This window comes from Saimiri boliviensis, chromosome 18 (genome assembly GCF_048565385.1).
Source record: "Saimiri boliviensis isolate mSaiBol1 chromosome 18, mSaiBol1.pri, whole genome shotgun sequence".
Classification (NCBI taxonomy): Eukaryota; Metazoa; Chordata; class Mammalia; order Primates; family Cebidae; genus Saimiri; species Saimiri boliviensis.
Genome location: NC_133466.1, coordinates 37,409,617 through 37,697,974, shown reverse-complemented (window position 1 = coordinate 37,697,974; position 288,358 = coordinate 37,409,617). Strand labels below are relative to the sequence as shown.

The 288,358-nt window shown below is 37.0% G+C and overlaps 4 protein-coding genes, 1 long non-coding RNA gene and 1 pseudogene across 10 annotated transcripts; 3 read left to right on the top strand and 3 right to left on the bottom strand.

Annotated features, from left to right (window-relative positions):
- Positions 1-16,411: 16,411 nt before the first annotated feature.
- On the bottom strand, positions 16,412-18,221 carry LOC101054177 (ATP-binding cassette sub-family F member 2 pseudogene; annotated as a pseudogene).
- Positions 18,222-140,872: 122,651 nt separating this feature from the next.
- C18H3orf38 (chromosome 18 C3orf38 homolog) lies at positions 140,873-154,391 on the bottom strand. Of its 2 annotated transcripts, none has more exons than XM_003928319.4 (3): positions 154,073-154,391; positions 150,905-151,146; positions 140,873-148,535 (listed from the first exon to the last, which is right to left on the bottom strand). In XM_003928319.4, exons 1-3 carry the CDS (start codon positions 154,197-154,199, stop codon positions 147,921-147,923), a joined length of 984 nt encoding a protein of 327 aa, XP_003928368.1. In that variant the 5' UTR covers positions 154,200-154,391; the 3' UTR covers positions 140,873-147,920. The 2 variants fall into 2 exon arrangements, with proteins under 2 accessions (XP_003928368.1, XP_010337208.1); XM_010338906.3 differs by having other exon boundaries at positions 140,873-148,532; positions 154,073-154,279.
- On the top strand, positions 154,391-185,763 carry LOC141581966 (uncharacterized). Of its 2 annotated transcripts, XR_012514790.1 has the most exons (3): positions 154,391-154,690; positions 158,056-158,175; positions 163,064-185,763. It is a non-coding gene; the product is annotated as an uncharacterized LOC141581966 (long non-coding RNA). The 2 variants fall into 2 exon arrangements; XR_012514791.1 differs by lacking the exon at positions 163,064-185,763 and having other exon boundaries at positions 154,391-154,547; positions 158,056-160,972.
- Positions 159,507-249,567, bottom strand: ZNF654 (zinc finger protein 654). 4 transcript variants are annotated; one of them, XM_010338907.3, is made up of 9 exons: positions 249,273-249,563; positions 223,360-223,505; positions 193,309-193,390; positions 177,879-178,014; positions 175,151-175,353; positions 174,356-174,495; positions 168,590-168,731; positions 163,091-165,431; positions 159,507-162,511 (listed from the first exon to the last, which is right to left on the bottom strand). In XM_010338907.3, exons 1-9 carry the CDS (start codon positions 249,456-249,458, stop codon positions 162,504-162,506), a joined length of 3,384 nt encoding a protein of 1,127 aa, XP_010337209.2. In that variant the 5' UTR covers positions 249,459-249,563; the 3' UTR covers positions 159,507-162,503. The 4 variants fall into 4 exon arrangements, with proteins under 4 accessions (XP_010337209.2, XP_074245262.1, XP_074245260.1 ...); XM_074389159.1 differs by lacking the exon at positions 159,507-162,511 and having other exon boundaries at positions 162,917-165,431; positions 249,273-249,564; XM_074389161.1 differs by lacking the exons at positions 175,151-175,353; positions 177,879-178,014 and having other exon boundaries at positions 249,273-249,565.
- A 1,004-nt stretch (positions 249,568-250,571) lies between these two features.
- On the top strand, positions 250,572-250,649 carry LOC141581965 (uncharacterized). Its single transcript, XM_074389162.1, has one exon. It carries the CDS (start codon positions 250,572-250,574, stop codon positions 250,647-250,649), a length of 78 nt encoding a protein of 25 aa, XP_074245263.1.
- Positions 250,650-250,676: 27 nt separating this feature from the next.
- Positions 250,677-256,537, top strand: CGGBP1 (CGG triplet repeat binding protein 1). The gene is made up of 2 exons (XM_003928321.4): positions 250,677-250,765; positions 252,674-256,537. Exon 2 carries the CDS (start codon positions 252,697-252,699, stop codon positions 253,198-253,200), a length of 504 nt encoding a protein of 167 aa, XP_003928370.1. The 5' UTR covers positions 250,677-250,765; positions 252,674-252,696; the 3' UTR covers positions 253,201-256,537.
- The last annotated feature ends 31,821 nt before the right edge of the window (positions 256,538-288,358 follow it).

The following is a 288,358-nucleotide window of genomic DNA, read 5'->3' as shown; positions in this document are numbered from 1 at the left end:
ATGCTCTGTTCCACTACTTCTGATCACCTAGTCTACTTTCCCTTAAATGTTCCTAGTGTGCTGTTGCTGGAGGTTTTGGCTCTACCTGCTCCCTCTCCCCTGGAAAGCTCTTTCTCCAAATCCCAGGTTAGGTAACCACCTCACCTCTATCAAGAGTCTGCTTAATCTTACCTCCAAAATGAGGCTGATTTTGACCCTCAGATGTAATACTTCAACTGTCCCACTCACTTTTTGCTTTGTTGCCCTCCCAGAATATAAGATTCATGAAGTCATAGCCTTCTCTCCTCAGTACGTCTCAAGTATCTAGAACAGTGGCTGGCTCATTGGTCAATAATATGTTGAACAAATGAACAGTAAGCCCCCACCCTATGTGATCACAGAATATTCTTGTTCATTTCAAGTTTAAATGTGTTTCATTCAAAGTGTTCCTTTTCCTTTCTCTCAACTTAGTACCTAATTTTCAGGGGCTTTTATGGAGAAAAAGGAGGCCAGGAGAGGATGTTTGTCTGTGACTTCCTCCTGAATTCCATGGTCATTTGTTGAGATGGCCTCTGGCTTTCCTGGTTTCTGTCCTTCCATCTATTTTTACTGCCAGTCTCTGATGCGTGTATTAACGTTCCGTGATCTGCAACAGCATCAAATGACCAAAACTGAGAAATCAACTTAGTCTACTGGTTGTTTCTTTCAGCTAATTGTGCCCCCTCTTTGAAGGTAGTGGAAAGTTTTAGCTATGTTTCTATGTTTCTCTGGAGCCCCAAAATTCCTGTCTTTTTTTTTGTTGCTGTTCTCTCTTCTAAGAGAGAACAAGACCTCACGCTATTGCCCAGGCTGATTGCAGTAGCACAATCCTAGCTCACTATCACCTTGAGCTCCTGGGCTCAAGCTATCCTCTCACCTCAGCCTGCTGAGTACCTAGGACTATAGTCATACATCACACATCTAGCAAAATTCTTTTTAATTTTGTTAGAGATAGGGATCTTGTTATGTCATACAAGCTGATTTCCAACTCCCGATCTCAAGCGATCCTCTTACCTTGGCCTCCCAAAGCACTGGAATTACAGACTTGAGCCTGTACTCCCAGAGAAACCTGAAATCTTTATTAGGACTTTATTATCTTTGACACCGGAAGATGCCATCAGGACTCACACCTTTGTCAACACAGGAAATACCTACAAGACTAGAGCCTGGGCCGGGCGCGGTGGCTCAAGCCTGTAATCCCAGCACTTTGGGAGGCCGAGGCGGGTGGATCACAAGGTCGAGAGATTGAGACCATCCTGGTCAACATGGTGAAACCCCGTCTCTACTAAAAATGCAAAAAATTAGCTGGGCGTGGTGGCACGTGCCTGTAATCCCAGCTACTCAGGAGGCTGAGGCAGGAGAATTGCCTGAACCCAGGAGGCGGAGGTTGCGGTGAGCCGAGATCGCGCCATTGCACTCCAGCCTGGGTAACAAGAGCGAAACTCCGTCTCAAAAAAAAAAAAAAAAAAAAGACTAGAGCCTGAGGAATTCTCAAACCTGGTTTCCTCTGCGTTTGGATATCTCAAATTCTCCTGGGATTTTTTTTTAATCACTACTCCCTTTATCTGCTTTGAAATAACTGAGTACAGAACGGAGGCAGACCCCTCAGCAGGTTTAAGCATTTGGCTTCCTCTCTTCTTCTATCGCCTCCACAGTTCAGAGGAGCTCTTGGCAGGCATGGAGAGTTCAGAACTGGATAACAAATTTTCTTTGTAAATACGTAAAATACGTAAATATGTAAAAATCTTCACTTTCGTGCATAAGAAGTGAAGATTTTGAGTTTAAAAGCCAAAGATTTGATACTTTTGTTCTTGTTGGTTTTTTTTTTTTTTTCCAGCTTTCTGTATACATCTGTGAACCTGAAAAATATAAGTCTCAGTTTCTGTAGAAAGTTTATTTTGCCAAAGTTGAGGATGCACACCTGTGACACAGACTCGGAAAGGTCGTGCCAACACGTGCCACATAATGGTGGTCACAGCACAGTTCGGTTTTATACATTCCAGGGAGACATGAAACATCAATCACCATATGCAAGATGAACATCGATTTGGTCTGGAAAGGTAGGACAACTGTAAGTAAAGACTGGGAAGACTCCAAGTGGGGAGTGGGTTTCCAGGTCACAGGTAGAGAAGACACAAATGGTTGCATTCTTTTGAGTTTCTGATTAGCCTCTCCAAAGGAGGCACTCAGATATTCATTAATCTCTGTGAGCAGAGGGGTGTCTTTGAATAGAACGAGAGGCAGATTTACCCTAAGCAGTTTCCAGCTTGACTTTTCCCTGTAGCTTAGTGATTTGGGGGCCCAAGATATTTTCCTTTTACACATCCCATGACTTATTTCTAGATGCCTTCACTGGAGAGAAGGGTTTCAAGGCCCAATAAAAGAAAATGAAAGAAGTTTAAATGTGGGGGAATAAAAGCAAGCAAGAAAGGGGAAAAGTGAGAGTGAAGAGATTTCAGTTGACACTTCAAAATATTCGCAATTTTTAGCTCTAATCTTTATCATTTGAACAATTTCTTATACCTGACTTAGCCTTTTGTTAAAAAAAAATAATAATAATGTAACGAGCATAAAAGAAAATGAGAAAGCGTAATTAATCTTTTCTCACAAGGTACATTTCCACAATAATCCTAAACTTACCCAGTGTTTTTAAAACACTAAGGAACAGACCATATGCTGGCTCTTAAGGTCTGATGAATTATGGGGAAAAAATTCAAATTGGGTAAGAGTGTAAATGCCTGCTAAGCATCACTTAGAGATTCAGCCTAAGTTTCACTCAGAGATTTAGACACACATAAGTGAGAAAAGAAAAAGAATTATCCTCCTTTGGCATAAAGTATTGGGAAACCCAATATTAGTGTTCTATAAAGCCAAAATCTAAATGAAGAAATTCTTAGCCTTAATGAAGGTCATATGTAAACACAGAGAATGCCACACTAGTTTTACAAGGAAACTTGGGAAATTAAGTTCCACACATGATGAATTTTGATGTTTTTAGAGGAAAGTAACTGCCCATATCCTAAATAATGTATAAAATTTAGTTTCTTTTGCAATTAATGAAGCAATTGAAAGTGGTTACCTTATTATTGCAAGAGAATACATTTTTAAAAAAACTTTAGATCCTCAGGATGTTTGTACAGGGTTTTCCTTTGGCCAGGCACAATACCCCCAGACCGAGGCACTGCCACAGCTGAAACAGCACTTCCTCAGAGAGGCGTTCCCAGATAAACTGACTGACCAAAAAGTCAATTCCACGTCAGCCCTGTTATCCACTGACTCTCTAGTCTGTTCACATAACTTTGTCACTGTATGTTTGTTTCTGTATTGAAACCTGTATCATTGACATTCTACAACAAATTATAAACTCTAAAATACAACCTGTGTCTCTACTTATTTCTTCAAAGTGTATCTATCACTTAGCATCGTGTTTAAAAAATAGCAAGTAACGTGGTCTGGATCTGTGTCCCTGCCCAATTCTCATATCAAATTGTACTCCCTAGTGTTGGAGGTGGAGCCTGGTGGGAGGTGATTGGATCGTGAAGGCCTTTCTCATGCAAGCTGTAGCACCAGCTACTTGGCGCTGTTCTCTTAACAGTGAGTTCTCACAAAATCTGGCAGTTTATAAGTCTGTGTCACATCCACCCTCACTCTTGTTTCTTTTCCCTCCATGTGAGAGGTCTTACTCTCCAGTTGCCTTCCACCATGATTGGAAGCCTCCTGAGGTATCCCCAGAAGTAGAAGTCGCTATACTTCCTTTACAGCTTGCAGAACCATGAGCCCAACCTCTTTTCTTTATAAATTACTCATCTCGAGTATTTCTTTACAGCAATGTGAGAATGGCCTAATATAGCAAGTAATCAATTAAATATCTATTAAATGAATGAAAGAAAAATAGACTAAAAATGTGAATTAATTGCTCTGAGAATTTTTTAACTGATTGATAGTTTTCCAAATGACAAGCATTCTAGTTCTTATTAAATGTAACAACCTTTCCCATTATTCTTATTAAATGTAACAACATTTTCCATTCTCTCAAAATTTCATTAGTTCTGAAACTGTTGTGTAATAGTGTGCTGGTTGACAACCTGCTCACTCAATAAAAAGAAACATGTGTATATATGTAATTAAGTTTATCATAAATTTACTGACATGAAGGGTATGTGTTATATAATTTACAAATAGTAATAAAATATATCATATTTGTTACTGAAAATTTCATGTAGCCAGTTAGTTCTCACAGAATATTTTTGTTGATTCTTTCTAAACTCTTATATCCATATTCAATCTATATTTGAAATTGACAAGTGAATTTATTTCTAAGGTAGGTGTCAGTTGACATTTTTATTTATGTTATCGAATACAATAAAAACAACAAAATAGAGATATGTTTGAGGTGTACACATCTGTCAGTGGTGTGAGCAACATTTGCTGAATCAGGTAATAGTTTTCAAGTGCTAAAAAAAAATTTTCTCAAATGTTATAATCTTCACAATATAACAACTGTATATGCAACACATTTTTCAAGTTTAATCTGCATTATTAATATGTTTTCTGGCGCTTTCTTACATGACGTCAAAAGTAGAGAAATTGTTCTAGAGTCAGATAGTAAATAGTTAGGCTTTATGCGCTAGGTAGTCTCCGCTACAATTACTTATTTCTGCCTTTGTAATCTAAAAGCATCTATGGACAATTTAAATGAATGAATGTGTCTGTCTTCCAACAAAACTTTATGTACAAAAGCAAGCAATGAGCTGGATATTGCCCGAGGGCTACAGTTTGTCACCTCCTCACTTAGATAATCAATATCATCATAAATCGACCCTGATTTTTAGCATATGCCACTTCATGATGCAAATATTCTCACCACTACTAATTTCAAGTTCCCAACGTGACTTCATCGTATACCAAATTAGAAAGAGATGTGAAATTAAACACCTGGTATTTCCACATCATAAACAACATATATAAATAAACTAAGGAGTATGGATAATAGTAAGAAGTAGTAAAATAATTAGAAATTGATGAGGTTTTTAGTATTTATTAACTTAGTTGTTAACATATTTTATTTATTTGGAAGTTTATATAATTTCATTTATTTAATTGCTGTGTTTAAAAACTGATGCACAAAATTCCTGAAAACTTAAGAATCCGCTCTCCTGAACTGATAATAGGCGTAGATTCCTGCACCTCATAGCCATAGCTGTATCTCTCTCTGGAAACTTTCTACACTTTGTATCTCCTACTTTAATCTGGTTTCTTCTTCCTTCTCTGAATTTCCTTAATTTATTCTCATATGGCTTATTTTCCTACCTTCATTTTCAATTTGTAGAGATCAGTGTGACTCTGTTCTTCCATTTCAACATAATCTGCCAGCCAGCTCCCCTAGCATAAATTCAATTACTGCCACATTGTTGGTTATGTTCAAAAATATATATTTAGCTCTGCATTATCATTCACACTTCTAAATGGCCTGCTGAGTTTTTAAAAAATATTTTCATTGCATATTTTGATTCTTTACTGTCATTTCCAATTTAATGAGATTAAAACAAGTCATCAAATTTTCCAAGCCCCTCTCCCTCTTCCCTTAATTGTTCAAGGTAATGCCACCATTTTTTCAGTCAGATTAGCTTGAAATTTTGAATTCAACTTCTTCTTTGCCTATACTTAGTCTCATCAATATTTTCTGCTAAATATCTTCTATTTACATCTCTCTATATCCACATGTCTACCATAGAGCTCACATTGAGTTGCAGCAACAGCCTCTCAGCTGATTTCCCGGTCTTCAGCCTTATCATTCAATGTTTTCTTATAATGGAATGAAATTCATTGTTTCTAAATCCTGAGTTTATCATATTTAAACCCTTGATTAAGACCTAAAATTGGCCAGCATGATGGTTCATGCCTGTAATCTCAACACTTTAGGAGACCGAAGCAGAGGATCACTAGAGGCCAAGAGTTTGAGAACATCCCGGGCAACATATAGGACCCTACAAAACAAAAGCAAAAACACAGTTAGTTCCAGCTACTCGGGATGGTGAACGGGGGAACTACTTGAGCATGGGAGTTTGGGAATTGGAGATTGCGAGTTATAATTACACCACTTCCTTCCAGCCTGGGTGATAGAGCAAGAACCTGTAGCAAAATAATAATAATAATAATAATAATAATAATAATAATAATAATGATAATAAACACAACTTCTAATTGATTTTATTGCTTACTTCATGAAACCTAAATTTTATGCCTAGTTTCAAGGGTTTAATAAATTTAAACAAGTTTATCATTACTAAGCACTGTCGTTATTTAATATCTCCTCAAGTAAATAAAAATTTCAGGTATTGTAACTTGTATTTTATTTTTATATGGGCAGCCAATAAATAACTTCTTGATTAATTTTTTAACTGCTAATATATTTTAAATGATTGGACTTGAATTAGGAAACTCAAAAGCTATGTTTCGGACTGGGTGAGGTGGCTCATGCCTATAATCCCAGAACTTTGGGAGGCCGAGGCGGGTGGATCACAAGGTCAAGAGATCAAGACCATCCTGGTCAACATGGTGAAACCCCGTCTCTACTAAAAATACAAAAAAAATTAGCTGGGCATGGTGGCACGTGCCTGTAGTCCTAGCTACTCAGGAGGCTGAGGCAGGAGAATTGCTTGAACCCGGGAGGTGGAGGTTGCGGTGAGCCGAGATCGCGCCATTGCACTCCAGCCTGGGTAACAAGAGGGAAACTTTGCCTCAAAAAAAAAAAAAAAAAAATCTATGTTTTTATTAGAACAATACAAATACAATAATTTTTAAAACTGTAGATATTATAAAGATGCTTTATATGGAAAAACATTTATTCATCTTTTTATTCAACTACATCATCCTAGTATTTCTAGTTCTAGGAATTTCTCTAGGAATCATGCTAAGAACTAGAAATACCAGGATGAATAAGATACACTTTCTGGCCCCAGAAAGCTGCCACCTACTCAAATAATATTATAATCAACCTATGTTTAAAATAGTGCTGCTTGAGAAGTTTGCACATTTGGGGAAAAGGGTATTAAAAACTAAAAACCTATGTGTCATTTAAAGGGCTGTTTAAAGGAAGAGTTCTTTATTAAAAATATTTTCGTCATTAGGTTAATTGAACAATTTGGCAGTATATTTTATAATTAACTTTTTAAATACATACTCAATTCTAGGCAAGAATAAATGTTGTGTGGATATTTGAAAATAGTTTATCTTATGAAATTAAATTATAACAGATTTTCATGGCTGAAACATTTGATTTCATCTACATTTTTAGAAGATAAAAAGATATACATTTATCATTCAAAGCAATTTTTGGTTATAATATATTTTACCCAGCAAATCAATAACAGTATTCCCACAGCAGAGATTTTTACATGTGGCAAAAGAAGAAATTTTAGTTTTGCTGACCAGTGAAACAGTCTTTAGCTAAAAGAAAATTGAATTTTGCTATGAACAGCTATCAGAATTTTAGAACTATTTATGATAAAGTTGTTGGTCAGACAATACAAACAGGCTTTTAACCAAGTTATGGGACAGGATAACACATGTAATATTTTTACATCATAAAAATAATAGTAAAGAGCAATGATTAAAATCTAGAGCATTTAAATCCTTATTTATTTTAAATAAAATTAAAATACATTTAGTAAAATTCCATACTTTTAAGGATATAATATTGATATTGTTTATCCACCTGGATTTTTTTAAATTCTTAATTTCATTGTTATATTAAGCCTCAAAAATTAGCTTTTCTTAGTTCAAGGGATTAAGTAGAAATCTGTCTTCACTTTTTCATTCACTCTAGTGGTAGACATTAAATCTCTTTCTTAGAATTAAATGTCCTATGAAAGTGTAAAGACAGTAAAAATACATTTGGTGAACATTTCCTTGAATAACTTTGTGTTTCTAAAGTGATAATCTGTATGGTTATCTTTAAATCACTTAAAAGTATCTTTAGGCTGAAAAAAGAAGATGGGTGAAGATCCGTTTCAGTTCTGAAATGCTATGATATCACACTTGAAGCTTTTTCTTAAATAGCCGTAAGAGTTCTTAACATATTTTTTTCTCTAAAGTCATAGAGATGTCATATCTTTTATCCATTAAGAATTTTTTTAATTATCTGCTAGTTATTCAATACCAAAGTGTATAATTATCAGTAACCAATTCACTGACAATTTTAGACATACACGATGTGACAAAACATGAAATAAACTCTTCTTCCAGGACTCAAAGCCTGCCTTTGAAGGCCAATACTGAAGAGTGCTCTAAATTTGTTTTGTAAAAAGTAATATTATTGGAATAGTCACACAAAGTTACTACTTTAAAGACACAAAATATTAGCATGGTCTATACATTATGTACATTTGTTAAAATAATATTGCTGCTATAGAAAGAAGGTAGAATCACTAGCGGAAAAAATGGGGAGAAAGAACAGAGGAGAAAGAAAGAGAGAAATCTGCATCGCATTCAAAAACCAATTCTACAACCTTCTAATTCCCTTACCTCAGAAATTTCCGTACTTTTAAAGCATCATTCTTCTCATATATTTGTTGTAAAAACAGTGAAGAAACATATGAAAAACACTTACTGTAACTGGGTTCTTTTACCTCAATCCTGAAATAAACAGTAACTTAATACTGATCCCTTTTTTACTGAAGCTTTCTATATACAGATAATCTCAGGGTTTTTGCTTTTTTCCAGTTTTTAAATCCTTTATAAAGAAGCTACATGGACTCACCTGTTCAACAGCCAGTACCTAGAAAGCTGGTCACGTATCTTGAGTATGGGTAACTTTCTGTGCTTTTGAATCATAAATCTGAATTAAAGTGAGTCCGAAGGAACTGTCAGTCTAACGTACTAGTTAAAGATTTACAAAGGTTTTGAGAGAGCAGCCTCCATACGGTTTGGATTCTCCAGGTCTTTGTGTCTATGTCTCTCCGTGGTGCTTGCCCTCCTATTCCTTCAAAACTCACCAAAGTAAAAATAAATCTCTCTTCTGAAAGTGTAAGATTGCATTGAGAAAAACAGCTGCTGACTTTGAAACCACTTGGTACCAAGTCATTTAAGGAGGTATGGGCATCAGCTCACAGGTTTCTGTTGAGCTATCCCTGGTTTCTGCTGCATGGCCCCGCCGGATTCTAATAGTTCTGCAGCTTCCAAGCCATGCTTAGGGGCCATGGGAAACTTTGTTGATGCTGCTCTTGAACCCTTCTGCCAAGGCAGCCTGCAGGCCACTCTACCCTTTGATCTTACAAACTTTCCAGCAACGCTAATTGATACAGAGAGTAGATTGTTGCTAATCTAAGTACCTTGAAATTTCTTCCTCAGCTCCTTCCCCAAACTTCTAAAGCATGGCGAAATTCTTTCCAGTCTGGAAGGGAAACATCACTCTCAAGTACAAAGTGTTCAACACATTTTGACTATACCCTTGAATCGCCTTTTTTTTTTAAACTCTTCTATCATTTCTTCAAATTCTTCTAGACCTCAGCTTTCAGAAAACAAAATGCAGACAGACTTGGAGTCTCCTTTGCATTCTGTCCATACCTGGTTTGGTGTCCATAATGGAAAAATGCCTCCCGAGGGGACAAAAGAAAAAGGAAAACAGAACATAGAAAAACATATACAGATTAACATTGTAAGATTATAGTAATTCACAAAGGTATCACTGCACCTTTTTTTAATTTCACTGAAATCATTGGAAGTATATGAAACCTCCTAAGACCTCTTTATTGTTCTTATCTCAATGTATTTTTTGTTTGTTTTGTAAGTAATTATTTTAGAACGAGCTGTGATACCCTTTATTAAAGGCTGTGATTATAACGGTACCTAGCTTAGCTATTTTTGCTTTTTCAAACTCCACATTACAGAAAACTGAGTAGAGAAGCAAATAACATGGTGAGAAAAGCCTGCCTCCTGCTTCAACTAGTCTTCAAATAGAACTGCAAAGGTTGCTCAGTCCATTCTTTACTTGAAGTTCCAGTTGTAGATAATTCCTATCCTTACAAGCCCGTGAGTTTCACCTGCCTGTTTCCATATCTAAGTATATTACTGTATATTGTGATTGTTCCTCCTATATCTTCAACCCTCTCTTTCCACCTGATTCTCTCTGTTTAGCATGTGAACGTGAAGTAAAAGTCTTCCCTTCACCCTTAAGCTCTTAATAGGCTACCACTCTGTATTAGTCCATGTTGACACTGCTATAATGATACTATCTGAGACTGTGAAATTTATAAACAAAAGAGGTTTAATTGACTCACAGTTCCATATGTCTGAGGAAGCCTCAGAAAACTTACAATCATAGTAGAAGGTGAAGCAGAAACAGGCACCTACTTCACAAGGCGACAGAAGAGAGAGAGTGAAGGGGGAACTGCGAAACCCTTTTAAAACCATCAGCTCTCATGAGAACTCACTTACTGTCGTAAGAATGGCATGGGTGCAACCATCCTCATGTTCCAATCACCTCCCACCATGTTCCCCCTTCACATGTGAAGATTACAATTCCCCATGATGAGATTTGGGTGGAGATACCAAACCATATCACAACCCGCTCATCTTCAACCTTCACAGCAAAACTTAATGAAAACATCTAGAGTCTGTCTTTAAAATCTCCACCCCTCTTTCTTCAACCCATCACAATAACTAATACTTTAAAGAAGTAGCTCCTACCACAGCAACTTCCTCATTGCTGTATCCAGTGGAAGCTTTCTAGTTCTTATTTCATTTCTCATTTACTGTTTTCTGGTCTGTGTCCTCTATTCAACAGACCAAAAAATAATAAACACATTTTTATTTTAAAAATAAAAATAAAAATTTTGATTTTTATTAAAAATAAAAGTAATGAACTATAATTAAAAATAATTCTTTTTTCTATTTTGGCTTTTGTTGCCAATGCTTTTGGTGTTTCGGTCATGAAGTCCTTGCCTATGCCAATGTCCTGAATGGTATTGCCTAGGCTTTCTTTTAGGGTTTTCATGGTGTTAGGTCTTATGTTTAAGTCTTTAAACCATCTGGAGTTAATTTTAGTGTAAGGTGTCAGGAAGGGGTCCAGTTCCTGCTTTCTGCACATGGCTAGCCAGTTTTCCCAACACCATTTATTAAACAGGGAATCCTTTCTCCATTGCTTGTTTTCATCAGGTTTGTCAAAGATCAGATGATTGTAGATGTGTGGTGTTGCCTCCGAGGCCTCTGTTCTGTTCCTATGCAACAATCTCGCATGTTCTTCACATGTACCCCAAAACCTAAAATGCGATAAAATAATAATAATAATAATTCTTTTTCAAAAGTAATTAAAAATAAAAGTAATAGCTCTCTAAGGGCACCTATGTATAGTGACATGTACTTGGTACTCACTCCAAAACCCATTGTCTAATAGATAATAGAAAGGAACAGAAGGCAGTAGTCCAAAACTCATAATTTCCAGCAAGAAAAATATATTATCTTGTAGAAAAAAAATGATTTAGACTTCAGCCTTAAAGTAATTCAGCTCTGCCTAGTATTTTAGTTTGTTCTTGCTTCTCGTTTTTGTGGTCTTTCGTTGCTTTGCTATTTGTATTGCTCCTTGTTGATTTTGCAAAATATATCTCCACTGGAGCTTAGGGAGGACTTTTAAAATATTCTCCTCAAACTTTCATACCCAATATTCTCAGGAACAAATTCCAAAGTAAGAAGAACAGAACACCCTATCAAATCATTCAAAATATTTAGTTGTAACCAATGTTTTTCAGGCTCATTATGAAGCAAATCCTCATGCTACAAGATTTCAAGCTATTTTTACCTTGGTGATTGTATCACTTTTGCTCGTGGTATGGTAATTGTTGTCTTGTTCCATTTCATAATATAAGTATTCATTCTGGTCATAATTCAATGGATATTACACACTTAATAGAACCAAACTGGTGCGTATATATAGGTAAATATGTATACATAGGCTCAAGAAAGCAGTCCAAGCGTGCAACACTTTGTCTTTCATTATCTAGGAAATATTATTTTTATATTTCTTTTCTGGTTATCCTTTTCATAATAAAACTTTCACCATATCACCATTAATTTGATAACATTTCAAAAGTAATTAAAAATAAACGTAATGAATTATAATTAAAAATAATTATTTTCAAAAGTAATTAAAATAAAAGTAATAGCATATATAATATTCAGGAGGAAGGGAAAAGATACTACAACAAAAGAGGGAATTTCAAATTCTAAAGAAAGATTTTTTTTTCCTTTCTTCTGGTTTGGAAACATATAAGAACCACAACGATCAATTTTGTCTCTCAGATAAAAAGATCACCAAAAATATTTTTTAATAATATTATAGTGACACTAAAAAATTTTTACAGAAAAATTGATTGTTTGTTTAAACTCTTGAATTCTAATTCCACTGAGATCTTCTATTTTCTCTTAGGTTAGGGTTGGGACAAATAGGGAGTGAGGTGGGTGAGAATTCTCTCCATCTGAGTAATCACTGTTGACCTCACAAAATGTGAAAGGAGAGAGAGAAACGGAAGCAAGCAGGTTCACATAATTCAGAAATTATTATCATTTGTAGCCTTCCTTATACAGTTCCTTTTTATGATTTTCAAGTCCAAAAAGAATACATAAATTTGATTATCTCATTTCTATCACTAGTGTCCCATTGCTATAGAGAATCACGGCCCGGATTACCGAACCCAGGAGGGTCAGGCTATACCTCCCTTTTTTGTCCATACCTAGGCTGTAGCAGTTTTTAAACAACTGCCTGGGCCTGGCATGGTGTGTCACGCCTGTAATCCCAGCACTTTGGGAGGCCGAGGCTGGCGGATCACCTGAGGTTGGGCGTTCGAGACCAGCCTGGCTAACATGGTGAAACCCCGTCTGTACTAAAAATACAAAATTAGCCTGGCGTGGTGGCGCATGCCTGTAGCTACTTGGGAGGCTGAGGCAGGAGAATCGCTTGAAGCTGGGAAGTGGAGGTTGCAGTGAGCCGAGATTGCACCATTGCACTACATTGCACTCCAGCCTAGGCAACAAGAGTAAAACTCCATCTCATAAAAAATTAAAAAGTAAAATACAATAACCATCTGCCTGGCTGCTTCGGGCCCTCTCACATTTTCCTGCGTCTCCAGAGACGAGAACATTTCAAGACATCTACCTTTCCTAGGAAGACTTCCAGCCCTGACAAGTACTCCCTCTTCTCTGCAGCCTTGCCAGACCTCTGTTATCCTATAGATCATGTTGCAAGACTAATGTTTACTTTCTGCCACTTAATTTCAGGCCGCTGAAGGGAAAAAAAAAAGTTTAATCATCTGTGTATCCTTGTGATCAACGGCAGTGTCCTGTATAACCCAATAATATTCAAAGGACAAAGATAGCAAGTTTACGATCTGCCTCACTTCACAATTAAGCTGATATGATCTAAACCAAACATTTATTAATAATTGAAATGTCAGTAGTCAAAGATATAAATAACACTCAAATGTGAAGTGTAAATGATAAAAGGAAGCAGGTCATTGACAGAGCAGGCACAATGCTTCTCCTGCCTTTGGTCCCGTCTCCACTGTGATCTCCCACTTAGCTTTTTTTCTCCTTTGCTACCCTTCAGAACCGTGTAAGAGTGCGTTTTCATGTGACCCTGAGCTTCACTGAGCCACCGGTGAGCACTGTTAGAAGCCTCTTCCTAGACCCTGCCATCACCTCGCTCTGCATTCACCACCACTGAGTAAGGCAACTTTTGGAACCAAAACCCCTGAGAAATAAGTCATAATTTAACCTTTCGATTGTATTAAGTCCCCTTCACAATTTATTCACATGTTGAGGAAATCAAAAAACCTAGAGTCTGAAAAAGTAACACGAGGACTTAGAGACTTTCATCCCTAGAGTTAGAGGGTGATATGCCATGCCCGAGCCTCCTGTGTGATACAAGAAGGCAGATTCATATTCTAGTTTTCCGTGCAGGAGGACTCAGCAGGGAGGCTTCATCTGACAGCCTGATACACTTTGGGTTACCTTTGTCCTCTAAATCTTACCTGTAGGTGTAAAAACGAAGGTCTTATACATTTACTCAGAAATATGTATCCACGTGTTCTCTACCTGAATGTTTTTTCTCAGTCTGGCTCTAAATCCTCACCTCTCATTCTGTCTCTTGACTAGCTGGATGATAGAATAGCTTCAGCTTTTTCTGAAATGCCAGAACAGCCTAACCCCAAAAAGCCCACCCGCATAAGCTCCTCTAACAACGTGGACCAGGAAAATTTCTAAACAATCCCTGGTTTTACACATCGCCACCACATCAGTGACCAATCAAGGCGATGCTACGTTTCCCAGACTCCACACTCTTATCTTTCTATTACCTTGTCTCGCCTGATATCTACAACGTACTCACTGGCTTGGGAGCTCTGTTACCTTTTCTTTCTTTTTCTTTTTATGCTGAATGAGATTTTATTAATTTGTGCATTCAAGCGACTCTGACCCTTCTTAATTATCTGTGGGATGGAGAAGCATCACCAGTGCCTCACTTCACCACCAAGAGCACTGACCTCACATCTTGACTACTCTTGTGATTTTAACTCACCCAAAGTTTGACATTTACTCAGTTACCCTCAATCGTCTGAGCTTAGTGAAAGTGTGGGAGTATGGTAAGCATGTTCCTTTACATTTATTCTTTCTTTTTCTGTACACACATATTTTCTTTTTTACTGTGATAAAATATGCATGATCAGGTGCGGTGACTCGTGCCTCCCAGCACTGTGGTAGGCTGTGGTGGGTGGATCACTTAAGGTCAGGAGTTCGAGACCAGCCTGGCCAACATAGCAAAACTCTGTCTCTACTAAAAAGACTATATATATATATATATATATTAGCCTGGTGTGGTAGCACACACCTATAATCCCAGCTGCTTGGGAAGCTGTGGCAAGAGGATTGCTTGAACCCAGAAGGCAGAGGTTGCAGTGAGCCGAGATCGCACCACTGCACTCCAGCCTGGGCAACAAACAGCAAGACTCAGCCTAAAATATGTATGTACAATACATATATATGTACATATATACATTTTTTTTTTGAGACGGAGTTTCGCTCTTGTTACCCAGGCTGGAGTGCAATGGCGCCATCTCGGCTCACCACAACCTCCGCCTCCTGAGTTCAGGCAATTCTCCTGCCTCAGCCTCCTGAGTAGCTGGGATTATAGGCATGCGCCACCATGCCCAGATAATTTTTTGTATTTTTAGTAGATACAGGGTTTCACCATGTTGACCAGGGTGGTCTCCATCTCTTGACCTTGTGATCCACTCGCCTTGGCCTTCCAAAGTGCTGGGATTACAGGCGTGAGTCACTGTGCCTGGCCCACATATACACATTTTAACCATGTGTAAGTGTACAGTTCATGACATTAAGTACATTCACGTTGAGCAACCACCACTACCTTCAGAATTCTTTTTATCTTCCCAACTGAAAACCCACAACTGCGAAACAATACTTCCCCATTACCCACTTCTCCAAATCTGTGGCAAACACCATTTGACTTTCTGATTCTATTAAGTTCACTACTCTAGGTACTTGATGTAAGTGAAATTATACAGCATTTATATGATTAATTCACATAGCGGAATGTTACCAAGTTTCATCCATGTTGTAACATATGGTCAGAATTCCTTTCTTCTTAAGGTTAAATGATACTTTATTGCATACACAAACCACATTTTGTGTATCCGTTTATCCACCTATGGACGCGTGGCTTGTTTCCACCTTTTAGCTATTGTAAATGATGCTGCTATAAATATAACTGTATATATATCTGTTTGAGTCCCTTTAACCAGTACATTTATACTCACAGTTTTTCCTTTGGACTCACTTTTTTGAGGGACTATGGCTTCCTCCTTCTTTATTGGGCACTTCGTAGATGTCATGCAGGTCCAAAAGTTACACTGTTAAATAGTTATTTAAAAAACGGCAGGGAAGATCCTGGTCCAGAGTTCCAAATCAGAAGGAAAAAAAGGAATGTGGGCGGTGGGCTGGGGTTACTCCTCCAACATCACCAAAACCCAGAACACGAGGATCCTAAGCTCCTCCGTGGGTCAAATCCAGGGCTTGGACCCTTTGGCTAACTCACAGTTGCCTCTGACCGTATCACATTCAGAGTAAGGTAACCAGCAAGGGTCTGGAGGGAACAGCCAGCCAAGTCCACACATGGACAGACGTAACTGGAAGGACAGGAAATATACACATACTGTCCAGCTGTAGGTAAGAGGGTGTAGCTAAGGCAGGCTGAAGGTCAGGAGAGAGGCTAGGTATTGAAGCAATGCAGGGGGTCCTAGCCCCGGGGTCCTCTCCTGAGCAGCTGGCCAGGGTAGCAGCTGTTAGTTCCCAGATGGAGCTCCTGACCCAGGCCCAGGTAGACGGCTCACACGTTGTGGGTTCTCTTGGTGAATTGGGGCTCCACATCCACCAGCTTGGACTTGAGGTGCTCCTTGTAAGCCAGGATTTCTCGAAGCCACTTGAGAATTGTCTGCTTCTTACAGACCAAAGTTTCCTGTGCAACCTGCTGAATGCGTCTGAAGTCATGGCTGACCAGCATCATACCACTCTCAAACCCATTGATGGCATCGGCCAGGGCATCGATGGTCTTAATATCAGGATGAATGATGGGCTCATCCGGGAAGAGCATGTGGGGTTCTTCCAGGTCAGCCATGCCGGACACACTCCACACTTCTGCTCATCTGACAAGTTCTGGATTGGGCTCACCTGTTGTTTCCTAATGAGACCATATCACCCAGTGATCTTCCTCATTCTTCCTTCTCCTTGATCCTTGGGTAGCACTTCACGTGCTCCAAAGGTGAGAGATCTAAGTCCAGCTTCTCTTGTAGATGTTGGTGGTAATGCCCTACCTTGACATGCGAGTGTTTTCAGATCCTGCCATCTGTGGGTAGTAGCTTTCCAGTTGGCAACTTCAGAAGCGTTGACTTCCCTGCTCCATTGGGCCCTACCAGAGCCACTGCTATGTCAAGGTCAATCCAAATTCTAGATTATCGTGATGCAAGGCCCATCTTTTGTATACTTAACACTCACATTTTGCACCATGATGAAGGGTGAAGGGATCTTGCCACATGGCGGGAAATAAAGTGATAAATGCGGTTGTCGCTTGCAACCCTCTCTGTCAGTCCTGATGCCATCATTTTCTGTAGCATTTTCTCCTTACTCTGGGCCTGCCAGGGCAGCTTGTCACTGTGATGACCAAACCTCTCAATGTAGTTCTTCATGTATCCAGTCTGGTCTTGCTCCCAGTGAAACCTTCATCCGGTTCTCCACCAGCTCTAGCCACCTCTTCACATACTGTTCATAATTAACCGTATAATACTTCAATTTCTGTGCATGTGAATTATGTTTGGACAGACACCATTCAGAAAATCCCATGAATGGGAGACGAGGACCAAGATGCACTTAAAAGTTTTTAGAAGTGAGCTCATCAAGGAGCAGCATGAAGGGCCAAATGAAGAGGGCTCTGGCAGGGGCAACCCTCATCTTCCAGCCCCCACTGAGGTCTTTTAGCTTCTTGGGCTGCATGGCAGGTGTGAAACCCAGTTTGTGCAAGACCCTTGAAGCCCTCCTCTCTGTCTCATCGGCATCCAGCTCCTCCAAATGCTCGTAGAGTTCCATGAGCTTCTCATACTGCATACTCACGAACCAGCTGCTCTGTTTTGCTCTCCAGCATGGTCCGCTCTGTGTCAGAGTCCATCACAAACTGCAACGGTGTCTTGTCACTAGGAGGCATCTCTCGGCTCAGATGGTAAATGACCACATGCTCAGGGATGGACACTTCATGCTTCCCAATAGCAGAGAGCAGCATGGACTTCCCAATTCCATTTAAGCCAATAAGACCATATTGACAGCCTCAGTTTAATTCTAGTTTAGTGCTACTGAGCAGCTCTTGACCGTGAAAGGTGAATGAGAGGTGGATAATGTGAACATCAGTACTGTTGGGGTGAGAGGCCAGGACGCCAGGGACAGCTCAAGCAGCAGCTTTTTTCATCTCAAAGTCCTTGGTAAGCAAATCCCCTTCTGTGGTCTCTCTGCCATGTGCCTCATTTTCTCCTCTGCCGCCTGTGGTTCTGTGATAGTATCTCCATTTTCTCCATGCCCTTTTCTGCACCACTGTCCAGCTTTGGCAGTCTCCTTCTTTTTGGCTGCCTCTTCCTGGCCAGGTCAGAGGGCATGATGATGACCCACAGGGGTAGATTATTGTTCTTTCAGGGAGCTGGGCCTCATCACTCAGCCTCTAAGACCCTGATTTTTTATTCTTTTAGGTACATATACCCAGAAGCGGAATATATACCCAGAAGTGGAATATATAGGTATATATATTTTAGGTATATATACCCAGAAGTGGAATTCTTGTATCATATTTTAATTCCATGTTTAATTTCATGTTTAATATTTTGAGGAACTGTTATACTGTTCACATTTTTTCTTGTAGCCACTGTACTCCAAAACGTGTCCTCCTTAGGTCTAGTGTAAATATTTAAATATAAACAATGAGGGCAAGTGTATTCATTATTTATGGCTATGAATCAAATTACCCTCAAAATGTGGCAGCTTAAAACAATAAACATTTATATTATCTCAGTTTCTGTAGGTCAAGTCAGCTTTCAGCTTAGCTGGATGCCATTGACTCAGGGTATCATGCCATCAAGGTATTAGCAGAGACAGTAGTCAACCCAAGGCTCAAATGGGGAAGAATCCACTTCCAAACTCGCTCATATGTCTAGTTGGGAAGGCTCAGAAGACACACTTCCAAGTTCCCTCAGACAGCCATCGGCATGCACCGGGTTCTCACTGGATGTTGATCAGAGATGTCAGTTCCTTGACGCATGCATCTCTCCATAGGCAACTCACAACATAGCAGATAAGTTGTTTTCTTCAGAGTGAGGACTCCTCGAGAGAAAGAGAGCAAGAGAAGGCTTGAGCAAGGAGGTCTTTTCATAACCTAATCTTGGAGTGGCATTGCACTACTTTGCTGTGTTATAATCATTAGAAGTGAATCATTAGAGTCAGCAAACACTCAGGGAAGGGTATTATTCAAGGACGTGAACACCAAAAGGCGGAGATCACTGGGAACTCATTTAGAGGCTGCCCACCACAGCAAGAAATGTGTTTTGCTTCAGTTTTCACTGCTCTAATCTAGAACAATTAAGATCTAGAAAAACTGTTTAATGATGAATGAATATTAGTAGGAATGTAACATCTGAGCTTTCACTTTTTTATATGGTGTTTGAAATCAGAGACAACTTAACATACTATTCCTTAACTTATGATGCTTTTAAAAACTGAAATATACCTTTATCTCTTTTATTATGTAACATTAAAGATCCGAATCAAATTTGGCATCTCTCCGAAAAGACATGAAGAAAACAATACCACATACTGACTCCTTTTGTACATTTCTGGTATTCTGGTGCAAATTGTGTCATTGTACGACATATGGGAATAGATAATATGGTTGAAGATAATGCAGTCTATTTTAAGAATTTTACATCCGTTACTAAAAAGCTTTTATGCTCTAAGTTAAGGAAAGCAAAGAATATTACCCTAAATATATGCATGCTTTTATTCCGGATTCTTTTTTTCAAACATTATGTTGATCTTTAGAGGAGAATTTTACATTATATCAATAATAACAAGAAAAAAATATATCTTTATTATCATAGGCAGGCTGCTATATTGGTCACCAAACGTATATCTAAATATGCCCTTAACCCCTCCTTAATTTTTTAAAATAATGTCATTTGATGTTATTTTCTAAACTTACTCAGAATTTTATAATTGGTGATAATTTATTAGGCTTCCTGTAGGTCGTTAGTTATGTTATACCACATAGTCTCTATCATTATGAAAGATGTATTATTATATTTATTCAAAAGACATGGACCAGTTTAAGGAGAAAGCTGAAATGTTTAGCAATAGTGCATTGGACAGTCCCAGAGAAAACATGGTACAATACACTGTTCAAATATTTCCAACAAAAAACGAATATAATTCTTAGCCAGACAAGATCATAAGCTATGATACATATGCTGTACTATGGATACAGAATGATAAGTTTCACCTATTAGCCAATTCAGATCAAGTGAAAGAGACAATTTTAAGGAATATATTCCAATTATTAAACCACTCCCAGGTTTTAGCATGTATATGTAATTTTAAGTTAGTTATGACTGCCAGTGGTGTGAGAGAACAGAGCAGTCGCCAAATGTTTACTTCTCTTGCTGTTTGTTGTATGATAATGATCACAATAAAATGGTGTCATATATTTATCTTAAACTTTCATAGTCCCTGACACAGTTAATGGTGAAAAATATTTTGAATTTTGTATCCCAATATTGACTATTCCTAAACATTTATCGTACTTACTATATATTGAAGTAAACTCTAAAATCACCTCTAACTCTAAGAGTTTACTATAATATGATAGAAACTTGCAATAATGTTAGTTTCGGTAAATAAGAACATTTCTTTTATTTTAACAATAGAACGACATTTTATTTATTTAATAACTTCTCAAATTCTGACTTTGCTACTTATTTTTTTTAAATAATTCCACAGATACATATGTTTTTAGCTTCTTTGTTATTCCCAACTCAATAAGACTTTTTAAAATGTATTGGCACATGCCTGTGATCCTAGCTACTTGGGAGGCTGAGGTCTTGGGAGCACTTGAACTCAGGAGGTTAAGGCTGCAGTGAGCCGTGATTGTGTGCTACACCCCAGCCTAAGCAAGAGAGCAAGAATCTATCTCAACAATAAACAAACAAATACATAAAATATTTGATCTCTTAAATCGTAAACCATTCTAAAAATTAGAATTCCAAGTATGTTAGTTATAATCTAAAGTTACGCTAATTGTTACTAAAATTTCTTTAGAACTTCCCAACTTTCCTATAACAACACATAGATACATTGAGAAGAGTCTAAATTCAATTTGTTCTGTTCATAGCAAGTAAGATTTACCTCTGCTTTCTCAGAGGGTTGATAGCCAACATTTCATCAAAATGCCGTAATTGTTATTATTTTAAATTTGGGGGCATTGATTTAAAAGCTGATTCACTCACTTATAAATGCTTAAAAATTAAAGCCTTAAAATAAGAACATAATTCATTAAGAAATAATATTGTGAAAGAAATGGAAAAGAGACATGACCAAAAAAAACCAAGTCATTTATTATTGCTTAAAACTTACAATGATAAGCAGCAAACAGACTGTCATACTTCTGAGGTCAAGAACTAAGAATCTCAAGTAAGGGTTTTTCAGACTCAACAAAGTTTATATGATAATAGAGCAATTTTAATTGTATAATAAAAATGTACTTGGTTGCTGTTGATTAACTTACTAAAGAATAAGATTCCCATTGAGATTTTTTTTTTTGATTTCTCACAAGTTTTCCTTGCATGCATGGTAGTGACACTATTTTCATATTGCAGTTGTAAATTAGCTTTAAAACACGGTGAGCTACAGAAGCCCTGTCTTTTGGTCATATTGTGAATAGCCAAGTTCTCTGGAATTGGTTAAGTAGTCCCTTGACTGATTCTTAAGTGCCTTAGTCTTAGCTCCATAGTCCCTTGACTGATTCTTAAGTGCCTTCATGACTAATTTTCCACACAAGACTTTCTTACTACCAATACTTGGAAAAAAAATGAGAAATGCCAATTAAGGTACTACTTCTATTGATTAAAAGAATCAACAATTAAAGCATCATTTATTTCTTAGAAAACAATATTTAATTTTATGTTATTTTACAATAAAAACGTTAAAGTGCATTGTGATGATAAACTTGGAAGAGGCATTTGATAGAGATTCTTAAGCTAAATTACGTAAAGTTTCTAGGCTTCAAGGTATCTTTGAACTTTCTGAAACTGTAAGATATTTTATGTTGATGAATACGTTTCTAATAACATTCAGAGAGAGAAGAGAGAAAGACAGAAGTGAAGGGTGAATGACTCCAAGGTTGTACCTGACCAACAAAAACAATGGAGCCGTCGACTAGGAAGGGATGATTTTAGGTGAAGCAGTTTTGCAAGGGTGTGGTCGGGTGTTCAGTTTCATATGGGTTAACTTTGGGATGTGTATCAGATAAACTAATGCCACATGAACTAACTTCACAGAGAGGCACAGGATGGTAAGAAAAGTACAACTCCAAAAAAATACGTAGTGTTCACATAAGTAATAATGCTATAAGGCTATGTTACAAAAATCGTAGAACACCTCCTCCCTGAGTTTTATGTAAATGTTAATCTAATCTCCTTCCCAAGTACATTTAAAGACCAGGAAATCAGTTTTGCCTTTGAAAGAGAAACCACTCTCTTTCTATATGTGTTTTCTGTTATACCAATGATACATAGCTATTAAATATGGTTATAAATATTTAACCTATTAACGATTGCATTACACTTTAGAAATAGCTTTATGAGCTCACCAAGCACTGGAAGTGATATACTCTGGTTCCCCAAGGACCCATGGATAAAGCCACTGCCACAGTGGAGGACATTACGTGCATTCACCGGTGACAAATGAGTGCTGTGTCCGTTACAGATACTACACTGAGTTTATTTTGGTCAGCAAAGTTGGTGGCAAAGAGAAGATATTGTGTAAACTGATCTTGTCTAACTGACAGCACACTAAGAAAAAAAATCATTCTTTTGGAACTAATTTTACACCAGAGTAACAAAATAGTGTTTGTGGGTTTTTTTTTTTTTAATCCTGAAATTAATGTAAAAGAATGTGTCAATTGCATTGGTTATTTAGGACCTCTGTATATCACGCTTTTAACTTTTCTACTCTTATCTATTTCTTTCTTCTTTGTCTGCCCTCGTTCCTTTTATACTCCTCACTTTCAGGAGGATTTCTCTTGCTTATACTTAGGATCACTGCTAAAGGGTAAAATTAATAAGTCATCTTGGCAGAAAGCTGTAGCATAACATCCAAAAGAGAAGACAAGCCAACTTGACAGAGGCCTGGGTCTCTAGGCACAAGCTTTGTGGACTTGGGTTGGATACTTAATTTTCGTGAGTCTTGATTGTGTTACACACATCCGTTAATCTCCCTCTCTATCAGTTTTCCCATTTGTAAAATAGAAATAAAGCACCAGCCTAGTGCTGTCATGAAATTAAGTGAATAAATATAGAGAGTTGTTTAGTGTAAGTTACTATGCTAATATAATTAATAAGATACAGTATGGTAATAATCACCATTTTCTAATTGAGATAAATATCTGTAAAAGGATTGCCAGCTAATTATATTATTTAACCCTCAATTATTGAGCTCCAGACTGTATAACAGCCTCTTCACCGTGTATTTATAGTACTTTATCTGTAATCTTTACAGCAACCCAGAAAAGCACACCTCACTTTTCCATTGTACAAGGAACTAAAACTGAAATGCAGATAAGTGATGTGCTCGAAGTCACAAATAGAATGTGGCAAAAACAGAAGTTGGCCACAGGCCAAGTCTGCCTAATTCTGAAACTTATGCTTAATCCCTCACCCACAAAGACAGTGGCAACATGACCAGGGCAAGAACACTTGAATGAGCAGCCCACCAGCTTAGTCTTGTGCCCCAGCAAAATGACAGGAATGTGCTGCAACTCACTGTTCTCATGTATAAGATTACTCTACAGGGTCTTCAGGAACTCAGAAAAATAAATTCCCAGAATGAGTGAGGATTCTGGTATCTGTATTTTTTTTAATGTGGTTTGTTTTTGCAAAGTCAGTTACCTAATTAAGTCCTTTGCCGTTCCTGGATTATTCTCATGAAAAAACTGATGTCAACACAGAGAAAAAATTTCCTTAGATCTACAAAGGCTGTCTAGGATTCATAAACTCTGTTTGCTCTTTCAGTCTGTCCATTATATGCTTTAAACATTCCCCTCAGAAAGTGAAATTATATGCTATAATAAAGACTGCAATGCATTTTTATGCATTTACATTATCTGTTTAATATTTTTATCTTTTTATTATTATACTTCAAGTTCTGGGGTACATGTACAGATTATGCAGGATTGTTACGTAGGTATACACGTGCCGTGGTGGTTTGCTGCATCCATCCCCCCATCATCTACATTAGGTATTTCTCCTAATGTTAGCCCTCCCCAATCCTCCCCTAGATCCTCCACCCCACAACAGGCCAGGGTGTGTGATGTTCCCCTCCCTGTGTCCATGTGATCTCATTGTTCAACACCCAGTTAGGAGTGAGAACATGTGGTGTTTGGTTTTCTGTTCTTGTGTCAGTTTGCTGAGAATGATGGTTTCTTGCTTCATCCATGTCCCTGCAAAGGAATGAACTCATCCTTTTTATGGCTGCATAGCATTCCCTGGTATATATGTGCCACATTTTCGTTATCCAGTCTATCATTGACGGGCATTAGGGTTGGTTCCAAGTCTTTGCTATTGTAAACAGTGCTGCAAAAAACATATGTGTGCATGTGTCTTTATAATAGAATGATTTATAATTTTTTGGGTATATACCCAGTAATGGGATTGCTGGGTCACATGGAATTTCTATTTCTAGGCCCTTGAGGAATCGCCACACTGTCTTCCACAATGGTTGAACTAATTTACACTCCCACCAACAGTGTAAAAGTGTTTCTATTTCTCCACATCCTCTCCAGAATCTGTTATCTCCAGATTTTTTTAATGATCACCATTCTAACTGGCATGAGATGGTATCTCAATGTGGTTTTGATTTGCATTTTTCTGATGACCAGTGATGATGAGCTTTTTGTCATATGTTTGTTGGCTGCATAAATGTCTTCTTTTGAAGTGTCTGTTCATATCCTTTGCCAACTTTTTGATGGGGTTGTTTATTTCTTGTAAATTTGTGGTATTTTTAAAGAATATTTGCTATTTTAATAAAAAGGCACTATTTTCTATTTATCATTCCCTCATTTCTACATTACATATGGATGAATAAACTGGATTTAATGTGTCACCTCTGCACAAAGAATATGAATGTCCTCTGAAATTTAAAGAAATGAAAAGGAATTTGTGGTTCTTATCTTCATTATTCTGTACAACTGGGCTTAGAGTCATTACATCTGGATTATATCAAGTCTCTTTCCATTGTTCTTAGATTACCTCTATTAGATATAAAAATTGTCACATAGTACCTAAAATCTATATTACAACATTTCTGCCACTTATTTTTTTTTAACACAAAGCCATTTATTAGATTTTATAAAGATAAAAGAAATTTATTGTAACTCCAGCCCTAAGATATTCTTTGAAAGACAGCTGCAATACTTTTGGAAATTGGATACTGTATTCACAATTCAGGACAGCTATGGAGATCCATGATAGATTATTGTATGAGTATTCACAATATATAAAATTAATGTGGAAAGTTAAAATAAGAAATTTTTCTTGTTTTTGGTTAAAGATGAAAATTAATATTGGATATAAACTAAAACAGTAAATAGATAAATTAGTATAAATCTCTGATCCCTGCGACATATGTATAATTTATAAAATTTCTGAATTTTGTTACAAAGTTTCAATTTCATAAGAACTCTCACATTAACTAAATTACTGTATTTGAAGTAGCAAGAGATTTTGAACTATAAAACATTATGTTGATTGATTATGATACTCAAAAATTCTTAACACTTATTTAGGGATTTACATTCTCAAAGCACTTTACAAACATTAACGAATTAATCATGTCACTGTGATGTCAGGAAGGTGGTAGAATTACCATTCCTGAGATGAAGGAATTAGATAAAGTGGCTTAAGACAATGAAAGACTTTAAAAGTCTAAATATTGAAACCTAAGTAAATACCTAAATGACTACAGCACTGAGTCGTCTGTATATGATGTGAAGTCAGCAGTGCAGGTTAACAATATTGCAATAGAATCGAAGCCACCTTTCAGCCGTGGCACACAGAATATATAGCCATTACTGACTACCCAGGCACCCCTACTAACCTTTGCTAGTCTCAAAGGGCTATTACAGAATCAATTTTGCTAATATTTTAAAATTATAATATTTTCATAAATAAAATGTCCTGTTAATTAAAACAATTTGTTCATGAATTTTTGATTTTTCATGAACCATGTTTTATAAAAAAAATCAGCTACCAGATATGTTTTTTAAAATCATTTTAAAAAAATGGTAACTAAGAAGTCTAACTTATTTCCAAGGCAGAATTTTTTACCAATGACTTTCTAAAATGCTAACGAATATTTTATAGATTCTTAAAATAATGCCAATTAGAAATCATTACTATTTAAGCTTTATCAAATATTTTTATTTATCAAAATCCAAAAAGATCTTCTGAAATTACAGACATGTATTTTAGGAAAAAAATTAACTAGATATAGATATAAATACAGACACATGCATAACACACACATATACAGTCACATGGGTGTGTGTGTGTGTGTGTGTGTGTGTGTGTGCATGCGCGCATATGTATGTGTGTATAGATTGGCCTCCAACTAGACAGCCACAATCAGAACATTTTCAAGAGTAAATTACAGTTTGTGTGATCACCTATTTGTTTAAACATTAAATAGTCCTCGCTTTTGAGTTTTGAGTGAACCATTAACTCAAAGGTCAACTGAATACACTCGAAGAGAGGCATTTAGGTCATTAGCACCATTACAAAATATTCCCTCTTATCAATTTAGATGCAAAGTTTTTCAAATATTTTCTTTTATAGTTTTGATTGGTTCCATATCCTAGCCAAATAAAGGAAGAGTTCAGATCTTGAAACCAGAGAGGAATAAAAGAAGCATTAAGATAATCTGAGTATTTTATCACAAGATTTGGAAAACTGTCTGGATTAAAACCTTATTCTGAATTCGGGGCTTTATATTGACCACAGAGTTACTGGTATTACAAGTCTTATATATGTTCATAACACTGAAATAAATAGGGGTTTAAAGGAAAAGGAAATGCAAACGGACAATATGGGAACATTTGAAAGATGTTCTGCCTCATTAGTATTTAAAGACATGTAAAATAACATTATCGTAAGATTGACAAAACTTAAGAGAATGCTAAAAATCAATAATGAAAAAGGTGCACGGAAACAGACCTCTCATAGACTTTCTTGAACTGAAATAAATCCAAACATTCTGTTTAATGATATAAACAAAAAAGCAAACAAACAAAAAGAAAGTAGCCCACTAGGACACAAATGTTTGTCATTGGATGCTACTAAAGCATCTTCTACAATGAAAAAAAAAAAATACTATGTATCAATAAGAAAATCTTTGAATAAATTATGGTAGAACCATAATTAACACAATACCATTTTTGAAAATGTATTATATTTGTATATATGTGGATACTTTTAAATAACAGTAAGAAATAATTTCAAATACAGGAACAAAATATTAATGATAGTTACCTCTGCGGGTTGAGATTTTAAGAATTGGAGTGGGCAGAGAAGCTTTCCACTTTTATTACTTTAATTATTTTTAAGTCTTAAGTTGTAGGCGGTTTTGATTTGTTTGTTTTATTAAATAAGTAAAAGCACGGAAAAACTTTAAAACTAACATAATTTACAACATCTTCATAAGTTTGTGAACTAGCTAAAATTTTGGAAATAATCACACTAATTGCTTATTTTAAGTGGTGGAGAAAAAAATCTAATAAGAAAATGTAATTTGGGATTTTATTGGCCAACTGATAGCAGCACCTAAAATTAAACTTTTTAATAAGGTAATAGAAAAAAGAAACCAGTAGTCTATTCATCATATTACCATGTTTCCCACATTAGCTATATTCCAAAGATCCAACCTCGTTTTATTTTAGTTTCTCACTTCTTGCAGTAATAATTTGTAATTGAATTTTGGCGGGATGTCAAGATGATGATGAGGTGCTAGGTTGCCATGGAGCAAATATTACCTCAGAAGATCAACTCTAAAAGACAGAGAATGTTGACATGTTCATGCTTCTGTGAATTCCATGTTTATGTCAGCCCTAAATCGTACAAAACTAAGCAACAAACCTAAAAGTTCGGTAAACGCACTTTTTAAAAATTGTTCATTTATTTCCTGTTGACACTGGAAGTTCTATGCCTTTGATTTTTCAAATGCCAAAAAAATGTGGGTCCCCTAACTGATGTATCAATGGCACTATTTGTTTGAATATATGCACTGTATTTTAAACATATACACACGTGCATACTACACATTTGGTTAGAGATAGAAATGAAAGTTGATAGATAGATAGATGTAGAAAAAAACAGATTTCTGTCACGTGACCAGACTTAAGCACGCGGACACATTGTAGGGTGGGTAGAGCAGGGTTTATTGGGTGAAAGGAAAGAAGGAAAGACTGACTCTCAGCAAAGCGAGAGAGTCGTGCTGCAGGACTCCCACCTCACAGACCGAATCCCAGGTCACCACCTAGCAACGAAGGGGCCGGGCTCCTACCCCCTGCAAACGCCCTGAGCTTCCCGAGGCTCCACCCTGTCCTCCCAGTGCACAGGTGGGCATTATTCAGAGGTAATCAGTCCGAAAAGCACGAGCTTCATCCCGGGACCCACAGTCCAGTTTTTCAGCCTTCGGGCTGTTTCAGGCTTCAAGGAGAGGTTTCACCCGGGACCCCTGGGTGTCTCCTGTCTCTATCACAGATACATAGATACACTGAAGCACAGATCATCTGAAATTTTTCAGCTGCTTCTTACTTTGCTTTCCTATATCTTAAAATATGAAATTGAGTTTTACGTGTAAAACTTTTTAAATAAAGAAAAATAACGCATACTCTAAGTTCTGCTCAATGTTGCTATTTTTTATTTTTAAATTCTAAGAGAAATTCTGAAAAGACTTCTACAAACGTGTTAAGATGCACAGATTCTATAACAATAGAAAATAGATATTTTGAAGAAGAAAAATGAAAAGTGGAAGTTTTTGTTTTGTGATTTTTTTTTTTAATGAAATGCCAGGAGGTTGTGTTTGTGTTAATGAGAAACATTATCTTACCAAAGAATGCTGGTATTCTCATTTCCATTTATATAGGAAATTGATTAATACTTAACTAATTGGCACATGCAAATGGGGATTAACTGAATTCACTTTTCTCCACAACTCAACGGCTGTAATTTAGATCCTTACTTAGATTTAAATCTTTTATTATTTTTGAAGGTAATCATCTTCCTGTTGTTAGAAATAAAATATCAAAGCACCATGCTAATTATAGCTCCTGTCTCACAAATTAGCTAATTAACATTACTGAAAAGCAAACGTACAGCGAGCAAAGTTTAAACTCCTGAATTGGAGTTAAGCCTTTACACAATTCAGTCGTGAGATACATGCTATTAAATGCCCTTGGGTCAGATATACTTTGGAGCTAATAACTGTAGTCAGACATTTAGTTTTTTTCTCCAAATAAATAGCTTATTCTGATGTTTCTATGCAATTACACCTATGAAATTTTTGCAATTAGCTCTTCTAGACGGAGATATAAGGTCGGAAAACAGAATGATGTCCATGGCTAGGAAAGCTGTCTTTTCAGTAAAATCTCAAAAGTTCTCAAGGCATGCATGACTTGCTTGGGAAATTATAAAATTAGTTGCGTTCATCATTTTGTGTTTGCTAACTAATGTATTTCAATACCTAAGACGCTGGCAACAATAATTCTTTAGATTCAGGGCCAAAAAAAAACAAAAACAAAAACCTGTTTAGCAGTGAATTTAGAGGGAAATGATTAGAAATCCAACAGTTTCTGAGGAGTCTGAACCTAATTCATTTGTGTGCCAACTTAATCTACAGTTGGATAGTCATGTAGAGTCAGGTTACGTTTGGAGGAGCAGCCCTAAAGTAACCAGGGGTGTGGTCTTCATCAGAAGTTTTGGAAACAAGGCTTGCCCGTGACTATTTGCATATTGAACATTTATTAAGCCGTTACTATGTGTCACAGAACATATGACAATCTTAATACCTTAGAATGAGAAAGACTGATGAGACGAGATGACCTCAAAAAGCACACAGAGATACAAGAGAGAAAACAAATGTGTAAACAGAAAAATGATTAAGTTAATTAAATGTTAGAGTACACGTGACAAACAAAAAACCTGAAGGTTAGAATAACACCAAAGTTAAAAGACTGACAAACAGAAAGATCTAGTCATGGAAGAAACAGAACACATGTGATTTTAGTCTGATGCTCTAAAATGCAGAAGAGCTTGATGCGACCGAGGAGCTCAAAGAAGTTCATTATGCTGAAGTGTAGTGAATGAGGAGCAAAGAAGAGAACAATATAAAAATGAAGGTGTAAAAAGAGAAGCAGAGCAAGGTCACATCAGGCCTTGTCAACTTTACTAAAAGGCTGATTTTATTTTAAGTTGAACAGGAAGACATTGAAAGTCTTTAGGGAATGTTATGAGCCCAATTTACATTTCAGAAGGTCAGTCATGGGATGAAGTGAGAAAGAGATTGTGGATCAGCAAGAGCAGAAGTGGGTAGACCTCTGAAGAGTTATTCTATAGTCTTGGTAAAAGATGGCGATGGTCTTGTCTCTGGTGGTAACAGTAAAGACAGAGAAAAAAGAATGACTCCAGATGCAAAGTGTATTACTTTGTTCTGCTTAAAAAAAAAAAAAAACATGACAGACAGGGTAATTTACAAAGAAAAGAGGTTTAATTGACACACTTCTGCATGGCTAGGAAGGCCTCAGGAAACTTACAGTCATGGTACAAGGCAAAGCAGAAGCAGACACCTTCTTAACAAGGTGGCAGGAGAGAGTGAACGTGAGCAGGGGAAATGCCAAATGCTTAGAAAACCATCAGATCTCATGAAAACTCATTCACTATCATAAGAACAGCATGAGGGAAACCATCCCCATGATTCAATCACTTCCCACTGGGTCCCCCCATGACACCTGGAATTATGGGGCTTATAATTCAAGATGAGATTTGGGTGAGGGCACAGCCAACCCACATAACAAAGTTAGCAGAAATCACTGATCGAGAATGAATTAAAGGAAGCATCATGCATACATAGCTTGAGCAACTGGGTGCATCATAGTGCCACTTGGTAAGAAAGAAAAATCTGCGTCTAGTCAGGGAGATGAAGGAGTTTGCAGAGTGAGGAATTAAGATAGTCATGGCCAGCCCAAGAATAAGGCTTAATTCAAAACCCCAAAGACAGAAAGCTGAAGTGCCTACAATTCTCTTTGCCCAGAAATTACACCGGTGGAGTGAGCAATGAGGACAGGGCTAAGGAGAGATGGGGGCCGTCAGTGGAGGCACACATGGGAGGCGTTTGAACAACGGAAAAGTTGGGCATACAGGGCAAAGGGCACATGTGACCACATTTCAGGACTGTCACATGGGTCTAGCTTATTACATTCGGAAGAACAGCGTGAGGGGGCCCTTCATGTCCACCACAGGCCCAGGCTGTACCTGAAGGACTCACGCTTTGAAGAACACCCAACTTTTCTGAAACTCTAAAAGATGCTCCATATTTTTGTTTATGAGAATATTAAGGTCTTGAACCATTTAGATTACTCCAGCTTTGTACAATGTAGTCCTAATGCCACATCTTAATTCTCAGAATCCCCGACGTGGCTCTCTCTTAGCCCGAATGTCTGGATAAATCAGACCTTAGAGTGAGAATAGAGCCTCACTCTAAGCACAGAAACCCCAGTCAAGGTCTTACTTTAATCAGAGAAAGTGGACGCGTTTGTTATATGAACACTTTGTTTTGGTGGTTCTCATCTCTCACCATCCTCTTTTTCTCATTTGCAGTCTTCTCCCCAGTTGTAAGGTTTCCATTCAGCTACCTCCAGTAAATACCACCCTGCTATTTTCTGACATCCAACGGGACGATGTACCACAGTCCCAATTTGTCCTTGCCCTGTCCTCTATAAACATGTATGCATCAGTGCTCATCCCTCTACAGCCTTTCTAGATAATCCAATAAACTAATCCATGTTCAAACTGCTAATGGTTAGCATCAGTGGCTGTTAGTAGTGGCCCTCTGGAGAAACATGCTTAACCAAAATGTTAAGTGCTAATTCTCAAATACCAGCTCCTGGTAGGAAATTGAACTGAAAGTGGAAAGCAAGCTTTTTACATCCTTAAAGTTAACCACAGAGAGGGTTGTCTCGCCCTGTTTTGGGATGAACTTTAGCCTTAAAAGTAAGTTTCCCAAATTATGGAATACTTGTTGGAAGAAAGAAGGTTTACCCTTAAAAAAAAAAAAAAAGAAGAAGAAGAAGGGCTTTCAATCATCATGTGAATGCAAAGATGAAAAATTGTTACTGGAAAAGGAGCGAAGGCTTTTTCTTTGACCCAGCGTCCCACAGAGTGGAAAACGTTTACTTGGAGATTCCATGCACAGGTCAACGTACCACAGAAGCCAAAATCAGTTCTTAAAAACAATAACACTAACCGCAAGCCACCCAAGAATCAGAGATACTTTTAAACAGCCCTAGTTTCCTCCCTGGCAGGCTCATTTTCAAGGCCACATGGGTTGGGGGAAAATTGTGCATCCTTGCTAAAGTGGTTTTTAGTCTACAGTGAATGTGTTTTAGTCCTGACATATTTTCCTATTGGTAAGGGAGAAAAAGTCAAGCAGATTTAAATATACAAATAAAATTCGCCACTGTCTTCAAAACATAAGAGAGAGTGCTTTAAAAGCAAGCTTTGTTTTGGCTATTTGCACTTTAATTCTACTTACCTAAATGATGGGGGTGTTGTTCAAAAAGAAGAGAAAATAGCCTTTCTATAAAACATCCCAGCACAAAAGATCAAATATGCATCCTACCTTTAATACCTGACTGGTTCCTTGCCAAGGCATAGCATTCATTGCTTTCTACTTGACTCAAGGAAGACTTTCCCAATCACCATAAATCATTTGCTTTGTTGCATTGTGCCGACATTGCAGCTTTATTTTCAAGGTACTCTGTTCATTACATCTCTCCCCAAATCAATTCCTCAGCCAATCTTCCACTTCTTTTATATATTTCAGTACAGTATCATTTTTAAAACTTAAAGAATAAATGAGCAAATTTATGAGTAAAGGAATAAATGAGGCTGGATGAGATGGCTCATGCCTGTAATCCCAATTCAAGACCAGCCTGGGCAATGTGGCGAGACTCATTCTCTACGAAATGTTTAAAAAAGGAAACTTAGCAGGGTGTAGTGGCATATGCCTGTAGTCCCAGCTATTCAGGAGGCTGAGGCAGCAGGATTGCTTGAGCTGGGAAGGTCAAGGCTGCAGTGAGCCATGATTGTGTCACTGCACTCCAGCCTGGGCAACAGAGCAAACGCTAACTCAAAAAATAAAAATAAAGAAGGAAGCATAAGGGAATACATAAGTGAATCAAGCCCATTAACTGCCATAAATTCAGATGAACAGCTGTTTACATAAGTGTTAACCTTTGATTTATAAGCCACCTAATTGAAAATAGAAATAAAACATAAGAAGAGTGACAGAGTATCATTTTTTTTTTCTTTTTTAAGTTCTGGGCTCCATGTGCAGATTGTGCAGGTTTGTTACATAGGTATACACGTGCCGTGGTGATTTACTGTATCCGTCCCCCCATCATCTACATTAGGTATTTCTCCTAATGTTAGCCCTCCCCAATCCCCCACCCCCTGCTATCCCTCCCCTACCCCCCCACCCTCCAACAGGCCCCAGTTTGTGATGTTCCCCTCTCTGCGTCCACGTGTTCTCATTGTTCAACACCCACTTATGAGTGAGAACATGCGGTGTTTGGCATTTTTTTCAGCATTAGTCAGACATCTAACTTCTGTAGGTATGTATTAGATGCTTTGGAAAGGTCTTTCAGACCAGTAAAATACCATTTGGTATGTTGAACTAGTCATTAACTGAGTAATACCCTGTATATTTAAAAAGTCGTGTAACATTTACTCTTTCATAATCAGAGAGCAGCTAAGGCTCTGGGAAGTAAAAACTGCCTTTCAGAACTATAATCAGCAACAAGCTAGGCTTCCAATTTGCAGATTCATAAGAGAAAAGAACTGTAATCAGCAACAAGCTACATTTCCAATTTTGCAGATTCACAAGAGAAAAGGATTATCCTTTGTAAAATGTTAATTTTACATTTTACATTTGTGCCAAAGGTACCTGTATGGTTGGAACATCCAATGGAACTTCCATATGTATTTTTAGTTTAATAAAATGTTCTTTTTAAGGAGATAACATGAATAATACTCTAGTACTTTAAGTGACATAAACTGCATTTAATAAGTTCTAGAGTGTTATTCATATTACTCTCTTCAAAAGCATTAGCTCACATTAATTCCCACAACAGACCTAAGATGATGATACTATCATTATCCCTAACTTACAGATGAGGAAACTGAAGCATAGGGAGAAACACCAAGCTAATTAAAGCTAGAGCTGAACTTCGACCCCAATTCTATTTCATTTTTGAGCTCAAGCTTACAATCATTAAAATATATTATTTGTTATATGCATGGTTATATGCATAACCACAAGAACGTTAAGTTCCACAAAATCAGGTTAACTTATCTGTTTCGTACACCAATGGATCACAAGCGTTTATATCAATGCCTATCACACATAGTGGGTACTCAATACGGATTTGTTAAGTGAAAGAATGATAAATAATGAGGACTATCTTGGATCAATACTACGTCAGTACTCTCGGATCAGTTCTGGACTCAATTAAGTTAGAAGCAAGATATTAACCTGAAACAGGAGAGTGTTAAGATGTGTGGTAGAATTTCACCTGCTGATCACATGTTTTAATAGGTGCCTCATCATCTGCGGTAAAACTTTTTAGAACATGATGGCAGATTAATTTATTACCTCTGTCCAGCATTTATGACAAATGTTGGAAAAACAAGATTATTTTTGCTTCTGTTGAACATATAATGATTCTTACAGTAGGCTTAAAATACATACAAATAATCTATTAAGCACAAAACTCGATATACTGCAAATAGCTGTTAAACAGAGAAGGAATTTAACATAGCGAACAAGAAGACACAGAACATAGGTTCTTTGAGCCAAAATGATACATTCGTTCACATTTCTCTAAATAGTTGTGGTGAAATGTATTGTGCTATACATATTAACTCAGCTATGTTTTTATTATTTTATATAGCCAAAGCATTTAAGAAAGAGAGCACCCTTTAAATGCAGAGCGATTAGGCACCAGCAGCCTAAATGGCTTTCTATTTTGTAGATTATATTCAATTAATCTGCTATTGTTTGTACAAACACACCTCATTATTTCTCTCTTCTGTAACATTTCTCATGCTATTTTTCTGCTTAGAACACTCTTCTTTTCTTCAGGTATCCAATTGAACTTCAAAGCTCAGCCAGCACAAACATTATTTCTATGAAGACTTTCCCTAGAAAAATACTGAAATAAAATTGTGCGAGCAATCTAAGAAATGAAATAACCCATCTCCACCAACCGAAATGTATGCATAGATTTTCCCTCTACTACTTATTAGTATTGCAGCCTAGACTTACACATCTAAAGAAACAAAATTGTGAGACTGTGACCCAGGCAGTGAGACTACAAAGTCTAGGCATTTATCCCTAAGCAAGATAGATAAAGGTAGACAGATGGTAGGCCGGGTGCTATGGCTCACCCCTGTAATCCCAGCACTTTGGGAGGCAGAGGCGGGCAGATCACCTGTGGTCAGGAGTTCGAAACCAGCCTGGCTAACATGGAAAAACCCCATCTTTACTGAAAATACAAAAATTAGCTGAGGGTGATGGCGGGAGCCTGTAATCACAGCTCTCGGGATGCTGAGGCAGGAGAATAGCTGGGACCCAGGAAGCGGAGGTTATAGTGAGCCGAGAACACATCATTGCACTCCAGCCTGGGTGACAAGAGCAAAACTTTGTCTCAAAAAAAAAGAAAAAGAAAAAGAGATGATACATGATAGATAGATAGATAGATAGGTAGCTAGCTATCTAGCTAGATAGGTAGATAGATAATCACATATCTGTAACTACAGACATTTAAAATAATGCAAATACACAAAGAGCTTTCTTTGCCAGGATTTGTCTGTGAAGCTTTATCTAGATCTGCTTCAGCAAGGCTGAAAGAACATGTAAGATTTGAACTGACAGAAAGCATAAGTCAAGCCTTTTTAGGCAGGAGGAAAATCATGTGAAAAGTTTCAAAGGTAAAAAACATAAGTTTAGACAAGTACTGGTAGGGAAATAGATTACAAACAGCAAGACAGAAATAAAGAAGTGAAGTTGTTTGTTGATGAAAAAACTGTAGTGATGAATGAGTTAGTACTTTTTGAGATAAGCTTTAAGATACACTTAAATTTTAAGTGTGGGAAGACCATGATGAAAGTGACTTTGTCAGCAATACATCCTGCTTTTCTTTCATCTTCATCTAAACTCCACCTTCTCTTCAATGCAAAAGCAAGACCAGTCAGAGGTTATTTGCAGGAATTATTTCGAAGACAAACATTTCCAAGCAATCAACTCCAACCAATTAAAAAAAATCCAAATTTAATTATATGAGAAAAAATCAAAACTTGTATAAAATAAAAATAAATGTTAGAACTGGCACAGAGTAAACGTACAAAACACACTTACTAAAAAAAAAAAAGTGCATTTTTTTTTTCAGGCAATAAAACTTAGCCAGTACTTATGTGGTGGAAAATCTCAACCTACATCCACTTTGTCAGTATTATGAGGTAGTTTTAATTATCAAGACTCCAGAGACTTTCCTCATGTAAGGAAAATATTACTAGAGATACAGGATATCAACTTCCACTTTATATATTATAATACATAGTGGTTATTTTCATGGGTTTTCACCATGGGGAAAAATACTTTCAAACAAATTACTTTCCAGTTTAGAATATTTTCCTGTATATTAGAAGCCAACTCAATAATTTCAAATGCTTTGTGGAGTGAAGCACAGGAAATTCTTTCATCTCTGAGTTGGCATGTTTCCTCTTTCCTCCTCTACACCATAATATTACACTTAGCACTGGTTGGTTAAGCCCAGGCTGGCTGTCCCTCTGCCCTCCACAAACCACATTTATGACAGTATTTATCTTATTTGGGACACCAAGTTCAAGCAAAAGTTTTCTCGGATCAGGGGCAAAGGCATTAGCAGGTTGGTAAAATTGATTGTGGTGAAGTAGAAATGCCCTTTGTAAAATATCATAGAAGCAAAAATATTGATTTACTTTGTGTTTTGGCTTAAAAATAATTTCCTATGGTAAACCAGTTCCTCACTAAATACCAATATCATATAGTAACTAAATTCACCAAGTCAAACAATATTTGAATGCTTTTGTTGTTATCTGCATTATAGTTTATTTTCAAGCCAAAAACCATTGACTTACTGTAGTTTCCAAATCACATATTCTAAATATCTTTGTAAACCTGAGGTTGAGTTTTGTCATCAAACAATACTGAGATGGAATTATTTCTAGAGAGAATTATTTTGTTCTACTAATTAGTAAAATACTAAAATCTACTAGGATTGTATTAGTCCATACCAAATTGTATACATAGAAAGCTTAGTAATTAAAGTACCAGAATGTCATCATTTTTTTAAGTTTTATATTACATCTCAGGAAATTGCACTTTACCTCCCAATATGTAATTATTACACAATATCTTAAACATAGTACATACTTAATAACTACTTATTCATAGACTTATTGTTTATAATGTGCTAAGAGAAAACTAAGGAATCAAAATCAGACATTTATTTTCAGAAATATTTCTAATAGTTCTATTTAGTTCAGGAATATGAACAGAAGATGAATTTCATTATTTATGTTAAATAGATGTATCTTAAATTCAGAACATATTGGAAGTAAAAATATTATAAATAAGTAAATAATTTTGGCCTACAATCCTTTGGCCATTTGGGGAATCTTCTAGGCTTAATGGAAATGTATAGTTAACAATCAAAGATGTATTTTAAAAATAAACTGCCCTCCTCAAAAATAATCTGGAGTCAAGAGTCTTCATCATTTATTCTGACAAAAGTGATCATATTCTTATTTCACTTTCAGTTTAGCTTCACATTTTATTTAAAGACTAACAAATCTCCAGTGTTCCTTGGGAGAATGATTAGCCACCATTAAATAAAGAATCTCAGGAGGCTGGGCTCTCACCTGTAATCCGAGGGTTTTGGGAGGCCAAGGCAGGAGGATCACTAGAGCCCAGGAGTTTGAGACTGCCTGGGACAACAATGTGAGACCCCATCCATACACATTTTTTTTTAATATCCAGATGTGTCAATGAGTGCCTGTAGTCTCAGTGACTTAGGAGACTGAGGTGGGAGGTTCCTTGAGCCCAGGAGGTCAAGGCTGCAGTAAGCTATGATTGTGCAACTACACTCCAGCTTGGATGACAGAGCAAGACCTTGTCTCAAAAGAGAATCTCAGATGTTTATGTTAAATCATCCTGGCTACATGGAGTTGCCCAATTAAGAACAGTTCACTTTCAAATAAATACCTGCAATTTAAGGCATCTGTTCTAAGATTTCTCACATGAGGTTCTGCTTGTTTTCTATATCTGTGATGTCTCAACACAGGATTCTACTATGGGCATCTGCTTGGGATTTTTGTGGGACCTCAGTTTCAGTTGCTCATAAGAGTGTTAAGTACCATATAAACTTCACAGAAATGCACATATGAATCTTCTATTACATGCAGTTGAAGAAACCCTGCAAAAATTCTAGTTGAAACCACTCCTTTTAGCATCTTCAGATAAAACCATTTGAACTAACAGTATGTTGAAAGCTACGAAATTTTTTATTTTTTTTTTTACTAATAGGCTTCCAAACAGAGCAATATTGGCAAAAAAAAAAAAAAAAAAAAAAAAAAAAAAAAAAAAAATTTGTAGTGTTTAAGAACTGCCTAATCCATTTAAAAATAAATAGAAGGACAAGGTTTTCCAGAGAATAGGGTTTATAAAATTTTTGACTGACAAAGAGATACTGAGTTGAATAAAGGGAATAGGGAAGTAGGGATCAAATTTGTCAACTTGAAAAGAAGATATTAGTAAAGATTTTCCAAAGGTAACAATCAATAGATCTTTTCTTCTGGATCTGCAAGCTACCAGTGAATTTGCCTACTAAAGAAGAATTGCAAATTTATAAGGCAATATAAATTAAAAATATTTGGTTATAGAATCAAGATACATTCCCCTGTATTATTCCTAGAATCATCAGATACCCAGTTGCTGAAGCCAGATCCTTAGAATTCATCCTGGACTCTTTCTGTCACTCATTCCATTTATTTAATGAATCATCAAATTTTAAATCTCTTTGAATCTCTGGTAGAATTCAGATGTTAAAAAATAAAAAGAGGAGCTGGTATCATTCCTTTTAAAAATATTCCAAACAAATGAAAAAGTGAGACTCCTCCATAGCTCATTTTATGAAGCCAGCGTCATCCTGATACCAAGTCCTAGAGAGACACAACAAAAAACTTCAGGCCAATATCCCTCATGAACATCGATGTGAAAATCTTCAATAAAATAATGGCAAACCAAATTCAGTGGCATATCAAAAAACTTATCCACCATAATCAAGTTGGCTTTATTCCTGGGGTGCAAGTCTGGTTCAACATATGCAAATCAATAAACATAATCCATCACATAAACGAAACCAAAGACAAAAATCACATGACTAACTCAGTAGATGCAGAAAAGGTCTTTGATAAAATTCAGCATCGCTTCAGGTTAAAAAAAATCTCAATAAACTAGGTATTGATGGAACATATATCAGAATAATAAGAGCTATTTATGAAAAACTAATAGCCAATATCATATTGAATAGGCAAAACCTGGAAGCATTCCTTTTGAAAACCAGCACAAGACAAGGATGCCTCCTCTCACCACTCCTATTCAACATAGTATTAGAAGTTCTGGCTAGGGCAATCAGGCAACAGAAAGAAACAGAGGGTATTCAAATAGAAGAGAGAAAGTCAAATTATCTCTGTTTACAGACGACAGGATTTTATGTTTCGAAAACCCCATCATCTCAGCCCAAAAACTCCTCGAAATGATAAGCAAATTCAGCAAAGTCTCAGGATATAAAATCGATGTGCAAAAATCACAACAATTTCTTTACACCAACAATAGGCAAGCGGAGAGTCAAATCATGAATGAACTCCCATTCACAATTAATAAGAGAATAAAATATCTGAGAATACAGCTAACAAAAGAAGTGAAGGACCATTTCAAAAGGAACTGCAAAACACTGCTCAAGGAAATAAGAGAGGACACAAACAAGTAGAAAAGCGTTTCAACCTCATGGGTAAAAAGAATCAATATTGTGAAAATGGCCATACTACCCAAAGTAACTTATAGATTCCACGCTATTCCCATCAAACTACCATGGGCATTCGTCACAGAATTAGAAAACACTGTAAAAATTTCACATGGAATCAAAGAATACCCCGTATAGGCAAGACAATCCTAAGGAAAAAAAACAAAGCTGGAGGTATCAGACTACTTGACTTCAAACTATACTGCTAGGCTACAGTTACCAAAACAACATGATACTAGCTCCAAAACAGACATATAGACCAATGAAGCAGAACAGAAACCTCAGAAATAACACCGCTGGTTTACAACCATCTGATCTTTGACAAGTCTAACAAAAGCAATGGGGAAATAATCTTCTATTCAGTAAATGGTGCTGGGAAAGCTGGCTAACTATATGCAGAAAACTGAAACTGGACCCCTTCCTTACACCTTATACAAAAATTAACTCAAGATGAATTAAAGACTTAAATGTAAAATCCAAAAACACAGAAACCCTAGAATAAAACCTAGACAATACCATTCAGGACATAGACATGGGCAAAGACATTATGACAAAAACACCAAAAGCAGTCATAACAAAAGCCAAAATGGAAAAATTGGATCTAATTCAACTAAAGAGCTTCTGCACAGCAAAAGAAACTATCATCAGAGTGAACAAGAAACCTACGGAATGGGAGAAAATTTTTGCAATCTACCCATCTGACAAAGGTCTAATATCCAGAATTTACAAGGAACTTAAACATATTTACAAGAAAAAAAATCCCCATCAAAAAGTGGGCAAAGGATATAAACAGACACTTCTCAGAAGAAGACATTTATGCGGACAAAAAACATGTAAAAAAAGCTCAACCTCTCTGATCATCAGAGAAATGCAAACCAAAACTACAATGAGATACCATCTCACACGAGTTAGAATGGTGCTTATTAAAAAGTCAGGTAACAGAAGAGGTTGGCAAGGCTGTGAAGAAATAGGAACACTTTTACACTGTTGGTGGGAGTGTAAATTAGTTCAACCACTGTGGAAGACAGTGTGGTGATTCCTCAAGGATGTAGAACCAGAAATACCATGAGACCCAACAATCCCATTACTGGGTATATACCCAAAAGAATATAAATCATTCTACTATAAAGACATGCACAAATGTATTTATTACAGCAGTATTTACAATAACAAAGACAAGGAACCTACCCAAATGCCCATAACTGATAGACTGGATAAAGAAAATGAGGTACATATACACCATGGAATACTATGCAACCATAGAAAGGACTGAGATCATGTCCTTTTCAGGGACATGGATGAAGATGGAAGCTCTCATCCTCAACAAACTAATGTAAGAACACAAACCAAACATCACATGTTCTTACTCATAAGTAGGAGTTGAACACTGAGAACTCATGGTTACAGAGAGGAGAACACCACACACCAGGGCCTGTTGGGAGTTGTGGAGTGAGGGGAAGGAACTTAGAGGATGGGCCAATACGTGCAGCAAACCACCATGGCACACATACCCCTATGTAACAACACTGCACATTTTGCGCATATATACCCCCCTTTTTTTTAGATGAAATAAAGAAAACATTAAAAATCTCTTAAATCTATCACTTATTTCCCACATTCTCAAAGAATTATCTCTGCCACTTCTTGTGTTATCAGATTACTCATTGCCTCTCATCCTTTTATTCACTGCACCTTCTCTTTCTCTAAAGTAATGCTTTAACATATTTTTAAATTCCAAATAAGCTCATGCCACTGTAGTGTTTAACATCAATCTCATCTTCCATTGCTTTTCCATATGCACTTTCAAAACACATTGCACTCACTTATCATGATTTCTAAAATCATTACGTTTTTGTGTCTTGGAAAAAAATAATTTCTTCTGCCTTTCCATTCTTACTGCCTAACAAGTTTCTACTAATCAATATGCAGCTCAATTGTCACCTTTTTGAAGCCTCCAGCCCCCACTTCTTGCTAGACCTCTTGTTCTCTCTTCTATCTAACACATCACTTTCTTCTGTCATAACACATCACATCATGTCATGACCTGGCATGTGTTCTCACTAGGCTGTGAGTGGCTGAAGAGGAATTATTTCCTACTCAGTTTTGTATATGAATGCACAATGTCTGTAATAGACATATGTTAAATAAGGGCCCTAGGACTGAAGGAGTGAAATCAGTGCTGTCTTAGGAGCAATTGCCTAGAAGCACAGCCTGAGAATTGCATTTCTGCGCAAAGGATTTATTCAGGGAGTGTTCTCAGGAGAAGCCTGCAGAATGGCAAGCAATGGACAGGTAGAGAAGGAACCTAAGCAAAGGTGTAGTTTGTATTGACATCTAGCCTCAGCCTAACCCTATTGGGAGTTCTGGAACATTAAGGTCATACCGGAATCATGTCTCTTTGAGCCAAGGGAGTCAGGCTTTGAGACCTCTGTGTCAGTCATTGGTTGTCAAGGGTTGGAGGGTGCTGCTGGTGGGAAGTATAGCCTCTCTACTTGCTATTAATTATGCAAAGCCACACCAAGGACTTTAATGATTTGTCATGCAGTTACATTGTTGTAGGAGTACAGTGGTTCTTCCCAGGGAACTTCTAGCAGATCAAAAAAGAAAAGAATCCTTAGAAATTTGTATTTTAGTATCTAGTGTTAACTACAAATTAATACTTAGAAAGAGGCACCAAATCCCCAGAAAAAACTAAGAATATTTCTTTAAAATATGTACTTTTAAAACATCACAAATTACTTTTTTGGGGGGTAGTACATCCTAAGTGTTATGTCTGAGATTGGGTCTCTTTAACCTCACCATACATGAGAATAAATAAATGGTTGCTCAGCAAATATGCCAAAGGCTCAACAGAGCTGTTAAGTCTGTGTGAAGCTTTGTAATATTTCCTGGACACTTAGAACCAAGTAAATGGTATCTTTTCATATTCTAGGCAATTATCTTATAATAGAAGCATTTTAAAAGTATGCATCTGCAAGCCATGAAAACATCATTTTGAATAGGCATTTATTAATATTCATGCAATATTTATATAGCCTGCCCACATACAGATAGACACACAAAACAAATGTAGATTATTTTTCAACCATATTTTAGTATATTTTCATAAATAGTGCATTATAGTAAACAACTATTCCGAGTATTTTCTAAAATGATTGGTATGGGATGTCAAAAACCACTGGAGATAAAACCAAGTCCCCAAAGCAAATTTTTCTTCTTGATTGCTAATAAACAAAAGAATTAAAAATAAGACAAAATTCTTGCTAACACACATGCAAATTTTAATCAGTAACAATACAAAAATATATGTAGCAATAAGAAGCTGCTGACCTTCTAAAATTTCATTCTGCACATTTTCTGTTTCTTGTGCTGGATTGTGACCACACATTCCCTATTAAGATCGTCCCATGTTAAATGAAATATTATTCTACTTGCTTAAAGCTAATTTTGAGAAGTGTTTGTAAAAGTACAATGGCATCATGTGGCACATTAGTAATGGGTATGAAAATGTATACAAGAAATGTCAATGGCAGTCATGTGTAGCTGAGGGCAGAGAAGAGTGCATATTAATTCAGAAAAATTTGGCCCCACTCCAAGGATTTTTACAATCCCTAGACTATTTTTAAGAAGTTCTCAAAATTGAATCACACATTTCAAATGGAAAAAAACAACTAACTGCCTTCCACTCAGGTATGAAACTGAAGATAAGGAAATTCAGGCAGCCCTTGGCAGTGTGGTTTGGGCAGATAAAAACGGAAAATGGCCAAACCCTTTGACTGTAGAAAAGTCTCAACATTTGCATTTTGTTTCATTTTATTCTTCAGGCAGTATATTAATGCACAGGGGATTACTATTATAATTTTCATTAACATGGAATGCTCTAGGTTCCAATTGAACACATAATGTATTATTGAAACCTGGATTTCTAATTTTTAATAGTTGAGAAAGCAAGTGATTATACCCTTCTCTGAAACAATTTTTTAAACGACCTATTAAATCAGTTAGACAAAAAAGAAGTAATTTAGTAATAGGAACCAAAATCAGGCAGTTTCAATACCTATGAGATGAGAACACGGGTGAAATGAACCAACAGAAGGGCTGGAATATTCAAACAACTTTTGATTAACTGATGTCAAGGTAAGTGTAGTGGTGGAGTGAATAGAGTCTAGAAAAGGGTTAGTTGGATAAATTAAGTTTCGGACAAGTGGAGACTTGATACTTCCAACTTCTGAAACTTTCATTTTGATCATTTTTATGAAAACATTTCTAAAATACACTCTATTATTATTTTATTGAAAGAAACTGAACATATGTATCTTTCCTTAATGAGTTACAATTATTTATAGATATTAGACATTTTCATGTACTAAGAGAATTTTTAAATTTGTCCCTAGACTGATCAAATATTGTTACAGCATTCAAATGTGGCAAGGTTACATGCTCAAAATTATGAAAGTAAGTATGATTTTTTTTTTCCTGAACATCCCCACAGCCCAATGTTTTCATTTATATTTTTTACAGTAGCTATCATTGCTTTTAATTTCAGCTGTTTTTTCCTAAGTTTTTTCTTCTACTCACATTGCTTTTTTCTTTCTTTTCCTTTGTATTTTTAAAAAATTTTCATGTCTTTGCTTTAATCTGACAAAAACTGATTTTGAAAGTTAACATCATAAATGTAAATGCTGGTTATTCTTTCTTCCTGTAATTTTTGCATTGGAAACATTTTTGGCAAATTAGTTGATGTCCTTACTTGGTGTCCTTATTTTTAATTATTTTGGTGTTTTTTTCTATTATTAAGGCAGTTGAAAATGCCAAACACCTGAGGGGCTCTGTCTACAGTGACTAATTTCTTACCTTTTGTAATAATGTAAATGTACTTTCCTCCAAGGGTTTTTAAGTATTTCCCAACTCTTTTCCTAGATAATTAAATTTTCTTTTTTATTTTTATACATGTTTCCATGACAGTGTCCTGCGTACTGATATTTCACATCAAAACATAAAAACACATAAAGCTTCTCTCTCTTAATGATATTGCTTGTTTTAGAATGAAGTGTTCCTAAAAGACATTTTCGGGGTCATGAATAAGTCAGAAGTATCATTTCTTTCTTTTTTAACTTTTATTTTAGGTTCAGGGGTACATATGCAAGATGTGCAGGTTTCTCATATAAGTAAACATGTGATGGGGGGTTTGTTGTACAGATAATTTTATCACCCAGGTATTAAGCCTAGGAAAACTAACTAATGGATATGAGGCAGAAATATCATTTCAATTAATAAGAATTTGCTATGTAACATTCACATTCTCAGAAATAAACTAGACGTCATTTAAAAGCAGGAAAATAATCCAGAGTCATACTCAAGATTTTAAGAAATGCCAATATAAGATCATTTCCTCAGAGATAGTTTTTGTTTGAAATAGGTTATATTTCATTGATCGATATTGATTGATTATTAATTGAGTTTTCTGAAGGTAATATATACAATTAGTTCACCATTAAAAAATACAGCATTACACTCATAAAATCTCATTCTTATTTAGACAAATAGAGATTTTGATGTTTTATTTCGTTTCAGTGACTTTTGTCATAAAATCCAACTGTATTTGCTCATTTAAAAGGTCCTTTGGGCAGTGATCTAAAAATACAGGTGCTGTGGCGCATGACTGTAATCCCAGCACTTTGGGAAGCCGAGGTGAGTGGATCACTTGAGGTCAGGAGTTTGAAACCAGCCTAGGCAACATGATGAAACTCTGTCTCTACTAAAAACACAAAGATCAGCTGGATGTGGTGGCAGGTACCTGTAATCCCAGCTGCTCGGCAGGCTGAGGCAGGAGAATCACTTGAACCGGGAAGGTGGAGGTTGCAGTGGGTTGAGATCTCTCCACTGCACTCCAGCCTGGGTGACTGAGATTCTGTCTCCAAAAATCAGTCAATCAATGGATACATGGCTCTTTGAAGCTCATCTCTGCTTGCCTGTCCAGGCTTCTCTTTCATCTTCACTTCTAGCTCTATGTTCCAGCCTTCCCGAATCACTTCCCGTTACACTAGCCTCTCATATTTATTGTGTCTTGATTTCTTTTCTGTTGTACATCCATAACATCCATAATAGATGTACATATTTTCAGGGATACATGTAATAATAATTTAATACATTCATACAACCAAATCAGAGTAATTGGGATATCTATCATATTACATATTATATTTTCTTTATGCTAAGAAGACTCAAATTATTCACTTCGAGCCATTTTGAAGTGGACAATAGATGGATTTTAACTGTCATCACCCCACTGATCCACGGAATCCCAGCTCTTATTTTTTTCTATCTAACTGTATATTTGTGCTCATGAATTAACCTTTCTTCTTGATTTCTTTCTGCAGTCTATTCTCTTTATTGTAATTGTCCTACCTTTCACCGTCTTTGACAACTTTGGTCCTTCAGATTTCAGAATAGAAGTTATTTCTCAAAGAATTCATCCAGATACATCCAGATATACCCCTCCTCACCCAGTTCAGGCTAGAACACATGTAGCATAACAAGCATTACAGCTACACCACTATCTTGACTTTCTGCATGGTTTTTTCATTTCATAGCTAGCACAACCAGTCAAAATTGAGATCTTTCCTAAAAGGCACACTAATGAAAATTTACTTAGAATTAGACCATTTTTTTTAATGAAAAAGCCAGGCTAATATTTATAGAAACTTTTACCGATTTTATTGTAAAATGTAATGAAAAAAGTAAAAGGTATAATTTTGAGCACGTGGGGAAAGCTGTCATTTATCAGTAAAGATCCTGCAAGAGTAGATAACAGAAAAAAAAATAGGCGGGATGTCAGACGAAGAGAGAGCGCTACATGGGAAATATTCCTAATGAGGTGGCTTTGACCACATTCTGACTAAATGTAGTGGGAATACATTCCATTTGCAACTGAATCATTTATATGTTAATAAGGTATCGAGAGCAGTGATGTGGCTACCAAAGAAATTAATCATATGTTCTCTATTTAATCCAAAGACACTATGGGATATGCAAATATTTAAATGTAATATTAATTGAAGCAAAATAATATGACCTTGGGAAAGTGGTCAACCATAAATTAATGTTTATGTATCCTAAAGCTCCATTGTTTGGAAATATTATAGCAATGAGGAGAAAGGCAGAGACTTGATTCTACCACACATTTATGGATTTAAATCTAAGAGTCTCCAAGAAAAAAATCCTGAAAAATACCTTGGTGCCAAATATAAATCAGAAATTTAGAGCTTATAAAAAAGATGGTGAATATGAACTATGAGTTCTTACTAATGAAGTATGTAATACCTAAGTGAGGCTGACATGCATAGTGCATTCCATAGAAATAAATAACATGAATAGAGAATGAAAATCTTCAGGGAGAAGCAGTCACTTACACCCACATGGCCAGTGATCTAAAAAGTGAAGGAAGAGGGCCGGGCGCGGTGGCTCAAGCCTGTAATCCCAGCACTTTGGGAGGCCGAGGCGGGTGGATCACGAGGTCGAGAGATCGAGACCATCCTGGTCAACATGGTGAAACCCCGTCTCTACTAAAAATACAAAACATTAGCTGGGCATGGTGGCACGTGCCTGTAATCCCAGCTACTCAGGAGGCTGAGGCAGGAGAATTGCCTGAACCCAGGAGGCGGAGGTTGCGGTGAGCCGAGATCGCGCCATTGCACTCCAGCCTGGGTAACAAGAGCGAAACTCCGTCTCAAAAAAAAAAAAAAAAAGAATCTAGGCTAGCCAGTAAAAAACATCAAAATGATAACATTTAGCTATGACTTTGATCTAATAAGAAAATGATTAATCCATGGTCATAAAATGTTATAATTTTATTTCAAACATGAAGCAAATAAAATATCAGTAGCATGGCTAAAGTACTAAGGGTTGAGGGGAAAGAAGACACAGCATTGTTTGAAGTGTGATGGAAATACTGCCATTATGAATTTTTAGTCTAAATTGAACTGTATCTTTCTGACAGTTATTTCAGAAATTCCAAATTTTTCATGGTTTTCCTAAGTAAGGGGTCTGGCAATAAAAAAATAATCTGGCATTTATCTTGTGGAATTCAGGTAGCCACAGAAGCCCAAATAAATCTAATTTCCATGGTTCTCGTGATTTTCATAGCCATTTGCAGCATGGAAACTGTGTGTTTGCTATTAAATTAGGACTATAAATATCATGTAATATGTACCCTATAAATATGTAATAATTATGGAATGACCATGTGACTTAAATTGTTGCAAATATAATCAGGGTTATGAATTCTCACTACATTGAGGAATCAATCATTTTAGAGGCTTGAGGTCATATGGGGCAAAGGTAGTAATTTCTCTGCACCCTTCTCTGAGAACTAGCCGACACACTTTTTAAAGCAGAGTAGAAAAACATAAGAATGTGACAAAGTGTGATTTTCATTAAAAACTTTAGATTGTATTTCTATCTACACCAAAATTTTTAAATTAGTGGACAGAGAAGTGTTTCTGAAATGGAAACTAGAGCAAAAATTTCAAAATCCTGCCTCGTGTCAAACTCCAAAACCTTCTTGCTACTCAATACCATTTAAAATTTGCCAGGCAATTTTTTTACACATACTGCAAACATGGACTTACTATATCAGTACCATTCCCAGAGATGAATCAAGACTTTATATCGGGGCACCTATAACATCCCTGAATAAAATAGATGAGATAGAGACAGGATGAGAACCCCTGCTCCTACCCATACAAAGGTCTATGCCAATAGGAAATCCCGTGTATGAACACATGAGTCACTGATGCTTCACATTAAGCAGAGAAAGCTTCAACTCTCCTTATGAGAGAAATTATATTTTGCTCCCCTTATTATATCCCTCATGTCTTCTTCTTATATCTCCCCTTATTATGTTCTCATTCTAGCTCAGAAATTTAGATATTAATTGTCAAGACAAAAACAGGCACAAATATTTCTCAACCTTCATACAGAATCTTAATACTTTTATTATGGAAGAGCCCTTGAATATTGACTAACAGACCAGCCGAATCCCATAGATGAAGCTTACACGAGGGAAGTGGAGAGCAGGTAAATATTCTAACCACAGCCTGACTCTTACAAGCCTATAATCCAGAACTGTCTAAATAAGGATCTGCAGAGCATTTAGCCAAGGAAACTGAACCTATGGGCAGCACAAGCCATGTCTACGGTGACTTAAGAGATTTTTAGCCTCATATCTTCCCCGGGTGATTGTTTAAAAAACCTAAAATGAAAAACATTTTGCTTTCAGAAAAGAAGGATGTGAAGATACTGGGGGGGCTATACCTATTTCACCTCCAGATGTAAGCCAACTACAGAATTTTCTAAGAAGTTAGCTGAAGTCCCTGGTCCAGGATAAATAGTCTCTAAGCCTGCACAATAAGCATTGGGTGGAATGTGAATAGTTGAAGAATCCATGAAGTTTTTTTTTTTTTTTCTTTTGACAGCAAAGGCTCATTTCTTGTAATTTTCAAAGGAGTCAATGGTGCTTCCTCCTTAATACAACTTGGGAATTTGATCAAAAACAATCACTTTAACACCCTCTCAAATTTCTCAATTTTATTATTCACAAATTTTTCTAACCCCAGAGACTTTGACATAGATGGAAAGGGTTAGACTTTTACACTATAAGTTACATAAAGTTATGAAATTAATAACAGTTCTTTGTTATACCTCTTCAGAACCAAATAACATTTTTAATATTTTACCTGACTGTGAGCTTCAGAAGAGGCAAGGGGAAGGGACAGCTCCTACTCAGAGAAATATCAGGGACCCCTGACATAATCTCCATCTCAAAATAAGGAAATATTAAGAATAAGTATTTTGCCCAAGGTCATAGTGCTAATCAGTAACATAACAAGATGTAGTAACCAGTCTTCCTAAAGTGAAAGCCTCTCTCCTCAAACAAAACATCTAAAAGCTATTAGATCTATAGTTCAGTGATCAATCTCCCAGTTAAAATTCTGCAGAAATATACATATGCATAAGACACTAATCAAATGCTCTTCTTACTTTGCCCCACTGCGCAAAGCTATGAAAAACAAGGTCAGAGTTCCCTTCACCATAGGCTGGAGCACAGTCATTTGCTGCCTGCTAATATTTATCTTCCATCTCATAACTCATCTAAGGAGATATTAAAACCATGATTCATCCAGGTTTTCAGATTTCCTAAAAATTAGTTTCTGTAGAATATTTCATATATCTTCATTTAATTCACTATCAACTTTCTTTGCAGTGGTCACTTTGAAATAAGCTTTTCCTCCTTCCTCATTCACACACAGCCAAGCCTGAAAACCCAGAATGTGAAAACAGGACTTTACAAGGCTGCTCCTGGAAGGGGCTGTGTGTAATGAATTGAGTGTTGAAGCTAATGTGTATAGATAAAACATACGCATACCTAAGTTCATTTCTCTGAGTCCTTACCCATTCTTCAGGGTCGACTTAAAATCAAAACTATTTCATGAAGTCATTCTTAGCAAAGCCAAGCTTAGCTATTCCTCCCTGCTAGGACATCCTGCAGTGCTGAGTTTAAGAACTGCACGATCAGCACTTAGCACACGCTGGCTTTAGTTCAGGAACATCTCATGTGCCCTTAACCCCACCGCTTCTTACTTTTCCCCACTGCTTATAAAGCTATGAAAGATAAAGTCTGCTGGTCCACTGGGCAGCTGGGTACCTGAAACCCACATACTGACCCTGAAGACACAGCTCCCTTCTGTTCTCCAAGTTTAAGTGTGGAGAAGAGGAAGAGTTTTTTTTAAACCCCATAGCTCAATTGAGATAATCTGGAATTTTCCAAGGGGTCTCTCCCAAAAGAGACTAGACTCTTCAAAAGGATCTCTGCTAAAGGAAAAACAAAATTAAAAACAAAATGTAGCAAAATTATAGCAACAGTCCTCTTTACAGTGCACATTTTTAAATCGTAACATAGAGTGGGTCTAACCACAGACTGGCTTGTCTGGTTTCATTTCTGGGCATACAGGCCCCCGGTTCTTATCCTCACCAACCCCATCTATCCTCGATCCCACAAGCCTAATCTGGAGAATATTCGCACTGGAGCTTTCGTGATGGTCATCTTTGTCGGTACTGGGTCACCTCGATGCTTCCTCTGAGTTCAGACTGTCCTGTCTTTTATCTGGATGGCTACCTCAGCGTAAAAACCCAAGTTCTGACTTTCTGTGCCTTGAGGTAAACTCTTTTGCCTTTTGGCAAGTCCCCATGCCTCTGATCATTCCCCACCAACCTTCTTTCCAGAATTCAAATATATTCAGGTATCAGATTATCAGGGAAACTAAACACTTAAACGAAAAATACTGCAAGCTTTCTCCAGGCCCTCCCAGACTCTTGAAGCTCATTTTCAGAGCCCTTATTTTAGAAGGCAGTGACCTTGCAGATTAAAATGGGAGGCACCGCTTCCCAGAGCTCTTTTTCCTTATGTGATTCTCTGCCTGCTCCTCCTTTTCCCCATCCTGGTTTTCATCCAACAATAACAGGGGCATATTTCCACCTTCCGCATTTCATAAGCCACCCACCATGACTTGGCACTTTCATTGAGGTCCCCTCTGGAAAGAATACTCTTAATTTTCATTAATTTGTAGAGCAGTGAAGATTGGCATTCTCTCTAGCCCTTTTCAGAAGAGTCTGACAATTCTTTCTGCTCTCTCAGACCTCCGAGTTACCTCCTCTCAAGATTCTACAGGTTAAAGTTATGCAGTGTTAAAATGCACTTATAATTCTAAACACACACACACACACACACACACACACACACACATCCAGTAAAAAAGATCATTCTCTTATGTTTCTATTGTTTTTAATAAAATCGAGTTATTTGAGACATTAATTTTGGTCTCAGTGCATTTTCCCTCTCCCTTCCATTCATTTAAAGAAGGCAGCAGCCTCTGTGGTTTATTGCGTCAGGAGAGGCAGACCAAGAAGTCACTTGAAAGTCTTTCTTATTTTGATATTTCAAAACCCAAAACCCAATGGAGAACTTATAGAGCTCGCAAACATAAACAGAGCAGCTTTGAGGAAACATCAAGGGAAAATGATTTGCCCCAGACTAAGGATATAGTTTGGGAAAGAATCAGAGAGGCAACACCTGCAGTTTTTCAGAGCACGCAGGTCTGATTAGAACGTGGAAACATCTCAGGAACCCAGAGAGTGTTGCCTGTATGTTACGTGCTGCAGACGGGCACACGCAGCCTTGAAGACACTCTCCATGTCCCAAACCTAGCAAGGAAGCAGCAGACCACCACAGGATATGAGGAAGCCATGCAAACTGGGACGCTGAATTTCCTAATATTAGCTTATATGTACGCATAACTGCGTACCAGAGGCTACCTTTGCTTGGCATTACACGAGCCCAGAACTGTGTGTAGCACAACTCTGGAGAAGGGCAGGGAAAAGCCCCAAAGTAACAAGATCACAGTTTTTACACTACCTTAAATTACTTTTTAGAAGACAAAAATGATTCTTATTTTCATACAGGTGAATTGTGAATGGAATTTATACTTTTTCATTTATCTCTACACTCCGCATATCCAATAACTTTTATGATATTTGAAGACAAAGATCAATGTTTTATCACTTGAATCTGTAAAGGGCCTTGAATTTAATTAGCACTCAATGTTAATCAATTCTGTTGGATTAACATCACCAAATCATAAAATCTTTGAACTGGAAGCATGAGAAAATCATGTATTCCAATCTTTATTTCACAGATGAGGAAACTAAGCCCAGAGAATTAAAATTTCCAGGTCCTACATAAAGTTTCAGGTCTGGTTTCCTTCCAGAGTCATGTTAATCTTCTAAAGATTGATGTTCATATTGTCAGGTCCTTCCTGAAGACTGGAACTCATTAACTGACACACCAATAAAGCCACTTAAATAAATAATGCACATTTAAAATTGTTCTTTCAAACGCACCCAAGCATGCAACACCTTTTAGGAATACTAAGGACAGTGGTTCAGATTATCTTTTGCACACACATTCTACTCTCCTAAGGCTGTTCCTTCCCTCTGGACTACTGATTGATAACCCTTTATATCTGTTTTTATCTTGAAGCCATCACCTCCAGCCTCAGAAGAATATCACGAGCACCACTTTCGTTAGGTCTCTTCCACTCAGGGAGGTCCCTGGGGAGCCGTAAAACTAGATTGACAAAGTTCCCAGGCCTGGAGGGAGAAGATGCGGCTTTGCCAGATGACGCTAAATAAAAGCCTGAATTGTTACCTGCACTTTTGATGGGAACCAAGTACAAAGATAGACCTATCCCGGTGATAGCTACCAGCGTTTTGTCCTCTGAATGCCTGCTGCTTCCCTGCTGATCTTTAATGTTTTCTTTTCTTCTCAATGTCGCACCCAGCTTCATTTTAATCTGATTTAACCTACGGGAAATATTTAAGGAGTAAGAGAAAAGGGTAAGAAGTCATGAATTTGGGGATCTGTTCTCATATTTTCCCCTTCCCTTGTCCTCTCTCCTCTTGGGTTTATGTCTAATGTGAGAAAGTTTCTCCAAATCCTCCAGTCTTCAAGAGTCTTTTTTCATGGCCAGGCACGGTGGCTCATGCCTGTAATCCCAACACTTTGGGAGGCTGAAGCAGGTGGATCGCTTGAGGTCAGGAGTTCGAGACCAGCCTGGCTGGCATGATGAAACCCCATCTCTAAAAAAAAAACTGCAAAAAAAAAAAAAAAAAAAAAAAGCCAAGCATGATGACGTAATTGCTTGAACCTGGAAGACAGAGTTTGCAGTGAGCCAAGATCATGCCAGTGCACTCCTGCCTGGGTGACAGGGTGAGATTCCATCTCGAAAAGAGAGGGAAAAAAAAAAGGGTCTCCTTTCCATTTCATATCTATATAAATAACAAGAGCTCCCCTTTGATGGGATCCCACTGCAGAGGGATATCCACCGTCTCTACAATATTCCTTAAGCTATTGGTTCCAGCTCCAAATTTTGAGGCCAGGTGTAGGTGGCAGTCCCCTCATCTCACACACTGAGGCTCCTGTCCTCTCTCCACAGCCCAGGCGGAGACACAGCTCCTGCTCCTCCCACATTTCCCAGCACGTCACGGACGCAACTGAATGATATCTATTTTTAATAAAGGTATAGGGAGACGGCGGCACTGGACAAAATGAGAAACAACATTAAAAGGAATATTTAGACATCATTTTTCTTTCAATGTTCCTCAGTCATCACCACTACAGGGAATTTCTCATCAGTCATTTGTCTTCTTTGGCCTCTGCCTAGTAAAATTGGCTGGGTCCCACTCTCACCTTCTGTCCCAATACCTGCCTCTGCTCTGGTCCCCACTTCTAGACCCGTTCAACGTATTACCCTCTCTGATACCATACGAGAATCCCCAGTTTCCCCTACTTAACGATGCAGCATAACTTATCTCACATTTACGTTATTTTCAACTCCACACTAAATTGAAAGGCCTACCTTTATATAACTAAGAAACCTTTCCAGTGAAATTTGTTAAACAAAAAGCCACATATCCTTCTGATTAATTATGGCACACCTATATGACACAGGAGCAGCATGCCTTTCTTTTATAATAGTCACTATTTTCTCCCAATGTGAAAACCTAGAGCTCTATGTGTCTAAGATAAACAAAATCATTCTAAGGTGATTTCCAGGTGAAAATACCTTTATTCAAGCTTTATATTTCAGCTCAGGAATGATCAAACCAATCTCTGCTGTGGTCTAATTACAACTGCACCTCCCAGTTAGCCTTGCATGGTGTATCACAGTACAAAGCAGATGCCTTCGATAATTTTAAAAGCCAATATTTTGACTTAAAACTTGCCATCATTTTAGAAGTTTTGAGGTAGTTTATCAGAAGTCTGGAATAAAATCTTTAAGATAAGGTGCATCTCCTTGAGCCAAGGCCCACAGTGGCAGAAGAGTGCACCGTGATTGGCATAAAGCAGGCAACACTAGCTGCCTCTGGGAAGCAGGCCCCTGGCACGAGGGACATCACTGGATGGGAGGTGGGCAATCTTTATCAAGAAGTGGCCTAAAAAATGGTTATGTACATTCAAAGATGTCCATCATACCCAAGGACAGCTTCAGGTCTTCTTAGTTACCCACAGCAATAATCTAAGGAAATCTTTGCCTCAATGACAGGCACCCAACTCCCAGGCAACTTTAACGTCATAGCGAATGACCAGACAAGTGTATTCCAAGTGGGTTTTCACCTCCAGGACTTCTTGGTGCTAAGAGAATTATCTGCCTGTTCAGCTTATCTCTTTTATGAACAGGCTCTAAAGTAACCACATTGCAGGCACATAGAAACCAAATGAAGGAATATTGTGAGCATCATCTTCAAACAAGTTAGTTCTAATGGTGACATTTCAGTGCACATGTGCATTGACACTTGTGTGTCTTATCTTTCCTCGAGTTGTTGGTTAGTTTGTCTTCTCTATCGTAAGCAAAGTCCTATCACAGATTAAGATCCTGTTCACATCAATGGAATGGTCTACTGGATGGAAATTTGTTCTTACCAGCAGAATAATCACTGGAATGCAGTTTTCCTTGCATTTGTTTACAGGTCAAGTACATGCTGTTTAGTTACATAAATTATTTCAATACAGTAGTCTCCCTTTATTCACAGAGAATATAATCCAAGACCCAAGTGGATGCCTCAAACCACATATAGTACCAAAACCTATATGTACTGTAAAGTTTGAGATATAACAGAAAAACTAGCACACATTTCTTTTTTCCTTCTCACAGTTTTACAGATAGATTTATTCTTACCTTAGATCTTAGCAACCCCAGCACTCCATTATTTTTCTTTCCTTATTAAGTCAAAAACTTTCACCGTTTTACTTAAAGAAAACACTTCATGGCTTCTCTTTGGCATATCTGAGTTGTTAGGATAATTACTCATGCTTTTTGGACCATTACTTAGTAAAATAAAGGTGACTTGGACACAATCATTGCAAAGTACCACCTTAGTTGATCTGCGGCCCTTAGGTGACCAGCAGGTGGGTGAACTATCCAGCATGGTAATGCTGGACAAAGGGAAGCTTCCTGTTCTGGGCAGGGTGAGAGTCGATCACACACCACAGAATGACACACAATTTAAAATTTATGAATTTGTATTTCTGAAATTTTCTATTTAATATTTTCAGATCCTAGTTAACCGCAGCTAACCGGGACTGCGGTGAGAGCATCTGTGGATAAGGGAGGGCTATGGTAACACTTTCTTCATAGAAAAGTTAATTCATAGTTTATTTAATTTTTCAAAAGGCGTATTCATCATGAAAGAAAGTTTTAACTCAAATAACTAAGTCAGTGATCCATTTTATGCTCTGTGATTTAAATTTAGATTTAAATCAGACATGAGTATCTCCACAATAGCCTGTGTTTGAAAACAGCTGATTTTCTAAATTAAAAATTTCTTAGAACATCATTTCTAATAGCAAAGAAAGAGAATATTTACCTTTCCTTCCCATTTTAAAAAATGTATTCCTCCCCGTAGCTAATGGTTGATAAAGCCAGAAATCAATTCTAGCATCTTTGCCACACTGTACTGTCTTCCATCCATTCATCTGTTTATTTGTGAATGTTGTCAGATTCAAAATGGAGTCACAAATGCTAAGAAAACCCTGACAAAAGAGGAAAAGGAGGTTCTCACATTTCTATGCCTGACAACAAAAAAGATTATACAATAACCACAACCTTGCACAAAGGCCATCACAACATTACATAAAAAAATGCTTCTGCAAAGACATCTGCCCACCGTCTGTCCAGTCTGAGACTGTTGTTACCTTAATTATTAATCTTTGTAGCCAAGGGTAATTATTTCAACACAGTTATGTAATCCTTCTCATTAAAAAGAAAAAATCTTTTATCCCTGAGTTTACACATAGTTCATTATGGCATACATATTTTCACCACAATGCTCTATTCCCAAATAAATATCTTTTCTTTTAGCCTCTCTCTGTTTTTACTTAGGTTGATAACCTACGCTTCTAATATCTATTGAGACTTGACTACAAACAGGGTTAACACGGTAGTTATTCTACTGTAACTGGGTAGAACAACTTACTTTTGTAGTGATGGTCACAAGACTGCTTCTTCCAGACTCAAATGATCCATTTTCTGGTACAAATATAAGATCTAATGCATTAATTACAGTGATAGAACTAGGGCTATTTATTCCATCAGAGCCATGGAAAACAAGAGCATGAAGGAGGAAAAATATTGCTGCTTGTACCAATCTTACTAATATAGGTCAATAATTAAATGTATAAGCATCAAAATAACTTCCCAATGTTTTCACCTCATCTCCCACTGAAAACCTAAAGGATGAAGTTTTTTTTGGTGATTGTTTTTAGGCAACTGGAAACAATCAAGACAGCAAACTTACAAAGCAATGTATATGTCATTGTGCTTCATGGTACTCAGCATTTATGGAATATTGCTCTAGAGAGGACATAGGAACCAGAGACAGAAAGGACCCAGCATTAAAGGGATAAAAGCTACCATGTTAGCAGATGATATTTTTTACGCTTCAGTTTGTGAAGTAAAATGACAATTTTTAAAGCATATCAAACACACGTATAAACACATGAGCAAAATTGCACAGCTTAACTAATCCATGTAATTTATAAACTAGTACTCATTGTTTATGCATTTGTATGAAACGTAATTTGGTGCTACTGTTGCTGGATGGCTTTACTCTAATCTGTAATTGCATTTAGACAAGGATTTGTGGTACAAGCATCATAGTTAAGTAAAGTTCTGCTTGAATTAATACTCAAGACCTCAAGGTTGGATTGTTATAATAACCTCCTGATTGCCTTCCAGCCTTTCCACTACAACAGATGCTCAGACCGCTGCCTGACTAATCTAACTAAAACACTTCTTGCTCTAAAGTACACCCATTGAATGGCTCCCCATTGTCTAATAAATAAAATAAGAAGTCCTTATTCTGACATTTGAGGTTCTCCACAATATAGCACAGAACTCACTCTCTCTTTGATATGCGAGCCCTCCACTCTACTGCACAGGGTTTCTCACTGTTCCCCACATACACAATGCTGATTCCTTTCTCCATAATCTTGTTCGTGCTGTGGTTCTCCAGATGTAATCATGCCAAAGGGTCCTGGAAAAACAGAGGTTCTCAACAAAACTTCCCTGATCTGTTCTTGCCACGGTGTTTTTTTATTTCTGAATTTTTAAAGCAGTATCTCAGTCTCAACATTCGTCCAGGTAATTTTGTGTGTGCAATTTTTTGTGGGGCCTTTTCTGTGCCTTGCAGGATGGTTGGCAACATTCTTAACCTCTACCCACTAGATACGGGAGTCACTCCCAAATAGTGATCGCCAAAAGTATCTGCAGATATTATTTTCAAAAGTCTCCCAGAGAGGCAAAATTAACACCAGTTGTTCCATGACCTTATTAGATGTATCACTCATACTTGCATTTTAAACTATTTCATGTGTATGTCTTGCTGCCATGGCTAGATTGCTTTAGTGCAAGCACTGTATCTTATTTTATTTTTGAATCCTCAATAAAGAATAAAGCTTCATAGTGAATTCTTTAAAAATATTCAAATTTTAATTTAGTCTCTAAAAATCAGAAGAAATATGAATTACATAATTTGATCTAATCGCAATTATTTTGAAGTATAAGCTGAGAACCATAAAAGTAAAGCTATTTGCCCAAAATGAATGTGTGTTGGTGGGATAGTTCTTTCCCAGTCAGGTAGTATAAACACCCAGCTACATCACATCTCTTCTTCTCATTCAATTTATAATAAGAGACTTAGTCAACTTCACATCTGCTTAGTAAACAGTAGCCTGTGGTTTTATTGAGGATTCCTTATATTACTCTGCTTTAATAATGCACATATGTTTTAGTAATACCCTTACATTTTTACATTTCATGAAATTATTCTGAAATACTGTGGTATAAAACAAGTATCTCTGACCTTAGGGTTAAAAGACTATAAGGATTTAGCATATACCACTGTGTGATCAGCAGGCCACTTAACTTCATGGTATCTCCACATCTCATTTTTAAAATACTCATTCCACTAAAATAAATAAACTCCCTGATGGAGAAAATATTGTCTTGTAGCTATCACATCCCCAGTGCCTGACACAAAGGAGGGCATTTAACAAATATTTGCCGACTGTTCAACTGGGGATAGAAGTGCCAATTTTAACTTATTTTGAGAATAAAATGAGGTAATATTTTACATCCCAAAAATGTAAGGTTTTAGACAAATGCAAGATATTGTGTACCGTAAAAACCTTAAGTAATTTAAATATTTTAAAACAGTGAAATAGAAAGTTGAAATTGAAATTTGTGAGAAATCACCAAAGCAGTCGTTGGGAAATTTTGAGTATTAAACGCCTGTATTAGAAAAAATGAATAGTCTTGAATTAGTTAACTTAGCTTTCGCCTTAAGACCTATAAACAGAAGAACAAATAAAATCCAAAGTAAGGAGAAAGGAAATAATTAAAATCAGAGCAGAAGCCAATAAAATAATAAAAGAGAAAAATTAGTAGAGAAAAAGTAATGAGGCCAGGCGCGGTGGTTCACACCTGTAATCGCAGCACTCTGGGAAGTTGAGGCAGGCAGATCACTTGAACTCAGTCCTCAAAACCAGCTTGGCCAACATGGTGAAACCCCGTCTCTACTAAACATACAAAAATTAGACAGACATGATGTAGTACACCTGTAATCCCAGCTATTCAGGTGGCTGAGGCATAAGAATCACTTGAACCCGGGAGGAGGAGGTTTCAGTGAGCTGTGATCAAGATCGTGCCACTGTACTCCAGCCTATGTGACTGCCTGTGTCTCAAAAATAGTAATAATAACAAAATAAAAAGCTGATTCTTTGATGTGGTCAATAAAATTTATGAAATTCAGATAGACATATTGGGAGGGAAAAAGAGAAATACACAAGCCAATATTAAAAACGATGAGTTCGTGTCCTTTGTAGGGACATGGATGAACCTGGAAACCATCATTCTCAGCAAACTGACACAAGAGCAGAAAATCAAACACCACATGTTCTCACTCCTAGGCGGGTGTTGAACAATGAGAACACATGGACACGGGGAGGGGAGCATCACACACTGGGGTCTGTTGGGGGGAAATGGGGGAGGGACGGGGGGTGGGGAGGTGGGGAGAGATAGCATGGGGAGAAATGGCAGATACAGGTGAGGGGAAGGAAGGCAGCAAACCACACTGCCATGTGTGTACCTATGCAACAGTCTCGCATGTTCTTCACATGTACCCCAAAACCTAAAATGCAATATTAAAAAAAATTAAATGAAAAAAAGAATGAGACAGATGACATCACTGCAGTTTCTATAGATATTAAAATTATAACAAGAGATTATCAAAAATGAATTTCTGCTTATAAATGTAAATGAAATGGACAAATTCCTGAATTAACAAAAACCGTGACAGCTCACTCAAAACGAAATAGATAACCTAATAACCCTATGTTTATGACATACATTAGATTTGTAGTTAGAAGTCCTCCCACAAAGACAATTTCGAGCACACTGGCGTACTGCTGATACATGTAAAACATTAAAGGCGGAATAATTCCAATTCTATACTAATTTCTTCCAGAAAATTATAAAGGAGTGAATTCTGCCCAATTCATACTGTGAAGCCATTATCATTCTGATTCCAAAACCAGGCAAATACAAGAAAAGAAAACTACAAATCAATATCCCGCATGATACAAATACAAAATTTCTACACAAAAAACTAGCAAATAGATTGCAACAATACATAAAAAGAATAACACATTATATCCAAGTGGGTTTTATCCCAGAAACGCAAAGCAATTTTCATATTTGAAAACCAATAGGCTTAATTCACCACATTAACAAACTTAAAAAAGAAAACCCATCTGATCAACGGTATGACACAAAAATAGCATTTTATATAATGCAATACCCATTCTTAACTAAAAGAGAACAGATAACTCTTGACAAGCTCATAATTAAGGAGAACTTCAGTTTAACAGAAGACATCCATGGTAAGCCCGCAGCTAACATCTTACTAATGGTGAAAGATAGAATGCTTTCCTCTTAAGATCAGAACAAGACAAGAACATTCATTTCCATATTTCTATCCACTATTGTGCTGGATACTTTGACCAATGTAATTAGGGCAGATAAAGAAATGGGAGATATCCAGACTGAAAAAATACAAGTAACATTGCTTTTATTTAAAAACAACCTAAATGTTTATGTAGAAAGCACCAGTAAATAAGTTAAGCAATGGTGCAGGATACATTGATACAGAGAAATCAGTTGTATTTCTATACACTAGAAATGAACAATTAAAAAATGAAATTTAAAAAATTACCATTTATAATCATCTCAGCAAATCCGATGTACCTTGAGATAAATTCGCCCCAAACAAAAGTACAAGTTCTGTGTACTACAAATTTCAAAACAGTACCAAGAGAAATTAAAGATCCGAATATCATATTCATAATTCAGATGATTCAACAGTGTTAAGATGTTAATTCTTTCCAATACCATCTACAAATACAATGCTCTAGGTGCACAGGAAAACTTTGGGAATTAATGGATATGATTATTTTTTCACTGTAACGATGGTTTCCCAAGCATGTACATGTCAAAACTTATGAAATTGTGCACTCTAAATATGCACAGCTTTCTGGATGTCAATTATACTTCAACAATACTGTTACAAAATAAGTTTTTCAAGAATGCCAATATGTGTCAATAGTTTTAAATACATTCATGTATTTTGGGGATCTATTCCAGTACACCATGGAAGGCAACGTGCTTGTTCCTTAACTATATTTTACTAAAAGAACAGTTATAAAATTTTAAATTTCATAGATAAAATTTTTAAAAAGTAATAGCATAAACATTTTTAATATTCTAAGACACAAAACTACAAATGGTCATTAATAATTAGATTAATGAATAAATTGTTCTTCCCTAATATAATATTATATATCCTTGAGAATAAACAATTGACAAATAAATGAAACCATATGAATATATCTCAGAAACATAATATTAAAATTAAAAAACCAGACACAGAGTATATATGCTGTATGATTCTGTAATAAAGTGAACCTATAGGCAAAACTATTAAAAACATTATTAACAAAATAAATAAGGCTTTTTTAAAAGACCAAAATGAACTAACAGTTTTCAATCTATTCATGCTCTTGACCCAGACTTTGTATTTTGGGGATGTATTCCACTAAAACATGACTGATGAAAGACGCATTTACTTTATCCACTAACCGTATTTTACTAAAACAGCAGATATAAAGTGTTAAAAGCATGGCAAGGGAGTGGTAACCCAAAGGATAGGAAAATTGGAGAAAAGACAACTGAAAAATTCTGACATCCGAGAATGTGGTGATTGATTTCCCACACCAGAACGGGAGAAAGAGAAACCAAGGTGTCCGGTGGAGGAGGCGGCCTCAGTTGCTGCAGAACTTCGGGAGGTCCCAGGAACTGGAGGCTCTGGGTAGCTCTCAAGGAAAGGATGGAGGGTGTGCTGCACCCATCAGACCTCCCTATCCCCCATTTGCAGCTGGGTGACTGACTTTCTTCCACCATACAAATCAAGAGATGTCTCTTTGAAGAAGCTGAAACCAAGCCCCTGGGACTCTGGGCAGAGCTGAGGGTAGGATACCACACGGAAACCTAGGTGACCCAGTGAACGTGTACACATGAACGGACGACTCCCAAATCACTGCGTTCCCACTTGGCACTGAGAACACTGAAAGCCAGACTCATACACCCCATACAGAACACTGGAGAACTGCTCTCTCAGGAAACTATCTCAAAAGAAAAAATAAAACAGAAACCTTCTAAGAATGAAATAGTTCAGTGAAACAGTCCAGGCTCAGCACGCTATAGTGAAGCCCATATGACTCAATAAATTATCCTGGTACATTTACACACAGAGAAAGAGAATTTCTAATCAGCTTTTTACCACCTAACTTTCAAATATTAGTAGATATCAAGAAATCACCCAACATTAGAGAAAAGCCTCTAACAAATGAAAGAAAAGAAAAAATTGGAGACAAATAGAAAGCAGAAAAAACTTAAACTATACTTAACATACTCAGAGATCAGAGGCAATCACTGAAACAGGATTAAAAAAAAAAAATCAGAGAAAAAATAAAACTAAATTTAAAAAAACTCTCATTAAAAAATAGAATGTCATAAATGAATTAGTCAAATGCATTTATCGAGTTTCAGAGATCTCTCAGAACATGCAGTTGGGGGGGGGAATAAGACACAGGAGGTACATACAATAGACTATCAATATGGGTGTATTAGTCTGTTCTCACACTGCTAACAAAGACACAACCAGACTGGGTAATTTCTAAAGGAAAGAGGTTTAATTGACTCACAGTTCAGCATAGCTGGAGGGACTCAGGGAGCAGAAAATCAGAGCAGAAGGAGATGCAAACACATCCTTCTTGGCAGCAGAAAGAAATGTAGAACGAAGTGGGGGGAGAGCCCTTTATAAAACCATCAGATCTTGTGAGAACTCACTGACTATCACAAGAACAGCATGGAGGAACGGGATTCAATTACTATGATTCAATTACTTCCCGCCATGTCCTTCCCAACACATGTGGGGATTACGAGAACTACAGTTCAAGATGAGATTTGGGTGGGTACACAGCCAAACCACATCAATGGGAAATTCAATAAATAACAAGAGCTCCAGAAAGAGAAAATAAAAAATTGGAGAAAATGAGGTTCAAAAAGATGATTCAGTATATTTCCCAGAATTAAGAGATTTTAGTTTCCACATTGGAAGGATCTCCACCTTGAGACCAAACCAAGAGGTGAAATAGAAATCTAATACCAGGTCCTATAATTGTGGACTTTCAGTGTATGGGAACACGGTAATGGACAGAGTACCTTTTATAGATTTGACCAAGTATTTATAACATAAGGTATTACATGAGGTATCATCAGACATACAAAAACAAACTAAAGACCATCCCCAGGCAAAACATATAAAAACAATAATATGGATAGGCAGAAATCTCATTATCTATAATTATGGTAAGAAGACTTCAGCCATTACCTTTTCTTCATATCCTGGTTTCTTTCTTCACATTTCTTTTTCAACAAAGGCCACTTTGGAATGTCTTAGCATATATATTCAGCATGTGTACTGGCTAAGGAAAGCAAGCCCTTTTGTCTTGTGAGTCTTATTCATATACACACACTCATATATACACATGTACACACAAACTTATGCACACAAACATACACACATTCATATACACAAGTATGTACACAAACTTGTACACACATTCTCACACTCACGTACTCATTCTCACACTCAACAGTCATATACACACATGCACACAAACTTGTACACACATACAATGACACATTTACACACACATTGTCTCATATATACACTCACATATACACGTATAGACACAAACAAACTTGTACCCGCATACACTCACATACACTCATATCCACACAGATGCGCAAAGACTCATACATTCTCAAACTCATGCATGCATTTATCACATGTTTGCATGCGCGCACACACACACACACACACACACACACACAGGCTTAGGTCCTTGAGGAAAACTTGTTTTGGTTATCAGAGAAGAAGGCTTAGTTTCTTAGTTTTCCAAAATAGAAGAGGATCCGGTTTCCTCATGTTGAAAATGAGGTCTATAATTTATACTCCTCTTATATTTTGCTGGACTTTTGTTTATTTGGTATTTAAATAAGCCAATAGTTCCTGTTTGGTACCCTGCCTCTCTACTGTCCCTTAACAGTTTGTAGTTTTTCCCTACTGCTTCTACTACCAGCTTTTCAGCAGCAACCAAAATCAATTCTTCCCTGCTTGGGCACTGCCAACAAGCCCCCGTCTGCCATCCCGCTCCTCACCATGAGAGCAATTCGATGCCCAGAGCCGTCTGCAGGTGCAAGAGAAACAGCTCCAAGCACATCTAAAGCAGGACTTCACAATCTTTCTGGAGCAGAAGCCAATGGTGGACTGAGATCTCAGCAGACAGCTGCCTCTGGTTTCCTTTCCTGGCTGCAATCTGGTGGATGGGTGCTAGCCAGATTTAGGGGTTATTATTGCAAAACGGGCTGAAAGGAGTGTTTGAGAAGCCAGGCGTGCCAGTCAGACATGGAATGCTTTACCTAGAGGGAAGACACGTTGTGTTCTTGCCCTACTGCATCTTTCTTTGCAATCCAACTTTTCTCTATATGGAAGGAACGGGGAGAGGAGGTCGTATCTTTCTGTTGCTGTTGTTGTTGTTGTTGTTATTGTCATTCTGCCACTGTGGGAAGGTGACTCAAGATGCTCGGACACTGGACTATTTTTTTTTTCAAAACATCAATCAGACATTTAGCAAGATAGCATGTGCAATGGACTTAATTGATGCTTGTACAGCCTTCAGTTTGTTTTCACAGACACGATCTCTACATTATGAATAACGCCAAGCTACTTCTCCAGCCCATAACAACACTTTAGATGTCTTCTACATTTATGACTACTTTCAACAATCTAAATTTTACCCCTAGGCACTTGTGAAAGGCACAGCTGTTACCTTTAACTGAAGGGTCTGTTTGTAGAGAGAGTAGGCCCCAGCAGCCTGTCACAGTGTTTACCTGTAAGGCAGCTGTGTGTTGTGAAAAGAGGTCCTCACTTGGGCATGAGCAAAGCTGTGTTCCGCCCTGATGCATAACTTGCTTACTGATGATAAGCGTCAGTTTCCTCGGATGCATTTCCCTACCAACGAGGAACAGGATTGCACTCACTGACCTCTAAGATTTGGATCGATCTTAAAATTCAGTGATTCTGCATTCTGAACATACTACATACCCTGAATCCTCAGCCACCAAGAGCAGGGTTTGATTTTTTTTTAAAGAATAAATATTGTATTTAAAGTATCCATACAGCATCTCCACATATGTAGTTTCAAAAAAAAAAAAACTATAAATACTTTCAGCTGGATACATTTAGAATGCTTGTATTAAAACCAATTCAACAATACTCTCTGGCACTATTCCCAGAACAGTTCCATTTGATTGGGAATTGTTTAAATTTTAATCCATTTTAAGCTCTTCTCTTTCACATTTGTGCTCTTCTTAAAATGTCGCATGTGAAATACTGACTGCAATATCACTGACTCTCCTATTAAATCATGTATCTCAGCAGTGATACTGCTACCCATCAGACGTTTTGGGGGCCACATGCAGAGTGTGCGGTGGGGTGGGAAAAATGCATTGATATGATTATAGTTGTATTTCTGTGGATTTCCTTTTTCTCCCAAGAGAACCTGCCAGAGGCCTACATCTCTGCCATATCAGCGTTAATGCTATTTACTACTCTTGTCTTACTACTCTTCTTTCCCTTTTTCTTTTAAAACATTTATGATAATAACAAAACTGTTTTCTTAACCATGTATGCCAATATAGACGAACTCAGGAAGAAAAAAAACAAAAAAACTACATATTCCCTTAGTCAAACAAGCTCCTTTTCTGTAAGTTCATCATCACGCTGCTTTTCCTTTCCTGGCTAGTGCCGCACTGCTAGTCCCAAACTGTTATGCAGGCTGGATCCCAAACTTCACTGCCCGTGGAAAGAGATCATGCAAAAGGCGATAGCTAAGAGTAGGAGAGGAGCTTCTGGCAGGACCCTCAAGGAGGATCAAGCTTCGTCTCCCACCTGGAGTTCTCCTGAGCCTGACATGAAGCTTTCACCACTCAATACGATGACCAGCTACACATTTTCTTAGTGGCTTTCTCTCCACCCATTCCTTTATTGACTCAAATATGGCTAGAGACCCTGAGATTGACCCTTTTGTAATAGAAGCTACCACACCTTAAGCAACAACTATGTACAAAGCACCAAGTTACCCATTTCATATACACTCTATCACTTAATTCTTACACAATCTTATAAAGTAGGTTAGGTATTACCTTGTTTGTTTGTTTGAGACAGAGTCTCACTCTGTCGCCAGGCACCAGGCTGTAGTGCAATGGCGCGATCTTGGTTCACTGCAACCTCCGCATCCCGGGTTCAAGCAATTTTCCTGCCTCAGCCTCCCGAGTACCTGGGACTGCAGGCCTGTGACACCATGCCCAACAAATTTTTGTATTTTTAATGGAGATGGGGTTTCACCATATTAGCCAGGATGGTCTTGATCTCTTGACCTTGTGTTCCACCCGCCTCAGCCTTCCAAAGTGCTGGGATTACAGACGTGAGCCACCGCGCCCGGCCACCTTGTTTGTTTTAAAACTAGGGAACTGAGGCTCTGGGAGATTGAATAACTTGCCTAATATCCGTGGACAATAAGAAGTTAAGCCTAGACGTGTACCCACATCTACCACATTTTACTGTTTAAAACATACGTATGTTTAAAATTAATAACAACCAGAAGGTAGTATTAGATGAGCAAAAAAGTAAAGCCTAAACTAGAGTTTGATCAAAACTACAGCATCTCTTCTTTTGTACAGGAAAGACTAAGCAATGACTTCCATAATCCTCTTATTCAGTAATCGGAAAATGGCATTTGGTAGCAGTAAGGAATGCCTTCAGACATAAACAACCACCTGCCCTAACTTCATTGGCCTAAATATAGCTTTTTTTTTTTTTTTTTTTTTCCACAAAAAAAGAAATGGAGAGAAGTGTGGCCCAACAGAAATATAACATGAGAAACAAGCACAGGCCATATATAAAAAACATTTTAGCAGCTATATTTTAAAAAGTAAAGGAAATTCATAAAATTAGTTTTAATAATACCTTTTATTTAACCTAATATATACAAATATCCTTTCAATGTTCAAATTATTAAGGTAATTTTCCTCTTTTTTTTCATACTAAGGCTTTAAAATTCAGTGCATAGTTTACATTTGCAGCACATCCCCATTCAGACTAGATAAACTTGAAGGATTCATCAGCTAGCTGGGGCTATTGACCACCATACTGGACCACAGAGGTACAGGGAAGTGGCTGGCGGGGTTGGATTCCTAGTACTCTGGATGATTTCCTCTCATGGTTACTACCTCAGGTTCAAAGTACCAAACGTTATAAATCAGTATCAGAAAAAAGAATGAGGAAGGGGCACCACCAGTAAATCTTTCCCAGTATATCTCTACTTGCGTCTGTGAACTATGTCCCATAATGACTCAATCCCAGGGGAAGATGGGAAAGTGAAAAATTAGATTTTTCTGGTTTTTTTGTTTTGTTTTGTTTTTTTTGAAATGGAGTTTTGCCCTTGTTGCCCAAGCTGGAGTTCAATGGTACAATCTTGGCTCATTGCAACCTCTGCCTCCTGGGTTCAAGTGATTCTCCTGCCTCAGCCTCTGGAGTCGCTGGAATTTCAGGTGCCTGCCACCACACCCAGCTAATCTTTTATATTTTTAGTAGAGACAGGGTCTCACCATGTTGACAAGACTAGTCTCAAACTTCTGACTTCAGGTGATCCACCTGCCTTGGCCTCCCAAAGTGCTGGGATTACAGGCGTGAGCCATCACTCCTGGCCAGATGTTTCTGATTTCTAATGGATGCATAAGAAAGGGGTTGGAAACAGAGATGTGTTTGCCAACCAACTAAGATTGCCACAGGCATTGGTTTTGAATATATATATATTTTTTGTATATATATATATATATATACATATATACATATATATACATATATATACATATATACATATATATACATATATATATACAGAGAGAAAGAGAGAGATTTTATATACATAGAGAGAGAGAGAGAGAGCTATATAATATATATTTTTGTTTGTTTTAAATAAATATATTGATATATATATAAATATATAAGTAACCTGGTCTCGCTCTCTCTCTATATATATACACATATGTGTGTGTGCATATATATATAGAAACATATACACACACACATGCACACACACATATATGTGTGTGTATACATATATGTATGTGTGTGTATATATGTGTGTATATATATGTGTGTGTGTGTATATATGTGTGTGTGTCTATATGTGTGCATGTGTGTGTATATATATGTGTGCATGTGTGTGTGTATATATAGAGAGAGAGTGAGAGACCAGATTACTTATATATTCACATATATCAATATATATATTTAAAATTAACAAAAATTTCAGGAATCATGAAAATGTGCTCTACTCCATTTTATATTTACGTAACATTAAGTAAATAATAAACATGTATTTCTTTCAGAATAATACCCATGTAACTCACTTAAGCCATTTTCCAGTTAAAATATTTGAAAGAAGAGACAGCAATGAAGCATGAGGAATGGAGCATCTCGAGGGGAAAAGCAGTTCTCAGGAGATGAGGATGCCAATCTCAACTCCCCACAGATCTTTCCATGGTGAGCCCTCTTTGTGAATATACAAGTGCACATATTGGACACCAAATATAACACTATTTATGTAAATTCTTATTGAACAAATCAGTGTTTGTTTTAATGCATCAAAATGTAAATATATCCTTCTCCTAACAGACTATAATTTTTCCTAGTCATTGCTTTCTAAAACTAAATTATAGCAACAAATAGATCTAAACTAATGCAATCTTACTATCAACAAAATTTCATAGTTGCCTTAATGGAAAGAAACATGATATTTGGTTTCAGAAATAATAAGTCATATATATCTTTTACATCATAATTGTGGAAATTTGGTTAGCAAAAAATGGAAATAACTTATCCAATGATTTAAACTGTAGACAATATGAATCTCTTCATAAGATCAAACAGGTACTAAATATTAGTAAAATTGGTAAAATTGTTTTATTCTAAAGTATTTTTATCTGTTTTCTCTTCTTAGAATAATCCTTAAAATATTTTCAATTGTCTTAAACCATGATATGGCATGACACAGATAGTCCAAAACCAATCTATCATTAAATTATTCAATATAATGTAAATTAAAGCTAGCATTTATATTTATTAAGTTTTAAATACATACACATACATGTATATGCAGGCATTCACGTAACTGATTCTGTAATTATTCACGCAGCCCACTAGGTCACCTAATGGGTTGTCATGAACTAGAATATTGGACAGATGGCATAAGCTTACAATTATAAGCATAAAGTTTTGCAGATGAAAATATAAATAAATTTAAACCATCAGAGAAATTAGGTCAATAGCACAGTGTTTAACTGTAATCTCCTGAGATTTGCATTTTGAAATCCAGGGATTCTGCATGCAAAAGAATAATCACATTATAATTTTACTATGCTGTAGCAATTGAGAGGAACTCTGTACCATGTTACAGAAAGGACATACAATGACCTCACTACAGCTAAGCCCCAGTGTCAAGAGATTACCATTGATGGTTAATATATTAAAAATCAAATAGAAGAAGAGTTTGTGCAACCTAGTTTTACTGCTAATACCATTAATATCACTTGAAATCCTCTTTTCCTTTCAAATGCTTGATGGGGTGTCAAATGGTTATATAGCCACTATATGCAAACGGATGCCTGACTTCGATGTTCTGTGACACAGGGTAATAGTAGTGTACACTATAAATCAGTTGGTGACATAAACTCAGCCTGCGAATTGCCAATGGATCATACTTTCCTGTCATTAAGGTGTTGTGTAAATGTGCACTCAGAGCTGTTAACACTACTGCAGGCTTTGACTTACACCACACGCCGGGTGCGGATGACCAGCTGCGTGAACACGCCATTGGCATGCATTCCTTGGAGACTTAAAATGGCTTTTGTGTCACTTGAAAATGATATAAGATCACTGTGTTCTATTTGTGAATACTGTAATATTAATGTTTATTTCAAAATTTAAGAGGTAAAATGAGAAGAATATTTTTATTCTAATTATTAAAAAAGAATAAGGAAATGAATGTTAAATTTAAATTACTATGACTTCACCTCTAGCCCTTCCCTTTGATCTACACTCACACACAAAAGTCCTTTGTAGGTGCAGAGTTTAATAAGAATCTTGGAGAAAGGAAAAAGTTATACTTGAAAGCAGCAAAAAAATTTAAAATTCATTGTTAGAGCCTTATTCCTAAGAACCATCCACACAGCCCATCACGTGGCTCAGCCCTCCTTTCTACTGTCTACTCTCTCCCCTTTCCTTTCCTCCTTTTCTCTGTGCCCAACCATTCAGAAGAAAAACAAATTCTATCTTTTTACATACAGTAATTCAGAAATTGCCAGCCCCGAACCCAATTCAGCAAAGCAATGTCCACTCTATGTCTGAAGTTATATTAATAAGCTGTGCTCTTTTACTTCCTATGAATATTCGCAGAAACAAACAAAAAGTATAGTGATTTTATGTCCTCATTGATACAACACCACCTTTTAAAAAGCAGATTTGTTTTTTTGGAGGCAGTATCTCACTTTGTCACCCAGGCTAGAGCGCACTGGGGCAAACACAGCTCACTGCAGCCTCAACCTCCTAGGCTCAAATCAGCCTTCTGCCTCGGCCTTCTGAGAAGCTAAGACCACAGGTAAGTGCCACCATGCCCGACTAACTTTCGTATTTTTGGTAGAGTCGGGGTTTCACTATGTTGCCCAGACTGGTCTCAAACTCCTGGGCTCAGGCAATCCACCCACCTCAGCCTACCAAAGTACTGGGATTACAGGCGTGAGGCACCATGCCTGGTCCTAAAAAGCAGTATATTTTTAAATAATCAATTTTTCTATTATAAGTAAATCAAGTGTTTAAATAAACAGCTTAAAATCTACTTGCTTGTAGCTTAGACTTGTGTTCATTTAAAGCATATATTGGCTTAAAATGTAAGCCTAATTGTATCACTTAAAACAAATCCAAACTAATATAAAAAATAAATCATAATGCCTAGAATGTGAGAAATTTCCAAAATTAAAATGAGAATAAATTATAATCAGAAAACAGTTTACGCAGTCTTTTCCCTATAAGTGAGGTATCACAACGAACTAACAATAGCGTAGCAAATGAGAATGGCGATCTACGGACACTTCAGGATCTCAGCGATGTACAACAACTTCAAAGTCCACATTGCATTTATTATTTGATTATCTTAGAAGTAGATAATTTTAGAACTAGTCATACATGAACACATGCTGATAGAATTAAAAATGATTAGCCAAATAAATATTTAGCCAAAAAACTTACCGCTAATAATGTCTAGCTTCTGCTCAGAAATGACCTGTGCTTCTAGATCTAAGGCATGTCCAGTGGTTTCACCGCGCATTACAAGAGAAATACAAATAAATCTCCTAACAGAATTTCCCCTCTTCTGATTTCTAAGATTCTGAGAACTAAAGAAATCACTTGGGAAATAAGTCATCTTGAGACAGGTGGTACTTAAGGTATCAATTGACAATTAGTCACCTTTCTGCAAGGACACAGAAAACATAAATAATATTATTTTGGCTGGGCACAGTGGCTCACGCCTGTAATCCCAGAACTTTGGGAGGCCAAAGTGGGCAGAACACTAGGTCAGGAGATAGAGACCATCCTGACCAACATAGTGAAACCCTGTCCCTACTGAAATTAAAAAAAAAAAAAAAAAAAAAAATAGCAGGGCAATAGTGGCACATGCCTGTAGCGCAAAGCTACTAGGGTGGCTGAGGCAGGGGAATCACTTGAACCCAGGAGGCAGAGATTGCAATGAGCCAAGATCATACCACTGCGCTCCAGCCTGGGCAACAGTGGGAGATTTTGTCTCAAAATAATAATAATAATAATATTTTGCTTTAAATACTCATATCTGAATATTTAGGAAGGAAATATTGGAATGGAGAGAAGCAGCAAAAATATATAATGTTTGATGTCCTACAACACATAAGATCCACCACATACAAAAATTTGTATTTATAGAAGTGGCTAAATCTTATTCTTAAATACTATGAATAAGCATTACACATAACCAGAAGACAGTAAGTTACCTTGAGATTTAAGAAATCATAGGATCATTATCAGCTAACAGCCCAGTAAAAATTTAAAAACTACCTGAATTGTAGATAATTCTAGCAGTCTAATAAAAGATGATTATTGAAATCTTTTCAAAGAACTTGAGAGATACCAAACCACTGAGCACATCAAACTATAAGGTATACTATTATAAAAGCTTACCTAGCAACCCATAAAAACAATTATTGATATTTTACATGACATTTAACAAGGATATGAATAAAATCTTCCATATTTCCTTACACTCGATTGTCTATGTTTGAAAGTTGGGTTTTACATTTGATTTTGTGACTTGAAAGAAAGTAAACTAAAATGCATCTACCAACTAATGAACTTGGAAGCACAAACTCAAGCATTAAAGTCATCAAGTATAATTTCATAAATAATGAAGTAAATGTATGTTCTTTATTAGTTACTAAATTTTGGTGAATAAATTTAGCACTTACTCTGTTAGAGGGAAATACGTGCAATTTTATATAGTTTTTAATGTAGTCCCTTTTGTTAATTACCCTCATATTCCTTTACAGATAAGAACACTGAGGCGCAGAAAGTTTAAGTAACTTTTCCACATTCGTGTAGCAAGCTAAGGTGGCAAGTCAGATGACCAGCTCCAGCATTTATGTTCTTAGTCATGCCTCTAGAATTCCTCACAGGATTTTGAGAAATAGAAGCTTTAAATAGCTGTTCAAAAGATAACACTTTCTGAATGTATATATGTAAGAGCCAGCAGTTCAAGTTTCCAGTAACTTTATGTTACCAAGAGAAATGCATGAATTGAAAAACTAGATCTGTCAGATATCCTTGATTCTACAATATCTATTTTTAAGCTCCAGCATTTTTTGAAATTGAATTTTGTCTTGCAATCAAAGAAAGCTTCTCATTTCCAGGCAGAGCCTTTCCTAAGCATTTGAGAGCTTAAGAAATATAAAAGGCATCTATTCATCTGATTATTGTCACAGCAGCACAACAAACACATGGTTACATTTTAACTAAAATTTGCATGACTAATTATGAGGTAAAATAATCTCCAGAATATTTCATTTTCATTAAAATGAAGCATTGAAACAAAAATAGCCTCAGTTTTCTCACCTATCAAAAGATGATAGGACAGTTTTTAACCATTTATTGTAAAGATTAAGTGTACAGACTGAGACGTGCACTGGGTACATAACAGGCATTGAAGAAATGATTGCTGTTTTATGACAGTGCAAAATATGAGAAAGCGGAGGTAGATGCAGACAAGTGCAGAAAACAGAGCAGGATGTAAACTTATGAAAGAGAAGAGGGCATATTTCAACAGAAGAATAATCTGCTTAATTTCTCTTACGTCAATCACCAAGTGCTTTACAGGACCTAGAAATGGATACTACTTCCAAGGAAATAAACCAGTTTCATATTGTCACTGAAACATATGCAGAAATGTCATTTCCAACTCCTGTGGATTAAAACATAAGTCAGATTTCCCCCGACCCAAAGATCTCTCACTTACTCTCTTCTCTCCAAGACATGGTAATGTCTATATCAAGATATCTCACACACCCCATAAATATATACACCTACTATGTATCCCCAAAAATTGAAAATTAAATTATTTTTTAAAAAGAGCATGGATGGGAGGCTGAGGCTAGGGGACCACTTGAGCCCAGGAGTTCAGGATCAGGCTGGGCAACATGGTGAAGCCCTGTCTCTGTGAAAAATAGAAAAAAAAAAAACTAGCCTGACATGGCATATGCCCATAGTCCCAGCTACGCAGAAAGCTGAGGTGGGAGGATTGATTGATCCTGGGAGGTCAGGTTGCAGTGATTTGTGATCATTCCACTTCACTCCAGCCTGGGTAACAGAGCAAGACCCTATCTCAAAAGTAATAATAATTTTAAAAAAGCATGGTAGCCACACCATTCCACAAAACCCTGGGCTTGTTGCCATTGTACTGGATTAAATAACGCCCCTTAAAATTCATGTCCACCTCAGCATATGACCTTATTTGGAAATAGGATCTTTGTAGGTATAATTAGTTAAATTAAGATGAGGCCATAGTGGATTAGAATGGACTCTAAATCCAATGACTGGGGTCATTCTAAAAAGAGGAGAGCACACACAGAGGCACAAGAAAGAAGACCACGTGAAGACAGAGACGGATTGGAACGCCAAGGATAGCCAAGAGCCACCAGAAGCCAGGAAGAGACAAGGAAGCACTCTTCCCTAGACGCCTCAGAGGGAGCTCATCTTGATTTCAGACTTCTCTTCCACAACAATGGGAGAATAAATTTCTGTTGTTTTAAGTGACCAAGTTAGTGGTATTTGTTATAGCTGCTGTAGGAAACGTACACCGTCTCTGTATACTCACTCCCATTGGTGCTCTCCTAAATGCTCTCTTCTAGCCCAGTGAATTCCTCCTACTCCTGTGAATGCAAATCTCTCTGACTCCTCCTGATCTCATTAACTATCTCTCTTAACAACTGAAGCCTATTAAATCTATCTCTCACAATTTAGCAGCAGGCTGTAACCTCTTTAAGGGCACAGCCACGTCTGACATTTGTATATTCTCACAATGTCAAGCACTTAGCAGATGCTTAGTCCACATGGCTAAGTCCAGGGCACAGGCTCTAAGTAACAATAAGGGCACAAGTTCTGGATCACATCTTGGCTGTGCCCGTTCCGACTCTGCAATGTGTAGCCTCTTCTGCTCTCTGTACCTTACTTGCCTCATGTGTAAAATTGAGGTAATGGCAGTATTTATATGCTTGCTCTAAGAAGTGAGTAAATGCCTTAAGTCACCTAAAACAATTCCTAGCACATAGTAAGTGACAGAATAATACTAGATGCTGTTATTCTTATTATTCAGAAGAAAATATATACCTATTTAAGATTAGGAGCAGACAGCTGGGTAGAAGGAGGTCATAAATGAATAGAGCATAAGGAATTAGTAAAGTGCTTTGCTCTCAGAAAATACCAATATTTTTCTATAATAATCAGAAAGGGCATTTTTTTGAAGGCACCATCTAAACTGGTTTTTTTTTGAGATGGAGTTTCACCCTTGTTGCTCAGGCTGGAGTGCAATGGCCTGAACGCTGCTCACTGCAACCCAGGTTTAAGTGATTCTCTTGCCTCAGCCTCCAGAGTAGCTGGGATTACAGGCATGTGCCACCATGCCCTGCTATTTTTTGTATTTTTAATAGAAACAGGGTTTCTCCCTGTTGATCAGGCTGGTCTCAAACGCCTGACCTCAGGTGATCCACCCACCTCAGCCTCCCAAAGTGCTGAGATTACAGGCATGAGCCACCATGCCAGGCCTAAACTTTTTTTTTTTTTTCTAAATGTAACCCTGTCCTTCTCAGAAGTTGTTAGCCAAAATTCCATGATTCCTCATATGGCTTATTTATGCCAGAACCCAGTGTCTTCACTAGGGAATTTTTCTATGCGTGATATCTTCCTCTCTTCTCCAGCAAATCCTAGTAGTTAACTTTACTTTAAAAACTAAATATGAGGAGCAGGTAATTTACTTGCTGCATCTGGCCCAAATAAAATTTCTGTTTTACAATATATACAGCATGATATTTTGCTATTTCATAGATATGTTTACAACAAACTACTGAGAAAAATTAAGTTGGGAGAGAAAATGCTTTTTTAAAAAGCTTTCTTTTTTTTTTTTTTTTTTTTTTTTTTTTTTTTTTTTTTTTTGAGACGGAGTTTCACTCTTGTTACCCAGGCTGGAGTGCAACTGCACGCTCTCGGCTCACCGCAACCTCCGCCTCCTGGGTTCAGGCAATTCTCCTGCCTCAGCCTCCTGAGTAGCTGGGATTACAGGCACGCACTGCCATGCCCCGCTAATTTTTTGTATTTTTAGTAGAGATGGGGTTTCACCATGTTGACCAAGATGGTCTCGATCTCTTGACCTCGTGATCCACCCGCCTTGGCCTCCCAAAGAAAAGCTTTCTTTTTAGAAAGTTTCAGAAAAATAAAATTATTTGGGCTAAAGAAAGGATGTCAGATGAATGAAATCAACAAAGTTAAACTTATATTTTATGAAGACTTGAGCTTAACTTTCGGCAGAAAACAGCCAGGTAAGATATACGAAAGAATTTTATAGAGGTATAAATTTATAAAACATGAAGTCAAAAAAGAAAGATATATGTGCTCCTTTTTTTAGAACTATTAAAAAGAATAATTATCTATCTGAACAGATCATTTGTGATAAAAAGCTAGATATGGGTAACATAGCCTATTCTGTAAGTCCCAAAATCAGCTTGAAATAAACATATTAAACACATTTGTGTTAAAGAAAAATATTGTCTGGAATTTTATTCCTGCTGGTTTTCCTCACAGTGATGATTATAATCAATTCTATAACTTTTGTAATTATAGGAAAATGGACAGCTTAATTACACATCATAGGATATAGTGAGAAGGCAGCTGCAGTGGTCGGAATTCAGGTAATAAAGACGTTGTAAAACAAGAAAAAACACTCATCCAACAAAATAAGGGTACTATAAGAAAACACAGTGATACAAGTAGAGAAGAAAATTATTCACTTTTGTTTGCTTAATTTCATATTTTAATTAATTAACCAACTTAGATCCAAAGTATCTCAAATTCTAACTAAATTTTAAATTAAAGTAATGGTTCACTTCACTGTAATGCAAACTTTGTGATGACAGGGATACTATTGTGTCACCTGTCCTATCCTCATTCCCTAGTACAACTTGGAACTTTTATTTCAACCAAAGAGAATAAGTCAGGCACAGAAAGACAAACTTTTCATGTTCTCACTCATTTGTGTGAGCGAAAAGTTAAAACAATTGAACTCACGGAGGTAATAGAATGATTGAATGATTGTTACTAGAGGCTGAGAAGGGTACTGGGGGGGGTACAGGGGGAGTAGGTATAGTAAATGGGTACAAAAATATAGTTAATAGAATAAGAGCTATATTTGATAGAACAACAGGGTTATTATAGTCAATAAAAAATCATTATATATTTTAAAATAACTAAAAGACTTTAAGTGGAATGTTTGTAACACAAAGAAATGATAAATGCTTGAAATGATAGAAACACCACTTGGCCTCCAGTGATTATGGATTATATGTCTGTATCAAAATATCTCATATTCCCTCATAAATCTATATACCTACAATGTACCCATAAAAATATTTTAATAACCAGCTGAGCAAGGTGGCTCATGCCAGCACTTTGGGAAGCCAAGGTGGGTGGATCACCTGAGGTTGGGAGTTTGAGACCAGCCTGGCCAACATGGTGAAGCCCTGTCTCTACTGAAAATACAAAAACTTGCTGGGCATGGTGGCGCATGCCTGTAATCCCAGCTACTACGGAGTCTGAGACAGGAGAATCCCTTGAACCCGGGAGGTGGAGGTTACAGTGAGCCAAGATCATGCCAGTGCGCTCCTGGAGCCTGGGTGACAGAGCAGACTCTGTCTCAAAGAAAAAGAAAAAAAAGAAAAAAAAATATATATATATATATACAAAATTAATAAATAATTAAACAAAGAGAATTCAGATATATGTCAGTCACATACAACCTGAACTCAGGAGAAAGCATAAAAGCTTTCTCTTTTAGTGACGTGAAATGGAAATAACAGAAGCCAAACTCTTAAGGCTTAGCATTTTACTCATTGGACCGCCTTTGAATCTATGTCAACTAGGCCAAGAGTGGCATTGTCAGTCATTCATAAAGATCGCGTCTCTGCATATCTGTTATGTGCCAAGCATAGTGCTAAGTTCTGGAGATACAACTGTGTACAAGCGGAAAGGCTGGCCTTAGGTGTGAGCACAGTGCATTCATCCCTCTTAACAAGAGAGATGACAGAGGTTGTGGATCAGATGCACGTGGGTTAGTTGATCAGGTGATGTAGAGATGAGAAAGTTCTCTTTAGCTTCCCTCTATTTCCTTGGTGGACTAGGAAACAGAATCATTAGCTTGAGAGGATGAGAGGGAAAAAACACTAGAGGTTTGAGCAGAGGAGAGAAGATGTGAAATAGCCATCTTTGTGGGAGAGTGAACAATGAGGGAATGAAGTCTTACTACAGTCGGTGCCAAAGGTCCAGAAGTCATGAGTTAATGAGAAGTCCCTCGGCATGGTTGAGTAAATTTCTCCAGCTGCGTTCAGCTGTTCAGCAGCAGGCATAGAAGACCCAAGTGTCAGATTTAACCAGAATTCTGGTTTTATCAGACAAGTACCACAGAAAGAGAAAGTGGTCTACAGTTCATGTGTAACAGAGGTGTTCCTGGAATGAAAAGGGATCGTTCTAGCATTATGTATGCATTCACTTAATAAATATTATCAAAATCGATTTATTTATTTTTTATTTGTGCTTATTTATTGTTTTCGTCAACAGAGAGAGGCTCTCTAATGAAAAATCTATTTGGGAATAAGAAGCATTATAATCCAGACTATGTGTGCCGTGGTGGGCCAAAGGCATATCAGAGAAGGATGAAGCCAGAGCAAGTTTTGAAAGAAAAAAGAAGAGCACCTCTAAGTTGTTTTGAAACAAAGAGAACATTGGTTACAGGAGTTCATTCAGTTCAGGTCAGTTCACGAGCGGAGACAATGGTTCAGGCAATTGTTTCTGCACAAACAGCTGTCTGTTCTTGTGATGCTGGCTGTCCTGTGGCTCCTGGAGCAAGCTGCAGTTGGGAAAAAAAATGTATTATGATGGTCCTGTTATCAGGTAAATGATGTATGATAGCCCTGCCTTCATGGCCTTTCTCAGCTCCCTCTTGTTAGGGTTTGACACAAGTGACTCCACTTTGGTTCTGACAACTTTCATAGATTGTATTAATTCGCATCAACAGATACATAATATAGACAGACAGGTGACAGATAGATGATACAGGTAGATAGACAATAAATAGATGGAGCTGGCACCTTCTGTTGTCGGAGTGAACTAAAAAAAAATGCCATTTGAGGAAAAAGATAAATATAAGAAATAAAATCTCTGCTTTTAAATCAGGTAGGAATTTTGTGACAAAGGAAACAGCAGGGCTGCACTGAATCGCAGGAGTACAGTTTTGTGGGAAAATTAAGAAAAAAATCATTAAGTCCTATGTGATTCGGAAGCACACATGTGAGATGTCAAAGTCATCTCCCATCTAATTCAGTATTGGCAGGAAGTTGGGGCCAGAAGTAACTTGATAAGATACAAAAACCGTGAGCACACCAATGGTCTTTCTATAAACAGTAAAATGACAGTTTGTGATCATCTTATGCAGATCTTAATACCAGGATGACATTATTTTTCCTTGCTGTTACACGTTTAACATTTGTAAGATTCTATTTATGCACAAAATGAATATTATTGAACTAGATGATATCTACATCCACTTTCAGCTCTAACGTTCTGTGAAACTAAGGTTTCCCAGGGAAAAAAAAAAAAAAAGCACAGGAAATTAACCTCTGACCCCTCCTTCCCAACCTAAAAGCGACAAACTGAATATAACCCAACTTGAGTTTATTGCTTCATCCTTAACTGCTCTCTGTTCCCACTGGAATATGCGTCCTAATGGAGAAAGGGCAACCCTCCAGCTGCCCCCAAAAGCTTGTTTAAAGTGATTACCACTGAGTGAAAAAGGCATCAGGAGGCAATCGGATGCATAGTGGCTCTCCAAAAGATAGGGTTCCTTGAATAAAGTCACATCACCATGTGAACAGTAGTCTCTGCTGCCCCTAATGCTTTATTTCTACATTGTAAGTCTACTTTCCAAGTTTTGAGTAATTAAATAAATATGAACACTGTGTTAATTGTACGGTATGTGAACGAATGTTATATTGTTGGTTCTTTGTTTACCTTGGAATTTTAACACCACTTTTTAAAAATATAAAGCTGCATATTTTCTATGACTAATTAACAAAAAAGTTGATTAAAAGCCATACATTTCATCTACTAGATACAGCATCTGGCTGAAGGATTTAAGAATTAGGATAGTTTCCAGGTGAAATGAAACAGATCCTTTAAGGAAAGGAATCTTATACAGCTACAATATTTACAACACTTTTATCAAGACATTAAAACAGAAGCAGATGCTTTTCTGTAATGCTAACATATTAGTTACACATGGTATAATGCATTACAGAAAACATAATAATAATAGATGATAGTGGAAAGACAGAGCAGTTTTCTCTTCAAGTTGGATACAAAACAGACCCCAAATATTTTTGAAGTTAAACCAAATACAGATGGGACAATTCTAAATGTGTTGCAAAGTAAATATCACACTAGAAAGTTAAGAGAAAGTGTTGATTTTTTGCAAGTATCAGTGTTGGAGGGATGGTATATAACACGTACACTCATTCTTAATAGTTATGAATTAGTTAAAGTGTCAGTAATGTAACTGTGCTTAAAATTTTTTGTTGATGTTGTTATACTACTTACAGTTAAAAGCCTACTGAAAATCTGTTTTATGAGTTTATGCAATGGAGCAGCCTTGTAGCTATGACTGCATTGAGTAACGGCAGGCTCCATATTGTAAGCACTTGACTCCGTATTTATCCGTGCAACACAAACTGAGAAACTTTTCCATGCCAGGATCTGGGCCAAGCAGAGGGGCTACAAAGACATGGTTCTGTGTCCTATCTAACTAAGGAGAGCACACGCGAGGGGTCAAGGTGACTTCTCATCGAAGTCTGTATGGGTGGGAAATCGGGTCCAGAAATGAACTTGAGAATTCACAGAAATCTTGGGCACACCAGTAGTCTTTCCAAAAATTGTGAGGTGGAAATTTGTGGAATTAATAATCTAGTGGAGAAAACAGCTGTAAATAGGAAAAAGCACACAATGATGTGATAAGAACCTTATTTCAGGTAGATCCAGGGCCCCATAGGGGCAGAGACAAAACAAATAAGTACTCTTGGAGCTGGATACAGCTTTCCGAGAAGGAAGTGACATTCAAAGTGTATTTGCAAGGATGAGAAAGGAGAAGAACATCCTAGAACAAAGAGGACAGACACCATAAGCAGAAGCACAGCTTGAAAAAGCATGATACGCTCTACCTCATAACCCTTCCAAAGCTATAATTTACGTTTCTAGGCAAAGCAGCAAGAGAAAGGGGGGGGAAAGCTTGCAAAGTACATACCATTTCTAATACATGCCAAATATCACACAGAATTTACAAAGAATACATAAGGTGGGTCCATGATATTTCTCTGTTCTTGCAAAGCTCAGCCTCTGCTTGATTAAAGTTTGTTCTCGAAGCAAAGCAAAATAGTTTTTTTCAGAACAAATATTTTTATTTTCTGATATGAAAAGCAAAAAGTGCTCATTTTTAAATAATTCAAAAGACAAAATATATAAAGAAGAAATTAAATCCAACCTCCCAGCAGTACAGTTTAAGGCACGGTTTACATACTGCTGTACAATGTTCCCATCTTTGTGCATTCATGTAAATGTGTGTGCACATTTGAGTGTAGCCTCCAACTTGGACGAAAAATATGATTTAAGATCGTCTACATATCACATATCAGTCTCAGCCAATGCCTCCTTCTTACCCCGTCAGATCAAAATCACATTAGCTCAAACCCTCAATCCACGTTCTATGGATGAAGCCTCAGAATTCCCAGTTGCTCTCCTGAACTCCTCTGCTTCCAAGCTGCGGTTGTCATACATTTTCTTCCACATTTGACATCAAATTCAGCCTCTTTATGGAGAAAGTCCCACTTCATACATAGCATCTGGGAGCAGACTTTACTGAAGATTTAGTGGGAAGACAAAAAAAAATTACATCATAGCAGTATCAACATTTAAATCAAACATCACATATCTAAGGTTCTAAAGGGTTCTGTGGTAAGCCTCCTACGGAGAAATTTGCACTAGCCCTGAATTATAAACCATCCCTTTCTCACAGTGTCTCACTGGACCTTTTCTCCTGTCAGACCTTTCACTCTCCTCTGCCCTCCAGGTTGTCAGGCAGAGCAGACAGATAGTTCTTTGGATTCTTCATTTCCCTCCATTCACACAACCAGGTTCTCCCTTACCCTAAGTGCTTTCACAAAGACAGTTCCTTTCTAAGCAGGAATACTGGTACAATTTAGTCCATGTTGATTTCATATGTAGATGGGTTTAGCATCTTCTCATGTCATAATTAGAGTTTAACACCACCATTTCTGATGACTGCATAGTATTTAATAATTCTTTAACCCTTTATTTTTATAGCTATTTAGGTCACTTCAATCTATCCCTACTTTATTAACATCTTTTCGTAACTATTCCAAATATTTTATTAAATTATTTGAAAAGCAGCTTAAAATTCTTACTTCATAAATTTCTGCCCTAAAGTAGGTTGAGCTCTGTTTATTCAAATGATTTATTTAATCAATCACCTGTGCACCTGACAAAAACGTACACCTTCAGTATGTAAGAAGGGGTAGGACTGGCCGTGTGCAGTGGCTCACACCTGTAATCCCAGCACTTTGGGAGGCTAAGATGGGTGGATCATAGGGTCAGGAGTTCGAGACCAGTCTGACCAACATGGTGAAACCCTGTCTCTATTAGAAATGCAAAAATTAGCCGGGCATGATGGCATATGCCTGTAATCCCAGCTACTTGAGAGGCTGAGGCAGGAAAATCGCTTGAACTCGGGAGGTGGAGGTTGCAGTGGGCTGAGATCACACCACTGCACTCCACCGTGGGCAACAGGGTGAGACTCCATCTCAAAAAAAAAAAAGAAAAAGAAGAAGAAAGAGAAGGAGAAGTAGAAGAGGTAGGATCTATTGGGAAATAAGCCTGGACAATTTTGTTTATTAGAAAGTATTTTTTAAAATGTATGTTTCTCTATTCCACCCTGTTTAAATGTTTTTGTTAACCCCAAAGCAGGCCAACCACTGGTGAAATTACGATACAAACATTAGGATTGTAATCTACCAATATTTCTATTGAAACTGGTGATTCATATTTTTATTATTGCTCAATTCATTTTTCTAATAATGAGACTTTAATAAAAACAACAATTTCAGTATTGGCCAGGCATAGTGGCTCACGTCTATAATCTCAGCACTTTAGGGAGCCAACGTGGGTGGATGGATCACTTGAGGTCAGGAGTTCGAGACCAACCTGACCAATATGGTGAAACCCCATCTCTACTAAAAATACAAAAATTAGCCATGTGTGGTGGCATGTGCCTCTCATCCCAGCTACTTGGAGGCTGAGACAGGAGAATTACTTGAACCTGGGAGGCAGAGGTTGCAGTGAGCTCAGATCCTGCCACTGCACTCCAGCCTGGGAGACAGTGAGACTCTGTCTCAAAAACAAAAACAAACAAACAATTTTTTTTGGTTTTAAATGAAACAGATCACTTCTTTCAGAATGGTAAACTGACCTTAAATTTCAACCACCATCAATCGCTGTTTCATCCAGGCTTGGGTTTTCCAAGGTCTAAGTTGTAAACTTCTCTTTAGTCTTTTTCAAAAACACAGAACTTTTAGGACCATCCCCAGCAGTGTAACTAAATGACTTGTATTAGTCAGAGTTTTCCAGAGAAATGGAACCTGCATGATGTTTGTCTACATGTGTGTACGTGTATACAGGGAAAGAGAAAGAGGGAAGGCAAGAGACACAGAATGAAAGAGAGATATAAGGAGTCGGCTCACACATTTATGCAGGCTGGAAAGTCCCATGATCTGCAGGGAGAGTAGGCAAGCTGGAGATCCAGGAGAAACCACAGTTTAGTTTCAGACTGAGTTCTAGGGCCTGAGAACCTAAAGAGCCAATGATGTAGTTCCAGACCCAAGAGCGGATGTTCAGTTCAAGTACAAAGGTGGAGAAGGAAAGTTGATGTCCCAATATGAAGGCCCTGTAACAGGAAAAATAATCTCTTACTTACGGTAGGGTCTGTTTTTTGTTCTATTCAGGCATCTTAATGTTTGGATGAGGACCAACCACACTTAAGGAGAGCCATCTACTTTCCTTATTCTGTTGACTCAAATATTAATCCCATCAGACAACACCCTTACGGACACACTCATAATAATGTTTAATGAGATAGCTGGGCACCCGGTGGCCCAGTCAAGTTGACACATAAAATTAACCACCATATAACCCCAATAAGTAACTGCTTATCATGACCAGAATAAAAGCATAGAACTACTCCAGACTGTTTTCCAATTTTATTTTAAGAACAAAACATAGCTCTAAGTATTTCCTTTCTGTTTCTGGCCAGAGCAGAAAATTATCCCAAGCTCATTCCTGGCCCTGGGTGAGTTAGGCTGTCTCTTCGCAGCTGTTTAAGTGATGCTGCTCTGATCACATTTATCATATTGCATTGTAATGGTATCAGGGTCTTCCCTCCTCACTTAACCCAGAGTGTCATTTTTTATATATATATTCTCAGAACCTGGCATATAACAAGTACTTGATACATGTTTGATAGATGACTGAATAAAAGCAGGTATAAATAATCAGAACCTCAGAGCCGGTAAGTGACAGCTCAAGGTTAGTTCAGAGTTCTTTCCTTGGTATTACCTGATCTACCACAGATGATGCCAACTTCTTCACAAGTCATAACAGATGCCGTCTACACTTCCTTATAGTTGTTTTTGCAATTTATTTAAGAAGGTTCACTTTGCACATTCTTTGCACAAATTTAAAATAGGCAAAATTAATCATATTTCATAAAGTCTCTGATACAGAAATTGTAGAGAAAACTAAGATTTGGTAAATGTAATCAGTTTATTTTTTGCTTCTACATTTTAGATTTTGGTTCAGTTTGACATCAGTATTGTCCAAATTGCCTCCCAATTCTGTCTGATTTTGAAACACATTTTATTAATGTGTTAATGACACATTAATACATAAAACACATTTTATTTATGTGTTAATAAACCCTGTTTATTACATACAGGGGCTTGGCAGAAAAATATTGAATCTGTTTTAAATCTTTGCAGTTTTTATAGACCAAATGTCTCAAAGAAGTTTGTTTAGAAACTATGTAAGTATGATTTTTCTAGTTACTATGCTCCAAACGTCAAAAGAAGCTTCCTTTTTCCAGTTACTCATAATTCGCTCCAGAAGTCACAATAATCCCAAATTCAACATGGCTGAAATTGAATCAGCCCCACCCCTGCTTATTCTAGCTCCTTTCCTTTTTTCTATGTATCCATTTCTATGAAGTACATGACCACTTACATTTGACCGAGACGGAAAACTAAAAATTGCCCTGAATTCTGCTTCTCTCTAAACACTGTTTTCAATCACTCACCTGTAAGCAAGTACTTGAAGAGTCTAACTCTGTTCTCTCCATACCCATTGTTGCTGTCTTAATTCAGGTATGCCTTACCTGTCAACTGTATTTTAACACCAGCTACCTGGTCTCCCTGTCCCTAATACTCACGTACATCGCCCTTTGCACCTCAAATACATTCTCCTTTCTACTCAATTACCAAGAAAATTTTTCAAAAAATAAAAAAAGTAGTCAAATCATGCAATTCTGTTTAAAATTCTTGAATTATTCTCCCCTTTCCACAGGATCAAATCCAAGTTCTACAGCACAGAGAGAAACTTCCTCCTGCAACATCTTTAGACGCAATATTCATTGTTAGTCCACTATTTTTTTTTTCTTCTGAGACAGAGTCTCACTCTGTTACCAAGGGCTGGAGTGCAGTGGCATGATCTTAACTCACTGTAACCTCCACCTCCCGGATTCCAGTGATTCTCCTGCCTCAGCCTCCCAAATAGCTAGGACTACAGGCATGCTCCACCACATCCAGCTAATTTTTGTATTTTCAGTAAAGACAAGATTTCACCATGTTGGCCAGGATGGTCTTGATATCTTGGCCTCGTGATCCACCTGTCTCAGCCTCCCAAAGTGCAGGGATTACAGGCATAAGCCACCAAGCCTGGCCGTTAGTCCACTATTCTTAATCTACTAATGTTCCAAATGGGAGAAACTGCCCAAAACAAAAGAACTACAGCCCACATAAGTCTGAAATCCAATCGGGCAGTCAAATATTAAAGCTCCAAAATTATCTCCTTTGCCTCCATGTCTCACACCCAGGTCATGCTCAGGTAAGAGGTAGGTTCCCGTGATCTTGGGCAGCTTTGACTCTGTGGCTTTGTAGGATAGAGCCTCCCTTCCAGCTGCTTTCACGTGCTGGTGTTGAGTGTCTGTGACTTTTCCAGGCACACAGTACAAGCCATCAGTGGATCTACCATTCTGAGGTCTGGAAAACGGAAATGCTCATACGTTGCTAGTAAAAGATAATTAAAATGATGTATTTTCCACAAGTAAACTTAGACAAAACTAAAGTAAGACTAAATGTCCCAACTTAATGCCTTATAGGTTAACATTCTCTGAGGTCAGAGTGTATAATCCCATTTACACCTTACGTCATTGATGGATTATCAGTCAAATTGATTATCAGTCAAATGCTTGACTAAACAAGAGACATCAACCATACCTTTAAAAATGTTGGCCGGGCACAGTGGCACACGCCTGTAATCCCAGCACTTTGGGAGACTGAGGTGGGCAGAACACGAGGCCAGGAGTTGGAGACCAGCCTGGCCAACATGATGAAACCCCATCTCTACTAAAAATACAAAAATGAGCCAGGCATGGTGGCAGGCTCCTGTAATCAGAGCTGCTTGGGAGGCTGAGGCAGGAGAATTGCATGAAAATGTACAGATCCTATCTGAAGAAGATTAATGATGTATTCTGGTTGGTTTCCATTGTCAAAGATTATGCTATATAGAAGTAGGCAATTTAGTTTTCACTAGAGAGCAAACTTTAGTCAGATAACTAGGTAACTGACCAGGTAGACTTCTTTGGGCCCCATTCAAGACCCCAATTGTCCTCCCATAATTTTAGAACATTCTGTAACCAGAGGAAACACATCTTTGTCATGTGATGCTGTTTTCTCCTTAAGTTCTCATTAAAACTGGAACACTTTTGTGCTAACCTTCACAACCACAACACTAGATAAGCAGATAACTGGTTTAGAAACAAGATGTCAAGCTATTAGTTTTAAAATATTAAGATTTAAGAACCTTACCTGGATAGCAAGAGCTGTAGAATTTAACCCAATATAAAATGGACATGGTAAACATTCTTCCTAATTTCACTTTATTAGACATAAGCTGATTACAAGGACATTTGCTTTCTAGAGAAAACATATACATTAAAAAGTATAATATTTCCATATATTAAAACATTCCTCTTTAGTTTTATCTTTAATATACCATTAAAACAGAGGATTTAAGACTGAGGGAATAAACTATCAGATTAGTTCTGAGCTCTGATATTAAGAGTAGCTCTAAGGTCTAGTTCCCACCTGAGGCACTGGTTTGGATGTGATATGAATGTGGGAATGTGAATGTGGGGATTTCACAACCATTTAAACTATTTTGGAGCTCTCACAGGTTCGGAATGTGGGTTTATTTCACATAACCAAGATTTGCGGAAATTGTGTGACCCTGAGAGCCTTAAAAATCCAAAGAGGTTACAGAGATTTACAAGACCCCAAAGGTGGGTCTTGTAAATCCTCATTAGGTGAGAAAACCCTTTTTATGCTTCACACCAACAGAGTTTAAATAGGTAACTGACAAAATAGTTTACAATAGGCTGGAACTGACTCTATCTTCCTCCTTGACAAATCAGTTCCATTTAAGATTCATTTTCATGAATCAACTAACAAAATACTGTTATCTCTGAACAGTTTACATTTCAATAACTTAATTTACACCTTTAGGCTTGATTCAGGCCCCCATAAGAAAGGAAAAATAGTATAGAGCTCTGGGATGAAAGCAAGGGAAATTCCTTTTTTTTTTTTTTCGATTGTACTTTAGGTTCTGGGGTACATGTGCAGATGATGGCAGGATTGTTGCATAGGTACGTACATGGCAAAGTAGTTTGCTACCTCCATCCCCCGTCACCCATATCTGACATTTCTCCCCATGTTATCACTCTCCAACCTCCCCACCCCCTAATGTCCCTCCCCTAGAGCCCACAACAGACCCCAGTATGTGATGCTCCCCTCCCCATGGCCATGTGTTCTCATGGTTCAACACTCGCCTATGAGTGAGAACATGCGGTGTTTGATTTTCTGATCTTGTGTCAGTTTGCTGAGAATGATGGTTTCCAGATTCAACCATGTCCCTACAAAGGACACAAACTCGTCGTTTTTTAAGGCTGTATAGTATTCCATGGTGTATATGTATCACATCTTCCTTGTCCAGTCTATCATTGATGGGCATTTGGGTTGGTTCCAGGTCTTTGCTATTGTAAACAGTGCTGCAATGAACATATGTGTACATGTGTCTTTATAATAGAACAATTTATAATCTTTTGGATATATACTCAGTAATGGGATTGCTGGGTAAAATGGAATTTCTATTTCTAGGTCCTCGAGAAGTCACCACACTGTCTTCCACAATGGTTGAACTGATTTACACTCCCACCAACAGTGTAAAAGTGTTCCTATTTCTCCACATCCTCTCCAGCATCTGTTGTCTCCAGATTTTTTAATGATCGCCATTCTGACTGCCATAAGATGGTATCTTAATGTGGTTTTGATTTTCATTTTTCTAATGATCAGTGATGATGAGCATTTTTTCATGTTTGTTGGTCTCATATATCTCCTTTGAAAAGTATCTGTTCATATCTTTCACCCACTTTTGAATGGGTTTTTTTCTTGTAAAGCTGATTTAGTTCTTTGTAGATTCTGGATATTAGCCCTTTGTCAGATGGGTAGATTGCAAAAATTTTTTCCCATTCTATTGGTCGCTGGTTCAGTCTAATGATTTTTCTTTTACTGTACGGAAGCTCTGGAGTTTAATTAGATTTTTGTCTATTTTGGCTTTTGTTGCCATTGCTTTTGATATTTTAGTCATGAAGTCCTTGCCTATGCCTATGTCCTGAATGGTTTTGCCTAGGTTTTCTTCTAGGGTTTTTATGGTGTTAGGTCTTATGTTTAATTATTTAATCTGGAGTTAATTTTAGCGTATGGTGTCAGGAAGGTGTCCAGTTTCTGCTTTCTGCACACTGCCAGCCGGTTTTCCCAACACCATTTATAAAACAGGGAATCCTTTCCCCATTGCTTGTTTTTGTCAGGTTTGTCAAAGATCAGATGGTTGTAGATGTGTGGCATTGCCTTCGAGGCCTCTATTATGTTCCGTTGGTCTGTATCTCTGTTTTGGTACCAGTACCATGCTGCTTTGATCACTGTAGCCTTCTAGTATAGTTTGAGGTCAGGTAGCGTGATGTCTCCAGTTTTGTTCTTTTTACTTAGCATTGTCTTGGCTATGTGGACTCTCTTTAGGCTCCATATGAAGTTTAAGGTGGTTTTCTTCCAGTTCTGTGAAGAGGTCATTGGTAGCTTGATGAGGATAGTGTTGAATCTATAAATTACTTTGGGTAGTATGGCCATTTTCACAGTATTGATTCTTCCTAACCATAAGCATGGAATATTTTTCCATCTGTTTGTGTCCTCTCTTATTTCATTGAGCAGTGGTTTGTAGTTCTCCTCAAAGAGGTCCTTTACATCCTTTGTTAGTTTTATTCCTAGGTATTTTATTCTCTTTGTAGCAATTATGAATGGAAGCAAGGGAAGTTCTTACATTTTTGCTTTGATCTCCAGGGATGGGGCAGTGTTAGCTGAGAATAGGAAGGTGGAGGTCAGAAAGCATCAAAGTCCTTTCAGCCTCACTCTGCTTCATCCTAAAACAGTGCTATTGCTATGGAGGCTGAAACTCAAACAGCTGCGAAGTTTGCCTTTCATTTTCTTACCCTGTAGTTTCACACCTCTTTATTTTTCTTTTTTTTTTTATGTTTAATTGTTATGGGTACACAATTCTGAAAACCTTTTCACTCAGATCTCTAATATTACAAGGATGTCCACTTCCACCTTTGTTATTTTACCTAACTTTGTCTCTAGGATTCATTTCAGTGTCTTCCCCTTTACTCTTTGTTGGTGGAAATCAAACAGCCCATTCCAGAAGGCAGAGAGCAAATGATTTTTACTGCCTGTTAAGCACCAATGCTTTGAAGTTCATTATGAGCATAACTTGAACTTCACTCCATCCATTTTGTAGGCAGTAGACCAAGGGACTAAAGCAATCTTCTGATTACATGATATTGACATTACCTCAAAATTATTATTAGCATATGATATGCTTCAGAAAATTAAATATCTTTTGATATTTTACTGGTGTCATTTCTATTCCTAAGAATAAATAGGTGATTTTGTTATATGTCACTTTGTAAATACATTCTATACATGAAAATGTTAAACTAGTAGTATGTTTTGTAAGATTTCTATATTTAGCAAATAAACAAAACATTAAATTCTATAATACCCATATGTAGCAAACAACATACTGTCCTAGCTTATAATGCTAACTTCTAACATTGTCATTCTTAATGTTTAGGGAAAAAATATCAAGTATGAGTTGTAAAATGCTAAATAGAATAGTAGCTGTTACTGTGAGGAAATATTTAAATCATTCATTTCAGTTGGTTTGAAATGTCATGAAAAAGCTTGCTATAATTATTTAATCTAAAAGTGAGGAATAGTAAAGTCAATCATCCTTGTTAAAATAGTTTATTTTTAATCTCTATATGTGTATGAATGAATGAATATATATATATATGTGAATGACCCAAGAAAAATTGATGAACAAAAGATTCACAAATGCTTGAAGAGAACTCTAGAGTGATTGACCTTATTTTAAACAATAAAACAATAGAACCAATATTTATAAATTAAAATAATTGTGATAAATTCTGTAGCCCCGTGCCTCTTCCCTATACAATATAACAGAATAAAAGTAGTTATACTAAATTCATTGCTTTTGATCAAAGAATAAAACTGGCTTTTTGAATAAATATCAACATATTGATATTCTACAGTGGTCTGTTGCTTGCCTTAATTTTAATTTCAAAAAATGAATAGCATAATGAAATAAAGAATCAGCATTAATCTTTAAATCAAAAGGATTTACAATGAGATTATAATTAATTACATGCCAGAAACTATCTCATTGAATAGGGTGGTGACCTCAGTTACTTTGTTTAATCACTAAAACAATTCAATTCCCAAATAAGAATTTGGATCAATTCCAATTATATCCAATTAAGGTTATCAATTCACTACGAAGAGTGACAATAACCCTCAAAAATAAACTCTTTAAAACTTTTCTTTTTGATTAATGTTTCTGCACCACTGTTTATTAGTACTTAGGTCCTCAGGGAAAGCAATCTTGGCAGGAGGGCCCTGCTAGCCCCAGGATGCCTGTGGGTGAACATTTCCATAAATTGTTGATTTTCTCTTCTGTTGCTGAACACATAAGTTGTTACCTATTAGGCCCATTTGCAGCAGACCAAAGTCAAAGAATGTTATTCTTGTTATCTTGAACACATCCTGTAAAGCCATTTTTTTTCCTAGATCCTAAGAAAAAAATCTATTAACTTGTGTTAATCTATTAACCTGTGTTAATAGATTTTTTTCTTAGGATCTAGGAAAAATATCTCTACAAATTTTATGCAATTCTAACTTAGACAACTTTTATTTCTCAAGTTTCACAACAATATGAAAAGAGTATTCTAGACCATTGTTATATTGCCAAAAGATTGCAATTTGATTCCTTGGATATATACAGGACAGTTACATAGAGATAATTCAGAAACTGCAAATAAGAACAAATCATTTCTGGCTTCTTACAAGTGAAAATATATTTTATTAATGCAAACTTCTACTTACTATTGAGTGTCCTCTAAACTATGAGAAGACTTTTTTTTTTCAAATATACCTTTTTGTTTTCCATATGAAATAACTGGTACTTCCTTAGTATTCTAATTGGTGCAAATGCTGAGCCAATTATGAAAATTCTTAAGCAGCTTTTTTCAAAGAACTTCAGGCAGAAACAAAACAAGCATTCTCTAAACAAGACTGAGGTTAAAAAAAGTCAGGTAATTTTTTTTTTAATTTTATACTTGCTGATACATATTCTGTATCTTTGAGACTGCATGTGTTTTTTGTAAAGCATAATTAATATCCTCAATTAGTTGGAAAGTGAGTATTTCTTGAGTTCTCTGGCACAGCACTCTCATAATGAACTGATTTTCAGATTCTGCCCAGCTTTCTGCCCAAATCTTCTCTTTAACTTTAGCTTCAGCTTCAGTGGACCATCATACAGCTAAAGAACTATTGGCATGCTGATGTTGTGCATAATTAGTGACAAGTGTTGATAAGTTACCAACATATCTAATCAGCATAACAATGTAACATACATAAGATGTGTCATTCAGATTTATTGCCAAGCTCTGGAAATTTATATTCAAGTGTAAATAAAAGCATTCTATATATAACCCAAACAGAACAATCTTATGTGTTTTATATGTTGAATGCTGTCACTCAGTTGGTGTACAATACATCATTATTGCCAGAATGAATTACAGAAACAATCAATGATAATAAAAGCTGACAAATTGGCCAAAAATATTAAGAAACTTCCAAAGGTTGAATAGCAAATATATTGACAGTTAAATTAATATTAGGAGAGAGTACAATAACTAGATAACTTTATAAAGACCACATTACTTTGGAGACAAGAGATAGGTATAAAAAGGTAAATAATAATAGAAGGTTTATTAACAAAAATTAGAATAAATCTGTGTCAGTCTAGGTTTGATCACAAAGAGAAAATCACTGTAAGAATTATGAAAAGGAGGAATGTGATATGGAATTGGGGCTTACATTATTGTGACAGGAGAATGGATGAGTAAAGGTCTGGAAAGATAAAGCCAAGAAATCAGGAAACAGTTAACTATTGACTTCAACATGATGTACTGGAAGATCAAGAATCTACAGCTTGTAGAGAGGGTGGAGCAACCACAACTGTGAGTGAAGCTCATGAAGCGGTCTTCAAAGCTACCATGTCTGACCACCACGATTTCTTTAGAAGATGGCTTCCACTTCCCTTCCATTTTCCAAATTCCATGTAAATTACTCTCAATAGGAAACTCTAACCAGAACCATAGAGCCAAGAAGCATGGTTCTCAACCTTAGGAGAAAGGCTGTTCTCCGAAGAAATAATACTGTTGTCTTGTTTATAGACAACCCACCAGTATCATAACTCCAATTAAGTAGAATTATTTATTGCACTAGAAATTAAAATATGAAAGAAAAAATCATTAAGTATTGTATTTAATTAGTAATTATCTAATTCCATGGTAGCCCTAAAATTTTTATGAAAATAATTCTCCTGAGGAATAGGTTTCTCAAATTACATTTTGTTTTCACTAATCAAACTTCAAAACAATAATTTTGTAAAACTGCTTTTAGCAGATTTGCACTGATGGGCTTCAAAATTAAACAAAATTGATCCTCCCAGGCATAGCGGCTCATGCCTGTAATTCCAGCACTTTGGCCAAGGTGGGTGGATCACCTTAGGCAGAAATTCGAGACCAGCCTGGCCATCATAGTGAAATGTCGTCTCTACTAAAAATACAAAAATTAACTGGGTACATGTGATGGTGCATGCCTGTAACCCCAACTTTTCGGAAGACTGAACCACAAGAATTGCTTAAACCCAGGAGTCGGAGGTTGCAGTGACCCCAGATGGGCAACAGAGTGAGATTCCATCTCAAAAAAGAAAACAATTTAAATTACTGCTATATAAATATTGAAGACAATGGCTCTTTTATAACTTGCCTTAAGTTCATTTTATAAAACATCTAACTAGTCTGGCAGAACTGAAGATGGCCAAATAGGAACAGCCCTGGAGTGCAGTTCCCAGCAAGAACAACACAGCAGGTGAATGATCACCAAATTTCCAAACGAGTTTTCACTGCCCACAAACCAAGAAATTCCAAGACTGAAAAGCATCACAAGTTTCCAGCATGGCTGTTTCAGCCAGCAGAGCAGGTCTCCACACAAAATCTCACACAAATCTGGGCAGCCAACTGATGCCTAGAGCACCTGGGAGACAGAGCCACCCATTCAACTGAAAAACAAGGGGGCTGAAAGAGGGAGCCAGGTGATCTGGTTCAGCAGGTCCTACCCCCACAAAGACCAGCAATCTGAAACGCTCTGGACTGAGAGTTTTGCAGCAGCACAGCTGGACCCAGGACGGTCCACCTCTGTGCAGGGAAAGGTGTCCTCCATTACCGAGGCAGTCCACCACTACAGAGGCAATCTGCCATTACCAACACAGTCCACCATTACTGAGGGAGTCTGCCAATACCGAGGCAATCCACCAATACTGAAGCAGTCTGCCATTACTAAGGCAGACAGCCATTACCGAGGCAGTTCTAACTATACCTGTGTAAACAAAATCCCAAGGAAGTTCACACAGCAGCTCAGCAGAGCCCACAGCAGCTCAGCAACACCTCTGCTGGCAGACTGTCACTAGGCTATCTCCTTGCTGGGCAGGGCATCTCTGAAAAAAAGACAGCAGCATGTCAGGAACTTATAAATAAAGCCTCACTTTACCAGGCCTGAGTACCTGGGGAAAAAAAGGTGGTTATGAGTTCCACTGCAACAGACTTAAATGAACCTGCCAAGCAGCTCTGAATGGAACAACAGAGCTCCCAGCTCAGCACTTGAACTCCTATAAGGGATAGACTGTCTCCTCAAGCAGCTCCCTGCCTCCCCTATACCCAAAGAGACACCTCATAAAGGAGAGCTCAGGTTGACATCTGGCGGGTATCCCTCTGGGACAAAGATAACAGAAGAAGAAACTGGCAGCAATCCTTACTGTTCTGCAGCTGCTGCAGGTGATCCCCAGGCAAGCAGGGTCTGGAGTGGACCTCCAGCAGTCCTACAGCAGAGGGGCCTGACTGTTAGAAGGAAAACTAAAAAACAGAAAGAAATAACTTCAACATCAAAAAAAAAAAAGACATCCACTCAGAAACCCCATCTGAAAGTCACCAACGACAAAGACCACAGGTAGATAAATCCATGAAGATGGGAAGAGACCAGCACAAAAAGGTTGAAAACACCCAAAACCAGAAGGCCTCTCCTCCTTAAAGGGATCACAGCTCCTCACCAGCAAGGGAACAAAGCTGGATGAAGAATGAGTCTGATGAATTGACAGAAACAGGTTTCAGAAGGTGGGTAATAACAAAATTCTCTGAGCTAAAGGAACATGTACTAACCCAATGCAAAGAACTAAGAACCTCGAAAAAAGATTTGATGAAATGCTAATGTGAATAAACAGCTTAGAGAAGAATAGAAATGACTTAATGGTGTTGAAAAACACAAGAAGAGAACTTTGTGAAGCATACACAAGTTTCAATAGCCAAATCCAGCAAGCAGAAGAAAGGATACAGAGATTGAAGATCAACTGAATGAAATAAAATAAGAGGGCAAGATTAGATTTAAAAAAAAAAAAAAAAAAAGAGTGAAAAGAAATGAACAAAGCCTCCAAGAAATATGGGATTATGTGAAAAGACCTAATCTACATTTGATAAGTGTACCTGAATGTGACAGAGAGAATGAATCCAAGCTGGAAAACATTCTTCAGGATATTATCCAGGAAAACTTCCCCAACCTAGCAAGGCAGGCCAATATTCAAGTCCAGGAAATACAGAGAACATCACAAAGATATTCCTCAAGAAGAGCTACCCCAAAGCACATAATCGTCAGATTCACCAGGGTTGAAATGAAGGAAAAAAGGATTTGAACCCAGGCTCCAGATTAACCCATAATTTTTACTGTTTGGTCTGCTTAGCTAAAAGAATATATGTAGTGTTTTCTCAGTTAAGGAAACTAAGGCCTTGCTATTATTGTAAAAGAAAATGGGAGTAGGGAAAACATATTTCATTAGGTTGTCACCAAGGAATAGTTAAGTTAAAGAGAAGAGTGACGACTGTATTGCATTGATTGTCAAAAGCAGTAATTCACAGCCCATCAGTCAACCACAAGATTCAGTAGTCTTCGGGGACTTCTAGGTGGTCCACCTGGCGGTTCATGGAACTATTGTCATGTATGATCTTATTATCTGGCACAGATGTACTTATTTTATACCTCCATGAAATGTTATCAAAATACTTCCTAGTTCGTAACATTTTCTCTTTCTTTCTTATTTGGTGGTGGCAAGTGAGAGGGAGTTATTACCATGTGACTATCCCTAGGCCCAAAATGTTTGAGACCCACAGCAACTAAACATAGTCCTCCACAAAAATCCCAACCTGCTGGAACAGGAAGCAAGAAGTGTCACAATAATTAAAAAGATGGCAATGGGAATGTTACAAAGCATAGGCACCAATAGAATGCAGAGTTATACTTAAAGGTAAAAAGGAGCAAATTTTGATTTATTGAGCTGCAATTCCATTGAGGGTTTCTGGTGACTCCAGCTTCGCACTTGTGGTTACAGTATTCCCAGAACCCCTCAATAGAGTGATTTCCTGAACTGCACAGCTGCCTCTTATTTATTTTATTAACTTTACGTAAAAACCATGGGAGCACAGCTTTTAAGGTATTTGACTATGAGTGGCCTTGTCTTTTCAAGTTTGGGATAGAAGGGGAAAAAAAAGATAAAATGCAATGAGACCAGCATTTAAAAACTAAAACTTTCAAAGGAGGGATAAGTAGAAAGACTTTTTGCTTGGGGTTACAATTTAGCAATAAAATTTCCTAAGACTAATATATGATAATTGATTATATTTCAAAACAGATCAAAATCCAGATTTTGTACCATGAAGGACACTTGTGCATTATGCAAACACCTAATGTAAAAGAAAGGGAAATTACTGAATTTCGTGATTATAGCCTTCTCATTAACAAGGAGTAAGGTAATTTAATTTGTTATAGAATATATTATGATCCATTCTTAATTTTGATTAAGTGTCTAGATTACATCTAAAAAGATCCTTTGAAGTCACATCATTATTCAAAACATCATTGCAAAGACTACTGTCTTTAAAGTATGAATAGACTATTAGAGTCTTATTTCATATTCTAGTGCTGTGACAGGATACTAGAATGGAAAAAGCAGTACACTGAGAAGCAAAAATTAGGTTAAAAGTGTATACTTGTTTGCTAAACTATTGAAAGTTTTTGTAGTTTTGGGATATACACCTTTTAATTGATACTAGAGGCTGAGGAGGATGGGTGGGTGGCAGAGGGATGTGAAAAGAGGTAGGTTAACTGGTACCAACACACAGTTAGATAAAAGGTACAAGTTCCTATTGTTTATCAACAGAGCAGAGTGACTTTAATTAGCAACAATGTATTGTATATTTCAAAGTAGCTAGAAGAGAGAATTTGAACTTTTCACAACACAGTGAAACGATAAATTCTCAAAGTGATGGATACTTCATATATTCTGACTTGATCATTACACGTACACATGTAACAAAATATCACATGTATGCCATAAATATGTTCAATATTGTGTATCAGTAAAAAGTAAATTCCTAAAGAAACTGTCTTGCATGAATACTTTAACCATTGGGTATGATCACAAAATTGTAAGTGCAAATAAACCATTATATGATGTTAAGGTCAAAGCATTTTCTTACTCAACTGAACAAGGGTACAGTCAGAAATTCCTCAGGAAGTCCAACATATGGAGTTTATAGCTCTTCAATTAAGTCAACATTTATTAGTTAAATAGAAATCACAAATCTTCTTTAAGGAAGTGAGCCCAGATGCCTGCAATTAATATTTCTCAGCCCTGCAGAAGATATCATAACGTAATTCCCAATGTCTTTACTTTCGGGGGCTAAAAACTCACAAATTATGTCATTAGAAACAGCAATGGCTAACCAGAGGTTTGTTGTAATGTATTTTTGTTAGCTGAAGCTAATTGGAGCCAAATGAGTAGAATGATGTTGTAAGGGCACTCAGAGAAATCCTAGGTCTTTGGGAACTGAAATGAATGAGGGTAATTGCAGTGTACGCAGAATACACTGCATTCAATTACTATAAATACGATGGCAGTCAGCTGCAAAGGGTCACAGATCATGACGAGTTTTGGGGAACAGCAGATATCATACAACACTGTATAAATACAAACAACACAACAGACTGAACCAGGTCAAATAACGGCGAAGCAGGGACCAAGGACCTAAACACGACCTTTGCAAATTTTTCTGGTACAGTTTTACTGAGCAGGGTCTGATCTAGAGTGTCAATTTGTGTGTGTGTGTGTCGAGTAGTAGGAGGTGGGCTGCTCAGCGCTTCCCTTTTCAATTACTACAAATGTAGTTGAGCAAGATAAAGCTGCTATCATATTTCAATGGTGGCAACAATTGTTTTCACCCATACACCCATACAATAAGCATAAGAATTATTTTATCCTTGTACATGACTTTTTACAATAAATTTTTATCTGTAATACAACTGCTGGCTGAGCACGGTGGCTCACATCTCTATTCCCAGCACACTGCAGGGCCGAGGTGGGCAGATCACTTGAGTCTAGGAGTTCAAGACCAGCCTGGCCACAATGGCAAAACCCTGTCTCTACTAAAAATAGCCAAATTAGCCAGGTGTGGTGGCAGGCACCTGTAATCCCAGCCACTCAGAAGGCTGAGACAGGAGAATTGCTTGAACCCAGGAGGCTGAGGTTGCAGTGAGCCGAGTTCACACCACTGTATTCCAGTCTGGGCAACAAAGAGCGAAACTCCGTCTCAAAAAAAAAAAAAAAATAGCAGGGCGTGGTGGTGCGTGCCTGTAATCTTAGACCCACGGGAGGAAGAAGCAATAGAATCGCTTGAACTGGGAAGGTGGAGATTGCAGTAAGCTAAGATCACACCACTGCACTCCAGCCTGGGCAACAGAGAGACACTCTGTCTCAGAAGTAAATAAATAAGTAAAAATAAATAAAATATAACAACTGTTGAGAAGAATGTTTTGGTATGTTGACATTCTGTTCTTAAGGGGTAAAGTTTGCAGCTTGTCTTTTGTTAGCATGGTATCTTCAAGATGACACTCTTTCAATAATGGACATTTTTTGGTAAGTTCTTCTTTCAAAATGAAATAACATAAAACTCATAATTTGAAGCTATTTTGAGCACAGTGTGTCTAAGTTTGTTATGATTATATTAGAATGATAACTTTTTCTGTGATTTTAAATATTCTGATTTAAAGATGCCAGCCCTGTTATATTAAACATGTATGTATGAGTTCTGCTTGTTTTCCAACAGCCACTGAAATCAAACAATAGAATTTCAAACAAGTTTCTATTGTGGTCAAAAATGTGGTTGGATGGTGAGAATCCTGGATTCACCACCAACTCTGTGACTTTTGATGCTGACATGATTGAGTGTCCAGCCTCTCTGGGTTTCAGTTTACTCCCCTTCAGATGAGGACTGGTTTGGATAACCTCGAAGGTTTTTCCAGCTCTCAGGGTCTGTGTAAAGTGAGAACCAGTCAAGTCATATGAAACCACTAAAAATTCGGGTAGAATGTCCTTTTTTAATGTAAACCTATATAGCTAAGACTATTTCTGAGGCTTATGAAATTCTAATCATGAGTCCTTATAAGTAGTGATGTTGGGGTCATAGAGAAAGCCAAATTACATACAATTATTCTTTAAAAATTTACAAAATCAGGCAAGAGAAAGAAGAAAATATAAACCAGCCGTAACCTTTTTTTAATAGCATCTTAGGTTCTGGGGTACATGTGAAGAACATGCAGGATTGTTGCATAGATACATACATGGTAGTGTGGTTTGCTGCCTTCCTCCTCATCATCTATATCTGACCAGCCATAATCTTAACTTCCAAATATCAGCATTCTTAAGATTTTAGTGCGTACAAGGAAGAGGAGGTAGAAGAGTGCTTGAGAAGATGGTGGAGAGAGGACGTAGACAGAGGGGGTGATGAAGCTAATAAACAATACAGCCAGCAGATAGTGGATATAGGTACTGTACCTATAGACGTAAATGATGTAAGACAGTGTAGATACAGCATATTGTTCTCATTTCTTTTACCTTTATTCAGCATTTAAAAATAAATATTTTCTAAGGTTACATTTTTCAGAAGCATTGTGATTAAAGACAGCTATACCTAAAAGTTCCATATATGCTATATTGATACAGATATTCTATATATGTGTTTATCTAGATAGATATATATTGATTTTTTAAATTTCATAGTAAATATCCTGAAGCTAGATGTTTATATGTATCCATATTTTAGGTTAAATTCCTACACACAAAAAATCATATGGGAGTGCTATGCAACAGTTTATGACTTCTGCCCACAATTGACAAGTCAAGAACAAATTAATACTTTCTTAAAGACCTGAGGCGCAATTAGGATAAAGTCATATTGTCTCTAATACAAAGGGAAGGCAGAAATGAGGAAGCCTCTTGTCCTATCTTGACCTTAATGGTTTTACAATTAGAGTTCTGTCTCCTGAAGAGAGATTCAGATTGACCCTGCCATGATGTGAGGAGTCAGGATTATTTGTGAAGTGTCATGATACAAGGTGACAGAGGCTGTCATCATTTAATTCATCACCATTCAGTTCTGGATGGGGGAGAGGCAGGAGAAGTGGCACATCAGAGGCCAATCTTCAATATTACTTTTAGAAATTCTTCATTTCCGTCCAAAGAAGAAAGCAAAAAAAGATAACAGCAGCAAGGACTCTGGAAGAACATAGGCAGGGCTTTCAATAAATTCACAAAAGAAAGCTATGCTGTCGACATTTAATTTTCAGCCTCCTTGACTCAATTGTAAAATAAAAATAACTTAGCCAAGTCATCTCTTGAGTTCAATGGTTCATCTTTGGAGGTTTCTATGACTTTCAAAGAAGTGCATTCACCGGCTTTATTTTGCCGATTATTAAAAGTGAAATATCAAGACTCTTCTAATTAGAAGGTCATCAGTTGTGACCACTTTGCACTACAGTTTTGGCACAAAAATGTCGAGGACACTCCCTGGGGTGGCTTCTTGAAGAGTTTAGATTCTGGGATTCACAACCCCATCTTTGCGGCTTCTTTCTCTCACAGTCTGCTAAGTACTCAGGATCTTACTCTTGGTTTTCTTAGACTAGCAGGTGTCCTTAAGCATTACAAGGGAGCTAGCAGGTGAAAAAAAAGAAGCAGCCCTATTTTTTCTCCTTTTTCCTGCTCCTCTAACTATCTAAGTCCTGAATCTTATTTCTTTTGAGGCAAACACCAGTTGCCTTTCGACATTAAAAGAGTCTGAACCTTCCTTTCCTGTAAGTAAGGCAATGAACTTTGAGAGCAGCCAAACTGCCTAGGTAGCTCCATAGAAAGCATGCATGTCATTATTCACTAGAATATGTGTGCAAGTTGGAACTGTGTTTATGCAGGCCACCAGGTCTGTCTGGGAAGGGATTCAGGGACACCTGTTCCCTTGAATAAAAGCAATGTTTTTAAAGGAGTGTGGAGTGAGCTTCTCTGTGAATAAGAGGAAAGAAAGGGAAAAAAAAGGAAAAAGAGAGAGAAAGAAAGAGAGAGACAGAGAGAGAGAGGAGAGAGAGAGAAAGAAAGAAAGAAAGAAAGAAAGAAAGAAAGAAAGAAAGAAAGAAAGAAAAAGAAAGAAAGAAAGACACAAAGAAAGAAAAAAGAAAGAAAGAAAGGGAAAGAGGAAGGAAAGAAGGAAGGAAGGCAGGAAAGGAGGGGGGAAGGGAGAGAAGAGCGAGCTCATGGACAAGAGTCTGCATTAAGAGACAGTAGAACCAATAATCAGATGCACTATTCTAAGCAGGGGATGGGGCTTAAGGATGACTGAGTGGAGTGAAATGAAATGGGAAGAATTATTTTAAGACCTTTGTCTTTCCAAGGAAGATTTGCAGTACCAGTTCCAACAGGGAGGGACTGGCGATACTTAGAGTGCTGGAAATGTTTCTGGAGGAAACCTCGGGAAGTCACAGGAAGCAAAGGAAACTGCGGTAACTACGTGCTGGAAATGAGGAGCACAGTGGCCATGCAATGACAATATGATGAGCAGACGACACCTGTAAAAGCCATACAGCAGATTTCTTCCCTGTAGCCCACTCCACTGTGGAAAGACTTTATTTTAATCAAGGATGTGAATTATAAGTCCTCATTCTGGGACACAGGTGATGTGAGACAATAGGCTTTGGAGTGCTGTATTTCTCTTTTCATTAACTTGCCTATGTCTAGTATTTGTTCTAAACAGAGCCTCATATTGAAGCATTATACACAGTTGTGTGAAGTAGAGAAGTCAGAAATTGACAGAAGTGTCTGATTCCTAGAAGAGAGGCCATTCTAGGTTTCTGAGGAAGAACTGGCTTGTAACATGTTTTATCCGCCAAAGAAAATAACCCAGAGAGCTTTTCTGTCAATGGCTTTTTTTTGCCATAAAAACTACTAGAAATTCAACATAATCAGAAAGGAGGCCGGGTGCCATGCCTCACACCTGTAATCCTAGCACTTTGGGAGACCAAGTTGGGTGGATCACCTAAGGTCAGGAGTTCAAGACCAGCCTGGCCAATATGGAAAAACCCAATCTCTACTAAAAATACAAAAATTAGCCTGGCATGGTGGCGCACGCCTATAATCTCAGCTACTCAGAAGACCGAGGCAGGAGAATCACTTGAACCTGGGAGGCAGAGGTTGAAATAAGCTGAGATTGTGCCATTGCACTCCAGCCTGGGTGACAAAGTGAGACTCCATGCCAAAAAAAGAAGAAAAAAACTAATGATGAGGTTAAGGGAATATTTTACATCTTTGTTGGGGTCTTTGTGCTGCAAGTAAGTGAAATCATAACCTAAAGTAGCCTAAATATAAGGGTATTTGCTCCCCACCGCCCTCACATCTCACACCTCGTTTGAGGACAATAGCAGGGTTCGTTAAATCAAGAGCATGATTATGTCGTCAAAAATCCAGGTTCTGACCTAGCGCAGTGGCTCACACCCATAATCCCAGCGCTCTGGAAGGCCAAGGCAGGCGGACCGCTTGAGCCCAGCAGTTTGAGACCAGCCTAGGCAACGCAGCGATACCCCCATCTCTATTTAAAATTTAAAAAACAAATCCAGGTTCTTTCCTTGACTTTTCCCATTGGCTAAAAACGAACGCTGTCGTTCCAGGGGTTACATGCATTCAGAGTTAACATTCAGGGTTAACATTCAGAGTCAGAAAAGAGAAGACTCATTCATTCACTGCTTTTTATGACTAATGAACCATTTCCCAGGAACCCCCTATCGCTAGCTATTGGAATATAATCAGGAGATAGAAATCACATCGTAGGTTAAAAGTAGAAAGTTTAAAATAAGAATTATTAGCTATAATAAATATGACTTTAAGACATGGACAAACTTAGGAATCCAGGCCTTGTTGGAAAAGGTGTGGTTCAGCCACTGGATAGCAAGAAAGTTAGCTAGTTTAACCCGACCTGCACTGGTCTGGAGTTGCTGGGCAGACAGGCAGTGCCAATCCCACTGCTGCCCACCCAGCAGAGTGCCAAGACCTTCAGAGCTTGTGGGCTGGTGGGAATGGGCTCGCACAGAGAGCTACCCCTTGGGTCTCAGGCAGCTGCATGCAGGCCAGCCAGCTCATCTCCACGCCAAGACTACAAGGTCACAGAGAAACAGTGTTCTGGACCTGTGGCTCAGGCAGGTTCCACTCCCGCTACCTACAACCCACAGTCGCTCCTCAGCTCAGGCGGCAACAGCAGGAAGCCTCCGCCTCCTGCAATGTTTCTCCAGCGCCCTCCGCCGAGACGCTTAGCATCATACGGACTTTAAAAATCTTAAAGGAATTCCCTTATTGACTACAGAGCAAATATCCAAGGGTGCATTCAGAGCTGAGAGGCAATAAATTAAGAGCTGACACATCCCCAAATGACTTTTCCTCCTATCTCATTGGCCAGAACATATGACATGCACGTGCTTAAACCAATAACTGGATGAACTGAATCATCATTACTGGCTTGGACTACTCAAGACATATTCCCCAGGGCTGAAAAGGAGCTCTGTTTCAGAAGCACATGGCCCACGATGCCATTCAGGGCTCTGTCCTTAGGAGAAAGCCTGAGAACGGCACGGGTACACAGCTGACAGTGTGTGCCACCCTGCACCTTCTGTTTGAATGGTTTGAGATACCACAGTCAGTAAATGAATGGCAGAGACCCAGAGGCTGTCTTATCCTAAAAATAAGAAAATGATATCTGAAACATCACTATAACCAAAGTATCTAAAAACAGATAATACCGGAAAATAGAACCTTACAATACTTAAGTAGCTGAGCTTAGTCAGAAGACTATGCAACTTCTTCATGTTGTGAAAATTATCACTGTCTGGAAGCTAAAGATTTCTTATAAGAAGGAAATATATGAATCTGCTTCATTTGAAAAGAGAGTGGGAGAAAAATTCAAGTACCTGTCAATAAAAATGTCTCTAGTCCTCACAGAAATCTTCAGAAACTATTTTGTCCCCTAAAGAGGATCATCACCCTTGTGCTTTGTTATAACCTGACTTTTGCTTTTTATTATTTACTGATCTCCCTCTTCTTTTGCACCTCTACTCTTTCTCCCCCAGCACACACACCTATATGCGTGTCTTTCATGGCCTCATCTTCCCCTTCCTCCATATGATAAGTTCACATGTGCCTACATACACATATACATGATACTTTCTTCCCCATTCAAAGGGAGTTATGCCAAAGATTTGCTTGATGGTGAGGACGTTGCTGATCACCCCTTCTGTATCTGAAACATAATTTAATAAATGTATTAGTCCATTCTTGTGCTGGTAATAATGACGTACCAAGGACTTGGTCATTTATGAAGAAAAGTGGTTTAATTGACTCACAGTTCAGCATGGCTGGGGAGGTCTGAAACTTATAATTATGGTCGAAGTGGAAGAAAACACGTCCTTCTTCACATGGCGGTAGCCAGAAGTGCAGAATAAAAAGAGGAAAAGCTCCTTCTGGAACCAGCAGATCTCATGAGAACTCCCTCATCATCACAAGAACAGCCTGAAGGTAACCACCCCATGATTCCAGGTCCCTCCCACAACACGTGGTGATTATGGGGGCTACAATTCAAGATGAGATGGTGTCAGGGCCCTGCCAAATCACACCAATAATTGTGTAGAAAAAGGGACACTTTATTCTTTATACGATTCCATTTTTAAGATTTTTTGTTTCACATACTGTCCTTTCACTAGGATAAAGTCAACCTGACCTAAAAAATTGCAGGTTACTTTTCCTGCTATGGAATTATCTCCTGCCATCTCTATTCATAGTCACCTCTAACACACAATGCTTCTCCTGATGGGAATAATCCGTTCAGAGAAAGTTTCAAGAATTCACCACTGAAAGTCATGTTTCCGGGTAACACATAACAAAGCTTTGGTAGCAGTCCAGTGTCGCTCCCTCGAAGGTTGATGTGGGATAATACTACTGAGGAATATTTAAAAGCTGCCAAGATCTTCCTGAAGAACAGTATAGGGCTTAAATTTCATTGATTATGTCACTTTGGGAGAAGGGGGAGGTTGTGTTTATCCTAAATTCAGCTGTGAATATTGAGTTGTGTGTATGTAAGACTGTGAAGCTTAACAATTAAATTGCATTTGGATGTGTGACCTAACATTCAGAACTTATATAGCATAGTCAAACTGTATCAGAAGCTCTAAGTAAAAAGGGACTAAACTATTTTATGTTGGAGCAGATATGATGCCTCAAATACATTTTGGAACTGACTTAAGCTCAATAGATCAATCATTTCAGCACAGGAGGGCGTAAGAACAAGACCTGGGCTGAGATACAAAATCGGAAGCTCCTTTCACTTCTTCCCTCTGAGCAACCATCTCCTTTCCCTTAAGCTCTGTTATCCTTGGCCTGGGAAGTGCCCCCAGTTCCAAAGTTTTCCTTCACTTTCCTTCAATCTTGCTAGCCAAGGACTTCAATCAACTATAGTTTTTCTCACCCAGATGCTGAGAAAAAAGGACTGAAACCACGTGTGTGTGTTGGGGAAGGAGGGAGTGCCAGGACTGTCATGTAGCAAGAGCAGAAGTTCTGGAATCCAAGTACCTGGATTCAAATCACTGTTTTCAAATCACTGTTTGATCAGACATCAGCTGTATAACCTTGACAATACTATTTAACTTCTTGGAGCTTCCATTTATTCTTCCATAAAATGCAGATTAAAATGATACCTTTCTGGCATGGTTGTTCTTAGGTTAAATGGTTTGATACACCTTAAGCCTTTAGAATATTGTTTGGAACAAAGTAAATATATATCAAGTCAATACAGAACATTTTTCAAAATCTGGGATGTAAAAGTTGCTTTAAAATATATAGAAACTTTCAATAATTTGAGTGTGAAGAATTTAAGTACATAAAAATTTTCACTAATTTTGACTAGTAGGGCAAATGACCAATTAAATGATTGGAATGATAGATTATACATTCATCTTAGGAAAATTCTATTTTGTATATATGTCCAATTTTTTTTTTTTTTAAGATGGGGTTTCACCATGATGGCCAGGCTGGTCTTGAACTCCTGACCTCAGGTGATATCCACCCACCTCAGCCTCCCAAAGTGCTAGGATTACAGGCGTGAGCCACCGCACCCAGCTATATATGTATGATTTAAGCATGTGCTTCATTTAATAAATTGAATTTTTGTGAATCATACTATTAAATCAAATAAACATTTGTGAAACAGCTACTATGCATAAGGTTATTCCAGTTATTTATCACTGTGGAAAAAACCTCCTCAACACTTAGTGACATAAAACAACTGTTTTATTATGTTCATTGTACTGTAGATCAGGAATTGGAGCAGAGTACATGGTAACGATGTTTCTCTGCTCCATAATAATGGATGCTTCAGTAGGGGGGAAATGGTTGGTATAGCTCAGCTGGGGCCGTATTTGGCTGGGTGAGCTGTTTCTCAGTTCTTCATATCACATCTGCTGAGACTGCAAGCAATGACTTTTCCATTCAAGGCCTGCTGCCTGCGCTAGGATGGCTGGACCAGATGGCTCTACCCAGGTTCCTCTCTCTGTGTAGCCAATTCCTGTGGCTTTCTCAGAACACAGTCTCGGTTCTCAGGCTTTTTACACATTGGTTCATGGCTCCAAGAGCAAAAACTCCAAAAAGTCCTGGTGGATGCTGCAAAGTTTTAATGACTTACCCTCCAAAGCCCAGAAACATCATTTTGCCACATTCTATTGGTCAGCAAGTCACTAAGACCAGCCCAAAATCTAGGGGAGGATAACTAAAATAATTTTTTTTTTTTTTTTTTTTTCCTGAGATGGGGTCTCGCTCCGTCCGCCAGGCTGGAGTGCAGTGGCACGATCTCAGCTCACTGCAACTCCGCCTCCCGAGTCCCGGTTCAAGCAATTCTCCTGTCTCAGCCTCCACATAGCTGGGATTACAGGCACGCCCCAGCATGCCCAGCTAATTTTTGTATTTTTGGTAGAGACGGGGTTTCACCATGTTGGCCAGGCTGGTCTTTGAACTCCTGACCTCGTGATCCACCCCCCTCGGCCTCCCAAAATACTGGGATTACAGGCATAAGCCACAGCACCGGGCCTAAAAGAAATCTTCTCAATGGGAGAAAAAGCAGATAATTTGGATTCTTTAATCTACTTCTAAAATCATTGACTATGCAGATTTTCTGAGGTACTGCCCTTGATAGTCAACCTTCTCAAAAGAATTGTTTACCCAGGCTGCCTCCACTCACTCCTTAATGGCCTTTAATTTGGCTTTAGCTCTTATTATTCCTCTAAAACTATTCTTGCAAAGCCACTAATGACCTCCAAATTAGCAAATATAATGAAAAATGTTCAGTATCCCTTTTCTTAATTCCTTCAGGGTTTTTGACACAGTTAAACACCTTTAAAAAATACTCTCAGATGGAGTGCAGTGGTTCACACCCGCAATCCCAGAACTTTGGAAGACCCACCTGAGGTCAGGAGTTTGAGACTAGCCTGGGCAGCATGGTGAAACCTTGGCTCTACTAAAAATACAAAAAATAGTTACAGGTTGCAGTGAGCCAAGATAGCGCCACTGCACTCCCGCCTGGGGGATAGAGTGTGACTCCTTCTCAAAATAAATAAATAAAATAAAATAAACAAAAAATCCCTCTTTTTGAGCTTTTTGACGTCGGACTCCAGTTCCCCTGCCTCTCGGGTTGATTCTTCTTGGTCTTGTGTACTCCCTTGTTTTCTTCCACCTGTGTGCCCCTTCCTCATCCTCACCACCATCTATTACTACCGCTTCCTGCACAGCGCCTGGTACATAGCTGATGCTCAATAAGTTTTTAGTGATTGAATGAATGAACGATGAAAGCTTAACATTGCTTTAGAGAAAGGTGATATATTTCTATGTGATGTTCTATATTTTATAAATGTACATGCTCGATATATCTTAAAAGATAAGCTAGTAGTAAATGAAAGAACTAAGGACAAATTATTACTTTTAAACTAAATTATTATTCTTGCCTCAATGCCTATTTAATGTTTTTTAATGTGAAATTCCATAATTTCTTCACAACTCCAGTTATCTCCAGTTGGTTAAGTTGAATATTTATACATTTTGAGCTAATGACACTCTGATTAATTAGTTTTTTGTAATCATAGCTTATTTTAAACTAGAAGTAAATTACACATGCTGGTAAACAATTAAATTTGACCATATAAACATTTTTAAATGAGATAACTGAATAAAACTTCTCGTGAATAAGAACGTGTTATGGTATTATATTTGAACTGAGAAATTAAAAGAAAAAAGTTGTCTTTTTAAGGATAAAAAGGGAAAAGAAGGAAAAGCTCCTCCTGAACTTTGCCAATTTATAATTTGACTTTAATATATATAGGAAAATATTCATGAATAATAATCAGACTCAATTTGTAGTAACCAATATAACACTGTTAAATTTTGAAAAAGAAAAAATACTAATGCATATATACTATTTCTTAAAAATAATAAATCAAATGTCATTAAAATTTGTTTTATGTTACAATCACATATGAAACATATAAGGCTCTTCCAATAATTCATAATTTCCAAGCTTTCCCTTTTATTCTCTTACCAACAAATTTCTTATGAAAAAACAGAAATGGAAACTCACTTGGGTTTTGCTCAGTATCTTCAAAATTTTGAAATCAATTATTTACCCACTGCTAAGCAGGAACAAATAATGTTTGCGTTTAGGTTGAATCCAGAAACAGATTTACTTTCTTTCAGTAATTCAATTTTATATTTTCTCTCAGAATGGAATGTCCATTAAATTCCCAAAAACATAATCATAGAATCAAATCATTGTGTGCCCATTTGAATGTGTCTTATATGGAATTTTGTTAAATTATAATGGTTTATACAATTAACTTTAATTTGCTTCAATTTTTTTGTTAAAAAAATTCTTCCTATGAGAGTTTTTAAATAAGATTCATAAGAACATGCTGTGCATGTTGGATGGGGTGGAAATCCAAGGGAGCAGGGAAATTTTATAAAAGACCTGGTAATTTTATTAGGTAATGTTTTCTTAAGAAAGCAGTATTTTCTAATTTTCTGTTTTCTTTTAAACCATGGAAAATCATGGCAATCCAATATTTTATTCTTATGTTTCCCCTTGTAAATATCTAAGAATTGATAAACTATTTTATTTCATCGCAGTCCTTTGGCCAACATGTATGCAATTTATTGGCATCATGAAAATAGTTGTATAAAGTGTTGATGACTTCACCGTCTTCAAAGTTACCAAAAAGTTTCCATATTTTTATTTTATTTTATTTTTGGGGTTTTTTTTTCTTTTTGTTTTCATTTTGCTTTATGTTTTTTAAACCTCTTAGGTAAATTGTTCTGTAAATCTTTGAAAGATATTAATTCCTGCCTTATTAAGTCTCGTTTAATCAGAGCATTCTGGTCTTGGAAGTAGAGTTCGTTTTTTTCCCTGCAATTTGTTTTTTATTTAAATCAGCTTAAAATGAGATATAATTGTACCCACAATCCCAGTAGGAAGAACAATTCCATTCTCACTGTCTCTTTTTACTGGATCACGTGAACCACAACCACACTGTCCAATTGCTAATATCACACAGGTATGGTAGACAAAATTTCTAAAATCTCCTCACCAAAGACGTTTCCTTCAATTCCCGAGCCTGTACACATAGTATTATTCCCGTTATGATATTTACCTTAAGATAGGGAGAATATCCAGGTGGGCCTCGTCTGATCACATGAGCCCTTAAAAACAGAGTTGGCTAGGGGTGGTGGTTCACACCTGTAATCCCAACACTTTGGGAGGCCAGGGAGGGTGGATCACGAGGTCAGGAGATCAAGACCATCCTGGTCAACATGGTGAAACCCCGTCTCTACTAAAAATACAAAAATTAGCTGGGCATGGTAGCATGCACTTGTAGTCCCAGCTACTCAGGAGGCTGAGGCAGGAAAATCGCTTGAACCCAGGAGGCAGGGGTTGCAGTGAGCTGAGATCATGCCGTTATACTCCAGCCTGGTGACAGAGGAAGACTCCATCTCCATTAAAAAAAAAAAAAGTGGAGAGTTTTCTCCAGCTGATGGCAAAAGATGAAGTCAGAGAGGGCCGAAGCATGAGAAGGACTTGGTATTCCATGGCTGCTCTGAGAACAGAGGAAGCCCCTTAAGAAAACTACAAATGGTCTTCAGGTGAGAGGAGCAGTGGACTACTGATGGCCAGCTGGGAAATGGGTATCTCGGACAGCTGCCAGGGAATAAGTTCTGCCAGTAATAGAAAATATGAGGATACGCCCATTTTTATGAAGACACAACCAGCTGATACCTTTCATTCAGCCTTGTGAACCCAGTCATGCCATCCTGGATTTATCACTTAGGGATCCATGAAATTAAAAAAAAACTGTTTTTTGGTTTTTGGTTTTTTTTAAGACTGCATCTCGCTCTGTCGCCCAGGCTGGAGTGCAGCAGTGTGATCTCAGCTCACTGCAACCTCCGCCTCCCAGGTTCAAGTGATTCTCCTGCCTCAGCCTCCTGAGTAGCTGGGACTACTGGCGCTGGCCACCGTGCCCAGCTAATTTTTGTATTAATTGTCTTGATCTCCTGACCTCGTGATCTCCCCACCTTGGCCTCCCAAAATGTTGGGATTACAAGCATGAGCCACAGTGTCTGGCCTAAAATGGGTTTTGTTTTAAGCTGCTAAGTTTGTGGTAATGTTTTACACAGCAACACAAAACTAATACAACCCTGGCAGCCCTAAAATCACTGAACTTACAGTTGTGACTTAGGTCTCAGCAAAGTATATAGACATATCACCTGTCGATATCCAAACCACTGACCCAGCAAGCTCTGTAGATTCCATTAGTCTTTTAAACTTCCTTTTTGGTGAAAATAAACATTTTACCATTATGTGAGAAAAAAAAAACTTTGAACAAAATTTCAACATTATTTTTACAACTAAATAATTTACTAATAATATGTCTGAAGGTTGAAGAAGAGATTGATTGAAAACTGCTTTTGTTGTTTGAAACTACTTTGATTGAAACTACTCTCGTAAAAGGGGAGTTCATTTCCACCTCATACCCATATTTGGAATCACTTTTTGTAGTTTGATAATACTGCTTGTTAGCAGTAGTGTACATTCTTGTTTTAGAATGCACCCCTTCCATCGAATACGCTATTCATGATTACCTGATTACCCGCATCTGCCGGCCACACATCGGTTTTTACCTCTCTCTCCTTACCCCTGAATTCCACTCTAACTTTCAAGGCATTGATCTTTCAAGATTTCATCAACCACAAATTAACTACCCTACTATCCCCTCCTCCCATTTCCAAGTGATTATCTATACCTGAAGACTTTACAATTTCACAGAACTTCTCTGCTTGCTTGGTATTTCTTTGAAAACTATTTTCATTGAATCCAACATGTTAATACAACGTATTAAATCAATTTGGATGTGAATGACTCATTAGCAGTAGAATTAAAAGAAATTAACAATTGATTTCATATGGAAGGTGAATAGAGGGACAATTTTTAAAATAATGCTGAAGTTTCAAGATTAGGTGTCTTGAAGAAAGAAACCTGTAACAAAAGCAAAAAAAAAATCAAGAAGGAGAAGTCAAATCTGGAAGAAAATGATGGGTTGGTTTTGCCTATATTGAGATGTTTATTCAAATACAAAAAAGAAAGATTTGTATCACAAGATTTCAAGTGTAACCTTATTTTACAACTTTATATTGACTCCTGCTCTTGTCTCCTGCATTTTTGGATTCTTCAACCTTTGTTATTAAACAAGCCTATGTTTTTCTTTACATTTTGAAACTTACTTTGATTTGTATATAATACAACTTTTTCTAATCTATTAATTAGCCCATACGGTCACTTAAGAAATCATCTATTATGTTTCTCTTTCTCTTTGTAATTCAGGGAGTAAAACCTTCTTTGGGGAATATTCTTACTAAACTTTATAGTTAGTTTGCTATTATGACCAACAAGGAAATTTTACTTCCAAGCGTAACCACAGACCCAGCTACTTTCCTCTGTAAACTATTGTTCCAACATATTTCAGCCTGAAATTTTCCAGCTGTGCTCAGGGGCTTCTCGCAACCACATGGAAACTATTTCTTGGGACTTATTTTTAATTATAGCCTTTATTCTCTTTTGGTTCTTTAGATATTTCTGCTCCCAAGGTTACATGAAGCTCCAGAGACATAACATTTGTGACACCACCACTGTATGATATTCTAGAATAATGAATATCATAGGACAGATGGAAGCATTACCACAGAATTTGGATTTGTTTTTGTAGTTTATTCAAAAAGATGTCCACATTACCATTAATGGGTGTGCTTTGAACTCATCAGATGTTATTCATCCGGTTAGATGGCTATAAATACCACACAACTAGGATCCCACAAAATGTCATGCTAAGCAAGATCCATACCCTTAAGACAGAAGTGGTAACACACATTACACATCCTTCCAGCAGGAAAGCATGGTAGAGAATATTGTGAGACTCGTCTGTCTTGAGAAGCAACCTCGTAATGACTGATGTGTCTTACTGGCAAAAGCTTTCAAGTAAATTCTCAAGTGAAGTCACATTCATTTCTCATAAATGACCACAAAATGAACCAGAAAGTCCAGTAAGGTAGACATAAATGTTTTCAGTGCAGTCTGAAATAATCACAATGGATATATTCACAATTCTGCCTCAAACTACTAGAATCTCAAAAGTTTGGGTTAATTAAAAAGCAAATCCTGAATTTGTGTACTTCAAGAAGGAGTAAAAGCAATCTAAGATATAATCTATCCAATCAGAGCTCCCAGTACTTCTTAGAGACTATTTTAGACTTGACCAAGAAGATCAATGTGATTATTAAATTTCAGTTCCCCTTATAAAGGGTCCTCCAGTGATTTTTGCTTCACTTATTTAGAGCCTTTTTAGACAGGAGTCTATGCACTATAATCAGTATGACTTCATTTTTGTGAAGTGCATATGAGGAAAAATGTAGAGTTAAAGTGGTGTTTATTAATGAATACCAATTAGTTTAATGTTATCCATGCAAGATAGCTAATTACATATTATAATTCAGATAACAAATCTGAGATAGGAGCTCCAAAATGATTTTCTAGTAAGGGCTGAGCAAGGCTGGAACCAAGGTGGGATATTTTGTTTTGTTTTCATTTTAATTCCAGTTTTCACACTTCTTTTATTATACTACATGGTTATCTCAGATTTGTCACACAATTAATACAATATCTTGTTTGCAAGAAGACTATTGCCGAACTAGACAATGCAAATAACTCGGTTACATCCAGTGATTTTCAAGTTATTCTTCCAGGACTAGCTGCAGCAGTATCACCTGGGTAGTTTTAGAAATGCACATTATTAAAGTCCAGACAGACATAGAATCAAAGTCTCAAGGAGTGGGCCTTGGCAATCTGTATTTCAACACAGCCTCCAGCTGATTCTGATGAACACCTGAGCTCTAGAAAAGTAATTCTCAACATTGGATGTGCATCAGTATCGACTGTACAACTTTTTAAGCTCAAATGCACTCCCCACACTTGCATTTATATAATTCTCACTTACACCAAATGTTGAGGGACATTACTATAGAATGCTCACAAGATCAGTGAAGTTCAGTTGTTCGACAAAAAACAATAGCGTTGTTTCTCTACTGAGGGACGAGTTTACCACCCGGGGGGTATTTGGTAATGTCTGAAAACATGTGTGTTATTCCCAACTAGAGGAAGAGTACCACTACTGGCATATAGCAGCGAACAGACTGGGAATGTGGCTACACATCCTACAGTGTCCAGAAAAATCCCCCCACCACAAAAAGTTTTTCAACCATAAATGTAAATAGTACTGAGGTGGAGAAACCATGTATCACAGGATGAAGAATTCAGAGATGTAATAAATATTTGAAACATGATGCATAATTATCTATATTTTTCACTAAAACATTTTTACCTGACTCAAGGGTTGGTCAATGTTTTCCATAAAGAACAATACAGTCAGTATTTCAGGCTTTGTAGACCATGTGATCTCTGTCCAACAATTCAACTCTGCTATTGAAGTACAAGAAAAGTCACAGACAATAGAAAATAAATGTGTTCCAATAAAAAACTGGTAGCTGGTGGGATCTGGCCTGTGAACCAAAGTTTGCCATCCTCTGAAATAGATCATTCCCGTGCTTAAATATTGTGTAAGAGACGTAGTAACTGAGGGAGGGTGTTCTCTTTCCAGGTCCACAACGGGGCGTAGTTTAAGGGCAAGAACTTCCCAGCACCATGCCCGCCTCCCATCTCTCTCCATCCAGGACATTGACCGGTTTATGTCTGAATTTTGCTGGCGTGGGAAGAAACTGAGTCAATCACTCCAGTGGAAGTTCTAAGGAACTCCTTTCATTGGCCTGGGATCTTAGAGAAAGTTCCTCCCAGGTTAAAAGCCCCTTCTTCCACACCCCTTCTGACACCATGTTTGGGTCCCATTCCAGGAACACTCCCTTGGTGGAAGCCATCTTTCTCTCTCCTAGATTTCTCCTCTGGGTCTCCTTCCACACTCTCTCGTGGAAGCCTGTCTTCCCTCCTGAAATCCATCTCTCTGTTCCCTTCCACTCAGTGTGGAAACTGCGTTCCTCTCCTGGATTCCGTCTTTCTGGATTCCCTCACTCAGTGTGAGAGTCAGCTGTTTCTCTCTCTCTCTCTAAATAAATCACTTTCTACAAACACTTTTGAGTCCAGCATTTACTGCGCACTGCGCTGTGGTCCCCTCTCTCATTCTTGAGAGGACAGGAGACGAAGAACCTGGAGAAACATCCTCTCAGGGGAGCTGAGGGCACCCTGAACCCCAATATTACATAACCATGCCGTGATGTACAGAAGAAGACATTATAGATAACATATCTGAGAAAGCTTCATACTGGAAAAAGATTTTAAGCTGAGTCTTAAACGATAGAGGAATATAACTACTAACAGCTATAGAAAATTCACCTTATCATTTTGTTATTTGATTCTCACAATAGTCCTGTAGCATTAATAGAGACAGCAGATCAATAAATCTGGGAGATTAAACGGATTAGAGAGACTGGACAGGGAGAGGGTGACCTTAAATGACCTAAATGCCACACGAAAGAAAGAAAGAAAGAAAGAAAGAAAGAAAGAAAGAAAGAAAGAAAGAAAGAAAGAAAGAAAGAAAAGAAAAAGAAAGAAAGAAAAGGAAATGGAATTTTACCTCAGAAATACTCTGGAGCCTTTTAAAGATTTTAGGTAAGGAAGCATTCTTTTCCACCTATCATAGTCCGTAATTGAATGGGACTGGTTTCCTTATAAGAAAAAGAAAAGGCACTGTAGTTTTCTCTCTCTCTCTTCATCTTTCGCTCTGTCCCTCAGAATGCACAGAGAAGGCCACGTGAGGACGTAGAGGATTCACCAGAAACCAACCTTGCTGGCACCTGTACTTCCAGACTCCAGAACTCTAAGAAAACAAATCTCTGTTGTCCAAGCCATCTAGTCTATGGTATTTTTTATAGCAGCTTGAATAGACTAATATACTGAGCATTCTTTAGCATCCTCAGAAAAGACCGTTTTTATAATGGGGACGAAACAGCCCTAGAGAATAGCTACATTTATCCACCAAAATTTGACTTAAAAATAAGCCTTTAAAGATCACACTTATTTGTAAGTAATGTAACTGCCTGCCAGAACAAAGCACAGAACTTATTTAAGGAACATAATAAAATTCAGCACTCAGCAATGAGAAATTTACAATATCTAGCATCTAATAAAAAATTACCAAACATGCCAAAAATATAAACCTTAACCCAGAAAAAAAATAATCAATATAAAGTGATCAAGAAATGATAGAGATGATTAAATTAGTAGACAGAAAATATAGTAAATATTATAAATATGCTCAAATCTTAAAAGAACCTAACTATAATAAGGAAAGAAATGAAAGATGTAAGACAATGAAATGAGGGTTATGGAAATGAAAAATACATTATTTGCAATAAAAATTTCATTGGTAGGGTCATCATTAGGCTAAAGTGGAAAAAAAGCAATTAGTAGAGCTTCACTTTCTTGTGGTACAATATCAAGGAGTCTAAGCCACATGTTACCAGAGTCTCAAAAAAATGAAGTGTGGAATGAAAATAATATTTGAAGAAATAATTGGAGGATTTTTCTCAAATTTGATTTAAAAAAAAAAAAAAAAAAAAAAACTATAAACCCAGAGGTTCAAAAAGCTTAGGTTGAGCACAGTGGCTCATGCCCGTAATACTAGCACTTTGAGAGGCCAAGGCAAGTGGATCACCTGAGGTCAGGAGTTCAAAACCAGCCTGGCCAGCATGATGAGACCCCAATTTCTACTCAAAACAAAATTAGCTGGGCATGGTGGCTCATGCCTGTAATCCCAGCCACTCCAGAGACTGAGGCAGGAGACTCTCCTGAACCCTGGTGGTGGAGAGTGCAGTGAGCCAAGTTCATACTATTGCACTCCAGCCTGGGCAATAAGAGCAAAACTTCATCTCAAAAAAAAACAAAAGAAAAAGAAAAAGCTTAACAAATCCCAAGCAAAAGTATATATATATACATATATATATATATATATATATATATATATATATATATATATATGTATATATATGTATATATATATATATATATATATTTTAAAGATAACTACTCAGAGATCATTATAATTAAATTGCTGAAAACAAGTGACAAAGGAAAAATCCTAAAAGCAGCCAGAAATGGGGGCAAGACAAGATGGTAGAGGGAAGATAAGAATTATTAGAAATAAGAGAATGATGCCAATCTTTAAAATGCTAAAAGAAAAAAAAATGTAGAATTCTATACTTAGAATAAATATCTTTCAAAACTGAAAGTGAAATGAAGAACTCCTTTTAAACAGTAGCTGAGAATATTCATGGTCAACAGATATGAAGTAGGAAAAAATGATAAAGGAAATTCTACAGGCAAAAAAATAACTGATACTAGATGAAAACCTGAATCTACGCTAAGGCAACAAGAGTGCGGAAAATAAGTGTAACAGTTTGGATGTTTGTCCCCTCCAAATCTCATGTTGAAATTTGATCCCCAATGTTGGAGGCAGGACTTAAGGAGAGGCGTTTAGGTCCTGGGGATGAATTCTTCATGAATAAATTAAGTGCCCTCCTTGTGGGGGAGAAAGGAATAAATGAATTATTGCTCTATTCGTTCCCCAAAGAGCTGGTTGTTAAGAAGAGCCTGGCACCTTCCTCCCCTCTCTCCTGCTTCCCCTCTCACCCGTGATCTGCACACACCAGCTGCTTCCCTTCTCTTTCCACCGTGAGTGGAAGCAGCCTGAGGGTCTCACCACATGCAGATGCTGGCACCATGCTTCTTGCACAGCCTGAAGAACCATGAGTCAAATAAACTTCTCTTCATAACAGTGACCCAGACTTAGGGATTCCTTTATAGATACACTAAATTGGCTAAGACAATAAATATGTGGGTAAATACAAAAGATCTTTATCTCAGATTTAATTTATTTGAAATATGATTTTGTTTTGTTTTGTTTTAATTGTATTTTAGATTTTGGAGTACATGTGAAGAACATGCAAGATTGTTGCATAGGTACACACATGGCAGTGTGATTTGCTGCCTTCCTCCCCTTCACCTATATCTGGTTTTTAAAAATGTTAATCAAATTAATCAGCCTAAACCTGTTTGTTTCTTTGTTTTTGAGCCAAGATCTGGCTGTCCCACAGTCTGCAGTGCAGCGGCACCAATTCAGCTCACAGCAACTTCTGCCTCCCAGGCTCAAATGATTCTCCCTCAGCCTCCCCAGTAGCTGGGACTGCAGCCTCGAAGCCCAGCTAATTGTTTTGTATTTTTTATATAGACAGGATTTCGCCGTGTTGACCAGGCTGGTTTCAAACTCATGAGCTCAAGTGATTCATGGCCTTGGCCTCCCTCAGTGCTGTGATTACAAGCATGACCCACCCCACCCAGTCAGACCTGCTTATTTTAAACACATTTCTCATGCATCTGTTTCTATTTCTGTAAATGATCTACTTTCTCTTCTGATGGTAGATTGCAAGTGGAGTCACTTTATTCTATCATTAATATCTACTCTACATTAATCTCTTTATTTTTCCTTTGAGTTCTAGCTCACAGCTAATTAGCATAGATGGTATTTAGCTCATTAAAAAACATGTAACCAATTCCTTCTTCTTTCTTTTTTTTTTTTTTTTTCTTTGAGATGGAGTCTCACTCTGTCATCCAGGCTGGAGTGCAATGGCGTGGTCGTGGCTCACTGCAACCTCTGCCTTCTGGTTTCAAGGGATTCTCCTGCCTCAGCCTCCTGAGTAGCTGGGACTACAGTTGAGCGCCACCACACGCGGCTAATGTTTGTATTTTTAGTAGAGATGGGGTTTCACTGTGTTGGCCAGGCTGGTCTCAAACTCCTGACCTCGTGATGCACCTGCCCTCGCCTCCCAAAGTGCTGGGATTACAGGCCTGAGCCACCATGCAACCTGAGCCTAAAAACATGCAACCAATTCTGATGCACCCTCAGTCACTGCAGCACATAACCATCAACCTTCGGGACACACTGTGTGGTAAGAAATGAACTGGAATTCTCCCGCACTGCTTAAGCCTGGGAAATAGTCTGCACAGAGTGACGTGGCAAATTCATTTGATGACGGAAGGCCCTCTGCTTCCTTACTGTGCCGAAAGATATTCCCTTGACCTTAAAGGACCTGTATTCCTTCCAATTATATATTGAACACAATGTGTGAGGGCCTTTTTTTGTTTTTTTCCTCCTGAATGTTAAATATAATAAATATTGAAAAAATACAGTTTAATAGTATACTAATTCTCTTTTTTTTTAGACAAAGGCAAATTCTTCTCAACTATAAAAGTACACAAACATTTTTAAAGCAGTGTGTGTGTGTGTGAGTGTGTGTGTGTGTGTGTGTGTGTGTGTGTGTGTGTGTACTGTAAAGCTCTATACCTTACACTTCAAGCATCCCATGTCCAAGGTGTTTCTTGGGAAAGGAATCTAAAACCAATGAAAAAATAAGGCCCATAAAAAAATCCTTAAAGATTTTAATGTTAGGACTGGAATTTACATAGTGTATGGTAGGAAGAAAAAAATCTAATCTTTTTGCTCTTCTTCTCGTAAACCTTCCAACAGCTTCCCACAGGACTCAGAATAAAACCTATTATCCTTTTCATTTCACTCACGGGCCTGGCTGTTTTGGCCTCTGCTAACCCAGCAAGTCATCTCCGGCTACTCTCGCTGCAGCCGTCTCAAAAACGTTTAAGCCCTATTAACTTGGTAACATTGTTTCAGTTTCTTGACTTGGCCAAACTCCCCTACAGAACCTCCTCGAACGCTGTTCTTTCTGCCTGGAAACATTCTTCACCTGGTTCGCCTTCTGATCCCCTTTCTCCCTCCTCTCTTCCCTTCTGAATCAGCTTATGATATTTCAATGTATCTTCATTAAGTTAACAGCAGATCGTAATTACGTATTTGTCATTATACCTTTTTAATGTCACTCTCCTCCACTATGCAAGTATTAAGGTGTCTATCTCTGCATATTCCGAAAGAATGCCCGACACAGAGTAGGCGCTTCGCGTTTGTGGAGTGATTCGACAGCTAGATGTGCGCATGACTTCATGAACGCTGTTTACAGGAAGTGTCACTGCATTCTCGGGTGAAACTCGTGAACTGTGGTGGTATTTGCTATTATTTCATATGCTCTAGTGGATCTTTGAAAAGCGTTATATGTTGAAATTGGTTTATTTAGCATTACATGAATTCTTTGTTTTCTGAGTTTTTCATTTTTAATTTTGGTGATTACATAGTAGATGTATCTTTATGGGGTACACGAGATGTTTTAATACAGGCATGCAATGTGAAATAAGCACACTCTAGAGAATGAGGTATCCATCCTCTCATGCATTTGTCTTGCCTGTTACAAACAATCCAATTACGCTCTTTTAGTTATTTAAAAATGTACAATTAAATTATTATTGACTATAGTCCTCCTGTTGTGCTATCAAATGGTAGGGCTTATTCGTTCTTTTAAACTATTTTTTCGTGCCCATTAATCATCCCGACCTCCCTCTCAGCCCCCCACTACCCCTCCCAGCCTCTGGTAACCATCCTTCCACTCTCTATGTCCAAATTGCAATCATTTTTGATTTTTAGATCCCACAAATGAGTGAGAACCTGCGAAGTTACGTGGATTCCTTAATGGAATATGGAGAATCGAACAGCTTAAATCATCATGTTACATACGAGTATTTAGGGATACCAGATGCATAAAAACTCTAAAGCTCTCTACCAACAACAGAACTGTGCCACACACGCTTATGAAATTATACTAGGAAATAAAAGCACTAGTTTATGAAAAGGTGTCATAAGACGGAAAGGACAGACGGCACAGGCGCGGGAACTCCGCGGTCGGCGTGAGAACCGGCCTTGCCGCCCCCGGGCAGGCGACTCTGCGCTGCGACACTGCCACGCTGTGGTCAGATGCAGAATCGCTCGCTTCTCTGCGGGAACACACGCTTTTCAGGTCGCCGCGGTGAATGCCCAAGCATTTATTCAATGCTACATAGAACTAATTTAAATAGTCCCCTGAAAATTAGTCTTAGTCCAAAACTGTATTCGTATCCCTTAATCATGGTGGCTTCATATAATGTTGCCACAGTTTACTGTGGTTTCATTTCTAATGATCCATACCTTTTATTCCCACGCATAACCAAAAGCAATTTTTTAATTAAAATACATTATTTAGAAGGAAAAAATGGAAACCATGCTCTATAATGGGAAACGATACTACGTCTCTCTTCCTCTATTCTAACACTAAGTTCCTTTGTTAACCATATTTACTTCCCCTCTTAATGTATCTAATCTTCAATAACCTAAGATGCTAACCTGAGTTAAGCTTAAATCCAGTGCAGTATTTTTTAAAACTTTGTGCCATTAGATTAAATATCTAACATTTACTGTTTTCACATATGCTAACTTCAAGGTACCTTTGTAGATAACCTTTTTCTAGCATTGAATGAGAAGTAATTTCCTAAATGAAGAAGAAAAAGGAAAAAAATTAGCTAAATTTTCCAATCCTTCTATCACACTTTTTTGACAACGAAATGGCAACAAATTATTTTGTTTTAAATGAACTCTCACGCAACTGGCATTTGATAATGGGTTTAACTGCTTTATTTCAAATATATTAACCTATAAAATCCCTTGATTGGCTTGTCTGTTGCTAATTTTATCATATAATAAAGAAAAGGCATTTCGTTGATGAAAATCATTTAATCATTTTTCCTCTATCCAGCACTGACCATTTTCTGTGTGAGATTATTTTTGTTGTTGTTGTTGTTGAGACAAAGCCTCTCTCTATCGCCCAGGCTGGCGTACTGTGGTGCCGTCTCGGCTCACTGCAGCCTCTGCCTCCCGGGTTCAAGCAATTCTCCTGTCTCAGCCCCACCGGGTCTCTATGTTAAATTCTACACACGGCGCAGCAAAGATTTTCTCCTGTTATGTGTGTCCTAGAGGGCAAGTGATTTCTCATCAGTTCCTAATTTAGTTTGATGTCCATTATGAAAATCTAGTATTTAGAATGACTGACACAGGCAAATTATTTTTAATCCTTATGTGTTTGTCCTTGTAATTATATATTGAATCATGTATCATGTGTTAACATGCCATGTGACTTTTACCTAATCTCCTAATTTTTCTGAGATGCTTATTCCTCCTGTGTCAAATGACGTATGCTAATTTTCTCCAAAGCCTCTTCTAGATTTAAGGTTTTATGATTATTCTGCATGTGGAAATCCTAATTGAACAAATACATTTTTATTTTTTATTTCTTTATTTTTGGGGGACAGGGTCTCACTTTGTCACTCAAGCTGGGGCACAGTCATGCCATCATAGCTCACTGCAGCCTTGATCTCTCAGACTCAAGCGATCCTCCCACCTCAGCCTCCTGAGTAGCTGGGACTACAGTTGGACACCACCATACCCAGGTAATTTTCAAATATTTTGTAAATTCAAGTTCTTGCTATGTTGCCAAAGTTGATCTCAAACTCCTGAGCTCAAGTGATCCTCCAGCCTCAGCCTCCCAAAGTGCTGGAATTACAGGGGTGAGCTACTGCATCCAACCTATAACTGGGCAAATACAAATGTTTAAACTAAATGCCAAATATTTAGAATTCATTATGACTCTTTTAGAGAAATAATTTAAGGAGAAAGCGTGCCTATAAAGCATGAGTTAGACCATATAAATGTTCCTGATAAAGGACTTCAGTACATGAAATACCAGCATGATGCTCTTGTATCTGAGGGACTGGCTACATCATGTGTTTGACAGATTGATGACTAGTTAAAAAAAGAAAAGAAAAAAAAAAGAAAAACTAATTGTATTAATTCAATGTACATAGCTAAAATAAGTATACATATTAGGCATTGTCACTAAAATCACTGTAGCAAAGTCATGTCTAAAACCCTGCAGTTTTGGAAGATGCTTCTGTCAATGGAAAAAAATGAAACCAGACTGTTTCACTACACTTCATTCGTCCTGTGGCTATTTCTGGAAACAATTGTTTGGTTAATGGCCAGGAGGTGAGAAAAATCCCTGAAAGAGTGATAAATAGGAAGGAAAGCAAAAACAATTTAAAAATTGGAACCAAATGTCACAATTAATTAAAATACCATTAAAAACAATTAACCCACAGCCAATATCATACTGATTGGGCAAAAACTGGAAGCATTCCCTTTGAAATCTGGCGCTAGACAAGGATGCCCTCTCTCACCACTCCTATTCAAATAGTATTGGAAGTTCTAGCCAGAGCAATCAGGCAAGAAAAAGAAATAAAGGGTATTCAAATAGGAAAGGAGGAAGTCAAATTGTCTCTGTTTGCAGATGACATGATTGTATATTTAGAAGACCCTGTCATCTCAGCCCAAATCTCCTTAAACTGATAAGCAACTTCAGCAAAGTCTCGGGATACAAATCAATATGCAAAAATCACAAGCATTCCTGTACACCAATAACAGACTTAAAGAGAGACAAATCAAGAACAAACTGCCATTCACAATTGCTGCAAAGAGAATAAAATACCTAGGAATACAACTAACAAGGAATATAAAGGACCTCTTCAAGGAGAACTACAAACCACTGCTCAACGAAATAAGAGAGGACACAAACAGATGGAGAAACATTCCATACTCACGGTTAGGAAATATCATGAAAATGGCCATACTGCCCAAAGTAATTTATAGATTCAATGCTATGCCCATCAAGCTACCAATGATCTTCTTCACAGAACTGGAAAAAAACACCTTAAACTTCATATGGAACCAAAAGAGAGCCCGCATAGCCAAGTCAATTCTAAGCAAAAAGAACAAAGCAGGAGGCATCACATACTGGACTTCAAACTACAGTAATCAAAACAGCATGGTACTTGTACCAAAACAGAGATACAGACCAATGGAACAGAAAAGAGGCCTCAGAGGCAATACCACACATCTACAACCATCTGATCTTCGACAAACCTGATAAAACAAGCAATGGGGAAAGGATTCCCTGTTTAATAAGTGATGTTGGGAAAACTAGCCAGCTGTGTGCAGAAAGCAGAAATTGGACCCCTTCCTGACACCTTACAGTAAAATTAACTCCAGATGCATTAAAGATTTAAACATAAGACCTAACACCATAAAAACCCTAGAAGAAAACCTAGGCAAAATCATTCAGGACATAGGCATAGGCAAGGACTTCATGACTAAAACACCAAAAGCAATGGCAACAAAAGCCAAAATAGACAAATGGGGTCTAATTAAACTCCAGAGCTTCCATACAGCAAAAGAAACAATCATTAGAGTGAACCAGCAATCAACAGAATGGAAAAAAATTTTGCAATCTACCCATCTGACAAAGCACTTATATCCAGAATCTACAAAGAACTAAAACAGATTTACAAGAAGAAAACAAACCCATTCAAAAGTGGGCAAAGGATATGAACACACACTTTTCCAAAGAAGACATATATGAGACCAACAAACATATGAAAAAATGCTCATCATCACTGGTCATTAGAGAAATGCAAATCAAACCTACATTGAGATGCCATCTCACGCAGTTAGAATGGCAATCATTAAAAAATCTGGCCACTCCAGTCATTGCCTTTGGTTGTCAGTCATTACAAAACAAAAGGGCCACCTGCTTGCTGCCAACATCCCACAGAAGGCCCTCTCCATATTCAGAGTGTTCACTGCGACCACTGCAATGCACCCGTTGGGTCCATACTGGGCCCCTTGATAATGCTGTCATTGTTGACTGGGCTCCCAAAGGTTTTTATTGGTGTAATTGCACTGAACAACACCCATATTGTCAGAAATATCCTCACCTTTTCACAGAGGACACGACACGCTCAGGACTGCATCAAGTTCTGCATCAAGTTCCTTGCCTATGGACCTCACCACTCCCCTACAGATGATCTCACGCTGGCATCGTTGCACAGTGTCCTAAGATGATTGATTCACCCTCTTGTTGGACCGGAACATCCTGAACTGTGGGAGCTGGCTGCTGCTCTTAGTGGACTTAACTTTTGGAATGTTTCCATGGACTCTTACGGTCGCAGTTCTGGTGACACTCTACACACCTACACTTTACTCCCAGAGACATAATGCCTATTCGCAGTCATGTTAAGCCTCCTTATATGTTACTGGTTGGTAATTTTTTTGTATCGTTTGTCACCATCTCTATTGATTGTACCAATTGCAAATTGTTTTCTTGTCTAGATGCCACCTTTTCTGTTAACTCTAATGTATCGCCGGTCTGGGCTAGGGAGGGTAGTTTGGATTCCTGTTGTATTACATCATCCATGGGAGTCCGCTCCCTCTATGCACATTGTAACTCAAATCCTCAAGGACATTTTGAATCACACCTGTTGCTTCATCTTTACCTTGATAGCAGCGGTCATTGGAGTGATTGCTGTCACAGCCTCAGCTGCGACTGCTGGCATGGCCACACATAACTCCATTCAAACAGCTCACTTGGTTGAACGCTGGCAAAAGAATTCCAGTACTCTCTGGAATTCCCAGTCCCAGGTTGATCAACAATTGGCTAATCAAATTACTGAACTTTGCCAAAGTGTCATTTGGCTGGGTGACAGGGTTTTAAACCTTGAGCATCATGCTCAGTAACAATGTGACTGCAACACGTCTGATTTCTGTATCACTCCTTTCGATTATAATTCTACACTTCACCCCTGAGACACTATACATCACCACCTGCTGTCCTGGGATGATAACCTCACCTTGGACATTAATTGCCTGAAGGAACAAATTTTTGAGGCTTCTCAGGCACATCTAACTACTGTCCCAGGTTCAGAAACTTTCAAAGGCGTTGCACAAGGCCACTCTGATCTTAATCCAATTAAGTGGTTTAGAAAATGGTTTGTTCCTTTAGATGGTTTCTCCTTGTTTGCCATCATTGTGATTGTTGCTTGCATTTGTACCTCGTTAATTACATGTTTCTGTATTCGTAAATTTCACAAACATAATATGCAAAAACCTCAGGCCATGGTGGCCATAACCGCACTTGTAAAACAAAAGAAAGTGGGTAATGTGGGTAACCCCCCATATAGGCACCAAGGAAGGAGAGCTAAGCAGAACTCTGGCATGATTAAGACCTGGACAGTATCTCAGTTTATAGTGTTACTACTGGTGATTTCCTTTTAGATAATCCTTTATATAATCATATATTAGTTTATAGAATTAGGGCTTAGAGAATATCTCAGTTTATAGCATTACTATTCAGTTATTTCCCTTTATACAATCCACTCTATATAATCACATATTAGTTCACAGAATGAGTGCCTAAAGAATATCTTACCACTGTTATTTCCATATGCATATATGTATATGTATATAACTATATTTTAGTTCATAATCAGAGGAATGCCTAGACTGGACATAGTGCAGAGCATGAATTAAGCAATAAGCAGCTTACAGCCGGAGAAATGTCTGGAGCAGACACAGTGCAGAGCACGATTTAAGGGAAAACAGTTACACCAGGACAAGAATCCATGGCCCAGGCAGAAGCATTCAGTATCGTAAAGATACCCGCTATACGGCATGCTTGGGGCAAGAGCCACTCCTCCTGATAAAGGAGTTGTAGGACCTTGCTCCAGTTCTTATGGAAGGCTGCCCTCAGAACGGCAATCCACCTTGGTGACTGTGAACTTTATCAGCTCTTGTTACTGTGCTGCTGGAAAAGCCTCTTCCTACAGAACTCATTGGAAGCTGCCAGCAGGTGGCGGTAACCCTGACAGCTCTGTTACTGCTGTGTGACAACTCATCCTCCCGTAAATCTTAGAAGTAGCTTGCCCATAGATAGAGGTATTGAACACTGTACCCTCTTCACTGAGCACGGCCCACCTCTATGCCTCGGTGACCTAATGGGGGTGAACTCCCTACTGCACATGACCCACGCCTTGATGACCTAATGGAAAGGCACCCCTTACTCTGCACTGTCCACCTCCTAGCCTGGGTGACCTAATGGGGGTGGACCCCTTGTTTGATTGCTCACGACCCTATCACTATCCTTAAAGATGATTTCACTCACTGCCCTGCCCCCTAACCTATACACAATAAATACACACGCTTCGGGACATTTGGGGCCTCGCCTGACTCCACTTATAGGTGATGTGGCCCTCTGAGCCCAGCTGCGTTTTCCTTGTTAAAAAAAAAAAAAAAAAAAAAGTGGAAGTTTAATAGGTGAAAGATACTAACTCTCTGCTGGAGAGAGGGGTCCAGGAGAAATGGCTTGCTGAATCTGTGGTGGAATGCAGGGGGTTTTATAGATGCCTGGTGAGGTGGCAATGCCTGATTTACAGAGGGTGTGAAAGATGGATCGGACCACGTGTGCCATTTGCATAGGGCCCAAAAAACTGGTTAGGACTAGGTGTGCACAGCGTGTACTTTTCTGTCCGCCCCCACCCTAATCTTTTATTATACAAGCGGGTCCTCTGCCTGGCCTGCCTCATGTTGCCCATTCCTTTACTGTACATGTGGTAACAAGAAGAAAGGACGATGCAGCCTCCATGATGCATGCGCCCCCAGCCCCCAAAGCTGCCGGCACTCACCTGTACAAGCTTCCAGCTTACTTTATCTGTTTGCAGCTCAATTTTTCAGGCTGCTCTTTGTTAGAAAAAAATAATAATAATTTATCATTCTGCTTTCTGTTAAAACGGACGCTCTGCCGCGGACTCTTTTACCCTCACCGTCTGCCTAATTTTCTACCTCCTGTATCAGTATCACATGAACAAAAGCCAGCTTTGTGGCTTCAAAAACCATGTATTTGTGAAGAACATAACAAGAAGACGATTTTCCAGGAAACACAGAAGATATCTAGACCTCAGATGATGACTGAATTTTACCTCTTTATCTAATGCCAGTGGATTCTGAATGACCCCTGGAAAAATGTATTCAAGAATGTGTGACCTTCTTTGAGCTCAGTGGGAAGGAATGAGGACATTACTGGTGTCATTTACGGGCTGACGGTGAAAGAGCGAGGAGGAGTTTTGGAGTCGAGCCTTTGCCAACCTTATTGGAGGCCGTTAAACATTCCCATTCTACAAGCCGTTTCCTCTCCGCTTCCGCCACCTGTCTAGCCGTAAAAGCTTTCCTCATTCACACGGAATTTTTCACAGTTCCTCCAGAATAGTCCTCTTTCAGCAAAGTGATTATATGTCGTGAGTAAAATCACTTTTTTTTCCGATTTGCAGAAGACAGAGTGGCATTCCAGGGCATCACGTCAGCAGATAGCCATCATCTGTCTTTAGTGTAACATTAATGAAGAGGAGCGGCGAGGCCAAGCCAAAGAACATCAATTTGGAAAAGAGAGACCAGGATAATGTGGATAACAGTGGGGACGAAAAAAGAGTGGTGAATTCAGGGATCCTCCTTGTGTCTGGGTCCAGTGCTGCTCCTCGATTCTCCCCGAGTCATGGTTAAAATTCCCCTTGCTGCAGCCGTCAGCACAGCTGGGAACGCTGACGGCTGGCATCTGCCCCAAGACATTCCCTCTATTCCGCCCAGAGCCAGACCCTCCTGGCAAAGATGACTCCTCTCATCACAGACATAATTGTCTCTTGTGGTGGATCTGTCACTCAAAAGACAACCTAGGAAGTCTGATTCAGGAAGAAAAGAAACTTCGCAGAAAGACTCAGCATTGTGCTTCTCAGATTTCTCTGCTGCACCAAACATCTTTTCATTTACCAAATTCTAAATATACACGATTCCCAGTTAGTTTGCTTGACAGTCTTGTTTTATATATATCGAAGCATCATGTTGCACACCTTATATGTATACAATAAAGAAAAATAATAGGTAAAATATACCTAATGTCATTGATTCTCTACCCATCGGTATCTGTTTACATATTTACAGATAAGTTCTTTTCACAATGAGAAATTTTACTTGCAGTCCTTCCATTTGTGTTTTATTCCAAGTACCTCTAAGAATTTTATTCCAATGTGATACATTTTGTGCTTTTACAAGACGTATTGATCAACATACAATATTTCTATGTAACAACATGATCATAATTTTTAGAAACTTCCCTATAATATCTTGAGTGGTAAAAAATGTCTTCTGTTTTGAATGCTTATAATTTTTATTATTATATAATTTATCGAAACAACCTAATTAGTTCACGTATTTTACTGGAAATCCATAATTTACTGAGATGAATTAATATTCTTATTGCTTGACTAAGTCAGGATTTGTTGTCAATTCTACTCCAATTTTGTTGTTATTGTTGTTTTGGGGTATAAACATGATAAATCATGCTTACATTAATAAGTAGAAAGAAATAAAATTACAATATCATCCAAATTTAAATGCATTCCTAATTTGTCCATTTTAATGTATGCAAATTTGACATCAAAGGGAAAATAATCAGATAGTAATTTATTAAGATTTACTTCAGTAAATAGAGCAACAGATAAAAGCTTAATTCCATTTGTTTGTTTGTTTGTTTTAAGACAGAGTTTCCTTAGCTCAGGCTGGAGTGGAGTGGCGTAATCAAGGCCCATTGCAGCTTTGGCTTCTAGGCTTAATTGATCCTCCCACCTCAGCTTCCCAGGTACCTGGGACTACAGGCAAGAGCCACCAGGCCATTTTTTTTTTTTTTTCTTTTTTTCTTTTTTTGGAGAGATGAGGTCTTGTGCCTAGGCTCGTCCTGAACTCCTGGGCTCAAGCCACCCTCCCACCTTGGTCTCCCAAAGCATGGGTTTATTTAATTTTGTTAGAATCAAATAATTATAAAGATAGTTTAGCAACCACTTGACTTATGAAACTTTTGTTGAACAATCATTATAGTGATTTCCTTTCTCATTACAAACGCTAATAATTAAAAATGCTCTTTGATTAGCATCCAGAGCTTTTTATACCACAGTGCAATGCACTATAGTGAGACTCAGGAGGGATGAGAAGTAGGTGTTTATTTTATTAAATGGAAGAATGGCAGCTGTGGGGGAAAAAAACGCTAAACATAGTATAGCACCAAAACCAAGTTCGTTAGGGAAAATGCAAAGGACATTGAGGAACAGAAAACTGATTGCCTTAAAACTCTTTAGATCAGCCAAATATTCCAGAGCAGCCAAATTTTCCAGAAAGTCTCCATGTACCCTCAGAAGCTTATGTGTACCAGTTGGAATTCCATTGCTACAAAGCCAATTCTATGACATAGAGATAAAACACGCAGAGAAAACTCTTGGCCACAAGATGTCACTAAATTTCCACTTTCTACTTTAAGGTGCTGTTACACGCTTCCTTCCAAATAATCCACATCAGCATTTGGGTTTTGAACAAGAGGAGAATAAAGTACCTTGATTCCTTCTAAATTTTAAAAGAAAAAAAAATCAATGGGAAGGAAGGCAGGATAAAGAAAAATAAAGTACTTTTTCAGTATTATCATGTTATCTGGGCCTTAACAAATTAGTCTCAAGTAAAATGTGATCCAATGAACACATTTGAAGAGAATTAAAATTTAAAAATTGAAAATAGGTACTCTAAAATGGAAAAAAAAAAATCCTATGTTAATTTGCTTAGGAATCTATTTTTTTTTAAATAAAAAGTAAATAAATAAAATGGAAAAAAAACTATTGTAAAAAATGAACATTTTATTAAAATCCTGAGAAAATCAATAACTTGTCAATAAAAATAAGCCGGTTCATTAAGGCAAATTTGCATTAGAAAATAAAAGCCATTTGTATATTCATATACATAGCTCTACGCAGCCCCTAAAACACTTTATTATTCAAGTTTACTTAGTCTTCATAAAGTTACCTATTGCTTAGTTATTCAAGAGTGTAACACATTTATAGTATTGATTGTACTGTATAAATGTTGAGAAGTTATTTATTAGTATGCTGAATTTATTATAGTTGAGGGTTAAATGCACACAGATTAATATGGATAAAAAACAAATATCTCAAAGTTCTAGATTTTGAACATATATAATCTTATTCAAATTACACATCAAGTTATGAATACTAGCAGTACTTCTTTCCTCAGTTTTCAGATTATTGTTTCATGAATGTTTCAAACCACATTATTATGTATGTTAAGTGTGTTTTGATTAATCATTCTAACTCTGACATAAGTAGACAAACTCCTTAGTGATGTGAATCTAAAATAATGTTCCAGCAGGCTCTGTCAGTAAAATATCATTTTACCTGGAACATGAACAAACCAATTTCTCTTGTTGCTTTTGATATTTTTCTTTCAACATGATAAGAATTTTCAAACATAACGCAAAATTGAATTTTAATTGAGTACCTGTATATTTACCAAAAGATCCTACTATTAGCAGTTTAGTATACTTGCATTTTATTATATTCATCCATCAATCCATCCCTTCATCCATTAATTCCTCTTATTTATGTAAGCACTTTAGAGTTAAATATTTGTGTGTTTATGTGAAATTTACATACACCACAATGTACAACTCTTAGGTGTATATTCACTGAGTTTTGACAAATACATACATCTGTACACAGTCAAACCTTTATCATGATATAGAACTTGCCGTTCCTCTAAGAAAGTTCTCATACCCTTCTCAGTAAATTCCTAACCCAACACTCTCCAGAGGCAGCCAATGTTATTTTTTTGCCACTGCAGATTGGTTTTGTTTCTTCGAGTCTTTCTTATAAGTGGAGTCACAAAGTATGTACCCTTTTGTTTAAATCTTCTTTCACTAAGCCTTCATGTTGAATGCAATGTATAATTCATTTATTTGTATTATCGAGGAGTATTTCACTATATACACTATAGTTTGTTTATCCAATCTCTAACTGATGGACATGCGAGCTATTTCCCATTTGGGGCTATTCTTAACAAAGCTGCTATAAACATTTTTGTATATGTCCTCTTGCGAATATACGCTTTTATTTCCCTTTAGCACATGCTTATTAGTGAAACGCTGGGCCACGGTATAGGGATATCTTTAGTTTTAGCATTCAGCATTTAGTTGCAGCATTACACAATCCTTTAAAAAAATGTATGAGAAGTCCAGTTTTTCTACAGCTTCACTAGCATTTGGTAGTGTTTATCTTTTTAAATTACAGTCATTCTGGCGGTGGTGTGGTGGTGTCTCCTGGTTTTAATATGTATTTCCGTACTGATGGGTGACACTGTATACTTTTTAATGTTTTCATTGGCAATTTGTACTTCTTTTTTTATACATTGTTTATGCAAATACTTGCTGACTTTTAATTAGGTTATTTGACTTCCTGTTGTTGAGTTGTAGGAGTACTCTATGTATTCTGCGTATCAGTCCTTTGTCAAGTGTATGCTTTGTGAATATTTCTTCCAGTCTTAGCTTACCTGCTTAATTCTTAATGTGCATTTTGATTACCAGAAGCTTTTAATTATTGGATGAAATATAGTTTATTAATTTTTTCTTAAATGATTTTACTTTCTGTACCTGATAGAACCTTTGCTTATCCCCAAGTCATAAAAATATTTGATTTCTATTTAAAGGCTTTATGGTTTTAGTTTTAATGTTTAGGTCTACAATCTAAAATGGACTTTTCTGTATAGTATGAGGTGTGAGTCAAGGGATTTTTTTTTTAATATATGGATATGTTTCGTCATTGGCTTGCTTTGTTTTAAAGCAAATGTCTGTGTAAGTGCAGGTTCCCGCTAGGTTCTTTACTCTATTCCATTCATCCGTGGATCCTTATTGGTACCACTCTCTGAATTACTACAGCTTGATAGTAACTCTTGCCTCCAACTTCGTTCTTTATTTACATACTTTCTTGGATAACAGCTCCTGAAGATAGGTGATTATTTTAATATTATGTAACTCTTAGCAAAATGAAAACAAATTGCTTTTGGGGGCTATGAGTTTCAAAGAGTCTTAACATGAGACAGAGAAAAGGAAGCTTTCTGGTTTGCTTACCAACAAAAATGTACTTGAAATTAGCCAGAGAATTGTCTAATCCCTAAAATTTTATATTTAGATATTTAAGAATTTGTACGAAATTTATTTTTATAAAATATAAACAATATGCTTAGGGTGCATAGCTAGAATATTTTAGGCTGAACACTGCAACATTGACTCAGGTTTCACATTTTATACCTGTATCTATTTGCCTTTTACCCTCATTTAAATGAAATGAAGGCTTGCACAGAGTTTTAAGTGAAGACCAAAATCCTTTATTCAGATTTCTACTTTATGCTCACATGCAAATTCCTGTATCTTTACTCTTCCACTTGCTTTAAACCTTCTCGCGTGATGGTCTTGGTTTTATTTTCAAGGTGGTACATCATGTCAGTCAGCTGCTATAAAGCCCATATTTGCATCTGGATCTGAATTTGTAGCAGTTTCATTCAACTTGACTCATGGATATTACCACAGAAGTCTATCTAAACAAAGGGGGAAGTTTTCCAAAATGTCAAAAACCAAGTCTTTGTTTTTGTTAACAGAGAGATGTTTTACACTGAATCCTTGGGAGTTATCACCTATCATTGTGGTACAGACTATTTTGACTTGAATAAAGATTTAGAGAGAACAAAATCTAATTTAATATCCCATGGCACAATAGCTAGATTCAACCAAGTGCCATGTAGAGATTCTATTTTTTTTAATAAAAACATGCCAGAGAAAAAATATTTCCACTTTTTAAGCAATTTTCAACCATCTTAAACACAAATGTGTGGTGTGTGTGCACACATGTATAATTACAAACATGATAGGTAAAATATTCACATTTTAGTGGTTAGGGACTTTTTGAGATGGAGCCTTGCTCTGTTGCCCAGGCTGTAGTGCAGTGGCACCATTGCAGTTCACTGCAACCTCCACCTCCTGGGTTCCAGCGATTCTCCTGTCTCAGCCTCCCGAGTAGCTGGAATTACAGGTGCAATCCACCATGCCCAGCTAGTTTTTGTATTTTTAGTAGAGACGGGATTTTGCTGTGTTGGCCAGAACGGTGGCTCACATCTGTAATCCCAGCATTTTGGGAGGCCGAGACGGGCGTGTCACTTGAGGTAAGGTTAGGCACTTTTATGACCTGAATTGTGTCTCTCCAAAATTCATGTATTATACCACTCAGAATGCAGTGGTATTTAAAGTAAGGTCTTTAAGTGGCATCTAAGGTGACATTAGGTCATTAGGGTGGGCTCCAATACAATGTGGCTAGTGTCCTCATAGGAAGAGGAGCTTAGGACGCATGTGTGTGCACAGAGAAAAACCATGTTAGGGCAAAATGAGGAGACACCGTCTGCAAGCTGAGGAGACAGGCCTTTGAATGAAATCAGCCCTGTCAACATTTTGATCTTGTTTTAGTTTGTTAGTTTTTAGAGCTGGTCTTCCTCTGTAGACCAGGCTACATCAACGCTCACTAGAACCTCACTACACACTCAAACTCCTGGGCTCAACCAATACTCCTGTGTCAACCTCCTGAGTAGCTGGGACTACAGTCATCACCATGCCTGGCAAACACATTGATCTTGAACTTCTAGCCTTCGGAACTGTGAGAAATAAATGTCTACTATTTAAGCCATCCAGTTGGTGGTACTTTATTATGGGAGCTCTAGCAAACTAATACAGGGGTACAGATTCCAGAGGTAGACCACCTGGGTACAAACCAAAGCTATACCACTTACCTGCTGCGTGACTTTGAGTATGCCACTTAACTTCTTTATGACTAGGTTTCTTTACCTATAAAATAAACAAAATAAGAGTACTTACCCCATACCGTTGCTATAAAGAGTAAATGAGTTAGTACCTAAGAAGTGTTTAAGCCAATATCTTGCACATATTATAATTTATAGAGTAGTGTGTCAAAGTATACTAGATTTTGAAAAATAATTGAGCCGCATTTCAAAAACTGTATGTCTCAACGTCTGATTTTTATGTTCTTCAATGAGTTTTATTAAGAGGCAGAGTGGAATGCACTTTCAGATTTAGATTTTGATTGACAGGGCTCAGTCTTAGGCACTCGCGTAAGATGCGTGCTGCAGTGTTTGGGATGAAGTTTGTCATTGATAGTTTTTGCTGCACATCATCCCACAGGACTGAAGTAATTTTGACACATTCTTAAATATTTGTCTGGAGGCCTAAAAGTGCTCACGACAAAAAGCAAGCAGGCCCTCCTTTGTTTGTAGAAGTCCAGATGCAACCAGGGCACTGGACCCCCAGAAATTTCATTGAGGCAGAAGGCCCCCAGATTTTGTGCTTGTTTTGTGTTTTCTTTTCCGTATAGTCCTCTGAATTTTTGTTAGATTTATTTTCTACCCCTGACACACAAATGTCTTATCAATTAGCTTAGGGTAGATGCTTCTTCTCGCTCAGTAGGTCCAACCAGCATAATGTCATCGGTGTAATGAACCAGTGTGATATCTTGTGGCAGGGGAAACTGAGATCTCTGCAAACTCAGTTATGACATAGGGCTGGAGATGTGATATATCCCTAAGGTAGGACAGCGAGGGTGTATTGCTGGTGAAAGCAAACCTCTGAAAGGTCTTTTGAACAGATATAAAGGAAAAGACATTTGCCAAACCAACAGCTGCCTCCCGGTTACCAGGAGATGTGTTAATTTGCTCAAGCAATGAAACCACATCTGGTGTAGCCACTGCAACTGGAGTCACCCTTGGTTAAGCTTCCAATCATCCACTGTCATTCTCCATCTGTCTTCTGCACAGAACAAATAAGAGAACTGAATGTTGATGTGGTGACAATCACCACCCCAGCCTCCTTCAAGTTCTTGATGATGACACCAATCTCTGCAATCCCTCTGGGAATGCAGTATTGCTTTGGAGTCTCTATTTTCCTAGGAAGAGACAGCTCTAATGGCTTCCATTTGGCCTCACCCATCATAGTAGCCCTCCCTCCACAGGTTAGGACACAAAGGTGAAGATTCTGCCGGTCACTAAATAGATCTATTCCAATTATGCATTTCACAACAGGGAAATTACACAAGATGGATTTGGGGACCCAGTGGATCCACTGTGAGTTGGACCAGAGATAAAATGCCACTGATCACTTGACCTCCATAAGCCCCTACCCTGACTGGACAGCCATAGTGAAATAATCAGACCTTTCAGGAACTACTGGAACACTGGCCAGTAGTTCCTGAAAGGTCTTATGTTCCAGTAGTTCCTGAAAGGTATGATTATTTCCCTTTTACCAATGCACAGTTACCTTAATAAAAGGTCTCTTTGGGGAAGGATGGAAGATTAAAATTATAAATTTTTGGTAGTATACTAGGGTCCTTCCTTCATGGGGCCTGGCTTCCCATCATTCCAGGAGTTCTGGGTCTGTAAATCTGCTCAAGACTGGGACCCGATTGAGGAATTATGATGTTGTTTTAATGATTCAGGTTGAATGCTTGTTTGTTCACATGATGTATAGTTTTTCTCCTTATACAGATGAAGTAAGAATTTAGTAGGCTTCTTATCTATTTCCCTCCTAGGAACACCATGATCAGACAACCAATTCCATAGGTTGCATGAGTCAGGTTATCCTGGTTGCTGCCTTGACTGTGCTGTCTGTAACAGTACCACACCCACCTTTTTTCTGACAGTTGAGTGTCAGGCTTTGGCCCTTGCCTCCTGGGATCCAATTACTCCCATTGCATTTAGGGTTTCTAATTGAGTGGCTATGACTCCCATTGTAAGGACTGGCCTGCAGAGAAGAACAATCACAAAGCTCTTCAAGGATGCTGGCACTCCCCTCACAAATCTATTTCTCAAAGTATTGATGAAAGGTGTGTTTTCTGGACCCTCCTCATGTGGGTAAGTAGGTCTCAGGTGACCAATCCACTCTAGCATACCAATCTCCGTAAGACTCTGAATTCCTACGTCCACATTAAGCCAAGGGAGAACAGGCATATTCAACTTGTTCATGGTGAGCTACCTTTTGATTAATGTTTCAGCCAACCAACCAACCAACCAGTTTGTATGCTTTCTAACTCTCTAAGCTGCAACATTAAGTTCAGAATTACTACTTAATGGGCCCATATTAATAAATTCGGCCTGATCAAATTTTACGTTCCTTCCGCCATTATCCCATACCCTTAACATTCATTCCCACACACGTTCCCTGGACTTCTGCCTGTGTAAACTAGAAAATTCAAATAGTCCTTTTGGAGTGTAGTATACATCCTCATGGGTCAGACTTTGTACCTCACCTTTAGGAGTCTACTGGGATTTGAGTCTAGTTACAAGCCTAAAAGCACAAAAGGGTGATAAAGGTGGGTATGAGAGAATCAGCATTGTCTTTCTTGGCAAATGCCTCAGCGGAGGCCATTATCATTTCCCCAGACAATGCAGGGTTAAAAGTAGAAAGGCCACGACCACTGTGGGTAAGAATGCCACAGCTGCTAGGGGTGGGAAGGGCATTTCTGCTTGCAAAAATGACTCATCAAAATTTAAGAGCTCCATGTCCCCAGCTTCATCAGGATCTCCTTCCCACAGGTCTCCATGTCAACTTACAGGATCCCATTCTTTCCCAGTAAATGCCCTCACTTTAACAGTAAACACCCTACGAGGCTGGGGATTCAACTTTCATGTAATTCAGCCAATTGCATGATAAAGACTTGCGTTTGATTTTTAGCAATTTCAGCCCTATGGCTCCAGGAGAGAAAATTTTTCCACAGGGTACATCTAGAAGCTCTGAAGTCATGTATACATGGCTTGAGCTGGGAATTCAAATCCCTTAACTCATTCTTTTCTTTCATTATTTTGTGCAGTAACATTAGGAACAACCGAGAAATACCGAGAAATATTTGTCTCCTCCGAACCTCATGTTGCAGTTTGACCCCCGATGTTGGAAGTGTATCCCAATGGGAGGTGTTTGGGTCCTGGCATTTGATTCCTCATGAATAATGTCCTTCCTGTGGTGGAAAAGGGTGAGTTGTCACTCTATTAGTTCCCAAGAAATAGCTGTGGTTAAAAAGAGCCCAGCACCCCCTTTCTCTTTTGTCATGTGAGGTACACATGCTGACTCCTCTTCACCTTCTGCCTTAAGCAGAAGCAACCTGAGGCCCTTAAATGCAGATGCCCAAAGTTGAACTTTCCAGCTATCCAGAACTGTGAGCCAAATATACCTTTTTTTCTGTATAAATTACCCAGCCTTTATAGCAACACAACACAGATTAAGACGTTCAGTTTTTCATAAACATTCAAAAGTCTGTATATAGATACAGACTTACTGATTTCCTGCCTCTTATAAGTGGTTGATTAGGAGTATCTAATGCAGATATTTTATGTATCTGTATAACAGTTCATGCCATGGACAGCCAGTGCTCTCTGTACTACTGGAAACAGAGTCCTTAGCAATTTCAAGTACAATCACACTAGTGAGCCCGTTCCAGAAGCCCCGAAACCAATTTAGGATGCTCATCCTTACAATTCTGTTCCTCTAGAATCACTCCTGGTATTAGGATTTTTCAGAGAAACAGGACCAAGAGGATAGATAAATGGTAGATAAAGACAAAAGAGGATTTGTTCGAGGAATTAGCTCACATGATTCTGGAGGTTGAGAAGTGCCAAGCTGGAGAATGAGGGAAGTTCACAGCATAGCTTGGTTCAAATCCAAAAGGCCTGAGAACCAAGGGGCACTAGTGCACATCCTGAGGCCCATAGACTGGAGAACTTGGAGTTCTGATGTCCAAGAGCAGGAGAAGCCAGATGTCTCACCTCCAGATGAGAGAAGGTGAGCAAATTGTCTTTCCTCTGCCTTTTTGATCTATCTAGGCCCTCAGCCAATTGGATGGTGTCTGCCCACATTGGATCAGCGTAGATCTTCCATGCTCAGGCCACTGATTCAAATGTCAATCTCTTCTAGCAACACCCTTACAAACATACCCAGAAATAATGCTTCACCAGCTATCTGGGTATCCCTGAATCCAGTCGACTCCTAAAATTAAGCATCACAGGCATATAGGCAGAGTGTAGCAGGAGTCCAATGCGGAGCTTCCAGTCCCTCTCTCGTGGAGTCACAGATGCCATTATCTCTTTCCAGTCACAATGTGAAATAACACTCATCCAAGCCTTTGGTGGTCAGAGTTTTTATTAGGGCTTGATCACCTATTGTTTGTGTGGAAAACATAGTCTTCTAGAAGTGTGTAGACTTAGCATATGTTTTTGCAGTCATTATCCTTCCTTGTCTGTATCAACTGACGTCTGAAAACATACACACAGAATCTCTTCTAAAGCACATATATTTTCTAATTCTGTACTCACAGTGAGGTTACTTCCATTACAGCATTTTTACAAATGATATTTGTTACTATTTGCATCATTTTTCAATAAGCCAATTTTGTCAATTGGCAAAATGAGTACTAACTATAAAATGCGAATTTAACATGCATTAAAATTAATACAAAAGAACATTAGTAAGGTGAACATCCTGTTAACCTCATGTTGGCTGAGATTACAACTGACCAACAGTCTTCACTGTGCAAATACGCACCGACAATAAACTAACACTGTTAAACGCTTAAGGGGACGGTCATGCATCTTACATTTAACATGTGCAAAATATGAATGATGTGCATAAGATTTGCAAAATCTATGTGAAGCATGTGGAAAAAAGTTGCACTTTTTTCTCTTTGAAGCTGCAAGGCTGCTTAACAGACCACCAGGGATCATTATGTTTTTAAGCAGCATTCCTCTCTAGCCCAAAGGTTGGGGTCTTACCCGCAATTCAGATAAATGTCAAAGATGATAATGGTTAAAAGGGTAAGAAGGGCAAAAATGAGAGATCAGAGAAGTATTTTCTAATAAAATAAACTCTTTATTAAATAGTAAAAAGTACTTATACAAGTTAAAGTGCAAATGATATCTTGAATACAAGCTACTTTACGTACCAGTGCTTCCTATTAAAACGTCCAACACAAACTAAGCGTTCAAGAAACATCCACCATACTGAAACCTTAAAAATCAACTCTTTTGCTCAGTCCTAAACTTGTGGTTTAGCATAATGTTCTTCCTAAGTGAGAATTCTGGATTACATTCTGCAATTTCTCTTAATTCTGAGGAGTCTAATAATGTCCAGTAATATTGTGGTTGCTCTGACAATTTCAGCATTAAAGTTCTTGACATGTGTAAATTTTCTTTTCTTTTTTTTGAGATGGAGTCTTGCTCTGTCCCCTAGCCTGGAGTACAGTGGCACAATCTCAGCGCACTGCAACCTCTGCCTCCCGGGTTCAAGCGATTCTCCTGCCTCAGCCTCCCAAGTAGCTGGAATAACAGGCACCTGACATCATACCCAGTTAAGTTTTGTATTTTTAGTAGAGATGGGGTCACATCATCTTGGCCAGGCTGGTCTTGAACTCCTGAACTCAGGTGATCCACTCACCTCAGCCTCCCAAAGTGCTGGGATTACAGGCATGAGTGACTGCGACTGGCCTGACATGCTTAAATTTTCTACTGTTATCTTATTTCTGTATTACAGGCTCTTTCTTTCATAAATCTGAATACAATCACTGCAGTCAAAACAGCAAAACCTGTTGTCTTTCCTAAACAAACGTTTCCATTAAACTTTCTGGAATAAATTTCATTGACTTTATGAGCAGCACTCATCCAGAACTATGCTTCCTACAGAAACAGCCTATCCTGAATCTGCCATTTGTCTCCAATGCCACTCTTAAATATTTGCCAATCCTATTACTCAGTCTCTTTGAGGGATTACTAGTAGTCTTTAATTTTACTTTCTGTCAGACTGCTTTGTACTTTTCTTGACTAAAACATGGCAATGTATTTTGAACATAAGCAACAAGACAAGTCTTACAGAACAGTTTAAAACAATTTCAGGACTTCTAGTGATTAGAACATAGAAAAATGTTTTAAAGCATTCACACGTTTTTCCCTTTTATATTCTAGTTACGATAGAATAATTTTATCATTTTATAATTTTGTAGACAGAAATACACATACTACTCATACATATACTTAAAAATGTATATACATTTCTTTGAAAAAACGAGCATCACTTAAGAGGAAACAAAATAATAGAATATTTTCCCAACAATGAACTAGAAACTCCATTAAAAGCAATATTCTTGAATTGCTGAAAAGACATACAACAACACTACCTAACTATAAAATCATAGAAGATCTTAAAAACCATTTAATGTAGATGGTTCATTTTTACATGTGAAGAAATTGAGGATTCAAGTTTAAATTCCTTCAAATTGAGGTAATAGCAGTAGTCAGACTGTAAACAAAGTGCAAGAAAAACACATGGGCTTTGTTGCTAAAAAACAAAAACAGGCCAGACACCTACAACAAAACGAAGTGATCTTCAGCACGTTACTAAGTTCTCTTCGTGATGTGGGGGTCAGAGGAACGCTTCACCTTCTTCACCTTTTATAAAAGTATAAGAACTAAGCCAGGGGTGGTGGCTCAAGCCTGTAATCCCGCACTTTGGGAGGCTCAGGCAAATGGATCACCTGAGGTCAGGAGTTCGAGACCAGCCTGGCCAACATGGCGAAACCCCGTCTCTACTCAAAATACAAAAAATTAGCCAGGCGTGGTGGCAGGCGCCTGTAATCCCAGCTATTCAGGAGGCTGAGGCAAAAGAATCTTTTGAATGCGGGAGGCGGAGGTTGCAGTGAGTCAAAGCCACATCATTGCACTCCAGCCTGGGCAACAAGAGTGAAACTCTGTCCCCGCAAAATTTTAAAAATTGTATAAGAACTAGATAATTCCATGTACCAGATTTTTATTTACACATATTTACTGAGCATCTAATATATGTAATATGCTAGGTCTTCTGTGTTTTTTTCTTTTTCTTTTTTTTTTTTTTTGAGACGGGGCTTTGCTCTTGTTGCCCAGGCTGGAGTGCAAGGGTGTGATCTCGGCTCACTACAACCTCTGCCTCCTGGTTCAAGTAATTCTCCTGTCTCAGCCTCCTGAGTAGCTGGGATTACAGGAACCTGCCACTACGCTTGGCTAATTTTTGGTATTTTTAATAGAGATGGGGTTTCACCATGTTGGCCAGGCTGGTCTTGAACTCCTGATCTCACGTGATCTGCCTGTCTTGGCCTCCCAAAGTGCTGGGATTACAGGTGTGAGCCACTGTGCCCGACCATTAGGTTTTATTTTCAACAGATAGGCTAAGGTCTAGGAATATATAAAGTTCTGAATACAAAGTAGCATCACTTCCTTATTTCTGTCTTTAATAAATATTTAATATCTAGTCTTTGTGCAAAGCAATATAAATAAAATGTGTTGAAACAGTTACAGTCCCTGTTCTCAGCTTAAAATTTACTGGGGGAAATACGTAATAAATTAGTACATTAACAAATAATATCTAAAGTGCTAGACTGAAAGAAACAAGGTGCTCTGATAAATACTGAGAATTTAGAGAAAAGAAAACATTTAATCCAAGATAAAAAGGAAGCAGCCTCAAAGTTTAAAATGAAGTAGCATAAAAAAAAGCTTGGGATAGATGATTCTAGACATGTATGCAAAACTCCTGAAGAGGAAAAATGCTTGATTTTTGAAGAAATTTCATTATTAAACTGTTTGAATCATAGTTCTTTTCTTTCTACAATATATTATCAGACTGCCTGTAATAAAATTAAAAGTTCTATAATTTTGGATGCATGGGCATAAAAGCAGAGGGCCAAGTAAGCAGAGGATAAAGAGAAAGCCTACTATGTAGATGTTGACTATACCAAAAAATGTGTGGAAGTGAGTGGAGTCACACTAGGTGGTGATGAAAAGCAGATTATGGATTTTTATGGATATCGTGGATTTTATTTTGGAGGTAATGCAACACCACTGAAAGTTCTGCACATGAAAGTTATGATGAAAGTTGTACTTTAAGAAAATTTTAATGTCACAAATAGGTAAAAATATTAAAGCAGAGAAATAAGATTAAAATCAGTGAAAGGTTAGAGAAAGAGCACCTAAAAGTAGCAGCAGCTGAAACAAAAGACACTACAGATATGCTACATCTGGATGTGGCAAGAAATTGAACATATGGAACAAAGACTGTCCGTGACACTAAAATCACAACGGTGTCATGAACAGGAAGGGAAGAAGACTAGTGATTGTGGTGAATTCAAGATATTTGATATAAACTGTTACATGTTACCCTATTATCTTAATGAAATAGTTTTCCATGAATATTCTCTATTTTTTCTCCAAGACGTTTTAAATCAGTAAATCAGCAACTTGAGATGTTACAAGTAGAATACAGTATGAATTAATACTCCTACTCTGTGTTTAGATAAGCAGTATAGATAATAGGAATCTTTGTTTCGGAAATACATGCCAGTAAATGAAAACCTTCATATTGAAGATAATCGTTCAAAAGTATTCCTCAAAACCCTACTATATATGAGGAAATATAGTGTGGTAATATTTTTAAGTTATCTTTCCTTTTCACATTTTTATCACTTTCTCTAAAGCATGTTAATTATTCTTCATTAAATTTAACTTGTCAAATTAAAATGAATTCTGAATTAATATTTTTATGTTCTACTTGACAGTATTCTGGTTTTGGCTCCATATCTAACATCATTTGAAAACCAAAATTCACAAGTTACAACTATTATAAACTAACATTTCCTAGAGATTATCCTGTCATTCATAAAAAAGGTTTAGTCTGTAACTTAGGAACTTAGTAATGCCACTAAATCTTTTATAAATATTTTTACTTTTAATACAGTAGAGTAGTCTGGGAGAAACTTAATTATTATGGCAGGATTTTTCCAACATGGAGAATAAGGATAGCTACAAGACACACAGATGTTTTAGGGACACCCATCGACTCAATGAAATATGTAAAATCTCTAAAAACACATGAAAACATTTTTCTAAGAACACAGCACTCAGCTTATGTGACCACCTCCCACAACCCACACGAAGCAGTGAAGAAAAGGTCATCTAAGTCTGTGCAGAGATATCCTAAGGAAAACATTACAGTGTGATTTGCATTCATTTTTAGGATGTACTTAGCCATATGACCCATTTTGTTAAAACAATGTTTTTGACTTTTTTTTAAGCCACTGTTGAAATTTTTTTCAGACACTATCACAATTTCTTATTGTTACTAGACAGCTAAACTTCTTTTAGCATAAAAATGTTACCTTTCTGAAAACCCACGAACATTTCCTGATCTGCTTTCTTGTTTGCCATTTGCAAGTTGATTTAATAAATTAAAGATGACTTTTCCCCTTAATACTGGTATTTTTGGTAAGAAGTATGTTATTTCGCATTCTGGATTCTAACAAAGTATCCTAACGCAACTATTTTTTTTTTTTTTTTAATTTTAACAAAAAAGGATATTTACTATGTATGCCCTGCTTTTAGGCTATGGCAAATTAGCCTACAGCAAGTAAGGGTCCAGATGGTCTCTCCAGTTTGATTACCCAGTTATGATGAATTATGTGTAGAGTATTGTATTCTTCTTTATGACTGACTCCAGACTTTCCAAATACCAGTTGAGTATATCAAAACAGAGAACTAAAGCTGGGTTATTTATCTGCCATTCCCTAGCATAAACAGACTAATGGGGTTAGAGCAAAAGTAGAGTTCAATCCTGGCACTGTGTTTTTGACTGTTCTCACAAAAGCCTGATCAAGCTTCAAGCTTCACTAATAGATTTCAATTCCTCTAGGTCTTTCTCCTCCAAATACTGTTTCTTCCTACACTTCCCCTATAATGTTTTCCAGGTAGCCTCAGGAATCTCAGGGTATCTTACTGACCCCTAGGCTTTTAAAGTCAGTATATTTCTCCTCCCAAATCTGAGTCATTTTGGGGGCCTAAAAGTTTCCGAGTATTCAAGTATGAAATTCAAGCAAACTGCCACTGAAAAACTAACACTGATGAGAAGAACCAAAGATAAACCCTAGAAGCAGAAAAATCTTTTGTACACAGTATGTAAGTTGCTTTTTGCTCATTAATGCACTTACTCCAACATTAGGATGCACAGTGTGCCCAGATCTAGATATTCACATGAAATAAAACAGCATCAATCCTCAAAAATCTTAGACTATCAAAAAGATTTGAAATGTTTAAGGTTGATTCAAAACTATGTGCAGAAATTGCAGCCTTATTTGGGCTTTACACAAACTCAAAGGTACAATACTAAAGATATCTAGAGGAAATCATTGCCCTTTTTAAGTTTCTGAAGTAATAGAAATGGTTTTTAATTTTATTCTTTACTTAAGATGTTTATCTATTACACTTTATAATGATACTTCACACTAAGGAAAAAGGGTAACTAGCTTTCAAAACTCAAGCTGAGGTTCAGGATGAATAAAGATGGACTTATGCCCTGATTGTGTACCGTTATAGAAATATGAAAGGAAATTATTTTGCACACTGCTATTTTCTTTATACTTAATTACATTACAATGATAGTGTAACTAGCAGTTATAAAATTTTCTCTGTCTGGTTAAATGACTAAAACTTTAAAAGCAACATAACTGTAAATTAAATCTGAACAATACACTATTCTTATAGCAGACAAAAGGGATTTCCCTCCTTTATTAAGTTCCTATTTTAGGACATATCAATTCATCTTCCTCTTAAGAGGCATAGCATTGAAAAAACAAAAAAGATGAGTTTTTAGCCTCCTATTTCCAAAATTCTTATGAGTCTCCCTACAAGATTATGAGCCCAAAAAAAAAAAAAAAAAAAAAGTAACATGTACAATACATCACCATGTTTTCCAATTCAGTTTTTTTCCCAGATGGTACTTCTATAAATTAAATGAACTAAGTAAATCCAAGATCAGCAAACAATTGCTGGGTGATAAACAATTTAAAATTCCAAGCATGTAAACAATTTGGCAACTCAACCATGCAACTCAAACCTAGTAACACAAAGGTAAAAAACTAAAGATTCTAAGTTATAATGTAGGAGTATATGTATACTTATGTATATGTGTATACCCATATTATACATGCATAGGGTTTTTTTTTTTTTTTTTTTTGTCACCTCTGCCAAGATCAATCAAGAGGAAGAATAATAATTCGTTTAAAAGTTAGGAACTGGGCATGCCTTTAAAATTTCAACAGTGCATTTCCTTTATATTGCAGTACAGTAAATGCTCTATAAAAGTGTTGGTTTAAGCCTAGGTAAGAATAAAGTCTGTTTTGAGAATAGCATTTATTATTACCCAAAACAGTTTGGAAAATATTGCAGATTACAAAAGATATTTAGCTTAGACTATAGCTGGTAACTATGAAAAATGTTTCTGAAATATTTAAAGAGGTAGTAAGTTTCCTTTACCTGTTAAATTATTGGTCTTTTTTGCCAAAAAAAGTCATCTAAATTTTCTAAAATGAGAACTGTGAGTTTACATTAAACATCTCTAAAATATTTAATAGTTTTTAAAACATACTATGGTGAGACGCATTTGTAAAATAGTTACCCAGAGTTAGACAAAAGTCAGTAAGAAACTTAAAAAGGAGAAGCCTAGAACATTAATCCTTTCCCACATGAAAAGTGCAGATATTAACAGAATATTCACTAAGTAAGAGGAAAATATTACCTGGTTTCTAAGGCACACAGTTAGCTATAACACCTAAAGCGGGGTTTATTTGCATTAAGCTTTCAGAACATTTGTTGCAACTTGGGCAGAAATAGGTATGTATTCACATAACATGTAAGTCTGTAGTCCAGAAAGGTATTTCAACTAAAATATGTCAATTCTCACATCTGAAATCATTTTGACATTACTGATGTAGTATTTGGAAGAGTTTCTGTATAGAAGATTTCTTTTAGGCTGACAGTACTTCATGCTATAGAGGGTCAGATACACCCAGTTCTCTTTAGTTCAGCAATGCCTCATTTCCAGTACATCAAGCTTGGTCCCCAGTTCCACTATCCAATGCCTGCTTTACATTATGTCGTACTTCGTTGGTACCACATAAAGTGATTACATTATAAAAAGCCTCTAGATCACTTTGTTCAAATGTAACAGCTGGTTTTGGTAATGTTCCAGGAACAAGGGAACTCTCTCCCACAATTCTCAGGTTGATAAATTTGATTTTCCAAGTATTCTCAACAAAAGGGCAGCGGATGAGTCCAAAAATTTGTTCAAAAATGCCCAAACAAGTGTTCCCTCGATGGACAGTCCCAGCAACTCCAACCATAACCAACCCATGAGGAGAAGACGCACATTTCAGTCCACGTGAATCTAGGTTGGGGCTGAGAAAAAGAAATTCTTCTTTTACTAGTGACAGCAAACGAAGGCTCACAATTTCTGCTCCATGGTAGTCCAACACATTTTGTTCTGATGTGTTGTAATAAAACCTAAGCTTTACATCATGCCAGAAGTGCTGTGGTCCCCATTCATCTTGAGGTGGTCCCAGAAAAGGATTCTGAGAATTAAGAAGTCCAAAGAACCAATGACAGAATTCTTCTCCTAGGCGACGAAAATCAACGTTTTCAGCTTTTTTATCTTCTTTCACCTGCTGATTGAAACAAATAAAATAAATACAAAATAACACCAAGTTTTAACTTTCATAGCTATTTTACTATTTATTTCAGAGTTAAGTTTGAACGTACTGATTACAGCAGAAAAAAGTGAACTATATGTGACCTTGCTGAACCCATCATGCATGATAAAAATCTTTTTGCAAAAAGAGAAAGATCATTTTAGAAACTTCCAGCTTAAACTGCTAAAAATTCAGCCATGAGAGTAGGGTTTAGCAAGGCCTCTTAAAAAATCAGTATGAACTGTCAATAATAATGATTTATATAAGCGTTTCCTCAGATTGTGGCAGTGTTTTCACAGGTGTCTGTCTCTGTTAAAACCCTCAAAATGTTCACTATAAACGAATACCTTTTGCATATAAATTAATAAAGTTGAAATAAGTAAGCATTTTCATTGTCTTTAAACAGATACTCTAACGGCAACCGAAATGGGTTATTTTCTATAATTGGGATTAATTTCATTCTCTTTTTAAAAAAAAAAAAAATGTTACTGTAAGCCAGGCGTGGTGGTTCATGCCTGTAATCCCAGCGTTTTGGGAGGCTGAGGCAGGCAGATCACTTGAGGTCATGAGTTCAAGACCACCCTGACCAACATGGTGAAACTCTGTCTCTACTAAAAATACAAAAATTAGCTGAGTATAGTGGTGCATGCCTGTAATCTCAGCTACTTGGAAGGCTGAGGTAAGAGAATCACTTGAACCCAGAAGGCAAAGGCTGCAGCGGGCCAACATTGTGCCACTGTACTCCAGCCTGGGTAACAGGGCAGACTCTGTCTCAAAAAACAAAAACAACAAACAAAACAAGAAAGTTACTGTAAAAGTAAATCTGATATACTAGATCTCATTCATTCATCCATGTGTTCCAGAGCATATAGAACTTTATCAAATGTTAAGAGATCTTAGGTTTACTGAGCATCTGCCATTTAATATACTAGGCACTATGCCTGGCACTTAAGAGCGATTTCTTCCTATCTTCACAATAAGCCCTAGGACACAGATATTATTGTTATGATCATTTTACAGATTAAAAAAAAAAAAAGGTTCAGAAAGGTCATTATTTGCCTAGTATATTACAGACCCTAATTTGAAGTCATAACTGTATGATTTCAAAATCAATGCTCTTATCAGTACATAAAGCTCTTAGAAGATCCTTTCCTAATGTGAAGGCAAAGCTTTCTCACTGTGAAACCCCATTAATTCAAATAATATGATATGTAGTTTAAAAATCTGCATATTACCTAGAGATCAATTCAAGCAACACTTAAATATTTGCACAATATCTAAAATGTACAGTGGAGATAAAATGAACAGAAACAGCCAATGACCACTGGAGAAAATTTCTACAATAGGACTTTTTCTAGTTAAAAAAAAAAAATTAAGCATAAAAAATATTTTTATGGACAGAGAGAGCATCAAGAAAAATAGCTAACACATGATGAGCTTAATACCTAGGTGATGGGTTGACAGGTGCAGTAAATCACCATGGCACATGCTTACCTATCTAACAAACTTGCACATGTACCTCCGGAACTTAATTTTTTTTTTAAAGTAAAAGTAAAATTTTAAATTTTAAAAAAGCAAAAAAAAAAAAAAAAAAAAAAAATTAGGTTCCTTTCATGACATTTTTGCAATACCAAAAAGTCTTAAAAGAAAAAATTGGCATTAGAATTCTTCGAAAGCAAAAAGATTACACAGAACTAGAGAAGAACTAGAGTTCAAGTTAAAGTTAACCATGCAGTTTAACCTTTAAAAATCCATTAGTCCTCATTTGATGATACTGATTGATATTGAAAAATACTTTACCCCTCACATATCAATAGATGATTATATATGCAACACTATGTCAGAAATACTTTTTCCTTTTGTTGCTCTACTGGTCTCTTCCTTCAGGATAGAATATGAAATAAAATTAAAATTATAAAATATAAGTAACATAGGCTGGGCATGGTGGCTCATGCCTGTAATTCCAGCACTTTGGGAAGCTGAGGCGGGAGGATCACTTAAGGGCAGGAGTTTGAGACCAGCCTAGGTAACATATGAGACCCTATCCCTACAAAAAATTTTTAAAAGTTAGCCAGGCATGGTGGTATATGCCTGTAGCCCTAGCTACTCAGGAGGCAGAGGTGGAAAAATCACTTGAGCCCAGAAGTTCAAGGCTGCAGTGAGCTATGATTACACTATTGCACTCCAGCCTGGACAACAGAGTGAGAATCTCTTAAAAAATAAAAATTAAAAAAAAAAAAAAAAAACCAACAAACATTATCAACCACGTTCCCCCAGATCTATGCTTATCTACAAAGTTTCAGACAGAACAGAGGTTCAGAATATAAACATAAGATCTATTTTACCTGTCGAAAGAATTGCATGTCCTCTTGCTTTGTAACTGGCTCTGGTATTTCCTTCAATTTCAGTTGTGACTGCTTTTGCCAGTAATCTTTTGCATGCTGAATAAGATTGTGTTTTTCAGTAGCTGGAGGTATAATAATCCCCTGTGCCGCCAAGTACTTAAATATGATGTCTCGGTGGACTTTTCTACGCCTCAGAAGTTCTTCTGCACTTTGACTGTATACTAATATTGCATGAACAGCATCTAGAAAGAAATTTCAAGATTAATAAAAAATCATGAGGCACTTAAAAATTTGTGCCAGGTCAGTAGAAACTCTATCAAATAATATTTACAAACTCTTGTCACAGCATTATTGCTGTTGCATGATAGCCATCATTTTTAAAAAACAGGAAGTCCATTGTCAGTTTTTAAATTTTAATGTCTTTATGCCTTAAACTTTCCTTACCTAAAATCTCTTCTTTTCACTTCCCATAAATGACAGTGAAATTCTAGCACTTTCTCTTAGAGGATTGCATTTTAAGAACACATTCAAGCCAGAAAAATATTTTTTTCTAATAAGGCCAACAGTCCTAAATTCATATACAACCTCTAAAAATAGGGAAAATTACATTTTAGATGTCAAGGAATTTTAGTCCTAGCTCCTCACTCTACTGATAATGAAAGTTGAGGCCATATTAGGTATCAATTATCGTATTTCTAGTGGCAAAACCAGGACTTATATTGTATTTTTTTATTTTTATTCTTCTGAGATGGAGTCTCACCTGTCACCCAAGCTTGAGTACAGTGGCATGATCTTGGTTGATTGCAACCTACATCTCCCAGGTTCAAGTGATGCTCCTGCCTCAGCCTCCCAAGTAGCTGGGGTTACAGGTGTGCACCACCACACCCAGCTAATTTTTATATTTTTAGTAGAGACGAGGTTTCATCATGCTGGCCGGGCTGTTCTCAAACTCCTGATCTCAGATGATCTGCCTGCCTTGGCCTCCCAAAGTGCTGGGATTACAGGCATGAGCCACCACACCCGGCTGACTTGTATTTTAAAAAAGTTATATTAAACACAGACCAGAGAATAATTCAGACGTGCGCGTTACACAGAATGGCAATAAAGCGAACTCCCACAAGCATACCCCCTAGCTTAGGACATAGGAAATTACTACTATCTTTGAGGTCCCCAATTTGTCCCTTCCTAACGCTACTGCTTTCTTCTCATCCACCTCAGAATAGCTACTATCCTAAATTTTGCCTTAGGATTCCCCTTTTTTGACAGTTGTACAGCATAAGTATGTATCCCTGAACTATATTTAGTTTGGTATGTTTAAAATTATGCTATAAATTCAATCCATTGATATACAGTATACAGTTTTCTGTAATCAGCTTTTCAATTAATATTTTCTGGATTAATCTAATACATAGCTAACTCATTTTCACTGCTGTATCGTAATCAGTTATATGACTGTATACAAGACATCTAACTATTCTGCTTACAGACTTCTATTCTGTGTATCCAATTACAAATGCTGTTATTTGAACATTCTCATACTTATCTAGCAGTGCACAAAGCGGCAAGCAGCAGAGCATCATCCTGGAACTTGTTAGAAACAGAATTTCTTGGCCTACCGTAAAAATTAATGAATCAAAACCTGCATTTTAACAAGATCCCTGAGAGATTCAAAAGCATATTCAGGTTTGAGAAGACTAGGTCTCAAGTAGGTGTCTAATCTGCCATTTTAGGAAATGGCCAACTTGTTTTTCAAAGTGGTAGTTTTAATTTACACTCCTTCACTAGTTGTCAACGAATTGCTTCACCCGATCATGAACACATGAAGTTATAGTTTAGGGGTGGGGGTGTGTGTGTGTGTGTATACATATATATGTATACACACACATATATACATGTTTATACATATATATATACACATATATGCACATATATATGTAAATATATTATATATTATTATATGTATATATATGTGCATATATATATATATATATATATATATATATAGTTAATCTGGTACATAGAAAAGACAACTTGTGTTTCCGGTTTTCATTTCATTCGTTTCCAAAGACGCTGAATATATTTCCATATTCGTGGTTTTTTTTCCCCTAAGAAATGTTTCTTCAAGTCATTTTTTTTTATTTGCGTTTAGATCCACTATGAACCAAACGCAGCATGTTGTCCATTATAATTTTAAATTCACACTCACCATGATTGTAAAAAGGTGAAAGCCATGTAAAATAAATGCTGAAGGACCATATAAGTCTCAAACTATTTTCTGTCTTAATTCTTTGGAATTTCCTCTTTTAGCGTCCATGGTTCAAAGTGACAAATGACCTTCTTCAATGCCAACAATGAAATCTGACTTAAGCAGAAAAATCCAGTTTTAAAAGCTCAGAATCTTTTAAAAATAATCATATACTAAAATGGGAATCTGGAATTTTTCACGTTTTGAAGTAAAATTCAGCACCTTGAAAATAAAACTAGCTACCCGATACACAAAATGAACGCTTTATATTTTTATATGGACTAGTCACAATCAGGCTTAATACTAATAACCCTTGAAAATCCACAGGAACGTGTATTCAGCTCGCTTGAATGTATTCCTAGTATGAAAACCATCTCAGAAAAATTTCGGCTCCAAAGGAAGACGCGGGTCCCAGGTACCCAGGCTGTCTGCTTTGTTTGTTACAGCGGCTGCTTTTTACCAGAGACTGGTACGAAACGTGTGCCATCCTCTTCCCCCTCGGGCTTGGAAGCGGGAAGCAGCTGACTCCCTTCAGCAAATCGAAACTGAAAATGCAGAACATTCTGGCTCCCCGAAAGTTTTTCAAAATCACTACTGACTGACTGTGAACCCTCGAACCGACAAGCGCTGCCCGTATCGCCGAAACGGACGAAACCTGGAGGCCGCGCCACGCCCGCCGCCGCCGCCTCCCTCCCTCGACCCGGCTGCCCCAGTCTGCATCGCGGGTTCGGAGCCGCGGGTCTGCGGCGACGGCGCCCAGGATTCCCGGAGTCCTGGATTCCCGAGGATTCTGCCTCGGCGGGGTCGGGGACTAAGCGGGTGCCGGGCCTCGAACCCCCTCCACTCCCACGCTCCGGCGACCGGCGCTCGGCGTGAGGCCCGGGGAGGGGCGGCCGCCTTCCGTGGGGAGGGCCCGCTCTTACCCTGGCGGTTCTCGGGCTGCACCAGGCGGTTGGTGACGGTGTCGCACAGGGCCATGATCTCGTCGTTGTCCAGCAGGCCAAGCAGCTGGCGGCAGCCCTCCATCTCTGGAGAGCTGAGTCGCGACATCTCGACCCCCGCGGCGGGGGAGCAGGACGACGGCAACCACGTCGCCCCCACGGCCCACCGGGCCCGCGCCCAGGCAACAGACACCGGAAGTGCCTCTCCCGGAGTCGGCCGTCCCAGGGCCTCGAGGATTCCAGGCCCCCGGGCGGAAGTAATCGCCACAGACGTCAATCAAGCTGCGGAGTGCTCCCACTAGTGGTTCCGGGCTGGGGACGGAGCGAAGTCCCACGTATCTCAATTCAGGGAACTGCCGGGTTTCCGTCGAGAGCAGAGACCTTTCTCAAGGGGGCCGATGACCGAAAGACGAGGCTCCCCTCCGAAGCAGCGTCCCGGAGCGCGGCGCGGGTGCAGGTGCGTGGGAAGCGGCCGGCCGCCCGGGCGCACGGCGAGCTCCCGTGATGCCGCGGGGCCGGCCAATGGAGGCGGCTCCTCCCCGCCCGTGGGCCGGGCCCCCGGGAGCGCTTGAATGCCTTCTGCGGCCACTTCTGAGTTGGGTGAGCCGGGAGTTTGATTCCTTAATTTACGTAAATTAAAATAATTTAGTTTTGTGTGACATTATAGTATGAAAAATTAAAAACAGATAATCCACCGTGCCTGCCCGCCTTCCCGCGGACTTGCCTCTCCGGCACGCCGGGGCGCTCTCTTGCCTCCATCCCCCTGGTTGCCGGCTCGGCCTTAGGACAGGCGATGTCGCGCGCCACGTAAGGTTGGGGCTTCTGGACGCCGGGTGGCCGGGGTTTAACCCCGCCGGTTACCGTGACAGTAAGCAAGCTCCCTAGCCTTTTCCCCTCGAGTTTTCTGCCGAAGTGGGTCTAGTAGAGATGCCTACCTCTTGGTGTCGTGGGGGCAGGGTCAACAGTGCGTGGGGCTAGTAAGAGCTGTGATTACTGCTGGCATGGTAGCAACACCCATTTACGAGAGAAATAGTCATGCCCTGCTAAGCTGGAATGAGACTAAGTACATTGTCACTTGCCTTTTTCTCTATTTTTAAGTCCTATTTTTGCTCAGTTGACATTTAATTAGGGTATTGCCGTTTAGTAGCTGAAGTGTACACGTCTGCAGATCCTGGTGAGCAAATTTAACATCATGGCTTGGCCGGGCGCGGTGGCTCACGCCTGTAATCCCAGCACTTCGGGAGGCCGAGGCGGGCGGATCACAAGAGGCCAGGAGTTCGAGACCAGCCTGGCCAATATGAAGAAACCCCGACTCCACTAAAATTACAAAAAAAAATAGCCTGGCACAGTAGCCTGTAATCCCGGCTACTCGGAGGTTGAGAGGCAGGAGAATCGCTTGAACTCAGGAGGTAAAGGTTGCAAGGAGCCGAGATCGCGCCACTCACTGCACCCCAACCTGGGTGACAGAGTGAGACCCTGTCCCAAAAATAAATAAATAAATAATAGCTAATTATCAGTCATATAGTGTACATGTAGTCTTTAAAACAAGGCATTCAAAATATGGTTGAATTGTCAGTGGATGTTATTTGGGGTACCATTTACTCAACATGTAGCAATTCTTCATTGTTTAAATTGTTAATGAATGCCTGCATTGTTAGGTATTGAAGGTTCAGAGACATGACCCAGACCTTTCTTCAAAGAGCTTTTGGGAGTGTTATTAGTAAGGAGATTACAAGTGCTAAAATATGTTGGTGTGGGACCATGTAGAGGGCATGTCTAACTTCTTTCATTCGTTCATTTAAAAATTTATTATTATTGAGCACTTACTTGCCAGTTATTCTTCTTTGTTCCCGGGACAAAAAACAATGCTTGCATTTTGGTAGAAGGAAATACACAATAAACATATAAGAAACTATATACTCGGCCAGGAGATGCCGAGTATATAAATCCAGAAGACGGGAATGGGAGAGGATGTTAGTATTTCATACAGGTTGAAAAGAAAGCTGCTTTGTGTAACGTTGAAGATCAAAGAAAGTGAATGAACCGCAGGAGAAGCATGTTAGGAAGAAGCAACAGTAGAGATTTTGAGGAAGGAGTTCAGGAGACTGGAGCTGTTTGAGCATGGAGGAGGCAATGAGCAATGTGCTTAGAATTGCAGTTAAGACTGATCTAAAGCAGGGTTTCTTCATCATAGAACTATTGACATTTTGGGGCAGGATAATCTTTTGTTGAGGGGATTGTCCTGTGCATTGTAGGATGTTTAGCACATCCGCATCCTCTACTCACTAGGTGCCAGTAGCACCTCCTTCCTGCACTGTGGCAACCAAAATTACCTCCAGACATTGTTACATGTCCCCTACAGGGCAAAATCACCCACAATTAAGAGCCACTGATTTAAAACCTGTCAAGTTGCTTTTCGAGATGATGAAAATGTTCTTTTTGCTGTCCAGTACCATAACCATCAGCCACATGTGACTCTTAAGGTTCTTAAAATGTGTTTAGTGCAATGTGGGATCTGAATTTCAAGTTTTATTTGAATTTAAATTTTAATAGCCATACATGGCTAGTAACTACTGTCCTGGATAGTCTAGGTCTAGAACATTCTAAAGCATTATATGGACTTGGGGCTTTATTTTTTATCTCTGACTTCCTTATTATTCTGTCATTCTCTCCAGACTAGTCAGTGGTTCCCTCATCATCTGTTCCTTCAACTTGCCATACATGTTCTTGCCCCAAAGCATTTACTGTTGCTCCTGGCATATTCTTCCCTTGGATATCTGAATGGCTCTTACCCATACTTTATTCAAGTTCCTGCTCAAAAGTCACCTTATCAGAGAGGCCTTACCTCATCATCTTGCTTAAAATCACCACCGACATCATGCTTTCTTATGTATTTCCTACACACTTTTTCTTTATAGCACTCATGCTGTATAGTTTGTTGTCCCCCAATAGAGTATGAGCTCTGTGAAGCAAGGATTTTTGTTTTTCATTGCCTGTTACAGAGGCCAGCACACAGCAGGTATCCAATGAATTTATTTGTTGAATAAATGAATGAGCTCCGAAGGTACTGGCAGGTTTTAAACAGGAATAACATATCTGACTTGTCTCAGAACAGGATTGCTTTGGCTGCTGGTGTGAAGATTGAAGGGAGGGTAAGGGTAGAAGCAGCGAACCCAGTTAGGAGACAACTGTTCATCCAAGTTAGAGAAAATGGTGGCTTGAATTAGAGTGAAAGACATGATAGAGTCAGGGACGATTACAAGGTTTTGCTTTGGGCAACTAGTTGCCATTTATTTAGAGGAGGAATGCTGGGAAAATCAAGAGATGTGGCTTTCTGACAAAGTGGTGATGCTTAGGAAGGATTAAATCAAAGAATGAGAGATGAGATGGAGAGAAAGGTGAACAACCAGTAAAGGGGACAGTAGTGAAAAATGCATGGACTAAAACAGCATGATGAGAGTAGGTAGGGTTTTAAATATGGCTGGAGCCAGACAGCATATAGGAGGTATAACATGAAGAGAAATTTGGCAAAATTATGTATCAGTGAAATATACAGCTCTCCACAACCATAAAACTATAATGCTAGAATTTGAATATGACTGATCCCCACATCTCTTTGCACTGTCTCCATTAAATTCTGTTCTGGTAGGAATACAACTTGAGCAAAAAACAACAAAAAACCCTCTAGAGCAGTTTGGGATATGAGATTGTACTACTAAAGTATCCTTTCACCCAACAATTTAAGTACCTATTCATAGGGGACTTCTTTAAATGTCTTGGAAACTAATTTTTAGAAGATTCTATAAATTTAAGGGTAAACAGTTTATCTTCTAGGGAAATACAAAGAAGCTTATTGCTTTGATCTATGATTTTCAAACCTTAGCTTGTATCAGAATCACCTGGAGAATGTTAAGACAGATGGCCTCCAAACTGACCACAATTTAGCATTTCTAACAAATTCCCAGGTGATGCTGATTCTGCTGCTCTAGAAACCACACTTTGAAGACTCACCGCTAGAATACTACATCAACCAGAATTCTCTCTACCAGGCTTCATCCTTTGACTCTGACATCACTGATCTTCAGGTAAACCTGACCCTATTTGGATTATTAGATCCACTCATGCTCTGCATTTGTAGGGAAAACTGTGGCACAATGGAAACATGGTTTTAGGACTCATCTGATTTTTCAGTCACCCTCTCCGTTTATTAACTGTGTGACTTTAATCAGGTTAACCTTTCTGAGCTTTGCTGTCTAAAGAGCAGAGTTCATATTTACCCTAGAGTTGTGACGATTAGATGTAGCTTATATAAACAAGCCATTTCTTCCTCCAGTGTGCAGTACCCATCAATAAGGCACGAAACTTTCTACCATTTACAATGTTTATTTCAAGTATTAGTCGACTGTTTGAAATCTTGATTTACAGTTAAAACATGTTTTATCAATTGATTCTTGAAATCAGTACAGATATTATGCTATGAAAAGCAGCTTAAATTGGTTATCTTGGAAGCTTATTTAGTGGTATTTGCTTCCCAGAATTCCTCAAATTTCAGAAAAGGCAAATGAAGTTATCTAAACCCCAATAACTTTGTCCAAATACCTCAATACACTAATTGTTTTGAATATGGAATATATTGAGTCTAAGATCATATGACCATAAATCAGACTGATAATTTTAGATCTCAGCTCTAGAATGCTTCAGTAACGCTTTCATAGTGTTTCAAGGCATAATGCTTGTACTAATCATTTTATCCCATTTATCTGCTGCAGCGTGATCTCATTATTATTGAAAGTTGTTTTTTTTTTTCCTACTTAAAGCCCCATTTTATCCAATTGCAAGTTATAGCAAATAGTATGGAGGATTTTCCTTTGTTAGTGAGCCAAAAAAGTAGGAGCCCTCTTGCTCAAGGACATCACTTTTGGTTACAGCTTGACTTAAACATTTCCCTATTGAAATTATTTCCTAGGAAGTAATTTTCATCATCATTTATATTGTAATATTTCAAAATGATTTCAGTCTTTGTTTTTTTAAGTTCCACTAGAGGCTCTTCATTTTCTGACAAATTTATGTGCTCTCTTCCCTTTGGAGTGTTCCTACACCTACCAAGTTTGCAAAGTACTACATCACACCAAACCCACTTACCTGAAGTGACTTTAGTAAAACAGAATTCTATCAACTTCTATTCCTGCATATAGGCATTCATTAAAATGTCCAAAAATGCTTATTTTGTGTAAAATTTTAGATATTTCTATTTTTTTATCATGTTTTAAAAAATCACTCAATGCAAGTATGGTAATGATACTGAAATATGCCATTCCTTTGTGAGATGTAATAGATATTATCATTTAATGTATACCTTATGTAAGTCTAATTCCTTCTGAAAGCAATGTATGTACTACATAAAACTGAACACTTGATTACCAACAAGGACAATGTTTTATTGAACAAATCTATGTACAGTACAAAAAAATTTCTTGAAATGAGACACTATTGTTGATTTATTGCAGTTCAATGGCTCAGTTTTAATTTGTACTCTTATAAAATGCAAAGTAAAATAATTTAATGTTCAACAAGGAAGCACAAATTTCCTTTCTTGCTGAATCTGTAATATCTTTCACATATTAACAATTCCAAAATGCATATGCAGCATTTACTCATTCTGAAAAGGTGTTTTACAGTACCAAATAAATTAAAAAATAAACACTATCATCCCTTTTAGGTTTTTCATCCATACAACAGTATTAAACCAAACATGAAAGGAGTACGGCTGAACCTTCAGTGTGATTTGAAAAGAATCACAAGTTCAATGATATAAATTATTTACTTATTATATAATTGGTGGTTTTGAAAAAATGAATATGGCTAAAGCCCAAAGTACCAGTGTCCTTGTCCATGGAGATTCCCCTTTTTACCTCCTCCATAATATCTGAGCAGCAAAAATTCAGATTTGCTGTCTTCTTGACCTTACCGACACACAGCAGAAATTTAACATTTAATTTTTTGAAGGACATTTTTATTTAAAAACAAAGATTTGGAACTTGGTCCATGTAGGATGAATACATCCTCAAAACAGGAGAAGAAGAGGAGGAGAAGAATCTGAGGAATAAGAAGCAAGCTTCCTTTTTTTCTGAAGCTCAAATTAGAACCCTTGGAAGTTTATGCACTCTATAAAAGCAAAATGATGTAGGTTTATGTTTTAAAAGACACAAAATAAAATGAACACATTCTTTCAATAGCTATTTGAGAAGTATATAAACCGAGGTTAGAACAGTGTGGTCAAATAGAATTTTATAAAACATTCCTTGATTTAGTTATATATAAACCAGTTTGATCTCAGTCTTTCAGAAATAATTTTCTCTTAGCAACACAAAAGTAGAAATAAACCTCAAAGACAAATAACAAATGGAATATATTTAAAACATCTTGGCATGAACAGTAAAAGTAATGAAAATGGAATACTTTGTGGGCATGGATTTATGTCAATTGTTACAACTTGTAAAAAATGTGATAAAATATTAAGTTAAACTTCTGGAAAATGTACAAAGCAGAAATTATATTTCAAAAAATTTCACTGTTCAAATAAGCCAGTTTCCAAACAGACTTTTTATTATACGACATACTTTTAGAATGAACTGAAATAAAAATCATTACATTTTTAGTATCAAGAAATACAAAAAACGGTTTTTTTTAGCTGACCTTAAAGAAAAGATTTTAAAACTTGATTATGAATTGTGTTTAGTTACCTAAATGTAAATTCCACAGCCTAATGTAGGCTACATAACAAAAACAAATTTAAATTTGGAATGGACTTAATGACCATCATTGCATAGTAGTGAATGTTGATGATAAACTAATAAAAACCGGGAAATTTAAAAAAAAAAACACATCATCTGATCTGTCATGATCTGGAAATCCTAATAAAATATAGATGCTATCTGGAAGAAATTCCCCACTTTCAGAAGCTCTAATATAGTAGGGACTGATGAGATTATCTGCCTTGAACAAAGATTTTATTATTTAGAATAACTGGAATATTTGACATTGGGACATTAGAAGATCTGCTTTGAAACAGTTTGGCTTTTTATCACTGTTTTAGATTTCATACTGTCAGGTAAAAGGAAGTCTTTAAGCAACTTCCTTTCAATAATGGACAAATGGAAAACATCTGAGGGCATTTTAAAAAATATTTATTGTTTTAACAACTTATTAAGTTAAAATCTTCCTTAGGAAAATAACTTATCACCAAGGAAAACAATGCATGAATGTGTTCTTCTTGTGCAAATACTTCCTTTTACATATAAAAATTACTATTCAGACCAGAGTCATCACTAATGAATTAAAAAACAGGAATAGTATGGCTTATTTTGGAATTACCTTCAGAATAAAATAAATGAATTCTCAACCTGATTCTTAGCTGATCTTTTGAGTCAGTTGTTTTAATAGGACTGTACTTAGATAACTCACATTAATGTCTAAAGGACCTTACTATGAATCATCAAGCAATGTCCTAACATATATACAAACAGAAATATCCCAGTGTGCTTTTATCATTATTCACATTGAAGAATTTGCAATTCAGTGTTTTCCTTCAACTACAAAGCCTGTAAAGGTCTTACATTCCTTTCATCTCTCCCCAGAGTTACTGATGCTGTTTTTCTATGTTATTGACACTGCTGCCCTTTAAATGTAACTAATATATACCACAAAAGTGGTTCCTGGGAGGTTCTATCAGAGCTAACTAGCAGACCACTGTGTTTTTTTGGTTTTGTTTTTGAATTTTCAATGCTGGCATGCCATTCATTGAACTTTGACCTAATTAATCATCTGGGAACCAGTTAGAATCTTTAATTGATAGCACTGTGGTAAGCTCATGTGTAAGTTCCTAAATCATATCACAAACCAAACAGCAGCGTTTCCTTAAACCATGTTTGACCATAAGGGAGGGGACATAATCTGATTATGCATGACAAGAAAACAAACCCCATTTGAAGAATGAAATACTTTAAATTGTTTATTATTGTAAATCACCCCACTTCCCCACACACACTTTTTAATAATGGGTTAACTTCTCCCTTTCTGTAAGGCCATAGCTGGTTTTCTGATTAGTTGCCTAAACATGTTTCTCATATAAGTGAAACTGAACATGCTGCTGCTATTAATCATAAACTTTTTAAAAATATGGTGTTCTGGAAAACTGGTACTTTGGGAGTTTTATAATAACGCTTTTGGAGTCTAAGCCAGCACATCTCCTCTGTGAGTTCATTCTAGAAAATGTGCTTTGTCTTTATCTTTAGTAATCCGAGACCACTCTAAAATTAAGGCCATCAGGGAAATAGCAAACTGATGATGCATTTTCTTATAGTGCTTTTTTCACACTACTGCTTGATTGACAGATCTTTCTGAAACATTTTTATCAGGCACCTGTAAAATGGAACACATCTGTTAATTCAAATTTTACGACGTTTGACTGTAATTCCAATTCAGATTCCTGTTTAATTTATACCCTGTCATTTTAAAGGATACTGCTATTAGTAGAAAAGTAAGCTCTTTTTCTGATTTTGTTTCTCAATTATATTCTGTTCTTCTTTTACTTCTATTTTTCTAACAGAGATTCACTTGATTTATATTCTGGAATGCATATGGAAAATAATTCCCATCAAAATTACAACTTTCATTACATGAAACTTGGAATGAAGAAGAACCTTTGATACAATGGAAGAAGTATAATCAAACAATATGAAAAACCTGTGTTCAGATTCTGCCTTGCAAATTAATAGGCAAATGCCTACCCAAATTACTTGTGAATTTCAGTTACTTGAGCTATAAAACAGTAATATTAGCATCACCTCACACTGGTTGTATATATTAAAGGAAATAACATATGGAGTAGTGCTTAACTACTACACAAATGTGAATTTTTTAAATCTCAAGGATCTAAAATAGTTATATTTATGCTATTTTCTCTTTCTACAGATATATCTACTAAGACAGAAGACTTACTTTCATCATCTGAATCAAATCCAAAGAGTGTCTGACATTTCTTTTGTGCAAGATGAGCCTCAAGTGCTTCTGCATTACAGTAGGTGGTCAGGCATTTGCCACATCTTAATCTTTTCACTGATTTTTTATACACGTTATCTTGATCAGAACAGGCATCTACTCTATCAGTCAGAAATTTTCTGCGTTTTGGCATACTAAGATACCGTTCATCAAGGTAACTGGGAGGCAACGGTCTGACGTACGGTTTTGTTAAAATTAAGCCATATGAAGTATGTTCACTTGTCAAATTTGGTTTGGAAGGTGCCTGAGATACTGGCAAGGTATTGTGTTCTTGTGGTACAACACTGGGTAAAATGGAACCATTTTCTGTCCTGATTCTGTTTGTATCCATTTTCAAAGCAGGATTTGACGAAACTAAAGGTGTTTGCTCTACTTCACTGTGTCCATTGACTAAATCACTACTACTACAATTATTTTCAGAATTTGGCTCTATGTCAGGCATCTTTTGGTCTATCAAGCTTATATTTGAAACAGTGTCATCAGAACGTTCATTTCCATTCTGAACTAAACTGTCTGTTTTATCTTCCATACTTTCTATACATGTCTTTGGTTCTGTAGAATCTTTCCTTGATTTGCTAGTAGAAACTGGCAGACTAATAGTTTGTTTCTCATTACTAGATAAGTCTTTTTCCTGATGAATAGGATCCGAGTCTGTATGAACATCCCAAAGAATTGTTTCACTCAGTTGTGCAGATGATTCTGGTGTTTTACTTAAGTAGTGCTGAGCTTCATGTTCATATAGCAGAGGAAGATCTTCAAAAAGCTCATGGCATTCTGGGAAACTACACTGAGCTTGAAATATCCTGTGACTTTTTGTATGCTGGGCAAGCTGGAATGGCAGCTTAAATGACTCATTGCAATTAAAATGCAAACAAAAATACACATTTGGATAGCTATGTCTGTTAAGGTGGTCTATGAAATGCTGAGAATCTTCAAATTGCCTTTGACAATATTTGCATTTTCCTTTGCTCCACTTCATTACTGTTTGTCGCACATTTAAATCAGTTGGATGTACGGTCATTGCATGTTTATTTAGAAATCCAATTCTTTTAAATATTCGGACACAGCCAAGAGCAGGGCACTTAAAGTTTCCTTCTTGATCTGTGGCATATATGTCCTTTGGATGGCACACAATTCCATTGATTTTATGAATTATTGAAGTTTCTTGATTCAGGTCATAATCATCTTCTTCATAATCACCTTCTTCATCCTCTTCCTCCTCATAATCATCCCCATATTCAGGTAAAGGCTTCAAGACATTATTTAAAGAAGTATCAGGACTGCCATTTTCAATAACATTTTCAATAACATCTTCTGGTACACTTATGGGAATTTCAATGAATTCAGCCACATGCTCAGGGATGACTTCTTTGTTTCCTTCACTGGAAGAAGTAAGAGTCTCTACTGCCAAATCCTTACTATCAGAATTCCCATTTTCAAATGAAGTGGAAGAACAATTTATTTCTTCCAAAGCAGTGACTTCCTGATCATCCTGTTGAGCTGCAGCAATTTGCTGTCTCTGTATCTTCTTAACATGATTCTTTAAATGCTTCTGCATAAGTCCTCTGTTTCTAAATTTTCTACCACATATTACACATGCAAAACTGCCTTTTTTCTGATGAGCCTGGGCATGCCTTACAATGTGACCACCTAGGAATTCCTTGTTACATAACATACAACGATGCCTTGGGACATTGTGATCTACTCTGGAAGTATTAAGAGCTGTAAAGTTTTTCTTCGTATTAATTTGACCTTTAGGCTGCACTCCAGATGCATCATCAGGATCAGTCTCTCCAGTGCTCTGATCTGTAAGAGAGTCAAACGCTTCATCCAAACCTTGCTGTTCCACTGTCCTTTTTAAATTAACTGCATTATTTTCCAGTGTGCTTTCATTTAGAAATCTAACTGCTGATTTATCACTCAATAATGCTACACAGTTTTTCTTAATCATTACAAAGTTCCAAAATTCAGGGTCAAAAAATAATCCCTTTTTCAAAATTGGAAGTAATTCAAAACGAACACGATTTTGAACACTACTTGTGCCTTCATTATATTCTTCATCTGGACGTTTGTAAAGCTCTTCAACAGTACGATATGCTTCTAAGGAGCGCTCCAGAAAAAATATTGAGAGTGCACAAATCCTGAGGATCTCCAAATCATTTGGCAAAAAATGTGCAATTGTTTTATAAATCAGACATTTAGTTTTGGGGTCATCATGAAGGTCGAGTTGTAGAGCACAACCACATATTTCGACACAAATTTGCAAGCCTTCTTCTTCAACCTGTAAAAAGAAAAATATTAGTGCTACTTATTTTCCTCCAAAAAGATGGTTATACTAGTCCATCTTTAAAAAATACAACTCTTAAAATGAAAGCTAAATAAACATGGTATTCCAATGTGCAATTTTCCTTATTTAGTAGCCTTTGCTCTTTATAGACCTCTCTCTTTTTGTTTTTTACCTTGAGAATAATCTGGAATAGATGGCCTTTTAGCTTCTAATTTGTTTAATTTTCATGTTTGACAAGACCTACTACCCATAATACAAAATAGACTTATGGTGATTCATAAACTTATGGTGATTACGATTTCTTACAGTTCTAGACCCCCCACTTATTATTTTAGGTACAAATCTCATATTCTTTGAGAGAAGGGTCAAAATTACATGTATTTTAACAGATTTGTGAATTTTCCACATCAAGAAATAAACTAGGCTTAAACTGCCTATGGGAACTTTTATTATAATGCTATATGAAAAAATACTACTTATTTTGCTTATTAAGTAATGTTATTTATCGAAGTTGTCAACCCATCTTAGTTACAATAGTGTCTCTAGTGGTTTGGAATAATCTAAATGCTTATTTTGATTGGAAAAGACACCATAATAATGTCCTTAACATTATATATACATATACCTGTCATACTGCCTGCATATGGTATATTATAGATTACAGGGAGGACTACTACCTTGCTAGCTTCACGTTTCAAGTCTCTTACATGCTGTGTAACCCTGCAGAACTACTTACCATTCCCACAGGCAGACCTTAACTTTACATATCCTATTCTCACTTTATCCAGCTAGTAAATTCCTACTGATCCTCCTATTGATTCTCTGAGAATCGGTTCTACTCTGAAGGTCTCTGCCCTGAGGTACAGATAAAATTCCCCATTCTTTCCACCGAGAATAACTTATTTTTAAAAAACATTTCCTTTTTTTTTTTTTTTTTTTTGGCAACAGAGTTGCGCTCTGTCGCCAGGCGCCAGGCTGGAGTGCAGTGGCAGCAGTGTCGGCTCAGCGCAGCCTCCGCCTCCCGTGTTCAGGCAATTCTCCTGCCTCAGCCTCCTGAGTAGCTGGGATTACAGGCACGCGCCACCACGCCCAGCTACTTTTTTGTATTTTTAGTTGAGACGGGGTTTCATCTTGTTGACCAGGGTGGTCTCAATCAATTGACCTCGTAATCCACCCGCCTCAGCCTCCCAAAGTGCTGGGATTACAGGCGTGAGCCACCATGCCTGGCCACTTTTTATATCTCTCTCTGGTTAGCATAAAAGCTGGTACAGTAACGTCTGAATAAATGTTTGCAGAATGAGTGAAAATCAGACCTATTCCATTTACTTAGTTTCCTCCTATAAATCCATCATGTACAACTTGGAATCCTTTCTGAATTCCAACTTCTTATTTCGAAATGTCAATTATAATTAGACTTTACTACCTAGATTTTTCAGCTACAGCAAATTCAAAATCCATTCATTCAAAACAGAATTCCTTTTCTTTCTCCAAACTTCTGTCTACATCCTCTATCTTTTTTATTATTTTATTTTTTTTGAGACAGAGTCTTACACTATCATCCAGGCTGGAGTGTAGTGGCATGATATCGGCTCACTGCAACCTTTGCCTCCTGGGTTCAAGCAGTTCTCCTGCCTTAGCCTCCCAAGTAGCTAGGACTACAGCTGTGAGCCACCATGCACCTGGCTAATTTTTGTATTTTTAGTAGAGATGGGGTTTCACCATGTTGGCCAGACTGATCTCAAACTTCTGGCCTCAAGTGATCCGCCCACCTTGGCCTCCCAAAGTACTGGGATTACAGGCATGAGCCACTGCGCTCGGATTACATCCTCTGTCTTGGCTCATAAAATTATAATGTATACAGATGCTCAAGTTTAAAAATGTTAAAATTATCAAAAAAGAGAACAGGCTACTTCCTTACCTGAAATCTTTTGATGGTTCCAGGATATTTATGAATTGAAGCTTCAGTTTGTTCAATGAAATGCATGAATTGTAGCATTCACATCCCTTTAAGTATCTCCAACAACCACTCCTACCACACACAGTCTCTCCATTAGTCTCATCTCCCACCCACTTCCCCACATTTCTCTGCTACCCTTTGTCACCAGATGGATGTGAAAAACAAATAATAAAATGAAGAAAAAGTGCTCTGTAAACTATAAAAGTCTACACAAATGTTAGTACTATTCGCATGTCATTAAAACCTCAGCTTGAAGTATTTCTTCTGTGAACCCTTTTTAGATATGCCATCTATAATGTCTCCTGAGCTCACACAGTATTTATGACTCTTCACAGTACTGAGGCAATTTAATGATGTATTCCAACAAATGAAAGTCTTTTTAGTAGAGTATACACAGTTAAGCATCATATTTTAATACTTATTTCGTTTTTAAATTTTCCTTTTATAATATATTATTAGGTTTATCACACATGTGAAAATAAGAAAGCTCTGTGATGGCCGGCAAAACCTCACTTACATTGTAAACTTTCTATAATAATATATCTCAATTTTTGGTATAAATAAGAATCATGGTACAAAAATATGGATATATCTTTATTTTTTAAAATTAAGTTTTACAGGTGATTCTAATGCACATCAGGTGTTAAGACATGTTCTGTAGCATAGTTTTCCTTTTATGCTGGAAGGAGAGGTTAACTTTGAGAATGCATTTGAATGATAATTCACTATTTAATAAGCATACCATGAATGCAATTAGCAAAATAAATTAGAAACAAACAAACAAAAAAAGCCTCTGATAGAATGCTGCCAACTTTGTATTACGGGAATATGTCACTACATGATCATACATCTAATGAGTAATGTGATAATGAATGTAATAAATGCATAAATACGTAAAAAATTAAAATGTATTATTTAATAAACACCTCCTTATATACTTAAAAGTAACCAACATAAAGATTCAGTTTAATGGTGCTACCTAAAATGCAAAGTAGTTTTATCTTTATACTCAAAGTCCTAGTGATATTTTGGGGGAAAAACTAAAAGATCTGCAGGATCCACTTTCATGTCTACATGGCCTTAAAATCTTCCTTTCCTTCAATTTTAAAATCAAATAAATTTTATCAAAAGAGATTCAAGTTTCAGTAAACTGTTACTTAATTTAAAATTCAAGGGATAAATATATCCTATTTACCTCATCTTTAATGATTTTCATGAAAGGAAATATGACTCTCACATTAGTTGCTGTTCTTAAAAGCTGGTAGCACTGATCTACAAAAACTTGTTTTGAAGGATTAGATTTAAGCTGTAGTTTACTCCATATGAAAATCAACTCCCTGTAAATGAGAAAAAAAGAGAATTATCAAAAATGCAGTTGATTTAAATACAGACATTAGCTGTCTTTCCCTGATTCTATAACACCCTGGCTGGAATGTATATGAGCGTAAATATGTATTACATTCACCCCCAAGCTACTTCTGCTACCTATATGAGAGTAAAAGAAGTTGGGAGAGGAAGAAAGATCAGAAATTACAATGTACAGTGGTAAAGAATGAATTCCAACAATATGCTGGCATACCTAAGATGTCTCCATATTGGATCAAAACAGAAATTCTAATCCAAATGTACCAATACTGATGCTGCTTAAAAATAATAAACTTTGGCCTTTAATGAATATTTTACCTCTAAGTTTAGAAACCAATGTTGAAGACTTTCTATAAAGAAACAGTCCATATTTTTCAATTTACTAAGATATCAAATGTACTAAAGACTAAAACTGCAAGTATGTTATAGTATTGACTATAAAATAGTATGTTTCAGATTTTCTACTTTTAAACAGGCAGGCTATGGACCATTTGAACTGTTTCATAGGTAGATTCTGTTCTAAAATATGGCCACTGTTATTGATACATATATGATACACAAGGCTAGGAGCACTGGGTTTTGAGGCAAAGGCAAATCATGATAGACCTGATATATTTGGATGTCACACTTTAGCAAATTAGAATTCTTTAAAACGTCATAAAAGTGTACAAAGCATCATAAAGTATTAAAATAATGAAAATATTTTTTTTAAAGTGCCTTACTGAGCATATACTTTGAGTTCAGCATATACAGGTATTAAATCTAAGGACAGCTTGATTACCATCAGAAGGGTGCACATTGTCTACTTAGACAATACAGAAAACACAAAACAGAAAATGACAACAAGCAGCAAATGAGAAGTAAAACCAAAACCAAAATTCCACTTCCCTTTCACACTAGCTATTTATTAAGTTTCAGTCCACTAACTCCTTCTTTTTTGCACTCATACTCTTTTAGAACCCTCACGAGGTTTCATGGCTTCCTACCACATCTCTAGCTTTTACTGCTTTCCAGTTGTCATGCTTGGGTATTTCCATTTATATTGCTTTCCATTCCCTTAACCCACTCACAACTAGTCATATTCCTGCAAAATTGACCATTTGCTAGATCAGTCAGTGACAGTAAACATTCCCCTATCCTGGTCTGGTTCTAACCTGTTTATCTTGCAGGGTCTTACATTTCAAATATACTTTTGCTCTCATCTGTATCATTCTTTCTCAATGTTACCACTTTAGGTCCTTCAATTTTACAAACATATTTCTACAGTGGTTTCTAACGTGATCTGTTTTCAAGCCTCTCTGATCACATTTCATGTAGTGCCTATTCAATATGCTCTATAAAGTTAATAGCAATAGAAATGTGGGTTTTAGAGTTAGAAGGTTCAGGACGTTAATCTTAGGAACTCCTTACTCTCAAGCTAAACTGCTTCATTTATTCTCACTTTTGTTTATGCTGACTGCTGTAATTGGAAAGTACTTCATTCCTAAGTTGAGCTAATTTTTTTTTTTTGAGAGAAAGTCTCACTCTGTTGCCCAGGCTGTGGTGCAGTAGCTCGATCTCGGCTAACTGCAACCTTTGCCACCTGTGTTTAAGCGATTCTCCTGCCTCAGCCTCCTAAGTACCTGGGATTACAGGCTCCTGCCATCATGCCTGGCTAATTTTTATATTTTTAGTAGAGACAAGGTTTCATCATCTTGGCCAGGCTGGTCTTGAACTCCTGACCTCGTGATCCACCCACCTCAAGCTCCCAAAGTGCTGGGATTACAGGCATGAGCCACCAGGCTCAGCTTATCTTTGAAAGGCTCTATATCAAGTATCTCTTCAGGAAAGCCTTCATGAATACCCCAAAGTTAAGTGATACCTACTTCAGGAAAGATTTTATCCCTCTTACTGATTTCATGCCTATCATATGCCTCCTTGTTTATATTTTATAGGTCCTACCTATTTCCCTAACCATTAATATATTGTAAATATATACTGTGACACATTTTTTAGTCGATGCAGTGGCAAGAACATGAAATTGGAAATAAGAGAGACCTAAATCTCAATACAGCATTCTACACTAATTGGAGTGGCATACCCAGTTCAATGAGCCACCCTTTTCCAGGAAAAGCCCAAAACACAAAGGTAGAATACCAGTAGCCACATCTCCTATGTGACCCTCCTCTGCACTCCCCTTCAGATATTAATTCAGGGGTGAGAAAGTGATCCCCATCAGGCTAGTCAGAATCTCTGGGATGTTCTCAACTCTAAACTATTAAGCTTAGGGGTTGCTGATGTTCTTGCTGGTCTGCAGCAAGAGAGACTTAAGCCAAATGACAAAAAAGCAGATTTTGAAAAACATTAGCAATCTCAGTGTCCCTGGTAGCAGTTATCTTTGAGAACCACCTGTGGCCTTCCATGTAGCTTTCACGTAGCTCATCCTGCCTTTCATGTAGCTCATACTGCTGCACCCTAAACACTTTTTTCCTATACTGGTTAGGCACAGATGCTATCACTTACAAACTAACTAGTACAAATTCCAACTCCATTTCTTACTAGCTGTATAACTGTTATCTTTTATATAGTTTCCTTATACATAAAGGTTGGGATTATTCCTATTCAACATCTTTATTAAAATAATTAAGAGAGAGAATTGAAAAACTTAGGTAAAATGCCTGGCATATACTTCCCTAAATGCTGAAAGCATTTAAAATGTACATTGCAATATCCTAATCAGTTTCCCAAGAGAAGGCTATGTACATTGCAATATCCTAATAAGTTTGCCAAGACAGGATGGATCTTTGCTTTTGAGCAAGCAAAGCAGAAATCTCAGAATAGTGTTATGAAGCTCCATTTTGACTGAATTTGCAACATGGGACCTGAGGTTTTAGTTGTACAGTGGATTCTGAAGGAAAAAAAAAGAATTCTGAAAACCACTGATAGTCTTCTTTTAGAAGACCAAAAGAGCAGGTTTAGTGAAGCTTTTATACATTTTCCTTTATTCAGAGTGTACATTAGAAAACATAGCACTCATTCAGTGTTCAAGCACATTTCCCAGGTAACTGCTAATAAAAGACCCTATTAACTACTAATATTATGATTAAATTATATGCTGTCTGAGAAAAGACTATATAATGAGGTCAGTTACCCTTACAATGCAGATTTTTTTTTTCCAACTTGACCCATTTATTTTAAATAAGTTTAATATTGCAGAGGCTGGAAGACTGCCTAAGTCTGAATACTGGCTTCACTATTTACTAGCTGAATGGCTTGAACACAATATTTTCTCCATAAGCTTATTGGATTAAATGACATATGCATATATAAAGCAAAGACTATAGGAAGCATTCAGCAAATATTTGCAGCTGTTATTATTATTAATGACTGTGTAAGAGAAACGGGCTTAGCAACTTGTCCCACTGGCTTGGGATACAGCAAAACTGAATGTGGTTCTGTTCACACAGAGGGGAGATAAATGACAAGCTGACTATAGGTAAGGCCAGGATGAAACATACAGCACAGACTTTGGAAGCTGAAAAGAATCCTTTAATTGTCAAATTAAAGTAAAATTAACTTTTAGAAGGAAGAAAAGGGACCTTAACATTCAGAAATGTAGAAAAGAGGTAGAAGAAATAAGGGGGAGGCCGTCAGAACCACACTACTTAGAAAAGGAATGGCCAAAAAAAAGGCCGAAGACTCCTTTCTGGTTAGGCAGCTGGAGATACTGAGCTTCTATTCTTAGAAGGTATCTGTGGTCAGGAACCAGAGTATAGGCATTATAAAGGCATTATAGTATTTTTAAGGTTCTTCCCTAAAGAGTAGAAACTGGTTACCAAGAGAAGAAGGAAATAAAATGTATTTTTCTGTTTTTTTATGCGTATATACTTGATTCTAGTCATTTATGAGAGTATATTACAATGAAAGAATTAAAGATACCCTGTTTAAATAGTGTGATATAGCTAAGGACAGAAAACGTTCCTATTCTGTAGGAAAATATCCATTATAACTCATGACTTTTCAGTTTCCAAATAACCACATATCAAAAAATGATAATACTGCAAAAACTACAGTTATATGCAGTGTAACAACATTTCAGTGAACAGCAGACTGCATATACAACAATGGTCACATAAGATTATATTTTTACTATACTTTTTCTATATTTAGATATGTTTGCATAGACAAATACTTACCATTGTGTTATAATGGCCTACAGCATTCAGTACAGTAACACTGCCATACAGGTTTGTAGCCTAACAGCAATAGGCTATGTCATACAACCTAGATAAGCAGAAGGATATACCATCTAGGTTTGTACCTCTACAATCAGGTTTGTACCTCTACAGTAGTCACACGAGGAAATTGCCTATTGACATAGTGCTTAGAATATATCCACATCATTAAGTTATGCATAACTGTATATAAAGGTGTGTATGTCTTACCACTACCTCCTAATCTCTTTCTCTTTTTGAAATTCCAATTTACATGGTATAAATTAGAATAAAAATTAGCATAGTCAATCTAACTAAAAGTATATTGTAATCCACAGAAAACAAATTTACTTGTTTCTAGATCTAAGTCTGCTACTAACTAGCTACTTAACTCTTATCTCTGAGTTAGAAGATTTTAATCTTTAAAACAAGAAGAGATCCAGACACAGTGGCTCATGCCTGTAATCCCAGGATTTGGGGAGGCTGAGGAGGGCAGATTACTTCAGCCCAAGAAGTTCAAAACCAGCCTGAGCAAAATGGTGAAACCCTGTCTCCACAAAAAAATACAAAAATTAGCTGGGCATGGTGGTATACATCTATAGTCTCAGTTACCGTGGAGGCGGAAGCGGAAAATCACGTGCACCCAGCAAGGTGAGGTTGCAGTGAGCCGTGATTGCACCACTGTACTCTAGCCTGGGTGACAGAGTGAAACCCTGTCTCTCCCCTACCCCGCAAAAAAAAAAAAAGCCAAAAATGCTGAAGTATTATGATATGCAGCTATATGTTTTCAAGTTATTGTTTTAAGTATCTGAGATTTTAAAAAAGTGTTTATAGCCCATGATCATTTCAGATTATTATGTTTAGCAAATGAAACCTAGTTTTTTGTTAAGAATTAATGAAATAGCAAAGTGCTAAGAGAGTGTGTGTGTGTGTGTGTGTGTGTGTGTGTGTGTGTGTGTGTATGGGTGTATGGGTGTATTGGAGTTGAGGAAACAGAAGCTCTTAATAGCCCTTGAAGAGTGTTTTTATTTTAGGTACCTAAAATCACTCATACTACATTTTAAATTACATGATTGCTAGGGTAAACCTGCTGCTTCATATATCCTACTAGCAACTTTTAAATGTTTTAAAAACTCAGACTCCAAATTAAAATTTAATTTCAAACCATTGTTTCATTTTAGGACATCCCTTAAGCATTTACACTGTCAGTTCAGTGGTACATTATCTTTTCTTTTTAAAGTCTCTAGTTCTTAGAATCTACTATTGTTCCTTACACAATAAATTTTTTTAAAAAGTAGCTTGACATTTTCACACAATTTAAAAAATAAAGTCCACACTCTGCTAGGCAATTTTCTTTCTGTTACCCATCTTACCATTCCAGTCTCTTTATTACAAACACTTACCAGATACAGTACATATCCCCATTCTGGAGCTGTGGAATAAGAAAGGATTCACAGAGTTGCAAGGCTAACATAGTTTTGCCTTCTTTTTCAGCATTACAGATGATATCAATTCCACTCTTACAATCAGTTTTCAATAAATGCTGTAAGAGGAAAAAAGAAATCAGTTCATATCATTAAAAGTATCTAAGAAGCTAGTTGCAATAAATATTTAAACATTCAAAAGAAATTACTTAGATTTCTAGTTTTCTTCTACAATGATGACTTGCACAGAAATATTTTCATGGTTTCATTGTACAGCACCTACATTTTACAGTGACTACTTTTAATCTCATTAATGTCCACAACCTATAGGTACATACGATCCATTAGGAAAAGATTAACTACTTCACCTTAAGAAACAAAATAAACATGATCATTTTACCTCTAGTACTTTATTTTGCAAGATCATAATGCTTCTTGGGTTTTTTTTTTTTTTTTTTTTTTTTTTACTCCTGGCAAGCTATGAGCTTGTTGGCTTTTATTTGACCTCTTCTCCATCACATCAAAAGTGCAATGTGAATAATACTTATTAATGAGTATATTTTATTGATTTCATCATTTGTTAGTATCAGATTTTTCAACATGACCTTAAGTTATGGTGCCAAAAGAAAACACATCTAGATAATGTAATCCTTAAGTCTTTGGCATTACTGTAAAAGGAATTTAACAACAACAGTGGGCTACTATTTTTTTTTTTTTTTTTTTTTTTTTGGTAGGGTTAAAATGGTAATAGGCAAAAATAGTCTCAAACAATACCTCCCGGAATAGCTGATCTTCTACAGGTGACATAAACAGACATGTGAAGAGTGCTTGATGGAAGTATAAGTCTTTACTGATTTCTGGGTGATTTATACAAGATTTAATAAGAGCCATTGCTTCGGGTATGCGTTCACAAGCAATTAGGTATCTGGCACGTAGTTCAAAGAACAGTGGATTTTCAGAACTTAAATATTTGTTCACTATATTAAAAAGAAAACAGACTCTATTACTCTCAAGAAAAGATTCTCTCAAACTTTGTTCTTTGAAACTTTACCACTAAAATATGGTTTCTAATTAGATTTAACTAGTTAATGAAATAGCATTTTCCTTAGTAGGAGTTTATTTGTGAAAAGAATATTCAGTTATATGGTTGGAAAAAGGAAAATAAGAGTGACACCAAAACAGTGCTCAAGAAATATTTGTTGATTTCTTCTCAGTCTAAAAAGTAAATAACAAAAACAAAATTTTAAAAAGAAAAATATTTTCTTCTTTCAGTTCATTAGTATGTTAAAATAGTTTCCAAGTAACATGGGTCTATGATGTCTTTTTAGTCTAAGATTACATACTTTATCTTCTTACTGCTCAATATTTTCTTTAAAACTAAAAGGCTGAATCCTAATCTCACATTAAAACCATGTTAATTCACATTATAGATGTAATCTGAATTAATGAAAAAGTTGAATCACAAGAAAAATATATTTTATTTAAAGATAAAATTAATCCAAAAGTAGTGCCAAATAGGACTGCTTATTAATATACATTTATGTATCACTAAGGATGATTACTAATATTTTTACATAATTTTAAAATATATAAACACCATTAGCTACATAAATTTATTTAGACCTAACAACAACCTTATGATGGGTATTATGATACTAGCAAAGCTGAGTCTCAGAGAGGTCAAATGACTTGCCCAAGGACAAAGAATTAAGTGGCAGAGCAGGAACTGGAACCCATATTTGTATGATTTTGAATCCAGAAGTATTTTAATTACTTATATTTAATTAACAGCTTCTAAAATGCTTATGAATGTTTTATTTTGGCTTAAACATATGTGTTGTAATTCCATTTACAATATATGTTATACAAACGTTGATGTGTCTAGTTAATGCAGAGTTAACTTCAGTCTGGTCTTTAACCTAATGATCACCAACTAGAGAAAAGTCATCCATATAAATGAGGCTCTAGAGCAGCTTTTCCCAAAGTGTGAGGTGTGCTAGTACAGGTATCAAAGGAATACTTTTTATCTTAATGTAATTCCCAGCCTAAAAGGCCATCAGCCCTCAGACCAACCAACAACAGGTTTATTCTAGTTCTTATTTTAGTGAAGCCTAAATCTCCCTTAAAATCTCAAACTTTCTTCTCCCCTGTCCTCACTTCTCTTGAAGCTCTATCTTTATCTAGCTCCTTCCCACTCTGGGCACATGCAATCTCTTCAAAATTTCCTCCAGTCTGTCACCCTTGCTTTTCCTATATTTGACTCTTCATACTTCTTCAGTAACCTAACTCTTCTTCCTCAGCTCCAACTCTCTCCCTTTTCAGGTTTGTGTGTTTTTTTTAAATTCCTTTCCAAGATCCACACGTCGAACACCAGTGTCCTTTTTATCCCTTCGGTTCTTCATAACACTGTCACATGTACCTTCACCCCACCCTCCTAGTCTTGTCCCATCTCCCATTCCATCACAGGTCCTCCTCTACTCAACTGCATTCACAACCCACCCTAACCCCTAAACTTGTGACTCATGGAAATAACCTGCTCAACAGAGGATGTGGTAGGACGTTTCTTTCTCACCAAACCAAGGTCTAACTGTTTCCAGGGTTGGGAGTTCTTGTTTTTTCCTCCTGGCTGTCTCATAACTGAACTCCATAGGCTCTCTCCACACTTTTAAATGTTTGCCACACTTCTATGATTATTCACTATTGCTGAGCTTACATTCTACAGTTTTGGTGATCCAGAATGTTCTGGGGGTTCAGGACTAATATGGGGAACATGTTTATAAAGAATTAACTAAAAGCAGTTGACAAAGCCTCCTGCCTTAAAAGCAAATCTTGGCCTACAAAGGACCACTGTTAAATCAGATTGGACAGGAGTTGATACCAAAGAAATATGCAGGTAGTAAGGGTATGAGACAAAACTTCGAATGCATAAAGTTTGGGAAATACTGCTCTAGAGTATTTGGCATTCAAATGTATTCACTCAGTCACTTATTCACTCATACATTCATCATGTGATCATTCATTCAATCAGCAAATTAAGCATCTACTCTATACCAGGCACTGGGCTAGCTATAGGATATGTAATAGTAGTGACAAAAATTCAGAGTTCCAGCCCTCATGGAGTTTCCTGTGTAAGGGAAGGGAGATTCCATGTGCTTTCATGAAAAGCAGAGTTTTTTTTTTCTTAAAGAAAAAGATGTTCCTGCTTAAACAGATTTTAATAATATAACTAAAGTGACAAAATATACTCTTTTTAAATAAATAACATCTAGTAGATGTGTTACCACTCAGAATTTCCATTACGAGAAATAAATGTACCAAACCTGGTGTCAGAATATTCACTTGGGGCCAGGTTAGAAAAACAAACACTTTTCATGTGAAAATACATCACTCCATTATTCAGTATTATAAAATGAAGAAAAATAACTATTACTGCTCTAGTTAGTAAATGAAAGTGTATTTGCTTCTCACAAATGTTGGTTTGATTTTGAATCTCCTGAAGTACCTATCTCCTGAGATGCTGGCTGAGCTTTAAGGACAGCTTGCAACACTGGATCTTCCCATGGGCCACCATCTCTAATGATTCGAGTCACCAGTTCCAGATTCACATTTCCATATCTGCGGAGGTGATTCTGGCATTCCTAGGAGAGAAAAATTATTTTGGCTCTGTGAATTTAAAGGGGTTAAAAACTAAACTTGATCATTATTGTCAATAAAATGACTGATGGCCAGCTATTAAATTATAAGAGAGAAAGGGTTACTATTGTAACTTAAGTAGGGTGTCAAAACCCCATGAACACAAATAGGCTTTAATGCCAAAGGTTATACAGTATGCATATAACTGGATTTAGAAAATCCCATTAAAACAGGGATGATGTGTAACCTAAGGGAAAAACCTAAAGGATACATCATTTCTAGGAAAAGAACTAGGTTGCAAAAAACTGAAACTTAAATGTTCAGTTAAATTTATATAAAGGCGCATAAAGTTCCTCTTAATAATGGCAGGCAAGAGCCTGACAAGAAAGAAAGAGGGTGGGGCAGAGGGTGTGGGGTGCCTTCTAAATGTAGTCTCTGGTTGGCAGGTAGACAAAAGTCTCCTGTCCTGATCCCAAACATATAATCTGAGTTGTGGCAGCAGGCTGGAAGGTGGAGATTCTATTTCCCTTTATGGGATAATTAGATTTGCATTTTGGGGATAAAGAAATGATAGGTTAAATAAGTAAATCTGACCTATAAATAAGGAAATCCAACCTCTACTTTGCTTTAGATTTAAGATAAAGATATACTGGTAAATTGGGCAATAGCTGTGAATTTATCCATACATTTCCTGGGTTTTTTAAAAAAGATACTTGAAATGTATTTCAGAGAATATGCTTGGACTTGTCATTAATTTACTGAATTTATAAATTTCATTTAGTAGATTTAGACTTACAAGATTTGTTTAGTTTGATTATGCTTTTTGATTCATTATATACTTTGTTAGGTTTTTTTTTTTTTTTTGAGTTGGAGTCTCGCTCTGTCCCCCAGGCTGGAGTGCAGTAGAGCAATCTCAGCTCACTGCAACCTCTGCCTCCTGGATTCAAGCAATTTTCCTGTCACAGCCTCCCGAGTAGCTGGGACAAAAGGGACATGCCACCACACCTGGCAATTTTTTTGTATTTTTTGTAGTGATGGGGTTTCATCATGTTAGCCAGGATGGTCTAGATTTCCTGACCTTGTGATCCACCCACCTCAGCCTCCCAAAGTGCTGGGATTACAGACGCGAGCCATCACGCCCAGCCAAGGTATTGTTTTTTAAAATGGTTCAGAGAATTTAATTTGACAATTTTAAAAGATTAACTGAATATCTAGTAAAAGTATTATTTTTAAAAATGTACAAATAAAGCTTAAAGCCTTAAGAAAAAAACTAGATGTAGAAACTGGCAATGTTAAAAAAAAAAAAAAGCTATTAATTGTACATCAATCGAAACACAACCAATTACCAGAATTTAATTTTGTGCTCACAAAATCTCTCAGATATTAAAAACTTAGTAGAATTTATAAAGCAAAACTTCAGAATTTAAAAAACATATCTTCACAAATGTTACTTATTAGATGAATCAGGGCTACATATATTCAAAGTGGCTACAAACACTTGGCTTTTATTAAACTGTCCTATTCGTTCATTATTTGCTGAGATTATAAAGTGATTTCTACATGCCACATTGCATTCCTGGTTAAAATATACAAAAGGTTTTACTTGTTTTTTTTTTGTTTGTTTTCTTTTTGAGACGGAGTTTCACTCTTGTTGCCCAGGCTGGAGTGCAATGGCGCGATCTCGGCTCACCGCAACCTCCGCCTCCTGGGTTCAAGCAATTCTCCTGCCTCAGCCTCCTGAGTAGCTGGAATTACAGGCACGTGCCACCACGCCCAGCTAATTTTTTTGTATTTTTAGTAGAGACGGGGTTTCACCATGTTGACCAGGATGGTCTCGATCTCTTGACCTCGTGATCCACCCAACTCGGCCTCCCAAAGTGTTGGGATTACAGGCTTGAGCCACCGCACCCAGCCATGGTTTTACTTGTTTTATAAGAGAACAAAATAGTAGAAGAAATCAAGTTTTAAGATAAAGAATCATTCAGTCAAATAAGTCAAAACATCATTTATAGTCAAACATTATGAAAATAAATATCTTCTAAAAGTTATTTAAGGTTGGTCCCAAATTAAGCAATCAAGCAAACAAAAATCCTACATAATGGGCAAGTTACTTAACCTCTCTGTGCTCTATCAGTCATTTCCTTTACAAAATGGATACTAAAACACCTACTTCATAGGATTGTTGTGAGGATGAAGTAATATTATACAGTATGGGAAAGTGCTTGAGACAGTGCCTAGTAGTAAGCACTCAAAAGAGCACCATAGAGTAAGCACTATTATTTCTTCTAGTATTTTTTAAATAGTTTGAATAAATATTTTATTTTAGGATATCTAATTTCCTTGGCATGAAATTAATTTCTGCATGTCCACATGTCAGCATGTTAAGAGCATTCATTAAACATAAGGTAAATATAAAGGTATTGATCAGCCATGAATTTAACATACATGGAACATTGTAATGATTTTTGGCAACAGCTTTATGGGTAAAAACAATGATCAACTGAAACCTCCCAAGGTAAGCAAGGTAGCAAGCTCCCAAATTACTCTAGACATACAGATTACTGCCCCAAAAATTCAACTAATGTAAGCTAGCTTTTGGTCCAATCAAAGCAAAAGACCGTTCTACATAACTGGACTGAACCCATCAGCAGTTTTTCATCACATGAAGGTCTTACTTTAATCTCAACTATAAGGACTTCTGGACTTACCTACCTACTCATTCACCTATTACACATCATGAATTCTTTTCTCCAGCCTGATCTCTTCAATATCTCCAAAATTCACCATGTCTTTTCTTACCTATGCCATTTCTCATGTCATTCTCTTACAACTTCCATAAGCCTATCTAAATCCTATCTTTCCATAAACCCACTTTCCCCAAGAAACTTCCACTAGCTACCTTAATCCATAATAAACTTAATTGCTTCTCCTGCTATACTGAAAATTTGTACTAGGCCACTCTTCTGTACATTATTGTGTTAAGAGGAAGGCCTTGCATTACTATCTTAAGTGTTGATATCTTACTTTTTAAACCAAGACAGGAAAGGAAAAGTGTGCCAGAGAAGATACATCCTCAATAATAAATAACCTTTTAATCAAAATAGGGTTGTATGGAAATCTGTGTAAATGGAAGCACTATGGAATCTGAATGAAATGAAAATTCCAGAGTAAAGCTACAGAACGCCACCCATCCAATTCACTCATAAGCAAGTCACTACAGCAAATTAAGACAAAAATGTAAAGGATCTTCAATATGGTTAATATAATAAAAATATAATCTTCAAAATACAGTAGTCTTTATAATACTTTGAAATGAGAATAATCATAAATCTTATATTTTCATTGGTTATCTCATAGAAAAGCAGTTCATAAAGTTATAAAATTTAAGGATGTTATACATTTTCTTTTACAAAAAAGCAATCATGTTTAATTTGCCTTTTTTTTTTTTCTGAGAGGGAGTCTTGCTCTGTCTCCCAGGCTGGAGTGCAGTGGTGCAACCTCAGCTCACTGCAACCACCACCTCCCAAGTTCAAGTGATTCTCCTGCCTCAGCCTCCCGAGTAGCTGAGACTATAGGTATGTGCCACCATGCATTTTTTTTTTTTTTTGTATTTTTAGTAGAGATGGGGTTTCACCCTGTTAGCCAGGATAGTCTCAATCTCCAATCCTGTGATCTGCTCACCTCAGTCTCCCACAGTGCTGGGATTACAGGTGTGAGCCACCATGCCCAGCCAATTTGCCATTCTTTTTTATGGTTAAGTTCCTGAGGAATATTTACCTGATAATTTCAAAAATTTATCATTCTGAGTTTGCCCCTATAAAATAAAGGGGACAGTTATAAAAATGAAAAAAAGTTACTATTTTTCAAAAGAAAGTTCTTACAAAGAAAATAATTTAAAATGAATGTTTAGAATTTGGAAGTGTTTGCATTATGATTGCTGTTGCCAAAAATCACTGTGTCACCTATAATACTTCTCTATTATGCCATTAAAAAACTAATTTTCTGTTGAAATAATTTTCAACTGAAGCATTTTAATGACTTTTGAATTCATTGTTAAAAGTGGTTAGTATTAAAGAAAACAGACTGACTTTAGGAATACAAATTTGGTAGTCAAATTTCACTTTTGCATAATTAACAGAAGACATTTTAAACTAAGCATGATGATTCAGAAAAGAAAATTTTCTTTTTTATTTTGTTCATCTTTGGTTTCTTTTTATTTATTTATTTTCTATTTTACTCTAAGTTCTGGTAAACATGTGCTGAACATGCAGGTTTGTTACATAGGTATACATGTGCCATAGTGGTTTGCTGCACCCATCAACCCATCACCTAGGTTTTAGGCCCCACGCGTATTACTTATTTGTCCTAATGCCCAGAAAAGAAAATTTTCTATCAAAAGTATCCTTTTAACTCATGACCAAACATCAAAGTAAACTGAAGCTAAAACTGAATTACTGTATCACTGTGATATAATAATTTTTGAAAATTTTTCAAATATATGGCATAATCACACTACTGTCACTTTATACTCTTGAATTTAAAACATTATTTTAGTTTTATCCTTTTTAAGTGTACTTATAGTATGAGTACATGTGCATAAGTAACATATACATAAAGGGGATATGTGCTCAAACTGTATTTTAAAAACTGTATACTATATCAGAAGTCTGGAGATTCCTGGTCTTAGGTATTATTTGTTTTTATATTTGTGTTTGGTGCTGAATATAAAACTCATCTTTGTCTTCCACTGATTATCATGTCAGTTTTCTTCACCATCTCCTCATTTGCTTCTTCCTTGCCATTTCTACAATTACCACTCGATCACCAAACTAAAGTTTCTTCATCCCTCCCCGTTGCTAATAAGGCAGTCTTCAGGTTTTAAAATCTTTGACTATGAAGCTCTCAAGAGAGCAGTATAAATAAAACATTTATTTAAACCTGTTCTTTCACCATATATATTACTGTAAACATATGAGCATATCATTATTTATAATAGATTAGGGAATATGGCCTGGAAAGAATTACAATAGCTGGGTTTAAAGTTAAGACTTAGGCCCTCATTCTGTTTCTATCAACCTCAACTCTGTTGGGGCTTAATTTCAGATATGTAAAATAAGGGAATTGGATAAAAAAATTTTAAGATGACTCTGTCTCAAAAATATAAAAATGTGTGAATGCTTATAAGTTACAATATTTGATTTTAAAAAATAAGTAGAATTATGTACTCATTGAACTATTTAAGGATATCCTTTTTGGGACTTTTAAAACATGAATATTTAAAATATTAATAATGATTCCTTATTTAATAAACTTGATAAAAAGTAACACATGTGCATGCTACTTTAATTAGCAGTTTTATCTGAAGAGGAAGCCAATCATAACTATAGTAAAACCATCAACTAAAAGCAGTTATTTTTCAAAATTAGTTGGTAGTTACAATGTAATGGAAATACAACCCTATCATTAGCATTTTAAAATAAGTAATGAATTAATATGGCTACCATCTTTTTTTTTTCTTTTTTTTTTTTTTTTTGAGACGGAGTTTCGCTCTTGTTACCCAGGCTGGAGTGCAATGGCGCGATCTCGGCTCACCGCAACCTCCGCCTCCTGGGTTCGGGCAATTGTCCTGCCTCAGCCTCCTGAGTAGCTGGGATTACAGGCATGCACCACCATGCCCCGCTAATTTTTTGTATTTTTAGTAGAGACGGGGTTTCACCATGTTGACCAGGATGGTCTCGATCTCTTAACCTCGTGATCCACCCACCTCGGCCTCCCAAAGTGCTGGGATTACAGGTGTGAGCCACTGCACCCGGCCCATATGGCTACCATCTTAATTGTCACTGTTCCAACTACTGTCATCATCCTAACCTGTACTGCATAAGCCCTGAAGCAGAATTAAGGTGGATGCAAGATTTTTTGAGCAAAAGTTCGCATACAAAGAAATAAATATAAAACTTGATCTAGCAGAAAGAATATTGGAGTCAGTCCAGAGAACAGGTCACAGTACTGCCTAAGCTACAACTAACTGCCTAGGCTAGTCACTTAGTCTCCCATAATTGTTGTTTAATGGATTAATGAATGAATCTCTCTGGTACTTAGTTTCATCACTTATTTAAAAATGAGATTGAACTTAATGCCCTTTGCAGTTCCTTATAGCTTCCATTTTCTATATTTTATCTGGAAAAATATAAATTGTTTCAAGCACTAATTGCTGAAAGGTCTAGCTGTTATGTATTAGGACACTCGACATGATCTTTCAGTGAATAATGAATGTTTCAATGATGTGTTCTCAGAGCTAGTTTTGAAGTGTTAATCCTAACACTGATTTTTAAAAGCAGTTACATGCCTACTCTTGACAATACTAGAATGCAAGATGCTCACATTCTTTGTTTATGGTTGGATGTACCCTCTCCTGAAATGACCGTCTTATGTCATTATTCCCATGTCAGGGTATACTGGCCTTTCCTGAAATGTATACAATTTGTTGACACTGACAGTCCTATCTTTTGGAAGCTTGCTCTTGATCCCTTTGGCTTAACTGTCTCAAGTTTATTTATTACAAATTTTATGTTTGAAATAACTCTGTCTCTTGTTCCTCTTCAAGACAATTATACAAGTTCAACAGCTGAACTGAAGTAAGGTTTTTTTTTTCTCAAACAGAAGATTATTTTGAAAAAACACAAAGTGAAAATCTTTTTGAGGTAGTGATATATAAGAATTATTAAACAGGATTAACCATTTCAAATAGATAAAAGCCAATGGCAAAACTTCAAAGCTTTACCCATTGCTACCCAAAAGTTATGTAAGAAATACAATCATCATGAAGTGATTTCAGAATCTGAAACTTTAACAGTCCTTCCCTCCTCTCCCAATGCTAAATGTATGGCACATTTATCAAATATGTTTCTTTCATAGATAGTGAAATATTTTCCCTTACACTTTTTCTCACAGTTGAGTATATTTCAACTTTCATCTTTTCTGCATATTGTCAAAGTAGACTCTACAAGTAAATGTTTGATGTTTTCATCCCACCAATACATTTACTGATTAATCCTCCATCTGACTTTACAAGGTGGTAATAAATGGACTATGAAATAAACGGTTTTAGACAATACACTTATTGTGTGTGTGTGTGTGTGTGTGTGTGTGTGTGTGTGTTACAGGAGGTACCGTTTTATACAAACTGGTTAAGGAAGGATGTTAGTTTTTCTTTAAAAAAATTAACCTAATTTTCTAAAAAAAAGAAAAAAAAAATCCACCACTGTGGATATATACATGCATTCCTATTTCTGGCTTTTAGGAATTCTCCCATTCACCTACTCTAAATTGAAACTTGCCAACCAACAATTCCATTGATGTACACAATGGCCCCTATTGCTCCAATCTATTTTATTTCTAATTGACAAGTAAGAATTGTATATATTAGCCAGGTGTGGTGGCTCACACCTATAATCCCAGCACTTTGGGAGGCAGAGGCGGGTGGATCGCCTGAGGTCAGGAGCTTGAGACCAGCCTGACCAACGTGGAGAGACCCCGTCTCTACTAAAAATACAAAATTAGTTGGGCATGGTGGCATATGTCTGTAATCCCAGCTACTCAGAAGGCTGAGGCAGGAGAATTGCTTGAACCCAGGAGGTGGTGGTTGTGGTGAGCAGAGATCGCACCATTGCACTCTAGCCTGGGCAACAAGGGCAAAAACTCTGTCTCAAAAAAAAAAAAAAAAAAAAAAAAAAAAGAATTGTATATATTTAGAGTGTACAATGTGATGTTTTGATATATGTATACACTGTAAAATAATTACCACAACCAAGCTAATTAACATATTCATCACCTCACATACTTATTTTTTTGTAATGCAAACATTTAACATTTATATCTAGAGTAGTTTTCAAGTGTACAATACATTATTATTAACCATAATAATCATAGGTATAATAGATTCCCAGAATTTATTCATCCGGTCTAACTGAAACTTTGTACTCTTTGACCAATCTCTCTCCATCCACTGCCACCTGCAGCCCTTGGTAACCACCATTCTACTCTTGCTTCTGTGAGTTCAACATTTTTACACTCTACATGTAAGTGAGATCATACAGTATTTGTCTTTCTGCACTTGGATTATTTCACTTAGCATAATATTCTACAGCTTCATTCATGTTGTTGTAAATGACAAGATTGCCTTCTTTAAGATGAAACAGTATTTCACTGTGTGTGTGTGTGTGTGTGTGTGTGTGTGTGTGTGTGTGTACATATCTCATACCATATTTTTAAATATCCATTCATTTATTGATGGACACAGATTGATTCCAATGCTGCAGTAAACACAGAAATGCAGGTATCTCTTTGACATAATGATTTCCTCTGTTTTTAATATATACCCAGTAGTGGGATTGCTGGATTATATGGTAGCTCTACTTCTAGTTTTTTTGAAGAAACTCCATACTATTTTCCATAATAGCTTTACTAACTTACATTCTCATCAACAGGGTAGAAAAGTTCCCTTTTCTCTACATCCTCACCAACACTTGTTATATCTTCTGTTTTTTTGTAACAGCCATTCTAACAGGTGTGAGATGATATCTCACTGTAGTTTTTATTTGATTTTTTTCTGATGATTAGTAATGTGGAGGATTTTTCATATTCCTGTAGCCATTTATATGTCTTTTTTTTTTTTTTTAAGTTCTGGGACATTTTTGCAGCCAACAAACATATGAAAAAAATTTCAACATCACTGATCATCAGAGAAATGCAAATCAAAAGCACAATCAGATACTATCTCATGCCAGTTAGAACAGCAATTATTGAAAAGTCAAGAAACAACAGATGCTGGCAAGGCTGTGGAGAAATAGGAACGCTTTTACACTGTTGGTGGGAATGTAAATTCAACCACTGTGGAAGACAGCATGGCGATTCCTCAAGGATCTAGAACCAGAAATACCAATTGACCCAGCAATCCCATTACTAGGTATATACCCAAAGGAATATAAATCATTATACTATAAAGACACATGCACACGTATGTTTACTGCAGCACTATTTTACAATAGCAAAGACATGGAACAACCCAAATGCCCATCAATGATAGACTGCATAAAGAAACTGTGGTACATATACACCAAGGAATACTATGCAGCCATAAAAAGGAATGAGATCATGTCATTTGCAGGGACATGGATGAAGCTGGAAGCCATCATCCTCAGTAAACTAACACAGGAATAGAAAACCAAACACCACATATTCTCACTCATAAGTGGGAGTTGAACAGTGAGAACACACAGACACAGGAAGGGGAACATCACACACCTGGGACAGTCGGGGTTTGGGGGTGGCGAGGGAAGAGTGCATTAGGACAAATACCTAATGCATGCAGGGCTTAAAACCTAGATGATGGGTTGATAGGTGCAGCAAACCTTCAATGCACATGTCTACCTATGTAACAAAACTACATGTTTTGTACTTGTATCCCAGAACTGAAAGTATTTTTTGTTTTTTAAACTTCACAAAAGATGATAGATCACTAAAAGAAATTTTTTTAAAAGAGAGAAGCATGCCTAAACTTCAGAAATGATGTGGACCTACTTTTCTTTCATTGGTTTGGCAAATGTTTATATCGTACTAATGGATTAACACTACTAAGTACTGGAAACACAAGAATGAAAATCAGTCTCGACCCACTGGATCTAACCACAAATAAAATACATGGGGATTAGTGCTTTGTAAATAATGGTGGGAAAACTTAGCGGGGAAAAGTCACACACAGTCAAAGTGTAGTTGAGTAGACCCAGAAGAGAGCTATCTGAGCCGAAAATATGGCAGCACAGTTTTGAAAATTCTCCTCACAAAATGCCTTGCTGTTAAGCTGATATGGTGGTTTTCTTTAAAAGCCTTTTAGCTAGCATTACAAAGGCTGTTTCGAATACCAAGATTAGGACTTTCCCAAATTAAATCTTTGGGAAATTTATTCCAACTACTCCAGAGAATAGTCATGGTCCAGGTTGTGAAGGTTTAGTGGAAAGTCAGTAGTTCTAAACACCTTCATCTTAGCTAAAAATAATAAAATCTGGCAGGTTTGCAGATTTATGATGACTATACACTCTTATTAGGGGAGATCAACACTTGCCCCAGTCAGCCGAGCGGGCTTTTCAACTCCTTTCTTGTGGCTGGCTCCTTTGATTTTTTCCACTTCGGCTATGGTGCTACTGCAGTGAGATAGCCTTGAGCCTCCTGCTTAGGAAATAATATCCCTTACCAAGTCCTAACTCTCTTTCCTGACTGACACAAAAGAAAAGCAAAATAAAAACAGGTTGTGTCTCAGGGCAAGAAGGCTTAACTAAGGCCTACTTCTAGCCTGAACAAAAAAGATCTTTGTGACTTATGTACTAGCTCCAAGGGATAAGGATAGAATTTTCTCCAAGGTCAGGGTAGGCTCATTAAAACATTTGCAGAGTTTTGGTAGTTAAGATTTTTAGATTACTAGTTTAGTTGGCATTTCAGTTACTACCCCACAGTTGCTTTTTCCCCTTATTATTAAAAAATAAATAAATAAAACATCTATGTTTCTCTTAATTTATAAAAGTAGCAAATGTTCTTTAAAAAAAAAACCTAACCATCTATTGGGCAGTAGTACTTGGATGTTCCAATGACATTTAAAGCTCAGTGTGTCTAGAATGAAACTTGACATCTTTCTATATGCTGCTCTTCCCCTTATATAATCACTGCTTACTTAACACAATGTCACCACTCTGTAGTTATTTCCACATAGATGCCCAAGAATACATTTGATCCTTCTCTGTCTTCCTTATCTCCATCCAATCAATGCCATAATCTGAGATTTTAGTTCTAGATTACTGTGTGTGTGTTTTTTACAATTTCTATTTTACTTTTCCAGAATCGTTTGACATTAATGGATTCTTCATGATAGCCATAATAAAAATGCCTTACTTTTTCCTCCGGTCAGTCTTATTTCTTTTATTCTATAATGACCCCATTTGTAAATCTTTATTTTGATCACCTGGCATACTACTTCATTGTCCTGATAAAAGACCTGTCATTGGTTTGTTTCCAAGTATTGGAACTATTTATTTTCTGTTGCCCTATCTTATAAACTATAGGGCTTGACAGCTGTATTATTAAATCATATTTTTCCCCTTAAAAATCTCAAGACATTATTTATGCTGGCATTTATTACTATGGAGAATTTTACTGCTGGCCTGATTTGATTTTTCCCTTTGTGGTAATCCTGTTTATCCTACCTACATGATTCCTACATTTGCAGGAACTTTCCTTTATCCCCAAAATTAAAAAGTATAATCAAGATACATCTGTAATTATGAGTTGTAAATTAAATTATGGTTTAGAGATTATTTCCTTCATTAATTTGGTTTTTGCTGGGGGTAATCTGCTAATTGCCTTCACTGTACTTGTAATAGTTCCATCTCTCTATAATATTTTACCTCTACATGTTCTTTGGGGTTGTCCCTTCTTTGAAATTTCACTTAATTTCATGGAAAATATTAGGAACTCAACATTGGCAAAAACATGAGATCCTTTAAGAAAAGTGGGTTTTTTTTAACCTCTTATCTTTCCATTTTTAACTGATGATAACTGAGGTATTTATCCTCTTTAGTCATCTTTATGTAGAACATCTAGAACAGAGAACTGTTTTACTAGCAGGTGAATAAGTCTCTGTCAAACCCTTCATGCCCAAACAAAGAGAGAAGGAGGAAGTTTATATGTACTACAGTTTAATTTGTTAGATCATGGCCTATCAGAGAGTAAAGAGGAAACTTCAGTGAAAGACAACCACGCCTCTCTTGTAAGACTTTCTTACCTTTGGGTATTGGGGCTGGCTGCATTTAGTTTGGGTCATACTCTCATTCTCTCAATGGAGAATGCTCCCATGAAAAGGCATATATATATATATATATATATATATATATATATATATATGTATTTTTCTTTCTTTCTTTTTTTGAGACAGAGTTTTGCTCTTGTTGCCCAGGCTGGAGTGCAATAGTGTGATCTCCGCTCACTGCAACCTCCGCCCCACAGGTTCAAGTGATTCTCCTGCCTCAGCTTCCCTAGTAGCTAGGATTACAGGCATGTGCCACCACACCCTGCTAATTTTGTATTTTTAGTAGAGGCAGGGTTTTTCCATGTTGTTCAGGCTGGTCTCAAACTACTGACCTCAGGTGATCTGCCCACTTCAGCCTCCTAAAGTGCTGGGATTACAAGCGTGAGCCACCACACCCAGCCCATGTATCTTATTTTTAATGTGGGTATAAAAGTCACTTAGGATTCCTGTTCTTTAGGCTTTACTGCATGCCTGATGCACTTCTTAGAATCAGCAACAAGGATGAAATTGACCACACCCCAAATTCCTACCATCTGCTATTCCCTTCAGCCTCTGTTGTTACAAGCAGGGGATATAGGGGGACATGACTGTATACTACTGAAAGGTCTCTCTTTCTCTATCTTTTCCTTTCTCACACATTTCCCTATTTCATAACATTCAGTCAATCAAGTATTGTTTGGCCTATCCTTCAATCTGGTTTCATCCATGAGCAACTGACATACAGCCCCCATCCTAATTTCCAGCATTTATCATTATTATTTTCCCTTGTTTTACATTATTTTTGTCATTTTATTGGGAATCTTGAAAACTGCTAGATCTGATGATGATGATGAGGCAGGTGTATCATATGAGAAATGTAAACAAAAATTATTGGAAGCAAAAGGCTAAGAAACATAACTTTTAGAAGCCAGTAAATGGAACGTTTGGCTCTAAGAATCAAGTTTCTTTCAGAAATAACAGAGAGAAAAAATTATAGTCAGTTGGTAAGGAGTTAAAAACTTTTACTTGAACAACTCAGATTTTAGGAGATCAGAAATTTATGGAAGAAAATAATAAATCTAAGAGCTTGGTTTTATAATTATTGTGAAAATAAAAATACAGGTAGTAAGACTTGAGAACCCATGCCCTTCACCAGACAAGCTCTACTGCCTGCCTTAAAAACAGTGACATGATCATTTTGCCAAGAATCATGGTACTTTACTCATTTAACCCATAAAATGACTATGCAGCAAGTACAGTTATTGCCCTCATTTTACAAATAAAGAAACTGATACAGAAATTATGAAATTGGCCCAAGATGGCACAGTGTAACTAGCAAAGCTGGTAGCAAAACTCATAGTTGAAATACAGGGTGAGAAACAGAAGTTAACTCAAATCCAACAAAAGAATACCTTGGTATTCAAAGTGTGGTTCAGGGGCTAGCAGCATCACTATCACCTTGGAGCTTATCAGAAATGCTGACTAGAAGCCCCCCTCCCACAACTACTGAATCATAATCTAAATTTTAACAAGATCCCCAGGTGATCTTTATGTACATTAAAATATGAGTAGCACTGTGTTTGTCCTACTTACGGGAGAAGAGAAAGAACACCATCTTATTATGCTGGTGTGAATCTGTATGAAAGACATGTAGAGATGAACCACTTGGGGAGCTAGGGTGCACTTGCACCAGTACAATCATGTATTTTAAATATTGCAAAAGGTGACATTTGTGGTTGTTACTGAATTGGGCACTGTATTATCAATATCAGTCAAAAGCCTGGAGAATTCATAAGCTTGGAAAATATAAGATTTTAGAGAGATATACATGATGTACGACATGTGGCCCTTTCGTTCCTAAGGGCACAGGCTTGGGAAGCACCTACAGCAGAAGCTCAGTTCAGCAAATGAAGGCTGTTTCTCTAGGTAAAGGTAACATGGGAGCAAAAGGTGAAACCTCTCCTAGAAGTTAGGAGTTAGAGGCTCAAGGAAAATCTGCCACAAAAGTAGTAGAAATGGCAGTTTGGTTTTTTTTTAAAGGTAGGGCGGTTGGGGGTGGTTAGTGGATAGGCTTAGAATCAGCCAAGATTAGAGACTGTCAAAGGATCAGAGAAGGAGATAGAAAAGTATGCAAAACTGTTAACTTTTCCTTGAGAAACTTATTATTTTCATAACTGAATGGACACGGTGCTTTCAAGGGAAAAAATAAAGGATATATCCCTTCACAAATGTTATGTTTTTCTTACATTTAAAATAGAAGTTAAATATTATCCCTCATGCACTCCAAACATTTCAGTGGTTCCCATTATCACTAGTCAACCAACATCTCTATGAGTTACTTCCTCACCTCCCCATTTCATACGGAGATATCCTTCCCCAATACCACCATGCTAGCACTATCCCTGTCCTCCTTTTATTTTTCTCTAAGGAATCTGTCACTTTCTGAAATATTTTTCATTTATAAAGGTTTGATTTATTATCTTTCTGTCCCTATACAGAATTATTAATAACTCCACAATAGAAGGATTTTTCTGTTGTGCTTACTACAGTTTTTCTCAGACCTTAGTGCACAGCGCTGTAAGGACTCAATAAACAGCTGTAGAGTAAAAGTTTATGAATGAATCACCAAGAATACAAGTGTCAAAAGAAAAATGGAATGGAAAAATTTAAGTTTTAAATACTTGAATATATACTCTAATTGGAACTTAAGTTCCATGATAGGTTTTTTTTTTCCTCTTCTGCTGGATGTAAGAATGGTTAAAGTAGAATATTCAATATAATGTACCTAATACAGCATACTGGTTGTCTATAAGCCTTTCTTTTATATAAGATACGTTGTCTGTATATTTCAGTTCTAAGTGGGTGGTCAGAGACACTTAACCTCTAAGGGGAGCTCAAAGTACATCTTCCTTTACTTCACCGAGGGGGTCAAGGTTCCCTCCCAATAAGTGGTAAAGAGATCAAATGTTATTTCACCTATAGAAGAGGTCTTGAATCTTTTGTCATTCCCATCTGAATTTACTCTCTTCTCTCCTATACCAAGTGCCCCCCTCAAAAATAAATAACTAAATTTCTGCCTCCTAGCTTGGCAACCCTATTATGAGAGAGAAAAAATCAAGCACAGCCAGAGGAAAACTAGCCTGGGATACATAGCCTGCTTCAAGTCTGGCAAAGAATCATTTTTCACCAGGGCTAAGTTCTAGAAATCTGCAAGGGTTGTAGGAGGCTCTTTTCTAGCAAATGTGGAATAGGAATTCCAGCTATGAACTGTTTGGGAATACAGTTAAAAATTAATTTTAAGAGTTTTCTTATCTGCTAGTAATAAGAGGACCTTAAACACTGATATCTTAGCAACCATTAATAACTTATAAGCAATAAATAACCAATAAGCTATATTTAGGAGGAACATAATGGCCTATTTTAAATGTGGACAAAATGTGAAGTAGTAAACTTTTTTTTTTTTTACCTGGAATGATCCAAGAATATCCTTTAAGGGCTCTTCATAAAACTCATCTCTTCCAAAGAACAGCAGCAACTCAAAGAAACTCCTAGAAAGAATAAGCGAGTAACTTTCATTGCTTGAGTTTTGCTCCAGTTACAAGATTATCAAATAGTAGCAGCTATCTAATATCAAATATTTGACTTAAAATTTTTTGATTTAAAAAAATTGTACTCATCACTAGAATTCACATTATATTTTGTGTAAGATTTTAAAAGAAGTGCCTTCAAGGAGAATACAAACAAATAGTTCTAGAACTATAGAATGAAACAATTATACTACTCATGCCTACAAATGACCACAATGCAGTAAAATTTAATGGCATACAAAGTCACAACGATGATAGCTATACATGGAAGGATGATCTAAAATGAAAACATTAAGTCCGGCTTCACCCTAATATAATGGGACTCCAGAGAAAATCCAAAAATCTCATTTTTTTTCAAGGTGATATAAGAGTTGAATAAAATTAACACAAAAACATAAGAAAAGTTAGAGAATCACCGTAAAACTCTAGGCCAACATTTATATTATAGCATATACTAACAACTATATCTAATAAATGACATGTGGTTCCTCACACTAGGCTTACCTTGATTATCCCACTCATAACAGGATTGCTCAAATTCTGTAGTTCCTCCTTTTTAAATTATTTGGAAAATACTGTTACTAAATACGCGCTTTTCATAATTTATGAGTTCATAAAGAAAGGAACATGAATGATTTCCTAATCATGAGCATGAAAAATTATAAAATTATTTATTTAAGCAATCCAAAGTAGTACAGGTTAACAAGTAGCAAATCCCTCTAAATCTTATATCTTAATTCATGTAGCAGATCCTCAAGTGTGAATACCTGAAGTTGTTTTTTTTAGTAAATGGTTTTTGCTTTTAATCAAATCACTAATAAAGACTAAAATTATAATATGTAATATAGCTATTACATATGCTTTCAAACTTTAAGACCTAATATTTCATGCACTTATAAATATAGCACAATTACCATACCCCATAACCTGATGTGTTTTTGAATCTGACTACTACAAAATCTTAAAATATCAACAGACCAAAAACTTAAAACTAGTCAAAAGCAAACTGATAAACTGAGGATTCTTTGATGATTTCCTTAATTTAAATGCTTCTACAAGTTAGGTTAAAAAAAAGAAAAAAAAAAGTCAATAACCCAGGAGAAAACTGCAAGAGAATATTTCGCAGAAAAGAAATGCGAGTCGATTTTTTAGAAATTTCATCCTCTAAATATACATATATAAATTCAAAATCATAAACAATATATATTACAAATGCTTTATAGAAGCAAAAAATTGGAAATACTCTAAATGTATACCATAGGGTACTACATAAATATATCCATACAATGAAATATAATACAAATATTAATGTCACATTAGTGAGAATATAGCTCCATCTATATCAATAGATTAAAAAATCCAAGATATATTGTTAAGCAAAGACACAGAGGCATATAGTCATTACATTATCTTTGTGTAAATGGGAATGGAGGTAAGGGGTCGGAGGATGGAGGTAACATGGTAACATGTACACCAATACATAAAGTTTGTACAATGTCAGACTATCTAGTGGGATATCCAACAAACTAGTAAAATCAACTGACCCTGCAAAGGATAAATAAGAACTAGGGGTCAGGAATGAAAGGGATAATTATTTTTTATTATTAATCATTTTGTAATTATTCATTTTACTATCAATAAGTATGAAACAAGCCGAACAAGAAGTACCTCTGGAATCTTCTCTATTCCTATTAACAAATCACTAATTTACATCTATCTCACCTTTAAACACTAAAGGACCTCCACTCTTGACATTCCATACTTACTCAAAATCAGCCTTCAACACAGCAGTTATTATCTTCCTAAAACACAGAAATGAACCCACTATGTAACAGATTTCACAGACTGATGTTTGGACTGTACCATCTAAAGCACAGATGGTAGTGTGCATGCCCTACTACCACTTACTAAATAACATGGTCCAACTCCATGATAATGACAGTGAAAAGAGAAAAACCACATGCAAAATGACTGAATAAAGACAGAATACATAGTTTAGCTACTTTTTCCTTAGAGGAAGCTTTAAGGAAGTCAAGTATTTACAAAGTAAGAAAAGGCTGAAATTACTATAAGAATCTGGAATATATGCAGAAGTAATACCTCTCGTTTCTAACCTGTTGAATTTCCTACTGACTGTATAAATGATCAACTAAATGTTTAGAGATCAACTTGTATAGCCCTCCTATGGAAGAAAACTCTGTAAGGTGCAGAGTGAATGAGTCCAAACCAGCACAAAGCAGAAGCCCAAAATATAAGTAACAGCCTAAAATAAGGCTGGTAAACTACCGCCCACAGGCCAAACCTGGCACAGGAAGGCCAGTGTTTGTACATTACGTGAGCTAAGAATGGTTAGCCATATTTATATTTTGTAAGTCAAAACAATCATATTTCATGGCAGGTGAAAATTACATGAAATTCCATGATCAGTGCCAATATATAAGGTATTATTGGAACAGGGTCATATCCATTTATTTACTTATTGACTATGGCTGCATTTATACCACAGTGGTAGAGTTGAGTAGTGACAACACAGACCTATAATATTTACTATCTGGTCATTTACAGACACATGGTCTAGCTGTTTGGGTTTGAATCTCAACTCCACTACTTAACCGATGAGTAGCCCTGGGTGAGTTACTTAATATCTCAGTGCTTCAGTTTCTTTATTTATAAAACACAAATAATAATAGTAACCACCTCTTGAAAAGCACTTGGCATAATTCCTGGCACTTAGTGCTATAGATACTAGCTGCTTAAAAATATAGTACTACCATTATTATTAACATCACCATCCAAATTTTCTTCAACAATCTATAAGAAACACAAGATCTTCAGAGGTTTGTTCTGCTCCGCTATGCGTATGTCAATTTTGTTGAACTATAACAGGCTAACTGTTCTTAAATTGTGAAGATTTTTAAAATATCTGATTGAAGTCATCAAAAGATTTATTTCCAAAAATTTATTATTGTATCACAATATTTATCAGTTTTTCATGTTGAACATGTTTAATACGTTTCTACAGTAAACATGTTTAATATATTTATTTTTTACCATGTTTCATATGTTAATAGTTTATGCATTTATTTATAAAAAATTTTGGTCCAAATTATGTTATGTACAGTTCATTTACCTAAACTGAAATAATTATCCAGAATAATCCCAAACATAATGATTTACAGTTTACCCTTGAACAACACAGGTTTAAACTGTGTGGGTCCACTTATAAACAAACTCTTTGACTTCTGCTAACCCTGAGACAGCAGTATCAAACCCTCTTCTTCCTCTTCCTCAGCATATTCAACATGAAAACAACAATATATTCACTATTCATTCAGCTAATGAATAGTGAATTATTTTCTTTATGGTTTTCTTATAACACTTTTTCTCTAGCTTCCTTTATTATAAGAATTTAATGTATTAGCCGGGCATGGTGGCTCAAGCCTGTAATCCCAGCACTTTGGGAGGCCAAGGTGGGTGGATCACGAGGTCAAGAGATCGAGACCATCCCGGTCAACATAGTGAGACCCCGTCTCCACTAAAAATACAAAAAATTAGCTGGGCATGGTGGCGCGTGCCTGTAATCCCAGCTACTCAGGAGGCCGAGGCAGGAGAATTGCCTGAACCCAGGAGGCGGAGGTTGCGGTGAGCCAAGATCACGCCATTGCACTCCAGCCTGGGTAACAAGAGTGAAACTCTGTCTCAAAAAAAAAAAAAAAAGAATTTAGTGTATTATACATGTAACATAACAAAATGTGCGTGCAGCAACTATTTATATTATTGGAAGGCTCCCTACCAATAGCAGGCTATTAGTAGTTAAATTCTGGGGAAGGGTGGTCAGCACCCGGACCCTTGCATTGTTCAAGGATCAACTATACATAAAGACAAACATAATTTGTGGTAAGATAAATACATGCCAAATGATATGCCTTCTGAATTTAAAAAAAAAAAAAAAATCTGTTACATAATCATACTTATTTGTCTTTATCAAATCAGTATGTTCCTATTTGCTATGCAAGCTAACTAACTAGAGTGCTAATAAAGTCGCTATTTATGAAGCGAACTATATTCTATCATTTGGATGCTAGGAATTGACCATTAATTTTCCCCCATGCAGTTATGCATCACTTAACTGAAAGGGATACATTTGAGAAATGCATCCTTAGGCAATTGTGTCACTGTGCAAACATCATAGAGTGCTTATACCAACCTAGCTGGTGTAGCCCACCATACATCTAAGCTATATGGTATATGGCCTATTGCTGTTGTATCACATTATTATACTGACTGTTATATGCAAATGTAACACAATGTTAAGTATTTGTGTTATCTAAATGTACCTAAACAAAGAAAAGGTACAGTAAAAGTACAGTATTATAATTTTATGGGACCACTGTCTTCTATGTGGTCAGTCATTGACCAAAATGTTGTTCTGTGGCACATGACTGTATTACAAAAGGTGATAAGTTACCAGACTTCCCTAAGATACACAGACAGATAGACATAGAGTGTTTGATAATGATAAACAGAATTATTATTCTTTTTTGGATTTCTGTAGCATATTAGTAATTTTTACACTAAAATACAGGAAAGTAGATTTGTGCATTTATTTACCATAGGGAAATTCCACTAAATATGATACTTAACTATCCAAATAAAAGAAATCCACTTACCAACTTAAGTAAAGAAAAATTAGGTCTACTCTACATGAATCAAACAATAATATAATAAACTTTTATTACCCACATTTTATTTAAAACACTCAACTTTTAAGAACTTTTTCTGTATATACTAACTGAAGCTTTGGTATCTTACAAAAGTTTCTATTCAGTCCTACTTAGCAGTAACAAAGTGCATGTAATTGTGGGTAACGTTGACATACTCAACCATTCTAATACACTTCAAAATATTTTCTTCAGTAACATTTTTAATGAGGAAGGAAAAAGTTAACAGTTTTATTCCTATATAAACTAATGCTCACTTATCCTCAGGGGATACATTACCAGACTCCTTCCCTCCCACTCAATTCCTGAAACCTCAGATGGTACCTAACCCAATTTCCATCAATTTGAACATGTTTCTGTTCATGTCTCCCACGCACAAGTTTAATGCCTTTTCCATCTTAACTAAGCACCTTAAACATGCACTGTGTGGCTTTAAATTTTGGAGTTTGAGGGGTGACAATAAAACTGGCATGAATTTCTTTGTCCCTCATAATTTCAGAGATAGGAAATTTGTTATTACTGTGAGATTTTAGCAACCTCAGCATAATTTTTTTTTTTCCTTAAGTTGAGAACTTTCACCTTTTCAATTGAAGCACTTTACAGCTTCTCTTTGGCATATATGAATTACCAGTATCACTACTCTTGGCTTTGGGGCCACTATTAAGTAAAAAAGGGTTACTTGAACACAAGCACTGTGATACGCACGATGGTTGATCTGATAAACTAGAGGGCTACTAAATGACTAATGGGCAGGTAACATATTCAGTGTGGATACACTGAACAACGGGATAATTCACATCCTAACTGGGATGGTGTAAGATTTCATCATGCTACTCAGAATGGCCTGCAATTTTAAAATGTATTACTTCTAGAATATTGTATTTAATATTTTTAGACCATGGTTGACTATGGATAACAAACTGCAGAAAGTGAATCCACAGATGAGAGGAGACTATGAAAATAAACTGTACATTGTATTTTCCATAGTATGAATCACTAGGTATCTTGAATGATTCTCCCTCTGAAAACAATTAAAATGCTGGATAAAATAGCTTTCCTTGACTAAAAATTCAAATAGCTACACCAGTATATTCTTCCTACATTTCTAGACTGGAAGGAAAACTGCCTGTGTGAACCTGGAGCAAAGTAGAAAAATTTAAAAAAAAACTTTAAAAATCTCATGTAGATTGTAACCTGAATTCATATACCTACATGGTCAAAAAATTATCCAGCCAATAATTTAGCTAATATTGGTCCCAAGCTAGTAATATCCCCACAGGCACCTGACAGAAACAAATGCAAATTCTTTCAATCCAGGCTTCAGTTACCACAAATGAATTTATTCTAGGAAAATACAAACTCACAATATAAACAAAAATAGTAAAGATAATAACAATAAAAACCACGACATACAAGGAAACACAGCACTACGAACAAGGCCAACAGAAGAATCTTAGTCAAATCTTACAGAATATAAAATACGGGTATTATATAGTTTAAGAAATCATAACATATTGAATATATAAAGAACAAGATAAAATTATCAATAGTCAAAATGCTTCTAGAAATAATAATCATACTTATTTGCCTTTAAAAATTATTGAAATTAAAAGTCAATAGGCAGATTTTAGGGAAGATTGGATACACCTGAAAAAAACTGGTACACTGAAAAAAAGTATCCAGAGTACCTACAGAAAGACAAAGAAATGGAAAACACAAGAAGCAAGAGTTAAGGAACACAGAGGTGGAGTATACAAGTTTAATCATAGTTCTAAAAGGGAAATAAAAAAGGGGCAAAGACATTAACTGGACAAGAACTTTTCACAACTGATAAAAAGTTCAAAGCCATGAATTCGATTTGGGAGAGCCCAGAAAATGCCAATAGAGATAAATAAAAGAATTCTGTATCTAGCTAATCATAATAAACTATAAAATACGAATAAAAAGCAATATAAACAATCAAAAATATAATTATTTACCAAAACATGGAAAATCGAATTGGAAAAAAAGGTCTAAAATGCAAATCAACAAATATATAGGCTAAAGAATTTTGACAATTTGAAGTACTAATAAAAATAATCTCCAGGGAAGATCCAAGACAGCTGAATAAGAACAGCTCTGGAGTACAGTTCCCAGCAAGAACCACGCAGAGGGTGAGTGCCCACCGCATTTCCAAACAAGTTTTCACTGCCCCTAGACCAGGAGATTCCCGGGCTAAAAGATGCCATGAGTTTTCAGCACAGCAGTTTCAGCCAGTGCCAGCTTGGCGCACAGAAACTCACACAAATCTGGGTGGCCGTTTCAACTGGCACCTGGAACGCCTGTGAGACAGAGCCACCCATTCAACTGAAATGGGGGATCAGAGACAGGGAGCCAGGTGATCTGGCTCGGTGGGTACCACCCCCACAAAACAAGCAATCTGAAACGCTCTGGAGGAAGCGTAACTGGACCCAAGACAGTTCAGCTCAGTGGGGGGAAGGGCAACAACCACTACCCAGGCAGTCCACCACTACCAAGGCAGTTCACACAGCAGCTGGGCAGAGCCTGCAGCAGCTCAGCAACGCCTCTGCTGGCAGACTGTAACTAAACTACTCCTTGCAGGGCACGGCATCTGTGAAAAAAGGCAGCAGCACAACAGGAACTTATAAATAAAGCCGACCTTCCTGGGACAGAGCACCTGGGAAAAGAGGTGGCTATGAGTTCCACTGCAGCAGACTTAAAAGTACCTGCCCAGCAGCTCTGCACAGAACAATGGAGCTCTCAGCACAGCACTTGAGCTCTTATGAAGGACAGACTGTCTCCTCAAGCAGCTCCCCCTGACCCCCGTATATCCAAAGAGACACCTCATTAAGGAGAGCTCAGGCTGACATCTGGCAGGTACCCTTCTGGGACGAAGATAACAGAAGAAGAAACCAGCAGCAACCCTTACTGTTCTGCAGCCCCTGCGGGTGATCCCCAGGCAAGCAGTGTATGGAGTAGACCTCCAGCAGTCCTGCAGCAGAGGGGCATGACTGTTAGAAGGAAAACTAAGAAACAGAAAGAAATAACTTCATCACCAATAAAAGGACATCCACTCAGAGACCCCATCAGAAAGTCACCAACTACAAAGACCACAGGTAGATAAAGCCATTAAGATGGGAAGAAACCAGCGCAAAAAGGTTGAAAACACCACAAATCAGAAGGCCTCTCCTCTCCAAAGGAATACAACTCCTCACCAGCTAGGGATCAAATATGGATGGAGAATGAATCTGATGAATTCACAGAAACACGCTTCAGAAGGTGGGTAATAAACTTCTCAGAGCTAAAAGAACATGTGCTAACCCAATGCAAAGAAACTAAGAACCTGGAAAAAAGGTTAGATGAGATGTTAACTAGAATAAACAGCTTGTAGAAGAATATAAATGACTTGACGGAGCTGAAAAACACAGCATGAGAACCTTGTGAAGCATACACAAGTTTTAACAGCTTAATCAACCAAGCAGAAGAAAGGATATCAGAGATTAAAGATCAACTCAATGAAATAAAATGAGAAGACAAGAATAGAGAAAAAAGTGAAAAGATATGAACAAAGCCTCTAAGAAGTATGGGATTATGTGAAAAGACCTAATCTGTGTTTGACAGGTGTACCTGAATGTGACAGAGAGAATGAATCCAAGCTGGAAAACACTCTTCAGGATATTATCCAGGAGAACTTCCCCAACTAACAAGGCAGGTCAATATTCAAGTCCAGGAAATACAGAGAACACCACAAAGATATTCCTCAAGAAGAGAAACCCCAAAGCATATAATCATCAGATTCATCAGGGTTGAAATGAAGGAAAAAATGCTAAGGGCAGCAAGAGATAAAGGTCGGGTTACGCACAAAGGGAAATCCATCAGACTCACAGCAGATCTCTCCACAGAAACCCTACAAGCCAGAAGAGATTGGGGGCCAATATTCAATATCCTTAAAGAAAAGAACTTTCAACCTAGAATTTCATATCCAGCCAAACTAAGCTTCATAAGCAAAGGAGAAAGAATATCCTTTATGGAAAAGCAATTGCTGAGAGATTTCATCACCACCAGGCCTGCCTTACAGGAGCTCCTAAAAGAAGCACTAAGCAAGGAAAAGAACAACCAGTACCACCCACTCCAAAAACGTACCAAATGGTAAAGACCAGCAACACAATGAAAAAAATGCATCAACTAACACGCAAAACATCCAGCTAGCATCAAAATGGCAGGATCAAATTCACACTTAACAATATTAACCTTAAGTTTAAAGGGGCTAAATGCCCCAGTCAAAAGACACAAACTGGCAAACTGGACTAAAAAGTCAAGACCCATCCGTGTGCTGTATTCAGGAAACTCATCTCACGTGCAAGGACACACAAAGGCTCAACAAAAAAGGATGGAAGAAGATTTATCAAGCAAAGGGAGAGCAAAAAAAAGATGCAATCCTAGTCTCTGATAAAATGGATTTTAAAGAACAAAGTCAAAAGAGACAAAGAAGGGCATTACATAATGGTAAAAGGATCAATGCATCAAGAAGAGCTAACGATCCTAAATATGTAAGTACCCAATACAGGAGCACCCACGTATATAAAGCAAGTTCCTAACGACCTACAAAGAGACTTATACTCCCACACAATAATAGTGGGAGACTTTAAACCAGGCATCCCCAAACTTTTTACACAGGGGGCCAGTTCACTGTCCCTCAGACCGTTGGAGGGCCGCTACATACTGTGCTCCTCTCACTGACCACCAATGAAAGAGGTGCCCCCCATTCCTGAAGTGCGGTGGGGGGGGCAGATAAATGGCCTCAGGGGGGCGCATACGGCCCGCGGGCTGTAGTTTGGGGATGCCTGCTTTAAACACTCCACTGTCAATATTAGACAGATCAATGAGACAGAAAATTAACAAGGATATCCAGGACTTGAACTCAGACTTGGACCAGGCGGACCTAATATACATCTACAGAAATCTCCACTCCAAAACCACAGAATATACATTCTTCTCAGAACCGCACTGCACTTACTCTAAAATTGACCAAATAATTGGAAGTAAATCACTCCTCAGCAAATGCAAAAGAACAACAGTCTCTCAGAACACAGGGCAATCAAATTAGAACTCAGAATTAAGAAACTAACTCTGAACTGCACAGCTTCATGGAAACTGAACAACTGGCTTCTGAATGTAGACTGGATAAACAACGAAATTAAGGCAGAAATAAAGATGCTGTTTGAAACCAACAAGAACGAAGACAATGTACCAGAATCTCTGGGACACATTTAAAGCAGTGTCTATAGAGAAAATTATAGGAATAAATGCCCACATGAGAAGCGAGGAAAGATCTAAATCAACACCCTATTGTCAAAATTGAAAGAGCTAGAGGACCAAGATCCAAAAAACTCAAAAGCTAGCAGAAGCAAGAAATAACTAAGATCAGAGCAGAACTGAAGGAAATAGAGACACAAAAAGCCCTTCAAAAAAAAATCAAATCCAGGAGCTGTTTTTTTGAAAACAGCAACAAAATAGACGGATAGCCAGTTTAATTAAAAAAAAAAAAAAAAAAAAAAGAGAGAGAGAGAAGAATCAAATAGATGCAATAAAAATCGATAAAGGGGATATCACCACTGATTCCACAGAAATACAAACTACAATCAGAGATTACTACAAACTGTATGCACATAAACCAGTAAACCTGGAAGAAATGGTTTACTGGTTTATGTGCATACAGTTTGTAGTAACCCTGTAGCAAAATTCCTGAACACTTCCACCCTCCCAAGCCTAAACCAGGAAGAAGTTGAAATCTTGAACAGACAAATAACAAGGGCTGAAGTTAAGACAGCAATTACTAGACTACCAACCAGCTCCAGACAGGTTCACAGCGAATTCTACCAGATTTACAAAGAGGTACCAGCTCCTCTTTGTAAGTCTGGTAAAATTCGCTCTGAGCCTGTCTGAAACTATTCCAAACAACACAAAAAAAGGGAATCCTTCCAAATCATTTAATGAGACAAAAATCATCCTGATACCAAAACCCGGCAGAGACTCAACAGAAAAAGAAAAATACCCATGATGAACATCAGTGCAAAAATCTTCAATAAAATACTGGCAAACCGATTGCAATAGCACATCAGAAAGCTTATCCATCATGATTAAGTAGGCTTCATTCCAGAGATGCAAGGCTGGTTCTACATATGCAAGTCTATAAACGTAATCCACCACATAAACAAAACCAAAGACAAAAACCACATGATTATCTCAATAGATGCAGAGAAGGCCTTTGACAAAATTCAACAGCCCTTTATGCTAAAAACTCTCAATAAATTAGGTATTGAAGGAGCATATCTCAAAACAATAAAAGCTATTTATGAAAAACCTACAGCCAATATCATATCAAAAACTGGAAGCATTCCCTTTGAAATCTAGCACTAGACAAGGATGCCCTCTCTCACCACTCCTATTCAATATAGTATTGGAAGTTCTAGCCAGAGCAATTATGTAAGAAAAAAAAAAGGGGGGGAATTCAGTTAGGAAAAGAGGAAGTCAAATTGTCTCTATTTGCAGATGACATGATTATACATTTAGAGACCCTATCATCTCAGCCCAAAATCTGCTTAAACTGATAAGCAACTTTGGCCAAGTCTCAGGATACAAAATCAATGTACAAAAATCACAAGCATTTCTATACACCAATAACAGACTAAGAGAGCCAAATCATGAGCGAACTCCTATTCACAACTGCTACAAAGAGAATAAAATACCTAGGAATACAACTAACAAGGGATGTAAAGGACCTCTTCAAGGAGAACTACAAATCACTGCTCAAGGAAGTAAGAGAGGACACAAACAGATGGAGAAACATTCCATGCTCATGGTTAGAAATAATCAGTATCATGAAAATGGCCATACTGCCCAAAGTAATTTATAGATTCAATGCTATCCCCATCAAGCTACTTATGAACTTCTTCACAGAACTGGAAAACACCACCTTAAACTTCATATGAAACCAAAAGAGAACCCGCGTAGCCAAGAGAATCCTAAGCAAAAAGAAGCTGGAGGCATCACACTACCTGATTTCAAACTATACTACAAGTCTACAGTAATCAAAACAGCATGCTACTGGTACCAAAACAGAGATATAGACCAATGGAACAGAACAGAGGCTCTGGAGGCAGTGCCACACATCTACAATCATCTGATCTTTGACAGACCTGACAAAAACAAGCAATGGGGAAAGGATTCCCTGTTTAACAAATGGCGTTGGGAAAACTGGCTAGCAGTGTGCAAAAAGCAGAAACTGGACCCCTTCCTGACACCCTACACTAAAATTAACTCCAGATGGATTAAAGACTTAAACATAAGACCTAACACCATAAAAACCCTAGAAGAAAACCTAGGCAAAACCATTCAGGACATAGGCATAGGCAAGGATTTCATGACCAAAACACCAAAAGCATTGGCAACAAAAGCCAAAATAGACAAATGGAATCTAATTAAACTCCAGAGCTTCTTCACAGCAAAAGAAACAATCATTAGAGTGAACCAGCAATCAACAGAATGGGAAAAAATTTGTGCAATCTACCCATCTGACAAAGGGCTAATATCCAGAATCTAAAAAGAACTTAAACAGATTTACATGAAAAAAAAAAAATCCATTCAAAAGTGGGCAAAGGATATGAACAGATCCTTTCATAAGAAGACATATATGAGGCCAAGAGACATATGAAAAAATGCTCATCATCACTGGTTATTAGAGAAATGCAAATCAAAACCGCATTGAGATACCACCTCACGCTAGTTAGAATGGCGATCATTAAAAAATCTGGAGACAACAGATGCTTGTGAGGATGTGGAGAAATAGGAACACTTTTACACTGTTGGTGGGAATGTAAACTAGTTCAACCATTGTAGAAGACAGTGTGGTGATTCCTCAATGACCTAGAAATAGAAACTCCATTTGACTCAGCAATCCCATTACTGGGCATATACCCAAAGGATTATAAATCATTCTGTTATAAAGACACATGCACACCTATGTTCATAGTGGCACTGTTTACAATAGCAAAGACCTGGAACCAACCCAAATGCCCATCGATGATACACTGGACAAAGAAAATGTGGCACATATACACCGTGGATTACTATGCAGCCATAAAAAATGATGAGTTTGTTTCCTTCGTAGGGACATGGATGAATCTGGAAACCATCATGCTCAGCACACTGAAACAGGAACAGAAAATCAAACACTGCATGTTCTCACTCATAGGTGGGTGCTGAACAATGAGAACACATAGACACAGGGAGGGGAGCATCACACACTGGAGTCTGTTGGGGGGGCCAAGGGAGGGACAGCATTGGGTGGGGAGGTCAGGGAGGGATAACATGGGGAGAAATGCTAAATGTAGGTGATGGGGGGATGGAGGCAGCAAACCACTTGCCATGATCTGCACATGTACCCCAGAATCTAGAGTACAATAAAAAAAAATTTTTTTAAATCTCATCTGAGCTTTTTTAAAAGTAGAGCAAAAACACATCAGTAACGTATAAGTTAGCATTCATTCAGCATTAGTGTTCCAATTTCATTTTACGGAGAAAGATAAAGTATACAAAGTGTATACTTCAATAAGTTAAGAGCTAAAATCACCTTAACTAATTTACAAACTTACATACAGTAAAAGTTTGTCCAAGTTTTTCTGGAGGTAGGCAATTTCATTACAAAATTGAATATCTAAGGAAAACCATGAAACACGAGCAATGAAAAGGGACTAGACTATCATATTTTGTAAAACCTCTATAATTAAATCAACATTACGTTTGCACACAATAATATCCACTTCAGTCACAATAAGAAAAATACAAATTAAAAATACACCTAGATGCCATTTCTCATTTATTAGTTTAGTCAAAAAAAAAAAAAAATCAAGATTGACAGAATAAATTGTGATGAAGTCAGAGATAAATTTTTGCCAGATTTTGTGGGCAGGAATGCAAAATGGTACAAGCCCTATGGATGGAACACTGGGCATATTTAGTAACATTACAATGTGTTTATCCTTTGACCCAGATTCTAGGAACCTACCCCCAAAATCTGGCAAAAAATTCAAAAAGAGGTATCCAAAAGGATATTAATCATAGCACTATTTACAACAGGGAAAGAATGGAAATAACTCAAACGCATACCAGTAGAGGGCAAATTGACTAAACTATGCTACATCCACACAAAAGAATTCACAGAATACTAGAAATTGTAAAAAATAAATCTGGAATAGTCTGTGTCACTATGGAGTGATCTCCAAGATCTAATACTAAGTTTAAAAAGCAGGGTAGAAAAATGTATCTGTTTACCTAAAAAAGGGCAGGGGAGCATGGATATGTTATTTGTTAGTTGGACCTTGCTTTTCTATCAACCAAAATCCTGTCTTTAATAGGCACAGACCATTTAAATTTTATGTAATTTTTGTTTGTTTTCTGAAACAGAGTCTTGCTTTCTTGCTCAGGCTGGAGTGCTGTGGCGTGACTAGGCACACTGCTACCTCCGTCTTCTGGGTTCAAGCGATTCTTGTGCCTCAGTCTTCTGAGTAGCCAGGATTATAGGCAAGTACCACCACACTTGGGTAATTTTTGTATTTTTAGTAGAGATGGGGTTTCACCATGTTGGCCAGGCTGGTCTCAAACTTCTGGCCTGAGGTGATCTGCCCACCTTGGCCTTCCAAAGTGCTGGGAACAGGTATGAGCTGCCGTACCTGGCCAAATTTTATGTAATTTTTAATATGGCTAGATTAAAACCTATCATCTTTAATAGTTTTGTTTGTTCTATCTATTGATTGTTCTGTTTCACCTCCTCTTCTACCATCTTTGGGATTGAGCAGTTTTAAGATTACATTTTTGTGTCCACTCTGGCTTAAAACATCCACCTGTTTTTAGTGGTTACTCTAGGGTTTACAAATATATATGTCTTTAAAAAATCCCAGCCTAACCTCAAATAATATTATGGCACTTGAGGTATAATAACCTATGTGATATTTTTGTCATTCATTTATTTTTAAATATGCTACAAACCTAATACTATTTCACTACAATTTTTGCTTTATTCCTGGCATCTGGAAAATACCACCCATAGGCTGCCTTCCAGTTTCTATAAAAATTGTGTCAAAACAAAACCTATCCATTCATTTATGTAGTGTTTATGGCTGCTTTCTTGCTGTAAGAGCAAAGTTGAGTAGTTACAAACAGAGACACTAGGGTCCATGAGTCTAAAATATCTAGCCCTTTTAAAAACTGTTTTGTCACCTGTAATCCCAGCACTCTGAGAAGCTGAGGCAGGTGCATCACCTGAGGTCAGGAGTTCGAGACCAGCCTGGCCAACATGGCAAAACCCCATCTCTGAAAAAAAAAAAAAAAATACAAAAAATTAGCTGGGCATGGTGGCAGGCACCTATAATCCTGGCAAATTGGGAGGCTGAGGCAGGAGAATCGCTTGAACCCGGGATACAGAGGTTGCAGTGAGCCGAGACTGCGCCACTGCATTTCAGCCTGGGCAACAAGTGCAAAATTCGTCCCAAAGCAAAACAAAACAAAGCAAAGCAAAAAAGCTGTTTCATCAACCCCTGCTTTAGACCATCAATTATGTTTTACAGTGTTTAAAAATAAGAAAAACTTAACTTGATATTTACCTTCAGTTTTTACCATTTTCAGCTCTAATTTCTGTCTAGAATCTGGTGCTCCCTTTAACATTTTCTGTAGTTCAGGTCTGCTAGAAATGAATTATCTCAGGTTTTGTGTAGATACTTCTATCTTTTACTTTAGAAATATATTTTCTCAAACTGAAAGTGTGGCTGGGTATGGTAGTTCATGCCTGTAATCCCAGCAGAGGCTGAGGCAAGCAGATCCCCTGAAGTCAGAAGTTTGAGACCAGCCTGGCCAACATGACCAAACCCCATCTCTACTAAAAACAGAAAAATTAGCTGAGCTTGGTGTTGCACGCCTGTAGTCCTAGCTACTCGGGAGGGTGAGGCAGAATAGCTTGAACCTGGGAGGCAGAAGTTGTAGTGAGCCGAGATTGCCCCATTGCACTCCAGCCTGGGAGACAGGGAGACTCGGTCTCAAAAAAAAGAAAAAAAAAAAAAAAAAAAAGAAATTAATAAATCTTTTTCTTTTATCACTTTATAGTTGTCACATCATTGTGTTCTGGCTTGCAATTTCTGAAGAGATGTCTGCTACATATTGTCTTCATTCTTCTTTGGGTTATTTTCTGGTTACTTTCACCCACTTGGGTTCTAGTTTCTGGATCTGTACTTGGGTCCTTTTAATTATTTTAAGAAAATTCATGGCCATTATTTTGTCAATATTTATTCTGCCTCATTTTTTTCTTCTTCTGAAATTCTAGTAGATATGTTATACCATTTTACATTTTCCTAAATTCTTAGACATGCTGTTCTGTTTTCTCCTTGCCTTTTAGTTGAGTATTTCTATGATCTACATTCAAGGATCATTCTTTCTTTGTTTAGCTGCATCAAGTCTACCAAGGAATCTGAAGGCCTCAGCGGTTCTTCATGTTACTGTGTGAATTTCCAGAATTTCCATTTGAATCTTTCTTAAAGTTTCCATCTCTGTGCTGAAACTTCCAATCTGCTCAAACATATTATCTGTCTTTTCCACTATGGCCTTTATATCTGGATCTGGTTCTACTGATTGTTTTATCTCTTAATAGTGGGTCTCTCTCTCTCTCTCTCTCTCTCTCTCTCTCTTTCTTTCTCTTTCTCTCTCTCTCTCTTTCTTTTAATATGTCTATAATTTCTGGTTTTTGAAAGCTGGACTTCATTATATAAGGCCATTATCCTAAGTGAATTAACGCTCGAGCAGAAAAGCAAATACCACATGTTCTAATTTATAAGTGGAAGATAAACATTTGGCACTCGTGGATATAAAGATGGTATAACAGATATGAGGGACTACTAGTGGGGCAAGGGTAGGATTTTAAAACTAATAGCTGGGCACAGTGGGTCAGGACTGTAATCCTAGCACTTTGGGAAACCGAGGCAGGTGGATCACCTGAGATCAAGAGTTTGAGATCAGCCTGGCCAACACAGTGAAAATAGGAAAATTAGCCAGGCATGGTGGTAGGCACATGTAATCTCAGCTCCTCGGGAGGCTGAGGCAGGAGAATTGCTAGAACCCGGGAGGCAGAGATTGTAGTAAGCCAAGATTGTACCACTGCACTCCATCCCAGGCAACAAAAACTAGACACTCTCTCAAACACACACACACACACACACACACACACACACACACACACACACACACACATGTGGTTACTATGCTTACCACCTGGGTTATGGGATCATTCATATCCCAGACCTCAGCAATGTATCTATGCCACAAACTGGCACATATGTTCCTGGAATCTAAACTAAAAGTTGAAATTATTTAAAAAAAAAAAAAAAAAAAAAAGATAGTAGAGGTTGAGGTAAACAGCACTTATGCCTAGAAAGAGGCATGTTTTTTTTTCTTGTTAGGGCTTTACTGTGGAGCATATGAGTAAAACCAGTCAAAAGTTAAACTGATTATGGGTTTTGCTATTGCTATCATAATCTTAAGTGCACCACTGCCTTCAAATTCTTGTACTATTATATTGGGTTTAGGTTAGAGACTGGACTGCCAGATACTGTTTCAGGATTTGGCCTGTGGGCCATAGTTTATGAGTCCCAGTGGCAGAAAAAAGATTAGTCATGTTAAGTCAAGAAATGGAAAACACAAAAGACTTTCATCAAGCCTCTGCATATAAAAATATAATGTCTGAAATGAAAAATACACTGTATGGGATTAACAGCAAATTTGACATTATAGAATATTATAATGGGTAAACAAAAATATAGCAAAAGAAAACTATTTAAAATAAAAGAGAAAGACAAAAAATGACTAGAACTGTCAATAAGCTATAGGACAGCTGTTGTTGCCCTTCGGGTAGCATCCCTGAAGAAAACATAATAGCGGTTTCTAAAAGAAGTTTTTTGAAGAAATTTCCAAAAGTTGACAAGAATTACAAGACCACAGATCCAAGAAGCTTAAAATCAAGAAACATGAAGAAGATAACACAAAACATATTACAACCAAATTTCTTAAAACCAGCAATAAACTTTAAGAGACACCAAGGAGAAAATGGAAAGACAAGATATAGAGTGAGATAAATTACAAATCACATATCTGATAAAGAATGTATATCCAGAATACATAAAGAATTCTTGGAACTCAGTAAGATGACAAATAATACAATTTAAAAATTGGCAAAAATTTTGATGGATTTTGCCAAAGAAAATATAAAATAGCAAAGCACACAGAAAGATGCTTACCAGCGACAGCACTGAGGAAAGGTAAATCAAAACCAAACTGAGATACTACTGTATAACCACTGGAATGGTTATGAAAAACACAGAAAGAAGTATTAGTGAAGATGTAAAGAAACTGGAACCTCTACAGAAAACTGGTTAGAATTTTAAGAGTACAGTTCCTTTGGTTATAGAGTAGCAGTTTTACAAAACTCTAACCATAATCATATATCTAACAATCCTATGCCTAGGTATCTACCTAAAAGAAATGAAAAGATGTGGCCACACAAGAGACATACACAAATGTTCATAGTCCAAAACTGGATGTAATCCAAATAGCCATCAAGTACCAAATAAGTAAAATGTAAATATACCCATGTACTGGAATCTATGCAGCACAAAAAGGAATGAGCTGCTGATAAATGCTATAACATAGGTGAACCTCAAGAACGTTATTCTAAGTGAAAAATAATCATTTAAAAGACTATTTTATATGACTATTTCGCAAGACTATTTTTAAATACTTTCACTTGCCCCAAGTGAAAGTATCCAAAAGACTACATATCGTGTGACATTGTTTATATAAAATGTCTAGAAATAGCAACTCTCTCTAGAGATAGAAAGCAGAGCAGTAGTTGCCTTGGGCTGGGTAGGCACCGGGACCTAACTCTAAATGAGCATGAGAAAACTTTATGGGGTAATGAAAATGAAAAACTGCATTGCGGTGATGGTTGCGCAACTCTATACATTTACTAAATATCAGTGAATTATAAACTGACAATGAGTAAATTATATGAATGTATACTTTTTAATAAAGCTTTACATAAAAAAAGATAAACTAGTAATGGGTAAGAAGTGGAGAAGTAGATGAAATAAGATTGATAATATACTACTGGCAGTTGTTGAAGCTGGGTGACAGTTGTTTCTACTACTTTTACTTTCAAGTATACTTGAAACTTGTCATAATGAAATGTTATTCTCGGCCAGGCGCGGTGGCTCAAGCCTGTAATCCCAGCACTTTGGGAGGCCGAGGCGGGCGGATCACAAGGTCAAGAGATTGAGACCATCCTGGTCAGCATGGTGAAACCCTGTCTCTACCAAAAATACAAAAAATTAGCTGGGCATGGTGGCGCGTGCCTGTAATCCCAGCTACTCAGGAGGCTGAGGCAGGAGAATTGCCTGAACCCAGGAGGCAGAGGTTGTGGTGAGCCAAGATGGCGCCATTGCACTCCAGCCTGGGTAACAAGAGCGAAACTCTGTCTCAAAAAAAAAAAAAAAGTTATTAAAAAAAAAAACACTGTTGACAAAGGTATGAGAAAACGTTATTTTCTTACATTGCTGGCAAGAATGTAAATTGGTTCAGCCTTTACAGAGGAAATTTGGCAGTATCTACCAAAATGAAAAATTACATTCTGTGTATAAATATATGGTAAGTGATAAATTACACTCTTCGATCCAGCAATTAACTCTACTCCTAGGATACATCTAGAATATACAAATACCCTGTACATATTCCACTCATACATAGTAATTCATTAAAAGTTTGTTGATAACAGCAAAAGATTGAAACAAAAGCTAAATAACCAGTAGTAAGGGGCTGGTTAATTACATTTTGATATACATATAAGAGTGAAATACTCTATAGTTAATATGATGACCAGAAAGTTATGTTAATGGGGAAAAACACCTAAGTGGAAAAAGGCGATACAAAACAGTATATATGGTATACTAGCATTTGTCTAAAATGAGAATATGAATTTTTTCTTATATATGCATAAAATATCTGAAAGGAAAATTCAAGAAAATAAGTACACTGGATGGCTACAGAAATGGAAACTGGGGGCCGGGTGCAGTGGCTCTCACCTGTAATCCCAGCACTTTGGGAGGCCGAGGTGGGTGGATCACCTGAGGTCAGGAGTTCGAGACCACACTGACCAACATGGAGAAACCAGGTCTCTATTTAAAAAAAAAAGAAAAGAAAAGAAATGGAAACTGGGAAACTAGGGCACAGGTAAATGTAAATGGCAAGGGTATCTCATTGTACATTCCATACTTTTTAAATTTTGAAACATGAACATGTATTACCTACTCAAAAATTAAAAGAAAAAGAAAAAGTGATAAAGATGAAATCTTAAAAGCAGGTTCCTAAAAGGGTACATTATATACATCGAACCATAGACTTTTCATCATCAGAAGAAAATGTGGCCAGAAGACACCGGATGGACTTCTTTAAAGTATGAGAAGAAAAAAAACTGCCAACCTAAAATTCAATAATCCGTGGAAATGTCTTTCAAAACAAAGGTCTTTGGCCTCTGGTTAGGTTTGGCTAAAGGAAGTCAATGGTAGAAATCTCAAGTCAGGGGAAAGAGAAATGAGGGTCTTTTTCCCCTTAACCCTGTGCTTCAGGATCATCTATAGTTATTTCAGAGGTACTCTCTCATACAAATCAGTGCTGCTTCCCCTGTTCAACTGTCTCCTGGCTCTGGGCTCTAGCAATACTTTCTTTTTCCTTTGTCCCTCCATTTCTAGAGATAACAGCAACTTGCCACAATTGCCAATTTCTAGGTTCCCCGTTTCCTGTCTATTCTCCCAGATCATCTAATACCTTTTAAAATGATTCTATGAATAAGTTCATTCTGTTGAATTAACGAGCATGTTTATATTTACCTAATTGAATCTTGACTGAAATATATCTTAATCAAAAAGAAAATGAAGGTAAGTCGGCCAAGCCCTAGGCCTGGACGGGGAGGCCCCTACTGATAGCCCAGAGGGAAAAAACGAATTGGAGGTAATCTGGGACACAGTGGCCTGAGTCCTTCAGGTGGAATAGTGCAACAGGGGAAAGAAAACCAAGCACACAGCTGGCAGTTTTCAGAGAAGGTGCTAGACAGGCATGTGATTAAGGGGCAAGTAGAGTATCAACTAAAGTGGAAAGGCTTTTCTGAGGAGGACAATACTTGGGAATCTAAGAAAAACTTGGATTGCCTTTAGCTCAAAAGTGTAAAATGATGAAGAAGGGTTAAAATAAACCTAGGGAGAAGTTCGAAAGTAGCGAGAAAATCCAATTTCTCAAACAGTGCTGACAGTATCAAGTCCAAAAAAGATTACAGAGCAATGGTATTTATTGCTCGGGGCTTTGAGATAAGACTGGAACCAGAAAAGATCACTGGGAGTGACAGATTCCTGAGGTGATTTATGTTTTTAATGAATTGGAAAGACACAGATGAAGCAGACCTGGTTCTTTCAAAAGAAGCTAATGTGAAATGTCTACAAACGATGACAGAATTTTATGAAGAGAGACTGATGTTGCATGCTTACCTTGAGGATGTAGAAAACAACAAGAAAAGAAAAAACAGCAAAGGACTAAAGGAGGGAGTGATCTCTGTCATTTCTCTTAGTACCTAATACATTCACATTCCTGTCTCTTCCCTTCTCCCCACCCCATTCTATCCTTAACATATACATGAAAACATGTGCTTATCACTATGCTCCACAGGAGAAATGTTGGTATTGGTTCTCTGTAACATAACTGGTAGTCCGATTCATAAGAGGGAAAAATAAAAAGGGAAACAAAAGTGAATTTATTGAAAATTATTCCCTACAAAACAAGGAGCAAATTGTTTCTTATCTCAATTCCAAAATTAAAAGGGAAAACCTTTTCAAGGTCCGATAGCTTAACAAAACTATAGCTGACGGGCTTCAACCAATAAATTAACTTTTAAAAATATATGATTTGCTTAAATATTTTGAATCCTATAATTCTGCTCATTGCTTCTTATACAGCAAACTTAGAAGAAATTCTTCCAGTACCTTAATCCTGGGATAATTTCTCACAAGTTTCCTTTGTAAGAAGCAGTGAGCAAAATTTTGTCCATTTTATAATTACAGAAGCATTTCACTAATTTTTTTTCTTCATTCCACAGTGAAAGCTGACAGTGTAACTGTAGAGTCTGGTTCTATAAACCAAAAATATTAATGGGAATGAAGTTAAAAACAAATGGTTCTGATCTGTAGTTTTTTAATGATCTAACTTAGCACAATATTAAGCCATTCAAAATAAAAAATTTCAAACGTATTTACACCATTCATAATGACTATATACATCTTTTAAAGAATAACTGTTAAAGAATAAAGATCTTCCTAATAGAAGCTTGAAGTCTGCTGCCTTTTTCTAATTTTTTTTATTCACACTGACCAAGAGAACTATCAAGCTTTCCTTCCTTTAGCTTAGAAAAACAATAAATACCATTTTCCAAAACTACACATGTACAGCCCTCTAGATTCTGATATATACTAATGTGGGTGAGAATTAAGGTATTTCTTTTCCCCCGATCCCTTTCCATTCCTGCCAACACAAATATACCAATTAGTAATCTCTTTGCCCATGAAACAACTATAGTTCTCAACCACTTTACTCTAAAATCAATAAAAGGAGCAATAAAGACCAGAATGACAGGGGAAAAGATACTAGTCACAACTAAGACCAAATGCAATACAAAGCTTCTAACCATAGCCAATATAAACAAATGCACTAAGGGTTTTTTAATATTGACTTTAGCTACAACAAATCCTATAGACAAACTATTCTAGTGTAATAAGGAAAAACAAAACCATCTCATGAAGTTTAGTAAGAGAAAAGAATTAAGACCACCAACTGCCTCTAAAAAAAAAAAAAAAAAAAAAGAAGTCTCTTCCTCAGAGAGAAGACAAAGAAATAGAAGGCTAGACAGCCTAGATTTTTCTCTAAAGTGACTGAGTTCACATGTCACAAATGATCAGTAAAGATAACAGATATAAAATTGGTTAAGGTGTTGAATAAGTGTTCGTCAATATAATTAAAAACTCAGGAAGTAGTATGAGTGCTATATGCTATGGAGATGGGCAATACTCATTGGGCTCTGCAAGACAAATACCTTTTGTGGGCCCCAGCCCCGCCAAAAAAAAAAAAAACAATGGTACCTTTATAATTAGCTTCTCTTCCTTTGAATTCCAAGACATTTCCTAAACTAGTTGAAAGCCTAGACTTAAATTATAAATGCAGCTGAATAAAATGTGGTTATTATACAGTAGAGTTAGTAACAGTTGAAGTTAGACTTGGCACAAAAGTTGTGTTTGAAATACAGTACAATTTAGCAAAATAATCAGAAAGGATTGGTGATCTACCATTACATGTGTGGTCTAGTCCAGGAAGATCTAGCCACTCCAAATAAGAGACTGATCACACCTTCTTAGCTCCCTGAAGACAAGACCCTTTCATCTTCTCTCTTAGACAACTTGGCATACACTTTAGTCTTTGCCAGTGCACACACAAAACACTACTAGCTGAACTAGTTCCTCCTCTGGTGATTCTTGTGGATCTTGTGGCCGTCAGGCAAATACCTGCTTTCCCATCACTCACCTTGGCCTGGAAAGCTGAAATCTATGAACATTTACTTTCTGTTGGGTAAAAGGAGGCTGTGAAGGCAGCATTAAAATTTGCTTTTCTTCTATGTAAAACTTATAAAGTCTATGTTTTCTGCCTGAAAGTCCACTTAGTTTCAGGGTGTTTGGCTTTGTTCTATCTGGGAACAAAGGAATCAGTATTTAACCAATCTAAAACAAGGCAAAAGGAAAAAACCAGTAAGAACTTAATTAATTCAATGTGCAAAAGTCTCCCAACTTCTCAGGCTTTGGTTTTCTTATCTACAGAGAATGAATTTGAGGTCCATATGCACAAAGCAAAATCTCCATTTCTTTAGAAAATACATCTTAGAAGGAGAGTCAACCTAGGTAAAGTTAGACAGAATTTAACTTTACCTGGGGGTTAAGACAATTCACTACATGACTTTATTTCTGTAACGTTTGAAATAATACTCAGGTATGAAAGAAAGCAGAATTCCCTTTCCTTCCCTATAAAGAACACTAGAAAAACTCTAATTTTTTGAGTCTCCCGGCAGACAGACGGCAGATCAACACATATGTACAATTATAAAGTAGATATACGCTTTTATTAAGGTGGATGTATATACCAGATAGTACTGCCAGAGAATACAGCAACTTACAACTTTTCCATATAACATATTTTATTTGTAAATGTTATACATATATAAAAGACAAAATCTCCCTCTTAAATTATTTTATAACATTATTTAATAAGTTTCATATGTCAAGCGAAAATTTAAAGCCATGATATAAATCAAAAGAACTGTAAAAACAGATACTAAACTTACTGAAATCTGTAATATCCAGGTGCCTTAAACATTCCATTGGCCATCCCTAAGAGGCACTTCTGCTCGTGCATCTAAGTTATTCCTGTCATTCCTTCGGAGTACAGCAAGTTAGCTCACCCAGCACATTTTCACTGACCTCCAAGACAGGTCAAGTCCCTGCTATGCCCTCTCATTGCACCCTGTAATTCTCTCCTAACTACAATTACATAGGTCTGTAACATCTTTGAGAACAAGGATTTATCTATCTTATATTCTATTTTATCCCTAGAAGCAAGCAGAGCTTTACAGAATAAACAAAGAATTATGCAACAATTGTTAGAAAAATTTTTTGATTAAATATTTATTTGAATAAAATAATATACTGTTGTAAACTTACTACTCTTTTAGTAGAACAAACATGTTGCTATTTCCCCATTTTTCTTCTGGTATGGAAAATACAATTAACTTTCCTGTAAAGTAAATACAAAAAATGCAAAAAGTTTTCCTTTAAAGAAATCTTACTATTTAATAAGATAATATATTTCTTTTGCCTTACACTGAACATCTTAGATAAGATTTGCTTCTATTTAACACATTATTTTTTACATGGGCAGTAGTAAAAAAGCTAGTGTATTACTCCATTTTCATACTGCTATGAAGAAACACCAGAGACTGGGTCATTTATGAAGAAAAAGAGATTTAATGGACTCACAGTTCTACATGGCTGGGGAGGCCTCACAATCACAGCAGAAGGAGAAGGAAGAGCAAAGGCACGTCTTACATGGCAGCAGGCAAGAGAGCATGGGAACTGCCCTTTATAAAACCATCAGATCTCATGAGACTTAATTCACTACCATGAGAACAGCATGGGAAAAACCCAACACCATGATTCAATTACCTCCCACAGGGTCCCTTCCATGACACATGGGGATTATGGGAGCTAAAATTCAAGATGAAATTTTCGTGAGACACAGCCAAACTATAGTAGCTAGTAGGCAATGAAAGAGAAGTCAATAAATGACATTTTAAACCAAAGAAACTTTGAAAATTTTAAGAGAAGTGTCACATAACAACACTAAAGTTAACAAAAATTATATAGATGAAGGGGGAAAAAATTCCAATAGGCATTGAAACAGTAACAACACTTACTGCTTACAAATAATTTCTTTTAATACTTATTTTCCTCAAAAATCAGTAGAGAATAACTGAAACAGTTTTGGTAATCTGCAAAATAATAGAAAAATGTTCCTTATAGTATTATTCTTTTTGTTTATTATTTTTGTCTACATAACCAATTCTTTGAGCAACTGCTTATTTCTCCAACATTTCTATGGTTCTGATGGAGCAGCCAACATAGTAGAGTCGTATGTTGCTTAATGACAGGGATATAATACTCTGAGAAATGCATAATTAGGTGATTTTGTCCTTGTGTGAACATCTTTAAATGTATTTACACAAACCTAAATGGTATAGTCTGCTACACACCTCAGCTACAAACCTGTATAGCGTGATACTGTACTGAATACCATAGGCAACTGTTACACAATAGTATTTGTGTATCTAAACACAGAAAAAGTACAGTAAAAATACAGTATAAAGCAAGCTTGTCCAACCCGCAGCCTGCACGCAGCCCAGGATGGCTTTGAATGAGGCCCAACACAAATTCATAAACTTTCTCAAAACATTACTTAATCTTTTTGCTATTTTTTTTTCTTAGCTCATCAGCTATCGTCAGTGTTAGTGTATTTTATGTATGGCCCAAGACAATCCTTCTTCTTCCAGTGTGACCGGGGAAGCCAAAAGATTGGACACCCCTGGTATAAAAGATACAAGCTGTATATGCGTATAGGGCACTTACCATGAATGGAGCTTGCAAGAATGATGTTGCTATAGGTGAGTCAGTGAGTGAATGGTGAATGAATGTGAAGGCCCTGACACGACTATACACTAATACAGCAATATAAATACTATATATGTAGGGTATATACTACACTTACAAAAAAAATTGTTTTTTCTTTAATAATAAATTAACCTTATTGTAACCTTTTTGCTTTATAAACTTTTTAATTTTTTTAACTTTTTACTATAACGTTTAGCTCAAAACACAAACACAATTGTACAGCTATATAAAAAGATTTTCTTGTATCCTTATTCCCTAAATTTTTTCTATTTTTTAAATTGTTTCTTTTTAGTATTCTATATTTTTGTTGTTGCTATTAAAAACTAAGACACATACTGAACAGCCTAGCCCTACACAGGATCAGGGTCATCAATATCATTTTCTTCCACCTCCATCTTGTCACAGTGGAAGTTCTCCAGGGGCAAGAACATGCATGAAGCTGTTGTCTTGTATCATAACAATGTCTTTTTCTGGAATGCCTTCAGTACAACCTGCCTGTGGCTCTTTTAGTTAATCTTTTTAAAACAGGTAGAAGGGGTACACTCTAAAATAACAATAAAAAGTATAGTAGAGCATGTACATAAACCAATAATATTGTCAGGTATTATGTACTATATGTATAATTCTATGTGCTATACTTTTATGTAATAGGCAGAGCCGTAGGCTTGTTTACACCAGCATCACCACAAGCATGAATAATGTGTCACACTATTTTGTGGTGGCTATGACTTCATTAGGCAATAAGACTTTTTCAGCTCCATTATAATCTTATGGTACCACTCTCTCATATGAAACATCTTTATCAGCGCATGACTTATTCTCTTTTCCCCTAGCCATGGACTAGCCCAAAATCTTATGACATTCTTAATATCGTGACTAATCTAAGCAGTAGGCACGTAACTGAGGCCTGGCAGAGTTCTTCTCAAGGTATTTTTGGGATTTGAAGTAGAGAGAAGGGGTTTCTTCCTCCTTGGTTAAACTGAGCTTAATCCTAGAACTGTCAACAGCCCTGAAAAAAATAAAGCCCAAAGAGGAAAAGATAGAAAGAAACAGTTCCTAGATGATATTAGCTCATCTAGCTACTGTTGAGATATTTTATTCTCTAGATTCAGAAAATCCTGTAACTAGTCCCAGTTCTTGCTTTTCTACGGCTTGGTTATCTAATAAAGCACTCTGCCCTTTTTTTTGTTTTTTGTTTTGTTTTGTTTTGTTTATACTTAAGCTTGAGTAAGATTTGTCAGGTATAATCAAAAAGTTCAAATACAAATACATTCATATATTCCTTCAGGCATCACAAAATATATATATATATATATATGGTTTTTTGTATAGTTTTTTTTAGGCCAGGTGTGGTGGCTCATGCCTGTAATCAATCCCAGCACTTTGAGAGGCTGAGACGGGCGGATCATCTGAGGTCAGGAGTTTGAGACCAGTCTGGCCAACAGAGTAAGACCCCATCTCTACTAAAAATGCAAAAATTAGCCAGGCATGGTGGTAGATGCCTATAATTCCAGTTATTTGGGAGGCAGAGGCAGAAGAATCACTTGAACCCAGGAGACGGAGGTTGCAGTGAGCCAAAATCATGCCACTGCACTCCAGCCTGGGCGAAAGAGCCAGACTCCGTCTTAGAAAAAAATAAAAGTAAAGTTTTTTTTTTTAAACTGCCTCACTCTTACAAGTCTCAATAATATATTCTAAGCTCTTCTTTCCTCCTACAATTTTAAATACATACATATCAATTTTTAAAGAGGCACAACGTACACAGACACATTTACATTTCTCTTTGGTTTTGTTTTACATTCTGAATTCTTTAGCTTTACATCTTCCTTTATATTTCATTTTTAATTTATTTTCAACATTAACACTGTTTCTTTCAAAATTATTTTTCACTTTTTCATTGCATGTTTTTCATGTTGAAAGCATTTTAAAAATCTAATGATTCTTATTCATTAATATGTAAAAATAAGGCCATATGTAAATAACTAGGAGCCCTATGAGCATGAGTCTGGAGTTTCTTGACTGATGAGTTTTTCTTTAGAGTAATTAAGTAATTAGCTAGCAGTCTCAATATGGAATCTGTAAATGCCAGAATACAAAGGTCATTACTCCAGGTTATTTAATTTATATAGAGGAAATACAAAAGTAATATAGGTTGAGTATGCCTTATTTGAAATGCCCAGAATTAGAAGTGTTTCAGGTATTAGATTTTGTAGTATTTGTATTTTATACTTGCTGACTGAGCATCCCTAATCCAAAAATCTGGAATATATAATGTTCCAATGAGCATTTCCTTTTGAGTATCATGTCAGCACTCAAAGAGCTTTAAATTTTGGAGCATTTCAGATGTCACATTTTGGGTTCTCAGATTAGGGATACTTAACCTCTAATGCTGTTTCCTCACCCCAACCTGACCCTAAGGCCTGGTGATTGAACTAAATGGAAAAATTTTAATTAATTTCTTTATCTGCATTCTCCCCAAAATATCTCATTCCCTAATTTATACATATATAAAAATATTTCACATAATAATACTTATCCTATGAGACAGACTCTGATAGTTTTTATTGCAATTTGTAATGATAAATGATTTTACAACTCAGTGTTGTGGTGTGAGTATAATCTGAGATATAAATAAATAAATAACAGATGAAGGTGTGACTTGCTCCACTGTGTTTCAATGACCATTCCTCTATTTGCTTTCTGTCCCCCAGAAAACTAGAAATCGTTCATTCACTGATAATCTTTTTTTTTTTTTTTTTTTTTTTTGAGACGGAGTTTCGCTCTTGTTACCCAGGCTGGAGTGCAATGGCGCGATCTCGGCTCACCGCAAGCTCCGCCTCCTGGGTTCAGGCAATTCTCCTGCCTCAGCCTCCTGAGTAGCTGGGATTACAGGCACGCACCACCATGCCCAGCTATTTTTTTGTATTTTTAGTAGAGACGGGGTTTCACCATGTTGACCAGGATGGTCTCGATCTCTCGACCTCGTGACCTATTTCTTTTCACACTCTTCTCTCTTTTACTTCTTAACTATAATTTTAGTAGGTTCCTAGGAGGGCAGAAAGGATAATCAGAAATGTTCAGTTTTTAATCTTTAATTTGAAGTTCTCTAACAGCATTTTTTTTAAATCCAAGATTTTCAGACGGGAGTGGTGGCTCACGCCTATAATCCCAGCACTTTGGCAGGCCCAGGCGGACGGATCACTTGTCAGGAATTTGAGACCAGCCTGGCCAACATGGTAAAACTCTGTCTCTGCTAAAAATAACAAAATTAGCCAGGCATGGTGGTGCACACCTGTAGTCCCAGATACTCTGGAGGCAGAGGCATGAGAATCACTTGAACCTGGGAGGTAGAGGTTGCAGTAAACCAAGATCGCACCACTGCACTCCAGCCTGGGTGACAGAGGGAGACTGTCTCAAAAAACAAAACAACAACAACAACAAAAACCCAGGATTTTCCTAACTTCTTTCTGGTGCGATTTAAGGTGTCTCTACTGACTATCACACCCTAAACTGCTGTATTCTGGGACTTACCATTAGAGTTTCCCAAGGCAATCTGGAGAATTAAAAAGGAAAGGAAAGTGCTTATAGTAACCAGAAGAATCTGTATATCAAAATTCCACGTAACTCTTAAAACTTAAAGTAAAATTATGGTTACATGTTCAAAACTAAACCTAAGTGAAAAATAATGAACATTTCTTTTTGAAGGAGTATTTTAGGAAAGATTTCTTCTTCAGAAGAAATTATCAAAAACAAATTCTCAAACACATCAAGAAAAATAATGCATTTATAAGAAGTAAAAAGTACTTACACAGCAAGGCTACTCAAAACATATTGTACGTGCTCACATTCATCTGGGAATGATGCACTGGCTGTTGTAAAACAACAAAGTGCAGTCTGAAGAACCTGAAGCTGTGGCAAAGGGACCTGCCATCTTCCAGCATAATCTTCAACCACCTGACAGGGAAGCAATCCAGACATTACTAAAGAAAATGTTCTCAACATCTCAAGTTTAAAAATTTGCATAAAACTTACTGGATAAATTAAAATATTAGTTCAGCATTAACACAGCTGACTAGAGGGAGGGATGTCTATACTGTTTATTTTATTTTGTACCTCTGAAAATAAAATCAATTAATATATTTGAAAACATGGAAAATACCGTGTATGAATGTCTGTACTATTCAACTGCCAATTTTTTACCAAATTTTGTTAACTAATGCTCTTTACCTCCCATATCCAGCTTTTGTGAAAATACTAATTATTAAATATTAAAATAGCTAGGGAGAATATAGTAATAAAGAAAATTAGAAACTATCATGCATTATTATTATCATCATTATTATTTATAAGGCTCTAAGCATTCTGGCAATAAATGAATATTCTGGCAACAAAAGATATATAACGTGATACTCTGTTTATGAATATTTAACCTGTACCATATTATGGGGAAAAGAGTCCAGAATACAGTAAGTCTTGACTCTTGTCACTTAACTAGTTTTATGAATCTGGGTAGGTCAACAGGTCATCTTCCTTCTCAATGTATAAGTTTCCTCACCATAAAATAGAGATGATAATGCTCTCTGAAGCCAAACTGGGGTAATTTATAAGAAAACATTTTAGAAACATCAATTGCTATGTTGCAAGAATGCTATATTAAAACAACATATTATATTAAAAAAATCCATCATCTAAAACTACTACCTGCAAGCCAAATTTGGTCTGCCACCCATTTTTGTACATCCATGAGGTAAAAGTGGTTGGAAAAAAAACTACTTTCTGATATGTGAAAATTACATGAAATTCAAATTTTAATGTCTATAAATAAGGTTTTATTGGAATACAACCAGGTTCATCCATTTATGTATTGTCTATGGCTGCTTTCCTGCTACAACAACTGAGTTCGGTAGTTGTGACAGAAAAAATATGGCTTAAAAAGCCTTAAACATTTAATGTCTGTCCCTTTGTGGAAAAAAGTTTGCTGACTCCTGATATATAAGCTAAAAAACCTAGAATAAAAAAGCCAAGAACACTCAGAGCCCAAAGGACTTTTCACACTAATCACTTCCTACTGGGAGACACTTTTCCATGGGTCTCTCATATTTCTACAATTTTTCAAAAAGCCCTAGCTGACTTTATCTTTTCAAAGATATTTATAGGAAGCAGCCTTGAAAAACAGAGATGCTGTTTCTCTCCAGAGCAGAGAACCTGTTTACATTCAGTATAATAAAGATACTGTCTCCCTCTAGGGCAAAGGTGAGGCAGATATGCTTGCAGACCATTATAAAAGATTAGGATTCCTTAAACTTAGCTCCTTAACTGTGATGAAATCCTACTAAGTGTAGCATCCACTTGGGCTACAATGTCAACTATATGAGACTCGAGGGAGTGAAGGGAACCATCATAAACATGAAACTCATGCTGCTTGCTGTGCCATAATTAATAAAGTCCATTATCTCTGACTCAAGAGTTTCGTGTCTTCTGCCAGCATCTGAGAAACTGTGGCAGGCAAACTTGGATAAAATCTCACTCTTCACAGTTCTTGACAATTTCAAATGACAATATCAGGTACTCACTCACACATCTTTCCAATGTTTCTAGGAACATATACAGATAAAAAAGCTAAAGGAGATTGTCTCTGTGAACTTGTTTCTCTTCTGGATCTTGCAGTTCTCACTAGCTGGAAAGTAAAAACTATTAACTAACTATGCTAGCCCCAAGTAAGACAGACCTTTCCAAATCATCACTACAGACCAAAAAAGGAGAACGTTAGAAAAAACATTGGTTCCCTGGCTCTAAATTTTCTCTTCTCTGAAGTCTCCGACCAGCTTTATTACCTTTCTCTGGTTACCAAACTACTACTCTGGTGCCACATAAAAAATAGGTACCTGACAACCTCACATTTTTCTTGTTCTCTGTCCATGTCTACTTGTAACCTTATTTGCTTCCTATTTATGGGTTGGGTTTATCTCCTTAGAATAAAAGCTTTCTACTTTCTCAGGTTCTGTTCTCATTATAGCTTCTGTCATTCACACAGACTCAACTACCAGTTCACTGCCTGGTCTAGCTGAGCCCAAACCTAACACAATAAAAGTCCTTGTGGGCAACACCTCCATTAAGTTTGCTATAATACCCTGAAAGGGACATAAACAAAACCAACTGAAATTCAGATACCTTCTTACATTGTTTAATGTTATGTCAGGCACTGCTAATTCATCATAACACTATTTCTCTTCAAAATATTTTCCTTAAAATATATAAAACAAGTACATTACATTGCCCTATTAAAATGAAATTTGTCTCTTATGCTGTGAGTGCTATCATACGCACTCAGCAAATCTGTGGGTTCTACCAGGCCACAAAGCAGTAAGTACTACATCTTTCACTTTCTTTTTTGGTGTTCTAACATGTCACCATTAACATAATGGTGGTCAGGATAATGCTGAAGCTGCTGCAAACAAATAACAGTGTTTTCTTGGATCTTAAAAACCCTCTCACAACAGTTCTAAACTCTTAAGGAAAATGGTCTAAGAAGCAGAAGATTAAAGCCAGCAACTTTTATGGATCGTGGAAACCCTTTTCTCATTTTGAAGAGCATAAATAAACATTACTGTAGTGAGTATTTACAGAATTATAGGAATACTCTGACAGAAGCAACAGCCAAGGCCAGAAGCATGCTATGATATAAAGGAAGTTGAAGAGGACAAAGCTGATGCCAAAGAAAGACTTACACTATTCTAATAATTGGGCAGCACTTTCAAGAGCATATACTCTAATCTAAATGGGATATAGTATATACTATAAAATGTTGGACCTTAATTAACCAAGGTAAATTAATGTGAGAATGAGAAAAGACTCACCGTCAGTCAAAACTGTCAAAATGCAAAGTTAATATAAACCTATTAAGTTAGAATTACATTAAATCATTTAGGAAGACTAAAATATATCACCTAAATTGTTAAGGACAGAATTTTATCCTCCTAAAATTCATTTGTTGAAGCCCTAACCCCCAATGAGACTGTATTTGAAGATAGGGATTTGAGGAAGTAATTAAGTTGAAATGAGGTCATAAAGATGAAATTCTATTCCAGTAGGATATGTCGAGAAAGAGGAAAAGTGAGGAAGACTGAGGAGGAGTGAGGAAGAGCGAGGAGGAAAAGGAGGAGAAGGAGTAAAGGCCTCTGTCTTTCTCTATGCATATGCACCAAATGGCGGCCATGTGAGCACACAGCAAGAACACGGCCATGTGCAAGCCATGAAAAGAGCCCTCACCAGAACATGACCATCCTGATCTGGGCCTTCCAGCCTTAAGACTGTGAGAAAGTATGTTTCTGTTGTTTAATCCACCCAGTCTATGGCATTTTCTTATGGCAGTCTAACTAATATACTATTTAAATATATTTTATAATGTCATCAGCTAAAATAGGGATATCTGTTTCTTAACTGAGCTCTCCTTTTTTATAATATAACAAACCACCCAACATTAGTTTGTCACTGAGCAAACAATGATCTTCATACCTAAACCCGTATTAACAGATTAGATCATTAACAGTGGATCATCAAGCATGTCTTTATTTCTATTAGTTAGCTATTCATATCCCTGTTATTCTCTCTCCTCCCACTGTCATCAACTTTCATTACATCAAACACCTCATAGTTCATAAGTGTCATTCAAGCTGTTCACTAATAATAAGTTCATCATCTGTTTACAGCGAATCCAGCCACTTTTAAAATTTGACTAACAAAGCAGAAGATGTGTCACAATTACCCTTCATTCTAGGAGCATCAAAGAATGGCTGTAATACATGCCTATATGAATGTATTGAACACAGACAAATACAATCTATGCATTGATAAGTTTGCTAATTTTCTAAATATGTAAAATGTTTTAACATACATTAGGTTAGTCCTACCTCCTTCAGTATGATTATGTTATTCATTTGTAATGTAATTGTATATATACAAATATTTCCTAGCTGTCCACTGAGACTCTACAGTAACAGTAAACACACTTAGTGCACAAATCTTGGTCTCTAAACACCATCATCCAATAAAAAGAGCTTCAGTTCCTCTACAAAGCAGTTGATTCCAGAGCTGGGATAGGGAAAACACAAGATGAGCCTGGAACATCTTGTGGTGCCAGAAAGTAGAAAAATGCTGTGAAAAACAACAGGATATGAGAATATGAGGGCCAACCTGAAGGAGCTCCTAAAGGCTAAAGCTGGCACAACTTAAACAACAAAATAATGATAGCACTGGACTTTAATCCATACAATAAATTAAATATACATAAGTCCATACTGATACAAATAATCAAATAAATGTTAGCAATGAGATAGCTGTTTCTTATAGTGAAAGATGGAAAAAGAGAAACAGAGAAGCACCATTAGGCAGACACCACAATGATAAATGTTGCAGATAAGATCAGTGCTAATCAATGCTCATCAATGCTAATAGTGAGTTAAAGTTTGAAAAGAAGCAGGATTTGCAGTCCCAAAGTATCTCCCCCAAGACATTTATCAACTACAGACATAAAGACAGTAACATTAGGGTGGAAAACCCCACAAACACAAACTTAACAAAGCCATCAAGGTAAATATCACCAGTGAACTATATAACAAAATAAATCGTTATCATGAATCTCTCCATAACAATACACTGACAAAGTCATTTTTTGTGGTACTTTTACCAAAAATGCATAGACTGATTTGAAGCACGAGAAAACATCAGTCAAACCCAAACGAGGGATATTCTACAACAAATTAATAACTGTTCAGTGCTCTTCAAAAATGGCAAGCAAAGACAAGGAAACACTGAGGAACTGCTAGAGACTAAGGAGAAAAAAACTAAATCCAATGTGAGATCACAGATAACAACCTGGAATGGTAAAAGAACATTAGTGGAAAAATTTAAAAAGGTCTATAATTTTGTTACTGTTGTACCAGTGTTACTTTCCTGTTCTTGATAGCTGTACTGTATTCTCTAAGTCTAAAATTAGTTGAGTTTTTAAAAATTTAAAAACAAAGCTGTCTGTTCCAACCTTTCCCCTCAAATTCCAATGCTATTATATATTTTTCTGGGTGTTACTTAATAACAAAAGCACATTTCTACATTTACTTTTTCTACTTTATTGCCTGTTTGCACCTCAAGATTTGCCCTTGCCTGTAGGTATTATTTTAAGAGTCGGATGGAAAAATAAAGCAGGTAAACTGGCAGCATAATGGAAAGAGTACAGACTTTAAAATCAGACAGACCTAGGTTTGAATTCCAGCTCTGTCACTTATTAGCTGGTAACCTTAGCAAAGTCATTAAACTTCTCAGTCTAAATTACCTATAAAATGAATTTAATATCACTTTAATCATGGATCTATTGAAAAATTAAATAAGACATGTATTAAAATCTAGGATAATTCCTGGCTTGTAACAAGCAAGAGCTATCATTACTAGTGTACCGTGTTTTAAGAAAATAAAATAAAAAATAAAGCTTGCTTTAATGACAATTTCATTACATCAGTAAAACTGGTTCATTATTTATTTCCAAGTATGATTAATTACAACAAATTTTACTCACTTTGAGCAAGCAAACAGACTAAGTAAAATCTATTGAAAAGGACTGCTGAGCTTCAGCTACTAAGTTCGATACTCATCTGACAAATAAAGCATATCCTGCATATAGCAATATAAATAAAATGCTACATGCCTAAACAGATAACTGAAGATTCACTGTTTTCACAGTTCTCTCTGGAGAATGAAAAAGATAAACTGTTTGGAAAAAAGAGAGTCACTTGTCAATCTGACCTTTTCTATCAGGATAATCATGTAATGGAAATCTAAAAGTCATGTTTTAAAAAAACACCAAAATGGTTTAGAAATACATTCTAATAAGCCAAAAGTTGTTAAAAATCTGCAAAGAACATAATCTGTAGTAGCAAGCAACCTAAAACCCGGTACTTGTGGGGACTTAGTAAAGCATACTGTTCAACTTACTACTCCTTCAGTTGGTATTTATACAACATTAATATATTTGATAGGTTCTCTGAATGTAGTAAGATAAAACCTTTTCAAACTAAAAAATGGAGTAAGCATCTATAAAAATTAATACTCTATACCATCATACTGTTAAAAGGTATCTTCAAGATTATCTAGTCCAACCTACCAACCAGAGCAAAAATACCCATTACAGCATCACTTCCAGAGTGTTAACGAACATGAATATTGTTACTGATGGGTAATTCACCATCTCAAATGACAATTTACTTAATTTTACAGACACCATTATTAGAAAATTCATTATGAAACAAAAACTGTGACACCCATCTATCAGTTCTAGTTTGAAGTTTTAAAATTATATAAACAAAACATCCAATGTTCCATCAAATATTATAAGGTAACTATCACATACATTTTTATTATAGTTTCTTCCTAGATTGAATATCTGCTATCCTTTCATCCATTTAACTATTTCTCTATAGTCTACAAAATTTTCAGTTCTCATTAGCATATCTGTGCATATTCCTCTTAAACACAGCTCCCAAAATGGAACATAAGACTTCAAGCAAGTCTAGTCAGAATTAGTTGGCCTGCCATCTCCCTGTTTTTGACATTCTGATAATATTAATGTAGCTTGAAGTTACTTTCAGTTTTACTGATTTTGAGTTAGCCAAGAATGCTCTTTTTCATATAGATGTCATAACTTTTTATAGTTGATTTTTTACATTATAATTGCACAATAATCCTTTCACTTTTCTCATTCTTAGTTTTACCCCAAACCTTACACTGCATTTGAAACCAATACATTAGCTTTTCCTCCCAGTCTGTGTCACCTATAAATCTGAAAAGGAAGTTTTTTATTTTATCATCAAAGCTGTATACAAACAAAAAAAAAAAATTCACACAGAGACATTTATAATAGAACCAAGTTCAATTCCTTAGCTATCCTTAGAACCATTAATCAATATTCTTTAGGCAACAGTGTTAAGTCAGTTACTAATATTAATCCATACTCCATCTCCCTATCTATCTATAAGAATACTATGAGAAATTTTGCATACAAAACCATGCTGAAATCCATATATGCTGAGTCTGTCATATTTCATTCATATCCTTTACCAATAATCCATTTTTTTAAAAATAGAAACAAAAATTTGGAATGACCAGATTTAATGAAACCATAGTGATGGCTAGAGATGAAGATCTTCTTTTCTAACTGTTCAGTAATTCTGCTCAACATTATACTACTTTTAGTGGCCATCTGTTTCCATAACCCACCTTTTTGGAAAACAGAGTATTCCCCTATCTAGACTAACAGCATCTCTTCAGTTCTTTGTATCTTCAAACCTTTAATAAAGCGCTCCCTGTCCCACCCCCTGGCCCTAGTATACTACGATGAGATTTAAACTTATTTAAAACCCCCTACCAGCTTTCCTTACCTGTTTTAGGCTTTAATACTTTTAACTATACTTAGTTACTAATTCACCTTGCTAGAAATTTCAAAAATAAAATGTAGTTTTATTTTTCTATGCAAAGCAGAGGGTCTACCCCCTTGATTTAATAGAAGATAATGAACATGCATAAGAAGGAATGAAATTAAATAAAGTTATGTTATAGGAACTAATCCCATCCAAGAGAAAAGAATACATATGAAGACCCTACTAACTAGTTTAACAAAGAAATCAGTCAGATACTCACAAAAATTTGAAATGTAAAGAGCATCATACTTGCTAATATAGGGATTCCAGAGTTAGCATATTAAACATGTTTTATATTAAATACAAATAAATTTCACAAAGGAATTTAGCCTATGAAGTGGTTTTATTTGCATTGACAATAGTCACCTAAAATTCCAGGTAAATACAATACAATGTGTTTTGATGACTCATGAAATATGGTGAAGCTACAACATAGAGTATACAGAATTACTTCTACACTAAAAAACCACCTTGGTTTTGAGAAATGATTTCCATTAAACACACAGTAAATAACTCTGTGAACCAAGATATTTGACATTAATATTTAAAATCAGTTGTGACTTCTTCAGTTTTTAAAATATTCTTTTAAATTGCATTCTGTTAGTTAACATATAAATAGTAAGTATTACAGCATGTTTCATTTATCTTTTCCATATGTTATTTTGAAAAGGAATTCCTATCCCAGAAACAATGTAATTTTTTTGACATTTCCACAAATGGAAGTTTTTCATAGGTAAATTTCATAAATTAAATGAAGAACAATGATTCCCCATACAAAGTTAAGTCTGTAACTTTTTCTCTTTTTTGTAGCCACCAACATTTTATAAGCCAGGGCAAAGAAATGGAAAGCAGACTGCCTATATTGGTGAGGGGAAGAGAAATGAGTAGAGAAAGCTAAACAACAAAAATTCATTTAAAATCCTCCTCCTCTATTCTGATTCTTATATTTTTATTTTTTATCTTCTCCTGAATTCTGGACATAGTAAGTTTGGGGCAAACTTTTTATCTTTTCCTCTACATTCCTATCCTATTTATAAACAAAAGTAAGTTTATAAAATAAGAACTTACTCCTTCTAAAAAAAATACCAGTGAGAAGATGATTTTCCTCCTTCCCTAAAATTTTCTCAGTCCATGGAAATCAGTAACACTAATAAGAATATGTCGACTCCTGGCCAAGGTTAATGTATTGGTCTGGTTCTCATATCCCTCGAGTTTTCTACTTTCACCACATTTGAGGCAGGTCAGAGTTCTCCATGTGCAGCTTAGATAGGTACCTAAAGATCCAACTTTCCTCTTATAAGTAGTAGGTCATTTTAAAGACTTTTGATAAATTTTGATCCTGCCAATTTTTCATTTGATTCCAAAATCAGAGGTGAGAGCAACATATTAAATGCTTCCTTTATAACTATTAAAATTGGTGCATGGACAAGGGAACCCCAAAATATATGCAAAAGAAGTACATGAAGATCAAATTAAAATAAGGGATGAACGAACACCAACTCTAGGATAAGGTTTGCTCAGTTTCAATAACTAAATTTGTTAAAACAAAACAAAACAGATGATGCACTCACAAAGTAACAGTGGAAGAATTAAAGAAAAATAAAAGGAGGACATACTGATTAAAATGGAAGAAAGGAAGGCCTTCTTAAGGAGTAAGAATTCACTCTTAGTGGCTAGGCTAGATAGATATCATGAAGTGTTCCATATTAAAAAAAAGAAAGAAAGAAAAAGGAAATACATATTAGAAGTAACTGTATCTAAAGATGAAATTAGGGAAAATAAGATTATAGATGTTACTCATAACAAAGGAAGGGTGACTGGTTACAAAAGTATCTAACTGAGGAACAGAAGCTAACTATAGGATGGAAATGTCAAGAGTGAACCAGACTGGAGATCCAACTATGGCAAAAGCTTGCTTTTTTAAAGACAGATAGAAAGTCTATAATAAAAGCAACTGAAAACCCACACTTTGAAGACTGAGACTACTATGCAAGTAATATAAAATCTGTACAGATTTGATAAATTAAAGAGCAGGGAAATTACCTTAAAATACTTGTGCATTTCAGGTTAACAGTTACTACAAATGACAACATATAGTATGGCATTGTGTCATAAAGAAAAGTGTTCCAGAAAGTAAAGTTAGGTCTCTGGAGAGTGAATGGGAAAAGCTATACTGAAGAGAAACAAAGTTAAGAGGTCAGTGTTGGGTTTGATGTTGTGCTGGCAAGATTTTTTTCTTAAGTCAGAGACGAGAGTGAGCAAAATGTCCTTGATATTGAATGCTTTTTGATGAACTCAGAACTCCTTGACTTTCTTCTCTAACATTATGGAAGATACTACAAGAGATAACTGAAAGAAGAAAAAAAAAAAAAAAAAAAAAACACAAGAGAAAAAAGGAAGATAGGTGAGGCCAATTTAAGAACAGGCTCAAATGTAAACAAACACAAAAACCACCTGTTTATCTGAAATGACATATCTTACTACTGCTGAAAGAAGTATGACAAAAAGGAACGTTTATATTGCCAGTAAAGTAGAACAAATTATGCAAGGCCTAGAATAATTAAAAGCAGAGAAAAGAAAATGTCTTAAAGAGCAAGCCACAGAAGAGATATTGTCTTTACTAGGCTCTTAAGGGCACAGACTTCAGAAACAACAAAAGCAGTTCCACTTTAGGTACTTATTCAATGGTTATTATCCAAATAATACAAATATGGGGCACAAAAAGAGTTTTTTATGATTTAGTGTTTTTATGATAGGCCTAAAATTTTTAGGGGGAGTGGCAATGGCCCAGGTAGCACAGGACTAAAAATTCCTTGGCACTTGTTTGGGGCTAGCGAAATACAGATGCAAGGGCAGAACACAGGTTGTGGAGACTGCAAGGCAATGACTATGCTTGAAGCTTTACAAACTAAAAGTAAGTGATATGCTCTTTATAATAGGCAGTAGAAGCTGTGCCACTGAACAGATTCCAGGCTGATTTCAGCACAAGGAGTACGAGAAAAACACAGAAGAAACAGAAATTAAAAGCTTTTAATATGATGGAAATCTAAAGTAGGAAACATCAATTAAGACTAGGTACCTAGGGCTACCATCCATATAAATTTGTAAGCTTTGCAAAAAGACAGAAATTCAGATATTACTTTTAAGAAGGAGGGAATGGTCAGTGTAAGTGGTCCTCCCCAAAATAAACAGACAGTGGCACAATTAACCACTTGAAGTGTTTTCTTAGTAAAATATAAGCACTTATGGACGCTGGCAGCTGGCATAGCTAACTGGCACACTGGTGAGCCTGGTGAGGATGAAACCAAAATTCACTTGGTATCCTGTTTTCAGTACATCCACTGTCCTTCTGATATCACCAATTTTTACTGGCAAAAGTAATGCAAGTCAACTATAGTATGCACTAAATTCAGGGAATTACTAATAATTCTAAATTTAATGTGTATTAGGCTGGGTGTAGTAATGTTTGCCCTATTGATCTTCAAGGCTTTTACGAAAGTAAGACAGGCCAGGCATGATGGCGCATGCCTGTAATCCCAGCACTATGGTAGGCTGAGGCAGGTGTATCATTTGAAGTCAGGAGTTCAAGGCCAGCCTGGCCAACATGGTGAAACCCCATCTCTTCTAAAAATATAAAATTAGCCAGGCATGGCAGCAGGTGCCTGTAATCCCAGCTACGTGGGAGGCTAAGGCGGAAGAATCACTTGAACCTGGGAGGCAGAGGGTACAGTGAGCTGAGATCGAGCCACTGCACTCCAGCCTGGGCAATAAGGCGGTGAAACTCAGTCTCAAAAAAAAAAATAGACAAATTAAAAAAAAAAAAAAAAAAAAAAAAAGCAAGACACAAAAGAGACTGGAAGGTAAAGAATTCTTCTTTAGAGAGTAAAAGAAGCCACTCCCAATCAGAGGAAGACAGCAAAAATACCCATCTCTAAATCACGGAGGTACACCCGCTGGCTCTGATTAGGTAATACTTTAGAAAGGGAAGAATTTGGGGTGTTAACGACTTTAGACTCTGGACTTTAATTTTTCTTTGTGGACTCAAAAATAGGAAACAAATGACAAATCTAGTAGATACTTATTTTTGTGGACATTTGGTCCCCTGTACCAAAGCTACTTATTTCCCCAAATTAAAAATGGAAAGGAAATTTTCAACTAAAAATCTAATATAGGTTAATTAGCTTTCTCAAACACAGAAGCTGCCTCTCTTAAAAGCCTTATACTCCAAGTAGTGAGATGTTACTAAAAGGAGAAAATAAATTATGAGTTTTACATTTTGTTAAGTTACCAGAAAATCCACTGCTCTGTTCTTAAATGGGATAAATATATTCAAGATTAATAAAAATGTATATTGCGGCTACTGATTAACAATTTTTATTCTTCCTTTTTTTAAAAAGAATGGACTGGGGATAAATATACTCAAGATTAATAAAAATGTACACTGTAGCTACCGATTAACAATTTTTATTCTTCCCTTTTTTTTTTAGAATATACTAACTCTTTAAACCCCATAGAACCAAAACTAAGCTGTTCATTTAGATCCCTTGATTGTTCCTTCGACCGTTTATTGCTAATACCATCAATATACTCTCAGATCCTTAGATTAGAAACCCAATGTAACTTCATAGAATTATTTGGTGCCTTGTCTCCACTTTTAGCAAAATGCTAAGTATTTTATTACACATAATAGTCCTTGAAACTGTTCCAGCTACTCCATTTTCATTGCCATTATTCAGCCAGGCCCTCAATTCCTTTTCTGGGACACTTCTATAGCTTACTTTTTAAATGAAGACTTTCATTCTTTACCTCCTGTGGTCTATCTTCGAACAGTATTTTAAGACTAATAATGGCATGACTTTGCCCTTAAATGCTGTATTAACCCACGGAATTCAAACGCCTAAGCCAAGCCTCAATCCATTTTCTCGGTCTTATTATCTGCCAATACTTTTTTGAGTCTATGTTCTAGTCCAGTGGCTCTCAAACTTTAGGATGCATCAGAATCATTGGGAAAATGTGACAATCAGTTTGCTGTACCCTAGTCCCACAGTTCCAGATTCTGTCAGTCTGGGTGGAGCCAATAATCTGTACTGCTAATAGTTTTCAGGTGATGCTCATACTGCTGGTCTGGAGATCCACACAGTAGGAATCACAGTTCTAATCAATTAACTACTGCCATTCACAAACATGCCATGCCATCCATCTTTTCACAAATTATCTCCTCTACTTAAAATGTTCTCTTACCCCTACTATCTTCTTTTTTCATGCCTACATTTTAATACCAACAATTTGTTAAGAATCAAGTCAAAGGCTATTTCATCCATTAAAATTTTCCAAATTATCTCTATCAGAAATGGTCTCTTCATGTGAACTTGCACAGTAATTAAAATAGTGACATTTTCCCTATTTTAGAGTTTATTTATATTTATTCATTCATTTATTCAAACCTTACAGTGCCTACTGTGTACCAAGTTCACTGATACTTTCATTTTTTTTATGGAGGGATAAGAGGTAAATGAATATATATTAGATGGTGTTAAGCACCTTTAACTATTATACTAACAAAACACAGGTAAGGGGAAAAAGGAGTACTAGAGATGGGATGCTACCTTACATGGGGTGTTCAGGAAAGGCCTGTATCTCTCTAATAAGATGCTATCTGAGCAGGATCCCACAGCAAACCATATAGATATCCAAATGAAATGTGTTTCTGGCAGACAAAACAAAAGCCAAGAAGCAGATGCATACAAGGAGTGGCAAAAACACTGGTATTGGTGAAAGTAAGTACTAGAGGGGGAAAGTAATAAAAGAAAAAGTCACAGAGCTAGACAGGGCAGGATTATGGAGTCCTGTGGTCCACTATAAGGATTTCAGCTTTGACTCCCAGATAGAAAAGAATGGAAGGTTTGGAAGAGACCTTACTCATGTCTTCAAAAGAATCACATTGATTGCCATGTAAAGAGTAAACTGAAAGTGAGGAAAGGTGGAAACAGGGAAATAAGATAATCCAGGAGAAAGATAATCACAGTTTGGATCAGGGTCATAATAGAGAGAAATAATAGTCAGATATGCCTTTTCCCCCTTACTAGATAATTCAGTTTCTTGAGGGTAAGGATTGTATGGTTTTCCCTTTAAATCCCTTATAATCGCAAAAATGAAGCTTTTCACATAGTACCTATTTTTTTCTTAAAGTAGTACCTTTTACAATAATCAATTATTGTATGTATGCGGATTTACGCCTAAGCTATCTAAGGATATTCAATTGATTGTTATTGCGAAAAAGAAATTTATATACTGACAAGACAAATACAGCACTTTATGAGCACATATTAGTTATGAGCATTTAATAGTTGTTGAAGTTAACTTCAAAATATGAGAGAAGACAAAAAGTCTCAAAAGTTAAGTACAAAATGGCTTCACTTGATACAGAAATTTTTTTTTCTTTGAGATGGAGTCTCACTCTTGGCACCCAGGCTGGAGTGCAATGGCATGACCTCAGCTCACTGTAACCTCCGCCTCCTGGGTTCAAGTAATTCTCCTGCCTCAGCCTCCCAAGTAGCTGAGATTGCAGGTGCCCTACACCACACCTGGCTAATTTTTGTGTTTTTAGTAGAGACAGGGTTTCACCATGTTGGCCAGGCTGGTCTTGAACTCCTGACCTCAGGTGATCCGTCCACATCGACCTCCCAAAGTGCTGGAATTACAGGCATAAGCCACCATGCCTAGCCCGATACAAAAGTTTTTTTAAGAAACGAGATAACAGAATAATTTCTTACTTTTTAAATAAAATCAAGAATTGAGAAACTGCATAATAGAGTTTTAGATCCAGGAAGAAAAGCAAAAATTACATATCTACTCTAAGATTATAAACAGGATGAGAGGATGATATACGGGATATCAAAGTAATACACTGAGAAAAGATGAATGAGTTTTAACATTCTCACAACTCTCTTATACCTATGTTTTATATCTTTCCCTCCACTTACTATGTTTTGATTATGTTATGTACACTCACTACAGTAAATTTGGATAACATAAGAGAAAAAAAATTATCCATCATCGCACTGTCCACACCTAAACACTGTTAACATCTTGATCCCTTTTCTAGCTGTGTGTCTTAGGGTAGTTGCTTAATCTCTCTGAGTCTCAGCTGCATCATTCATAAAATGACGATAAAAACAGTCCTTATCTCACAGGGTTGTTGCAAAGGATAAATGAGAATCTAGGACAGGAACTGACATACTTTTTCTTAAGGAGCCAGAAAGAAGCTTATGGGCCATACTTTCTGTAACCCAGCCTTGACGTTGTATCATGAAAGCAGTCACAGAAAATATAAAATTAAATGGGCAAACAACAATACAGCTTATTTGCAAAAAAGCAGGTAGTATTACCTGTGCCATAGTGGCATATAACAAAGGTTCATAACTTTTTTTGGGTGTGTCTGGATTATTGTTGGGTTGTATTTGTTTGGCAAGTTTTGAAATTCTTAAAAGAATCTGATTGTTTTTTTAAAGAAATTTGGACCTGCTCACCAAGAAACTGCAAATAAAACTTTACCTAGATCATTAAACAGATACTGAAAAGATCATTTTTTATGGCTGCATAAAATTTTAATTTCTGGAAAATGAAATGATATTCACCTATTTTAGATTTTCTGGTTGCTTTCCCATTTTAATTCATTACATTAATTATAATTAATGCTATGAATAGTATTGTGTCCAAATTTATAATTCGCCAGAAATAAATGCTGTAAGAAAAATGACTAAGTCTATTTTAAGGTTTCTAATATATCTTGATAAATTGTAGTCCAGAAAAGTTGTGATAATCTGCACTCCCTCCCATCAGCTGAAAAACAGATCACTCTCTCATCAGCATAGACTATATGTAAATTTTAGACTTTAAAATAAATTCTATAATTAGAGAGATTTGTCAAATTATAGTAGGACAGATAAAGGCCAAAAAAGCACATCCACTGTATTGGGACTGGTAGGGTTTTCAGATATTCAAGGTTAAATCTAAATATGGAGAGACTGACAAACTTTAATCATTTAGGAAAAACACATCCCATATCCTCCTGCCTTTAAAACACAAGATAATAAACATAAAATAACTTCTACTGGTTTGTAGTCACTATAAATTTATATCCTGAGAACTGCTATAATTTGTGTAATATAAGAGATCCTAAAGTCCAATACATTAAGACTTTATTCTGTCAATTTTCCAAAGCAGTGATGAATATAAAAATAACTAAAAGACTCTCCATCTAAGTAGCAGAAAAGTCACTGATGTGAATGTTGAAGCTTGTCAATTATATAAGGCACTGGGCATACAGTGGTCACCAAACACTGCCCTGTTTTGTATACAGCTGTAACTGCTATGAAGAAAAGTTGTAACTGAGCAATTGCTACTATCTCATCTAAGTATATCCCATTCAGGTGGGTTGCGGGGTGGACCAAGAGTTGAGAATCACCTTTTCTTTTCTTTTTTTTTTTTTTCTGAGACAGTCTCATTTTGTCACCCAGGCTGGAGTGCAGTGGCGCAATCTAGGGTCACTGCAATTTCTGCCTCCTCAGTTCAAGCGATTCTCCTGCCTCAGCCTTCTGAGTAGCTGGGAATACAGGTGTGTGCCACCATGCCCAACTAATTTTTGTATTTTTAGTAGAGACAGAGTTTCACCACGTTGGTCAGGCTGGTCTTGAACTCCTGGACTCAGGTAACCCACCCACCTAGGCCTCCCAAAGTGCTGGGATTACAGGTGTAAGCCACGGTGCCTGGCCTGAGAATCACTTCCAATGGGGAACTTCCGATAGGTTGAATTTGATATTTTTTTCTGTTTCACATTTATGAACATTTTTAGTTTCTGCTGCCTGAGTCTTTTTAACAGTGTCCATTCCACTGCTTCCACTCAATCAAAACTGCTTTAGTAAGCTATAGTATATATCAAATACATATGCACAGATGGTACAATACATACAAATGTATATTCCTAGATACAATACAATGTATATGGATACAGTAGAGGCTAAGTTCACTGGCTGGCTTTTGACTGTCAAACTGGCTAGGTTACAGTCTGATTATCACATACTAGGTACACTACACTTAGTCAGGCCATTTAATCTCTTCTGATCTTAGTTTCCTGACCTATGAAAATGAGAATAATGAGGTAGCTCACACCCGTAATCCTAGCACTTTGGGAGGCCAAGATTGGAGGATCACCTGAGGTCGGGAGTTTGAGACCAGCCTAATCAAATGGAGAAACCCCATCTCTACTAAAAATAGAAAATTAGCTGGGCATGGTGGCACATGCCTGCAATCCCAGCTACCCGGGAGGCTGAGGCAGGAGAATCACTTGAACCCGGGAGGCAGAGGTTGCAGGGAGCTGAGATCGCACCATTGCACTCCAGTCTAGGCAACAAGAGTGAAACTCCATCTTAAAAAAAAAAAAAAAAAAGAGAATAATAGCACATAGCTTGTAGGGTAGTGTATTAAATTACCTAAGACAGTCCCTGATTCATGGAAAGCATTCAAAATGAGTTATATATGTATCTACAGCATATGCATATGGAAAGCATTCCAGTAATATCTTTCAGATATTAAAAATATACACACATCAAATCACTGGCAAGAATATTTATGATATTTCAACCTTAGAGTAACTGAAACATACTGTTTAATGTCAATAAACTCTAGTAGTAGAAATACATATTAACAAACTGTACATGTTTTATTAGGACATTATATATGCACACTTATTTTCACAGTACTCAGGGTAGTTCTGTGCACCTATTAATATGTACTGATACAATCACTTCTCTTCCTTCTCTTCTCCTTTCACTTCTCTGTACTGTTTTGCCACAAATGAAGCCCGAAAATGAAGCTATTCCTTTCTTTCTCAAAGTTAATTAACTGATTTATCATAGTCTACACTCATTCCTGAATGAATGTAACTCATTTTCCATGCCTTCACCTAGACAAATAAGCACTAAACAAAGGTACATACTAGTGGTCATTCTGCATTCATAATGATCCTCAAATGGTTCTGCGGGTCAATTCAATATACCTCTCCAATCAGCTACCAACCACCTCCATATACTCTTAACTGATGAACTTTATTCCTACCACAAAAATATATAAAGCAACACTCCTCTACTTGTGCTTTGAATCTTGTCCTTCCTCCCCTTTAGGGATTCATAAAATAATCCCTTCTTTTGTAGATTCGTGTCTTCCTTTCAAATGGATCATTCTCACCAGATTTTCAGTGTACACACTTCATACCAATTTACTAAAAAAAAAAGAAAAAAATTTCTTACCTTCAATCCACAGTGCCTCCAGTTACCACCATTATCTTTCCTTCTCCTTTATAGTTTATTTACATTTACTTTCTACTCTTTCACCTCCCACTTTTCGAACTACTCCAGCCGGAATCTTTATCTCATCACTACACCAAACAACTTTGCTTAGAGTCACCCAAGACTCCATGTTAATCACTAGTGGATCTCAACTGTTTGCAATGCCAGTTACCATTCACCCCATCCTAAAACATTCTCTTCCCTTGCCTCCTGTGACACCACAGTTCTCTGAGTTTCTGCAACCTCTTGAATCCTTCTAAAACTTTATTTGAAGACTCATCTTTTCCTACCGAGACGTTTAATTTTGAGGCTCTGCAAGCTTCAGTTCTAAGGTACTCTTCTTTTCCTATTTTCTCTCCCTATGTGAGCTCATTCACACATATGACTTTGAACATCATCCACACAGCTATGACAGCCAGACCTCCCTTTTGAGCTCTGGCGTCTGTGAGTTCAGCTACCTTTAAGATCTCTCCTTGGATGAGGCAAAAGCACCTTAAATTCAGCATATTCAAACTAAACCAAAGGATCTCAGGAGAGCAGACCTTGCCCAGGTATCCAAATATAGACAAGCCTCCTATTAGTTCCCATTTATACTACTGCATACCTTTTCTTCATAGCACTTATCAAAGTTAGAACTGTACACAAAATTGGGCAATGTCAGTTTGCTTACCACTGTATCCCCGGTGCCTTATATAATTGACAAGCTTCAACATTCACATTAATGACATTTCTACTGTTAGATGGAGTCTTTCAGTTATTTTTGTATTCACCACTGCTTTGAAAAGTTGACAGTATAAAGTGTTAACACATTGGACTTTAGGATTTCATAAATTATACAGTTCAACCTCCTCTCAAATTTAGTTTGCCATAATGTCCCCAAATCTCCTAATATCCTTAGCATTACATATTAACATACAATTACAGTGTCATTCAATTGACCAGATTTAATTGATCTTATTTTTTTTTCTTCACATATCTTACCAGACACATATTTTACTACAAGTTTCGTCAAGTTCTTGTTTTTGTTTTTGTTTGTAATTTTTAAGGTATAGTTTAGCACATTTTGGCAGGAATGCCAGAAAATTCAGTGCCAATAATAACAGTACAAATGGTGCCTTACTTGTGTTTGGCAGAACCATGCAAAGATGATATAATTCAAAAACTTAAAAGCAGTGAATTCCATTTAAATATATTTCCTCTTACCATTTTATCTACACAATTAAAATTGAGTTTGTTTTTTTTTTCACAGAGTCTTACTCTGTCACCCAAGCTGGAGATCTCTGCTCACTGCAAACTCCACCTCCCCAGGCTTAAGCCATCCTCCCACCTCAGCCTCCCAAGTAGCAGGGACTACAGATGTGTGCCACCATGCCCAGCAATTTTTTTTTTTTTTTTTTTTTTTTTTTGAGATGGGGTTTCACCATGTTGCCCAGACTGGTCTTGAAATGAGCTCAAGTGATTTGCTTGCCTTGTACTCCCAAAGTGCTGGGATTACAGGTGTGAGCCACTCTGCCCGGGCCGGGATAGATTTTTTTGAAGCAATGTAATGAGTGATTATTTGGAAAGCAGTAATAGTCATGTATCTAATGAAAGACTGTGTATAAAAAAAACCACTGAAGTTAAGAACCTCACCGGTCATTCATTGGTATAATCATAATTAATGTAATGAACGAACTAAAATGATATTCATAAGTTTACTTAACAAATTCTTCTTTAAAAAAAAAGGATCTCACATGTTTTGGGGAAACAAAGCATTAAAATCTCATCATACTCAAAATAACCTTGCATCTATTTATACAAAATAAACATCTACAGAATAAACAATCTAGGGCCAGGAGCACTAGCTCACAGCTGTAATTTTAGCACCTTGGGAGGCCAAGGTGGGTGAATCTTTGACCTCAGGAGTTAAGACCAGCCTGCTAAACATCGTAAAACCTTGTCTCTATTAAAAAGCTACAAAAATTTAGCCAGGCTTGGTGGTGCAGGCCTTAGTCCCAGCTACTGGGGGTGGGGCCTGGTGGGGGCTAAGAATGGCTTGAGCCCAGGAAGGGGAGGTTGCAGTGAGCTTAGATGGCAGACAGGGCACTCCCAACCCGAGCAACACAGCCATATCCTAACTCAAAAAAGTAATAATAATAAAATAAACAACCTGTGAGGTAGGAAGAGAAAAAAAATTTATATATACTTTTTCTTTGATTATAGTTTTAATTTATAAAAATCTAAAAAAATTAACAAAAGTAAAAAATAAAATTCAGCCATAAAATACTGCTACCAAGTTAACAACAATTTGGTATACTTCAGTCTTTTTAATTTACAAAAGTGAAATCACTCGTGTCCTGTATCTTTTCAGTAGTTATACTATAAACAGTTTCTCGTATGAATAAATATGGCTTAAATACATCACTGTTTGGGAGAGGGGGCAGAGGATTACATTACATGTACCAACTCCCCTAACAATAGTCATTTAGGTGGTTTTCAATGATTTATTACAAATAATGTCATTATGAACAATTAGTTCAATTCAACTCTGAAAGTAACCTATAAAGGCATTAAAGAGTGACAACAACAACGAAAAAGATTTAGCTCCCCAAATACAGCCATCAAAATCTAAGATTCATTTGTTTTGTTTTTTCCTAATTATAATAAATAAGTTAATGTCTTTCCAGGGAATTCATGTTTTATGAAGACTTGAAATAACTCAAATATGCCAGAATTTGAAAACAACTTTTTAAAAAGCTAAAATTTTCATTTTCAATTGAGAAATAAAAATTTTGCCAAAAAGAACATATAACTCAATGCAATTAAATTATTTCTAGCTCTGCATATTCACTACAGAATAGATCATAAAATAGGATACTCTTTTTCAAAAGTAAATAAATGACTGCAAATTATTTTCAATACTTTCCTTTTCATCTTTTATACTATTATTTACTGAGCTAGAAAACTAATTTGAGACTTCTAGTTAAATGTGACAGATTGAACATACATTTACATCTCATCCTACTTGAAAACTCCACTAAAATAACAATAAAAATATTTGTGTTTTAAAAGAGCTAAACTCACAGGACAAAGGAATTGGAGAGATATCTACATATGGGTAGTTGGAAATTAGATGGATGGGTGGTAACTGACTTAACAAACCTAAGAAACTGAAGCCAAGCCATCAGTAGAGGGAGTTTGGGAACAAGATGATGTGTACTTGAATCAACCCCAGAACCCCAGAAAATTTCAGGTATTTGAGGCACCACATACCTTCAAAAGAAGACGTGAAAACAGAGTCAGAAACAAAAAGGTCAGTTCAAAATCTCTCCCAGAGCCCTCCCCTAACAAAACAATGAAAACTCACTGCTAAGTCTCTAAAGAGACTGAATATATGGACACAAAGAGGGTAGGGGGAAAAAGGGGATAAACAAAAAATGGGGTATAATCAAAGAGAACACGTGAACATGCTCAGTAATGAGCTCAACAGTGAGACGGTCAGGGAGTCCCTATCTCCTTCCTGCAGCAGGTCAACTGATTCCATCTAAAACAACTAGGGAAACAAATACTTCAAAATACGGAGGTAAATATGAAAACTCAAAGAGTTGCCAGTGATAGCTTCTGGAGAAGAAGACACAGGAAAGGAAGGGAACAGGGCATGACTGCTATTTTTGGTTATAGCTGTCGCAAAAAAAAAAAAAAAAAAAATTGTTTTCTTCAATATCCATTTATGTTTTCTTCCTTACTGACAAAATCATAGGCAGGCACGTGTTGATCAAGAAACAAAAATTTGGAAAATTTCCTAACCTTCTTTTCTTTTCTTTTTCTTTTTTTTTTTTTTTTTGAAATGGAGTCTAGCTTTGTCTCCCAGGCAGGAGTGCAGTGGTGTAATCTCGGCTCACTGATGCAAACTCCGCCGCCAGGTTCAAGCAATTCTCCTGCCTCAGCCTCCGAGTAGCTGGGGTCACAGGCAAGCATGCCATCACGTCCGGCTAATTTTTATATTTTTTAATAGAGATGGGGTTTCACCGTGTTGGTCAGACTGGTCTCAAACTCCTGCTGACCTAGTAATCCGGCCCATCTCGGCTTCCCAAAGTGCTGGGATTATGGGTGTGAGCCACCGGGCCCAGACCCTAACATTCTTTTCAGATGAGGATAACAAACGAGATGAAAGTGAGTCATTTTATAGGGGAAATAAATGCCCACCTTGTTTAAGCCACTTAGGTCTCCATTAGCAGCAAAATGCAATTCCTGGTATTTAGGCCTTATATGACTTCTTCAAACTATGTACATTAATAAAAATTAAAGAGACATGACAATCAAAACTCTCCTGAAATTGCCAAATGTCCCCTATGGGAAACAAGATCTCTGAGAACCCATGCCATAGAGATCTTACAAACCCCTGCCATTGTTGTTTTATAAATCGTTGTGCTTCGCCAGGAACATTCAACTTTTCTAGTTAAATAAAAGAATTTAAGAATTTCTAAAGTTTCTCTAAAGTTTAGTGCAAAACAAATTATAAGCTACTTACAGATTATCTCTAATGTCCCTTTTAAATCCTCAGAGGATTTTACAAGAGAGAAATATTAATAGCATCTACCTATTTAAGTTCTATCTCTGTGCTAGGTACAATACTAAGTACTTTATGTTCATTCTCTCTTTTTACATTCATGACATCCTCACAGCATGAATATTAACCCTATTACAGTGTATAATAATTTTAAATTATATTTTAATCAATATATCAAAGTGGTTACAGAAATCCTTTTTTATTAGTCATGTTCATTCTGGGACTGAACTAAGAAGAAAGTGTCTTAACTTCCTTAATTTGCAATCAATTTATGACAAAAAAAAATTTAATGTATTTGGTGACAAAATAAATTGAATCACTAAAACTATCAGGAATTAGAGAAGTGTTTACAGCACTGAACAAATCAGACAATAACAGTCTGCTTCTTGAAATATTTTTTACTACTGTGTCATAATGAAAGAGTACTTTATAAACTTTTCATCCATGATACCAAGTTACTTCCAGTAACTTCTTTTTCCTTTCACATCACTTGCAAAAAAAAAAAAAAAAAAACCCTCTATAATTGAGCATTTACTTATAATTTCAATCTGCTTTTCAGCAGAAACTGAAGACTAAATTCAAATCCCAGCATGTCTACATAGTGGAAACTAAGACACATTAACTTGTTCAGGCCTCAATTTCAACTATGTAACTTGCTGTCTGAAGCTTAAGAGCTAGTAGGCCTTCCATAAAAGTTACTTTCCCCATAAAAGTTACCTTTCCTCCTCAAAGCAAATTAAGTATCAGTTAAGGGCCAATTTTATTTAAGCATTTATTGAGTCAGCTAACAAGAGCCAAGGGAGGATGTGACAGGGCCAGTCCAACATTACACTGTATCTTCTGTTTTACTTTTCCTTATGATATAAGACCAAAAAAACCTCTCTGGAAAAGAAGTGTGCCTTCCTCTCTCACTTTGCCTACACAACTAACTGCCAAGAAATTCTGATTCATATTTCCCTCTAAAAAGAGGAAGATAAACTGGAGTCTTTCTTTGAAACACCACTAAGCTATCTGTGTAATTCATGTATGTAGTTAACTGTCACATACCCCAAGTGCACATGTCCATTTCATTACTCACAATTAAGTCATTTACTAATAAATACAAATTATTATACTTAATATTAGCCTCAGTAAGTGTCAGAAAACCAAAATTTTAAAAAGAAATCTTCAACTAGGAATTAAATAAACCCCTGCTTCCCTTACTGGCAAATAAAGCAATTACTATGGTAGAATTTTATTTCTCAGTAGATAAAATTCAACTAAATAAAGGAGTATTTTATTCCATCTAAAAGTTTTAATATAAGAAAGGACTTCACACAGCTCACCTAAGAGCAGATCTACCAGTAATCTAAAGTATTATAAAATATGTAAAGTTTCCAGTAATAAACTGTTTCAGGTAAAAGTTGTTAACATGAAAGTATGTCAGTCTAAACATAATTTAGCAATAGAAAATATAAGTTCATTAAGTTCTTCCTGTTTAGTTTTATTTCCTTGGATATACAGGAGGTAGGGAAGTCATAAAATAGTCAACTTCATTTGTTCTTAAAATATTGTACTGTCACTATTCAGACATTGTTTTGCAGGCTAAATTTGTCATTTGTTCTAAAATTTTAGTTGCTTGTTAATGGCATAAAAAGCAAAACAAAAAATTAAAGAGATTTTTCAGCCTCTGAATATATTAAAAACATAAATTGTATACTAATTTTCCAAAGTTTAAAATTCCAACAGATACAAAAATCTACCATATAGCATGGTTTCTATATGTAAAAGGCATAGTTAGAAAACAAGTGCTATGAAAACAAGACACTGAACCTCTAAATTCAGTGAATGCCAATTATCAAAATAAAAATATATTTTCAAGGAAGTCATCAATTAAGCAATGCCAAAGAAACTGACACACCCTTCCATCTTTGTGACACGGGAAAAACATGAAATCAAAAGGCAATTTAAATTAAAACATTAAAAACTTACCTGAATGTAAATTCAACTTGTGTTCAAAAAATGTCAACTCCATCCTTTTTCTTTCAATGCTTGTAAGGGAATTCTTAAAAGCATTCCCTTACAAGCACTGAAAGAAATTCCTCGTACAAGCACTGAAAGAAATGTCAGCAAACATGATGTCCACTTCTCATTAACTTTATTTCCTACTTGTTATCAGAATGAAATTAATAGCTACCTGATCTAAACCCTTCACACAATTTAACTATTACTCCTCTTTGACAAAAGGGAAAACAGAGACACGGAGTAACTTGTCCAAGGTAATAAATTCAGCTAGGAGATGGTGGGGCCAGAATTTGAACCCCGTACATCCAAAATAATAGACACATTTAAAAAGGGGCGGGATGGAAAATGAGCAGTTAATTGTTTTTGTTGTTTTTCCTAAATAGCTTGCAAAACTATTTAGGAAAGACTGCTGTGAAAGGGAACAAAACGTTTAAAGTATAAATGCAACTAGGTAAGAATGCAGCATATACAAACTTCACCCCTAAACAAGCAGGGGGTATATTGCTATATTTGATCACTAACACTTCGAACAACATCGAACCCCTGTGAGAGTCGACTGAGTAAATAATTTAATGTCACCGTTCAGACACTGTGTTTTACAGGCTGAATAAAATACGCTATAAATTGAAGGATGGGGGTGGTGGTGATGTTAACCGGAGCAAGTTTAAGGAAAATTACTCATTATAAGCAGTTAATTAGAAAAGAGTGCGTGTGTCAACGGAAGGAGGTTTTTTTAAAAAAAGATGACAATCACACTGCCTTAACGCACCCTCCATCCGAAAAAAAGTAACGAAGTCACCGTGGGCCAGCGTCTGTGCCACCGAGAGAACCGGCCCAGCGGGCTTTTGTGAGCGGATGACAGGCGACCCCAGAAGAGGGGGAGCGGTGGCAGTGACAGGAAAGATGGCATGTCTCCCACCCCGGAAAAAACGGGAGAGCGGGGGGCCAGCGGCAGAGAAGGGAAGGCGGAACGTGTTACCAGCGCTGCCAGGCGCGGTGCGCAGGACCCAGGTGGGAGGCGTGAGGAAGGCGGGACTCGGGCAGGAAGGTCTGCCGGGGCCGGGCAGGCGCGTCGGGACGGAGCTCCCCGGACCGCCGACCTTCCGGCTTCCCGCTCCCGCATCCCCGACCGACTCTCACTTTCCGACCCACCCCGCGCCCGCGAGGCACCCTCGCCTCGCTCCCCGCCCCCCACCCCCTGCCGGCTAGGTGGAGGAGGGAGCTCCCCCCTCACCCGCCTTGCTGGGCTAGAAGATCGGGCGCCGGACAGACCCCAGATTCACGGACGAGCAGGCCGGGAAGCGCAGAGAGGCCCAGGACCCGGGTGACAAGTCGGGGCGACCAACGGGCGCCTCACCTGACAGAAGCGTCGGCAGTAATCCCGACTGCTGATCCCGACGCCGGCGCCGCAGCCGCCGCTGCCAGCGCCGCCTCTGCCGTCGCCCGCAGCTCTAAGCCCCACAGGGCCCAGCGGGGACTCCACAATGGCCACGAGCTCTTCTCCGAGGCGTTCGGCCTCTTGATCGCTCTCTTCCTCCGCCATGAGGCTCTCGCCGCCCAGCGCGTACCAGCCCTGCGCCGCCGCCGCTGTAGCTGCCTAGGCTAACCTCCTCCTCCTCTCTAGTTCCCTCCCCCTTCCCTCCTCCCTAGCCGGACAGGGGCCTCTCGGCTGGGCTCTACTTCCGGCTCCGCCCACCCACGCCCCCAGTTTTTATTGGAAAACGATAGCTGCCAATCATGCTCATGCCCGCCCTTCCACTACTATTGGTTAAATCAGCAGTCTGTTTGATAGACCGGCCATCTGTTGGTCAATGCTGCTCGGCGGTTGCTGGGGCCCGCCTACGGGCTTTGCCATAGGCGGTGCAGGCGGACGGGGCGCGGCGGGGGACACGGCGGCCGCCGCGGGGCTCGATCGGGCAACGGCGGCGACGGCGGCAGCTACGGAGCTTCCTCCTGCCTTGTTCCTTGCTCTTCTTTCTTCCTCCTCTTTTCCTTTCCGGCCGAGCCTTGGCCACTTCCCCTAACGGCGGCCTCGATCCTACGGTACCAAGGAGCTAGGGAGGCCGAAGGTGGGCCCGGCCGTTGGTGCGGGCTCTGGGCCCGGGGCCTTCCGTCCTGAAGCTGGAACCGGGGGCGGGGCCGGGGCACAGTTGTCGGCGGGAGGAAGAGGGAGGAGACGGGAAGCCTGACAGCGGCCGCCTCCGCCGGGCGCCTGCCGCCGCCTCCCTCGAGACTGCCGCCAACTCGGCCGTCGAGTTCCCGGGCCCACAGCTGGCACCTGGGACTCGGCCCTGCCCGGCCAGCGTGGTCGGGACGGCGGGGCGCCGGCGTGCTGGGCTCGGCGCCGGAGAGGGGAGCCCGGGCGCCGCGAACGTCCCGCGCCCCGGCGTTTCCCCGCCCCCGCCCGGACCTCGGGGCCTGGGGAGCCTGAGGAGGCGCCCGGCGGGCGGACCTCCGGGGAGGACCCGGGGAAGGGAAGTGTCAGGGCGAACGCTGGAGTCGCGTTCGCAGCGCGGAGTTGGCTCTAAAGCGGGTCTGGAAACACCTGCGCGGTGGCAGTTGTTGACGTTCTTGTTCATCTTTTCAGTCACCCTCCTTCCCTTCCGTCCCCCATTTTTTTTCCTTCCGTTTTTTTTTCGTGTTTTACAGTTAAGGCATGACTTCCTGGCAGCGCAGGGAAAATCGGGTGCAAGCCCAGAAACTATTTCCCCACCACCACTTGTTGAAAAACTGAGTTGAAGGCATCTTCGGGGTTGAACGAACAGTGCCAGGATTTGATGCGTCTCTGGTTTTGCTCTGGAGACCCTTCCTTGATAAGTATCAAGACGAAAAAAACTGGAAACTAATCCGGTAAACATTTAAACTTGAAAACTTTTGATGAGTTTTATTTTGATCTAGTAATTGATTTGCTTTTCTCTTCTGTTGGCTAATTCCTGCACTTTTTAATTTCTTCATTTGTTGGAAATATCTTTCTTATCTTCTATTAAACACTTGTGTTCTTCTGGTATGTAAACCCCAGCAACCTCTACTGGGTGGAAATTTGCCTCTGCAGTAACACAAACAGACTTTTTGAAATTACAAAATCATTGGAAAATACAGGCCTTTCACATTAGCAGAAATAATTGAGCATTTTATGCTACAAAGAATTATATGCTTAGTTACTGTTTTTGAAATCCAAGTATTGAAAGATACAAGACTTTTTACATAGTAAGATTTAAGCATTACAGGACACAAATACTTAACGTTGATCACAACTAGGTTAGAACCATTAATCGTAGTAATTGGTACTGATTTGTCGTGGGAGTGTAAAACACATACCATTTACTTAAAGTATAAACGTGTAACGGTAAGTACTAGGTAGGAATCATAACTGTTTTCTCTGCCGTTGCAAACCTGTAGCCTAACACAGCATTTGGCAAATGAGAGTTGTGCACTTAAAAAAAGGAAATGAAATCTGTTAAAACCTAGACTTTATTGTACTTTTCAGAATTTCTGTGAAATGTTTAATTTTTGGGATCCATGATGTCTGATACACTGGCAATTTAAAGTTCTTTTGAAAGAGTTCATGTTACCCAGCTATTCTTTAGTATGTATTCATGAAATACTCCATCGTTTCTGATTACACTTATAAAGCATACTTCTTCAGAGCACACTTAGAATTATCTAACGTATTTATGCAGACAGATTTCCACCTTGAATTCTATAAGATTCACTTTAACCTCTTAAGTGTTGGTTATTATAAGAGCCTAAAGGTATGATACGCCCCAGAGAACAATTAAGACTTAATGATGATTTTCACCTACCAAAGTATGTTCCTTATCTTAAGATTTCGATGCCCATAAGGCTGTGATTTTGTTACTTAGTGCTGTGATCATGAAAGTATATTATTAGGATACGCTGGGAAATTACTAAGCTGCTTCTACATTAAATAAGTATAAATATTTGGACAAATAGTGAAAATACTCATTTACTTTTTCCATCAACTTTTTTAATTGAGGTTTTGCTGTATACTAGACACTATGTTCTTGATTTTGTTCTTACTAATCAGTGAAATATTAACAAATGTAATTATTAATTTTAATTGAAAAAGGAAACAGAAGTATTAGAGAAATACGACTTTGCATATCTTAACACCTTTTGGAAAACAGGTATACATGCATTACAAAATAACTTACTTTGAACTCTATTTTGGCTTTATAATTTAATATCATTGTTGCTGTTCATTGCATTTGGTCTGGGGTTTTTTTGTAGCTTTACTCAAAACAATTTTTGAAATTATATTCGAATCTTCATGTAGAATTACGGCAGTTTATAGGCCCACCTGTTTGAAAAAACTTTGTCCACAGTTATGTTCCTAAAATCAGTCGTCTCAGAATTGTGACAGGAAAGAAGTTCTTTTAAACTAGAATACATATCTAAATTGGATGAGAGTAATATAATTTATACCCTAAATGTTGACCTGTGATTAGGTTTCCCTGAATAACAGTGGCATCTGGGTTAGTTTGAGTTCTTTCTTTATAGTTCTAATTTATTTGAATTTCATAAAAATCAAGGAATGGACCTGAGTATAACCGGTTAGTAACTTGTTCTAGTTTTGCCTTTCCTTGTATATTTTGGGTAAGTTAAGATTAGTAGACACACTACCAATTTGAACTAAGTTTGTTGAAGTCTTTAAAGTGTTTATCTACTGCCTTTTATTGTTAATTTGAGAATGAACTGTTGTTATAACACTTATCTTTGTTTCTTTTGTCTTGAAAGAACCATATTTATTTAGAGTCAGAATGGAGCGATTTGTAGTAACAGCACCACCTGCTCGAAACCGTTCTAAGACTGCTTTGTATGTGACTCCCCTGGATCGAGTCACCGAGTTTGGAGGTGAGCTGCATGAAGATGGAGGAAAACTCTTCTGCACTTCTTGCAATGTGGTTCTGAATCATGTTCGCAAGTCTGCCATTAGTGACCACCTCAAGTCAAAGACTCATACCAAGAGGAAGGCAGAATTTGAAGAGCAGAATGTGAGAAAGAAGCAGAGGCCCCTAACTGCATCTCTTCAGTGCAACAGTACTGCGCAAACAGAGAAAGTCAGTGTTATCCAGGACTTTGTGAAAATGTGCCTGGAAGCCAACATCCCACTTGAGAAGGCTGATCACCCAGCAGTCCGTGCTTTCCTATCTCGCCATGTGAAGAACGGAGGCTCCATACCTAAGTCTGACCAGCTACGGAGAGCATATCTGCCTGACGGATATGAGAATGAGAATCAACTCCTCAACTCACAAGATTGTTGACTAGAAGGTTACCACCATTGTGATCAAGATACATGTGGAGTATTAAAGTTATGTGTTGATTGTGTGGTTCATTTTTATATTTATTTCATTTAAAATCATGTGATGCAGAATAGTTTTGCAATGTGTATATAGTTGCAGGCAGGAAAAAAAACACCTCACTGCAAAACTTAATGTTTAGTCACCAATGGTATAAAGCAAAACCTAGGTTTAGAGTGTACTAGGATACCTGAAACCCGATGGTTATCTTTAAAATTGATGGTTTTTCTCCTGAAATGTTTGTGCATGGAAGAACTGCCCTGCTTTTTTACCCTGTTGCCATGTGATTATTCCTTGTGAGATTACTTAATTACTTGGATTGAAGACTAGCCTATTGAAGCTGCTGCCAGGCACTACCACTTAACAGTAACTTAAAGGAATTATTTCTTTAGAGGATCCTCTTCAAAAAGGAAAGGATAGTGGGAAACTTCTTATATCTTCAGATCCCTAGCAGAAATGACTGTGTTGTATTTCAAACTATGTTTTACTTGTATATGATGTAGTTAACTATCCTTCAATTCTATATTTCCCATGCCCCCATTTTAAAGGCTCATTGTTGTATTTTGTAGCAGCTTCAAGTGACCAAAAGACTAAAATCTTTCAATGTCGATACCAAAAGCCAAAGGGAATTTTGCAGTGACAAGATTTTAGTCTCTTACTATGAATACAAATTTTGAACCATAGCTTTCATTTTAAGCATCATCTTGAATTTGCAAACTTTTCTTTGTCTTGGTGTTAAAAGACTTCCAAGATGGCATTTTTATTTAAACAGGTAGACATTTATGGTTGAGTTTTCTCTTTTTATGGAGAATTAATAGTGGTTTTTTTGGCTGACAGATCAGATAAAGTTACTTTCTATTCATTAATTTTTCCATGTGATTTTAGGAATTTTTTTAGGTAGTCTAGACTAGAAACAAGTTGACTTATTTTATCTGCTTTGCCTCTGGTGGTACAAGGTTTTTAACATGGATGGTAAACAATTGTCTAGAAATTCTGGCAGGCTTTTTTGTAATGGAGATCTGGCAGTATCCTGCATAACTATTTGAGTGAGGAAATCGTTCTCTTAAAGGTCAACTGTGTTCAGGAAATGATCTCTGTCTGAACCTCACTATCCTGTAAGATTATCCAAGTAGCTTAGCCCAGCTACGTTCTCTCTATCAGAGACCCAAATTATATTTTTTAAAAAATTAACAGCTGGAAACTTGGACTAGAGCTTTAATTTAAAAAAAAAAAAAATCTTAAATTCTTTGAAATTCAAGTTAAAAATATATATTTCTATTACAAAGCAGTGATAAACGATGCCCTATGTGACTAGGAGTTATCTTTTGATTTTCACCAATAATCTTCCTGTATAAAAGAAAAAGCCAAAGTGAAAAATAGACTGTGTATTTTTCAGAAACTGCTTTCCATGTGTTAAGATTTTTTTACAGATTTAAGTTCTAATTCAGGTTGTCAAACTGGCCATTTGATTTTAGAGATTTGTTTTCATTTAAAATTAAGCCTGCCACCAAAACAAATCACTTACCAAATGTGAACTATTCGTTTTGCTCATGTTCAGTTACATTAAAGTAGTATGATAAATGCATGCCTAGAGTAGTGCTCTCACTGATGAAGCACATGTAAGAGGAGACCAGCAGCAAAACATAATCGTAATGTGTTTTGCGTTTACTTCCTCTGGAAAAGAATTTGCGGGCAACCATGTTTAATTATGGTAGAAGATTTTAGAAGCTAGGAATAATTGAGTTTTATAGCACTATTTTCAGAATATAAAAAGTTAGATATACAATCATTCTGTTTTTTTTAATTCCATGTGATTCAAACTGCTCTCTATTGTTTGGGTATTAATTTGCACTAATGGCAAAATGTAATGACAGATCAGCCTTGAAAGTAGTCCTAAGCAGTAAACTGGATGATGTTGCATTAGAAAAACATCAGTAATTCATATTTAAGTTTCTAGTAGTTACTACTGATTTGATAATCACTTAAATTTTGTATATCTTAATGTATTTTTTCAGACTCCTAATTCCCACATTCACTGTACCTAGGGGTATAGTCCATTCTGTTAGGATTATATCCTCTCCTTAGAAATGTTTTCCATCCTGTTGTGGGAATTTGGTATTAATGTTTCTGTATTGATTATGAAACTTTTGTTCCCTGAAAATAGTTAGCTTTGTCTAAAGTTAAGGCAGAATGATTGCTTTAGCCTGCTCAAACTGGTACAAATCCCTGAAACAATGATTGGCATATGTTAAGTAACAAATGAAGATGTCTAAGAGGCATACGCTGCTTTGGAGGTGTAGTGAACGTGTGTACAGAAGTTTTCGATCTTAACTATATAGTGTTAGTGTGATGCTATCCTATTGGAAAAGTAGCAACTTTTTTTCTATTTTGTAAGTTGTATGCATAAACATAAGATTTGTAATGTTTCATTTATAAACTGCCTTCTTCAACACATGTTAATAGTGTTTTCTCAAAGTATTGATAGTATGTCTTCCAGAATTTCACGATACGCTTACAGTAAATAGTTCCTATCTTGTTGAAATGTTAAATTCTTTGTTGGCTTTCTTTTTGATTCTGTGGGGATATATAACAAGCCTGAAGGACATTGTAATCATTTCTTACAGGGTGAAAATTTAGAAAGATTGTGTATGAGAGCCTATATAGTTGTTTTATCCATTATCATCTTCGATTAAGACTTTTAAAAATGCTCTTTCCAGTTAGTGCATTTGGCCCTATTGAATTTTCAGGGACCAGAAAACATTAAAGAAAAAGTTCTGCATCTTATAATGTTAACCAATTAAACTTGAGATTGTTCTGAAAGTATCAGTTGCTTTAAAACTATTGTAAGTACAGTTGGCAAGATCACCAAGCTGAAACTTCCATGTTAAAACTTTTGCCTGTAAGAATTTGCACATGAATGTTAATGGAAAACACAAAATAAAACTTAAGATGGCCCAAAACAAAAGCCACAAACAGTTCATCATTTGGTGCTTAGTCTCTGTAAGGGCTCTCTGTGGTTTGACTTACACCAACTGCCATTAAATGAGGACAAATCACCTTCAAACATGTTCATTTGATTCGTAACAAGAAAGATCGGTCTATGATTTTATTGAAAATCTTAGCCTAAAAGAAAGTGCTTTAGCTTCTGGCAGCACTGATTAAAATGTGAATAGTGAAGTGGCTATCCTAAACTTTGGTTTATCTCAACTCATACTCTCATAGATTTAGGAAATACAGTTCGTATCTAGTGGCATTCTACTTGTATTCAGAATACTGTATTAATTAAAATTTTACTATTTCATTTTTGTATTCCGTGCTGATTTTTTTTGCTCACGCATGTATCTTTAGTATAAACGTGTCACTTTTAAAGTTTTGTCTCTGACTTTTAGAAATAAATTTCAGAAAAATTGTTTCAAAAGATTTTGAAAGCACATTTTTTTGTGAGTCAAATAATTTCATGATTCCAAAACAGCAGAACCTTAGAGTTATTTTTCTACTAGTTATAGCTCCCTTTTGTAGTATTAGTCATTATACTCAATGTAAAATACAGTCTATCAAATCAGATTCATGTCATAGCTACAGATACCCAATCATTACTTTTAATTGGAAACATTTAGGTTTTTTTTTGTTTTTTTTGTTTGTTTGTTTGTTTGTTTTTACTTTTGGAAGTATTATTAATGGCCCTAATTTACAAGTTTCACTGCTCTATTTTCATTGCCACTGGTGACAAAAAAAAATGCATACAAATAAAAAAATCTTCCAATTTTACATAATTTTGAAGGAAAATAATCCTGCAACTAATCACTTCTGTTTGGCAAAATGTTAACCAATTTATCAGGCCATTTTTTTTTTGTTTTTCTGGAATCAAAACGGTAGAAAGGACCTTAAGAAATCAGTCAATACTTGCAGTTAATATTGCCAAACCATGAGAGTGCTCTCTTCACTTTCCCTAAGGTGTCTCACCATTGAATGTGCCTCTGAGTCTCCTAACAGTTTCTCTGTCTCTCTCTTTTTTTCTTGTTTTATGTGTGAATTGAGTTGAATTATGTACCTCTGATATGTCACGATGCCAAGATACTTCTGGTAACAGACTAGCTAACCCCCTAGCACTGTGAAAGCCAAAACACTAAAACTAGGAAGTAGAACAAGACTTGGATGTGATGTTTGATTTACATGATATGTATAACATTACTTCTAACAAGTTACCCTTGCATTATGTTACTTGCTTTCAGTTGTTTTTATGTTTACCGTTTAGAGCTAATGCTTTTTTAGCTCTTCCTTGCTTAAGTGTTGGAATCAGATAATTTAAAAGCCCATGTCCTCAAGTTCTTTGCTAAATTTGAGTAATATGCAATCAATTAGTATTTATTGAGTCTCTATCTCTGACACTACTCTAGCCACTGGGGGATACAGTAGGAAAAATAAAAATGCCAGCCCTCAGTAAGCATGCATTCCAGTTACTATTCATTGTTATCATATAGTGACCCTGAGGGTTGGGAGTGGTTAGGGAAGTCTTTGTTTTTTCTAGGCAACTCCTTTAAGCATTTATCTTGAGACTAGTTGCCAGTAAATAGTTATCAATGGTTCATCTGGATTCTTAGTCTTATTTTGTATAGGAAGAGCAATACAATTACAAAATTTGCAGATTTTTTAAAAAGTCTGCCTATCCTTAATCTATAAAATATCAATTTTCAGAATCTATTAAGTGATGGAGCTGACCAATTTAAATGCCTATGAAGTAAGAAACTGCCACAGACATTTTACTGAAATACAGTAAGAAAACTTATTTGAATATTTGATACCAAGATAGTCTCTGGTATATCTATTCACTCATTAATGATTATCATAATTCAGTCTTCTGAGTTAGTATGTATGTTAGATGATATACTCTTCAAACTTTTCTAACATAACAGGAATCAGTGCGTAATAGACTTTGTTTTTATATTCCATTTTCCTTTTAGAATGTTTTCTTTTTACCATGCTTAGGTATTACCTATTCAATAGTAATGATGATAATATGATGATTTTATATATTTTTAATCATCTAGCAAATTCTACTTTTATGAATATATCTACAGAAATAAAATAGCAATATATATACATACATGTAAAAGGAGATTAATTTTAATATGATAGTAAACAACTGCAAATATTCTGAATGTCCCTCAGTAGGGCAATGGTCAAAACATTATAACACATCAATATTACGAGCTATTTAAGTGACTGAAAAGCATAGATCAGAAGAGATGTCTATAGTAATTGCTAGTTTAAAAAATTACAGTGCATTTTGTCACTTTTGAAATAAATAGAACAATGCTATATAAGTGCAATATATTTGTAACAGATGAGCAGACACACACAGAATATTAAAATCACAGACAAGTGGTGACATTGAATGGGGCAGGGGAGGAATATCTGCTTTTTTATATACTCTCATATGATGGTTATTTAAACCAATTATATATTATTTTCATCACACATGAACTATAAGGTAGACTTTTACTGAAACCTGTTCACACAATAGTTATATCCAAACTGTAAAGAATAGCAGTATGACATAATTCATCTACCATATTGTGAAAATATTAAATCATTTTAATTAATTTTATTTAAAAATTTTAATTGAGAAAGTATTTATAAATATCTTTTTTTATTCTTTTATATAATTTAGTTGACATTTACAAAGTCATTTTTTCCAAGTCATTCATTACTAAGGATAACTGGGTAGGGGCGGTTGACTTTAGTATTCCTGCATTTTTGCTCTAAAAATAATTTGTGCCTTCTAATTGTTTGCAGTAGTTGTATAAATTACTCCACTGTGCTTTAGTAATGCCAATAACAAACATAAATTTAATCACCGCTAAAACCCTGTAGACATGTTTCAAATCTGTTAGTTAATGGGAATAAGATCAATGGCATACATATCATCAGGTAATTCTTTAAAACTTACACCAATTTCTATATGCCACCTTAATTTCGTTTTTCAGAAAACCAGTATGAGATACGGATGGGAATTTCACGCCTGGTAATCATTTGTCATCTTCCTCTCCAGGAAGGTTGCTAATTCAGAATTCATAGCCTTTTGAGTGTTGTTTTCCTGCTGAAGAATAGCCTAGCATCTCCTTGCTTAACGATACAATTCTAGTTCACTTACTACTCGCGGTAGTAATAGTAGTAACACAACACAGTCAAGGTGGCTTGTTTCTTCATACTAATCAAGTTCTTAATCTTTCTTTCCTATGTTATTTTGTTCTTTCTCTCCTAATGCCTCCTCCTCTCCCTTGTAGATTCTAAATGCTGCACCTTTGGCCCAAATTTTTAGGTGCATCCACAAAATGAAGCAGATTTTGTGATTCAGTCTTCAGATACTGCCAGAATGCTGCATCTAGCATCTTCATCAAGACATACATGGTCATGTTTCTGGATTCTACATTTCTATAGAAATAGATTTTACATAAATTTTTTTTGCCACTGTTGTTAGTCAATTAACCTTAAACTCATTAGCTGAATATTAATGTGTCTGTTACATTGATTTTTGTCTTTAACTGCTATTAACCATGAAGCTAATGCTATATATATATATATATATATATATATATATATACATATATATATATATATATAATCAATTTATGTGTTTCCTTAAGGCTATATAAAGTATCAATGTCTTAGCATTAGCCTGTCTTAGTCTGTTTTCACACTGCTATAAAGACCTGCCTGAAACAGGATAATTTATAAAGAACAGAGGTTTAATCAACTCACAGTTCCGCATGGCTGGGGAGGCCTCAAGAAACATACAATCATGGCCGAAAAGGAAGCAGGCACGTCTTATGCAGCAGCAGGCAAGAGAGAGCATGTGAAGGAAGAACTGTCAAACACTTATAAAATCATCAGATCTCGTGAGAACTCGTTGTCACGAGAACACCATGGGGGAAACCACTTCCATGATCTAAGTACCTCCCTTCCTTGACACGTGGGGATTACAGGTCCCTCCCTTGACATGTGGGGAATATAATTTGACATGAGATTTGGGTGGGGACACAGAGCCAAAACATATCAGTGCTACATTTAGGAAAGAACTAACATTTACAGATATGTTTTAAAATGATATTAAGCATATTTTGGTATCATTTTATTTGATTCTGTATTCTTTTTAGATATTATATTTTTACTAGCGCCATACATGCACATAGTTTAAAAATCATGCTGGGCGCGGTGGTTCAAGCCTGTAATCCCAGCACTTTGGGAGGCCGAGGCGGGTGGATCACAAGGTCGAGAGATCGAGACCATCCTGGTCAACATGGTGAAACCCCGTCTCTACTAAAAATACAAAAAATTAGCTGGGCATGGTGGTGTGTGCCTATAATCCCAGCTACTCAGGAGGCTGAGGCAGGAGAATTGCCTGAACCCAGGAGGTGGAGGTTGCGGTGAGCCGAGATCGCGCCATTGCACTCCAGCCTGGGCAACAAGAGTGAAACTCTGTCTCAAAAAAAAAAAAAAAAAAAAAAAAAAAAAAAAAAAAATCAGATAATGCCAAATTACTTATAATCAGTAATCCCTGCCTCACCATTCACCTATTTTAAACTCTTTTTGCTATTTCTTCTGATATTTACTTTTGGTTTTTATTTCCTTTTGTTTTAGAGATGGGTTCTTGCTCTGTCACCCAAGCTGGAATATAGTGGCACAATCATACCTCACTATAGCCGTGAACTCCTGGGCTCAACAGATCCTCCCCTCTCAGCCTCCTAAGTAGCTGGGGTTACAGTCAGATGCCACCATGCTCAGCTAACTTAAAATTTCATGTAGATATAAGCAGAGGATTGGGGGGTCTCGGTTTGTTGCCCAGGCTTGTTTCAAACTCCTGGCCTTGAGCGGTCCTCCTGACTCTGTCTCCAAAAGTGCTGGGATTGCAGGCATGGGCCACTGTACCTGGACTTACTTTCATAGTTTTAAATAATATGTTTATACTACCATTTTTATATTATCAGTTTCACACAGGATGCTTAAAATGAAGATTTTTGTTCTTCTCTATTACATCCCACATTTTCCTCACTATAGGATTTTGATGTAAAATCAACAGACAGTATTTCAATTTTCATGTAAATGATTGTTCACCATCGAACCAAATGGTACACTGTGATTATTTCCCTTCTCATACAAGTTTTCTTAAAGCCAATTATTTTATCTTTTTTTCTTTGCTTTGCCTTCTATTTTTTCTTCAAATGCATCAACAGATATGGCAAATACCTATAAGGAATCTTTCCAAATGCTAACATATGTCAAATAAACTATAAATTTCTTTGTATTTTTTTCCTGAGGCCTCCTGTCTCGCCTTCTTTTTTTTCTTCTGCTTAAATCTGAACTAATTTTTCTCTAGGTCCAATATAGTGGTTATCCTAGGATGTGCCTTATTGCTTTTCTGGATAGATCCTTCCTTTTCTGTATCCCAGATCCTACGTCTTGCTTAATCCATTGCTTGGCATAAGCACATCCTCCAAAAGCTTCCTGAGGAGAACTGTGTTAAAGGGCTATTTCTAAATACCTTGGGTGACTGAAAATAACTTCATTATTCCCTCATGATTAATTAAAAGTTTGGCTAAGTAGGTTGAAAATAATTTTCTTTAAGAATTTTGAAGGCATTGCTCCATAAATATAAATCACAGTGCACAATTTGGTGTTTTGGTGTCTAGAGTTATATTAAGAAGTATAGTGCTTTTTTCAATATTGTTTTTAAATATATAATGTGATTTTATATTATTTGATATATTTATAATACAAATATTAACCATCTCAAAAGGAGCCAAACAAAGAGATATCCCAGGATGACTGCTGTATTAGACCTGCAGAAATATAAGTTCAGATTGCAGAAAGAGAAAAGAGGCCTGAGAATAGAGACCTTCAAAAAAAAGAATGTAATATATATTATGTTATATTGTATTATTGCTTTGATAATATATTCTCTTATGCTAATTTTATCTTGTTTTGAATTTCTAAGACATCTTTATTCTTTTCAGAACATTTGTTCTTAATAGGATTCCATTTTAGGTCTATGATTACAATATATTCTGCCATCCTTCTGTGACTATCAATTATAGTTTTTTAAAGCTTTCTTCTACTTCTGCATAATCTCTGTTGCCTCTATTTCTGACCACTTGTTTAGTCTGTCTCTTTCCTATTAGAAACATTATATTTTCTACTCATATCCTCATTATGACTTTCCCTGTGTACCAAATACATTAAAAACTGAGAAGAAATTCATAGTAGCCTTAAAAGGAAAGAAATAAATCTATTAGCAGATAAAACATCTTGAGGAATTTCTGGACAAGGGAGAAGTTGATTTATGAATGATGATAAGTAGCTCATGATCCATGAGCAGAAAGCAGCAGAGTGGTGTAGCAGAGAAGGATAGAAGAGAGAAAGCATCTGAACATTAAGAGGAGTTCAGTTGGGGGCAGTTGGAGAGGGGGATCCACTGAAAACAACCAAACTCCACAGAAAGATCATCTTCCCACTCTATTCCCTCTCCAGCTCCCCATCCCACTGAAAGCCACCTCCATCACGCAATACAATCCCCACATTTACCATCCTTTAAGTCTATGTGACCTGATTCTTCCTGGATGCAAGACAAGAATTCAGGATGCACTGGGTGTGGGAATCCAAAAAGGCTATCACATTGACTCTATACCAAGTTGTTTAACACTTAAGCTATCCCCAGTGGCAGGGCTAAAAGAGCATTGTAACACCCCTAGACAATGCTGTGAGGCCAGATCCCAAAAGCATTTGCCCTGGACCCTTCACCTGCTCACCTGCATGCTCCCCTCCCAGAAGGCATTTGAGTGCATGGTGGCCAACAAATGAGCCACACCTCTGTCACATGCCCCATGAGGGGTCAGGGAACTCTCCTCTTTCAGCAGGATGAAGGTTATGCATGGGCTCAGTAGCATAAAATCCCACCAACCAAGGCCAACCTGGTTATAGCCACAACTGAGTTCCCAATCTACCAGTGGCAGAGACTAACACTAGTAGGTGCAATTGCCTGGGGTGGTCACCCAGCTTTCTAGTGGCAGGTTACATTGACTCTCTTCCATCATAGAAGGGGCAGCATCTTGTTCTTACTGGAATAGACACTCTTGATTTGGATTTGCCTTCCCTGTACATACTATTTCTGCCCAAACTATCATCTGTGAACTTACAGCATTCATTATGTAGCATAATAGCATTCAATATAGAATTTATTTTCATCAGCAAACTCAATTTACAGCAAATAAAGCATGGCAATGGGCCCGTGCTCATTCATTCCCTGGTCTTACCATATTTTTCATCATCTGCAAGCAGCCGTCTTAATACAGTGGTGGAATGACCTTCTAAACATATGGTTCCAGAACCAGCTAGGTGGCAATATCTTCCAAGGCTGGGACAAGCCTCCTCAGAAAGCTTTATATGCTTTGCATCAGCATACAATACATGGTGTCATTTCTCCCAGGGCCAGGATTCATGAGTCCCAGAATTAAGGGATGAAAATGGGAAAAGCATCATACCCTAGTACCCCTAATGACCCAATAGCAAAATTTGTGCTTCCTGATTCCTTGACCTTAGGTTCTGCTGGTCTAGAAGTCTTAGTTCCAAAGAGAGGAATGCTTCCACCACGAGACACAATGAGTCCATTGAACTAGAAGTTACGACTGTCACTTGGGTACTTTGGGATCCTCATGCTTATGAATCACCAGGTAAAGAAGGGAATTACTGTTCTGATGAAGGTGACTGATCCTGACTAGCAAGGAGAATAGAACTACTGCACAGCAGTGGTGGTAAGGATGAGTATGTCTAGACTATAAGAGGTCCCTTAGGGTGTCTGCTATTACGCCCAGGCTTTGTGATTAAGGCCAATGTAAAACTGCAACAATCCAATTCAGGCAGGGCTATTAATAGCTCAGATTTTTCAGGAAAGAAAACTTGGGCCACCCACTCTGTAAAGAACCAGGGCCTGCTGAAGTTTTTGCTGAGGACAAAGGGAATACAAGACTAGGTAGTGGAAGAGGGTGGTTAAAAATACCACCTATGGCCAAAGAACCATTACAGAAATGAGAAATGAGGACTGTAATTGTAATGAATATTTTCTCTCTATTGTCTGTGTGTGTGTTTATGCGTAAATAGATGGACAAAGCAAATATTTTTGTTTTCTTCCCTCTCTTCCCCTCTCATCACGTAAAATAAAATGTGTTGACTTTACATCATTGTGTGTAAGTTACAGGACATCAAGGAGAGGAGTTAATTTTACTCTAGGACTTTTCTAAAACGTTAGTGTGTTTCTGGTTGTAAACAGGATAGTTTTATTATGTTAGAAATACGACCTTGTCTTTTTTTGAGATTAAGTATGGTTTAAGCAGGCGTCCCCAAACTTTTTACACAGGGGGCCAGTTCATTGTCCCTCAGACTGTTGGAGGGCCGCCACATACTGTGCTCCTCTCACTGAACACCAATGAAAGAGGTGCCCCTTCCTGAAGTGCGGCGGGGGGCTGAATAAATGGCCTCAGGGGGCCGCATGCGGCCCGTGTGTCGTGGGCCGTAGTTTGGGGACGCCTGGTTTAAGGAGATGTTATGGGTACCAAGTTGACAAAAGGTAGGTTTATGATAGTATTATGTGTGAATTGAGTAGACCATGGGGTGGCCAGCTATTTGGTCAAACACTGTTCTGGATGTGTTTGTGCAGGTGTTTTAGGATGAAGTTAACCTTGAACTACTAGTGAACTCAGGAAAGAAGATTGCCCTCTCTAATGTGGGTGAGCCCTGACTAAAACCCTGACTAACACGTCACTCAAATAAAGCCTGCCTTCTGGAGGATGGGGAGGCATGGCCTTTTTTTTTTTATTTTGTTTTGCTTGCTCTTCACCTTCACAGGCTTTGAGTACTGCCTCACTTATAAAGTTCTTCCATTCAGGGGAGGAGACTGGGAGGAAAAGGACTCACATAGCTGTAAATGAAACTCAGGTAATCCACCTGTATCAGTTTCCCAGGGTTGCTGTAACAGGACACTACAAACTAGGTGGCTTAAAGCAACACAAATCTATTTTCCCACTGTTCTAAAGATTGTAAGTTTGAAATCAAGGTGTTAGCATGGTCCTTCTTCTCTGAAGCCTGTAGGAGAGAATCTTTCCTTGCCTCTTCCTAGCTTCTGGTGGTTTGTGGGCAATCTTTGATGTTCCTTGGTTTCCAGTTGTGGGACTTCAGTCTCGGCCTCTGTAGGCACACGGCATTCTCCCTCTGTATGTGGATACAAATCTCCCTTTTCGTAAGGGACCCCAGGCATATAGAATTAGGGCCACCCTAATGATCTCATCTTAACTTGATTACATCTGCAAAGACTGTATTTCCAAATAAAGTCACTTTCTCTGGGACAGGGTCTAGGATTTTGAGGTATCTTTTTTGGGTGACACAGTTCAATCCATGATAGGGCCTTCACTCATCAACTCAGAGCATCAGTCAAATAGTTTACCACGTATTTGAAAAAACCAAAGGCATTATTAACTAACACCGCCAATTAGATGATCCAAGTAACCATAGGAGAACATTTAAAGAATGAATTGACTATCTTTAGTGAAGGTGTCATATAGCCGGATAAAGTATTCACAAAATAAGAACAGACAACAATGACGAGGTGGCAATCAGAGGAAAACAGAGTTTTTACAAATTAAAAAAAGTAAAATTTAAGAAACATTCAATGCCAGTAAATGATTTGGAAGGTAAAGTTACAGAACTTCCCCAAACTATAGAGCATATGTCAAAGAAATGGTTACCATAGAGAAAAAAAAACTAAAAAAAAAAAAAAAAAAGGAAAAGGAAAAAGAAGGAACAATTCACCGTATGTAATCCCAGCACTTTGGGAGGCCGAGGCGGGTGGATCACGAGGTCGAGAGATCGAGACCATCCTGGTCAACATGGTGAAACCCCGTCTCTACTAAAAATACAAAAAATTAGCTGGGCATGGTGGCACATGCCTGTAAGTCCAGCTACTCAGGAGGCTGAGGCAGGAGAATTGCCTGAACCCAGGAGGCGGAGGTTGTGGTGAGCCGAGATCGTGCCATTGCACTCCAGCCTGGGTAACAAGAGCGAAACTCCGTCTCAAAAAAAAAAAAAATACTACCAGTTAATAATACCAAAAAGATAGAAAAAGGAACATGAGGGGGATAAATAAACAAATGTGATGTGTAATTGCCATAACCCCTTAAACCACAAGTATTGAGATTTCAGAGTGCTCTAAATGTTAAAACAAAAATAAACAAAAGAAATCTGTGCTTTACACAATTAGTTGTAAAATTTCAGGACTTTTAGGACTCAAAATACATTTCTAAAAGCTTCCAGAAAGAAAGAACATTGTTTGCACAGGAACTGGCTGTTGCAAACTCCAGACGGAACCATGTATAGAATATTCCCTGGCTTTGTGTCCCAAGGTCCAGAAAAGGTTCCCTGAAGCTGAGCACTGATGTAGCATTGGATGGGTATTATACTGTAAAAGTCAATAGATCAATGCTTGCAAATGCTGAGTATGAATTATTTTGAAACTACAAGTATGTTAAGTGTATATCTATCCAAACTAGAATTTAGATGTGAGATCAAAACAAATAAATATTTTGACCTATAAAGTCTCCAAAGGTTATCACCTACAGAATCTCTCTGAATAATTGAGAATACATAATAGAAATAAATAAATAGGCCAGGCATGGTGGCTCATGCCTGTAATCCCAGCACTTTGGGAGGCTGAGGCAAAGGATCTCTTTAGGTCAAGAGTTCAAAAGCAGCCTGGTGAAACCCTGTCTCTACTGAAAATACAAAAATTAGCCAGGCAAGGCAGGAGAATCACTTGAACCCAGGAGGTGGAGGTTGAAGTGAGCCAAGATCATGCCACTGTACTCCAGCTTGGGTGACAGAGAGAGATAACGTTAAAAAAACAAAGCAACAACAACAACAACAACAACAAAAACAAAACAAGGAAGCACATAAAAAATTCCAAATTAAGAATTTTTACTGATTTAGATTGATCTTTCACCAACTAGTCCCAAATAAAATTTTGTTATTATACTTAGGAGAGAATAAATTTCTTCTTAATGTTATTTATTTTTATGTGAATTGTTCTGTTGTATATTTTTGTGTATATGTGTGTGTAACCAATTCCTTATTATGATATGGGTGACCCATTCTCACTATCTATTATATTTCAGATTTGATTTTTTCTGATGCCATCTTTGTGTCTCTCAAGGAATATTTAAATTTCATCTATGTTTTAATCTGTTGGCATAAAGTCGTTCATAATTTCCCTGTATAATGTTAATTTTTGTATGGTCTGAGAGATGTCCTTAGTTCTGATTTTAGTGCATTGGGTCTTGTCTGTTTTGTTTTTGGCAGGTCTTGCTAAAAATGTATCAATTTGTTGATATTTACAAAGAACCAACTTTTCACTTTGTTGATATTCTCTACTGTCTTTTTTGTTTTCTATTTTCTGTTATTTATTTTTAAATTGACAGGTAAAATTTCTGTGTATTTGTGATGCACAAAAAAAGAAGCAGCAGTGAGATCAGCTGAGGGAAGAAAGTTAGTTTAAAAAAAAATGAGAGTCATGAATACCAATCAGACTGAGCCATGAAACAGGTATTGACTGAAGATTAATAGTTTTAATTAAGTTTAAAAAAAAAAGGGGGCCGGGTGTAGTGGCTCAAGCCTGTAATCCCAGCACTTTGGGAGGCTGAGGCCGGTGGGATCACGAGGTCAAGAGATCGAGACCATCCTGGTCAACATGGTGAAACCCCGTCTCTACTAAAAATACAAAAAATTAGCTGGGCATGGTGGCGTGTGCCTGTAATCCCAGCTACTCAGGAGGCTGAGGCAGGAGAATTGCCTGAACCCGGGAGGCGGAGGTTGCGGTGAGCTGGGATGGCGCCATTGCACTCAGCCTGGATAACAAGAGCGAAACTCCGTCTCAAAAAAAAAAAAAAAAAAACTTGCTTTCAGGAAATATAATAGTTTTTATGATTTGGTGTTCTGGATTTGGTTAATTTGTCATTTTTCAATAATTTTTCCTTCTTAGTTTCAGACCAAAATTTATTTTGAAAAAATACCAGCACAAAATACATATGCTGTAAATACAACTGAAGATGTTCAACAAGTCCTGGATGCTAGTTGTGCCTTGTGCATACACTATTTGCATAATTTGGAAGAGTTCATATCAACTTCTCTGAATCTGTTTTAAGTTCTGTGAAATGGCAAGTTTGGTCTAGCTGGTCCCCAAAATACTGTTTGGCTTTGCGAGAGAAGTTCTGGTGCAAGTTGAGGTGCGGATATGGTAGAAGGCTCAGCCTGCTCTTTTAAGAGGAGAGAGTCTGGAAGTATTTAAACGGTGAGAGGCCAAGAAGGAAAGAGTGCAGACAGCTGTAGGTATTATGAAATTTCTCCTGAACTACTCATATTGGTGTATAAGTAATTTAAGCATAAATGTAAAAATGTCTTAGTGTCAACTTTAATTGTGGTGACAAAATATATACAGTGGCCATAATATAAGGTAGGATTGGATACAGCTCTAAGAGTAGTACTCTGAGGGCCAGGCGCAGTGGCTCATGCCTGTAATCCCAGCACTTTTGGAGGCTGAGGTGAGGGGATAACAAGGTCAGGAGTTCAAGACCATCCTGGCCGACATGATGAAACCCCATCTCTACTAAAAATACAAAAAATTAGCCAGGTGTGGTGGCACCCACCTGTAGTCCCAGCTACTTGGGAGGCCGAGGCAGGAGAATTGCTTGAACCTGGGAGTCGGAGGTTGCAATGAACTGAGATTGCATCACTGCACTCCAGCCTGGACAACAGAGCGAGACATAGTCTCAAAAAAATAAAAGAGTTGCCGGGTGCAGTGGCTCAAGCCTGTAATCCCAGCACTTTGGGAGGCCGAGGCGGGTGGATCACGAGGTCAAGAGATCGAGACCATCCTGGTCAACATGGTGAAATCCTGTCTCTACTAAAAATACCAAAAATTAGCTGGGCATGGTGGCGCGTGTCTGTAATCCCAGCTACTCAGGAGGCTGAGGCAGGACAATTGCCTGAACCCAGGAGGCGGAGGTTGCGGTGAGCCGAGATCGCGCCATTGCACTCCAGCCTGGGTAACAAGAGCGAAGCTCCGTCTCAGAAAAAATAAATAAATAAATAAATAAATAAAAGAGTTGTATTCTGAGAACCAAGAGGAATAAAAAGCTTTCTTTCTTCCTTTTTGGTTTTGAGTAATAAAAATTTTTTTTGAAAAATATCATCTGCAAGCAAGAACTGCTAAAAGCTAATTGGGCTATGTGGTGGATTAAGTATGACCCCAACTTCCTTGACATTCCTCCCATCGTAACATGAAGATCTATGTCCCCTCACTTTAAATCATAGTGGGCTCAATGATTATTTTGACAAATAAATTATAACAGAAATCATGCTATGCCAGTCTGTAAGACCAGGCTTTAAGAAACTCACAGCTTTTACTAACTGTTACTTACAAAACTCTTTCTCAGAAATATTATCTTGCAACTGCTATGACGGTAAGGGTCGTGTTGGTGTTCTGCTCAATGCTTTCAGTTCAAGTCAGCCTTTTAGACTTTTTAACAAAGGCGCTAGTGATGATCTCAATCAATCCCACAAGGAGAAGATTCTCTCAGTTCAGATCTGCTCAACTTCTTTACCTACAACATTGTGAGATATAATGTAATGAAAATTGTTTGACACTGCTAAATCTCAAGGTAATTTGTTATGCAGAGATAGACAACTGGAATAAATGACAAAATGCAATAGATAACCAGAAAGTAGATCATTTTTCCCCTGAAGTTTTATTTGGTTTGTGGTATGCTGGAAAGACAGTTTATAAAATCAGACCTTCTAATCTTGGGTCTTTTTTGATGACTTTTTGAATGGGAAATGTAGACAGAATTGCCTACACTCCTTTTTGCTCCTTCTCCCTTCCATTTCTGGGTGGCTGGGTTGGCATAGAATTCCTTTAGGTCTGTTTGTCTGAATGGTAATCCAGGCCCTATTAGGTAAAATCCAACAGCCTCTTATTTATTTTTTTAAAATATATTTATTTATTATTCATTTGATCTTTTTTTTTTTTTTTGTAGAGATGAGATTTGATATGGGTTGGCTCTGTGTCCCCATCTAAATCTCATCTCAAATTGTAATCCCCACATGTTGAAGGAGAGACCTGTAATCCCCATGTGCTGAGGAAGGAAGTGATGGGGTCATGGGGGTGGTTTCCTCAGGCTGTTCTCATGATTGCGAGTGAATTCTCATGAGATCTCTTGGTTTTATAAGTGTTTGAAAGTTCCTCCTTCATTTCTCTCTCTCCTGCCGCCTTGTGAAGATACCTGTTTCCTCTCCTGCCATGATTTTTTGTTAGTTTCCTGAGGCCTTCCCAGCCAAGTGGAACTGTGAGACAATTAAACCTCTTTCCTTTAGAAATTACCCAGTTTCAGGGAAGTTCTTTACAGCAGTGTGAAAACAAATACTAGCTCTTACTATGTCGCCCAGGCTGCTCTCGAATTCCCGGCCTTAAGTGAGCCTCCCACCTCAGTCTCCCGAAGTGTTGGTATAAGAAGGGTGAGCCATCTTGCCCAGCCTCCTATTCTAAACAGGCAATTTTCCCTGAAATATTCCTGCTTCCGTGGTTGATAACATGTTGGAAATGGGAGAAATTCCATATTTATTTTTTATCAGCTGAATTGGAATAGAAGAGCTAAGACTTTTAAAATAGAATGAAATTTTTCTGCTTAATCTTGTTTCACCTCAGGCAAACTACTAGATTTACTATTTTATTTTTTTAAATAAAACGAGGATAGTAATTTCCACTGTGTTGTGAGGTTGGTAGCAAGTTTATACATAAAAAGAAAGTGCTATAAAATAACTTGGCAATAAATATGACATATAGCATGAAAAGAATTTGACCATTAGAATAAACTTCTCCCAAGTTCAAGTCCCAATCTGCTTCTCTTTCTGTTCACTTCAGCTATTACTGACTTCCTGCCATATTTCAGGCTGTAATCTAGATACTGGACATACAAGATGGATAAGTCACAGCTCTGGCCTTGAGGAGCTCACTGATCAAAGAGGAATTAGGAAATTTAATCACATATTTAAAATCATAAAACTCCACACCTGAGGTATTAGAAGGGCTGATTTATACATCACAGCAGCCCTAAGAACAAAACACAAAATCTAGGGAAGTTATTAAGATGTAGAACTCAACAGGGGAGATTCCCCCACAAACAAACACTGTGTGTGACAGGAGGCAAATCATGTTCTGAGAAATTACAGTGAGAGGAGATACTTGAGAACAACAACAAAAAATTGTCAAAAAACAAAACAAAACAAAACAAAAAAGCACAAAATCAAACAAAACCCCAGGTGAATTAAACTTGCAGAATTAGCAGAAGCTTCTGGTCAACATTGGTCAGTAAAGGTTTGGTAAAAGGTTGTAAAAGGTTTGGTATAGGATGCTAGCTCCTTGTTAAAGAGGTTCAAAGGGAGGTAGAATCGCACAGTTGATGCCAGTAAAGCAGCAGTGCCTGGAAAGTAACACGGCCAAACTAGACCCTGACACTGTGAGAAACTGAAAGTGAAAGTAATTGCAATGAAGTCTCAGTAGCTCACCAAATAACATGAATGCATGTGTATGTACGTTAACAGCTGATCCACAACTGTTCTAAAAGTCACCTAGTCTCAGGTTCAAGGGCGCATAACACCTCACACGCACTCAACTGGAGGCCTTTTACAGACAAAACTCACATTTATCCCTATCTGCACCGTCTTCCAGGCTCTACCTCCTGCCTCCTGAACTTCCCTGCTACTGTTCCAGACAGAAGAGTTCAATGAAGGCTATTTAAAAGAAAACGACATGCTGTAATTATACATGTTACCTCTTCATTCCTTCAGAAGTATTACTTGAGTACCAGCTATCTTCCCAGTATAATAAATTATGTAAATTATATTTTCAACACAAATGATTCATTTAGCAAATGGTTTTCATGGACTATCTGTCATTAGACCTCTGACAGCCTTGATAACGTGAGATCCTGGAGCCGAGATTTCTTTGAGACAATTATTTTTGCATAAAGGAAAGTTCTATTCTGTCTGGATTACAATCAACAAATTTAAGTATGTCGGTTTCTGTATAAAGCTATGTTTGGCTTAAGACAAATACAGTTGTTACGTTCTGTAAGTATCTAAAACAGAGATAAATAGTATCTCCATTAAGGATCATCATAGTTTTTGGAGTATAAGTAAATAAGCATTTAGATGCTAATCTAAACATGCCTACGGGACAGCTACTTTAAAGAGCATTACAATATTTTAAAGTAAAGATAATTAAAACATTAAAATATGATATAAAGCTAAGATGTTAGGATCAGATAATATAATTCATCTTTTTTAGAATAGTTTAATGTTTGGTTAACTACATTTTTCCATGACTTCCAGCTTTCCTATTTAGATATAAAACTTAAAAAATTTTATAATAATAAAATTGATTATGTTGCCAATAAAATGTTTTATTCTGCTGAACATCTATTTTTAGAATTTTATTTTGCGGTTTACTAGAAAAACATTTCTCATTGGATTATGTGAATAAATGGTGAGAATTACAAAATCTAGAAATATTGACCTAGTATATTTGATACATAAAAAGAAATACATTTTGTTTAGCTGTCTTTAAGTACAAGATGCTTTCTGTATTTTCTATTTACAAATTATACTAGTGACTTTTTTCATCGCATGTTATTTTAATTGACTCATTTGGAATGATAATCTAAAGGCTTAAATTGGATAAATACTTATTCAATTTAACTTGATAATATTTGATTATTGAACAGGGGATTGAGAATATTATGGCTAAGGTTTACTAAGAGATAAAGCAAAATAAAACCCAAGGAAAAACCTGAATCAGAAAGCAAATCCCAAAATCCTTCAAAGAGATATGTCCATTAAATTGACTCTATGAAAGAATATGATCTTTATATTTTATGAAATATAATTTCTATTTCATGTAATTAATAAATAGTAAATAGTGATATATCATGATTTTTTTAACCTCTGGCAAAAAGAGTTGTTAGACTCACTTTTGGATCATGTTATGCTGTGGTTATTTGTACAGCCCTTCTCTTGTTTGATTTTTGTCTCATTTAACTTAATTTTATTTCCTCTTCAGATTCCAATCCCTTTCAAGTCTATTCCCTTCTCCCCAGGATCTATTCTAGGAGATTTTTGTATCTTTAAGAAACTTGTAACATTTCTTTTGTATTCACTTGTTTTAATGTACACAAATGATATCACAGTAGGGTTTTCTTGTTTGTTTTTACTTAACAGCATGTTTCCAACATCTACCCATGTGGCTTTGATCACACCTAATTCATTATTTTTGACTACTTATAACATTCTGTAACATGCATCACCACATTTAACCCATCTATTATTTCAGTGATGAACAACTAAGGTGCCTTCAAGTCCTCACTTTCATAGGTAGTCATGTGAGAAACTTGTATCTGTTTCTTTTTGGGCCTGTATAAATTTGTCTCTGGGCATACTACCTAGAGAGGTTCTAAGTCATCAATATTCATATGTCCATCTTATGTGTCTTCCCAAAGAATCAGCTTTTGTTTTGTTGATCTCTTTTGTACATTTTTATTTTTTTGTTGCTATCCTCTATTTTATTATGTCTCTATCTCTTTTATTTCTGTCCTTTCTAGCTTCCTGAACTCTTAACTCATTTATTTTTAATTGTTTCAGTTCTCTGATAAATATATTCAAAACTATACTGTTTTCATTAAGCATTACTTTAGTGATGTCCCATAGACTTGATGTATAGTACCAAGTATTTCATGAGTTCTACCATTTTTTTTTTTTTTTTTTTTTTTGTTAACCAAAGGGTCATTTAGTGGTGTGCTATTTAAAATCTCCAAACATATGGGATGAGTAAAGGCGTTCTTTTATGCTTAGGTCTATAGATGAGTTGGCTTAATATGTTGTAATGAGCTAAAAATGAATTGCTGCTGTACTATAGACCTACTCAGGTGTTGTCCCAGAAAACAATGATGTAGGAAAATCCTCCAAGGCTGGGGTTCAAGCAGCACACTAGCGCAGCACCTTTGTGGATAGAGAAGTGGTCTGAAAGAAGACTATGTATAATATTTTGGAAAGTGCCATGTAGGGTGTCTGGTGGGTCAGGAACCCAGAATAAGACTGGAACATCAGATTCAAAAAACAGTGGAGAAGAGCCTTCTAGATATAAAATAAAGGGGAGGATTTGAACAAGAAGGTTACAGAACGTAATCCATCACATAAACAGAACAAAAGACAAAAACCACGTTGATTATCTCAATAGATGCAGAGAAGGCCTTCAACAAAATTCCACAGCCCTTTATGCTAAAAACTCTCAACGAACTAGGCATGGATGGATCATATCTCAAAATAATAAGAGCTATTTATGACAAACTCACAGCCAATATCATACTGAATGGGCAAAAACGGGAAGCATTCCCTTTGAAAACTGGCACAAGACAAGGATCCCCTCTCTCACCACTCCCATTCAACATAGTACTGGAAATTGTGGCCAGGGCCATCAGGCAAGAGAAAGAAATAAAGGGTATTCGAATAGGAAGAGAGGACATCAAATTGTTCCTGTTTGCAGATGACATGGTTGTATATTTAGAAAACTCCATTGTCTCAGCCCAAAAATCTCCTTAAATGGATAAGCAACTTCGGCAAAGTCTCAGGATACAAAATCAATGTGCAAAAATCACAAGCATTCCTATACATAAATAATAGACAAATGGAGAGCCAAAGCATGAGTGAATTCCCGTTCACAATTGCTACAAAGAGAATAAAAAACCCAGCAATACAACTAACAAGGGATGTGAAGGACCTCTTCCAGGAGAACTACAAAACCACTGCTGAAGGAAATGAGAGAGGACACAAACAGATGGAAAAACACCCCATGCTCCTGGTTAGGAGGAATCAATATTGTGAAAATGGCCATATTGTCCAAAGTAATGTATATATTCAGTGCTATCCCTATCAAGCTACCATTGACTTTCTTCACATAATTGGAAAAAAACCACCTTAAACTTCATATGGACCCAAAAAAGAGCCTGCATAGCCAAGACAATCCTAAGCAAAAATAACCAAGCTGGAGGCATCATGCTACCTGACTTCAAACTATATTACAAGGTTACAGTAATCAAAATAGCATGGTACTGGTATTAAAACAGAGATATAGACCAACAGAACAGAACAGAATGCCACACAACTACAACCAACTGATCTTTGACAAACCTGACCAAAACAAGCAATGGGGAAAGGATTCCCTGGTTCATAGATGTTGTTGGGAAAACTGGCTAACCATATGCAGAAAACTGACACTGGTTCCCTTCCTTACACCTTATACAAAAATTAACTCTAGATGGATTAAAGATTTAAACATGAGGTCTAACACCATAAAAAACTCTAGAAGAAAACCTAGGCAATACCATTCAGTACATAGGCATGGGCAAGGACTTCATGACTAAAACACCAAAAGCAATGGCAACAAAAGCCAAAATAGACAAATGGGATCTAATTTAACTTAAGAGCTTCTGCACACAAAAGAAACTATCAACAGAGTGAACCAGCCCCCAACAGAATGGGAAAAAATGTTTGCAATCTACTCATCTGACAAAGGGCTACCCTCCAGAATCTATGGAGAACTTAAACAAATTTACAAGAAAAAAAACAAATAACCCCATGAAAAAGTGGGCAAAGGATATGAACAGACACTTTTCAAAAGAAGACATTTATGCAGCCAACAAACATATGAAAAAAAGCTCATCATCACTGATCATTAGAGAAATGCAAATCAAAACCACATTGAGATAGCACCTCACACCAGTTAGAATGGCAATCGTTATTCTTTCTAATAGTTTACTGGGAAGGGAAGAGGAGAGAGTCGTTTCTCTTCTCTCAGGTGGGAAGGACACTAAGCATATCTGATACAGTACAGAGTTTTCCGTGACTCTGCTTGGAATTGTCATCTGACTGTAGCTTTCTTCCTGGGGCTACTTTTTCTGATCCTATTTCGTTTTAATTTTAGGTAGAATTTTTTTTCTGCCTAGCTATTCTTGTCAGCCCTTTAGGGAGCCACCTTCGATCTCTCGTCAATAGCAGGTACTACCTAGAGAGGATGTTGGAGGCTTTTATTGCCTCAGCTTTTGCACACATTGATTCTTCAATTGTTTGTCTTTTTACATGTTTTCTCTCTCCTGACTTTTGACTTCGTTTTTCACTTTCCATTTCAATCTTGTCTTGCCTTTTAGACTAGATTTTCAGCATTGTTTTCTTATCTATAATCTTGACTAATTATTAGTCAAAAATTAAGTCCTTTTGATACAGTTTCTTGGGCTACACTGTCTTGGGATTATTTCAATGCAGTCCCAGGATCTATATGCTGTGTACGTAAGTTAAGCTACTAAAAACCACACATTAGGTTGTTATCCTATGGTTCTGGATACCTTCTTGGTAAAGCCATTTTATGCTCAAACTAAGTCCCCTATAGCTAGCTAACCTGTCATGGGAGGTAGAAAAACATCACTTTTATAAATGGAATCCCCGGGCCCACTAACCAGTAACAGAGACCAGGGCAGAACTGCTGTATCTGCATTCGAAAGCCCAGCCCCACAGTTCTGGAAACTCTCAGAACACTGTGGTTTATTCCAAAGCACCCACTAAGGCATTTTTCCAGCAGTTCGGTCCTGCTCTTTTCTGATGTTCTGTGTCATGACATGGGAAGTGTGCATAAAGCACTTTTGTTGAACCATGAGTTTTATGATGGTTATCTTGAGAAAATCACTAGGGATCTAGTTTGAATTGCAACTGAATTTTCTGCTTCTGACCATGGAATTTTTTTTTTTTTTTTTTTTTTTTTTACTTGAAAGAGTGACGGCCAGCCAGACCATGGTTATTCAGATGTGTGCATTTGGAAGATATTTTCTCAAAAATGAATGAAAATAACTTGTTACTTCAAGAAAGCAACTGAGAGTATTTGCTGTCAATGATAAATTTCATGTTTTCAAGCAAAGGAGGATGCTTTATATACATGCGGCTTAATTTAGTAGTTTTTTTCTGCTTAATTTTTCTGTAAATTATCCAAGCGATGGCGAGAAAACTGCCTCTATTAAGCAACTCTTCCCACACAATGTTCTGTTATTTGACACAACTAACTTGTACAATTCTTGTTGTGGTAAAGGAGCTATTTCCTGCAAAATAGGATTTTAGTGGCCAAGGATTACACTTTTAAAATGCGATTTAGCAATTGTATTATCTTACCAGTAAGGGGCAGCAAATAACAAAGTTTGTTTGAAATACTAAGCTATTACCTTAAGTTAATTTGGAATCTGTCCTTTTCTTCTTTTGTTTAATGAATAAATCTCTGACCCCTTCCTCACTCTTCCTAGTGATGATAAAGTCAGAGAGACTGAGGATGAGAGGGACATTCTAAAGGTAAAAGAGTAAAACTATAACATTTAAACTATAATACCAAGAAAAGGATACGATCTGCCAGTCCTTTATGCTGACAAATGTTGACTTTCTTTTCTAAGTTGGGTTCTAGTAACTGCCACAAACTGGGCATCCACAAACATATTCAGTCCACTAATGAGAAAGAGAAGGTAGAAGTAATATCTTGCCTTAATTCGATATTTCTGTCAAAAGATTGGTTTCTCATCTGTGCTTTAGCCATTTAGTTTTTAAACACACTTTCATTATGACATTTTAATAACTATTTGTCAAGCATGTACTATAAGCCAGGGCCATTCTACGTATTTGAGACAAATATTAAACAAATAGATATAACACCTATTCTTGTGGTACTTTACTTTAGTGGAGGGGAGTTACCCAAACTAAGGGAGGCGCTAGGTAGAACAGAAGAAATTATGAACACCAGATGTAAACAGACAGTCAGAGGCTAGTGAAAAATGGACAAAGGAGGCCGGGTGCGGTGGCTCACGCCTGTAATCCCAGCACTTTGGGAGGCCGAGGCGGGTGGATCACGAGGTCGAGAGATCGAGACCATCCTGGTCAACATGGTGAAACCCCGTCTCTACTAAAAATACAAAAAATTAGCTGGGCATGGTGGCACATGCCTGTAATCCCAGCTACTCAGGAGGCTGAGGCAGGAGAATTGCCTGAACCCAGGAGGCAGAGGTTGCGGTGAGCCCAGATCGTGCCATTGCACTCCAGCCTGGGTAACAAGAGTGAAACTCGGTCTCAAAAAAAAAAAAAAAAAAAAAAGGACAAAGGCCATCCTTTCGAGTCTCACTATTTTTTTCCCATCACAAATGCTCATGTGAAAAGTGTAATGTTTTTCTTTCATCTGATAAAATCTCTATCTCAAGACCCCTTTCTGTCTGAAGGATAAAATTTATTTTCAAGTAAATTTCATTGCTCCACGGATTTCTGAGTTTTTCAGGCTTTACTCAAATTCACAGTCTGTTCTCCATCACACTCTTTCTTTCACCTTAGGTTTGGGAGACAATTTCTGTTGTTTGGTATGTCTCAATGCTGTGTTGCAATCTTTGAAATGTAACTCATTGCTTATGGTACTCGTGGGTTCTCTTTACACGCTGACTTCAATATCAAGATGTGATTACAGCCAAGAAGTGATCTGCTGTTGTGATTTCTGGCACTCCAGAGGATGCCTGCAGGGCAGCTGATGGGCATGCACACATACACACACTCTCTCTCTGTTTGTCTGTCTCTCTGACTTTTACATCTTATCTGAAATCTTTCAGAACTCCAAAGCCAAACCAGGCCATAGGAGGCTCCCTGGGGCTACATCAGAGATTCTACTGTCCCCATATCCTATGCAGCTATATTTAGGAAATTATATCTGTACTTGCATAGAAAAGAACATTCTGTGGAAATATTCTATGGAATAGAGCGTTTCAGTTGCTCTGGGTCCCATAAGTAAGGTAGGCTCAGAAACCATTCACTTTTACAGTCCTTAATACATTTTGGGGGTGTCTAATATCCATATTTATACTTTGAAACTTGATAGCTGGAAGAATTAAATGAGACATACAATCTTTTACATTTTTTAAATGATAAACTTGCATCAGGGCTTTTGAACCTGAAGGCTGAGATTTGCACTTATTCCAGAAGAGTTTCCTTGAATGAGGGGCAGTCAACTAATGAAAAGGATATTAAAGGAAAAAAAAATGATTCAATACCAGTCAAGTGATGCTTCACAATTTGACCTATATGTTCAACTACACTGTTATTTAAGAATCAAAATCAAACCAACTCATAACTTTTATCTAGCATATTTCTCTTTTCTTTTTACTGCTAACCTTCTCGAAAGAGAAATAAATACCTATTTCCAATCATCCAACATGTAAAATATCCCAGTCATATGGCATATATGAAACAGAAATAGAAATACTTTGAATTTCATGAACAGTCTTATTTCAGGTTCACTAATGTACATCTGCCTTGGAATACAGAAGTTTTTTGTTCTTTTCCAGAATTCCAATATTGTCTGTGAGTTTTAGATTCACCTGCAGAGGGCAGCAAATAGTAGTACAAATCCCTGTTCTTAACTGCTTAAACCTCAGGTTTGATAGCAGCAATTGTTTATGCTTGTTGATATTACTTAAAATCAATACTGAAAGGATTTTTTGAGTAAGAAGGATACCTTTTGTGGCTACTTAAAAAAATAAAAGTAACTTCTAGGCTGACTGTAAAAGAAGCAGTCAAATTTATTTTTGGTAATTCTTTGTTCCTCTGGTACTTCTAGAGCTTTTTTCTAGACAACTAGGACCTGCTTACTTAAGTAAGTTTAAGGCAGAAACCATGAGAGATAAGTAAAGCACTGACCTTGGTTCTTTGCCCTAGTGGCATTTGCTGAGCACAGAAACTCTCAAGCATTAGTTGTTAAGGTTTCATGGATGGAAGGCAAAGCCTATGTTGCACTCGAGTTCGAGATTATATCAGGAGATTCCCTCTAAGCAAAACTGGAACCCCAAAGCATTATACTCCAGCTTTAAAGAATGAATGAGAAATAATCCCTGGCATTAATCTGGAACTGAAAAAAAAATTTCCTGTGTTAAAACTTGGTTATTCAACCTTAATTCTCAGGGGAGGTGGAAAGAATTTCTCCTGAAGATTCATAACCACAATTTGGCTTCTATTCAAGTTTGTATATGGAATTCACATGATCTGGTGTTAGGAAACATACACACTCAAGCAAAAAATCTGAAGCCAGTGATTTAGTTTAAATTGATGCAGCACTGACAATGTCCACAAATATCTGACAGAAGCAAATGCTAATACTCCCATGAAGAAATCCACTTTCATCTCAGACCTCAAAGAATTTCCACAGATAAAGTTCAAATGAAAATGAGAAAGCTCAAAGTAAAGATAAAAAAAATCAATAAACATATAGAGAAACAAAACTCTATGAATAAGAGCAAGCATAAACAATATTAAGTCTCAAAAGTCTTCATATTTAGGAATTCTAAAACTGAAAAAATAAAAATAAGCTTGTTTAAAACGTTTCAAAAATAAAAAAATATATAAAACGGTGAGTGAAGAGTTAATAGATATGTAAAACTCAACGGTTCTATACATGAAAAATATAATAAAAATGTAAAACTCAACAGATGAGTTTACATGACATTGTAATTAAAACCCAGAGTTACGAAGAAATAGAAAATACAAAACAGACGCGAAGGACGGAATAAGGTAGTCTAATATTGGTCCAGTGGGATTATGGAAGAAAAGAGATAGAGAATGAGGTAGAAGCTGTATTTGAAGATATTAACTGAGAACTTTTTAGAACTTGTGGAAGAAAACATGCATTCGATACAGGAACCCCAGTTAATGAGGATAACGTAAAAGAAGTCAAAATTTGAGATTCACCAAATTGCAAATCATTACACAAGAAAAAAGAAAAAAAAATAGAAAAAAGAGGAAAATATTCTCAAAAGCCTGATGGAATTTTTTCTGAGTAAGAAATGTATCCAAATCCCATTTCCTGCCATGTTTTTGAGAAGTAATTTGTCTTGTTCTTTCCCCCAAATACTTGGACAAGAGCTAGAAAAATCTGTACTGTAAATCCTATTCCTGAATAAAAGAAAATGAGAGCTTTCTTGGAGGATGGGTTAACTAGAAAGCTTCTATCTTAGTTGACACCTGTTAGATCTTTGTGGAGCAGTGTCAAATCGTGATACGGACGCCTCTACCTTTGAACAGGTAAACGCGTTACATTTGTGCTGGTATCACAATATTAAATTCAGCTGAGCTAAGCTGACAACGTAAAAGATGCAAAGATGCAATTTGCTCTGAAGATTCAGCAAAGAAATCCACAGTGCGGCGTAATGGTGACCAGCAAGCTGAGTAATGGGCAATCAACAGCCCAGTTATTCTAAGCTCCAGTCCCACGGCCTCCTTTGAAGGAAGACCACCACCAACGCTAGCGCAAGGGCACAGATGTGGTTGTGGGTTTTGTGCCTGCAGAGGTACAATAAATAGTCTCTTGGCTTCAGAGTCTATTTAACATCTCAGCAACGAAGTCACAGGAACCCTCCACAGCGCCACCCTCTAAATCGCAGCTGCATACACTAGCTGCAGGGATACTGCGATCAAAATGAGGAGGAGGAAGGGCAGAGGGGGGAAAGGGGACACAAAGAAACAAATAAAATCAAAAAGAACTCACTTTTCTCGAGGAGCCACAATTGCCTGTTCACAAATAATTGGGAATAGGTGCAAAGATTTGCTTAATTTTTTTTTTTTTTTTTTTTTTTTTTTTGAGACGGAGTTTCGCTCTTGTTGCCCAGGCTGGAGTGCAATGGCGCGATCTCGGCTCACCGCAACCTCCGCCTCCTGGGCTCAGGCAATTCTCCTGCCTCAGCCTCCCGAGTAGCTGGGATTACAGGCACGTGCCACCACGCCCAGCTAATTTTTAGTATTTTTAGTAGAGACGGGGTTTCACCATGTTGACCAGGATGGTCTCGATCTCTTGACCTCGTGATCCACCCGCCTCGGCCTCCCAAAGTGCTGGGATTACAGGCTTGAGCCACCGCGCCCGGCCAAAATTTTTTTTAACATAGTTTCCCTAGTAACTAATGAAGGTATACCTTTCTCTGCTGAATACATGCAAACATACTTACTCAAAGAGCATTCATTATAACCCTTTCTTCTCCTCCTCTTAAATGCCAACAATTTGTTTCCCTTTGTCAATATTTATTTTGAGAGGGAAAAGTTGAAGGAAACTGTTTCTCAATATTTAATACATAATTCTATGTGATTACATTCAAAACTGTTCTTGCAAAATTTGAACTCAGAATGTTATTTGATAACAATATTTCAGTAACTATGTTTACTGATTTTTAAAAACTTCAAAATAATAAAAGTAATTGTTTAGGATACTAATTAGTAACAAGATTGCAGTAACTACATTTACTGTGTGTGTGTTTTTTTTTTTTTAAATTTGGAAAAATAAAAGGAATTGTCTGTTCTACACTGAGTTTTAAAAATGAGAACGCTAACTCTTTTAAGAAGTGAGGTGAAGGACCAGAAGTGGAGTTATGGTAGGTTTCATAGTCAAATGAAAAAGACTCTTTAAAGTTCAGGCTGCCACAAACACTTTGCACAAACACTTGGATACTTAAAATTCATGCCTACTGCACATCGTAATTCTTCCTTTGTAGTTTTATTAATAGAATGCTATAGCATGTTTTGAAATCTTTAAGTTAAAGCAAACACTCATTATTGAAGAACATGGTTTATTTCATATTATATTATGTTTTTGGGCTAAGCAACATTAAATTCCAGCATACATTTATTTTTTTTCACTCCCAACAACAGCAACAAACTGAGCAGATTATACTTCATAGACTACTAAAATTCATGTTTGAACATTTTCCATAGTTTGGGCAATTAATATTAAAATTGTTAAAATAAACTTAACTGCTGTTTCTTGTCTTTTCAAAAATGAAGAATAAAAACTACTATAAGTTATTTTTTCATTAATGGGAAGATTTTGAGAAAAAGTGCATTTAAATTTTGGCTCAGGTGTAATAGCATACATATACAAGTCTCGTTCAGACAATACTCAATAGAAAATACAAATAAAAGAAATCTATTATTCAACCTGAGCCTCTAAATGTTTTGCATATGACATACTAATAAGAATAGGGAAAAGGAGCGTAGGTTCCTAATATATGCGTTCATTTATAATTGAAGTTATTTTTGTGTTAAGTCTGGCAAGTAGAATAGATAGTATTTAAACCTTTAGATTGATCAGATGATAATGTAGAACCAACCGCAAAGCTTAACACAAAAAGTCATAGTTGAGTTCAGTTTCATATTTTGAAACACCGAAATAAATTGAAACACAATAAATAAATCTATTAACTTGCAATTTACCTTTTATTCCCTCTTTTAGGGATATGTAATGAGAACACAAGTTTGTGGACAGCGGGTCAACCGTGACAAATAAGATTTTTGGAGAACGAGGAGAGTTCAGTTCAGTTGCCAGAGCTGACGTGCAGTGTGTTTTCCATGATTGGTGTGGTTCTTAGGGGTTTGCTTTAAATTTGGGCAGTTTTAAAGGGTTGCTATTTCTATGCTAGTGCTTGTATCATAATCATATAAGATGGTGAAACAGGTGTGGGCCTTAAGACCTTAAGGAATTTAAGATTCAATTTTTTAAACTGTAAAAGATCTAATATTTTAGGCCGGGCGCGGTGGCTCAAGCCTGTAATCCCAGCACTTTGGGAGGCCGAGGTAGGTGGATCACGAGGTCGAGAGATCGAGACCATCCTGGTCAACATGGTGAAACCCCGTCTCTACTAAAAATACAAAACATGAGCTGGGCATGGTGGTGCGTGCCTGTAATCCCAGCTACTCAGGAGGCTGAGGCAGGAGAATTGCTTGAACCCAGGAGGCGGAGGTTGCGGTGAGCCGAGATCGCGCCATTGCACTCCAGCCTGGGTAACAACGGCGAAACTCCGTCTCAAAAAAAAAAAAAAAAAAAAAAAAAAAAAAAAAATCTAATATTTTATATCTTTAAGATTTGATCTTTTAAGATGCTTAAGTGAAACTGATAAGAAACTGCTAAGTTATTTCTCTAGTTTTTTAAAGTATAAGGAGAAATTTCTATAATTCCTCAGGAACTAAGAGCTGTTCCTTTGGAGCTGAAGAACATATTGCATTTCTTGTTTCATTGCAGGGATATTTCCCTACTTGAAAATGCTATCCTCTTTTCATCCACGCAAAAATTGTGAAACAGAGGGGGCTGGGACCAGCAAGGAAGTTACGAAGAAACGTAATTTCACATTCGATGGGCTGGAAGCCAATAGCTTACTTTTAATATGACCAAGTGGATTATTTGTTATTTATATCTGTTTTAAAATAGTAACTAAATATTGCCTTTAGAAATAGATGATTTAAAGCATATTTATGTATTGCATAAATGATTAATAATATATGATCACCAAACAGCTTTTTGAAATGTCTCATTATACATAGACATTTCCAGAAAATTAGTGTTCTATGAATTTTCTGTATTTCATTATAAGTAAGGTATTCTCTAACTATTGAAAAATAGGCATGACTTTTCTATTTTTAACACCCTCTCAGCCTCCTTTTCGATAATAACACATTTGTATTTCTTTTATTACATATAGAAGTAAAGATAAATATTTGGGATAAATGTGGAAGGGACAGAAATAAACACATGTCTTTTAAGTAACTTGCAGTACTCTTTTTAGTCGGTATAAAAACCAAACACTCATGAAGAAATTAGAGGTATTTAAAACAAATAAGAAAGTATTGGAAATCGTATTGAGGGATTCTGACTTCAAGTACGGTATGGACTCAGTTTCAAGGAGGAAGTGAAATTGAATCTGTACTTTGAAGGACAAGGTGCTTAACATCAACTTAATGCTGAGGTAGAGGACATTTCAGGTGGCAGAGGAAAACAAAAAGCCTAAAGAGCGATGGAGACAAGAATGAGGAAGGCACATGATGAGGACAGTGGAGAGAGGGATCAGATTGGAGAAGAGAGCATTTGTTGGGACTAAGGAGGATAGTGGGAAGTAAGGTTTTCCGGAGAATGTACTGTGGTTATGAAGACCCTAAAAGCCAAGCAAGAGAGTCTGGATGCACTCTAATAAGCAACAGGAAGACATTGATATTGAGTAGTTTCTTAAGTATCAATATTTGCATATAAATTAGTAGTATTTTTTTCTAATACTTAATAGTACCTAAAATTAAAACTCTATTCTTGTTTTCATCAACGTAGAATTTTCATTTCAAATGGAAGTTTCCCCTTTATTATTTAAAGTATTGAAATAAAACCGTAATCTAGAATATATGGAAAAACATCTCTAAATATATCATAAAAGAAATTACTCCTGGAATAATTGCAGTTATGAATTTAATAGCATAGAAGGATTGCATTGCATTGTTCCAGACAGCTAAACAAGTGTTAAGTATGCCAGTCTTTTGGTAATAAGGATGACAATATAGAGCAAAGGAAAAAAACTGGTGAGTACCCACAAGGGTGGTATTTGTGGCTATGGATGGGGTTTTTGGGAGTTACTGCTGTACCATGGGGAGCCGGGAGCAGAAGTCCGTCGAGAACTTAGTAGCTTTTCTCCACACTCAGAAACAGGCAACACACAATGCAGAACACCAGGTTGCATGTCAAGTGCCTTCTGACTCACTCCTTAGTATGGAGAATAGTGATAAGTAATGCACATTTCTATTTTGTAGTCGTTTAGGAATTTTTTCAAGAGCATTTGCTTTATTTCACTCTATCTCCTTAGTGTTTCATCTCTAATCTGAAGAAAGCAGGATAGATGAAACTTGCTTGGCATAAAGTTAATGATTAGCAGAAGAACCAGGATTCAACTTTAGCTTATTCTGATTTCGAATCTGGAATTTGATTTTGTAACAAGCATCTTATGCACATTGCTTTGGTTTTCTGTGTCTACATAAACCAATAAGGTAATTTTAGTGTCCTTGCAGAAGAAGAAACTCTGCGATAAAAATTGGAACTGAAACTAAACACAAGTTGATGAAAGATTGCTTTGACAAGATTTATTGCTGTTACTGTTGATAAACATAATACTATATCTTTTTACTCAAACAAAATTGTTATGGTTTCTGGCCTAACCAGGGTGTGTAAATTCTTTGAAAAAATCCTATCTTTCTCCAGTGGATTTCAAGCACTCCACATTTTGTACAGAGAAGATATTCTGTATGAATAACTCAGTAATTATTATAATGTTGAAAAATAGTTCTCTCAGCAATAAGTTCCTCATTTTAAGTAATAAGAGAAAGCATATGGATTCAAATGACCAAGAAAAAGTATCCCAATATCGTAAGAAAATATTTACTTTATTGATAACAAAAATATTAGTTTGCTTTCAGAAATATTTTCTGGCAAACTAAGGGTCTGAATATAACCATTTTAGTTATTTAGTTATTACAGTCTAGAGTCTAGAGTTTCGTTCACATTTTCTGAAACAAATTAATATGAACACTTTTTGAATTGAGCAGGATTACTTTTGAAGGACTTTGGGATATGGTAAGGAAAATTTTTCTTGCTTCCTTTGTACTGTAAAGCAGTAAATATAATTCTTTGACCTATAAGTTAAAAATAAACTGGTATAAAGTCATGAGAAAATGGTTTCTTCCTTGAAGCAGAGGAATGCACTTCAGCAATAAGCTTTTGCTAATCTCTACTTTCGTGCTATTTGGTGGAACAAATCAATGCATTGCCTAGTAATTGGCTTCCAATTAATTCTCCATTTAGTTTTGACACTTACTCTTTGGGTACAAAGGGACAAGCTTAACTTTGAGCCTGTGATTATGGGGATTATGCTGTGCTAAGGGAATTTTGAAATTTGGAACTGACATAACTGATGTAAGCAAGGGACATAGCACTTAGGGCAAGCTGGGGTGAGTGTGGAGTCAAAATCACTGCAAAAGAGAAAAGAAACTGGTTTTGGAGATTTAAAATGGAAATTGGCCCTACTTAAGGCCGTCCCACCGACTGCGGGGACTTGAGTAAACTGTGCTGTAGATCTGACCCTGTGGGTTTATTGTAAAACCGAACAAAACAAAACAAACAAACAAACAAAATCAATTAACCTAGACAATCCATATGCTTAAACCAGTCCTACGATTAAGATCATGTTTCACAAGCAGAAACGAATTTTCAAGCATGATTTTTGCACAGGTATGTCTAATGATAGAGTATTGGACTATATTTAGATATTAGTAGTGTGACTTTCTGTCTTTCTTTGGTCTCTTTTCCACGCCTTGCATCACTTGATAAGTTTTACAGGAGTGGAGGAAAAATAAAATCTTCACTTAATTTTCTGGTGCCAGTATATTTAAAATTCTAGTAGGAGGCAACTCTTCCTTATGCAATATTTGACTATTTTCTATGATATTTATATTTTTTCCGCTAACTTATGAGTTAAATATATAAATCCTTATATTGCTATGTTTGTTATAGGTGCCAAATATATATATGCATATATATATCTGTAAAAGTGCTTAGATATTAGTAACTTGGAAGATTTTTCAATGAGAGAAAACTCTCATTGAAATCTTATGTATTCAGAGAATATATCATGTTAACTGTAATCTGTCCTTGATAAGTTTCAAAGAAAGTACAAATTGTAGATGATTCATCCTTATATAACCTACCTGACCCTACGACTTTAAATATATTAAAGAGAGGCTGGGTGTGGTGAGTTACACCTGTAATCCAAATGCTTTCAGAGGCCAAAGTGGAAGGATCACTTGAGGCCAGGAGTTTGAGACCAGCCTGGGCAATATACCAAAACCTCATCTCTACAAAAAGTAAGAAATAAAAAAAATTATCCCAGTGTGGTGGTGCATGCCTGTAGTCCCAGATACTTGGGAGACTGAGGTGAGAGGATCATTTAGCCCAGGAGTTCAAGATTGCAGTGAGCAGTGGTTACACAACTGATATGCCAACCTTGGCAACAGAGTGAGACTTTGCCTCTAGAAGAATAAAATAGGCTGGGTGTGGTGGCTCACACCTATA

Bases quoted from the DNA above. Each gene is read 5' to 3' on its own strand.
- LOC141581965 (XM_074389162.1), top strand. From the start codon at position 250,572: ATGACTTCCTGGCAGCGCAGGGAAAATCGGGTGCAAGCCCAGAAACTA.
- CGGBP1 (XM_003928321.4), top strand. From the start codon at position 252,697: ATGGAGCGATTTGTAGTAACAGCACCACCTGCTCGAAACCGTTCTAAG.
- ZNF654 (XM_074389159.1), bottom strand. From the start codon at position 249,458: ATGGCGGAGGAAGAGAGCGATCAAGAGGCCGAACGCCTCGGAGAAGAG. The intron at 168,732-174,355 runs GTAAGTGTTTGT...TCTCATTTACAG, and splicing joins GGGGATATGTACTGTATCTG to GGAGTTGATTTTCATATGGA. The intron at 165,432-168,589 runs GTAAATAGGATA...TTCTTTTTACAG, and splicing joins TGAAAATCATTAAAGATGAG to GTTGAAGAAGAAGGCTTGCA.
- C18H3orf38 (XM_003928319.4), bottom strand. From the start codon at position 154,199: ATGTCGCGACTCAGCTCTCCAGAGATGGAGGGCTGCCGCCAGCTGCTT. The intron at 151,147-154,072 runs GTAAGAGCGGGC...ATTTCTTTCTAG, and splicing joins GCAGCCCGAGAACCGCCAGG to ATGCTGTTCATGCAATATTA. The intron at 148,536-150,904 runs GTAAAATAGATC...TGTTTCAATCAG, and splicing joins ACATGCAATTCTTTCGACAG to CAGGTGAAAGAAGATAAAAA.